The sequence below is a fragment of the Xyrauchen texanus genome, chromosome 12 (assembly GCF_025860055.1).
Source record: "Xyrauchen texanus isolate HMW12.3.18 chromosome 12, RBS_HiC_50CHRs, whole genome shotgun sequence".
Lineage (NCBI taxonomy): Eukaryota > Metazoa > Chordata > Actinopteri > Cypriniformes > Catostomidae > Xyrauchen > Xyrauchen texanus.
In genome coordinates, this window is record NC_068287.1 from 24267887 (window position 1) to 24487375 (window position 219489).

A 219489-nucleotide genomic window follows, 5' to 3' on the forward strand; every position below is an offset into this window, starting at 1 on the left:
GTTCTCTGGGTTACCATGACAACTGAAGACAGAGGTCAGGAACTGAATAACGTCTGCAGTAGTGGCAGTATGTGAAAAAGCAAGCTCAGGCCACTTGGAATAGTAATCAGTCAGAGTAATGGCATACCTGCAGACAGGAACAGCTGTGTCGAAGGTTACAACAATATCAAGGCCAAGTTTCTTCCATGGCCCATCAGGCAGTGGAACAGGTTGTAGAGGAGCAGGGTGAGTTCTGGCTGTTTTATCATTAGACTGACAAAGTACACATGAAGCTATGCAAGACTGCACTTGCAAGTCCATTTTTGGCCACCAGTACAGGTCTTGCAGGCGTTGCTTTGTGTGGACGACCCCTTTGTGACTCTCGTGTGCGAGTGTGATCGGAGTGTGTCGTAGGGAGAGTGGTGCAATGAGCCTTGAACCTATCAGGATGTAGTTATTCTTGACTGAGAGTTCATCTCTGATCTTGTAGTATGGAGACAGTATTTCACTTACTGACTTAATAGAGGCAGGCCAACCACTTTCCATTTGTGAGCGCAAGGCTGACAGCTCAGAAAAAGCAGAGCAGGCAGAGTCAAAGTCTGCGGCCCACACAAAGTCAAGTGCTTCTTTTTCAACTGTAGAATATTTTCGCTCTGTTGCAGTTAGTGTGCAGGAAGCAAAAGCTACAGGCTTCTCTGTGCCGTCAGACTGTACTTGTGCAAAGACAGCGCCAAGTCCATAATCACTTGCGTCTGTGGATATTACAGGGCGTAAAGAAGGGTTGAACAGAGCAAGTGCAGGACTGTCCACAAGAAGTTGTTTAACTTCTTCAAAACTGTTTTGAGCTGCAGGAGTCCATGTAAAGGTATCTTTGTCGCTGGCACATGCACGCATAGGGGCCACAACTGTTGCAAAGTTAGGCAGAAACTTTGAGTACCATGATACTTGGCCCAAGAAGGAACGCAGGGCAGCAATGTCAGATGGAGCCGGGGCTTTCAGGACAGCATCGATGTGTTCTTGATCAGGTAGAATGCCATCTGCAGTGATGACATGGCCTAGGAAGCGTAGAGAAGGCTTCCTGAAGAGACATTTGTTGTCATTAAGCAGTAGTCCAGCCTCTTTCAGTTTTTGGAGGACAGTATTGAGATTCTGGTCATGTTCAGGAGGGGTGGTGCCGTAGACAATTAGGTCAACCAAATAATTCTGGACACCTGGGAGGCCATTGAGGATGTCAGCCATCATTTTCTGGAAGGCTGAAGGGGCAGATGCAAGGCCATAGGGAACCCTACAATATCTGAAAAGACCCTCATGTGTGATGAATGCTGTGAGGTCACGGCTCTCTTCATGGTGAGGCAGCTGGTAATATGCATTAGCCAGATCAATTGTAGAGAACACTTTCGCAGGTTTGCAAACAGTTCATCCACATGAGGCAGGGGGTAATAGTCTGTAACTACAGCTTTGTTAGGTTCACGGAGGTCTGTGCACATTCTTATTCCACTAGTTTTGCGTCCTGTGACTACTATCGGTGAAACCCAGGGTGATGCATCAATCTTTTCAATGATGCCAGCTTTCAGCAAGCGGTCCAGTTCTGCTGAGACAGAAGCCCTTACTGCAAAATGCAGGCGTCGTAGTTTATGACGTACAGGTTTGACAGTATGGTCGATTTTAACCTTATGAACAAAGTTGCGTGCACAGCCAATGTCAGGAGCAGCAGGAATGCAGTATACAGGTGTAGAGTCTGTAGTCAACACAGGGACAGAAGGAGCAGTGAACGGAGGTAGGACAGTATTGCCTTGAATGCAGATGTTTAAGGCAGCCATAATATCTCTTCCCATGAGAAGGGTGCCTTTCTTTACCACAAAGAATGTTGCTGATGAGGTAGAACTTCCTCTACTCACTGTGACGTGTATGCATCCAAGCACAGGAATTATTTTCCTTGTGTAGGTCACCAGCCGACTAGTAGGTGGAAGCAGTGGTATGTCGCTGAAGCACTTATCGTAGATGTGCTGTGGCAAAATGGAAACTGTATCCACAACTAGTTCAAGCTCCTTGACAATGGATGCAGGTGTGCTGATATTAATTTTGCACAAAAGTGTCTCTGATGCATTGCAATGGTCTCTCAAGTACAGCACACTTAGTTCAGGCAGCTCTATCTCATGTACATCACTGGTTTTGAGTGAGCGGCAAACACGTGCAAAATGTCCAACTTTATGACAAGATTTACACATTGCCTTGACTGCAGGGCACCGAGGAAAATTAGCAACATGTTTGTCAGAACCACATCTGAAACAGCTACGAGAGGACGTAACAGTCGCATTGGCAGACTTATTTGGGCGAATTTGGCATTTGTATTTTTTATATGGACGGGACTGTACAGCTTGCACTGAAACACTGTCACCTGCTGCAATAGTTTTAGCTTGCTGGACAGCAGATTCCACTTGAGTTGCAATTGTAACTGCTTTACCAAGGGTTAAATCCGGTTCGAAATGAAGCCTTTCCCTAAAAGTTCAACATGGGCTGTTTAATTCAACAGGGAGCATATACATTACTACGACAATTCTTATTAACAAACACACCGTAGCAACTTGGTACATTCAGTAGTCTTCATCTCTTACTCTCTCAACTAATACCTACTTTACAACAGTGCCGCCTAGTGGTAGAATGTAGCATACATATAGAGATAGAACACAACAGGTGGGTTGAATAACAATAGGTTACTCACGTAACCCCGGTTCTCTGAAACATAGAGTGGAGAGATCCAAGGGCATCCGTACCTGACCTCTGGAGAAGCATCCAATTGCACCAATTCTGCCTAGACAGACAGAAGTGTGTGACCTATGCTTGGTAAGGACCCACCCCCTTACCTAAGAGCATATAACAACCTGCACGCACTGCTGCTCCTCAGTAAGTATATTCGCTTCTTGTGCAGCAAGCGGGGCAAGCTTGGTGGATCTCTCCACTCGATGTTTCAGAGAACCAGGGTTACGTGAGTAACCTATTGTTCTCTTTCATCATCTCATGTTTGAGATCCACCTATGGGAGACATGGACAGCTCCCCGATTGCACAATACACTCACAGTGAGGTCCTGCAAGCCAGTTAATGGAACGGTCGCCCCAAGGAGGCAGGGAGGCTCTCTCTCTCTCTCTCTCTCTCTCTCTCTCTCTCTCTCTCTCTCTCTATATATATATATATATATATATAAAGAAAAGGAGCTAACAGTGGAGGGGCTATGAAGAACCCACCCCAAGACAGAATGAGCTACCGGGGTCCTGGTTACATGCAGCCGGTAGTAACATACAAAAGTATGGGGAGAAGCCCAGCTGGCAGCAGAACAGATGTCCTGCAATGAAACTCCCCTGAACAGAGCCTAAGAGGCGGCCATGCCCCTCGTGGAGTGGGCTCTGATGCCTTCTGGAGGCAGCACTCCCCTAGATTCATAAGCCAAAATTATAGCTTCCACAAGCCAATGCGAGAGGCATTGCTTAGAAATGGGATTCCCCAAGTGAGGGGGGTGGCCCAAGAGATAAAGAGCTGATTACTTTTCCAAAAAGCACTAGTCCTATCCAAGTAAGCCCGCAGGGCACAGACCGGACACAGACCATTCAGCCTCTGATCCTATGCAGATGAAAAAGGAGGAGGGTGAACGGTCCATTACCTCACATGAGAATGCTGGGAAGCATTTTGGCATAAAGGCCGAGTTAGGCTTAAGGAAAACCTTATCTCCACTAAGAGAGAATTTACTGCACGAGGAATGAACAGAGAGTGCATGCAGGTCACTGACACGTTTAGCTGATGCTAAGGCTAGGAGCAACACTGTCTTGAAAGACAGTCATTTTAGGGAAATGCTTCCCAGGGGATCAAAAGGCGGCTGACATAAAGCCTCCAGCACCATGGAGAGGTCCCACTCAGGGACAGTTCTCCTAGTAACTGGGAGAGAACGGCGGGCACCCTTCATAAATCTATGAATGAGGGGGTGCTGCCCTGCCGTTGAGCCGTCAAACAGACAAGCGGAAATAGCCACCAGGTAGACCTTAATAGTGGAAAACCTGCCTTTATCCATAAGGTTTTGTAAAAAACACAAAATATCAGAGACTGAACACTGATATGATGTGGAACCACGCCCATCACACCACCCTTCAAACACTTGCCACTTACAGTCATATAGGGACCTTGTGGAGGAGGCCCTAGCATTCTGTATAGTGGCAACCACCCGTGGGGGAAGCCCCATTGAGCTTAAATTTGTCCTCTCACGGGCCAAGCCCAAAGAGCCACCCTGTCCGGGTGTGGGTGATATATCTCCCCATTCGCCTGAGACAACAGGTCTGTGCGTAGAGGGAGGGGCCATGGTTGGGCATGCAGAAGAGGAATTATCTCTGCCAGCCATGGTGCCTTGAGCCACCTGGGTGCTATAAAAATGAGGGACAGGCCCTGCTCTCTCACCCTGGCCAGGGTAGGTATTAACAGGCACAGGGGAGGTAATACATAGAGCAGCACTTTGGGCCACGGGTGGGCTAGTGCGTCCACGCCGAGGGTCACGCCCTAGTCCTTTAGCGAGAAGAACATAGGTGAAGAGATCTACATTCGCCTGTCCGAATCTTTCCCACAACATGCCCACTATCTGGGGGAGGGATAAAACCCACTTCATGAATGCCCTCATTTGCAGAAGGCCCAAAGGCAAAACCTGAATAGCTGATGCCATAAGACCCTGTAATCTGAGACATGTGCGATATGGCACTTTCGTCCCCTCCTTGAATTGTGATAGACAATTAATTAGAGAGTGAACGTGTTCTTGTGAAAGGCGCGTGCGCATGGAGATTGAATTCAGCTCCAGACCCAGGAATATAACACTCTGGGCAGGTGTAAAATTGCTCTTGTTCACATTCACTATGAACCTGAGTGATGTGATGTGCGTGAGCACACGGCGAGTGTCTTGCACCACTTTCTCCCTGGAATTGGTTATGATTAACCAATCGTCTATGTATGTTAGGATCCTTAGACCCGTTATTCTCAGCGGCGCTAAGCCTGCCTCCGCACATAGACATAACACCCTCGACTCAGCGAGAGGCCGAAAGGGAGGACTGTGAATTTGTAGCATATGCCCTGATAGGCAAACCGAAGAAATTTCCTGTGCGGGGGGTAGATACTGATGTGGAAAAAAGCATCTTTCAGATCGACTGATGTGAACCAGTCGTTCTGATGAATTGAGGTGTTCGAGTGTGCCGTGTGTTAACATTCTGAAATTGTATTTCCTCAAATGTTTGTTTAACACTCTGAGATCCATAATAGGATGAAGAGAGCCGTCCTTCTTTGGAACTAGGAAATAACGGGAGTAAAACCCCTGATTGCATTGATCTAGAGGTACAACGTGAATCGCCCCCTTCGCGAGGAGGGAGGAGATTTCTTCTTTCAGAATGTGAGCAGCGCTCTTCTCTGTGTGAGAAAAGATAACGCCGCCGAAAGGCGTGGGTTTCCTGGCAAACTGGAGTCTGTACCCTTTCATTATGGTTCGAATCACCCACTCGGGAGCCGACACAGCCTGCCAAGCTGTTGTGTGGCTCGCAAGTGACCCCACCTGAGCCGGGGAAGCGCTTATTGCTGCGTTTATGCCCGATTTGCTCATTTGAAATGCAATGGCGCCATCTAGTGGACAACCTAGGGGGCGACATAAGGGGTTGCAGTGAGATGTTCTCTCTCTGTAATGGATTTATTTGATTTTTTGTGTTTTTGTGAAACACTGGGGCCGAAGCCTTTATTGAATGCGTGGGAGAGATAGAGGCTGTGTGGTGACACTGCTCTCATACTGTTTCCCACTGTAAACACTTCCAGAACGGGGAAGTTCCCCGACTTGAGCTGGACAGGGGAACACACATTGTTCTGAACTGAACACACAGGGTGGGGGGCTGTGACCCCACTGAGTGAAAGCCTCCTTTTTTGTGAACTAGGAGGGTAGAATAAGAGTCCGGGGGGCTGGTGGCCCGAGAACGTGGACTCAAAGCCTCCTGAGGCCGTGCATCAGGCCGGCCGCTTACGTTTAGAGTTGGAGGGGGTAGAGTTGGGGGGGTTTCTTGGCCACAGCCGTGGCGAAAGACATTCTACCCCAGGGCTTAGCAGAGGATGGGTTACTCTGCTGAGGAGGTGGCTTATTGCGTGGCTTTGCCTTACCGGGGTGCTGGAAAGGACGCCCCGAAACAGGGAGGTTGGGTGGTCGCGTGGGGCGCCTGTCGCGGTGCCGTTTTCCTAGGAAGGCATAATTTGAGTGCTTCATCCTCCTTTTTCTTGTCGTCGCAATGCTGTTGCATTAATGCTGGCCAGGCTCTACAGGGGCACCCGCAATGCGCCGCTTCTCACTGTCAGGGAAGCCCAACAGATTAAGCCAAAGCACACGTTCTCCGGCCACTGAGAATGCCATAGAGCGCCTGCAGGCTTGGACAGCCTGTAGGGCATTACGGAGAACAAGGTCATTGACTGTGACAATCTGCTTTCACAGAGAGGGTGTGGGGGTCCCTTTCTCTAGTTGCTGCACCATGTCGACCAGGAGTTCAGCCTGGTATGCAGAGAGAAGGGAGGAGACGTTGAGGGCCCTGACAGCCAAAGCCGAGGCTTTGAAAGAGGCCTGGTGTATGGAGGCATAAATTCAGTACATTTTGTTGGGGAGAACAGGCTTGGGGGGGGCAAGTATGCCACCTTGAGAGGGATTAAGGTGTCTGGCGATAGAGGGCTCGATGGCGGGGGTGTCACCCATCCACCCACCCGTCACCCATCCACCCACAGCCAAAGCCGAGGCTTTGAAAGAGGCCTGGTGTATGGAGGCAGAAATTCAGTACATTTTGTTGGGAAGAACAGGCTTGGGGGGGCAAGTAGGCCACCTTGAGAGGGATTAAGGTGTCTGGCGATAGAGGGCTCGATGACGGGGGTGTCACCCATCCACCCACCCGTCATATCCTTCACTTCGAGGCCAGCGAGACTGTGTTTGAGGTCAAGCGGGTCACCCCAAAAATACCTCATATGCATTGTGCATGCAGGGAGGACGGGGAGAAGTTGTTTTCTCGGGCCGGGAGGGGGTCCCAGGAGTTTCCCGTCGTACACGTCCCTCTCTTGGTCAGTGGCACTTTGTAGGGCTGGCCATTCGATACTGAGGCGAGCAGCCGCTCGCTCAAAAACCTCGATGAGGACGGACTGGGGGAGGGCCGCGGGGGCGTTAACCTGGGGAGTCATAGAAGACGGGATGGTATCCTCGTCCTCTGAACCCTCGAGAAGGCCTGCATCGTCTTCGTCACCAGAACCAGCCGGCTTATTGGCGAACGAGGGGTCCCCTGAGAGAATGACCTCAGGGAATGCTGGGTTATTTTAATCGGCCCAACTAAGAGAGGCTGCGCCCCGGGAGGGACCCAGGAGCGCGTCGAGAGCTCGAGGTCGGTGCACTGGGTAGCGGCGACCTTGAGCCTCCGGCACCGGAGTTTTTTAGGCAGTGCCAGGCAGTGGCTACAGTTTTCCCGGAAACTCTAAAGCCTCCTCCGCGTGTTTGAGACCCATGCACACGAAACAGAAAGGATGAGGGTCTCTGGCTGTGATGAGGGCACCGCATGCGGCCGGGCAGGCACGCGATAGGCTGACTCCGGAGGAAGCCGTAGGTTTGGAAAATGCCATATTAGGACGAAACTCCGTAAAATCCTTTGCGTGGAGCAGGGGAAGTGGTGAGAGAGAAAGGCGGGCAGCCTGGTGGTAGTTTAAGCAAGCGTGGGCAGCTTGCAATAAACAAGAAACAGCTAACCTGGCTGAAACAAGAAAGTCAAGTCTGGCGGAGGCTGATCTGAGCGATGTGTCCTCCTGTAGACAAATTAGTGAAAGTCAAAATCCAACCGAGCTGAGAGAAAACAGAGGTCGCGAGAAGCGAATGTCAACTGAGGAGCAGCAGCGCGTGCAGGTTGTTATATGCTCTTAGGTAAGGGGGTGGGTCCTTACCGAGCATAGGTCACGCGCGTCTGTCTAGCCAGACTTGGTGCAATTGGATGCTTCTGCAGAGGTCAGGTACGGATGCCCTTCCCATAGGTGGATCTCGAACACGAGATGATGAAAGAGAACAACTTGTTCCTGTAAATCACTGAACAGCAGTTCTTTTGATAGTTTGCCTGCTTCGGTTGCACTTTACTTGAAGTGAATGATTAATGTTTTTCAAGTTTTTTATTGTTCTGTTTAAAAGTGTATTGGAACCTGTATTGTTCCATTAAAAGCACATCAAAGCATGTAGAGCATCATCACACTGATTCAGTTTGACACCAAAATACGTTTTAAAGGGGTATGGTAAAGCAAAGATATTTTAATTAAAGGCTAAAATGTTAATAAATTGGTTAAACAACCTGCAAGGCTGCACATAAAAACCTGCTTGTGACTAATGCTTGAAGATTCATATCCCCTTAGAGTCATATCCTTGCCTAAGGACTCCAACAAGATTAGCAACATTATATTGATACCTCAAAGAACGTCAGTAAGTTCCTCTTCTTCATTTATTATTTCCATATCCATTCTGAGTTATAAGCCCTCCTCATCCACCATGCCCTGGGCTACTGATTCAGAGGTGCAGAAACTGTGTCCAGTGTACATGTACTATGGGAATCTATCGCACTTGCTCTTTTTAAAGAATCAGTCAATTGCTGTGGCTCCTCATTTGCTCTCTTACTGTTAAACTGCAAAACAAGTGATGTGGTCAATGGTATAAAAATGGCCCTCAATTTGTCAATCAGTGGCACAGTGCAAAGGGATCAATGGAAAGGAGGAGGCGAGAACCGGCTTGATAATATAAATAATATTTTAATGATAAACTTAAAAGACAAACACACACCCATGACGGACATGTCCGTAAACTATCTCTCTCTCTCGTCGCACCACCGTCTGTCATCGGCCTTTATCCCTCTCGGAGGCTTAATTAGCCTGATAAGGGACCAGGTGTGTATGATCATGACCCGGCCCCGCCCTCCGCCCTGCCACATTCCTCCCTCGTTCTCTCAGGCTGGGGAGCCCCCGGCCTGACGTACATCCCCCCGCCCTCTCTTTCCCTGGGGGAGGGCGTGCTTTAAGCCTAGTCTGCCGGCAGGTCATCCCCATCTAGCTGGACGAGGGAGGGGACAAATGGAGGGAAACAGAAATAATTCAAATGGGGGGTACTTCCTTTAACAGTGTAGTACCCCCCCCCAAAAAACACTAAAATTTAAACGAGAGGGAAAAGAACTATGCAGAGCGGCAGTGAGAGAGAGAGAGGAGAGAGAGATGAAAAAAATAAAAAATACTCGCCGGTTCTCCGATACACCGTAGCTTGTTCCTCGGCCACTCCTCTGACAGCCGCGCCTCTCTGGGCGGATCGGAGGCAGACCTCCAGCCCCTGGCGGACAGAACGCCCCGCCATGTTCTTGGGGAACAGGCCGCCCTCCGCCCTGCCACTCACAGCTTTATTTATTTTTGGTGTGGGTGCATGTAAGAAAGCCTGGGTTGGTTGCAAGTTCCAGAAACAGTGCAACCTGATGTTATTAATGACATATTAATTTATTTAGTTAAAAGGATAGTTCCCCAAAAATGTTAAATGAGCTTATACAGGTGAAACTCGAAAAATTTGAATATCGTGCAAAAGTTCATTAATTTCAGTAATTCAACTTAAAAGGTGAAACTAATATATTATATAGACTCATTACAAGCAAAGTAAGATATTTCAAGCCTTTATTTGATATAATTTTGATGAATATGGCTTACAGCTTATGAAAACCCCAAATTCAGAATCTCAGAAAATTAGAATATTGTGAAAAGGTTCAGTATTGTAGGCTCAAAGTGTCACACTCTAATCAGCTAAACACCTGCAAAGGGTTCCTGAGCCTTTAAATGGTCTCTCAGTCTGGTTCAGTTGAATTCACAATCATGGGGAAGACTGCTGACCTGACAGTTGTGCAGAAAACCATCATTGACACCCTCCACAAGGAGGGAAAGCCTCAAAAGGTAATTGCAAAAGAAGTTGGATGTTCTCAAAGTGCTGTATCAAAGCACATTAATAGAAAGTTAAGTGGAAGGGAAAAGTGTGGAAGAAAAAGGTGCACAAGCAGCAGGGATGACCGTAGCCTGGAGAGGATTGTCAGGAAAAGGCCATTCAAATGTGTGGGGAGCTTCACAAGGAGTGGACTGAGGCTGGAGTTACTGCATCAAGAGCCACCACACACAGACGAGTCCTGGACATGGGCTTCAAATGTCAAACGTCTTACCTGGGCTAAAGAAAAAAAGAACTGGTCTGTTGCTCAGTGGTCCAAAGTCCTCTTTTCTGATGAGAGCAAATTTTGCATCTCATTTGGAAACCAAGGTCCCAGAGTCTGGAGGAAGGATGGAGAGGCACACAATCCAAGATGCTTGAAGTCCAGTGTGAAGTTTCCACAGTCTGTGTTGGTTTGGGGAGCCATGTCATTGGCTGGTGTTGGTCCACTGTGCTTTATTAAGTCCAGAGTCAACGCAGCCGTCTACCGGGACATTTTAGAGCACTTCATGCTTCCTTCAGCAGACAAGCTTTATGGAGATGCTGACTTCATTTTCCAGCAGGACTTGGCACCTGCCCACACTGCCAAAAGTACCAAAACCTGGTTCAATGACCATGGTACTACTGTGCTTGATTGGCCAGCAAACTCGCCTGACCTGAACCCCATAGAGAATCTATGGGGCATTGCCAAGAGAAAGATGAGAGACATGAGACCAAACAATGCAGAAGAGCTGAAGGCCGCTATTGAAGCATCTTGGTCTTCCATAACACCTCAGCAGTGCCACAGGCTGATAGCATCCATGCCATGCTGCATTGAGGCAGTAATTAATGCAAAAGGGGCCCAAACCAAGTACTGAGTACATATGCATGATTATACTTTTCAGAGGGCCGACATTTCTGTATTTAAAATCCTTTTTTTTATTGATTTCATGTAATATTCTAATTTTCTGAGATTCTGAATTTGGGGTTTTCATAAGCTGTAATCCATAATCATCAAAATTATATCAAATAAAGGCTTGAAATATCTTACTTTGCTTGTAATGAGTCTATATAATATATTAGTTTCACCTTTTAAGTTGAATTACTGAAATTAATGAACTTTTGCACGATATTCAAATTTTTCGAGTTTCACCTGTACTCACCCTCATGCTAATCCAGATGTATATGACTTTCTTTCTTTTGCAGAGCACAAATTAAGATTTTTAGAAGAATATCTCAGCTCTGATAAGATAAGTGTGGATGTGAATTTTTTTTTACTATGAATTTTAACTTTCAATTCACATCTGAAAGTGAAAGTGTACAGTAAGTGGAGATTTATAATAAAAAATACTTTATTGATCTGTATCTTTCCCACACCTATCATATTGCTTTTTAAGATATGGATTTAACCACTGGAGCCTTTTGGATTACTTTTATGCTGCTTTTATATGCTTTTAGGACCTTCAGATTTCAAGTCACCATTCACTTGCATTTGAATGACCAAAAGGGCTGAGATATTCTTCTAATAATCTTTGTTTGTTTTAGTTTGTGCAGAAGAAAGTAAGTCATACACATCTGGAATGGCATGAGGGTGAGTAAAAGAGAGAATTAAAATGTTTTGGTGAACTATCCCTTTAAAGGTATATTTTTCAGAATAATACAGCATAAATTCCTATTGTTTGCTTAGTTGGCCAGCCATGGAAGCTGGGCTATAGCTTCACAACAGCACAAAAAAATGTGTTATCATGTGGTATAAAACACTATTAGATCCATTTTATGTGAAGATGTTTTAAAACTATACAGATACTGAATTTGGGCATGATGGGTGAATTATGGTGCTGTGTCCATGCTTCTTTAGCTAATTAACATTATGATGAGCCTGTATGAAATATACTCAGCATTGAGGCATTGATGCTTATGTTGTAGATCTCTTTTCTCTCTTTTGTTAAGTGTTCCAGCAGCTTACCATGTCACACAGTGATTAGACTCTGTGGGTTTGTTCTTGTCTGCTCTCTAGAATATACAGTCACTGATTACAATCAGAACATGCCGTGTGAAGGCTACAAGATTTACTCACTTTGTCCCGACATGTGAGATCCTGTTCTAGTTGTGAAAATATTTTTATATATTAGTACATGACGAAGAGCCATGGGCTCGAAACATCACCTTAGGTGAGAATATAAAAATATTTTTTCTAATTTTGGAGCCATGGTGTGCAGACTTTTCTCTCTTTTTCATTTATCAGTATATGCCTGCTTTAAGAGTTGAGTCTGGGCACATGTTTCAGGTCTCTGTGAATTCTTCGAGTACAGATTAGCATGAATGTAAATCACAAATATATTTTTTACATGTTGTATTTCAAGGTGTTTTTGTTCTCATATTCAGATAAAAGCATAGCTGTAATAAGGAGCAGAAATTAAACAGGGGTGTGGCAGACTCTGCCTTCCCTACCAAGAAGGAAGCAGTAACCGGAGTGAACAATCAACAGAACTTTTATTTCAAACTCAAATTTAAACAGTACAATGAAACATAGAAACACACACACAGACAGGTGCGTCTCTCTCTTTCTTCCCTCAACTGGAGTCTCCGGCTTGTCCTTGTCCCCCTACCATCTGATTAGGACGATTTAGCATCGGACGTGCATCCTCATGGCCTGGTCATGCCCTGCTCCTCGTCACACTCCTCCACCACCCAATTCAGGCCGGGGAAACCTCCGGCTTAACATACTCCCTTCCTGGAGGGAGAAGAGGGGAGGGAGAGGGGAGCGGGAAAGAGCGAGAGAGAGAGAGAGAGAGAGAAAAAAAAAGAAACACTCCAGTCCCCAACCACGCCACCATTCGGTCCTCGGCCAGCTGGGCAGCGGTCCACCGCGACGCTGGGTAATGGCACTGGACCTCACCTCCTGGCTGACGGTAGCGAGCTCCTCTGCCTCTTGGCAGATGTCAGCGGATCCTCCGCCTCCCAGCGGACGTCATCAAGCTCCCCCGCCCCCTGGTGGACAGTAGTGACTCCTCTGCCTTGTAGCGACTGCCAGTGGCTCCTCTGCTTCCTGGCAGACGGCAGCGACTCCTTCATCTGCTGGCGGATGGTAGCAGGCTCCTCCGCCTTTAGACAAACTGCTCCTGTACCACATATCATACCTCCTCAGCATCACAACACTCCCCCAACAGTGAGGGCTTTTCTGACGGCGCATCTTCCTCCTATACTGGGTTTTGGCACCACTGTGGCAGACTCTGCTTTCCCTACCAAGGAGGATGTGGAAACTGGAGTGAACAATCAACAGAACTTTAATTTAAAACTCAAATTTAAACAGTACAATGAAACATAGACACACACACACTGACACGTGCATCTTTCTCTCTCTCCTCAACTAGTCTCTCCTGCTCGTCTTTGTCCCCCTCTCGGCTGATTTGGAGGATTCAGTGTCGGGCGTGCGTCCTCACAGCCCGGCCACACCCCCATAGGGCGGTTGGGCAAAAATGTCACCATAAGAGTCAAAAAGGCCTAGTATACTGTATGCTAATATATATGACAGAAATATTAGTAACTATATGAGAAAACACAATAAATGCAACTTTCCGAAATAAAGCACTTTCAGAGCATCATTACGTCGTGAGCTTGCATTATGGGTGTAACAGGGGGATGAAATTGACAGTGACAGTAGACCAAATACACACAATTTCTCAATAGAGAAGAATCACATCAGACTAGTATTAAATTACATACAATCACAGTATGGCTGGACATCCTTTTTTTTTGTTCTTTTTTTTGCTTGAAGTGCTGAAATATGACAAAATTTACACACTCAAACAATTGCAGCAGAACAAAGCACAATTGATATGGCATTCTTAAAAATGTTTCATATATTTGTCTGAAAACTAAGTCATTTCTCAAATGGAAAATCAATTAAACTCTGCCATGGCCTATTCTGCTTTCAGTGATGTGTTAACATTTCATCATTTTGGCAGGAGCCAACAAATTTCATAGAGGTACAATTAAAGTTGAGCAATGAAGAAAACTGTCTGTTGCAAAACTGCTGTCTTGTGTCATTCGGACAGAACTGGTCACGTCCTTGTGGTTTTCTAGCTCTTTTCACAGTCTCAGTTGCTGTCAAACAGAAATTATGGCAAGTAAACAACTGTGAGAACTCAGGCCTCAAAGAAACAGACCACGCGCATTTCCTGAGTCTGCGTGCAGATTGTGAAAATACATTCATACGTTCCCTCTTCATCTTTCTCCAAAAAGATCTTTGATTATCTAATGCTTTAGGATATATCAGTGGACAATGACAGGCAAGTGAATCAATAATCTTGTTTTTTGTTGTGTTGTTTGTGTGTAAGTGCATAATTTGAAAGGCAATGACTGTCATTTGATAGAATTATTCTAAATTTGTAACATCTTATTCAGTATATTAACAATTTTAACAGATAGAGGAAGACAGTATATCTAAGAAAATTTTAATTACAGAGAACAGAATATATAGTATTCTGTTGCCTTCAGAGACACCCTTTTATTTTGCAATTAATTTAACGGTTCAGTAATTCAAAAGAGTCTGCCACTACAGTGCTGGTGAACCAGTAATTATTCTTCTTAAATGTCTTTAAAATCACCTTCACCTGGAGCAACCGCCATCTGTTTAGAAGCCTGAAATTAAATAAAACTGAAATAAACTTGATTTATGAAAAGAGCAACTTGATGAGTGATGCTATGTCGTTATAGACAATTCTTATAATTTCAGTCAAACAATTGCCGCCAGCGTAGAGCAACCAACCATTTTGAGACCACCACTGGTTAACACATAGAGTTTGAGTGCCACCTGCTGGCGTAAAGTCAATATAGGCTACTGTTATGTGAGCAGCCTTACTTTAACTTTAGGCATTGTATGGCCAGCAGGTGGCACTCAAACTCTATGTGTTAATCAGTGGTGGTCTCAAAGTGGTTGGTTGCTCTACGCTGGCGGCAATTGTTTGACTGAAATTATAAGAATTGTCTATAACGACATAGCATCACTCATCAAGTTGCTCTTTTCATGCTATGATAAGAAAGTCAAGTATGTATATAATTTAGAGTTACTCATATCCATATTATATGCATATCATTTTTAATATAAAAAGTCATGAGATAATTAGTGCAGTAGTGAATTGTTGCCTCACTCTCTGGTGTAGTATTTGTAGTGATGTAAGAGAGTGTGGCAGTGGTGTGTCTGGTCCATGAAAGTTATTGCTGTTATCAGCACATGTTGTGTCCTTTTGATGTAGCTGCAGTTCCATCTGCCTTCTGCAGTGTGCACATGGAAAGAATATTGAGTAGCAGCTGCTTGTGTTAAAACAGCTTGCTTCCAATTTCTTTGAATTCAGATGGGTATCGTGATGAATCTAAGGTCAGCCTATCATAACTCTTCTTCTATGCTGTTAGATTATTTAATGTGCCCTTTATCACCTGTTTTTGACATTGTTAGATATAGGGTCAGACTCAGTGGCAATGTCTTCAGTGTCTGTGTAATTAAAAGATTACAGATGAAGTGATTTCTTTTCTACTGTGACTGTGGTCACCCTTGATGATATTTCCATTAAAGTGTTCAAATGTTTGCTTTTGAGTGCATCTTCTCCTCTTTTGTATGACATCTTAAAGGTGCACTAAAAGTTACTAAACTAAATTTAAGCACTTAAATAAAAGTTAAGCTCAATTGATAGCATTTGTGGCATAATGTTGATTACCACAAAAAATATTTGCGACTCGTCCCTCTTTTTCTTACAAAATAAAACAAAATCTGGTTTACAGTGAGGCACTTACAGTGCATCCTGAAAGTATTCACAGCGCTTCACTTTTTCCGCATTTTGTTATGTTACAACCTTATTCCAAAATGGATTAAATTCATTATTTTCCTCAAAACTCTACAAACAATACCCCATAATGACAACGTGAAAGTAGTTTTTTTAAATCTTTGCAAATGTATTAAAAATAAAAAATGAAAAAAATCACATCTACTATTCACAGCCTTTGCCATGAAACTCAAAATTGAGCTCAGGTGCATCCTGTTTCCACTGATCATCCTTGAGATGTTTCTATAACTTGATTGGAGTCCACCTGTGGTAAATTCAGTTGACTGGACATGATTTGGAAAGGCACAAACCTGTCTATATAAGGTCCCACAGTTAGCAGTGCATGTTAGAGCACAAACCAAGCCATGAAGTCCAAGGAATTGTCTGTTGACCTCCGAGACAGGATTGTATCGAGGCACAGATCTGGGGAAGGGTACAGAAAAATGTCAGCAGCATTGAAGGTCCCAATGAGCACAATGGCCTCCATCATCCGTAAATGGAAGAAGTTTGGGACCACCAGGACTCTTCCTAGAGCTGGCTGCCCGGCCAAACTGAGCAATCGGGGGAGAAGGGCCTTAGTCAGGGAGGTGACCAAGAACCCGATGGTCACTCTGACAGAGCTCCAGCATTTATCTGTGGAGAGAGGAGAACCTTCCAGAAGAACAACCATCTCTGCAGCACACCACCAATCAGGCTTGTATGGTAGATTGGCCAGACGGAAGCCACTCCTCAGTAAAAGGCACATGACAGCCTGCCTGGAGTTTGCCAGAAGGTACCTGAAGGACTCTCAGACCATGATAAACAAAATTCTCTGGTCTGATGAAACAAATATTGATCTCTTTGGCCTGAATGGCAAGCATCATGTCTGGAGGAAACCAGGTGCCGCTCATCACCTGGCCAATAACATCCCTACAGTGAAGTATGGTGGTGGCAACATCATGCTGTGGGGATTTCTTTCAGCGGCAGGAACTGGGAGACTTGTCAGGATCTAGGGAAAGATGAATGCAGTAATGTACAGAGACATCCTTGATGAAAACCTGCTCCAGAGCACTCTGGACCTCAGACTGGGGTGAAGGTTCATCTTCCAACAGGACAACAACCCTAAGCACACAGCCATGATAACAAAGGAGTGGCTACAGGACAACTCTGTGAATGTCCTTGAGTGGTCCAGCCAGAGCCCAGACTTGAACCCTATTGAACATCTCTGGAGAGATCAGAAAATGGCTGTGCACTGACACTCCCCATCAAACCTGATGGAGCTTGAGAGGTCCTGCAAAGAAGAATGTGAGAAACTGCCCAAAAATAGGTGTGTCAAGACCTAGTTCCTGGTAGCATCATACACAAAAAGACTTGGTGCCAAAGGTGCTTCAACAAAGTATTAAGCAAAGGCTGTGAATACTTATGTACATGGGATTTTTTTGTTCTTTTTTTTTTTTTTGTGCAAAATTTGCAAAGTTTTCAAAACAAACTTTTTTCACATTGTCATTATGGGGTATTGTTTGTAGAATTTTGAGGAAAATAATTAATTTAATCAATTTTGCAATAAGGCTGTAACAACAAAATGTGGAAAAAGGGAAGCGCTGTGAAAAATATTCGGATGCACTGTATAATGGAAGTGAATGGGGCAAGATTTTGGAGGGTTTAAAGGCAGAAATGTGAAGCTTTTAATTTTTTTTATAAAAGTACTTACATTAATTCTTCTGTTAAAACTTGTTTGTTATTTGAGCTGTAATGTTGTTTAAATCATAATTTCTACAGTTGTATTAGGGTTTTTTTGAGATTACATCATCATGGCCTAAAGTCCTGAACTTAGATATAAATTTACACGAAAGGATAATAAGCAATTTTATCATAATACAATCATGTTAATATGCATATTTGATTTGAAAATCTGGCTGCATGTTGCATGAGATCATTAGACCATACCCTGATCAATAGACCTGATGTTAGGGTGCCTTGAAAGCCTGTCTGAAACCACAGGTTTTTTTGTTTTTTTTAAATGCACCTTCACACAAAAACATTTCATATTATGCCATGAAATGTCTGGGTAGCAAGGCAGCAAGACACATGCCTTTAGTTTCAGGCACAGCAAGTCTAGTGTGACTGCACCTTTACGCTAGATGGAGGGCTGGCCAACAGAGCATTGCAGTAGTCTACTTTTGAGATGACAAACTGTGCAGCATACACAGTAAAAAGGTTTTATCAGGTAACTTAATAAATGTAGTATTTTTATAAATAATAAAAAAGGGAAATATGCTACATTAATTTGTATTTCATATTAATGCTACATAAATATATTAATATGATCAAGAGAACAAAATAAATTATACATTTTTCTTTCATTGCATGTAAATATACAGCAATGTGCATGGCACTGCACTACTGTAAATATAAATACACAACATTATGCACTAAACTGCACTAAACTGCCATTTACAAATTATTATTGTTATATAATAATTACCTCATAACACCCCTTTAAATTACTTGAAATGTTTTCCCACTTTGCAAATTGAATATGAACATTTATTCTATAGAAAATATCTACAATCTATTTTTACCAACATTAAGTCAACTTTTACTAACCTTAGATTTCTATGTAATTTCTTTATCTTTGTTTTTCCCACCAGTGGTCATAAAATGAACTCTGCCATGGATACAACATCATCAACTTATAGGAATCCCCAAAAATGTATTGTTTACTTCCCAAAGATTAGTTTAGTTATCAGATGTATTATTGTTAACACTGTGTGAAGAAATTATGTTTCTATGTAACTATGTATTATAACATAAGTAATTATGTTATTTATGTTCCAAAAGCATGTACCAGAAGAAAAAAAATTATTTGAATGTATTAACCTTGATGACTTTATTTATGAAAGTTATAATAAGGAGCAGGTCAGAAGAAGATTCTGAAGAATAAATATTAATTAATTATAATAATAAATAAACAGGTATCGCAAATTAATTGTCAAGAATAAACAAATTTGTATATGTTTTTCAATCTGTTTCTGTAAAAGCTTATGCTTAAGGTTACTTTAGATAAACGCTATTTTGCTGAACATGTGAATAGGTTATCATCATCCATTTTCACTAGAATACTTAGAAAACAACTTCATGGACAGATCCTCCCCTTTGGAAATCAAACATTTGAAACATTATAGATATACACACGCAAATACATGTGCACTAGCCCACACTTTATTATGTTTTTGTGGTGAAAATGTGTACCTTTACCTCTCTTGTTCTAAAGCAGACAGTACTATGCTGCACTGTGATGTGTGGCCATGTTGAGAGCTGCTGTGAACGGCAGTTGTGTGGAATGGAGTTACGTAATACTGCAGTTGCTCTTCATTGCTAGTCAATGAGGTGCACGTGCTTATGTCTTACAGTACTCACACTCCCAAGCTAAATAAGGTTGAGAATCTACAGTATGCACTAGTATGACATCACCCCTCTGCCCAGTCAGGTAATGTATGTCCACAAGTGTGCTACCTAAGCAGAAACCAAAGTAGAAGGCTAGCTTTGATTTCCTCTCTTTCACCATCACTTGAAATCTTTTTAAAATATACATTTCAGACAACAAATCATTTGTAGACAAAACAGAAAAAAAGACAAAAAATGGGATTTGCTTGCAAATGCACATTTTTATATAAAGTAGAAGAATTGACCAAAAGTCATTGCACAAACTCACATTCATACACACCCATATACTGAAACAGATTGCTGTTTTAAATACATTATAGTTACATCTCATTTTTTGCTTTATTTTGTTTAACAAAGTTCACACAATGTGAAAAATAAGGAAGAGAGAAAATCTAATTCCAATCTCTTGTTGCTGTACAGTTTTTTTTCTTTGAAGAATGTAACATCGACCACAAAAATTGGATGAAACATAATAACACAATTTTGTTTCTTTAATTACCTATGACAAGATCATAGTTGCCTCCGAGACATGATTGTATGGAGGCACCCCCCATTACTGTCAGTTATCATTACCATATTCAGTGTCCCATTCTACCTTGGAGCCACTTTTTTATCAGTACTTCACTGCATGTTGTCTTTTTGCCCTAAGTACAAGACTTCATTACATTCAGCTAACCAATGATAGAAGTCTTGCTTATGGGTTGAACAAGATCTCTGCATCAATATAGCACCATCAGTGTTTTACGAGAATGAGGCCAGACACAAAATATGGTGGAAAAATGTACATGGATCATGTTGTCAGTGAATGATCAGAAACATGTAAATAGTAATGTGCCGGTGATCCCAAAGAGCAGCAACAACCCTTTATTTAACAGAAAAAAGACAAATAAAGGTTGGCTTCAAAGTCTGTCAACCATTAGCGTTTGTCTGTCATGATCTAAACTTCACATGTGCATAAACCTTTTCATTTTTTTTTTTGTTTGTTTTTTTTACATATTGATAAACATAGTGCAATCAGGTCACCAATGACTTGCCATCTGAGTTGATTTGATCATTTTTTTTGTGTGCTACAGGAAACTAATCATTATGTAATTACATCCTGACACATACTTTAGGTGGTAAATAACATATGCCAGTATGTCATGTAATTTTCATAAAAAAAAAAACTGCTGCACTTTTTATAGAGGCTTAACAAGGTCCTCAGAAATCTATTCAAGCTCCTCTTTGCAAGTAATTTTAATATTATACCCGTGAACTGCTTCATTTTAACATTGCTCTTTTGGAGTAAAGAAAGTCTCCCTCCTTCATCACTGTTGATCATCTTTAACAAAGGTAGTAAATGAAAACTGATTTTGTCCTCGAGTCACATACTTAAGCTGAATAGTGAGTAAACACAGTATATTGATAAACTGCTGATGAAAAATATCTGTCGTTCATAGGAACAACAAGAGCACCTCATTCACAAGATGATTACTGATTTGATCACATCTACATTTTCGAAATGCATTCTTTTACAATTGATTGAAAATTGATTGACTTAAAACTATTGCAGAACACTTGTTGTACTTGATAACAATGCTTAAAGGGATAGTTTACCCAAAAATTGTAATTATCTCATAATTTACTCACCCTCATGCCATCCCAGATGTATATGACTTTCTTCAGCTGAACACAAACTAAGATTTTTAGAAGAATTTCTCAAATCTGTAGGTCCTGACAATGCAAGTTAATGGGTACCACAATTGTACCAAAAGGACATAAAGGTAGCATAAAAGTAATATATAAGACTCCAGTGGTTAAATCAATATTTAAGTCCTTTTTTACTATCAATCTCCACTTTCACATTTTTCTACTTTTGTTTTTGGCGATTCACATTCTTCGAGCATATCGCCACCTACTGGTCAGGGAGGAGAATTTATAGTAAAAAAGGACTTAAATATTCTCACCCACACCTATTATATCACTTCTGAAGACATGGATTAAAAAAACAGATTCATATGGATTACTTTTATGCTGCCTTTATGTGCTTTTTGGACCTTCAAAATTTGAATCACTATTCACTTGCATTGTATTGAACTAAAGAGCTGAGATATTCTTTTAAAAATCTTTCTTTGTGTACAGCAGATTGGGATGTCATACACAATTGGGATGACATGAGGGTGAGGAAATGATGAGAACAATTTTATTTTTGGGTGAACTAGCCCTTTAATTGTGCTTTGCACATTACCCTGCCTTTTAGAATACATTTTCTTGGATACTGTATGTACTCTAAAGCTTGAATAAACTCAGAATAGGGCTTTGTATTTCATGTTTGTATAACTATGAAGATAAAGGAAACAAAGTAATTACTTTTTCTTTCTTTCTTTTTTTATAAAATACTTGTGACATTGTCTTCTGTACGTTTTTCCATTACGTCCCTTCCCTTTTACTCCTTCAAAAATATATTTTTGTAACGAGAAGGCTACAAAAGCTTTGTGTACATTGGGTTCATTTCCTGACCAACTTTACATGACTTTATGGCACATTAGTTTGGAACACTTTCCAAAAGAACTTCATTAAAATAATTGTGACTTTCAAATCATAATGACAAAAAAGCTCTTTAAAGAGTGTGTGGTTGGTCGAAGAAGCATGCATTAACACCCATATATGAACATACAGTACTTGCTGTTGAAATTACATAAAATATCTACCTTTCCATTGATTTGTGCCCATTAGAGATCTTCTGTTCTTTTTATGACGACAATAGGTAGAGTAACATGGAAAACATGACAGATGAATTCTCCTTCTTGAGGTGAAAGATTCTGATGGAAGTGGTGCAGTCAATCATTTTAACTCCATTACAAGAAGCATTATATATGTCCTCCTCTTCACTTGCCACTGTCATGTAGAATGAAGTCATTAACAACTGATGTAGTCACTCACAACGGTCGGAGATACCATCTCATACAATCTGCAGCAGTTTAAGACCCTGACCATCTTAAAGGCCACTAGGATATGCCTAATAAACATAACATGTCGAAAATGTGATGCCATGTAAACGACAGAATCGCTTAACCAGCAAAAGTAGCAGTTCATGGTCCTCACATTTCACTTGATCAAATATTCAGTAATATTCGCTGTGTTAGATTTAACTGAATGTAGAAATTGCAGTCCCCAGAAGATCAAACTAGTGCTGAGGTTAAGCTGAGTCTTTGGTTTTGTTACATTTTGAGACTGTTGCTAACTTGGCTCTACTGTCCCATTTTCAAACTGCTTAGTCTGTTGTGTGCATCATGGCAAGCATTTCCCTACTGTAAGAATACAGCACAAGCCTGGGCTCTTTAATGAATGGATTACAGTCTTTATTGACAGTCAAGAAGCAATAATAAGACTGCTGCTCATGTTTGTGTATGGATGGAATCACTCGAGGAAAGGTCAACATGCTGCACAGTTAGTCTGGGCATTCCTTGTCTATTGACATAGTGATTAAGACACTGGTGTCCTGCATCTTGGTCAGACCATTAGGGTTTTGCAAAGCTGATCCAATCCCATTCATTGCTACAAATAAGCCTGAAAACTATGCTGCAAAGCTTCAATTTAGTAAAGTTTTTTTTAATACTAATGATGACACTAAAGAACTTTTTAAAAAAGAAAAAAATAATCTGTTTATTCACAACCCACCCCCCACTTCCATGGCACACTTATCGATCCAAGCCAATGAGCAGCCGGCTCTCCTCCTCCTTTTGACACTCATTTTTAAGGTCAGAAAAAACTTGGGTGAAGTAGTGTGGATCAGAGTTGAGCTGAAGCATTTTGCTACTCATGCGGTTGATGATTGCCAGGCTGCGATTCCAGAAGGCATCCTTGTCTGTTTCCACCAGGAAGGGCTTGAGTGGGTAGGAAATCTCATTTCCCATGTAGGAATAGGACAAGTAGAGGCAAGTGAGCAACTCAGCCTGCAACTCACGCTCGCTGGACACCTCAGCAGAAATGACCTCACGGCAGAGCATGTAGAGGAAGACGACATTAGCTGGAGTAATAAAGCCCTGGTCCTGCCAGCCCTGCAGCAGAAGTGACCGGTCCACACTGCGGAGCCAAAGAACCGGGTCAGCAGGAGAGAGGCGTTTCAGTCGGTAGCAGCGTCGGCACAGGAACTCACCAAGGCTCCTCAGGAGCTCGCTGGTTGAAGCCTGCACAATCACTCTTTTGGGTGTGCCCGCATTGGTGGCTTGGCCCATGGATCCAGTGATTGAGGTCCTCTTTGTAGTGGAGGCCACATTGACAGTCGTCTTAGATGTGGGAATGGCGCTCACTGCTGGTTCCTGGGTGAAGCCAGAAAGATTAGCACAGGACTGGGACTTCTTCAAGTTTTGGCTGTTGAGGGTGCCCACAGTCTCTTCATCTTGACTGTCACCAGATGCAAGTTTTTTCGAGCCTTTTCTCTTGGCCGAAGCAGCCACAATGCGCTTCCATGGCAGGACATTGATGAGGGACTGGCGTTTCAGGCTCTTGTCCTTGGCATTTTTGCTGTTCTGCACAGCTGTGTAATGTGCCAGAGGGGGTGGCATTTCATCAAAGAGGCCAGCCTTACGGTAGCTTGGGGAGACTGAAAGTACAGTTCCCATGTTGCCCTGGTTATTATAGGATCTGTAGATATGGAATCTGCCCATAAAAATAAACAAATGCAATTAATATGTGAAAAAGAATTACTGTTCCCCAACCATAAGGTCGAAATTAGTAATGAGGTTGATAAAACCACCATCACCATTTTAACTGAGCATACACGGCTATATACACACACGTTTTCTGGTAGGCTATCAGAATCTGCAAGTCAAACCATATATTTTTTTGTGACCATCCCAATTTAACTTGTGCGTAAGAACCCTAAACTTAGCCCATGAAAGGTATATACAAAGCAAATTATTCTGAGACATATGTAGAAAGATGTTGGTGTAAGTGAGCTGAACCGCTGGCACGCGATACCGCAGGAAAGCAGAATGTGCGAAAGCGTCCATCTTAGCTTCAAAATGGAGGTCGCGAGTGTAAACAGGTTCTTTGGATTTTGGTACTGATTTAAACGAAAAATCTCCCTTAGTACGAAAGGATATGGTACATTTTTATTACAAAATTAAAGCTTCGTGACGTTTATTAACTCACAGTTTATTGAGCTAAAATATGTAGTGAGTCAACACGAGTTCTCCACAAAGGAGAACATAAATACCATTCAGACAAAATGAGCTACCATAAATTAAGCTATTGCCTCTATTTCCCCATAAAAGCAAACCTCTAATTGTTTAAAATGCGGACATATAATACAATTAGGTTTCTCACATTTTGAGAACCAGGTAAAAGCGAGTTTGTTTTTGAAATGGTGATCATTTGAATAAAAACAAGTATATGACTATACACATAAGGTGTTATTGTACTTACCAATCAATGCAGTCTTCCGCGCTGCTATAAACGTAGATATGGAGTATTGATAAATACAGAAATATCCGTCGATAAACACTTGATTTATCTATCTTTTTTCTCGGCGTGTCGCACTGTGAAACCAACGGGTTCGTCGTTGTCCAAGGTGCTGAAAATGGAACGTCAGCTATGTAATAATGCTTCGACGTAATAGCAACTATGCAGTCAATGAGTGTTCAGGATTCTCTATTTCTAAGGTTATTTTCCAGATGCAAACCAAGTGTCCCCATATAAACCACACAGTCTCCTTTATACATGACAAATCTTTTTTCTCCTCGAGCTTTACCTTTATGCAACAAACGTTGGGACTGTTTCACATCTGTCCGTCTGTGATTCCCTTGTTGAAATGCGCAGGCGGGTGACTACGGCGCTTTCAGCTAAAATATAACTGTAAATTCATAATATCGAACGTTAAGCCACAAATAAACGTCCCTGTCACAATTCCAGAAATAGAAAACTATTCCTTAAGCAAAGTCAGGAGAAGAATTGCAGAAATGAAAGAGAAATTGGCGCTCGGTCATTGCTACACTGATACTGAATCTCAGCTATCGACGAGGGTAGCTGGGTGGGATCTTGACAGTTGTTGAGCACCCTCTAGTTATCTGTCCATGGTGCCGTCAGTCCTTTTAGCTCTGAAATACTCCTCCTCGCACCAACATCTGCTATTGCGCTTCCTGTTTGGACATAAAAGGTAGACATTACTTTTAAACACCCCGTCTTTACATTGCATGCAAGCAGCTGGCAGATTAGAGTCTTTAATCAAGAACCAGAGAGTAGAAAGTTCAACACAACAATCAAGAAAGATTAATTTAAATCCTGATACAGCAGTACAGTCGCCGAGGCTTTGTAGACCTCAGTGGCGCATTAACATGAATGGGCGACCCCACCCCCCTCTGATTTCTCACTCAAACCCACACACACTGACACAATCTATAATGTTTATCCAATCATCCTAGACTTTCGACATCTGACTTTAACAATAGATTTCCTTAAACAGAGGCTTGACTGGCCTAATTAGTCATTTGCACCCTTGTTATGTTACAGTAATACATTTAAGCTTACTCCATAATCAAGTCATTGATGAAAAAGTACCTCAGACCAAATGAAGATGTAGGCTAAGGTTAAAAAGACAGACATATAGATACAGTGATCTAGATTTACAGAAGTTCCCCAGTATGGGAATTGTTTGGGAATGAAATAATTGCCATTCATCAGAAATTGGATTTATAATTGTGTTTTGAGTTCCATTTTGTAAAGATAGACAGTCAGACAGACAGACAGACAGACAGACAGACAGACAGACAGACAGACAGACAGACAGACAGACAGACAGATAGATAGATAGATAGATAGATAGATAGATAGATAGATAGATAGATAGATAGATAGATAGATAGATACTGTGGATGGATGGATGGATGGATAGATGATTTCACCTCTAAAGAACTAAATTGTGCCAAAAAAAAAAAAAAAAGAAAGTCTAAAATAGCAATTGCGAGTGGGGTGTGGTGGCCACCCCCTAGCTCCGCCATTGATAAGATCATGTGTCAGCACCAACAACACAACAAATAGTTGTTACAACTTAAAATGTGGTGTAGGTAACAAGAACTTCACAGTTTTATAAGTTAAGTTAATTTTATAACAAAATAAATTAATCAAAGCAAGGACTAAACACCTTGATTGGGACTTTAACAAGACACAGTGGACATGCTCAGTACTGTAGATGCAACAAATCAAAAGCTCATAGTGCTGAGCCTTACAAGGTTCCCACAGATTTTGACCCATTAATTTTCAAGACCTTTCCATGATTTTAACAGATGTTTATGACTACTAGATATCATCCTTAAAGATTTGATTTGAAAACACAGTTTTTAAATTCCCTAACATTTCCTGAATTTCCATGCCTGATTTTATAGGCTTATAACAGTAAAATTGAAGTTGCCTTTTCACAGAGGTTCAAAGCAGAAATTCCACTAAAGGAACATTCCTATGCAGTTATGCCACAAATGGCCTCATTAAGACTGAGGATCAGTGATCAAACTGAACATGCTCAAAAGCCTGTAAGTTCTACAGCTTCCCCATCAAACTTGACATTGTTTGTGCTCACTTTTTAAAAATGTAAGTTGCTCTGACTTAAATATCATAAAAGTTGACTGTATTGATTGTTTGAAGTAATCTCCACTTTTCTTATATTAGATTTAAAATTGAGTTTATCTGACAACATTTTTGTTGGATTTTTAACATTGAGGCTACTAAATGTTTTAAAGCTGATGTAATTTCTGCACCAATAGCGCCACCAAATGGAATGGCAAAAATACTCTTTGTTTTGATTTTAGCTTTCTGAATATGCTCCCCCATCTGCTGTTGGTCAAACAAAAAGATAGTCCTGCCAACACCTCATGCAATTGGTTGAGTCAATGTTGTTGTGTCTGGCTGGAGGGGTCTCTCTAAACAAATAGGGCCACAGAGACACAGTGCTTATGGTTATCAAGAACTGCTTACTTTTAGTTGTCTCTGAAGATTAAGCTTGGATAAGAGAAAGTATTTTAACACCGAAAATATTACGTCAGATTTAAATGCGGACATAATACAATTAAGTTTTTCCACATTTAAAGAAGAATGTTAGCCTTGTAGATTATTATTAAGGGGCAACCCAGTGATAGATAATGGCATGATGCAAGAAATCTCTCCAAAATGATTGCAGAACAGTTTACATAAAACACCAAAGAGCCAATTCTAAATGATTATTTCCGACCAAACCTTCTTCAGAACATTATTATAGAGCATTTCAGGCTGTAGTCCAAAAACCCAGAAGAAAATTAGCATTTTTGAGCTATGGGTTCCCTCTGGATTTTCCTTTGGGTTTTTATATTGCCAGTTTTGGATTTTTTAGTGAAATTAGGTCTGTGGTAAACATTAGGCTGACTTTAAAGGTGCATTAAGTAACATTTTAGAAAGGATTTAGCTCGCTCTTACTCATCCCATCTGTCCCAGAAGTACTTTAGACTCTCAGTTTTGGACTCTATACTGACTCCATTCGTCCTGGAGTCCTGTTGCTTCACACCAAATGTGTTTGTTTATCTTCTGTTTTGTTGCGTTTAGTCTGTGTTTTGTCCCTCATATTACGCACATCCCTACAATGGACATTCTTCTATCCACTCCAAATGAATTTTCACGTGTTGTTGTGTGCCGGACTGTGACTGGTCAGCCATGAGCTCTTGGCCAGCTGAACACCACTTTGTGCTTGCGCTTGGCTTTTGATGTTGCACTGCTTCTCTGTGATCCACACCGTGAGAGCTGCAGGTCGTAGCTGTTTATTTCATCACACCAGCAGGGACCTCTTGTTTGGACATTTTATCTTTCCACTTTTATTAATTCTGTTTCTACTGTCTGGTGGATCACACTTCTGTTTAACACCATACCATCACTGGTACCATTGATGACCATTGCATGACACAGTGTCATGTGTTGTCAACATGGTAGTGCCCATGATGGGGCCACCCACTCCATGAAAAATAAACTGCTTTTATAGGGTTTCTGATATGACCAGAGTCTTCATAGTGTGACCAGATTCCTGCTTGTGGAAAACGGGACAGCCCCCTCCCACCAAAAATGAAATTGACGTATCCTTACCTAGGCCCAGATCAATGCGAAGTAGAGGGTGCATCCACATCTGCAATTTTTCTCAGTGTGCACTGGTTTTTCAATAGTTTGTCTTAAAATGCAGAGCAGTCCAGTCCAAAATTAATACATAATGCCTGTTACACTGAGTCTAGATTTATCTGGTGTCCATGCTGCGTTGATTTATGAGAACAAATGCTCCACAGATGCAGATCTCCCAGGCAGGCATAAAACAAACTCCACAACCAAGACATGGCTGTCTTGTTCATGTTCCGCTCAGTGATGCGACAAGTAACAATGTTTTTCACGCAAGCCCACTCATCAAAGAGTGTGGCTTCTTCAATCAAACTGAGAGCGGGGATTCTGGAGTAGAAGTGTTCAAGGCTGCTCTGAATGTCTTTCCACTCTGGGATGTCTCTCAGTTGGGCCCACTCAAATTTTTCTATGTTCTCCAATGAGCGGCTCCAATGTTGGAAGTAATCCACCTATGCTAAATAAAAGTTTCTCACTGCACAATAGAAATCATCTGCTCGCATGTCACCAGTTTCAACCAGGGCATCCAACTGCATTATAATGTCAGAGGACATGAATGATTCCTCCAACCTGGCCTGCAAGTCTTTTCTCAGGTCATGAATGTGCAAAGCCACTTCTGTGGCTTATATGTGGTCTTGCTCTACTATATCCAGTGCAAGGTTAAAAGTGGCTGTTTGCTTGAGTGCGAAGCCAATCCAAAGTTTAGTACAAGGATCGCTGAAAATGTCTCTTCTTGAGAAAGAATGTATGCATGCAGACCATTGAAAATGTGTAATATACTTTCAAGAGCTGGACCAAGAGAGAGGAAACGTGTGCTGCAATGCTACACTAATTTATGATAATCCAGCTGCACAAAAGAAAGTACGACAGCTTCAGATTTGGTGCGGGCAGAAGAAATATTCGGATCATACAATTTCTTGATCAATTTCGCAGTGTAGTCAGCCGACCGAAAACTATGGCTATGCACAACAGAATGATAAGCAAAAAGTCCTTCACTTGCATCCACCTTGCCAGATTAAGAACTTTGCTTCACAAAAAAATCGCTAACACTTGGTGTGGCACACTTACTTTTAGCAGCATCCACATGCTTTTTTGGATGAACGTACTGCGCTGTGTCAGTGCGGCCTTCATGAGCGATGGAAAAGCGAGATCCACAAATCTCACACCTCACTTTACTAGGCTCTGTCTGTGACTCCTTTTTTTTAGAAATGTAAACTCTTTTTGAAAAACCTCATTAAATGTACATGCACGCTTCCTTGTCATTTTTCCAGCCGCAGTTTCATCTGTGTGCCCTTTCAAACTAACTCTTCAATCAGTTCACTAACTGAACATCTATTGATAAGGGATTGTGATTGGATAGTTTAATCCATTCAAATAACAGTGTGTGATTTTATTGGTTTTACAAGCCGTATCCTTAGCTATCTTTGATTACAATACTCACATATCTGAGAAAGCAGCTTAGATAATAGAGAAATTTTAGGAGAGGGGAAATATGGGACTGTGACGAGGAGGGCGTGGACGGGCCATGAAGACGCATTCCTGGCGCTGAATTGTCCTAATCAGCCAGGAGGAGGATAAAGACGAGCCGGAGGTGCCAGTTCGAGAGAGAGAGAAACACGTGGGCGCTGTGTGTGTGTGTGTGTGTTTTATGTTATTGTGGCAGCGGGGGCGTGGTCAAGCGCCAGTCCGGGAGAGAAAAGCGGTAAGGGTGCTTACACCTGAGCTAAATTATGTCTAACACCTGTGTCTAATTGCAGTAAGCATGAGGAGAGCGGCATAAAAGAGCAGCAGCCACAGAGTCTCAGGAGAGAGTGCCTACACCCAGAGTAGCAACTAAAAGAACGTGTGTTGTACAATTGTGTATCGAACAGAAAGTGTGTAATTAAAGAATCTTACCTTGAAGCCGACGCTGGTTCCCGTGTCTTCCTTAGTGGAAAGCGTCACACTGGTGCCGAAACCCGGGAATTAGCTGGAAAAAAAAAAATTAATTCTGCAAATTATGGAACAGAGTCGCCCCAGCTGGCAGAAGTCCTCCAGTCCCTCGCTACTCTCCATCAGAGCCACCAACAGTCTCTGCTTGAGCTCCGACAGGACCAGGATCGTCGGTTCTTTGAGATAATGCGGGCTCAAGCAGAGGACCGGCTTGCTATCCGGAGCCACCTCAGCCAGGAGGCCGCTCCAGACGCAGCCGCGACCCCGGACACCCACGCCACACTGCCCCCACCCGCGCTACAGAAGATGGGGCCGGCAGATGATCCGGAGGCGTTCCTGGACCTCTTTGAGTGCACGGCGGAAATTTGGGGTTGGCCGCGCGACCAGTGGGCAGCCCGCCTCGTCCCTCTCTTGTCCGGGGAAGCACAGCTCGCGGCACAACAATTTCCGGCAACAAGCCTCCTGGCTTATACCGACTTGAGGAGAGCCATCCTGCAACGGGTTGGTCGGAGCCCGGAAGAAAGTCGCCAGCTCTTCCGGGCCTTGAAACTGGATAAGTCCGACCGCCCGTTTGCTTTCGTCCAGCGGCTCCGTGATGCCTGTCGGAGGTGGCTGCTTGCGGGGGACCGCGACGTCGAGGAGCTCGTCGATCAGGTGGTACTGGAGCAGTTTGTCCAGCGCTTTCCCCGGAGAACGGCGGAGTGGGTCCAGTGCCACCGCCCGGCGTCGCTGGAGGAAGCCGTACGACTCGCGGAGGACCACATGGCGGCGATTCCAAGGGCGGATGAGCCCTCTCTCTCTCTCTCTCTCTCCTTCCCCTGTGTCTTCCCCTGTTTTTCTCCCCTCCCCTCTTCCCTCTCACTCTGCTCTCTCCCCAGGGTCCGTTCCTGCCCCCTGCAGGCGCGGAGGATTCATGAGACCAACTTCCCGGCCGTGGGAGAACCCGCCTACCCCTTCCCCGTCCTTCAGCCACTCTCCTCCTCAGGTGGGGGCGCCCGCCAGCACGGGTGCAGCCGTGGCGCCTGGGCCGGTCTGCTGGAGGTGCAGAGACCCGGACCACTTCCGGGATCAGTGTCCGCTGATGGAAATAGGGACGGTGGTGCGGGTCTCCGATGTCCCGCAGGCTGCCCCCGATCGGGCTGGAGTGTACCATATTCCGGTAAGGATCCAGGTACATACCAAGCATTGTTGGATACCGGCTGTAACCAGACCACCATCCACCAACGCTTGGTTCAACCCGGGGCTTTGGGCTCAGCTAAACAGGTGAGGGTGAGGTGTGTGCATGGGGATGTTCACAAGTATCCCATGGTGACTTTGGCGATCAAATTCCGGGGAGAAAAACATAGTGTGGAGGTAGCGGTTAGTTCCCGCCTCACCCATCCGCTAATTTTGGGAACTGATTGGCCGAATTTTAGAAATTTATTGGAGGGAGTTTATGCGGATGGGTCCTGCATGAAAGTGAAGAGATGTGTGATGTGCGATGCTTTGGCAGGGGAGGCGGACCGGGGCCGTCCTCGGCTGCTCCGAATGACGAGGAAGGGGCGAGGTTGTCGCCCCTCCTCTCAGGGAATTCCCGGAGGGGGACTTCCCCTTGGAGCAGTCGCGGGATGAAACCCTTAAGCACGCTTTTGGCCAAGTGAGAGTAATCGATGGTCAACAACTCCGGCCAGGTGTCGCCGTTTCATATCCATATTTTTCGCTTATTAAAGATCGGTTGTACAGAGTGACGCAGGACGCTCAAACAAAGAAGGAAGTGACACAATTATTGATTCCACGGAGCCGCCGGGAAATGGTTTTCCAGGCGGCTCACTATAATCCTATGGCCGGTCACCTAGGGGAAAGAAAGACCTAATTATTCGGATGTCACCAGCCCGCTGACTGACCTCACTAAAAAGGGGGCTCCAGATCCGGTCCAATGGTCAGAGCAGTGCCAACAGGCGTTTACACAGATTAAAGCTGCACTTTGTGGGGGGCCGCTTTTGCATGCACCTGACTTCTCTCTCCCTTTTGTATTGCAGACGGACGCTTCAGACAGAGGGCTGGGGGCCGTACTCTCGCAGGTGGTGGAGGGGGAGGAGCGCCCGGTGCTGTACATCAGCCGGAAGCTCTCCTTGAGGGAGACCAAGTACAGCACCGTGGAGAAGGAGTGCCTGGCCATCAAGTGGGCGGTCCTCACACTCCGTTACTACCTGCTGGGGCGGGCCTTCACCCTCTGCTCGGACCACGCCCCACTCCAGTGGCTTCACCGCATGAAGGATTCACAGACCGGGGGTGCAGATGGCTGCCGCTGACTTCCTCTCCAGAAATGGGGGGGGAGTGGTAGGCAGGCCAGATGACGCCCCGGCCTGAGTCGGGCGGTGGGGGTATGTGGCAGCGGGGGCGTGGTCAAGAGTAGCAACTAAAAGAACGTGTGTTGTACAATTGTGTATCGAACAGAAAGTGTGTAATTAAAGAATCTTACTTTGAAGCCGACGCTGGTTCCCGTGTCTTCCTTAGTGGAAAGCGTCACAGTTATGTTTCAGGTTCTTTATACCAATAAAGGTTTATGTTGACTGCTCAGCCAGTTCCCGTCTCCTCCTTTCCCTTAAGCAGAGACTTTACCCGTTACAGGGGCAAAGCGCATTTTTTCAGAATACTAGAAAAAGTGCTTAAATACGGGACTGTCCTGGGAAAAATGGGACATCTGGCCACCCTTATTCTTCATCTCATGTACCGGAGTTCAGCCATATATGTATGAACCAGAGTCGGTCACTGATGAAGGACAGACTCTGGCAGAAGTCACAACTGTGAGAATGAACCAGGACGTTTCTGAATGGTTAATTGACACTACACAGCTGTGGTGTGTCTGGCAACAAACATCACTCGTGTTTCTGATATGTTGTGCAGATGAGCTGGCCTTTGCAATTAAACATTCCACTTTTAGTACAACTCGCTTATGTTCACAAAAAACATACATAGTTTTCAAAAAGACAATCACCTTACTGTATTGTGCATACTAAAGGTGCGGTTATGAATTATACAGAAAAAAATAAGCTAAATATAAGCTAAAAATAATCACATAGTTCTGGTCTCCATGAATACAATCAGAGACACTGAAAATCTTCTCTCAACCAAATTGACCCAGCTCTCCATGCCCACCCCAATTTGTCGATGGATCACCAGCTTTCTGACAGATAGGCAGCAGCTAGTGAGACTGTGGAAACTCACATCTGGGAGTCAGAACTGCTGAGAGGATTATTGGTGCCCCCCTGCCCACCCTCCATGACCTGTACGTCTCCAGATTGAGGAAACGTGTAGGTAGAATCATTCTGGACCCCACACACCCTGCCCACTCCATCTTTGAACTGCCCTGTGGTCGGTGCTACAGAGCACTGAACGCCAGGACATCCAGGCACAAGAACAGTTTTTACCCTCAGGCCATTTTCCTAATGAACAATTAAACTGCCTCAGGACTATGTAAATACATATCTCATACATATGTAAATTCCCATATATAATTCAATAACTGTGTATGCAAATGTACATACACCATTCTGTTATATGTCCTATTATTTGTATGTCTATTTATACTCTTACCTTGTTTTATATTCTGTGTCTCACTGCAATGTTCTGTGTGCAAAAATCCTTGTGTACGTGAGAATGCTTGGCAATAAAGCTCATTCTGATTCTGATGTGCATTTATTAATTGTGCAAATTGTAGACAAATGTACTTACTCTTTTGAACAAATGTGCCAAAACATGAGCAGTTTGCATAAATGAATAAGAAATTCAAATCTGGTGTGAATAAGAAACTAATTGTTCAGATATTCGAACTTATTGTTTTGAAAAACATTATGAACTTTCAAGAATTGAGCCGAAGTGACGGTAAGATACTTGGACATTTTGTAAACATGTGTAACTACAACATAAATTACACACAGTAATACCCCAAACATGATTTTATTTTTTTAAGCTGCCGTGTTTTTTTATATTTTGCTATTTTGCAATTATAGTATTTAATTATTTTGTCATACGTGGTCCTCGATAAAGGCCTCCTGGCGTGTCACACCGCCTACTGCTGGCTCAATACACTCAATCTCCCAGCGTGCCTCAGAGGCGCTTCCGGTAGCGTGTTTAATGATGATAGTTATGTGATTCAAGCAATTGGTGAATTGGTAAGATGGCGGCTGCGGCGGTAGAGTTTCAGAGAGCACAGTCGCTGCTCAGTACGGATCGGAATGCGTCCATTGACATTTTACACGCTATCGGTAAGTTTCCCCTGTCCCGCTAGCTTTTAAAACGCTCTGGCGATTTTAGCAGATGTAGCTGTGTTTTGAGCATACAAACACTGTGTTTTTCCTAGAACACCAGCTAAACGTGTTAGCCGGTGTCATGCTGCTGACTCACTGTGACAGGCGTGAGAAAGCATTTAGCTGCACAAATACAGATCACTCTTGCTAAATGTTAACTTTACAGACGAGCTGCTGTGTCCTTTAAAACTTCGCAAATACTGATTTGTTGCATGTGGTGGAAGAAACTAGTAAAATCCTGTAAACTGACAGAGTTAGCCAATCAGCTAGCTTCAGTTCTCAATGGACGTGCTTATTTCTCAAATGTATTGTGAATAGACATATTTATAAAAGAGGGATAAGTAAGCAAATATCTATGTTAGGTATTTAATTTTGGCGTGCTTGTGTCTGTATTTTAAAGTGAACAATTTAAGGGCTATTGAAGCTAAGTTACGTATTCCTAAACGACGTTTACCTGAACTACCAGGTACTTTGTATGACAACTGATTTAGTTTAGCTAGCCAGCTATTGAATTACTCGTTAAAATAATGGTAGATCACTCATTTGAGTGTTCTCTATTTCCTGAGGCACTTTTCTTATTTTCTGACATTTAGGGTTAAATTGTTATACATAGTTAAGGAAACTAATGTACATACAATTGTGTGAGAAATGTAATTAAAACTAAATTGTGGCCGATGTTAGTCATTAAAACTGACAGACTGCTAGATTATGTATGATCAGAATAACTTCCTCACTGTAGGTTGTGTGTTAGTATTCCTACTCTTATCGCACGTTCATGCAATAATGCCAGTGTCATGTTTTGTTTGTAAGAGTTTGAAATGTGTACGTTTGTCATGGATAATTTGATTACAAGCCACGCCATTTCCAGACTGTAGCCTTTTGAGACATTTAATACAACGTAAAATTAACACTTTAACAGCAGATGTTTCATCCCTACCAATTTGAGGCTTATGGTTCACTATCTAGAAACTAATTTAGCTCTGTGTTTTTCTGCCATAGTTTTAATTTGGTTAACCTAGACTTTTAATGTCTAAATATAAGCAGTGTCTTTTGGCTGGATTTAATAATTGAAGTTTTCCACCTTCTATCCACAGTCAAACGGGACGTCCAAGACGATGACGAAGAGGCCGTGCGTGTCAAAGAACAGAGCATCTTGGAGCTGGGCAGACTGCTGGCCAAGACCGGGCAGGCTGCTGGTAAAGATCTTAACTAGTGGCTTTTGGCCTAATCACATTGGAAGCAGTTTACACATGGCAATATCACATTATTATGTCTGTTTACACAATTAAATGCATTTCATGGCCTTGCAGGTCATTAGTATGATGTAGGCTGTCATATTCCTTACAATTAATAGCTACCTCCCATGTATTCTATTTTCTCATAGAATTAGGAGGTCTGCTGAAGTACGTACGACCATTCCTGAACTCCATCAGCAAAGCAAAGGCAGCACGGTTGGTGCGCTCCCTGCTTGATCTGTTCTTAGATATGGAGGCAGCTACTGGTCAAGAGGTGGAATTATGTTTGGAGTGCATTGATTGGGCCAAATCAGAGAAGAGGACATTTCTACGACAAGCCCTGGAGGTGAGCACAAAGTATAATAAAATCAAAGGTGTAATTTATGGGTGGGACGTATCCTCACCACTTTTTGAAATATACTTTGTCAGGTAAGTGTCTTATGCAGAAGAAACATCTCCAGTTCTTAAGAGTTTCTATTTCATTCGTGTGTGTTCTAATAAGTGGCAATTCGACACAATTTTTTAATGTTATGATTCATGCTCTTTGCAGCTTTTATCAGTGACTTTGAGTGACAGTGGGCGGCAATGTTCCGCTGTTGCACAGCTCCTGCTCTGTTCCTGTTATATCGTACAGCAAAATGCAAACAGATGTATCCACACTCATGATATACATCCTCTGATGTTTGGATGCAGTCTTTTTTTATTAAATAAAGTTATGTTAGGGTGGATTAGAATGAGGAACTCCTTGTACTAGAGGCAAAAACTTTACCATGAGACCAATAAGTAGTTCTGGTTAAAATCTTACTGATACATATATGTATCCACTGATAACAAAATCCAAGTACTTAGTGTTAGTTGTACGGATCAAGTTATCAAATTAATCATGTGAAATATTTATTGGCGCACTTAAATTGGTCATCAAGAATGACTATTTCTCAAAACGGAAAACAAATTTGTGACATCACCCCATACTGTCCCCACAACTTTTTGAAACAAAGGGGCTTTTTGAAACAAAATTAGAGACTTTTTAAAAGTCATCTTAATGGTGTTAGGTTCATTAAAAGTACACCTGAGCTAATTAATCTTGTTGTAGAAGAATATGTTGAATAATTTGAGTATGTTGATCCTTTTCTGACCCAATGATTTCTTATCAATGTTTCCTTAATCGTTTAGGCCCGTCTGGTTTCCCTTTATTTTGACACCAAACGTTATCAAGAGGCACTGCAGCTTGGTGAGTCCATGAAAAGAAATTGTCTTCACAGAGCTTAACCCATTCATACTCTTAAGCATGGGAGACATATTTGCGTTCTGAAATCGTTGCCTCCCTCTTTCATCTGTCCTGTTCTATCTTGTTATCTCAGGCTCTCAGCTCCTGCAAGAGCTGAAGAAGATGGATGACAAAGCTCTGCTGGTGGAGCTGCAGCTTTTGGAGAGCAAGACGTACCATGCACTGAGCAATCTGCCCAAGGCCAGAGCAGCTCTCACCTCTGCCAGGACCACAGCAAATGCCATCTACTGCCCCCCAAAGCTGCAGGCTGCTCTAGACATGCAGTCAGGTAATTTGTGATTCATGCCACTGCAATTCCTTCCGAGGAAGTGATTCAGTAAGTAATTTGTCAGTCTGCACTTAAAGCAAAAAATCTGTGCGATGTGATACAATCACAGCCAGTTGAAACATACAGGTATTTGTTGTTTAGTAAACCATGAAGTTGTCAAAAGTGGTATTTAACTGGATAGTTCACCCAGAAATGAAAATTCTGTCATAATTCATTCACCCATATGTTGTTCTAAACCCATATGACTTTATTCTGTGAAACACAAAATGAGATGTTAGGTGGAGTGTTAGCCTCGGTCACCATTCACTTTCATTGCATCTTTTTTCCATGCCTCCGAGCCTGAACATCTCCTTTTGTGTTGCTCGGAAGAAAAACTTTTTTTTTTAGTTTGTAATAACATGAGGGTGAGTGAATGATGACAGAATTTTCCCTTTTGTGTGAACTATTCCTTTATCTACCACCTCAAATCAAAAACATAATTTTTTAACTTGCCAGCTCCCTTCCTGCCATGACTTAATTTTCTCAGGTTGGGTTGCACCAGTAAGGTTTAAATTAAGCAGAGTTTAGAGCTAATCCAGGGTTGTTGATCCAAGTTTTCTTTGAATTCAAGTTGTTGGACCAATTAATTTAAATACAGTTTAACAAATCAGAGATTAAACTTTTATACTGATTAAAACTTTCACCTGCAATAAATTTAGTCCACCATGATGGATTGTGAACCTCGTTGTAGATTGTTAGTAAATGGTAGATTAAGCAGGTTGAGGAAATGTCACAGAAGCGTTTCAATGTCACAACCCTTAAAATATGGCTGCATTATTTAAGAAAAAAGAGGGATAATATGAAACAAGTGGCAAGGGTCTCGGATCCACCTCCTTCCCTCACATCAGCGGCACTGTTGTGGCCAGAAATAAAGATTGCAGGCTGCCAACTGAAGCGAGTTTGAAAGATTAGGGAAGCTTCTTCTCGAGAGATCTGTCTCTGTCCCCTATCCGCATGTACAGGGTGGGAAGCAGTTAATCACCCTGCAGCTGAGATGAGCCATCGTACTCACCCGAATTTGAAAGCATGCATCATGGCCGATGGCTCTTGATTTTGGGCCATGATAAACATAAATAATATGATAAACATCTCTCAGAGTAATGATGACACATCCACTTTTCTTTTGCCTAGTCATTCATGATTGTTCCTGGTAGTTCATTCTTTATTGTGGTTCCTTTTTTGATTAAACCACTTCATCTGCAAATATAAAGTTAACTGAGATTTACATCAGAGTTTAAAGTAATGGAGCAACTAGATTACAGTTCATCTAGATTTTACTTTGAAATTTAAATCTGTTTCAAAACAATAGTTCAAATGTAACCCTGATTATTTTTACACAAAGTTTTGTGCAACACATTTATCAGGTAAACCTTGATCTAATCTAAGTTTAAGATTAATCCTTATTCCTTAGTAGTGCAACCCACCCTTTGTCACCAATGTGAATCTAATCAAGCTGCAAATGACTGATTTAAATGAATCACTTTAGAACTTAAATACAATATAAATGTAAACAATGCATTTAAATATAAACAGTTTCTAGAAATGTTTAATCACAAATCATACATTTCATTTAACAACTACAATAAAGTGTCCAGTCTTCTATTAAGGACAAAAACTTAGATAATAACTTAAAATATTATTATTATTAGGTTACAGTCTAATAATTAAGACATGCTCTGGCTGCTCATGTTGTGTTCTGAAATCTGTGTTTTAAGCTATTGTGGCTAATATACCTGACTGATTGTGTCGCATCCTCTTTTCCCTTACAGGCATTATTCACGCTGCTGAGGAGAAGGACTGGAAGACAGCGTATTCATACTTCTATGAGGCCTTTGAAGGCTATGATTCTATTGACAATCCCCGTGCCATTACTGCACTCAAGGACATGCTACTCTGCAAGATTATGCTTAACTTGTGAGTTTTGGCTCTTTTTAGAGTCTCTGCTTACTTAAAGATCTTCAAACACTTAGATAGGTATTGAGCATGTTGTGTAATGAAAACAAGTCTTGTCTTTGCAAAGATTAGGTAGCATGTCCAATCAGTAATGACTTATTTTGCAGAGATATATAATTTGTCCATGTCATGTTTTTTCTTGTTAAAAGTGAGAATGTTCACAAAATATTATTGATGAAATGTAACTTTTAGAGCAAAGTCTAAAGACTAACATTGTATAAATGTGTTATTACAGGCCAGAAGATGTGCAGGCCCTGATCAGTGGGAAACTTGCCCTCCGATATGCTGGCAGACAGGTAGATGTCTGAGTGGAAATGTGTTGTTACTCAACCTCATGGTGTAGTTTTTCCATTACCTCTGCAAGAATGCAGTTAGCCCCTAAACAGCCCTATTGACCAGGGAGTGTCATGGCAGCATAACAACAATAAAATGAAAATCAGTTCTCGAATGACATGCACTTGCATGTACTTGGCTCAGATGAAGATAAAGCAACAAAGTCTTGATTTAATATATTGATTTAATATAGTCATTAATAAGTCTCAAAAAATATATATTAAGCAAGCGTGTCAAAATGAGTTTCATACAAGTTTGAGACCAAAATTAGATCTGTTATTGTAGCTTTTTCCCATAAGAAATCAGGCACATATTTGCACATACATTAATTTAAATGTTAAATTGCAATTGAACAAAAATGTAACCAATTGTTTAGCTTGTTTATAGTATTGTAAGTGATTTAACAACATTTTATGGTTTTAGAATGTCTTCAATCATTAGATTTGAAATTATTTTGATTAAATCACAGAATGTCTTGGTTGGACCATGTTTCTTTGAAGAAATGTCTGTTACTAGAGCTGAAAAACTGAAAATTATAAGAACAAAATAAAATCATAATCATGATGTGGCCTTGCTTTTAAACTGCAAAAGGCATAGTTAGTTACTCTTTCTATTCGCATCAAAACAGGACTTTGAAAACAATAGACATTTTTTCTTAGTTTGTTTTTGCACATCCTGCTGTTTTAATAGGCACTTTTCCAGCATCAGGCAGAACAGTTCTGAGCACAATTAGTAACTGTTCTAGTAGCATTTCCACTTAAGCAGGGCTTGGTACAGTACAATTCCGAACCGATCTTGGCCCGGATTTCTCAGCATGGTTTGCTAACCATTCTCGGGACAGGGAAACATGCTGGTGGAGCGGCTTTATTGATGTGGTCACTTACGATTGGTCTCTTGCTCAGTCAGTCCATTCTAATCCTTATTTCACAGCACCGTAATGGAAAATGAAAGCACAACCATGTCAGCGAGAGAGATTTTTTTACTGAATGGCACGATTCAGCAATGGTAACCGTTCGGTATAATGGCGAAAGAGCGTTCGCCTTTGTTTTTTACCAAATTGTACCTGCCTCTACTTGGTACATTAAAATAACATCCTGGTCCACATCACTTAATGGCTCCTACACACTCCACGACTTTCAAAGATGTTGGTTCGTGTTACCGTTCATATTACAAAACTGTCTGTCTTGTCACTGAAGTCGTAGCGTTTCTAAATTACACGAATCCGCGACAGGGGTGAACACATTACTAAATATTTCACTATTGATTAATCCCCTACGACTCTGCCTGGACTCCAAATTACGTTTCACAACGGAGTACACGTGTGAAGTGATACGAGATACGAAAACAAATGCATGATCCTATGTTATGCATTTCAGAATATTATGTGTATGTTTTTAATTGCCTCAAATTATCATATATTTTATTTGGTTACAATATGAAAAAGTAGCTCCTACTGAAAAATCGACCTAATTGCTTACCTGTCTGCCCAAGAGAATTGCCAATTTCTCTCCAACTCTTCTCTTTCTCCACCCGGTTGTGGTACAGTTCAGAGGAAAAGTCAAATAGGCACTGGTGCTCCTGCCAATGTTCCACAAATCTTTTCTCCATTTCTTTGGTCCAATGAGACTTTCTTGATATCCCAGCCATGCTAGTTGATGTTCTGTTTCAGGTACATCAGGATTCCTCACACTGAAACTTCCTTGCCCTGTTTCTTACTCTCATTGGCTGTAGTTCAACCCTTCTGTTTTATTCTGTCAAAACATATTTCACATTACACGATTTGGAATCACAGACGGGTCCTTGCTGACATCGGCAATGCATCAGCGATTCTCTCAAATTGCGTCTTTGATAGTTCATACATTGTGATCATTGCTCATGGGAGTGAGCTCCGATTTGCCCACGATTTCAGGCTTTGTCGGCGATCTCCACAAAACTGTTGGCGAGCGAAAATCAGGCTTAAAATCGTGTAAACTCTGCATAAGTCGCTATGTTATCACTAGTCGCTGGAACAGCACACAATATTTATTTTTTTATATGATTCAAGAGTGCACTCAGTTAAGTTTTATTGTTGTATCTTTGAATGTGTTAATGCAGGATTGGATGGATTAACTCCCCTTGTCTCTCTCTTTTTGTAGACGGATGCACTTAAATGTGTGGCCCAAGCCAGCAAGAACAGGTCACTTGCAGACTTTGAAAAGGTGGGTCAAATGCTGCTAAAATGTTATCACATTCCCAGTCCAGCTGCTTTTTTCACTGGATGAGAATGTCAATTTTATTTAATTTTTTCAGGCTTTAACAGAATACAAAGCTGAGCTACGGGATGACCCCATCATCAGCACCCACCTGACCAAACTCTACGACAATCTGCTGGAGCAAAACCTCATCAGGGTCATTGAGCCCTTTTCCAGAGTGCAGGTAATGCCCTGACAAGTCTGCTACATTAGTTATTTTATAAACCTCAATTGACATTGATTATGATTAAGAGTTAAGTTATTCACTGTCCTTTTCTCATACCAACAGATGGAACACATTTCTGAGATAATAAAACTCTCTAAGGTAAGAATATTCATTATGATCACTTTTAGATAAATCGGCCGATATTCTGACTTTTAAAAATATTTGCGCTGAAAATCACCTGCTTGCATGTGACGCGACTGAGACAAATAAACGTCCAGTCACCGTTCCTTTTGTTATGTGCCATCGTGTTACTACACTAATAGACGGTTGTGCAACACAGTGTCATTTAAACTGTCCGCATATCATACCCGGGGCAGACGTGTTTGAGCTCATAATGTTAAAGTGCTGCCTGTTTCATTCTCCCGCTTTCCTCAACAGTTCCCTGTAACTTTGGTTTAACTTTTGTAACCAACTAATGATAAAAAGGCAAATATCAATTAAACTAATATCATATACCATCTGCAAATATGCACATATCTCGATAAAACAGATGTAATAGCCCAACCTTACTCAACTTGAGCAGATCCAGCATTCTGTGGAGTGCTTTGAAGCACGTATTCTAACAGTCTCTCCTCAACAGTTCACTGTAACTTTTCTAATGATAAAAGGCAAATATAAATAAAACTTGTATTATACACCATTTGCAAATATGCAGATACCTTGTTTAAACAGATGTATTTCACAAACCTCATGAAAATCCAGCGGTTTCTTCGCGTCGAGCGCTCTTATAATATATTCCTCTGAAGCATTTATTCTATCAGTCAGAATCAAAAGTTCCTCTCATTCACAAATCATGACCGTCTGACCTGTGACAATCCAAGCAAGCGATCCAGGCCATTTAAACTGTCAGGAGATTGAGGCTCACATTGGATCTGCACGAACGCGTAAGTGCAACTTCAAGGCTGCGTCTGTATATGGAGGTAGGATGAAAATAAGGTACATTTCAAACTGTTCGGAGACCAGTTTCCTTAAGAGTTCCATTCATTCAACACAGATGTCAGATGCCATTGACTGATTAGGCAGCAAGGTAGCAAGTCAGCTGCCTACGTTTTCGGATGCAGCCCAAGGTAAAAGCGCATCACGTGTGTTATAAGTATATGTCTAAGTCACTATCACTGTACGATTGCTTTGATTCTGTATTTTTTTTTGGGAGTAAATGTGATTGCTAAAGTGGACATGCCATCTATGGTTGCCATCTGGATATCGGCATCGGCCATTAAAAGACCCATATTGGTCAACCACTAATCACTATGACAGACACATTGTATTTTCTTCAATTAAAACATTCTCGTCTACCTTTTGAATTAAATGGCAAACAAATGTTGATTCCTAATGCCATTTGTATCAGTGATATGAATGTTCTTGTTTTAAAGCTGAAGTGTATAGCTTTTACAGTGTTAAAATCTGTTACATTGCATCTGTTTGTTCGATCAATAGCAGATAGGGGATTAATCTGGAAAGCTGTTTGAAAACAATGTTTATTTTTACAATGACATTGCTCTGTCATTTTCTCGTCAGGGAGATGTTGAGAGGAAGCTGTCACAGATGATTTTAGACCAGAAATTCCATGGTTTGTTGCGTTGATCACTGTTTTCCTGTACTTTATGAGCATGTTGTTTGATGTATTCAGTATACTGTTTACTGTATTTATGCTCCCTCCAAATATTTTTACCTTGTTTTATTTACAGGCAACATACTTATTTATCATTCTTGCTGTTTTTAGGGATTCTTGACCAAGGGGAAGGTGTCCTGATTGTATTTGACGAGCCTCCAGTAGACAAAACATACGAAGCCGCTCTTGAAACAATTCAGAACATGAGCAAAGTAGTGGACTCGCTCTACAACAAAGCCAAGAAATTGACATAGGCAAGTTTGAGCACAGCATTGTTAAATCTCATTTGCGTTGCATGACATACAAAAATTACTGCTCTCTGATGACCTGAACTCTGTCTTTGTGTAGGTTGAGCACGGGACCCTGCAGCTGAGAGCATGGCCAGTGTAGGGGACACTGGGAAGGGGAGGGTGATGTGATACCAATATCAAGTCAAAAGAAAGGTCTAACACCCAAAAACTGACTGGGTCTGCTGTTCTTTTTGGCTTTCACTTGGACAATTTTTACCACCTTCCTCAGTGGACAAACTACTATTTCAATTACTATGGGATCCCAGTTTTTTTTGTTGGTAATGCATTTGTTTGTATCTTGGCTTTGCCTATTGGGCCATCAGGGAATCTTCCAAAAAAATAAAAACACACCTGCATTATAACTCTATTTGAAATGTATATACATGGATCTCTTGTAGAGCAAAGCTGATTTGAGAATGATCCAGTTCCCTTGCCAATCCAGGGGCCATTGTGTTGAGCTGTCGACAAGATTCCCTGACATGTCGATCAAACGGTTTAAGCCCCAACCCCACTCCCCTAAGGAAGCCCCGGTCTAATTCCAAGCAACCCCCTTTGTGCAGACAGCATACTTGGACTTTTTCGGGTGAAAGAAATCCGATAAAATGCTGTAATCATGATTGGGTTATGAGCTGTTCTCATTCCCTGGCCTTTGCATTCCTACCCTTCCTTTTCCCTCTTTGTACATAATGTTGCCAAGCGCCTCTGTCTGGCCTGTCATGCTGTTGCCCTTTTTATAACGCTAAAAAACATAATAAAGTCACCAAGAGGACATAATGCTTATGTGCTTCTGTATACATTTTTTGCATTCAGAGAACACTTGATTATCATGCTTTTGTGATGGTTTAGTTCAGGAAAATAAAATGTCATTGCACCTTCCAACGTGGCTAGTTTGGGACAGGAATCTGTCTTATCTGTTTAGGGGAGTGTTTGGTCAAACCGGTTTAAAAACCTATTCATTATCTTTGCAATTCTGTTTGCTGACGCAAGTGGCACTGAAACTTCACACTTTACCATATACATTATAGAATAAATGTAACGTATATTAAGGTTATCTTAAAGCAATAATTTTTCCTCCTACAGATGAAGTCAGAAGTTTACATACACTTAGGATGAAGTCATTAAAACAAGTCTGGTTCATCCTTGGGAGCAATTTCCAAGCACTTGAAGGTACCATGTTCATCTGTACAAACAATAGTACACAAGTATAAACATCAAGTGACCATGCAGCCATTTATCGCTCAGGAAGGAGATGCATTCTGTCTCCTAGAGATGATTGTAGTTTGGTGTGAAAAGTGCAAATCAATCCCAGAACAACAGCAAAGGACCTTGTGAGGATGCTGGAGGAAACTGTTAGAGAAGTATCTATATCCACTGTAAAGCGAGTCCTATATTGATATAACCTGAAAGGCTGCTCAACAAGGAAGTATCGCTACTACAGTTTGCAAGTACACATGGGGACAAAGATCTTATGAGAAATGTCCTCTGGTCTAATGAAACAAAAATGTTACTTTTTGGCCATTATGACTGTTATGTTTGGAGAGAAAAAAGGGTGAGGCTTGCAAGCCGAAGAACACCATCTCAACTGTGAAGCATGGGGGTGGCAGCATCATGTGGGGGTGCTTGGATGCAAGGGGGACTAGTGCACTTCACAAAATAGATGGCATCATGAGAAAGGAAAATTAAGTGGAAATATTGAAGCAGCATCGCAAGACATCAGCCAGGAAGTTAAAGCTCGGTCGCAAATGGGTCTTCTAAAAGGACAATGACCGCAAGTATACCTCAAAAGTTGTGGCAAAATGGTTTAAGGACAACAAAGTCAAGGTATTGGAGTTGCCATCATGAAGCCCTGACCTCAATCTGATAGAAAAAGCATATGAGCGAGCAAGGAGGCCTACAAACCTGATTGCGTTACACCAGTGCTGTCTGGAGGAATGGGCCAAACTTCCAGCAACTTATTGGAAGAAGCTTGTGGAAGGCTACCCAAAATGTTTGACCCAAGTTAAACAGTTTAAAGGCAATATTACCAATAACTAACAAAGTGTTATGCAAACTTATTTGTGATGAAAGAAATACAAGCTGAAATAAATAATGATCTCTACTATTATTCTGACCTTTCACATTTTCAAAATATAGTGATTCTAACTGGCCAAATATGGGGAAAGTTTTCAATGATTAAATGTCAGAAATTGTAAAAAAAATTAGTTTAAATGTATTTGGCTAAGGTGTGTGTAAACTTCTGACTTCAACTGTATGTCTGCTTGGAGTATTACTTCATAATCTTAACAGTCTCTGGAAGACTGTCTAAAGGGCAGATCTGAGTCAAGATAGAATTTTGTAGGTGCAACAAATGCTTTGAGTGCCCAGTTTGGCTTTCAGGAGTTTTGCAATGTGAACTATTGACAGCTGTTAAAGGGGTAGTTCACACAAAAATTTAAATTCTCTAATTTACTCGCCATCATAGTCGTGTATGACTGACATTCTTCTGCAGAACACAAATGGACAATTTTTAGAAGAATATCTCAACCTTGTTGGTCCTTTCAGTGCAAGTGAAAGGTGGCCAGAAGTCCTAAAAGGCATCATAAAAGTAACCCATATGACTCCAGTGGTTAAATCCATGTCTTAAGATGCAATATTATAGGTGTGGGTGAGAAACAGATCAATGTTTAAGTAATTTTTACTTTCATATCTGGCACCTGTTAAGTTTTACATCGGAAAGTGAAAGTGGAGATTTATTGTCAAAAAACATAAAATAACTTAAATGTTGATCTCTTTCTCACCCACAGCCATCATATTGCGTCAGAATGTATGGATTTCACCACAGGAGTTATATGGATTACTTATATCTGCTTTTTGGACCTTTAGTTTTCTGGGCAACATTCACTTGCATTGAAAGGACCAACAGAGTGGAAAAATTATTCTAAAAATCTTTATTTGTGTTTGCTGAAGAAAGAAAAAGCATGCAAATCTGGGATGAGGGTGATTAAATGATGAGAACATTTTAATTTTTGAGGAACTGTTCCTTTAAAAATCCATACCTAGACAGGTATGTTTTGTAGTTTCCATCAACGTTTAATTGGGTGCTTGGAAGATGCTAACCACCTTCATATTACACGTACAATGTTGTAGTTTAAAGCTGAAACCCCAGAAATAGCTTGAAAAGGCCATGCTCCAGCTGGGCACTAATGAAACGGAAAAATAGTACGTGATCTAGTACGTTTATTTTCGTGAGGGGAAAAAAACCAATTCAATTACGAATTATTTCAATTTAATTTGTAGTGTCGCACTAATCAATTTATAAACTGCGCATGCGCAGCTCTCGTCTCGCTGTCCACTGATCTGGTGCTGTTCCAGTACTGCTTTGAGAAGCTGCACGAGCAGCATCATCTAACGAAAAGATGGCGACCCGGGTAAGATGCGATTCTGTTTCAATTATAAAACGAGCAAACTATACGATATTAAGAATTACCATACAGTGTACAGACATATTTTACATAATATTTAAACGCAATCGCTCTCGAGAAGAGCTTTGGCTTGTCATGTAACGCAGCAAGTTAAAGGTGCCACCTTTCCAAAATATAACCAGTCCAAAATGATCTACATAGCAGATGGCTTTGGCAAATCCGTCGTTTTTAACCACGATGCAAATCTTCAGCGCGTGTTTGTAGCTTAATACAGTTTATATTATTATTAACATAACATTCTGCACAAATAATAATGCATCGTTGTGAATGATCTCAGTGGTGTCGCAGTTTACATTGATTTGATATCCTTTGTGTGGAAAAAATAGGGTATACGAGGTTGTTTTTATGTAGTCTGAGCCATATAAACGTTTCAAAATAGAAACGAGCAGGTTCTCATTTGCTGTAGCATATCGTTATGGTACAACGTTAAAACAGCGGGTTGTTGTTTTTGTTTCATCAGTGATTTAAAATAGCCGAAACTGATGTTTGTTCGTCTTTATTTGCTGTATGTCGTGTTTTCTGCTGCAGAATGGTGTCACGGAAAGTGAATAAACCGGAACACGGTGATCCATTGCATTGGGTGTTCGTTCAATGGATTTAACCTTGACACGGCTCGCGTAATGCTCGCATAAGCTAATCGTATCGCCCTATTTCTGTATTAAGAAGAGCTTGCGATGTATGCTAACTGCTAGTTTACGATTCCTCGTCAAGCTTGACGCATTTGCTTCAAATTGTCCACTTAAACACATTGCAATACAAACATATTTGTTGTGCGCAAAGCAACAGCACACCCTCGCTTTGCTGCAGAGTGAACAGCGCTACAGATTTCTACAGATGCTTGCTTGTCATTGTAGTAAGGCCATTATTGCAGTATTAACATTAAGAATATATACGGATAGATCGAGACATCAGTGAATCATTCAGACCCTTGTCTAATTTGATATCCAGCATTGAAAGGGATCAATATGTCAGTATTGCATGTAACATTGCAATATTAATTGTACATTGATTGTAATGATGTGCGGAATTGTTACACTTCAAAATTCCCATGTGATTTATTACTGTCCTTTCGATGGATACCACTATAGAAATCTTTCACAATATACTGCATTGCATACAGAGAGGGAGATACAGTGAGAATTACATAATCTCCCATCACAGACAGCTGCTATAGAAAATGAGAGGACTGTGTGTGTCTGTCATACATTGGCTTGTCATCCTTGTATTCATGATAGTGTCCAATAAAACCCTGCTCCAATTTTCTGGATCCATGAAGCATTATGTTTTGAGATATTATATATATATATATATATATATATATATATATATATATATATATATATATATATATATATATATATATATATGAATTTTGTGTATATATATATAATTTATACACAAAATTCAGCCATGTGCTGATTGCATGAAAAGATTTTATCATGAATGTCACTGAGCATCTACATCTGATGTTCAGCCTCAGATAATGACGTCTATAAATATGCTTAAACTGAATGAAAACATGTCAGTGGAACAAGGTGAAAGCTGTTTCCTGATATCCTGACAAAAAAAAAAAAAAAAAAAAAATTTATGAATTAAAATAACACAATTCTAGAACATTTGGACACAACTTCATTTCATTGCATTCTAGCCAATTAAATTTGTGAAACTGAAGTTTACTTACTTAACGTTGGGACTACATGAAAACATTTTGTAGCATTGATGAAACTGAGCATGGGATTTGCATCTGCCAGCATGCTTTGCATGGGACTGGATGGGGTGAACAAATGTTGAAATTAAGTGTTATTTTGTGCATTTTTTGAGCAAGATGAGAATAGGAGGAGATTTGTTAATGTTTAATGTTTTGTTATATTGGTATTTTGGGGATTACTATTGGGGGTTACTATTGTGGTGTAGATTGGCGCTTGTGCTTATGTTGAGGATGGTCTTTCAAGAGATGTTTGATTTGAGTGCTGCTAAGCTCCATAAGCAGTTGCTATCAAATTGACAGAGCAACAGTTTCACTGTCTTTACATTTGCTCACCTAGCATATAATTATGATTAATACAATAAATTAAGTTGGACCAACATACGAAAATGTATTAAATTAAACATTAGAAAATGTTGTTTGACAAACCTAATAAAGTTAGGTTAAAACTCCAACCACAATTACAAAAAAGTTGGGACAGTATGAAAAATGCTAATAAAAACAAAAAGAACTGATTTGTAAATTATTTTCACCCTTTGCTATATTGAAAGCACTACAACTGCACATTATATGATGTTTTACCTTGTGAATTTCATTGTTTTTTACTGTTTAAAATCAGATAATTTCAACACAATGTTCCCCAAAGACAAATTGGAAGGATTTTGGGCATTCATCCTCTACAGTGCACAATATTAAAAGATTCAAGAAATCTGGTGAACAAAGGGCAAGACGAAAACCATTTCTGAATGCACGTGATCTCTGATCTCTCAGACATCACTGTCTTAAAAAACATCATTCATCTGTAATGGATATCATGAACATGGGCTTGTGATAAGTTTAGTAAACCTTTGTTAGTCAACACCACTGCATGAACAAATGCAAGTTAAGACTTTACAATGCAAAGCAGAAGCTGTACATCAACACTGTCCAGAAGCACTGCCAACTTCTCTGGGCTCGGTCTCATCTTAGACGGAAAGTAGAACAGTGAAACTGTGCTTTTCGGTCAGATGAGTCCATATTTCGAAAAGTTTTTGAAAATTACAGCCGTTTTGTTCTCCGTGCCAAAGAGGAAAAGGACTATTCAAGCTGTTATCAGCGTCAGGTCCAAAATCCAGTGTCTGTATGGACCAGGGGTGTGTCGGTGCCCATGGCATGGGTAACTCACACATCTGTGAGGACACCATTAATGAAGACAAATATGTAAACATTTTGGTGCTGCATAAACTGGCATCCAGCACCATTTTTTCCAGGGATGCCCCTGCATTTTCAGCCGGACTACTTCAAACAACATACTGGCCGAATAAGCAGAGAGTGTGGGTGCTAGATTGGCCTGCCAGCAGTCCTGACCATCTCCAATTGAGAATGTGTGGTGCATTATGAAAATTGTGCAGCTGAAGACCTACATAATGGATGAAGGGGGGAAAATTCCACTTTGTAAACTTAACAAACTTGTGTCTTCAGTGCCCAAATGCTTAATAAGTGTTATTAATAGAAATGGTGATGTTTCACAGTGTTAAACATTTGACTGTCCCAATGTTTTTTGGAGTGTGTTGCAATAATCTGATATGAAATTACCATACATTAAAAAAACACACAACGAAATTCAGGTTAAAACATCATATAACGTGTGGTAGTAGTGCTTTCAATATAGCAAAGGGTGAATATAATTTGCAAATCACTCCTTTTTGTTTTTATTAGCAATTTGTCATACTGTCCCAAATTTTTTGGAAATGGGTTTGTACTACACAGTTTATTGATTTAACTCAATCCAACAAAATTATGTTGGCTGAATGACAGCCATGTTGGCTGATTTAATTTTAATTAAAGAAATAAAATTGCTTGAAAAAGCTTTCTCAAATTCAGTTAAGTAAGGTTAATGACTTCATTTTAGCTGTTGGAGATGAAGAGCAAATATGAGTCAGGCAGTGTCGTTTGTTTTAGAAAGCTTAAATCATGTTCCCTGGTGTGCTTCTACACAAAGACTGCAAGATTAGTTTGGAAAAAAAGGAAATTTGAAAATATTGATTTAGTTTAGAATATGTCTATAGACAAAGTGAATTCATAAATTGCACAGATCCAACCAGACCAAGCCAGACAAATGCTACGTGTGGGCATCTATTTCCCACAGAGTTCACCTAAAGTTTAAATTACTCAATACTTTATCTGCCTCCTTTGAGAATGTGCAAATGATTTACTGTCTGGTTGTCATAATTGGTGCCTAAATGTTTGTGACATACTGCCTAGATACAGTATATCTGTTTAAGATGTGGTGGAACTGAGTTAGAACATTTTACAAGGGATTTTTCACTAGTGCCTCTTGCTTTTACCACTGAGATATTTCTCCTTTATTTAATTAATCTGAGAAAAGATACATCTTTTTATATTAGTCTAGGATTTAAGGCTTCTTTGTGCACCAAAATTAAACTCATGTATGAGTTTGCCAGTGATCACACTTATAAATAAAGCTTTATGGATTTATTTCTTCAATAACTATTTTGGGCACTGGAATACAGTAATTAACATATTAATGAATATTGAATAATTTACATTGTAGATAAATCAGTTCCATCAGACATGACTTTAATCAAAGGGAGCCCTGCATGACACACCTTTAATTAGCCTAAATACATTTATAGGATGTGCCTTAGTTATCCAAAGCACAAGGCAACTTTTTCTTATTTTTAAGACTACATTTTACTCATTAACACAAATATTTCACAATTTTCAGACCATAAATTCTTTATTTCTCCAATCAGTGCCATTTTACTCTCATTTCACATTAAGCTGTTTCACAGACCATTATGCATGCCGCTTGAGGTACTGAATTGATCCGAAATGATTGTCAAGTCTATCCCTCCCTTCAATTAAGATCATTCCCTGTGGTGATTTGATACAGAGGAGAAAAAATATGTCTCAGGAAGGTTTTGTATGAATTGCAAGTCATGGCAGTGCCTTGACTCAGTTAATTTGTTAGGTGTAATTGGTGGGCTAAAGGAACTGTAGTTTTCTGGGTGAAACGCTACTTTTTATTCGCCTTTCTTTTTTTGTCATAAATAAAATACATATTGTTTACTTTATTCTCTCACATTGTCAATTGCAAATGTGTTTGTGAGGGTAATCTTTCAACAGATCAACATAAAATAAGAAAACTGTTTTCTTATTTCATGTTCCTGTTTTCATTGTGTGCATTTTATTTCAAAGACAAAAAATTATGTCTTTGTAATCTGTTATCAATTTGTAATAACTGTCTCTGTCTTTAAAAGGACTTTACTTTTCAGCAGACTTTATCATACCCTCCCATTTTTACAACTTTTATCATTTTTATTTTAGGACAATTACTGCCCTACATTTTCTTTTGTTGAATAGCCTGTTTCAGTTAGAAATATGTTACACTGGTACACACAAGTTAATTGGGTTGCAAATGATGACTTACAGGAATATTCTGCATTGAATTCAAGTGAAGCTCAATCGACAGAATTTCTGGCATAATGTTGATTACCAGAAACATATCCCCCTTTTCTTTAAAAGTTTCAATATTCAAAAATCAATGTTACAGTGAGGCACTTACAATGGAAGTGAATGAATGGGGCCAGTTTTTGGAGGGTTTAAAGGCAAAAATGTAAAGCTTATCATTTTAGAAAAGTATTTTCTAAAATATTTTGTTAAAACTAGTGTATTATTTGAACTGTAAAGTTGTCAAATTGTAATTTTTAGTCTTTTTAGAGTTTGAGCATTTACGGCATTCTGTCATCACGTTGAAAAATTGTACAGTAACTTTACATAGAAAAGGTTAGTAAGTGGTTTTGTCACACTGAAGTCATGCTGACATGCACATTGTTTACATCTTGGCTATACTTTTAAAACAGAGAGTATTTTAATGATAATTGATTTGCGCCATTGACATTGTAAATTGGAAGTGCTTCACTGTAGCTCTGATTTTTATTTATATTTTTTAAACAAAAGGACGGACAAGTCAAAATACATTTTTGGCATTAACACAGTCACTAATGCTATTGATTGAGTTTAACTTGTATTGAACCCGGAATGTTCCTTTAGTCTTCATCTCTGACATTCTGTTCAGAATGTCCTTCAGATAACCATAAGTTAGTGGCTGACCAATCAGGATGCTGAATCTGATGTATCATTGTGTTTAATGCAGGTGGTGTGGGGTTGTTTGGGGCAGAGCCTTTCTCTGTGATATTTGTTCTGTATTTAATCTTTATGTATTTGCATGCTGAATATGAGGATTATCCTCTCTAGTAAGTGTGATACATTTGTGGCCTAAATTGTAAGTCATACTTGCACCCTACTGTAATCCAGGAATAGAAATATATTCAAGTTAAAACATTGTAATCATGTGAACAGAGACCAAATTCATTCTCTGTTTTTACAGCCTATATATTACACAAAATAACTAGAAGAAAGGCTGCAGTTTTTATAGTTTATTAGTTTGGGGTAAAATAATTAACCAATGCCTCGTTAGGCTTTTGGCTGTGCTTTGCAGTGATACATGTAAAGCTTATTCCAGTGAAACTCTGTGATGTTTGACACTGTGCTGCTTGGTAAATGAGCATTTACAATGCTGTTTACAATGCTTAATTACAGCCTAAAGGTGGAAAGAGTTGTTAGTTGGTTTCAGGGGCAGTTGTATAACAGTTTGCAGTTGTCCTGTGGCGAGAAGTCCAATGTGCAGTCAGGCCTTTCTACTAGACAGTATTGATAGCTTCCCTGCTCATTCCTCATCGAATGTCTTCCAAAGGCTTCGATCTCATTAAACATGGAGGGTAGGGCTGCTTGAAATCGATTTTTTTTTTCTGGCAGATGAAATGAAATGCTGCGTTTTGTTATTTATTAGCACTGAATTAGGATACTGTGTCATTATTTGTTTTAAAGCTTCAAAATAAGATTGTATTGCAGAGATTTTGGGGCTACACAACAATGTTTTTCCTATTCTGGTGTCAGATGAACTACAGATAACAGCATTTGAATTTGAAATGTTGATTTGTTTTGATTTAAACATCTAAAACCAAGTTGTTTTAATTTATACTGTAACTGATTAAATACAATTATATTATTGCACACAGTTTGCTCTTTCATAGCTCAATAGACTTTGGATTTTAAATAGACGCAAAGGAGACAAAGTGATGACAAAGTAAAAGTATATAGCAATAAAATTAATAGGGATAGCATAACTTAGAACTTTGCTCTTGGAAAAACTTGATGATAAACTGTGATGTGGGATATTCATGTTGAGTTAATATTGAAATATCCGACTTTTGATTGTAGACTTTGGTATCTTAATTACAATTACAGTTTGTGACGTTATTAAAATCTGATCTGTGACTCTATTGAAACAACAGAAATATAAAGAGATCTCATTTGTGATTTTTCTCTCGTATGTGGGTTTCTGCTAGATTTTATTATTTTAGATAATATATATAGTTTCAAGAAATATTTAACTATACTGGCATATATGTATTCCCCAACCATATTTGGGGTTGGTTTCTGCATTGGCCTATGATTTGCTTCTCTTTCAGCCCCATTTGCAATTGATTCTTATTCTGGTCTGCATGCGCCCTCATGCTCTTGTGACTATGGCTTGACCACATGCACATCCGCTCTCTTCGGCTTTCAACTGTTTGTCTTATGTTCTTTTCCCCTCCCTCTTGCTATCGTGCATTGGCCCCCAAGGTCGTAATATTTTTCAAGGTATGTATGCTTTCAAATGCCCTCTGACTCTGATTGTCTGGCTCACCAGTTTGGGCAGAATGCTTCACTGACAGTAGCTTTTTGCTCACCCTCGGTGTCCTGACAGCTGACAAGCTGTAACCTCTATTGTCATGACCCTTCTTGGTAGCAGCACCGCAAGGGAGCTCTACAGTGGGACAATGCACAAACTGCATCACACTGCCTTCCAAAGCCTTTCAAAGTCACATAATTTCTCAAATCATCTTGTAGTGTCACTAGCAGGACATATTAAGGCTCATTTGAGGTTGAGCACTAAAGGGCCATTTATGGCACGCTGGCAGGAAGCAGCTCTTACCGTAACTAAACTTTCTGGATGGATTATTGCTTATCTGGCCTGCAAGTTAAGTAGGCCTAATTGCTGGACTGCTCTTTGTTAACCAGATTATGCCACCCTGTTAGGTAGGGTAAAGCATACACCCAGGCTTTTAATGAGATATAAACCCTCAAAAAGACACTCATTGTCCTGTAGTTCCGACTCCCTAGTCCCGACCCCACACGCAGTCTGAAAACAGAGCAATGATACATCAGTTTACTTTTCAAAATCTAGTCTAGTTCTTAAAACTCTATCCAGTCCGAGTCCAGAATCTCTGTTTAGATTGTGTTTTCTTTAGTTTGTTTTAAAGGTGCTGTAAGCGATTTTAGTTATTCTATTTCCACAAGCAGAGCCGTTGGATTAGCCATGTTCCTCCTTCCAAAATCCCACACTCCAAAGATACCAAATGAGCTTTATTGAGACAGTCATCATGCAAAAGCAGTTGTCAAAAACAACAGCAGCAAAATAGCGCCCTCAACTGTTATGAACAACATAGCATAAAAATAGCAGTAAACCTCAATAATTTGCAACTACTATACTATGTGAATAATTAAAATGATTGACAGGCAGAAAGTGTCATTGTCCGCAGCCCGCAACACATTTTTGTTTCCCATTTCATTCATATTATTCAGGAAGTAGGACATTTTATGCATATCTTTCCATATAAAATCGCTTACAGCACCTTTAATATTTTTTCAAGATTTATTGTTTGTTTGTTTTTTTTAGAATTTGAGTCTTGTGGCTGTGTTTGTTTTATTGAGCTATTCTGCATGCAAAGTGCTCCTCATTGTAACAGCCTTGTTTGGCTTCACACACAACAGTCATTTTTATAATTGTAATAGAAGGATTTTATCAGTTTGTTTAAGCCATAGATTTACCATGGATAGCAAAATATAAAAAAAATCACTCTTTCTGCCATTTTTTTTTTTTACTATTCTATGTTAATGTACAAACAACTGGCATCTTGAACTGGATGTTGAAAAGAAATTGAGCCGTTGAATGTAATGGGATTTCTATCCGATTACACTGTCTTAAAATTATATTAGCCAGTCTTTTAAAGAGACTTGCCAGGCATTTATGCCAAATCCAGTGAAAATTTAATGAACCTTTATATTAGTGTAGTATTGGTATTTAGAAAATAAACAAAACATAAACAATTAAAATATCACAATTTGTTATTATGTATTTATTATATACATTTATTTTAATTATTCATTAATGAAATGAGTATAGATATGAAACATTATACCCCATGAAAAGGGTAAAAATCTATTTAAAATATTTTGAATGCAATCTTTAATTCCACTACCTACACTTTACTTATTGGCCATTTGTTCTAAATCCTTAATTGTTTTCACTGAAATTCTGTTTCCTGTTCAGTCATTCCTTATCAGTTCTTCTGCTGCAGCCTGCTGCTCTCTTTCTTTCAGTACTGCTGTAAGGTCTCTCTCTGTTCTCTGCTTCAAATACCCAGAAGGGAACGGCTAATGTTTGCTTCCATGCTTTTTAATTTGTTCATGTTGTACTGTTTTTTTTTTTCTTGTTTTTTTTCTGTGCTTTTATGTGCAACAACAACAAAGAAGAAACAATAAAGCTAGGATACCATAAACCATCTCTGTCAGTCTTTGCTATAAAAACATATTTGTCTTTTATATTGATTCAGACTCACCAATGCCAGTCATTAGATGATTTGTGCTCTCTCGCTAACTGATTTATGATTATGTTTTTGCAGCTTTGGCAATCAGAATTAGCTATTAGATAATTATTCCTGCTTTTTTACTTTTGGTTTTTCATTTATCAGCTCATTTGCTGTTGTGTTATGCATTATTGGTTTGGGGTTTGTAGGCTCTCCACTGCAATAAAACATAACAGTTCCTGGAAGGGATGATTAGATTAGGTCTTGCTAACAAAACAAATCCTGTACAATCATTTAAAGAATTATTGCTGTGCTTTGAATGTTTGACACAATTCTTCTTGCACAGTAAAACCAGTCAAATTTCCAGCTTGTTGTTATGCACTATGGGGCCTACTATTTAAAAAATTCTGCAAAGAGTCATGGGACCTCCATCATGTGGTATGGTATTAAATTTTTTATGAGGAGAAAGACTGATCTTCTTTTCACATGTGGAGTGGCAGCCAGCTGGCTTATATTGTCAGATGCATATATTAGGCTTCAACATTATATCTGGATCAATTGCTGATTCTCATGCAAAACTCACTCCTCTGCTACGTTAATCTCATTATTATTATTATCTGTCTCCACACAGACCATGCAAGCAGCTCGATGCCCGACAGATGAGCTGTCGTTGACGAACTGTGCAGTAGTAAGTGAGAAAGACCTGCAGTCTGGACAGTGAGTACCCAATCCACAAATCCTCATAGATTCATCATGATTAGACAGGGAAACCAGTCGGAACGATAAAACGATCAGGAGATTTTGCAACAATACTGTATTAGCCTATAGGCTGTTCTTGTCAAAATGCCTTTGAAGTCAGTTCATTCCATGGCCAAAGATAAAATATAAATTATACCATACTCTAAAGATTATTTTTCAATAACATATGTCAAATCAGCAATAAAATCTGTCAGCAATAAAGTATCATACATTTTGTTTCTCACATTCTAAATCACAGTAAAAAAATGTATTTTTCAGGATGGTCTAGCTAGCTAATGCGAGTACACAAAACAGGCAATGTCTCTATTAAAAAGATGATTGGCTTAATGGCGGGACTTCCATTCTTACAGCAACAATATTAACCACTGAATACTGTGTAGAGAAAGTTTAGTACACAAGGTTAGCAGCAGTAGCAGCATTAGCATGATTTTCCTCAGGCTACTACTGAATGTGTGTGTGTCCTTGCAGTACTGATTCAGTCCAGATATTAACTCAGACTGACAGAGTCTGCCGCAGTGCCTCCTGCTGATGCCTCATGTCCAGGATATCAGTGTGTGTGTTTGTGTGTGTGGTTTCAGTATAATAATGTTGTATTACTGTTGCTGTACTGTGCTGTATGACTGCTACATATTTTAAATATATGTTATTTTTCATTGTGACATGTTTTGTTTTTTTAATTTACTATGAAGAAATTAGTCAGACCTTGTCATCTTATTTAAAATTGTTTTTACATCATGGCTTTAATGAGTTTTAAGTTCTGTGTTTAAAGATGAAAAAGTATGTTATTTATGCGGGATTAGCATCACCGAACAGAATTTGAAATTGTTAATAACTACTGTTCTCGCACAGGTCTCCCAGAACACTCACCTCATCAGCCATTGGTCAGAAAAAAACGATAGCCCCGCTCCAAACTCACACCATTGGTTATGTCAGGCTGCATGTGAGGCTTAAACAAACAGAGCAATGTTTAGTTGAGCCACAGTGTTTAAACTTTTTTGGGAAATCAACCTACAAGTATATATGTATAATAATGTAACAATTAACTGTGTGCTTTAATCATTTAAATGATTATGATTAACCTGTGCTTTACTTGATTGATTTGACATGTTGTGATGTAGGACCATTAAAAGTGGAGCTATTACCAGAACTGCACACCGTTGTTCACCATCTAAACAGATTTTAATCGTATTCGCTAATCTCAGCTGATCTTGTCAGAGGATTGGTGCAGTTAAATGTGGACAGAACTTGGATAGAAAACTGACTGTTTACAGGCTAATATGGTGTACCTTATCTTAAAACCCTGCCTTTTGTTGAGGTGTAGTAAACTGAACTGCTATTTACATGAAGAGTAAGACACATTAATATAAAACCACCATAGTTTATTTTAAACAGACATCATCCACCTGCTTATTCTTGCCATTTTTTGCAGAAGTTGAATCTTGTCTCCATCTGTCTCCAGGCATGTTAGCGTGAGGACAACACCCACCCACAAGTTTGTCTTCACAGTGAAGAGCCACCACTCAGTGGTTCCTGGAACCATCGCTTTCAGTTTACCACAGGTGTAGAGCTACTGCCAAGACACATTTACATTTATGCATTTTAGCAGACACTTTTATCCAAAGCGACTTCAAGGTATAAATTTTTTCAGTTTGTGTGTTCTCTGGGAATCAAATCCACGATCTTGGCGTTGCTAGCACCATGCTCTACCAGTTGAGCTACAGGTAGAGCATGGTGCTGTAGAGCTGTAGAGCTACAGGAACCCTAGATTCCTATAATGCATATGACATGTCATTATGCATATGACATTGTGCTAGAAGAAACAAACTAATATCAAAGCCCACCACACATTCATATAGTGAATTTTCACAGACAGAATTAATGTAAATTGTGCCATTTTTGACAAGTGAGTCAATGTACCTGAATTCACCCTAAATTCACACTGTGTCCTAAACAGGCGCGTTGTGACAAGTAACTTTTCTGTCCACACTTAAAGCAAAAAATACTGTGTAACGCAACACAAACACAGCCAGTCAGAGTGCACTGCATTTGATGTGCAATATACAGCTCTATAGAATGGGATTTTATTGTGGGCAGAACAACCTAATTTGACAAGGATCCAAGCCAGCAACACATTGTTTTGTTGCTTGTCACTGTCACGGTCATTTAGGACATAAACTCTGATTTACATGGAAGAGAAAGCTTTTAATAACCAAACAGATTTCAATACAAATAACTAGTCTGCTTGATGCAGTTTGTCTGTTTTTATTAATCTTTTGCTCTTTTCTTCTTAAAGAGAAAATGGGCAGGCCTGTCCATAGGACAAGAGATCGAGGGTATGTACATTGCTTTTGGAGCTATTTCACATAATATTTGCAATAAAATATACAGTTTCAGATTATTCAAACATTTCAGTCAGTGATGTCCCTCCTTTCAGTTGCCAATTACAACTTTGACAAATCCAAGCAGTGCATTGGTGCCATGACCATTGAGATTGACTTCCTGCAGAAGAAGAGCACTGACTCCAGTCCCTACGACTCTGACAAAATGGCAGCTGAGTTTATCCAGCATTTCAACAATCAGAGTTTCTCTGTAGGACAACAGGTCAGAATCACTTCACTAAAATTGTGTGCAATTAATGTTTACTGGAGTTTCAGAACCGGGGCGGCTGGGGTGTCCTTGGCCCTGAGCTTACAGATGTAAATGCCAATTCTTTACATTTTTAATTCCTGTCATAGATGGTCTTCAGTTTCTGTGACAAGCTCTTTGGGCTAGTTATAAAGGATATTGAGGCTATGGACTCCAGCATACTGAAAGGGGAACCAGCATCTGGCAAAAAGCAAAAGGTATCTGTACTTTTTTTTTTCTTTTCAGAACAAAGATATCTTTAATATCATAGAAAATATAAATATAAAGTGTAGATCATTTTGAAATACAGTTACTTATCCTTTGTTTTAACTTAATAGATTGAGATCGGTCTGTTGGTTGGAAACAGTCAAGTGATATTTGAAAAGTCAGAGAGCTCATCCCTTACACTAGTTGGTGAGTTTTATCAAATATGAAAAAGAATCTCATTTGTACATTTTCATTTGTTCTGCAGTAGTTAATCTCGTCCTTCTATTTACCAGGCAAGGCCAAGACCAAAGAAGCTCGTCAGACCATCATTAACCCTGACTGGAACTTTGAAAAAATGGGCATTGGTGGTCTAGACAAGGAGTTCTCTGATATCTTCCGTAGGGCCTTCGCCTCCCGAGTCTTCCCTCCAGACATTGTGGAGCAGATGGGTATGTGTTGTCATCATATCAGCAATTAGGTTGTAAAATATGAAGTCTTCAAATTTAAATCTAAAGTCATGTCCTCTGCTCTGCAGGTTGTAAGCATGTGAAAGGTATCCTGCTCTTTGGTCCTCCTGGTTGTGGTAAAACACTGATGGCCAGGCAGATCGGTAAGATGCTGAATGCCAGAGAGCCAAAGATAGTCAATGGTCCAGAGATCCTCAACAAGTACGTGGGTGAATCTGAGGCAAACATTAGGAAACTTTTTGCAGATGCTGAGGAGGAACAGAAAAGAGTAAGATGATTAACCTTAGTCTCACACACACACAGAGACACAACCTATACTATACTATATGTAACTGGTAAAAGATTGGCAAGGAGGAGGCGGGTACCGGCAGAAAAGTCAACATAACTTTAATTACATAACTGAACTTAAACAAACATAAACACACAGCGGCTGTGTGTCTCTCTTTCGAACTGGTGCCCCCGGCTTGTCTTTATTCCCCTTCCGGCTAATTAGGTGACACAGCACCGGCCTAGCACCCTCACGCCCGGCCACGCCCTCCTCCTCTTCACACTATACTATACAATACTATACCGCACCTCACCACTCTATAATATAATATACTATACTTAACTTTACTATACCACACAAATCTATACTATACTATACTGTACTACAGTGTTTCTCAACTGGTGGGTCGAGACCCAAAAGTGGTTTGCAGGTCTATTCGGACTAGTTCACAGATAACAGAGAAAGAACATACCATGAAAATTTTTGTCTGCCGCCTAAGTGAAATTTAGGGCTGCCGAGGCAAATTTAAGGATACTCTCGCATTCTGCACTTTATACACGGTAAAGGCTTCTCATCTGCATCGCGATATTTTCACTGTGTGATTCAAGCTGGGTTTTCAATCGTGTAACGGAACCAATCACACCAATGATCTGATCTGCTCTGCTCTATATCTCTGGCACACGCACATCTTCCGGGCGTTTCTCGATATTAAAAGCTACATTTTAAAACTTAAATCGCTATGGAAGTAGTCAAACCTTTTAAACAGACAGCCACGGCATTATTTTAAATTTTTCAATTGCACATCATAACCCTTACAAAACTGTTTCACGATTTTAAAGCAGTAACAGTTAATGTTATATTTTGATAAAAATGTTATAGTTTCATATTAAATAATCTATTAGGTAGAATCTATTACACCTAATTTTTATTACAACCGTGGCAGTTGTGGTTAACATTTCTAAATGTGTTTTGGCTACCATTTTTCATATAAACTATAATGTTTATTGTTTATATTAGCATTACTACTATACTAAGAAGCTACAGTACATTGACCTAACCATGGTATTGAGAAGCCAAACATGGTCTTACCTGTGCTTATATGTCAATGCACTGTAAATCAAGGATTAAGGGATTAAAAGTCTGGACCTCCAAGTCATATGGACAAATTCTAAACAAAGTTTTGTTTCTGTGTAATATATTTTTTGTTTGAATGATGTTTGAAATTAGGAAATAATCTGGATAGAAAATATAATAAGCTCATATAAATAAATAGGCTCATCGTCTTTTAAAAGGGGCATAGATAAAACATCCTTTAGCTTTTGTTGTTGACATCAACAACAAAAATAATGGCACTTGATACATGCCCTTATATTTAAAAACCATGAACAAAACGATACATAAAGAAAATCTGACTCAGGCAACATTAATTAGGCTACAGTTTATGTTCTTTACTATGGTGGGTCACCACATGATGGCCAATGTAAAATCTCCAAGATTTCCCAAGGGCTATGTGAAGATCATAATAAAAAATAACAAAAACAGGGTAAAATGAATGTGGAGATGGTGTGGAGGAGGGATGGCGGAAACAATTGACGCTGGAGAGAAGTATGCAAGCCTTAGATACTCTAGTGATGATTGAGAGATTAAATGAACCTGCTCTTCCCGAAATTAAGTTTATAACTCCAATATACAATACCACCCCAATACTTTACTATACTATACTATTCCGCACCTCACCACTCTATAATATTCTATACTATACTTTACTATACTATACAGTACTGCACCTCACCACTCTAAATTATACTATACTGCACCACACCACACCGCACCACACTATATATACTAAACTATACTAAAGCATTCCAAACTGTACTGTACTGTAGTACACAATTATACTGTATTATACAGCACAACTACATACTGCAATGTACTGTACTATGCTATATTATACTGCACCACTCCATACTTTGATATTATACAATACTATACCACATCACTTCATACTTTATTGTACTATAATATACAGTACTATACTATACTATACTATACTATACTATACTATACTATACTATACTATACTATACTATATATCTTCTATTAATCAATATTATTCTCTACCATTTTCTCTGCAGTTAGGTGCTAACAGTGGCCTGCACATCATCATCTTTGATGAATTGGATGCTATCTGTAAGCAGCGTGGTACAGGTGCCAGCAGCACAGGTGTGCATGACACTGTGGTCAACCAGCTCCTCTCAAAGATAGATGGAGTGGAGCAACTCAACAACATCCTTGTCATAGGTAAATATCTCCAGCAGAACAATTGTGACTGTATGTCTGTTCTGTAGCTTTGCTATAGTTGATCTTATTAATAATGTTGACACAGATTTGAGTCAATACCCCACAGCTCTAGCCTCTGTGTAATAATACGTTTGAAAATTATTGTTGCCTAGAACCTACAATACAAAATACCATGTTTATGGAAATGTTATGTGTCTGTTGAAAAAGTAAATTAAAAGGTCCAATATCAATTTAAATATTTTTAATAATGTAAATTATTTTATATATTTTATTGTATTGTTTTTTAGGCCAATCAATCACATTTATGCAAGTCATTAATTAAGTGATATGGTGCATATTTTTTATATTTCCGGAACTGAAGTTACAAGCAATTCTACCTAAGGTTATATCTTTAATGTCTGATACTATTTTAACCTGTAATATCCTTCTTACTTTCTGTTTGTCCTAATCTGTGCCTGTTTCTTTGTTTCTTTGTTTCTTTCTTTGAAAGGCATGACTAACAGACCTGACCTGATAGATGAAGCTTTGATGAGACCTGGCCGATTTGAAGTGAAGATGGAGATTGGTAGGTCTTGTGCCCTTTGTTCAACAGGAGATCTTTTAATTACATTTATTTATCTCTCTATTTATTCTCACCTCTGTCTCTATTTCTCTCTCTCACCCCCCAGGTTTGCCAGATGAGAAGGGCCGTGTTCAGATCCTAAACATTCACACATCTAAGATGCGAGAGTTTGATCTCCTGTCTTCTGATGTGGATGTTAAAGAACTGGCTGCTGAGACCAAGAACTACAGTGGAGCTGAACTGGAGGGCCTGGTTCGAGCTGCCCAGTCTACTGCCATGAACCGCCACATTAAGGTACTGATACTGCATACAATAATTTTATTCAATTAGCATATTCTATTCTGCCTATTATCTACTGTTTGTTCGGTCAGGGATGCATTTTTTTAAATTCCTCATTTAAAAGGTAAACCTCATCTAAACCTGTGTCAAATTGTCTATTTCAGGCTACATCTACTGTAGAGGTGGACATGGAGAGAGCAGAGAAACTAAAGGTCACTCGTACAGATTTTATGGGATCCTTGAATAACGACATTAAACCTGTAAGTATATGTCCTCTTTATTCATTTAATATCTTTTGTTTTCAGCAGGAAAACCCTTTGTAGTTTTTTAACTCGTCAAGTGAAACCATGTAATTTTGTCGCTTGTTAGGCTTTTGGCACCAACCAGGAAGACTATTCCAGTTACATCATGAATGGCATCATTAAATGGGGGGATCCAATCACCAGAGTTCTGGATGATGGAGAGCTGCTGGTACAGCAGACTAAGAACAGTGATCGCACTCCATTGGTGTCTGTACTTCTTGAGGGTTTGTTTTTATTATTATTATTATTATTTTTTAATACAATTAACAACTCAATAGAAACATAGACAAACATAGACAAATATATAAACAAAGACAGAAAATACATAGACAACTGACAGGACATTACATATGAGTTCAGTGCCTTATGATATGTATCCTATATTACACATTTGAAATAGAGTAGTGTGAAGGAGATTAGTAAATGTTTTTCTCCCTTTTTTTCTTCTCTTTTCTTCTTTTCTTTTTTCAGTTTTTTCATTTTTTTTCCCTATAAACGAACAAGACAATGGGAAATCTAATTGTTGAGACAACAACAAAAAGATGCAATTTATAACATGTATAGAAGAAACATCAATATTAATAACAATAATAATAATAATAATACATTATGAGTAATTGTAAAGGAATTTTGAGTATTATATTTAACAGCATGTACATATTGAGATGGGCTTGAGTAGTGCAGGTGTTTATTCATACAGAATATATGTGAAGCATCAGTTCAATGGCTAGATTATATCAATGTACAGTAGGGATGAGAAAAGTGAAGATATGTGAAGATTTTATTAAATATATGTAACTGATTTTTAAATGTAGCTGTATATTTTTCCTTAGTAATATGATCTCTTAATAAATGTTGCCATTGTGTAATTAAGATTTGGTCTTTATTTTTTCCAGTTGAGTAATATTGCTTTCTTGGCGTTAGCTAGAGACAGAAAGAGGGGAGTTGCGTGTTCGGGAAGGGGATTAATTTGAGAAATATCACCTAAGTGGCATAAAGATGGGAGCACAGGGATTTTGCATTTGAAGAAATCTGATAGCTTATTGGTAAGGTCTTTCCAGAATTGATCAATAGATGGGCATGACCAGAGTGCATGGAGGTAATGATCAGGTGTGTCGAGGTTGCAGTTGTTGCATCTGTCTGAAGTTGCTAGTCACATTTTAAATATTTTTATTTAAAATGTTTTTTCTTTAGTCATGTCTCCAATTGTGACTTTAATAGCATTTTTTACTTGAAAAGTATTGGTCTTTGCCTAAATCAAATTTCTGTACTTGTTCTGCAAATGTAATGAAGTTGCTATCAGTAAAGAGATGGTAAAAATGTTTCAAACCTTTTTCTTTCTATCTGGGATTAGTAATTGGTGATATTGTCAGGTTATGCCATATAGGAGAGAGGTATAGTGTGAGAGTTGTTAATTTATTAATTTGCCACCAAGCAGTTAGTGTTATTTTAATCATTAGTATTTTTTAACAAATTATGTTGTTTGATTGTTTTAGGTAAAAAAGGAAGGTCAAATATGGTGATTTCTTTACATTCTGCCTGTTCTAACTGTACCCATGGGTTATGGAATTGGTAAAATGTAATCAATTAGCAAAGACATTGTAAATGCTATGCTAAATAGTAGTTCTGAAAATTCGGTGCTGCCAAACCTCCATGATTCTTGTTCTTTTGAAGTGTTTTAGGCTTATATTGGGATTCTTATAATATTTAATGAGCTAAACCATTTCTTAGTCAGTAAATAAATAGTTTATTCTGGGCCATATGTGTTCATCCAGTAAATTAAATCATCCTCATTTGATTTTAATAGTGGAATAAAGTTGAGGTTAAATAGGTCGGAAAGATTGGGGAATATGTGTATTCCTAAGTATGTAATATTATTTATGGTAAATTGTGTGTCCTGTAGTCTATTATCCTGCAGTTTCATATTCAGTGTTAAGATTGTCGATTTGGTCCAGTTTATGGAATAGTCTGGTATTTTTGAGTTGTCATTAACAAGTCTAGTTATTTCTGTAAGTGATGTCTTGGGCTGTGGCTCAGTTGATAGAGCGGGTCGGCCACTAATTGCAGCGTTGGTGGTTTGAATCCCGACCCACACGACTCCACATGCCGAAGTGTCCAATGGCAGGAAGTGCCTTGCATGGCAGCTCTGCCGCCATTTGTGTATGAATAGTTAAATGAGTCACAGTGTAAAGTGCTTTGAAAACTGTTAAGGTTAAAAAGGTGCTATATAAGTGCATACTGTTTACCATATTTTATGGTTGGGGTCGTATAATAAAATTCCAGAGATTTTTTAATTTTGTTAATTTAATTAAAGTGCAGTGGAAATAATGCAAAGTGCAATGGAAATAATGCAAAGAGTAATGGGGGCAGTGGGCATCCATCTCTGATCCCTCGCTGTAGGTGGAATGATGATTATGTGATGCCATTTGTGATGACTGATGCCATTGGTGTACTATATAATGTTCTGATCCAGTGAATAAAAGACTCCCTGAAACCAACGTTTTCAAGCATTGTAAAAAGGAAATGCCAATTAACTTTATCAAATGCTTTCTCTGCATCCAATGATACAATTATAATTTTTGTATTGTGTTGTTTACAAAGATTTATTATGTGGAATAATCGCTGGGTGTTATTTGATGAGTGGTGTCCCTTTATGAAACCTATGAAACCTGTTTGGTCTGTATGGATGAGACATGATATTACTGATTCAAGGCGTGTGGCTAAAGATTGACGAATTATTTGCAGATCTGTGTTGATAAGAGACAATGGGCGATAAGTGGTATATAATGTTGGGCCTTTTTTAGATTTAAGCAGGATAGAAATGAGTGCTGTATTCATATGAAGTGGAATAGAGGAGGTGCTTTTAATTTCTGCTGTTATTTTCATTTCAATACTGGTGGTATGGTTGACCAAAAGTATTTGTAGAAATCTTTTTTGTTAACCACCTAAACCTGGGGATTTATTATTGGATCAAGGGTCTTTCTGTATTCGTTCTCTCATATTGGTTCTTCTAGTGATTCTCTTTGGGCTGCGTTTAAACTGGGTAGAAAAATATTAGTGTCTTTATTGTTTTGTTTAGTCTCATTACTGTATAATGTTTTGTTGAATATGCGAAAGGTGTAATTTATATCTTGTGAAGTATGGAGTATCTGTCCCTCTGAGTTCTTAATTGTAGGAATACAGTAAGTGTTTTTTCTATCTTTTTATTTATAATGTCTTCATATTCATCCTTTATTTTATTCAGCTCCTATAGTATCTGTTCTTTGGGACTATGATCATAGGTATTGTGTAATGTTTGTATTTTTTTTTCCAACTCCTTCTCCAATTCTTGTTCTTTCTTGTGTTTGTATGTAGAGTATGATATCTTTCCTCTTAATATGACTTAATATGACTTTTGCTGTTTCCTCAAAAAGAGCAGAAATGTCTTGTGTGTTGTTTATTTCCATGAAGGATGCCCATTCTTTTTCAAGTGCTCATCAAAGTATTGGTCTTGAAGTAAGGATGTATTCATTCAGTCAAATTCCTGTTATTAAAAGTTAGGGTGATTGGTGCATGGTCAGAGATGACAATGGGGTTGATTGCTGTATTTAAGATGCTCAACATGATGGAATTACTTGTTAAGAAATAACCAATGTGATTAATGGGCCGGTGAAAAGTAGGTGTATTCTCTTGAGGTAGGATTTGAAAGTCTCCAGCTTTCACCAAGGTCATGTATTTTTTAATGATTTCTGTAGAACGTCAAGTTTTAAAGTGGGGATGGCGCACTCAATTTGTCTTGTGCTGGGTCAATTACTGTGTTGAAATCTCCTCCAATTATGATGGCTGAAATGTTTTGGAAAAAGTCTTTGTCATCTGTATTTGGTCCATAGATATTAGCAATAGTCATTATGTTATTGTAGATAGAGATATTGATAATAATATAACATCCTTCAGGGTCAGATATAGTTGACTGATTTGATCATTGGTCACACCTCTTTTCTTTGAGTTATATGATGATGCAGAATATATCTGTGCAAATGGTGCATTTGTTAATGTCTTGTGTTCTTTTTCCAACAGGTGAGTTTCTTGTATTAAACATATATCTGCATTTACTGTAGATTTCTAAGATGGTTTAATACTTTGGTTCTTTTATCTGGTGAATTAATGCCTCACACGTTCCTGCTTACAATTTTTAGATTTGTCATTTGTATTTAAAAATCAGATTGCTTTGCTTGAGGATTCATTTGAATAATTATAGCATAACCACTGACTTTCACACAACTAAGGGTTAAAATGGAGCAGAATGGTCCAGAACGTTCCTGCACTTCTGATTCAAAAAAGAAAAAATATTGGAAGTTTGTTTGCTACTTCATACTATTTCCTGCAGACAGGCTCCAGTTGAATTTTTGTATGAATTCCGTTTCTTTTTAGTGAGTGTCCTTGCTTGAAAACACCTTTTAAATGTCTTAAGTTTTAATTATATAAGTATTATGCTCTCATGTAGTCTGTGTCAAAACCTGGTCCGCTAGTTAGGGTTATGGTTCTACCTAGTTCAACATGTACCTAGTCTTGACATCTACTGTTTTTGCTTTAGGACCTCCTCACAGTGGAAAGACAGCCCTGGCAGCAAAGATCTCAGAGGACTCACAGTTCCCCTTCATTAAGATCTGCTCTCCTGACAAGATGATTGGCTTCTCAGAGATCTCCAAATGCCAGGCCATCAAGAAGGTCCATGTGTACAGTGTATACATAATATACATATATATATATTAACATAATAAATGTATATGAACATAATATTTTCTTATATAATATAGTAAAAATATATAATATATAGAGCTGTCAAAATTAACGTGATATCACATGTGAATAATTAAAAAATGTAACACGTAAATTTTTCTTAATCTCGATTAACGCATTTACTGTTAATAAAGTGTGAACCAACATAAACACTTGTTGGAAGGGCAGAACCTTTGGAATTAGAGTCATTGCACTGACGCACACTTCAAAATGAATCATGATTAAAAAATGTAATCGACTGACTGCACTTATAATATATTCACATTGTTTTACTAGTCTTAATTTCTCAAAAGCAAATTAGTAGTCTTTTTAAAACTGCAGTTCTTTTTTTTCTCAGATATTCGATGATGCCTACAAGTCTCAGCTCAGCTGTATTGTGGTTGATGACATTGAGCGTCTATTAGGTTAGTCCTTTATCCTTATTTAAATGTGCTTAATTTGCTTGGTTAAAAAAATGTTGAATGCAGAGATGCTATTAATGAATCATGTCTGGTGTAACAGATTACGTGCCCATCGGTCCTCGCTTTTCAAATCTGGTCCTCCAGGCCCTGTTGGTCTTGTTGAAGAAAACTCCACCTCATGTAAGTACTGATGCTTCAGCAAGTGCTTTGGCATATGTGTCATATACTGTATGTGTGCATTTGTGGGTGTGTATCTCTCTTTTTCTCTTCTTAATTCAGTTTAATATTTTTTTTTTTCTGATTGATGCCCTACACTGAGTTCCAGGTTAAAAAAAATTTTCGTGTTAAATGAGCGTGAATCGATCGTCTGTGTTCCGCAAGTGCTTTCGGGCCCTTAAATAACGAATAACATGCGAGTAAGGGCAGCCGATGGACTTTCTGGTGCTCTTCTGGGGTAAGATGGGGCTCCCCTAGCGAGACGATGCACTATGCAGACTGCATAGTATATGTATAGGGAGCGTGTAAAGCACTTTGATGTGCCATTGTGTATGACATGTGATATATAAATAAACTTGCCTTGCCTTGCCTTGCTTTTTCTGTCTTTCAATGCTTTTATAAGCTTGTTAGATTATCACAATATCATGCTAGGTTTTTCTCTCTCCCTCTTTAGGGCCGTAAACTGCTGATCATCGGTACCACCAGCCGTAAAGATGTGCTGCAGGAGATGGAGATGCTGGATGCGTTCAGCACCACCATCCATGTGCAAAATATCTCCAGTGGGGAACACCTGGTTGAAGCTCTTGAGGTGAGATACATCAAATGTCAGATGAATAAATCAATCCTATAAACCCAATATTATATAATGATTATTTGTTAATGCTATTTCAGCATTGTCCAGTAGATGGTGCTATTTAGGTACTCTGTGCAAAAGGGTTGATACAAAATTGTCCCTCTTGATTGAACATGTATTGTAATCTTACTTCTCTTAATTGTCATTTTGTGTTGATTTCAAGCTCCTGGGCAGCTTCACAGATGCTGAGAGAACCACCATAGCCCAGCATGTGAAGGGAAAAAGAGTGTGGATTGGCATTAAAAAGCTTCTCATGCTTATTGAGATGTCTCTGCAGGTAATAATCAGTGGACTATACTATTTTAGCCATATGGAGTCCGTACATACCATATTAGGCATCAAGAGACAACCAAGCCAGTTGAAAAATGCAGTATAAGGAATTTTCCACTGACATTATTTTTGATGGGTATTTGACATGAGATGTCAAACAATAACAGCAGTGTCTCCAGTGTGACATGCTGTTCTGCACATGTAGTTCTTCTAGTTCTTATATAACAGTAATAATTACTTGTATTATAAACAGTAATACAAGAATATAATGCAGAATTATGACCCCATATTAATTGAGAGACTGTGTGGAATATGTGTGTATGTTTAATTTAAAAAGTAAAATCTAAGTTTTTTTTTTGTCATGTTATTTAATCTAAAAAACATATAATATTAAGACTTATGGAATACATAGATATTTAAATATTATTAAATGTATTCTATATTTGAAATCTATCAAATTTCTTTAAACAAAGTCTAGCAACCTCTTGAGCTTACAGTATCTTGTGACAGAGCCGCAAAGAGAATCTGATAACACAGCAATGAAAACAGCTTATTTATAGAAGCTTGTGTTTACTTTCCTCTCTCTTTAGATGGATCAGGCGTACAGAGTCAGCAAGTTCCTCTCTCTACTCAAAGATGAGGGAGCGTGAGTATTCACCATTTAAAAAATATTGCATGTTTACCACCACAACAGAGTGTTTCAGAAACAACGTTTGCTTTCTTGCCACAAACTCCCTGCTTTTCAGGCACTTGATCAAAGTCCTTGCGGGATTTACATAGACATTAAACATTTTTGTATTTTATCTTGTTAATGGACAGGTTGGATGAAAACAATCACATCCGAATTTAACATCAGCATGGGCTCTACCCTGGGTAAGGGTGTTACGGTAACGGATTGTGCTGTACGTAGAGCTGTCAGAATAGTGGCTTTGAAGTTCCCTTATCCTTAGTTTTACCCTAAAGAAAACAGAACCTGAATTCTAGTGTCCTGTAGAAACTCTGTACCAGTCAGAACTTGTTCTCTGTTATTCATGTGTTTTTATCAACTAAAGAATTTAGGTGATACTAAAATACTGATAATTCTGTTATTGCATACTGGTCATGTTCTATTATACAATATCAATTCCATCAACATAACACGCAGTTGCACTGAATATCAGCACAATTAGTGATATTGCTTTTATAAAACAATTCTATAAACAAGAAGTAATATCAAGTAACTGACATTTCAGGCATAATATTTTGCTCCACCAATGAAAATAATTCCCAAAGAAACCAAAGCAGGATCAAGCATAGATCTGCAACACTGGATCAACCATCTGTCAGCTAGATAGTTTGCTGCTTTTTAGGCCAAGTCTATCGACACATTGAATCAACTAATTTGTTTAAAAACATTGAAAATATGTAAAAGAAAAATGCTGATTCATTCACAACCAAAGCAATGGAAGTGAACAAGTTAGTTCACTTAAAATATTTATTTCTATGTCTGTTTCACAATGTCCGTTCTTCATGCGTTCTTGAGTTCTTGTGGACTTGTTTGACGTCATCACCCACCTCCAAAAAAAGAAAATATCTCAAATCTCGCACTGATGTGTTGTACATCCTCATGTCTTCCGAGTTCACTCTTTCATGGTAGTTAGGCGTGACTGATTTTCACAAGAATGCGCTTTTAGTATTGAGAAACTCCCACTGATTTGTTCACGACCATAACTAGTGTAAACACTCAAGTCAAGCTGATAAGATTGGACAAAATGACGGATGTCCAACAGTAGGCTATATAAAATATGGATTCACTTGCATGATGTAATAACGAACTATGTTTACAAACAAGCAGAATGATACTAACAGTGAAATATGAGACGTATTAGCCATCTTGGAATAACGCTTGTCCAATCAAATCAGTGGACCATAACTAACTGTATAAATAAATGTAATTATATTAATAAAATTGTTCATTTCATAGAATTAATTATTTGTTATTCAGTAATCGGAAGTTTTCCTGATAATTATCTATATATATATTTTCAGATATAAATAGGGCTGCTCGTTGCACTATAGGCTTTGTCTTTTCAAACAGATTTCTCAACACATCGTTGGTAAAGTGTGAGTGGCAGGGTTAATTAAAGTAGGCTGCATAGTTTTTCATTAAATTCTACCCAAATCATTAGCAAAGGACATTAAAGGATTATTTACTCTAGTCTTTACTGGATGATTTATTGTGTGTAAGTATCTTTCATAGAGCCTACACAATGAAGATTCAATTACAAGTATGTCTTTTTGTGATTTGACAGCTTAAATGAAAGACTTATTCAATGTTACATACAAATAAATTGCTTAATAAACATCACCATTTTTAATCCTTCAGTTTGCACAGTTACACCAGTTTCAAACACTAACCTATGAACTCATCAACGTCACTTTGTTCATTCTTGAAGAAGTACAAAAAACTTTGTAACTTTGGACTGCTATCAGCTCGTAATGTGCGTGTGATGCCATGTTCATACCGCGACCGTCTTCAGTAAATGTTATGTTGCCCCTTGTGGTCTCCTAAAACTATTATGTCAGACAAGCTACATTAAATGAAATGAAACTGACAGTGAATTAAAAGCATACAAATTAGGCTTATAATTTTTCTTTTAAGTTTTATCCCCTTTTCTCCCAAATTGGAATGCCCAATTCCCTCTACTTTCCACTACTAGGTCCTCGTGGTGGCACGATTGCTGACCTCAACCCGGGTGGCGGAGGATAAGTCTCTGTTACCTCCGCTTCTGCTACTCAGGTTCATGCTACTCTCCGTGATCCACGCACAATTTAACATGCGCCCCATTGAGAGCGAGAACCACTAATTGCGACCACGAGGAGGTTACCCCATGTGACTCTACTGTACCCTCCCTAGCAACCGAGCCAATTTGGTTGCTTAGGAGACCTGGCTGGAGTCTATCAGCACACCCTGGATTCGAATTCGCGACACCAGGGGTGGTAGTCAATGTCAATACTTGCTGAGCTTCCCAGGCCTCCAATTAGGCTTCTAATTTAAATGTTGGCTGATGTTAATAGATCGATGCCTCAAAAATGTAGCGATAAAATAACATGCCGATCAAGTCTAAATCATATTGCATATCTGTTTTTACTGAAAGCAGACATTCCTGCTCAGTGCCTGCAGGCTGTCTCACTATGAATTATTTCCAATTACTTGTAGTGATCCACTTGTAATTCTCAAAACAATCAATAAAGGTAATCATTGACTTTCAGATGGCAGCCAACAAAGTCACAGAGTCTGTGTGCCAGAGTTTGTCTTTAAAACTGGACTCTCCCTAAACATCAAACATCAGGGGTTAGAGCGTGGCTAGGTGAAAGAAGGTCGGTTGAACAGAAACCGATATGCAGACACACTCCAACAAAGTACACACACAGCAACCACTCACACTCCAACCCTCTCTCTCTCCGCAGGGATCTTGGTTTCTTAGAGTAACTTCTTAGAAAAAACAACTAGAGGCATCTGTTGCCCTCTGCATGTTCCCTTGGCAACAAACTCAGCCCAAACACCACCCCCACAATACTGAAAGTCTGACGGAGAATGCAGAACCATCATGTGGTCTCCACTCATAACCGACCAAAATACCAATATCAAATATTGTCTTGTGCTTTGTGTAATATATCTGTACACGGTTTGTTTACATGAATACTGTAGCTGTTTTAGTCAAGTTTATCCAAATCTACTCAAAGCCATGAAAATGTGAAAAATCTGATAAAAAAATAAATAAAAACATGTACAAATATGCTGCTATATGCAGAACATATATAGGGCATCTATATCATGCAACGTGAAATCTATGAGTAGGATATAAGAAAGCTGTTAGTGTGTGTACAGTGATTATGAGCTGTGCTGTCTATAGTGTGCAAAGCAGAACCAAATCCCTTGTGAATGTGTTGTGGTAACACAATAAATCAACATATAGCTCAGTGTTATATTTCTAATTTTGTACATAATTCCAGGATATGACAATTCTATTTGTTCCATTTCTTTCAGTTTGAATGTACATTCTGGTTATGATGTCAGAGCTGGTAATATATATATCTAATAATACATCTATGTACAGTATCTTAACTGTATGTACAATATATGTGTGTGAAGACCAGTGTTTGAGAATCCAGCACTATGAGACCATCCTTGAATATATTTCGGCAGATCGGTTCTACAGTGGATTTATAATATGTTGTGTTCACTACACAAGTTTCTGTTGGTGTGTGTTTTACTGAGTGAGTGTATCTGGTCTCAATAAAGGCAACAGATCAACTTCAAAGTGAAATTAGTTGTGTGAGTGTATTAATCTGTGTATATGTAGTATGTGTGCTGAAATTGTTTGGAAATTACTTTTCATGAATTTGTTGTATTATGTGGTTATTTCTGCCTGCTCATTAAGTGATTATTTCTTTTCTAATGGTTTCTGTGACCAGTGTTCGATGTCCTGAGCTTTGAGATCTGTTAAGAGTATTGGAGATATATGACCAGATGCAAAATTGTGTTACTGCAATAAAAAAATTAAATAAAAAAACGGCACTCAGATGGAAGGTGTTGGCGCCTCTTTTCTGTGGCTGTTTGATTTTATTTGTTTTCATTTTGTTTTATTAATCTTTATAGTAGCCTACCTGTCAACATCATGTATACATGTGTGATCAGTTTCTCCATTGTTTTGTTTTTTCCTTTAGCTCTTATCTGAACAGTTTTAATTTTGGTCCAGCTGGTGTTTGCAAAGTCTATCAGTAAAGGTAGTAAAGCTAGGATTATACATAAAAAGACTGCACATTGCAATTTATGATTATTTATTATTTATTTTAAAACATTTTCACTTATTTAAGTGTGCTGAAATAGAAAACAAACAAGTCATATGAGTTCCTTAGTGCTTTGTATTTTCTTAACACTTGCTCTCATTCAAATATTAATTGGAAGTGTATATATAAACTGTTCCTCCCCAATTGAATCTCAGTGACTAGCCATATATATATATATATATATATATATATATATATATATATATATATATATATATATATATAAAAGTGCCATTTCAATTCACAGAGAAACATATACTGTAGGCCTTGGCCTAGCCGACCACATGTAAACAGATGCTTTATGTAGACTACTACATGCATAGGCTATACCACATAAGTAAATTATTATTGTTATTTAGTTCGTATTGTTTTACTGTCACCAAATTTAGCTCAAATTCCATCAAATGTAGCTGACTATAATTTATGGTTTCAAGCCGATTAAAGTTATTTTGGTTACATGATTTTGTTAAGGTCAGGGTTACTATCACATTCATGCAAGCAGTGGAAACGCCTTGCATTTATGTTTTGTGTTGGTGTCTGGAAAATTAATTTATCTCCTTTGAAAACATTCACTGAAGTTAATCTAACATTTGAACCATTCACAAATAATTTACCTCAATATAAATCATTTCAGGCCTCCACAGCTATTATAAGCTATACTTCTGTGGAGTAATGTTCTTTTTGGTGTCAACCACATGCAAACTTCTAGTGCTTAAAGACTAGAAGTTAAGATTAAGAGTGTAAAACATAAGAGAGCGAGGCAGAACTTGCAAACACTGAGTGAATCATTGTATTGTAATGTGAATCAGCTTTCTTTGTACTGAGCTTTTAAAATTCCATCAGTGTTTCGACATTCATTTTTGAATCACTATTTGCATTGTTTTATTAAAAATGCAAATACTTAAGACAGTGATATGATAATTTAAAATCATGCTCTGCTAAGCAGGATGAGCAATGACAAAGAGGAATACGAAGTGCCAATAATGGCTGATTGTGTTATAGTAGTCTGTTTTCAAAAGCATTGTATGTCTAGTGTAGCAGAAAGTACAAGTATTTTTATTATACAGCCCATAGAGTTACTATGGGAATTAAATATTCTCTTTTCTGCTGTCCATAATAAATAGACTTTCCTCTTACAGAAGTGGAAGAAAGTGTCTTGAAAAGTTGTCCTTGATTTGATATGTACTTCAATGTTTGTATTTCAGTAAAAGTGCAAATGTGGGTGTAATTGTTTCCTTCATCTCTGACAGATCTGTGAAAAAGACATAACACCATTGCTGCATCCCAAACTGCAAACTACCTTTAGAGTTTGCATAAAGAATGCAGTTCTTCTCGTTCGGTTAAAAAATATGTATTTTTAGGTATGCATGCGAGTACTTAGTATACATTTCCTGACATATACTTCATCCGGGAATGTGGGCATTGTCCTGTGACCCAAACATAGGATGCGGAAATATGGTTTTGTTAAACAAGCACAATTTAACCACAACGAACTTGCTTGGTATAAAAAAAGCTGCCCGACTCACTGTCATCCTACATTTTTTTAATTCAGCATTTTGAATGTGACATTTCCACAGCTCCTGTGACATTATAGGATAGTACAGTGTCCAGTGGCTACGCACTTAAGGATCTCGCCAGATGTCTTGGTCATCAGGGTATTTCTCTCCTACTGTTCTGAATACTAAGGATTCGGAGACCCAGCTCCATTGGCCTACTTTTGTTGCCGTATTAGCTAGTATACTAGCACATATGTAGCCACTGGAAAAAAAGGATCTTATTCAGAAAGGCTCTTTATAAAAGCACTGTAATGTATACAATTTAATTAGGATAATTTTTTTTTTATGTGTTTTAATTTTTGACCGGCTTAACTGGTAGGCTAAATTAAATGATGATTGTGTGACAGTAACCATTTAGCAAGAAATTGAAAAACATTTCTTAACATAAACAACTGGAAATAGGGTTGATATAATAGCATTACAATTCTGAAGCTGAAATTAAGATGACCTCCAAAACACACACACACACACACACACACACACACACACACACACACACACACATGTTGTGTTTCCATGTTTTATGGGGACTTTCCATAGACATAATGGTTTTTATACTGTACAAACTTTATATTCTATCCCCTAAACCTAACCCTACCCCTAAACCTAACCCTCACAGAAAACTTTCTGCATTTTTACATTTTCAAAAAACATAATTTAGTATGATTTATAAGCTGTTTTCCTCATGGGGACCGACAAAATGTCCCCACAAGGTCAAAGATTTCGGGTTTTACTATCCTTATGGGGACATTTGGTCCCCACAAAGTGATAAATACACACACACACACACACACACACACACACACACACACACACACACACACACACACACACACACACACACACACACGTTTGTGGTTTATAAGGACTCTCCATAGACATAATAATTTTTATACTATACAAACTATCTATTCTAGCCCCTAACTTTACCCCTAACCCTCACAGAAAACTTTTGGCATTTTTACATAAAAAAAAAAAAAAACATTGTTTAGAATGTTTTTAAGCTGTTTGAATTATGGGGACACTAGGGATGTCCTCATAAACCACCTTTATACCCTCGTAACTACTATTGTGTATAACCTAAAATAATTTCCACTTAAACCACCAAAACCAAACCACCCACACACAGACCTCTTCAGAAGTGATTTCTCAGAGCACTTTCATGTGTCTGTGCCCTTGCCCTGTGGTGATAACTTTGATATGGGCTTTTATGGGATCAGTGGGAACAGGATTTCGCATGGTTATTATGACAGAGACCTCTCCATCTGTCTGATCTACACACTGGTCCTTTTCTTCATAATCCCCACATGTTCTACTTGAGTCTTCATTTCCCTGCCAATGGGAGGCCCAGGTAAACACGGGGAATGTTGTCTTCAATCACCCAGCTCAGAAGCAATTCAGATCAGATTTGTACACTTTATTGTAAGTTGCATTGGTAAGAAAAGTCTCTAAAAACATAAATGCAAATGTAGATAAACAGATTGTATCAAATCTTTATAATACACTGTAAACCCTAATGCTCAAAATAATTCATTATTTTGATTTGGGAAAAATTTAATCATACAAATTAGTTCCAATAATTTAACCTTGATGAGCATTTAGAACTTTCTCTTTCTTTTGAGTTTATGAATTTGACACCTTTTTAAGTAACCTGAATTGCTTTATTGTTTTTAGTTTAATGAACTTGTCTTTTTAAATTTACAATAACTTAAATTTGCCTGAAAATTGGCACCTTCCAGCATGTGTTGCATGACACCCTAAAGGGAGTGTAAATGTTAAAATTAAGTGTTATATGTGTCTTTGTGCAAGATGATTGTAAAGGGGATACATGTTCGTGTTTACTGTTTTGTTGTGTTATTTTGAAAAGTTTCTGTTGTTTGATGGGGTTACCATTTTGGTAAACAGTGGGTTAGGATGAGGAAAGTACAGTTTATGAATGTCATATGTTAGCTTTACTCATTGAGCAATTGTGATGCAAGTCAAAGCATTGTGTTACCAATTAGCATGCAAGCATTCACTGTACTATACTCTAGCTAGTACTAACTAGGTTTCCTGTACTTGAAGTATTTAAGTTGAGATTTCTTGTTAATTTTAAGTTCAGACAAAGCGTTAAAGTTAAGTGCCATCAAAATTTAGGAGTTAGCTTACTCAATATTTCAAGTTAAGGGCAACTCACATGCATGTATATGTGTATATAATGTACTATTAACTTGATTGCCTAATTAGTTTTTTAGTTCTGCTTACTTATTAGAGTTTACAGTATGTAAAATCCTCACCTTTTTCCTTTAGTTTGCCATACACCTTATTAAAGGGGTCATGACGTACTCTTCACAACTTAAATGTAAATATCCACTGTTCTGATTGCTAACATGTGCAGCTCTTCCAATACAGCTTTATTTGAAATCCAATCTGAAGAAAATGAAAATAAAAACTCCACACTACATTTCAGGGTTATCACATAACATACACCCAACACATTTCATATAAATATATTGAACTGTTCACTCAAGCAGCACCATTTAATAATAATTAACACCATAATTAGTTACTTCTGAAGTAATTCATTTAAATACTGTACAGACGATAGAATAATTCTATATAAAACAAATAAATAAAATTTAACATTTAATGTTAAAATATATGTTTTCCAATTTAACGCTGCTTAAATTCTTCGGCCAGTTCATGTATAATTCATTCGATTTTATATGATTTATTTGAAAGAATAAAAAGAACAGTTTCATGTCCATAATTTTATTTTCCATCTGGTCGAGGTTGATACGGTTTTTAGAAAGTAATTAGTAATAAGTAATGCAATTACTTTTCAGACAGAGTAATTGGTACAGTAATCTAATTACAATGTAGATTGTGTAATTAATAGAATTATTTAAATCCAGACAGGCACATGAAGGTGTCTTGTGTAAGACCACTTTGGATGAATGTCCCATGACAGGCCCATCTGTCTCCCCTTCATCAGTGTGACTGACTAAGCACCAGTGGGCGAGGCCTAGGGTGCAATGACAGAAAAATAGGCATTGCATATGCAGATATATTTGGTCCTTGTGACGTCACAAGTTCCACGAAATCCAAACAAGACGTTTTTGCAGCTTGGTTTAAATAAATGCTCTTTTTCTATTAAGGAGGGATTTTTCAGACAACATTGAGAAGAGGGGTTTGCTGGCAAATTGATCTCTAATGTCAAAAAACATCAGAAATTGAACTTAACTTACAATTCAATAAGTCAGAAACATTCTGTTATTTGTTTGCTCAAATTCTCTTTACATAAATTTTAAGCTCACAATATATCATTGTTGGACTGTGGATAAATCTAAAGGGATGACAAACATACTGTCTCAACTGAAACTGTTCAAAAGCACTTCACATGAGTCCAGCATCAAATTCAAACCCAACTCTTTTTAAATATACAGGTGAAACTCGAAAAATTAGAATATCGTGCAAAAGTTCATTAATTTCAGTAATTCAACTTAAAAGGTGCAACTAATATATTATATAGACTCATTACAAGCAAAGTAAGATATTTCAAGCCTTTATTTGATATAATTTTTATGATTATGGCTTACAGCTTATGAAAACCCCAAATTCAGAATCTCAGAAAATTAGAATATTGTGAAAAGGTTCAGTATTGTAGGCTCAAAGTGTCACACTCTAATCAGCTAAACACCTGCAAAGGGTTCCTGAGCCTTTAAATGGTCTGTCAGTCTGGTTCAGTTGAATTCACAATCATGGGGAAGACTGCTGACCTGACAGTTGTGCAGAAAACCATCATTGACACCCTCCACAAGGAGGGAAAGACTCAAAAGGTAATTGCAAAAGAAGTTGGATGTTCTCAAAGTGCTGTATCAAAGCACATTAATAGAAAGTTAAGTGGAAGGGAAAAGTGTGGAAGAAAAAGGTGCACAAGCAGCAGGGATGACCGTAGCCTGGAGAGGATTGTCAGGAAAAGGCCATTCAAATGTGTGGGGGAGCTTCACAAGGAGTGGACTGAGGCTGGAGTTACTGCATCAAGAGCCACCACACACAGACGGGTCCTGGACATGGGCTTCAAATGTCAAACGTCTTACCTGGGCTAAAGAAAAAAAGAACTGGTCTGTTGCTCAGTGGTTCAAAGTCCTCTTTTCTGATGAGAGCAAATTTTGCATCTCATTTGGAAACCAAGGTCCCAGAGTCTGGAGGAAGAATGGAGAGGCACACAATCCAAGATGCTTGAAGTCCAGTGTGAAGTTTCCACAGTCTGTGTTGGTTTGGGGAGCCATGTCATCGGCTGGTGTTGGTCCACTGTGCTTTATTATGTCCAGAGTCAACGCAGCCGTCTACTGGGACATTTTAGAGCACTTCATGCTTCCTTCAGCAGACAAGCTTTATGGAGATGCTGACTTCATTTTCCAGCAGGACTTGGCACCTGCCCACACTGCCAAAAGTACCAAAACCTGGTTCAATGACCATGGTATTACTGTGCTTGATTGGCCAGCAAACTCGCCTGACCTGAACCCCATAGAGAATCTATGGGGCATTGCCAAGAGAAAGATGAGAGACATGAGACCAAACAATGCAGAAGAGCTGAAGGCCGCTATTGAAGCATCTTGGTCTTCCATAACACCTCAGCAGTGCCACAGGCTGATAGCATCCATGCCACGCCGCATTGAGGCAGTAATTAATGCAAAAGGGGCCCAAACCAAGTACTGAGTACATATGCATGATTATACTTTTCAGAGGGCCGACATTTAAAATCCTTTTTTTTTTATTGATTTCATGTAATATTCTAATTTTCTGAGATTCTGAATTTGGGGTTTTCATAAGATGTAAGCCATAATCATCAAAATTATATCAAATAAAGGCTTGAAATATCTTACTTGGCTTGTAATGAGTCTATATAATATATTAGTTTCACCTTTTAAGTTGAATTACTGAAATTAATGAACTTTTGCACGATATTCTAATTTTTCGAGTTTCACCTGTAATGTACCACTGGCCCTGGGATATCTACAACTATTAGGCTTTCTTAGTAATATGACTAAGAAGAGCAGTAGAGAGTACAATTCATATCTCTGAATATGAACATGTATTTTCAGCATAATAGTGTTCCTCTTTTGCAATTTCAAAACCAGCAGGGAATGCAAGTTCTTATTAAAATAAGGTAATGCTGAGCAGTGGTGGTCCAATCCTTGCTGTGAATTAATGCACAAACCAATACCCCATATTCCAACCCAATTCAATAAGAACTCTGTGCCGTTTCTCCACATCAGCACATAGTGAGCAGGGACTCTTAAAGAGAGACTGATAGAGAAGGGAATGGTCAATCAAGTGTATAGTAGAGTGATTAAATAAGCCGTATTTTTTGTGACAATGAGACAAACAGGATAAGGTATATTGTTTATTCTCTGCTATTGACATATAGAGCCCATTGTCATTGCACGGCATTGAATAAAATGAAGAAGAAAAAACACACACACAAAAAAATAACAAATGTGTTTGCCACTCCAGTAACTCATCATTCTTGTATAGACATCTTCATCTACATGCTGCCTTGTCTATACATGTGCAATTCAATATCCAAACACATCTAACAGGGACAAGAGTATCACACATTACTAACCCATTTTTTAAATGGCTAAACTAGTGTTTAACCAACATGTTTTTAATGGCAGATACCAACATAGTCTCATGAGAATTCATATTAATTTGTAGTAGATGTCGAAATCATAAGATATTAACTTGGCACACACACAAATACATGACTTTTATTCCCATGGAGACCAACCAACAACAAAAAGAATTGTAAATAGATACAATACAGGCATCAAACCTAGCCTTCTATCCAACACTTTATTTTCACAAATGAAACGTCAATGAACAAATTTCTTTCTCATTCAATACTTGTTTCTCCATTTTTTCTCTATGGGAGTTAAAGTTGTATATTTTTGTATGAGCCAACTCATATGATTTTGGAAACATTTTACAAATAAGGTTACATTTGTTAAAGATTGTTCACCCAACAAAATAAATGCTCTCATCATTTACTCAACCTCATTCCATTCCAGTTGTGTATGACATTCTTTCTTCTTCTGAACACAAAAAAAGATTTTTAGAAGAATATCGCCGCTCTGTAGGCCCATACAATTTAAGTGTATGGTGATCAAACCTTTGAAGCACCAACATAAAACGTATTACATAAAAGTAATCAATATGACTCCAGTGGTTTAATCCATATTTCTGAAGTGATATGATAGGTGTGCATGAGAAACAGATCAATATTTAAGTCCTTTTTTACAATCATCTCCACTTTCACATTCCTTCACATTGTGAAAGTGAAGATTTAAAGTAAAAATGTACTTAAATATTGATCTGTTTCTCATGCACACCTATCATATCACTTCAGAAGATATGGATTAAACCACTGGAGTCATACTGATTAGTTTTATGCTGCCTCTATGTGCTTTTTGAAGCTTCAAAGTTTTTGCCACCATTCACTTGCATTGTGAGGACCAACAGAGCTGAAATATTCTTCTAAAATTCTTTCTTTGTGTTCTGCAGAAGAGTCACACACAACTGGGATGGCATGAGGGTGAGGAAATAATGAGAATTTTTAAAACTATCCCTGCATTATGTATCATGAACTAACAATGAACAATATATTTTTTTAAAGAATTTATTAATCTTTGTTAACAGTTGTAAATAAAAATACAATTGTTCATTGTTAGTTCACAGTGCATTAACTAACTTTTAATTTAAAAAATGTATTACTCTATGTTAAAATGAACATTAACCAAGATAAATAAATGCTGTCGAAGTATTGTTAATTGTTAGTTTAGGTATGTTAAATAATGTTGTTAACTAATTATAAACAAATGAACCCTATTGTAAAGTGTTACCACGATTTCTTACAATTTCTCCATCTCCTACTAATTATTACAACTTTTCATGAGACCGGGTTGGCTGATACTGATATCTAGGGAGCAGGATGGCAGATATAAGGAAGATATATATATATATATATATATATATAATTTTTTATTTAATGGTTGCAAACAAGATGAACACAATATCCTTCAGTTAAAAGTGCATATATTTACTTAAATTGACAAAAAAATATTTGAAAACAAAAAAAATTATTTATCCATTAAATATGCTGTCAGTAAATTTTGTTGGAATGACACTTCGCCGGAAGTTGGAAGGGCACAGCTAACCCTCGTGCGACCTTTGGGACGTTTTTGTTTTTTCGATCATTCTGGCTGTTTTAATGCCAATGGCATACATTTAACAGAATGTGTGTATTTCAACCTCTGTTCCTATAATGCATCTATAATACACTGTGTACACAAAATAATTACACTCAGGACCTTAAGGACAAAAATTTCCTCATTGAAACCCATTAAAACAAAATATTTGATCCCAGTGCCATTAAAGCATAAAATCAGTAATTCTTTGATATTATGCTTTCATTCTGGAGCCCTGGCTTACAAATGAAATATTTTAAATTGTCCACCAGAAGGCGCCATTTTCCCTAATGTTTCGCCTATGGAACATATATATACTTTTTCCTATTTTCTGGTTGCTGTATTGTAGAGCACTGCAGGCCAATCTAATAAATGATGGTGCTAAAATTGTGTGGGTGTGTTGGTATGGATGTCAGATTGTGTTTTGTATGTGTGTATTGAGAAATGTGTGTGTGTGTAAATCACAACAATGACATTATGTAAACAAACTGACATTTAAAGGCCATTTAAAATCCTGAAAATTAATGAATATTTAGTAGTTATGATCTGGACTGATGTTAGTTAAAAAAATAATATTAATATATAATATTATTATAGCAGTTTTTTGATGTTGACGTTTTTCTCCTCTAAGGACCTCTGAGTAAATTTTTTCAATTGACACACAAGGGTTAAAATCTCAAAATGGCAAATATAGGCTGATAAATTGCATGGCTGATGTATCTGTCTCCCACAAGAATAAACTGTATGTATACTGTAAGCTATGATAAATACTGTAGTATGTTGAAGCACACTATAGAGCTCAGTTATACTGTGTCGTAAGTGGGCTTATCACGCCATATCAGCACTGGGTCACTTCAGTACAGAAGCTAAGCTCAAATTGAATGAAACTAACAGACACATTTTGAATGATAAGATCAGAACATTGACTCATCCGTATAATGGCTGACACTGACAACTATTCCAAAAACTATAGACAACCACTTTTTTTTATTAAAAACATCATTACTATGTAGTCAGTACATATGAGTAGTTCCCGTCCATCTCTACTCTCTCCCTGCTTGTCCTGATTTGAATGGAGGTGGCACAATTTTAATGTACGTTAGTGCACCTGTGCAAACCTAACAAGACTAAACATAACCTTGATGATTTTGTCAGCATGTGTATTGATCTCCATGCAAAAGATCTCTGTCAACGAACTACAAACGCTCATTGACTGACAAGTAAGCCTCAGGGTATGATGGCACAAGTAAAGCCACACCACTTTGCCCACTGTTTAATTACAAGTCTCTTTACAATATCTTACTGCAAACACTATAGTCACAAAATTGAATGTGTATGCAGAGATGTACTATTGTAATGTGCACAAACCACTGTGTACACTGTAGAAAATCATCCATTGACAACTATATAGGAACATGTTTCAATCACTTTAAAATGTAAAAGTGTAGTTTTTTACCACTTCAGTAAAATTGATAATGTATTCAAATTGACCAGAATTACTCATTACTAGGTTTCATTTATTTTAATAATGCGTTTAATCATTTGAAATATTCATCTTTTGATCATCTAAGCTGAACTGTAACCTACAAGGTTGGAGTTGTACCATTATAATGCTGATATGTTCATCAAACTTAAATTTTATTTAATAGATTTGAAGATATATAAGCACTGGCAAGCATTCACAGCTGTCTCAGTTAGTTTCACAGTGTCATCTATCAAAGACAGGTTTAAATGGGTTAAGCTTCTGCGAACCTGTAGAGAGCAGCATTTGATATAATCAGATTCTTCTATACCATCAGTTTGTACCGTAAAGGGAGGGGAGCGACTATAGTAGTGCTCTTGCATTTTCCTGTCTTGGTAGCGGAAACATAATCGCTGTGTATTATTTTTCCACACATAGATAAACAAATCACGAACTAACTGCCTCTAAGTGCGAATATCCTTAATGCCAATGTAAATAGTTCGTAGCGGGTTGAAAGGTGCATCAATATTTTCCCGCGACGTGCATTGCATTACGCTAAACGGGGATAGCGACGAAGACCGCTCGTTGAGGAGCCTTGTGGGACTTCAGTAGACCCATTTCGGGTTTTGGAAGCAGTTTGGTTTCTTCAAAAGGAAGTGGGTGAGTTATTGTCCTCCGGTCAGCTGTCGCGTTGAGCTTTTCACTTCAGAGGTTTTCACTCGTATGCTACGCGCAAAAGCGCAGAGTCGTAAAACATCTGCGCCGATGTTTTATAGCTTTGCACTTTGCGCGCCACATTAGTAGACACCTCTGAACTGAGGTGAAAAGTAAGAGGAAGCTTGCCAAGTTCGGTTCAGCATACATACCAGAAGGCAAGTCACATTGGTCCCCATTGTTGTAGTTTGTATAAAGGGATATAGACACTATAGTGTATACTGTTACTTGCACCCGCAAGGACTATATAGCGCTGGCGAGAGAGTTGTTCACCGCCCCTTAGTGTCATAGGAACATTTACTAGGTCATTTGGGTACATTTTGAATGACTTGTCCTTGGCTTCCGAATAGTATCTTTTCATGTAGCATACTGTAGGTGGGCTTTTCCCCTCACATACATTAAGTTATGGCAATGCATTCTTGTGTGGGAAGTAATAAAATAATATTTCGCCCTGATATATAGCCCAGTGTATCATTCAGCTGTGTAGATTTATAAGGCTGGAATTTATAGGCCCTTTTGGATAAAAGTATCAGTTTCACATACGAAATCTACAGCAGGTTGCCACTAACTAAAAAAACTAAACAAAACGTAGTGGGCAGTTCACACCGAACTTGTTTTTGCGTCCGCCTTCGCTGTTTTTTATTGCTTTACTATGTAAACTTTTAGACGTATTGTCTAAAAGCGTCAACTGTCCCTAAACACCTGCATTCTGTTGTAATCGTGGCCACGTTACTATCTTTCATTCTTTATTTTCTTTTAAAGAACAACACGTTCGATCTGAACGGCCCCTTGGAATTTTTGTTTTTGTAAATTACACATTCATTGGCAGGATATTTTTGCTTGGCTTCAGCGGATGTTGCACATTACCTAATAAGAGGACACGAACTTGTCGTCATAAAGGGCTGAATAATTCAGTGAATGGTTATAATGAGGTCACGCGCGCGCCCCTAAAGAACCTAGACGGTGGAAACATATGCGATAAACAGTCCTCCATTCATGGTCAGGTTTCAAAGGAGCACTATTTACAAGTAGTGTAGCTCTAGCACACTTGGACTGATGTGACTTAACACGTTTCCTAACGCGTAACGCATTCGAGGGCGCATTTGCAACTGTGGTTAAAAGAACGCGGAATGAAGGAAATTAGTTCAGTTGCATAACAGCTCAGCTGACGTCCCGATGTGCATTCATTATCCTGACGTCAGAGCGGCCGTCGCCAGTGGGCATGGGTCAAACGAGGGAAAGCCTTCCTCAGCTGAACAGCCTGTACCCTGAGAATGTACATACACGCCTGTGCGTCTCTGCTCTCGTTGCTTTGCGGTGTCTTTAAGCAGTCTTAGGGCTTACCATGTGTCCTCGAAAGTGTTCTATTTTCAGTGCTCTATTTTCAGTGCTCTATTTTGCATTGGATATCTGAGTGTACGCACTACAGATTTAGCTCAGCAATCATGTCTGCACATGCATAAAGCCTGTATGAAATGTATTATAAAAACAAAAGCAACACTAATAACAACAGATGTTGTTTTACGCAGTCATGTTAAGTGTTACAACATCTCTGAGTTTAATATGTATTTTTTAAGTAATTTACATATGCATTTGACATTTATTCATTTTTTTTTTTTTTTTGCTTTAATCCAAATAATACAAAAGCGATTCATTTTAAAGAGACAGTAGTACGAAAAGTGCTGGATTACAAAGTTTCACTTGCATCAGAAAAATACACAGACACACACTTACTCGTTCTTTATATATTTATTTTTTTCCTTCACATTTTAGAATAATAGTAAAGTCATCACAACTATGGAAAAATAGAAATGGAAATTATGTTGTGACTAAAAAAATCCAAAATAAATCGAAACTGTGTTATATTTTAGCATCTTTAAAGTAAACACACTTTGCCTAGATTTTGCAGAAATGTACTCTTGACATTTTCTCAAACAACTTCTCAGGTATCTTGAGGGATGCTTTTTAAACAGTATTGAAAGAGTTCCCATATGCTGGGCACATGTGGCTGCTTTTCTTAATTATTCGGTCTAAGTCATCCATTTCCAAAACTTTATTTTTTATTTTTTTATTTTAGTTTTGTAATTAAATAAATTCATATGTTGGCACATATTTTTGTCTACAAAACTAATTTCAAACATTTAAGCATACACCTTCAAAGATCAAAAGATTTTTAAGATCATGAGTAACATTTCAGGCAAGTGACCCCACACTTTTGAATGGTAGTGTATGCATATATATATATGTACAGCTCTAGAAAAAATTAAGAGACCACTAAAATTGATCAGTTTTTCTGGATTTACTATTTATAGGTATGTGTTTGAGTAAAATGAAAATTTTTGTTGTATTCTATAAAGTACTGACAACATTTCTACCAAATTCAAAATAACAATATTGTCATTTAAAGCGTTTATTTACAGAAAATGACAACTGGCCAAAATAACAAAAAAGGACCTCGAATAATGCAAAAAAAACAAGTTCATATTAATTTTTAAACAACACAATACTAATGTTTTAACTTAGGAAGTGTTCAGAAATCAATATTTTGTGGAACAACCCTGATTTTTAATCATAGCTTGAATGCATCTTGGCATGCTCTCCACCAGTCTTTCACTTTGCTGTTGGGTGACATTATGCCACTCCTGGTGCAAAAATTCAACCAGCTCGGCTTTGTTTGATGGCTTGTGGCCATCCGTCTTCCTCTTGATCACATTCCAGAGGTTTTCAATGGGGTTCAGGAGATTGGGCTGGCCATGACAGGTTTTGATCAGGTGGTCCTCCATCCACACCTTGTTTGACCTGGCTGTGTGGCATGGAGCATTGTCCTGCTGGAAAAAACAATCCTCAGAGTTGGGGAACATTGTCAGAACAGAAGGAAACACGTTTTTTTCCAAGATAACCTTTTACGTGGCTTGATTCATGCATCCTTCACAAAGACGAATCTGCCAGATTCCAGCTTTGCTGAAGCACCCCCAGATCATCACCGATCCTTCACCAAATTTCAAAGTGGGTGCGAGACACTGTGGCTTGAACGCCACCCCTGGTCTCTGTTTAACTATTAGATGACTTTAAATTATTTCCATATATATATGAAGTCAGAAGTTTACTTATACTGTAACCAAATACATTTAAACTCAGTTTTTCACAATTCCTGACATTTAATCGTAGAAAACTATACCTGAGTCAGGTGATGGAGTGTGATGGGAGGAGGGCAGAATCAGCCAGAGGCGCCAGTTCAAGAGAGACGCACGTGGCCATGCTGCATGTTTGTTTATGTTGGTTTTAAGTTAAGTTTGACATTAAAACTTAATGTTTACTGTTCCGCCGGTTCCTGCCTCCTCCTTGCCCATCCTTATACTGTTAAACTGTAGTCTGACTTTTTTATGGTGGTTTTAATGGCTTCCAGGGAAAAAACATTCCTATGTGAAAAACCTGAGTGTTTTTTTTTACTCTGAGCTCAAGTTTGTTCGACAAATAAATGCTGTTTTAAAAAAAAAAAAAAATCCATCTTATATCTATAGCAAAGTTGAAGTCCATCCTTTCTTTTGATGATTTGGAGAAGGTTGTGCATGCCTTTGTGTCTTCTCGTTTGGACTATTGTAATGCTTTGTAACTGGGTGTGAGTCAGGCCTCTCTCTCTCGCCTGCAGCTGGTCCAGAATTCAGCTGCTAGGCTTTTAACTGGAATAAGGAAAGAGACCATATTACCCCAGTATTGATTTCCCTAAATTGGTTACCGATCCAATACAGAATCAAGTACAAATTGTTGCTGTATGTATTTAAGGCTCTCCATGGTCTTGCACCAGAGAACATCTCTGATTTAATAAGCTTACATCAACCTTCAAGGTCTCTCCACTCTGGTGATCAGCTGTGTCTGTCAGTCCCTCGATTTCGCCTTAAAACTCAAGGTGATAGAGCTTTTGCGGTGGCAGCCCCTAGACTTTGGAATGAGCTTCCATTGATCATAAAATCATCTCCGTCTCTAGTCTCTTTCCAGGAGGCCTTAAAAACGTATTTATTTTCCATAGCTTTTAATTAATTGCATTATAAATTGTACTAGGTCAAATTTATCTTATCCTGTTTTTATTGGTTTTAAATGCTTTTTGCATTCTTAAGCTGTATGTATGTGATTTTACAGCACTTTGGTACCCAGTGCGGTTTTTGAAAGTGCTCTATAAATAAAATTGAGTTGAGTTGAGTTTTAGAGCAGTGGCTTCTTTCTTGATGAGGAGCCTTTCAGGTTATGTCAATATAGGACTTGTTTTACTGTGGATATAGATACTTGTCTACCTGTTTCCTCCAGCATCTCCACAAGGCCCTTTTCTGTTGTTCTGGGAGTCATTTGCACTTTTTCACCAAACTATGTTCATCTCTTGGAGAAAGAATGTGTCTCCTTCCTGAGCGGTATGATGGCTGCGTGGTCACATGGTGTTTATACTTGCGTATTATTATTTGTACAGATGAACTTGGTACCTTCAGGCATTTGGAAATTGCTCCCAAGGATGTATCAGATTTGAGGAGGGCCACAATTTGTTTATGAGGTCTTGGCTGATTTCTTTTGATTTTCCCATGATGTCATCAAAGAGGCACTGATTTTGAAGGTAGGCCTTAAAATACATCCACAGGTACATCTCCAATTCAGTACACCTCCTATCAGAAGCTAATTGGCTAATTGGCTAAATGCTTGACATAATTGTCTGGAATTTTACAAGCTGCTTAAAGGCACAGTTAACTTAGTGTATGTAATCTTCTGACCCACTGGAATTGTGATATATTCAATTAAAAGTGAAACAATCTGTCTGTAAACAATTGTTGTAAAGATTACTTGCGTCATGCACAAAGTAGATGTCCTAATTAAATGACTTGCCAAAACTATAGTTTGCTAATATTAAATCTATGGAGTGGTTAAAAATGTGTTTTAATGACTTCAACTTAAGTGTATGTAAACTTCTGACTTCAACTGTATATACTCTATGTATATATGTGAGTGTATGGTCAAGTGCTCATGGAAAAGACAGAGAGGGAGTATGTTGGAAGGAGTTGGGAAGTGACCTGGGAAGTGAATGGCTGAGGCTGGACGCTACTTTGAATCACACTCTTTAGTAATGCTGAACTGGTGGTTAATTTGTGCCTTTATAGGTTTTGTATTACATTGGTATTTGAATGGCATTAGGAATGAACCATGTTGCTGCTTTATAAGTTAGACTTTTCACAAATTGTTTGCACACTACAGAATACAAATGAGCAAACATTTTACAATTTATTGGTATTTAAAGTTGGTTTCTATTGTTGCAAAATAGAGGGACACCATTTGCCACTGTATATGAAGAATGGCCCGTTCATAAAGTGAAGTAAGCTTAACAGCATCTGATGTAATTTGCAGTCTTTGATTCACAGGCTTCTATTAGTAAAGACTTCTTCCTCCTCTTAACAAATTTCAATTGTGAAATTGTTACTATAATTTCTTCTTATTATTAATAGATTGTAGTTACATATACACTGGCCAAAAGTTTGGAATAATGTACAGATTTAGCTGTTTTGTAAGGAAATTGTCACTTTAATTCACCAAAGTGGCATTCAACTGATCACAAAGTATAGTCAGGACATTACCGATGTAAAAAACAGCACATTACTATTTGAAAAAAGTCATTTTTGATAAAATCTGGACAGGCCCCATTTCCAGCAGCCAACACTCCAACAGCTTATGCTTGAGTAATCATGCTAAATTGCTCATTTGGTACTAGAAAATAACTTTCAATTATATCAAACACATTTGAAACTATTTCATTAAATGATGCTTAACATTGTCTTTGTGTTTGTTTTTGAGTTGCCACAGTTTGTAATAGACTGGCTTGTCTCAAGATTAGGTCAAAAATGGCAAAAAAAAAAAAAAAGAAAGAAACAGCTTTCTCTAGAAACTCAGTCAATCATTGTTTTGAGAAAATGAAAGCTATTCAATGCTTGAAATTACCAAAAAACTGAAGATTTCATACAGAGGTGGACACTACAGTTTTCAAAGACAAAGGACAACTGGCTCTAACAAGGACAGAAAGAGATGTGGAAGGCCAGATGTACAACTAAACAAGAGAATAAGTACATCAGAGTCTCTATTTTGAGAAATAGATGCCTCACATGTCCTCAGCTGACAGCTTCATTGAATTCTACCCGCTCAACACCAGATTCATGTACAACAGTAAAGAGTAGAACTGCAGAAGAAAAAAACACTTTTGAAACAGAAAAATAAAAAGAAAAGGTAAGAGTGGGCAAAGAAATAGACATTGGACAACAGATAATTGGAAAAGTGTGTTATGGATCTTAAACCCATTGAGCTTTTGTGGGATCAGCTAGACTGTAAGGTGTGTGAGAAGTGCCCGATAAGACAGTCACACCTATGGCAAATGCTACAGGAAGCGTGGGGTGAAATGTCACCTGAGTATCTGGACAAACTAACAGCTAGAATACCAAGGATCTGTTAAGCTGTCATTGCAGCACGTGGAGGATTCTTTGATGAGAACTCTTTGAACTAGTTTGAGAAGTTCTGAATATTTTTTTCAAATCGTAATAGCAATTTTTCACATTATTAATGTCCTGACTCTACATTGTGATCAGTTGAATGCCACTTTGGTGAATAAAAGTACCAATTTCCTTCTATAAGAGCAAAAGCTATTCCAAACTTTTGGCAGCCAGTGTATCTACACAAATTAGAGTGACTGCATTCAATTATTTGATGTGATGTGGTGTAAGGATTGATTTTGGACAATTATTTTGTGTTGTGATTTGTTGTTTAGTGGGGGTTAAAAGTTGATACAAAATAAATAAATTAAGTTGTCACATAGGCACACATCATATCTAAAAATTTCTCTATTCTGATACATAATGGGTCTAAGCAGAGACTTTGGTTAAAAGGTCTAGTTAGCTAAGGCCAAAGTGCAGTAGGTTAATGGTATTGATTCAATAGAGAAACTATCTATAGGTTTCCCCTTCTGTCACTCACTCAAAGTTGTGTCGATGTAGTGACACTAGGGGTCGATCTTGAGAGCACCGATCACCTCGGATCTTTGAGAAAAGGCCAATGAAAATTGGCGAGTGGAATTTGCATGCCACTCCCCCGGACATACGGGTATAAAAGAGAGCTGGAATGCAGGATTCATTCAGATTTTTCTTCGGAGCCGAGCGGTTGTACTATCAGCGAGCTGAATACTACTGCTGTTCCATTCACCTCTACAGAAGCGTATGCTGTTGGATATATGGTGCATTCCAGCAGCTTTCTCTCCTTCTGCATTACAACTGCAGATTCGCCCCTGGGCGCTTCGACAGCACTACTAAAGTATATTTTCTGCTAAAAGAATATATTTCTTAAGAGAATCATTTATTTTTAAAGATGCCTTTCCATCCTTGTGTGATTCCTGGGTGCGATCATTATCTCTCCGACGGCCATGGGCGCTGCCTCACATGTCTGGGCAGCGATCACATTGAGGCAGCGTTTGTGGATGGCTCATGTTCTCATTGCGAGCATATGACCATGGCAAAGTTGCGTTTGCGGCTTTCCTTCTTTAAATGGGGGAAAGCCCCCCCTGCGCTGTGCCTTCTACCCACGGGTATGAAGCCGGCCCGGCTGGCACTGGAGACGATTTGGGGAGTTCAATGGGCAAGGTTTCGCAGGGTAATTCCCTGGGGACCTTCCGTTCCCCTGCAAGCTCGTTTGTCCCCGTCCAGTTCCGAAATGAGACCAGCCCACCTCATGGCTAGCTGGATGAGTCTTCGGTAGGCATCTTAGAGCGCATTGGTGATGTCGGATAATGAGGACTCAACTGGGCTTCCCCAGTCTGAGACCGATGCAGAGCTGACTGCCATGCTTGCCTGGGCCGCCGCGAGTATCAGGTTGGACTGGAACCCTCCAGCCTCCCCTGAGTGCTTGTAGCTTGATGATTGGTTCCTGGGTTCAGGCACTGCTCACGGCCCCCCCCCCCCAGTTCCTTTCTTCCCGGAGTTGCATGACGAACTCACAAGGTGCACCTACTTGGATCGCACACAGAGCTTTAGACGCTCTGAGCAGCTCTTTGTCTGCTTTGGTGGACAGCGAAAAGGGAACGCCATCTCCAAACAGAGGCTTGCCCACTGGATTGTGGACAACATTGTTTTGGCCTACCAGACCCAGGCCATGGGTCTTTTTTCTGTAGAGGACCTCAAAAGCCATGTAGCAATTGAGATTTGATGGACATAGCTCTCCTATCATTTTCAAAGAGGGCAACAATCTATGTAATAAATAAATATTTCTACCAGGTCTATTATATCATATATCATTGTAAAACAGTTAAAGGATGGGCAAGGAGGAGGCGAGAACCGGCTTGTCAACATAAGTTTGTCAACACATATCAACATAAGTTTGTCAACATAACCAGGCGGGGTATCCAGTCCCCACTTGCCCCGCGGACGACGGCCATACCCCGCATCCGGGCGGTCGGGCTACTCTGTCACCCGGCAGATGGCAGCGACGCTCCCCTGGGTGGACGGCAGTGTCGAGGACTCTGTGACGGGCATCCCTCCTCCCTCCCAGGTTTCAGCACCAATGTAAAACAGTTAAAGCATGGGCAAGGAGGAGGCGAGAACCGGCTTGTCAACATAAATAATATTTTAATGTAAACTTAATCCAAAAGCACAAACATAAACACACATGACGGACATGTCCGTAATTCTCTCTCTCTCGAACCATCGTCACCGGCCGCCTTTATCCCTCGCACGCCTCATCAGGCCGATTGGGGACCGGGCACGCGATATTCTGACCCGGCCCCGGCCCCCTCCACTCCACAATCATCTATAGGATCCAGCACTGTAAATATATGTCTTAAGGGCCCAATATACTTCTGTTATCAATGACTTTATAACTCATTCTATGAGTAGAATTCACCCTACATCAGTAAAAGAAGTTGTTTTAACCACTTGATGAGGATTTAAAGTAACAGGCCTATATATGCAGTAGAACATTTTTAATTTGTCTTGTTTACATTATTAATTAATGACGCTAATGCACTAGCACGCTGTACACAGCCTTAATATGCTCCGATTACACTCTGTTATTGTAATTTATGATGATGCTGATACTTTTGCAAAGATGAGCATATAAAAGTGTTAATGAGCAGAATAAAGACAAAAGAATGATCACCAGCTCGCTAATAACTCTACACACCATTGTGTTCTTGTTGACTGATGTTGACTGTTGACTTAAACTAACAACATAAAAAGAATGAGCTGTCTGCATCAAGGGAGGTGGAGCTCTAGGTCACACCTACCGATGGCGTGGACCAATGGCAGTAAGAAGGTCTTAAGCAGTCGGTTAGAAGTTTTCCTAAAAGTTTGCCCAGGCGAGCTGTTATGAACCACCAAAACGAATACAAAAACACAATCTTTTTGGACAGTTTTAGTTGTAAATGGCGTCACATCCATTCGTTCTTCGATTTCATATGAAGTATATTTGGGCCTTAAGTGTATGCTTCTTGTATTATTTCTGTATTGAAGAAAGGTGCCCAGTCACCATCGATCACCACTCAGCAATCTTTGGAGACCAAACAACAAGACCTTTGTGTTACTGCTGATTAGACTTTGTAATAGAACTCACTGACAGATGGATATGGTCTCATGGCCTTAAATGATAAATACAGTCACCAATGATCCATCCTCTTTGTGGCCATTGAGTGCTCTCCTCCCTGACCACAGAGAACTGACCTTGAGTCACGGATCCCACCACCCTTAAGATTTAACGAACTTCCATCATGAGAAGATATCTCCGCAAATATATTTGATTATATAAGCACAGGCATTATCACTACAAAAGAGGATCTGCTGTAGATGTAACTTGATATATAGGGTACTAATTCATGTTCATAAACTAACCTTAAGTAACTAACTGAAGCAATAAATTGGACACAAATACACAAATTGGTAAAATCATGTTTGACTCAATTTACTTTCTGTCGATGTGACTCTCACTTTGAGTTAAATACTAGTAAAATAGAGTGTAAATAATAATTCACTCAAGTCCGGTCCCATCGTAATGAAACACATACTGTACATTCCATTATCAGAGTCCTATTTCTCAGGGGTTAAAAACTGGGAAGGCAGGCAATCTGATTGTTCCTTGTTCCTTATTTTCAACCATTGCCTTAGAAACATTTGTCAAAGTCTAAGTTCTAGCAAATAGCTGTCACTCAACAAAGTGACTGCAATGTTTCTAAAGCCTTCAATTTAAAAATTCTTTAGCTTTGCAGCATTGGGTTTTATTGCAGCAAGTGTCATCCTTGAAGACTGTCACGTATGTTTGAAATGTAAATGCCACCCACATAATCTCACGCAATCCTCTTTAACCATTCATAATTCTTGCTCTGGAAGGAAGCGCCAGGGGTATATAAATAAGAGGAAGATATGAGTTGCATTTTTGCAGAACAATTATTTAGTGATTGTCTTTTTATGTGAATATTGATCAACATAAATATAAAAAATGCTGCATATTTAAAATATAACATAGCATAAGGCCTCATTGTATCCAAGGAACAAGTTAAGTAATCATTTTTTGTGCAATGCAATGAACATTATGCCACAAATTTGTAACTTGTATTGAACTTGTAACATTCCTGCAACAACAGCACATTTTGGCAGGGGTTGGTTATGGCACAAGTTAATGAGAGAGTTAATTACCGTATTGTACGTTCAGAAGCTGACTGTACAATTGTGCTTAATCTGCACTGTTAATATGTTTTTGTAAAAGTACAGCCATATACAGCCAAAGTGTTCTTAATTGTTATTCAACCCTTTAAGCTCGGATGAGTCCACAAAATATTTAATAACTACAGTCTTGACCAACAAAAAATAGGTATTATTTTATAGTTTAGAAGCTGTACTTTAAAATTAATGTAGGCATTATGACCAAAACTGAAGTGCTTTTAAATTGGCAGACAAATCAGAATGCCATGTGTAATATGTATTTGGAAAGCTCTCAAAGAATAGAATAAAACTAGTCTGTTTGTTTTACTCACAGACAACAATCTAATGAGTAATAGCTAAGTACATGTCTTTGACATACGTGTTACATGTAAACAGGTGATGCTTTTATGCAGTGTTTTCACTTACAACTTCACACAAAAAAAGAAAACTTAACAAAACAAGTCATTTATATTTAAAACGAACACACACACACAATGTAATCGGATGCATTGATCATTAGATAATCCACACAAAGCACAATGTGCTCACAGCACGTGTTGTGTTTTCTGGCTAAAAACATGTTACCTTTTCTAGACCAGATGACTTCATCGGATATAATTTAGTACATTGTCCAGCATCATTGAATGCTAAACCAATCGTATTAGGATTCAGATCGCTGCAGTCAGAAGCAAAAGTAATCCAAATGTGGGCAGAGAGGATAATTTACTCTTATTACATATGGCCACCAGGAGATGGCGCCAAGTAGATGACAGACTCAATGATGGCTCAAATGACACAGAATGGAACTGAATGAGATCTCATTACTCATGCCTGAATGATTTGGAGAGAGAGAGCATACCGTTTGTCTTTTTTTTATTTGAATGTGTAATTAGTTCTTATGTACAATTATTATGTTTTATTTGTTTGGAGAGGTTTTTGGAAACTTTGAGATGTTTTTGGACGCAAGGATAAATAATTTTTGTAATGCTATAACTTTTGATTGCTTTGTCATATCAGCACAAAATTTTACTCAGTTAAAGGTGACATGATTGGGGAAAAAACTTTTTGGAGCTACCTCATTTTTTAAATAGATTGAATAAAATCAGAAAAATCCGTTTTTATTTTTCAGCAGTTTCTTAGGCTGAGAGTCTCATAATGTATCTTAATCTACTGTATATCATTACAATTTAAAAAAAGTTTTCTTTAAAATAATGCCAAACACTTTTGTCGAGTTAAAAGCCTTTGGGTATGCCACTGAAACAGAAATCTTAAAAAAAACCCTCAGAGCTTAAAAACTGCCTCTTATGTGTTGAGAGCATGTGCATTACCACTGCACCTCAACTCTGATGCTTTTTTTTTTTTTTAAAAGATATGGTTCAAACATTCACTAGCATTAACAACTCACAATATGCTTTGAAATGAGCTTGATCTCAATTTCACAGAATGCAAGATTTTTGGTCTCAAATTGTTCTATTTAAGGAGTACAGTGGTTTCATGTAAGAATTTTGCTGTTAACGTAAGATAACTTTTACGGTATAACTGGCTACCTCACATATGACCAGGATAGTAATTATGTTGTTTACCATAGTTAAGCTTTTAGTGAGAATTTTAAAAGACAATCTACAGCAGAACAGCAGTTCAACCAGCCCTGCCACTTTTTAATATCTTCAAGGTTCCTGTTTAGAAAACAAGGTCATCAAGAGCCAAGCAGTTTGCAAGCAAATAGGTTGTGTAATAAGATGTGATGACATTTCTATAGGAAATTTATGGAAACTTGTTGATGATGGATCATAACGTGGTGGATAAGTGCACAATGAACTTCAATCAATCGGTGATAAGCTCTTATTACGATAATATGTAACAAAGACACATGCAAATGCTGTATGTGATAAATCAGTTATGAGGTATTGCGTTGCTAAATGGTAAGGTAGGAGGAAGTAAATAAACACTGATAGAAAGACAGATGGCTGAAACAAAGAAACATTCAGCAAAGTCTAAGATGTGAAATTTCAGGCTAAAAAGGGATACATGTGTTTTCGAAGGTGCTCGTGAGACATATTAATAATAAAGAAAGAGGCAAATGAGTATGCCGCTGTAACTCTTTTTGAAGAACTTCCCATAATTTGAGGTTTAAAATTAGTTTATGCTAATTTCTTTTCTATGTTAACCCTTAGTTACCTTTTCATAGTAACCTTTATAACTCAAAGAATCCTGAAAATCCTACAGTATTTCTAAAATAAATGGGATTATGGAAGTTAATTCACTTTTTAACATCAACAGGTTTCGGATTTGATTTCACAACCTCTTTTTCATTCATGTTGAAATGTAACAACATCTGTCAGTAAAGCAGAAGCCAGTTTGACCATCACTGGAGGAAGGAAGTGGTTGCAGTGAGAATTTAATATATTGCACAATAAGTTACATGGACAAAAACAAGAGAAGTTTGTCTGGAATTTGCCGTTATTAAGAATAGTTTATGCTGATCCTTATTAGTTGCTCCTTCTCAGGCCCACCCGTTAATCATATAAAAAAAATATGTGCCATATGCCAATGTGTACGCTTGCAATTACATACTGTACATGTAAAGAAACAAATCAAAATGTGGTTTGTAGCTCTGTTGTGAAGTGTAAAGTATAGGTCTTTTGTATTTGATGTTAAAGATTATTGGTAAACTCTGAAGAATGGCTAGTTCAGACAGAATGGAGTCTGACAGCTTGTGTGAATTAACAATTTAGTGATCTGAAATGTTTTCATCACGAATGCTCCTTAAACATATTCCAGATGATAGGAGTGTGAATAGACTATGTGATGGATGATAGACACACAGTTGGCCCTGCTGAACTATGGTTGTCTGAATTCCTGTACCAGAAAGTGATGCAGCGAGTCAGGATACTGGAAGCTGAGGAAATCAACAGCGATATCTTTTATGTTTTTGATCAATAACTGTTCTTGAAAAGGGCTTCTGAGATTACATAGCAGTTTTCTTCTGTGATTAAAGAGCATTTACTATTCTTATACTGGGGGTCTAGGAAGTTGGACAGATACTATTGCTAGAAGAACTAACAATTAGAGTGAATTATGTGTGAAAATTTGCCAAACCTTGTGCATTTCCTGGCTGGGTGTAGCACCGGCTGCTCTGTATATCCTTCTGAAGAATCCTAGTGTCAGAAATGAGTGGCTGAAGTTAATTTTTAACAAGGGCCCTAATTAATCCTAACATTCACAGTTTGTGTGGCACATTTCAGTGCAGATTGTAGGGCTATCACTCTCTATTTATTTTGCAATCAATTAATCTAATGGTTATTCTGATGGTTAATCGAGTGATTGGAAAAATTATTTGATAACTCCGACTGAATAAATTTGTCGATGTGAAGTCACGTTTGGCTAAATTGTGTTCATTAGATAAGTTTTGATTTACTCTGCAATTGAAGTACAAAAAGAAAATGGTTGTGCAAACAATATATAAAGCCATCAGACAACCAAAGATGATCTATAATATAAATAATTTATATACATTAAGCTCAAAGACATTGGCTACTCCAGGTGTACCCAACTCTTTTTTAAATGCAAGATCTACCTTTTCATCGACTAGTTTGATGTGATCTATCTTTCCCCGTCTATCATTCACTCGACGTTGTGTCGATTGTAGTGACACTAGGGGCTTCTTTTGAGAGCATCAGTTACCTCTGAATTTGAGAAAAGGCCAATGAAAAATTGGCAAACAGAATTTGCATGTCCCGGGTATAAAGGTGGAGAATCATGCATAGATTCTTTCTTCGGAGCCGAGCGGTTGTGTTATCAGCGAGCTGAGACATTCACTACTGTTCCACTCACCTCTAAGAGCATTGATGTTGGATCGTACAGCGCATTACCAGCGGCTTTCTCCCTTCTCTACACGCTAGTGCAGTACACGCCCCTGGGCACTTTGACAGCATTTCCTAAAAGAGCAAATAGACCTCTAAAAGAGTATATTTCCTCTAAAAGAGTATATACATTGGTGTTGAATGTCTTTTTAAAGATGCATCTTTTTCAAGATGCCTTTCCGCCTTTGTGTAGTTCCTGGATGCGGTAGATATCTCTCCGCTTCTGATGGTCATATATGCTGCCTCACGTATATGGCTACGATCACACTGAGGCAGCATTTATGAATGGTTCATGTTTTCATTGCGAGAGTGTGAGCATGGCAACGTTACTCGGTTTCGCCGAGTAAATCCCCACGGACCACCCATCCCCCTGCACGCTCGTTTGCTTTCGTCCGGGCTCGATGTGAGATCAGCTCTCCCCACGGCCAGTCTGATGTCTCCTTCAGACTTCGACACCGACTCTTTCTACGGTTAGCGTTCAAGGGCCTACCTTTGCGAGATTCTACAATCTCCGGGTTGAGTCGGTTTCGTCCTGTGTTTTGTCAGGTCCGAGTATGTAGAACTCGGTAACACAGAAAAACTGACTGAGTATACCGCTTGCGCTAGCGCCATTCCCCTCCACTGAGGCTAACATGTGCACTTTTACTCCCAGGTAAGCTCACAAACTTGCGCTTCCTCAATGTTCTTCCTCGCCAGCCCTCTGGTTCGCGAATTCAGCAGAGGAATTCCCGACCAGACCCACTAAGGGTATTAATTACACTGTACTGGAATAGGTGCTCCATAGGTGCTGGTTATCACAGTAAACCCCTGTGATGTATTTTCCGCGATACGGTCGCCCTGTCAGGTGGACCCGCGTCTCCCTTAGGCAGTCCCCGCTGCCCCGGTCGCCATGTTTGTAGAGCTCCTTCCTCATTAGGTAGGACCTACCACTGCACCACTTCCATGTGTGGAGTAACAGGCCTACGTGACGGATTTACCACATATTCACCTCCCCAGCCTGGGCAGGATGTGGTCTCCATGGGGTCTTTTCCCCCTGAAAGAAATGGACTGGAAAAGAACACCTTCCCCGATACGTGTTATAGCTTGATAGCCCCAGCCGGATCTAGCACTCTATGAGGAGAAACATAGAGAGAGAAAAGGCAGCGGCTGGTGCGGCCTGTTCCCATGCTTGTCACGTTGCTTGTTCCCACCCCTCAAGGAAACTCCTTGATCGGATGCCGGGAACCTAATAAAAACAACATGACATCTTAGTGGGGTGTTGGGGAAGGTTACGTGCAGTATGATACTCATGCTCCTTTTGCACACAACAGCTTGCTTATACCGGCATCAGTAGATCACGTAACTTTGTTGAGTGTAAGTGGCGTTATTTAACGGGACTCCTAGTGTCACAACAATCGACACAATGTCAAGTGAGTAACAGACGGGGAACGTCTAGGTTACTATTGTAAACCCTGTTCCCTGATGGAGGGAACGAGACATTGTGTCCCCTTTGTGTAAGGGCCGAACCTTATTCTCGATGTACAATGCACGATTCTCCGCCTTTATACCGTATGTCCAGGGGCGGGACATGCAAATTCTGTTCGGCAATTATTATTGGCCTTTTCTCAAATTCAGAGGTAACCGAGGCTCTCAAAAGAAGCCCCTAGTGTCACTACAATCGACACAACGTCTTGTTCCCTCCATTGGGGAACGGGGGTTACAATAGTAACCTAGACGTTTTGAGTTTAGATTTCGAATAGTGTAAAACAGGCAATGTAAATTAAATATTTGATATTTTCAGAAACTTTTCAGAGTCTGTTCAAGTCTCTCCACCCAGCAGACGCTATATGAAACATGCTTACCTGAGGGAGTAAAGGCTAGTTTTTTTGATTGTAAAATTATTAACAATGTTTACTCAAGAAGGAACAGAATGACCAGATGCTTAAAGGGATTTGTTCACACAAAAATGAAAATTCTCTCATAATTTCCTCACTTTCATGCCATCCCAGATGTGTATGACTTTCTTTCTTCAGCTGAAGACAATTAAACAAAGATTTTTATCTCAGCTCTGTTGGTCCATACAATGCAAGTGAATGCAAAAAGTAATCCAGTGGTTAAATCTATATCTTCAGAAGCGCTATGATGAGAAATAGATCAATATTTATGTCCTTTTTAACTATAAATCTCTACATTCACGTTAACATTCTTTCACATTTTGAAATTGAAAGTGGAGGTTTATGGTAAAAAAGATTGAAATATTGATCTGTTTCTCACTCAAAGCAATTACATCACTTCAGAAAACATAGATTTAACCACTGGAGTCATATGGATTACTCTATGTGATTTTTGGAGCTTCAAGGTCTGGTCACCATTAATTTCCATTGTAAGGACCAACAGAGCAGAGATATTCTTCTAAAAATGTTTTATTGTGTTCTGTAGAAGAAAGAAAGTCATACACATCTGAGATGGCATGATGGTGAGTAAATAATGGGACAATTTTCATTTTTAGGTGAAATCTCTCTTGATGGGCATTTTACATGGTACATGGCAAGCGACAAGCTTGTAAAGCTTGTAAAGCATGTATTTATCAATGATGCGATTACTGTTAATATTGTATTCCATGTTGCATGTAAGGGATAGTTTAGGACCCCTATCAGAGCCACTAGTCTGCATGCTTTTGTCCCTTTTGGCTAGAAAATGCTCTCAAATGAACAGTCATGGCATGATCAGAACATATGCTGGATGTAGAGAAAAATATTATATATCTTGACCCGAGTGCAACAGATGGTATTGAAATATCAGTGTCAGACAGTTCTCTAAGGCTGCTACAATAAGGCATTGTTCTGCTTGTTGATTTCATGTCCGTTTCATTGTTCAGTGTACATTTGTAGAGTCTTTAAAAAGTTTCAGACCAAGGACCCTTTTGGTGGATAGAGAGATTGGGCAGGGACCTGTTACATATTGTGTGAAATTAAATGTTTCATTTTAAGCCTGGACTATAACAACATGCTAATAGTATCATTAATGTATATAGTGTACATACTAGAGATGCACCGAAATGAAATTTCTTTGCCAAAACCAAAAATTCTGGACACACTGGGCTGAAAACCGAAACGGATTATTTTAATTTAGTCTTTGTTTGGAATAATTGAACAAATTCTAAATGTTATTATCTGGGTACACAGAAACCACTTTTCCTGTAACTACACATTTCATTATAAAAATATAGCAGACCGAGAAGAATTACATAAAAGTATGTAGCCTATTAAGAAAACCTTTATTGTTAACTACTCTAGTGCATACTGCAGCTGCAAAATGAACAATAATTCAAGTGAAAATATTCAGAGAACATGATTCCAGTTCTATTGGCACATTTCTTTCCCCACATTGTATGTGGACCTGGATGGATCTCTTTTGTATTCACTTCACTCAGTCAGTTATTGTAATTTAATTATAATAATGAAAATAAATTTCTATTAAACTATAATATAATTTCAGTCTTAATTTCTCAACTTTAAAACCCTCAGGCTTTTATTTTGGCAGGAAGAACTTGGGGACGAAATGCATCCTTTACCATTCACAAAACTATTGCGCTAATAACAAGAGAGCGATCACTTCGCTTCTGGGGATGTGGACATTAATGTGCAATGTAAACAAGGCTTTTTCTTTGTGTGAGTGTTTCTGTCTTCGGATTTTAAAGTAACAGTTTCTGTTTAATTTTCTGGTAAAAATTTTCAGTCTGTTTTTCTCCTTTGGCCGAAAAATCTATTTATTTTAGGGGTTTCAAGGTGCGAGGCGAGACTGTTATCTAGGGTGACCATAGTTCCTCTTTTTCTGACCTTAAAAAAGCATCCGGTCGGCTTTAGTTGCAATATGATGTGCATCTGTTCTAATACTTCATTGTGTGTATGGGCATATTTGCATTGCTTTAACTCGTCTTTGTAAGTCCAGCCTTCTCGCACACCAATTGGTCGATTATAAGAAGCTTGCAGAAACTATTGGCCAAATTCCTGCCTGTCAATCTATTCGTGAACGCGCGAAGCGCTGTTGTGTTCGGCATCAGACAGTTGCTCAACAGTAGCAGCAAATGACATCTGAGTGGAAACTGCGCCCCCGTCCTCTTTTTGGAAAACCAGACTATGGTGAACCTATATTATCGGGTCTTTGAACAGTTTCCAGGTGAAATGTCCACAGACAATTACCAAACCCCAAACCTAAACCTAATCGTCAGTGAATTAAAAATCTAATGTTGGTGCGAAAATTTAACCTTCGAATCCCGCTTTCCATTGTTTATGTGAATGCGATTACTTCCTGGTTTCCATGGTACCAGAACCCATGACATAGAGGTTCAGTAACCCCATAGGGACAGGTGAAAATGTTTGAATTGATGCAACAGTGTTGATGGCTTTTGGTGCTTGTCAGTAACTCTGCAAAATGTGGTCAATTGCATGGTACATGAATATGTGGAAGCAGGATGTAATTTGCTATAGCTTCTTAACTTTAGCATTGGTTAACGTAAGCTTAATAATGTATTTTTGTTTAACGTATATTTTCATTTTTTCACAAAAAGTTTAAGAGATAATTACAAACAATAATTGACTGGCCCCTTGCAGTATGACCATGGACTCCTTATTGAAGACCCCTGTCTAAGACAACAAAGCATAAATGCCACTGTGCTCTTAAAGATTGGATTATTGAACTGTTTTCCCAGACTGCTTTTCAAAGGAGTTTGATTGTGCCAGTACTTTAAATGCACAAGTGACTACCTTGTACCTTGACAACATAAAGTGTCAATGTCCTGACTGTATGGAGTGGCAGCTTGTGTAAAGAGTGGCACAGGTGCACTGGAAAACATCCTCATGGTCAGACCATGACCCCGACATCTGCCAACAACAGCCCAAAGAGAGCCATTTAACATTACAGTCACTACACTGTAACCAGAGGATTGAAGTAGATCACATTTCATTGGCCTCCCTCTTCCCCTTCACCAACCTCATGTGGACTGTTGATCCTCTTTGTGTGTGTGTGTGTGTGTGTGTGTGTGTGTGTGTGTGTGTGTGTGTGTGTGTGTATGTGTATGTGTATGTGTATGTGTGTTTGTATGTGTGTTTGTAAAAGAGGAAGAGAGGGGAGGATCATTTATATATACTGCTGATTGATTTATGTGTATGTCAATTAGTCATCTTACCACCTCCCTTTGTTTGCTCAGAGCTGTGTTTGTCTTTCTGCAATAGTGTGATATGTGTCTGCTAAGCTGGCAACATAACTAAGTGGTGTGACCCTTATGATGTTGCCACACCCTGAATGTCATAGAGACAAAGTATAGGCTAATAATGATTTATTGAGACACATAAAGAAGCAAATTTATGGAGCACTGATTTGTGTGCACAATGAGTAACATCTGTAGCTCAAACACAGCTAGTGGTAATCATGATGTGACTGTGTCTCAGGTTAATGGCCGTTCAACATCCATATGTACACTGATCATCACTGTAATGCAGATTGATTTGGATTCATGTAGGAGTGGGTAATAGACAAATAGACAAAATAAACTGGTAGAAATTTGACAACCACTATACATTTTGGATTATCGTCTATATCACAATGATGCAAAATCGGCACCGCATGGCAAGACATGTGCACATTCTATTTATTTTACACATATGCAATTAGGGCTGCACCTAACAATTATTTTTTTAGCGATTAATCTAACGAGTCTTTTTCCGATTAGTCGATTAATCTAACGACGAATCTGCAGATTTTTCTAACGATTTTTAATTATCATTACTTGATTGATATAACAATTAATTAACCCAAAATAAATATAAAAAACTTGTCTCATTAATATTTCAATATTTTATAAAATTATCTTCTCTTAAACAAAAACAAATGTACAAGAAACGTCTAGGTTACTGTTGTAACCCCCTTCTCCCTGATGGAGGGAATGAGACATTGTGTCTGTGAAGTGACACTAGGGGTCTCTCTTGAGAGCCTCAGTTGCCTCTGAGCTTTGAGAAAAGGCCATAGAGAATTGATGAACAGAATTTGCATGTCCCTCCCCGGGACATATGGGTATAAAAGGAGGGAATCGTGTGTCTGTTCAGAACCGAGAGTAAGGTTCGGCCGTTACAGTGCTTGGTGCGGTGTTGTGGCAAGTGGGACACAATGTCTTGTTCCCTCCATCAGGGAACGGGGGTTACAACAGTAACCAAGACACAAGGGGTCCCTATCTAAAAACACCACAACACAGAACCATATTACGTGGACTGCTGATGCAGGTGCAAGCAAGCTGCGGTGTGAAAAATAGCAGGTGCATCAGACTGCACGTAACCTTCCCCAACACCCCAAAAGACATCATGTAGTTCCCAACATCCCTGAGGGGGGGAAGCGACGTAACTAGCATGGGAGCAGGCCGCTCCAGCCGTGGCCTTTTCTCTCTGTTTTCTCTCCATAGAGTGTTAGATGCGGCTGGGGCTATCCAACGCTATAACACGCATCGGGGAAGGTGTTCCTATCCTATTCTTTTAGGGGGAAAAGACCCCTCGGAGACCACATCCTGCCAAGCATGGAGGCGGCGGGGTGCCTCGACGGGGAGGAGCTATACAAACACAGCGATTGGGGGGGCAGAGGGAACTCTGCCCAAGGGAGATGCAGGTCCGCCGACAGGGGGACCGCACCGTGGAAAATACATCACAGGGGGTTATCAGATTAATCGGTACCTATGGAGCACCTGTTCCAGTACAGGCAACCCAGTGCCTGCAGTGGGTCTGGATGCAAAATCGTCCGCTGAATTCAGAGCCAGAGGGCTAGGGAGGAAGGACATCCAGGATACATGACTTGTGGACTTGACTGGGGGAGTAGAGCCCACGTCTTCGCCTCAGGAGAGGGGAAAGGCGCTATGCGCAAGTGATACACCCAGCCAGCTGTTCCGAGACCGGCTCAACCCAGAGATTGTAAAATTTCACGAAGGTATTGGGTGTTACTGTCGAATCAAGTCCAAATCAGCTGGACCACCTGAGGGTGGAGTCTCCACTCTCCGCTGAGCATGGATCAGTGGAAGGAATCTGGCAAGTAATACAGTCAGCAACTCTAGGCAGTTGATGTGCCAACCCTGCCGTGACCCTATCCAGGAGCCAGCGGCTGCATGCCTGATGCACACGGTTTCCCAGCCCGACTGGGAGGTGTCTATAGTAACTACGATGCATCTGAACACCTGCTGTTGGGGGACTCCTGCCCGTAGAAAACTGAGGTCTCTCCAAGGGCTGAATAAGTGATAGTAGGAAGGGGTGAGGTCAGTCTGAAGCCAGTGCTGAAGCGGTCTCATATGCATCAACCTGAGGATGCCATATGCCCCAGGAGCCTCTGAAATTGTTCAAAAGCGCTGTGACATTCGTAGCATGGAGGGCAGTTTCTGCAGCACATCAGGATCAGGACTACCCAGGTGCAGATCTTTTAATGCCTTGTCCTGGTGGACTTGCAGGAGGGCCATGGTGTGAGCACCGCCCCGAACCCAGGAACCAATTGTCTAGCTGCGAGAGGGGAGGACGGAGGGTTCCAACACTCGTGGCGGCCCGGGCAAGTATAGCGGACAACACAACACGACATCTGCCTCAGACTGGGCAGGCACACCCGAAGGTGCTAGCCCAGTCAAGTCCTCAGCGTCCAAGATGCTCTCCAATGCAGCGGCTAAACTCTCATCCAGTTCGGGGGCTCCGAAAGAGACATCAGACTCGGAACCCGAGGGTGGCAGACGAGTATGCTGGGTAACAGGTGATCCGCAGGGATTTACCCGGCAAAACCGTACCCGTTAAACTCCTGATATTGCCTCAAGCCGTGCTGGCCCTGTACCCATGGGTAGAAGGTGCGACGTGGGGGTGGCTAGAGTGGCTTTCCCCCGGAAGAAGGAAAGAAGCGAGCACAAAGTTGCCATGGTCATGTTCTCGCAGTGAGAACATGAACCATCCACAAATGCTGCATCAGTGCGATTGCTGCCCAGACATGATAGGCAGCACCCATGGCTGTCAGAAGTGGAGAGGTAACGACCGCATCCAGGAATGACACAAAGACGGAAGAGCATCTTGAGAAAGATGCGTCTTTAAAAAGACATCAGTGTGTGTACTCTTTTAGAGAAATATACTCTTTCAGAGGTATATACTCTTTTAGAAGGGCTGTCGAAGCGCCCAGGGGCGTAGTCTGCACTGGCGTGTAGAAGAAGAGAAAAGTCGCCGAAAATGCGGCGTGTCTCCATCAGCATATGCTCTGTAGAGGTAAGTGGAACAGTAGTGGGTTTACTCAGCTCGCTGAAACACAGCCACTCGGCTCAGAAGAAAAAATCTGTCTGAACAGACGCATGCTTCCCTCCTTTTATACCCGTATGTCCGGGGGAGGGGCATGCAAATTCTGTTCGCCAATTCTCATTGGCTTTTTCTCAAAGATAAGAGGTAACCGAGGCTCTCAATAGAGACCCCTAGTGTCACTACATCAACACAACGTCGAGTGAGTGACAGAAGGGGAACTTTATGCTTAAAACAAGGAAAAAATATTTGCCAATGGGGTAAGAATAATAATCTTAATTAAAAGGGAAAACGTTTATTAAATAGTTTATTTTTCTTACCCCATCGGTAAATAGTTTTAAATACAAATAGTTCAGCTTTACACTGACATATGCCTTTACATTATGAAATTTAAGCAAAAGGCTTTACAGTATTCATTTGAACTAAACATGACCTCTCAAAAACTTAATGGAGCTCTTTTACATGCAAACACTGTGACTTTAGTTTACAGGTTTGATATACAAACGAGCTGTACAGTTATTATTTCTATTTGTAGGCCAACCTGAAATGCCAATTCACCATGGTTTCCCTATGGAAATTCGAATTGGTTTTTGGAATAGCATTTTTTGATTTATGAGTAAAATTAGGTCTGTGGTTAAAGCTGAAGTGTGATTTCTGCACAGCTAGCACCAGCAAACAGAATTGCAGACAATAAACATTAATTGCAAACAGCTATCCTGAATTCTTCCCATCTCTGTCATTTTTCAAACTAACAGATTGTCCAACGCCATTGGTTAAGTCAATGTTGCTATGTTGGGCCACTGTAACAAACAGAGCAATATTTTTATAGCGCCTCAGTGTTTGAGGAAATCACCTACTAATGGCTTACTGACAGTTGTCTCTGTCAGTCTGTACATACTACCCTACTACTAAGATAGGATTTGAACATAAAAATATTAAACACTTCATGTTCTACAAAATACACTTAATTAAATGTTATGATCAAATAATGTTTGATCAAATTGATACATACAGCTTTAATCAATTAAGAATATAATTATATATTTACAAAAATATTCAGTTTGATATTTGGTAAATTAAAATGCTGCACAACTGTCACGATGTGGGAAATCAGGAGAAGGCAGACAGAAGGTAGGATCCAAACGCGGCTTTATTGAAACAATAAATAAACAAAACATGGGAACAAAAGAAAGGTCCACAATGGGAAAACAGAGACAGAACCTTGGAAGGACATGGAGACATCAACAAGGGGAACAGGAACCACGAACGAGAGAGTAGTCACAGGGAACTCGGGCTGGAAACAGGGAGCTAACAAATACATCCATTAACAAACAACGACCGACAGAGACTGAACAAACAGACAGGGTTAAATACATGAACAAGGGAAAAAGGGGCCAATGAACAAACAGAACTCAAACAAGGTAACAAGGTGATGAATAGAAACCAATGGCAAATTAACGAGGGCAGGTGAAAACAATGAACGGAGAACACGAACGCTAACAAGAAAACTATGGAAGCACAAGGGTGACAAAAGTGAAAAACCTAGGAATTACAAAAGTGACAAAAATGACAAACAAAGGGCAACAGTGAAACAAGACAAGGTAATAGAAGAAACTACAAAGGACTACAAAAACCAAAACAGGAACTAAACTAAGCTTTCACATAAAAGCACAAAACAAAAGACAACAGTGAACATGACAGAATCCCCCCTCAAAGGATCGGATTCCAGACGATCCTAAAAAAATAAATGACAAAAAAACCCACAAGGAACAAAGTGAGGGACCCAGGGGCAAACAGACAGACCAAAGGGGGCACAAGGGGCAATCAGGCAGTCCGAGGAGGCAAAAGGGGCAAATAGGCAGTCCACGGGGGCAAAAGGGGAAATGAGACAGTCCACGGGGGTACAAAGGGCAGACAGGCAGACCAGGAAGGCCGAGAGGGCAGGTAAGCAGTCTCTGGGGGTGTGTGCAGGGAACCAGGTCGGGTGGTCTGGGGGGCGTCCACCGGGTAGGGACAGGTTTAGGTGGTCTGGGAGATGGCCGCAGATCAGGGGCCGGTACAGAAGGCCTGGGAGGTGGCCACAGGACGGAGGCCGGTTTAGATGGCCCGGGAGCTGGAAACTTGGCAAGGGCCAGTTCAGGGGACCTGGGAGGTGGCCACAAGACAGGGACAGGTCTAGGAGGCCTGGGAGGTGGCCAGCGGACAGGGACAGGTCCAGGAGGCCTAGGAGGCAGCCTCAGGACAGGGACAGGTCCCGGAGGTGGAGCTGAGAGGGGCTCTGGAGACGAAGCTGTGGGAGGCTCTGGAGACTCAGGAGGCGGAGCCAAGGAAGGCGGAACCATGGAAAGTTCGGGAGGATCAGGGGGTGGAGCCATGGGAGGCTCAAGAGGCCGAGCAGAGGGAGGCTCAGGAGGCAGAGCCGTGGGAGGCTCAGGAGGCAGAGCCGTGGGAGGCCCAGGAGACAGGGCAGAGGGAGGTGGCGCCGCAGGAGGCTCTAGAGGCGAAGACGAGGGAGGCTCGGGAGGCTCTAGTGGCGGAGCCGTAGGAGGCTTGGGAGGCTCTGGTGGCAGAGCCGAGGGAGGCTCTTGTGGCGGAGCTGAGGAAGGCTCAGGAGGCAGAGCCATAGGACGCTCTAGAGGCGGAGCCCTAGAAGGCTCTGGAGTCTCTGGGCGCAGAGCCGTAGGAGGCTCTGGAGGCGGAGCCATAGGAGGCTCGGGAGGAGGAGCCGTAGGAGGCTCGGGAGGCGGAGCCCTAGAAAGCTCTGGAGTCTCTGGGAGCAGAGCCGTAGGAGGCTCGGGAGGCGGAGCCATAGGAGGCTCTGGAGGTGGAGCCGTAGGAGGCTCGGGGAGAAGGGCCGTGGAAGACTCGAGAGGCTCTGGAGGCAGAGCCCTGGAAGGCTCGCGAGGCTTGAGAGGCGGAGCCCTGGGAGTCTCAAGAGGCTTGAGGGGTGGAGCCCTGGAAGGCTTGAGAGGTGGAGCCCTGGAAGGCTCGAGAGACTTGAGAGGCGGAGCCCTGGAAGGCTCGAGAGACGGAGCCCTGGAAGGCTCGAGAGACGGAGTTCTGAAAGGCTCGAGAAGCTTGAGAGGCAGAGCTCTGGGAAGCTCGAGAGGCGGAGCTCTGGGAAGCTCGAGAGGAGCCCTGGAAGACTCGGTAGGCGGAGCTCTGGAAAGCTCGGGAGGCGGAGCTCTGGAAAGCTCAGGAGGCGGAGCTCTGGAAAGCTCGGGAGGCGGAGCTCTGGAAAGCTCGGGAGGCTCGGAAGGCGGAGCTCTGGAAAGCTCGGAAGGCGGAGCTCTGGAAAGCTCGGAAGGCGGAGATCTGGAAAGCTCGGAAGGCGGAGCTCTGGAAAGCTTGGGAGGCTAGGAAGGCGGAGCTCTGGAAAGCTCGGGAGGCGGAGCTCTGGAAAGCTCGGGAGTCGTTGGCGCTTGGACGATCATGGCTCCAGGCGCTGGCTCAGGGACGGTCGAGGCTACAGGTGCTGCTCAGGGACGGTCGAGGCTACAGGCGCTGGCTCAGGGACGGTCGAGGCAACAGGCGCTGCTCACGGATATCTGAGGCTACAGGCACTGGCTCATTGACGTTTGAGGCTACCGGCTCTGGCTCACTGATGTCTGAGGCCACAGGCGCTGGCTCGGGGGACGGTCGAGGGCTCAGGCTCGCTCACCGTGGCTGACGAGGACTCAGGCTCGCTCACCGTGACATGCGTGGGCTCTGGGTGTTTACTGGTGTAATTTCAAAAGTTTAACATCATTACGTTGCACTGGGCAGTCTTGTGTTACCTCTTTTGTAAATGTTGCGAATTTTATAATATAGGGCGAATTGGTTAAAGTGACAAAAAAACATTTAAGCTTGATCCACATTGTATCCATATGTATTTCATTAAATGATTATAAATCATTACTAAACTAATCTTTGGGGGAGTATACAATTAAAGGGATAGTTCACCCAAGTTCTCTAATCATTTACTCACCTTCATGCCATCCCGGATATGTATGACTTACTTTCTTCTTCTTAACACAAATGAAGATTTTTTTAAAAGAATATCTCAGCTCTGTTGGTCCTCACAATGCAAGTCAAAAAGGGATAACACTTAAAGCACAAAGGCAGCATAAAAGTAATCCATATGACTCCAGCGGTTAAATGAATGCCTTTAGAAGCAATATGATTGGTGTGGGTGAAAAAAGGATCAATATATAACTCCCCTTTTACTGTAAATCTTGACATCAGCAATCTCCTTGGCAATCATGATTTCAAGCTCGACTATATTTCCCAGTGTCTCTGCGAACTCTACTAGTAAGTGTAATCAAGCTTGAGCTCATGATCATTCCTGTAGACTGCATTTGCAAGATGTACAGTGAAAAAGGAGTTACATTTCGGTCTGTTCTCACCCAAAACAGATTCGATCACTTCAGAAGACATGGATTAAACCACTGGAGTCTTATGGGTGACTTTTATGCTGCTTTTGTGCTTTTTAGAGCTTCAAGGTTTCAGACCCCATTCACTTGCATTGTATGGACGTACAGAGCTGAGATATTCTTCTAAAGATCTTAATTTGAGTTCTGCAGAAGAAAGAAAGTCATATACATCTGAGATGGCATGAGGGTGAGTAAATGATGAGTTTGAATTTTTGGGTCAACTATCCCATTAAAAGATAAAGAATAAAGATTAAGAAAATGAGGTTTAAAATGTATGATTGGTGTGGCAGAACTCATTTCATGGGCACTGGTGGGAAAAGCAATGGTAAAGAAAATGACAGAAAATGTAGGTAAATCTAGTAAAAGTTAACTTAATATTATGATGTGAAAGTGTAGAAAAACATAAACATTAATTTAAAATCTATATATTTTCTAGATAATATTTTTTCTTCTGTCCCACTTTTTTTGTTTTCTCTAAAAGTGTTTGAGTTTTCACTCATAAAAGAGCAATACACAAACAGGCGTTGAACGTCCTTTTCAGGACACGTCTTTTTCAAGATGCCCTTCCACCTCTGTGTAGTTTTTGGATGCGGTCGATATCTCTTCAAGACAGACGGAAAACTAAAACTAAAATGAAGTTGAGATAATTTTTTATTTTAACTAGTTTTTGAGTTATGAGAAATGTTTTAGTTTAGTTTCATTTTTTTCCCAATAATGTCAGTTTTTATTTTGATTTAGTTAACGAAAATTATTTTAGTTTACTTTTCGTTTTAGTTTTCTTTAACTATAATAACACTGAAGCCAGACCATCTTTCAAGAGAATTGGTTCGCTGGTGCACACACTCAAGTTCGGATAATCACTTTCACACCAACCAAATGATCCAAATTCATACCAAAAGCTCTAGGGTGAAGACCCATAATGGGAAATCACACTAAGTTGCAATAATGTAATTTGGTAAGGAATCGAAATAGGTGTTGAGTGTTTTCTGTACCATGCTTACTGTAGCAATATAGTGGCTTAAATTCGGAAATGAAATCAAATACCCCAATGTATTAGCCACAAGCCAGTCAGCTTATTTTGTCTCTTTTCAAATGGTGTGTTGATAGAAGCTTTTTACATGTTCACCCTTTGCTGTGCAATTAAAAGAGTGAGTTGTATACCTATTAACCGTATAAAACATCACACTGGGCTTCTTTATTTGAAATGAATCAAGGTTATGGGTTGTTTCACAGTGAATGCATTCTGGAACTGCCTGCTTTAGTCACTGCTTGTCCGCTTGGCTATGCCCTTGCAAGTTCATTAATTACAGTGTGATGTAAGGGACAAATCAGATTCTTCATCCTGTTAGTCAAGTTGCCTCCTTGTGAATGTTACAAGCTGAATTTATACTCTGCTCTACTCATGTTCCATGGCTCTCAGTCAGAGACACACAATTGTGATTGACAGAGCACATTGAACAGGAGCACATGGGGGAAAAGAGCTCTGACAGTACATTTTCATTCATTCATTTTGCAACCCTTGTCTTGGCCTCAACTGTCAGTACCTGAAATTATCATTCTGTCAGCAACATGAATATTTCAGCTTTTTTCTTGTTGTTGAGGACAGAATACTAGAACGATGGTTACCGGGTAATATGCAGCAGATTGTTTGCTGATTTAACAAGCACTGTCAAGGTTGTTACTCCACCTATACAGCATATTTATAGTTGTATAAATGCATATAGATTAATGCGGCAGCACATCACAACCTCAGATGCAACTGTGAGGACACTAATTTGAGATTTTATTCAAGGGCCAAAGACACAGCATTCAATAGAATTTCATTAAAGATTCAAAATATTTTTCATACCAAAAAAGTAAAATGTCTGAAAAGAGAAGAGCAATATTAGCACCATTTTGACTTGAAATATGTTAAATCATGACAGAAATTTTACCATTTAATTTATCCAAATCTTCATCATGCTCTTTTTTTCATATAGAAGATATTATGGATGGATAGATAGGGCCACCTGACACTTTCGGAACAATTAAAACACAATTTACACAAACTGGAGCAGTTTAGAGACAGTCATTTTATCCTCTTACTGCACAACAGTCAGTCTGACTAATCTCAAGCTACAGGCATGTCACGAGACCAGTTGCATTGTGGTTCATTTGGGCTCAATGTCAACGGAATGCTTGAAGAACAGAGCTTTTGAAGACAACAAACAAAACTTGAGCATGTGTATACCACCTAGTTCTCTGCAAGCTTATCTTTTATGCAAGCTTACTTTGCATAAAAGCATATTTGTTAATACTATATTTAAATGGAAACATCATTCATTGTCAGCAAATCTTGGGATAAAATTGAAATATCAGTCATTAAAGCTTAATTTATACCACTTCTGGTGCGGGGGTCCTTAACATCCAACACACAAACCAAAATGACATTGAAACTCATCAATCATATTTTCAGAAGTAGTATATTATATTTTTTTACTCACATAACACAAAACACAATGGGACAACAAACACAACACCACCAGTGCAAATGTCACTTATGTCACGGGGAATCTGACATCAAATGATAACTGGTTATAGCCAATGTAAATTAAGTTGTCCCAACACCAATGGATTAAGTGAACTTCCATATTACACATTTAAATTGATTGCACACAATGAAATTAAGTTCAATAATTGTTACATTAGCTCCTTTAAAGTAACCACATTCCACAAGTAGCAGAATTTTTTTTTTTTTTTTTTTTTTGTGTAATGAACTATAATTAAGCCATTTATAGGTTACGTTTCTGGAAAATTATAAACACTGTGTCCCTGTGGTACAAAAAAATGTAAATCCTGTGTTTGTTTTCGAGTGGCCCATCCAGCCTCACACAATGACAATGACTCAACCAATGGCTTGAGTTGAGGGCGGGACTAGGTCTAAAACAATGTTTATTTTTGCATTTAGTTGCGTAGAAATTACACACTTGAGCTTTAAAGGAATGGTTCACCCAAAAATGTATATTCTCTCATCATTTACTCACCCTCATGCCATCCCAAATGTGTATGACTTTCTTTCTTCTGCTGAACACAAGGATTTTTAGAAGAATATCTCAGTTCTGGAGGTCCATACACAAGTGAATGGTGGCCAGAATTTCGAAGGTCCAAAAAGCACATAAATGCAGCATAAAATAATCCATAAGACTCCAGTGGTTTAATCCATGTCTTCAGAAGCAATATGAGTGTGAGAAACAGATCAGTATTTAAATCCTTTTTTACTATTTTTTGGCAGTTTAGTATCAAATATTTTGTCATTATTTACTTAACCTCATGTCATTTCTAACCAAAACAATTTTCTTTCTGTGGAACACAAAAGTAGACATTTGTGAATGTGGGCTGGACGCGGGCTTCAGTGGAGGTGAAGATTATCATTGAATAACAACTTACATTTCAGTCTATTACTCGCTCAAAGCTATCGTATGGCTTCAGAAGACTTAGGGTATACAGTGTAGGTATTATATAGACTACTTTTATGTATTTTTTTGTGCTTGACAGATATGGTCACAATTAGCAACTGTACTCGAATGGCAAGAACTACACAAAGATTCTTTAAAATATTTATACTTCTGTGTTCCATGTAAAAGGAACCACATACAGGTTTGGAATAAAATGAGAATAAGTTAATTATGATTGGGTTAACTATTCCTGCAAAAAGTCATATTAAATTTGATTTGCCCAATCCATCGCCTTCTTTTTTGGTATTTTAACTGGTTAGACAATCTGCCCAGACCCAAACCTTATGTGTGCTTAAAGCTCTTGTTTTTGGTTTCTATTAATTGTAGTTATAGGATGCTGTTATAATTATAAGTTTTTGTTTCTGCCAGGTTTATTTCCCCATTGAAAATTAATGAAATATGGAAAGCAGGGCAGTGGCCTTTTCTTCAGGGAGAAAATAATGGAGAGATGTCCATTTTATTTCAAATCCAGTTAAATTCTTGGCAACACATGAGGCCACCTCTGCCAAAATGTGTTTAGCCATATTGACTGTGTGCATGTACTACTATATACTGTACAAATATATGTCCTCTATACTGTGTGTATGTATGTACCTAACTATAGTTTGGGGACAATATTGATTTATATATAAAGCAAATACTATTCTGTAAGTTTTAAAATGCCATTTTTATTAGTATGTAATAATTATAATTATCTTTATATAAAAACAATGTAAGTCTACATTATGCTGGCAAACAAAGCCAAAACACAAAATCTATGCCAACACTGAAACAGAAAAATGGCTTCAAAGTTAAGATATTCTCACTTTGTTTTCTCTGAATCTGTGCATAGTTCAACCAAATACATTGGTCACAGGGCAGATCATAGTCATAACTATGATACAATTTCAGTCATAACACAATTTGGTAAAATGTATAGTTATTGCATTGCATTATGAGTGTTCCGTGTGCAGTTGTATATACTGGGTTTCGATTTGTGTATGTTCAAGGTTGTAAATATTTTCTGAGGGAAGATTATTATACATACAGTATATGTTGCTGTGATCAAGGCTGATGCAATGCCTGTGTAAAGACACACAGAATTTCGACTGTTCAGAGATTGACAATAGAAACTGTTGATTAGAAGAATTAAATGGGAAAAGTGAAATTGCAATAGCTTGTTAAATAATATCACTTATAATACTTGAACCTGAATAAATTTGATATTTTCACCAGTTTAGAACATAACTTGATAGTGTAGATCTTGCCAATTGTCTTATAATGATTTTTTATTCATGACCTATCGACCTTAGTCAGGGTAGATGGAATATTTCATTTGATGTGAATAAGAATGAGTCTATGACATGAGTGAAAATGCTGTACAATACAAGGCATCTTAATCAAATCACAAAATATAATGTGCCTCCAAATATCCATATGCTGTTGCAGTTTTACTTGGTTCATTAACAGAGAGAATATGCTTTTAGGAATTGAACTCAAGACCTTAGTCACTTAGACCTTAGTATGACCTTAGTGGTTAATTTGAAATCCAAAAAAGAGAGCTTGCACACTTACTGCTCCAAAAAAATAATTTCATTAACTCTACCCACACAAGAGTCGAAGTGTGCGAGCTCTCTTTTTTGGATTTTAGACATTGTTTGGACTTAGCACCTTTACAAACATTGCTCTGGTGTGTGTGTGTTTTTGACATACCGTGGTTAATTTTAAATTCAGCATTGCTCAGTATATTAATCTGATTCAAAATTTTTAGTTGGTTATTTATTTGATTTGATTCTGTTTTCTAGCAATAGAAAAGGTATACAGTAATATAACCACAATAATAAACTGCAATAGACATACAGTGCTATAATAAGACATGGATTCCTGGCGCACTGTCTAATCTCACCTAGGAGTGTTATGTGTCATACTGTCTCGTAACAAAGAAGGTGAGATCCCCAAGTGTGATATACAGGTGATAATGGATGTCAGTGTAGAGATGGAGAGAGAGAGAGAGAGAAAGAATGAAAAGAAAGCAAAACAATTTTCAAAAACATAGTCTTGAACAATGAATACAGTTTTGTCATTAATTTATCCCAAAATGGAATGGGCAGGGGATGACTGCTTAAAAATTAAATACTGAAGGTCAGCCATTATGGCATAACACAGTTCAGCCTTCTTATTAGACAGAAGCCAAGTGGTTTCCTTGGAAACGGCAGATTTATTGACCTTGCACAGTGAAACCATATCAGTTTCAGTACAGGAATGGAAAAATAACACACAGATGCGAGAGATGTACATTTATCTGTTCCCGCCATTTTCCCTCAAATAAGCACAGCTCAACCTGAGCCCTTGGGGCAAGAGTTCACAGATGAGGATCTCACACCCATGTGCACCACCAAGTGTTGAAACTAAGTCACAGCTGCTTTAAAGATGTCATTTGGTGCAACCTCAAGAGCAGTGGCACATGAACCCCCATTGGGTACTTTAGCAGGTTTGAGGGGTTACTAGTAAAGATTTAGATTTTACTTTAAAAAAAAAAAGAAGATAAATTGTGCACTCTGTATTTGTTCCCAATTGCTGAACTTTAAAACAGAAAGAAATTAATAGTTTTTAAAAAACATTTTTAAATAAGCTTTATTTTTATTATCCCCTTTAACTGGACGTAACAGAATATGGTCTGCTGTAGTTTAAGAGTCTGTTTTTCACACGCAGTACTGATAATTTTTTAAAGAGACATTAATATTATTGATTCATCATATTCGGTATAATGTGAGTTTAAAAGGACACATTTCAGGTTTGGGGTCAATAAAGGGGTACTTGAGCCTTACTGATGGGGCTGTGGGGATATGTAAGATGATAATGGTTAGGAAACAGTGCAGGAAGAAGTTTTGCAATGAGGACGTGCCTTGCTTGCATGAATTTACTGTTTGTCTCATTATTTCTTGAACAATTTACTGTATACTACATAATTCAAGGAGAAGCTTCAGTGTGATTCAAGTCTCTTATTGTCTTTCAAACAGGTTTAAAGGGTGACCGGTTTGGCTCGGAGCAATACACACACTCAGAGGTATGTCACTATGACTCATCCAATGACGGGTGGCTGATACTGACGCTGCATATGCTTAACACAGCGGCGAGAGTTGGGTCTGCCTCAGTCTCATATGATTGGACACTGGATGGAATCAAGGTGAATGGAACACAAAGAGCAGGACCTTAACCTGCCAGAGGGAGATGATACACGGTGAGTTGTGTGTGTTTACGATATAGAATGAATGGTAACTAGATGTGGAGCTCAATCACAGTGGGCCCTATTATAAGAGCGCTAAACGCAGCGCTATATACCATAAGTTATAAGCACAAGGTCAATGGGCATGACCATGAACTTTTGGTATTTCCGTGCAAGGATGTGCAAAGTCTATGCACAACTGAGTTTGTGCAACATGCTAAGTGCAATTTAAGAGGTTCTACTCTAGTCCTATATATATTTTGTACTCTAGTCCTTTTATAAGTTTGTAGTGTAAATGGACTGTATGCAATGAATTAGAAGAATAGATATATGAACACATAATTTTGTGCATTTATTGCATCCTTGTTGAATGCGACAGTCCTTTTATTCGCATGGAAAATGGGGTTCAGGATATGAATCTAGGCTCTGTTAAATTATAGAGAATGTAAGTAATATTAATTATTTTCATCTATTGACACACAAATCAAGACTTGTATTAACAGCGTATTAATTATAGGGAGGCACTTCACTTATACTGGTCTATTTTGATTTTGAAAAATGTAATTGAGTTATTGAAACAAAATAATTAACTAAAAAATGTTTCTAAATTCAAATGACACTTTAAACAAAATGAAAGTATAAACAAAATAACGAAGTGGATAAAAAAATTATACCAAATTCAAACATTTTACTCTGTCCAAATTCTTCCACTGGCGCCTTTTGCAGTGACTTAAAAATCACTTTCTGACAACAGGTGAAAAAATACCAATACACATTAAATCATAAATACTTAGAAATACAATTGTAAATATAAATATAATGGGCCTATTCATGAAACTTTAATAAATATATTTCAGTCATACAAACTCTAAGAAAGAATGTGGTTCTCTTACGAGAGGTTCTCTCGTATTGCGTAAGCTAGCTTACGCTACGGGAAAGATTCATCTTTTCTGAGATATTGAAGCCAAAAAATTATCCTTAATTTTGTATCCATTGTCACCGCAGTGCGGCAGCTGCAGACCTTGAGCGGGCTAGCTAGCGAGCTCATTGGTTGCTCTGCGGCAACTGCTGCAGCCTATAGACGAGCTTGGGCGAACTCGCATCCAATGAGAGGCGTCCGCGCGCTCACTGCATCAAAGCCCGCCAAAAAGGGCGTGACTAGAGTGCATATAAGCGTAGTTCGTAGGCTGGAACCCTGATTTTCATCTCTTCAGCGAAGCTCTTCGCATCTCTGAACTGGAAGCCGCATCGCCGTTCGAGGGGCATCTAGCAAGCGTGGACAGCGCTCGAAGAAGCCGGCCGTCTTCGCCACCTTCAGCCATCCTGCGAGCTACGCCATCCGGCGACGTATCCTTTTTTAGAGCAAGCTAAGTTCCTCAGCGAACTTCACAAAAGAGTATTGAGCGTCTTTTTAAAGATGCCTCGCACTTCCTGCGGCTCATGCCACGCTCCTCTCAGCGCCGGAGACCGACACATCATCTGCGCTCTCTGCCTGGGACTGGGGCATGCAGAGCTCGCCCTCGCTGACGGCGGATGCGACCTCTGCGAGGAGCTTCCGATGTCGACCCTCGCGGCTCGACTCGAAGTATGCAAAACCGAGCTGCTGCGCCGCCTTCTGTTTCGCCGCGCCAGAAGAAGCGCCGCTCCCAAAGGCTGCCGGAACCGGTTTTAGAAGCGACTGTCTCGCCGGAGCCCCTCCCTCGAGCATCGCGTTCACCCTCCCCGCCCCCCCGGGATGCGCAGTTGCCGCCGAGCGGCCGCACTGCTGCCACCTCGGAGAGCGAGGTGGAGGACAAAGGCTGCTGTTCCATCATGGCTTCGGACAGCGAGGAGTGGTCACAAGCCTCCTCAACGGCCCAGGAATCCAGCAGGACCCGCGCCGGAGTCGAAGGGGAACTGATACGCCTCCTCACACAGGCCGTCGACCGCCTCGGGCTCGAGTGGTCACCGCCCCCTGAGCAGGCTCCCAACAGACTCGATGGCTGTTTTCTTCAAAGCTCCCTTCCTGCCGGAACTCCACGCCGAGCTCTCTAAATCGTGGAACGCGCCTCTCTCGGCCAGGACTCGATCCCACGTCTCCACCGCTCTCGCTTCAGTGGATGGCGCTGCCGAGAAGGGCTACTCTTCCATCCCCCCGGTCGAGGCTTCGGTAGCAGCACACCTTTGCCCGCCCTCCGCGAGATGGCGGTCTAAACCAGTGTTCCCGTCTAAGGCCTGCAGAACTACTTCCGCCTGTGTTGGCCGCGCCTATTCCGCCGCCGGCCAAGCCGCATCTGCTCTGCATTCCATGGCCGTCTTGCAGATCCTCCAAGCGGACCTTCTTCGGGAGTGGGATGAGAGAGGCAGGCACCCAGAGGCTGTTACAGATCTAAGGAGCGCGACGGACCTCGCCCTTCGCGCCACCAAAACTGCAGCCCAAGCTATAGGGAAGTGCATGGCCTTGCTGACTGTAACCGAGAGACACCTGTGGCTAACGCTAGCCGACATGGGAGAAACTGAGCGCTCCACGTTCCTCAACGCACCGCTCTCTCCGTCCGGTCTCTTCGGTTCCGCGGTAAGTGGCATTGTTGACCATTTTTCGGAAGTCCAGAAAGCCACCCAAGCCATGAATCTCTTCCTGCCTCACCACGCTAGCTCCTCTGCAGGCCGCCCACGTAACAAGCCTCCTGCATGAGCATCTTCACAGCGCCCAGCTCAACAAAGCCAGACTTCCCAGCGCTGACAGGGCGGCCGCCCCAGATTGCGCTCAGACAGCCGCCGTAGACCACCGCCCCCCCGCGGGCCTCGGCCTAAGATTGCGCTGAAACCTGAACAACCAAAGTCCTCCTAGCTTTGTTGAACAAACGACGGCTCAGTCCCGCCGCGGCCGGACCACCGTCAAAGCTTCGCCCCCTGTCAGTCCCCTTCTCTCAGGCTACTGCAGTGGTGAATTTAGCAGCCAACAAGCCGGTGACACTGCCAGCTTGCCTGCACTCAAACGCCGTTTTCAAGGCGACCCAAATAAATCTTGTAAAGAGCAAACATGTCTTATGTGTAGAAAAAGTGCCCACAACCCTGTGTTCGCCCCTACACACAAGCATAACACATCCCGTGCCCCTATCAGAGCACGCTCTCATAAAGCGGTTACGAACCGCTCGAGCGCTAGAGTCAATAAATGCGCCCACGAATAATTCGCGCGCCCATTCTCTGCCCGCTCTGTTACACGGCCAGCAAACATTCCTCTGTGTGTAAGTCCCGTGCCCATGACTATGCTTACGCATCACGTAACAGATGTGACTCTTTCCCCATTCATTCCAATCGGAAGTCACTCACAAAACAGCCTGTTCATGCTGTCTGCGAGCAATCATGCATAAACACACTAAATGCGCTCACACATTTTGTTCAGCTCTGTGTCGCGGCAATCAGAGCTGAATTGGCCATTCACCCTCTAGCGTTACACTTCAAAGCGTGGGAAGCTATTCCAGGGATATCCAAGTGGGTGTTAAGCACAATACAACAGGGCTATTTGCTACAGTTCGATCGCCGCCCTCCTCGCTTCAGAGCTGGCTCGAAACCACTGTGAACACGGAAGCAGCGTGCATGCTTCGTTCAGAAATAGCAAGCCTTCTGTGCAAAAGGGCCATAGAGAAAGTGCCACCCTCTCTGAGCGAGTCGGGGCTTTACAGCCGTTATTTTCTTGTTCCCAAGAAAGACGGCGGCCTCAGACCCATATTAGATCTCAGGGTTTTGAACAAGGTGCTTGCAAAAAGACCGTTCAAAATGCTTACAATCAGGAAACTCCTCACGCATGTGCGCCAGGGGGACTGGTTTATTTCTCTCGATCTGAAAGATGCATACTTTCAGTTCTCCTCAGCCATCTGAACAGTTTGGGTCTTGCAGTCAATTGGACCAAGAGCTCACTACAGCCCAGTCAGACAATTTCCTTCCTTGGGATAGAACTAGACTCCGTGGCAATGACGGCTCGCTTATCTACACAGCACGCGCGCCGTGTTCAGCGACTAGCCGCATCTTTTCAGATGAACAGCCTCACGCCTCTGAAGAAATTCCAGAGAGTGCTAGGTTACATGGCCTCAGCCGCAGCAGTACTTCAGCTGGGTTTACTGCACATGCGCCCGCTTCAGCATTGGCTAAGCACCCGCGCGTCTCGCCGGGCTTGGGCCACAGGCTGCCAGCCCATCAAGGTGACTCAGACCTGTATTTCAGCTCTGCAGCCTTGGACAGTGGCCGAGTGTTATCAGCGAGGAGTGACAATGGGAGCTGTATCTCGCTGAAAAGTCATCTCGACAGACGCGTCCAACACGGGTTGGAGCGCGGTCTCGCGAGGGCTCTCCGGTTTTGGCCTATGGTCAGTTCAGGAAAAGCTCCTTCACATAAATTGTCTGGAAATGATAGCGGTTGAGTACGGCTGCGTCGCTTCTCCGGTCATTCAGGGTCACTACGTCCTGGTCCGTTCGGACAACAGATCTGTGGTATCCTACCTAAACCGTCAGGGCGGTGTCAGATCCAGGAACCTTTTCCATCTGACGGAACGCATACTGAGTTGGTCCCAGTGCCACCTGCGCTCGCTGAGGGCGACGCACGTGCCAGGCCACCTGAACGACGGCCCGGACAGACTGTCCAGAGACAATATTCCCAATATTGGGCGCCTGACCCAGGACTGGCCCAGGTGCCCGCTTTACGCCTTCCCCCCCGTCTCGCTATTGCCACAGGTAATGCAGAGGATCAGGGAAACGCGTCACTCGGTGCTCCTCATAGCCCCGCGTTGGGAGAATCAGACATGGTTCCCGGAGCTTAGCAGCTGTCACTGACAGCGCCGTGGCCCATCCCAGTGAGAGCAGATCTCCTCTCTCAAGCTCGCGGCACAATCTGGCATCCCCACCCAGAGCGCTGGGCGCTGCATGCGTGGGTGATCAACGACTACCCGTCGCTCTGCCAGAAGGAGTAATAAATACCATTATACACGCTAGAGCCCCTTCCACAAGAAGACTCTATGCGTCAAAATGGACTGTGTTCTCATAATGGTGCACCGACAGAGACCTGGACCCGCGGACATGTGGGGTGTCGTCGCTGCTCGTATTTCTACAAGAGCTGCTGGATAAGGGCAGATCCCCATCCACGCTCAAAGTGTATGTGGCAGCCGTTGCGGCGTTCGCTGAACCCCTGCACGGCCAGTCATGGGGAAAAAACGAGCTGGTCATCCGGCTTCCTTAGGGGAGCTAGAAGGATGAACCCCGCGCCCCCATCGGTTCCTATCTGGGATCTTTCTATAGTTCTCGAAACTATGAAAGCCCCCTTTCGAACCACTTCAATCCGTGGATTTGAAATACCTTTCACTCAAAACCGCTTTTCTGACTGCCCTGTCATCAGTCAAATGTGTGGGAGACCTTCACGCGCTGTCTGTCAGCGCTGCGTGTCTTGAGTTTGGACCAAGTGACTCCAAGGTCATTTTAAAACCTAGACACGGCTATGTTCCCAAGGTGATCGGTACTCCTTTCAGAGCACAGGTCATTTCCCTATCGGCGCTACCAGCATCCGATAGTGAACGCGACGCCAATCTCCTTTGCCCAGTCAGAGCACTGAGATTGTATACAGCGGCTCCGCCGCTTTCAGGCGCTCTGAGCAGCTTTCGTTTCGTTCGAGGGCGCACCAAAGGTCTCGCCGCCTCGAAACAGACACTATCTAGATGGATAGTGGACGCTATTGCTGATGCATACGCGTCAAAAGACCTGCCATGCCCGTTGGGCATTAGGGCTCACTCCACTAGAGGCATGGCATCCTCGTGGGCATGGTCCAGCGGGATTCCCATTCACGACATATGTGACCGATCACGGAAAGTAGGGACACAAGTCGGTTTTGGGGCATTTTGAGTTATTCACATATTCTGAAAGTGTAGTCTCCAAGCTTTCCAACGATTTGTAACACATGGAAATCTGACAATATTTGGAGAAGTTGTGGCCATTTGAAGGTGGGCACTCAAAAAAGCTAAAAGGGTAGAAAACGGCCTCAAAAGATTGTGCAGTTCTCACCTCTCTCTGCTGCTGGGAGTGACAATAGGGCTCATTTACATCTCATTTAGATAAGCCATACCCCTGTAAAGCTCCCCCTGTAAAGCACAGGGGGAGCAAAAGGTCAGGAAAATGTGCCATCAAAGAAAAAAAAAGTTTGCAAACAGGTAATAAATAAATGTCTCTTAGCATCTACCGATAAAACTGTATAGGCAACTCTTATGTACACTGAGTGCTTTTCATACAAGAATGTAAAACTAAATTCAGGTGGTTGGTTGATAAAGTGACATTCCACTTTCATCGTTGCTCAGATCGTCTTCAGAATCAGTGAACGCTTGTTCATAAGCATCCGGCTTGTCGAAGAAGTACTTCAAAACATTTTCGTTGTAACGCCACGGTTCAGCTCGCTCTGCGACATTCTTTGCGGCGTCCATCTTCATTGAATTTTGATATCAGATAGAGCCGGCTAGAGCTGCATAATAAGTAGCCACGCTGTTGGGGGCGGGGCAAAGCGCCGCGGCTATTCAGTACGGAAATACACACAGACAATGATACGCCCCTACTGCATGCTAGAATCTCGAAAAACAAGCCGATTTCAACCTCAAAATGTACGCTTTTAAATATACCAATACTGTTATCTCAAACATGGAGAGGCTTCTTCATGATCTCAACTAACAGATTCTGCAAAAAGCGGAAATCACCAATTTTGGAAAAAAACACTTGTTTCTCATTTTGCTCACAAGTTGTGCTGCCGACTTGTGTCACTGGTTTCCGTGACGGGTCACATATGTGTGGCAGCGGGATGGACTTCCCCCTCCACATTTGTCAGATTTTACAATATGGAAGTGCCCGCTCTGCAGGCAAAACTACTAGCGGTTTAATACGCTACAGCTCCCCTGGTGAGCTGCACTGATGGGACACATTCCACACAGACCGGCACCGCCGCTCTGTCGTTCCCTTCCCACTATGTGCTTATATATTACACAAACACTGACCCGCATTCTTGCCAGCCAAATCTTATTTCCCCACTCATAAGGGCTCCCCCGGGTTCCCCCTTAATTCCCTGGGGCTCATACAGTGGATGCTTGGTGCGCACGGCGTTGACAATGGGTTCCCGTAGCGTAAGCTAGCTTACGCAATATGAGAGAACCTCTCGTAAGAGAACGTATCAGTTACCTAACGTAACCTCGGTTCTCTCTAGATGAGGGAACGAGTATTGCGTAAGCTAGCTTACGCTACGGGAAAGATTAATCTTTTCTGAGATATTGAAGCCAAAAAATTATCCTTAATTTTGTATCCATTGTCAACGCAGTGTGGCAGCTGCAGACCTTGAGCGGGCTAGCTAGCGAGCTCATTGGTTGCTCTGCGGCAACTGCTGCAGCCTATAGACGAGCTTGGGCGAACTCGCATCCAATGAGAGGCGTCCGCGAGCTCACTGCATCAAAGTCCGCCAAAAAGGGCGTGACTAGAGTGCATATAAGCGTAGTTCATTGGCTGGAATCCTGGTTTTCATTGACTGAAGCGAAAAGTCGCTCGTGGCGCGAACACGGCCGGCTACGCAATACTCGTTCCCTCATCTAGAGAGAACCGAGGTTACGTTAGGTAACCGATACGTTATGACATATTGAAAAGATATTAGTTTTGGAGGATTATGTGCTGCTGCCCAAATAAACAATCCCTGTGTAGCAGATCTAGGCAGGTGGAAGCTGGGGTGGAAGTGAGTTTCAGATCTATATATAGATCAGTGGATACATCACAAAAATAAATTCAAGCAGTTTAGTTTCTAAATAAGTATAAGCTTTGGTTTAAAAAGAAAACTAATTTATGTTATTAAGGTTAATTTCACTCATTGAATTATTATAAATATATGTAAAAAATGCATTATTATTCAATATGTCATAACAGGTTGCCTGACATATTCGGATATGACATTCAGATGTCTTATCACGATTTACACGTGGTTAGGAGCAGGTGTACATTTTGTCCGTACAAACATTTTCATGAATCAAGAATTTACAAGAATTTATTTCATAAAACAGCTACAACATTTATTGCAATGGACATATTTTGATTCCACTATATTTTCAGAGTTTAGGCATGAACTTTGTTACCATCTGCTGGTGGAATCTCCAACCTGCAAATGAAGAAACTGAGTTTAGACTTTACACTGAAAACAGACATGATATTGAAACATCTTAGAACAATTACCTATTTCTCAGGAAAATAGCAAATTGCGCTTTGCGCCACTTCATTAGCGTACAGTACAATACACCCACAGTTTGTGCGCATACACCCACAGATGGCCACTTGTGCTTTGCGCTGACACTAAAATTGTGCTTAGAATTAGTGCTCTCAAGAAAATGGGATAAAACGTAGTGTGTAGTACTCACAAAAATAGAGCCCAGTAAATAATTTCAAAAAATGGTTCATAACCTGAATAACGGTAACATTTGTGAAAATAAGGCTGTCGATTTAATGCTTTAATTCAGTGGGAATTTTTATAAAAAAAAATAATGCATTAAAAAATAATACAAATAATCATTCCCCCTGTCTCTTTTTAATTTTCCTACCAAAAGAGCAATTCAGTTTGTTTTTCCGATTCACAGTCAGCAGGGGGCAAACAGCGCTACAGTTGTACAGGAAACAAACCAACAGCTGGGCTTAGCAGAGTGCAGAAGACTTGAGATAAGTTTTTTAAAGTTTCAAACTATGTTGAACTTGACACATCCCTCTGACACATATTTACATGACCACCGATAATAGCACAGATGGAACACAAAACACATCCTCTGAAAAAGTCTACGTCTACCTTGGGCAGATGATAAACGCAATTGCTAAATTGATTGCTGTGGACTGTAGGCGAGTGAATGGCTCATGTTGAATAATATGGAAATGTAACAATGCATTGACTTCTAAAGGCACTTTTTGTGTTGTGTAATCACTAGTCTGCCACATTAATGTAATGTATCTGAATTATCTATATTATTATATTATATTACAGTATATATACTGTTGTGTATATAGCCGTGGCCAAAAGTATTGGCAGTGACATCAATTTTGTGTTTGCAAAGTTTTTTGCTGCAGTTGCTGTGGTGTTGATTCACATTGTTTCTAAATTATTGTGCAGAGTGATCAGATGCATTTTAAATAATTGCAAAAAGCTTCATAGGCCAAAAAAATGAACTTTATTACAAAAACCCAAATTTCACAGTTTTTTGGCCCTGGCACAAAATGACCAGCTAACATACATTTATTTACTTTTACATTTATGCATTTGGCAGACCACTAACATCATTTCACTAATCATATCAGCAGCACGTGGGAAAGTGTGAATGAGTACCAGTCAGTTGAAATCACTCTATCATTCTGATTGGATTATAAGAGCAGACTGATTGCTATAAAAGGAGAGAAGAAGTGCTTCCAATCATTGTGGTCTTGTTAGCAATGGTTACCTCTAAAGAAAGATGTGCAGCCTTCATCGCTTTGCATCAAAATGGCCTCACATGCAAGGACATTGCTGCAAAGAATATTGCACCTGAAAGAACCATTTACCGGATCATCAAGAACTTGAAGGAGAGAAGTTCAACTGCAGTGAAGAAAGCTTCAGGACGTCCCAGAGTGTCCAGCAAGCGCCAGGGCCGTCTCCTCCTGTGGAGTCAGCTACGGAATCATGTCACCACCAGTGCAGAGCTTGCTCAATATTGACAGCAGGTTGGTGTTAGTGCATCTGCACGCACAGTGAGGCGAAGACTTTTGGACAATGGCCTGCTGTTAAGAAGGGCAGCAAAGAAGTCTCCAAGAAAAACATCAAGGACAGACTGAAATTCTGCAGGAAGTACAAGGACTGGACAGCAGAAGACTGGTGCAAAGTTATTTTCTCTGCTTGGGACATCTAGAAAATCGATAGTACGGAGAAGAAAAGGTGAACGCTACCATGAGTCATATATCGTGCCAACAGTGAAGCATCCTGAGACCATCCATGTGTGGGGTTGCTTTTCATCCAAGGGAGTGGGTTCTCTGACAATTCTGCCAAAAAACACAGCCATGAATAAAGACTGGTATCAAAACGTCCTGTGAGAGAAACTTCTCCCAACGATCCAGGAGAAATTTGGTGATGATCCGTGCATTTTCCAGCATGATGGAGCACCATGTCACAAGGCAAGCATGATAATGAAGTGGTTCGGTGATCATTACATTGAAATATTGGATCCGTGGCCAGGCAAATCCCCGGATATTAATCCCATAGAGAACCTGTGGACAAGCAGAAGTTCACAAATTGTGATCAACTCTGAGCACTAATAAGGAAAGAATGGATCGCCATCAGTCAGGATTTGGCCCAGAAGCTGATATCCAGCATGCCAGAGCGAATTGCAGAGGTTATGAAGAACAAGGGTCAACACTATAAATATTGACTCTTTGCATACATTGAATGTTTTTGCCAATAAAAGCCTTTAAAACTCATGAAATTCTTATAATTGTTTTCCAGTATTCCATAGAAACATGAAATTATCTACAAATACTGAAGCAGCAAACTTTGCAAAACACAAATTTTATGTCACTGCCAATACTTTTGTCCATGGCTGTACATTAGATTACAATATTAACCGATTGACATCCCTAGTTATGTCATGACTAACCAAGTCATGGTAATTTTAATAAAATACATTCACGTTTTTGAATTTATGGACATTTTGAATTTATGGCAAATGTATGTTTGTACGATAAACAATTTTGAAACTGTGTTGTGCCATCATTTGATTTCCAATGTAATATATTGTCCTGAAACTATATGAGAACCACTGGTCATTCATGGATATATGGAGTCATTACTTTACAGATTTTCTGGAAGCTTTTCAGAACATTTTATAGACTCTCAGTCTTTAACATAACCAAAGCAAATGTGATTGTAATCCAGAATGCCTAATGATTTGTCCAAGTGTATGCTGTGTTTAAGAGGCAGCTGTTAACAGTACACACATATGATTAGATGAGAAAAGGACAAATAGAGAGTGAGATTAGAGTACAAAAGAGAGAGAGAAAGATAGAGATACATAAGCCAGATGGGGCCACTGTGTAGCAAGGGACAATTCAGGACACTCAATCATGACGAAAGTCTGTGGATTGTCTGTGAGCAGTGTCATTGAGGCAGAGAGAGAGAGAGAGTGTGTGTTTTGTGTGTGTGTGTGTGTGTGTGTGTGTGTGTGTGTGTGTGTGTGTGTGTGTGTGTGTGTGTGTGTGTGTGTGTGTGTGTGTGTGTATTTGGAGCTCAAAAGCACGTGTCTCTCTGTGTGCTGCCTCATGGTCGCGCCCTCCCTCCAGCTTTTGAGTTACCGCGTGCACACAACCACACACACTTTCACGCACACAGTTTTAGTCCCCTGTTGGTCAGTTCTGGAATTATTATGCAGCTAGAGAAGCTTCAGGCGGTTCGCTGTAAGGCAGAGTTGTCCCAAGCCCTTCTTCGCCTCGACTTGCCTCGCCATTGAAATAAGCCGCTATAATTTGATTAGCAGAAAGCTTCACTGAAATGCTTATTCACTCCAAGCATGCACACTCATCTCAAAACACCTCAGCCACCTCTCCATCTGTTCTCCTCAAAAGCATTTGCTGGAATTAAAAGCACGAAGTCGAACCGTGATGTCCTCTCATGGACTTTGCTTTGATGTGTCGTCAGCTTACATGTATCTTTAACCACAAGATTAAAGACGAAATAGTCTGACATTTTTACCTTGTTCATGCCTAAACAAATGCAGCAAATCTGTGTCTTTTTTTATCTAGTCAAATTGATGTAAATCCATTTGTGAAAATGGTTTATATGTAACAGTTTTTCATTACAAACGATAGCATAACAGCATGAATTAGAGAACTTCTTAGTATTCGGTAAGTATTTGCTTTAATGACAGGCTGGCATGCACTGAAAAAAAGTGCTAACCTGCAATTGTTACCTTTCTATTTCTACTTGATCTAACCCATTAAATTGCTTTTGTTGGTGTCACCTGTTTTGTCAGGTTGATTTAGTCAGATTATTTCTCATTTGATTAAAAAGTTAATTTAGATGTTTGTAACCACATGAACACACTTTTTAGACAAAACCTTTTTACAGTCTGGACTCCGTATTTTTTTACATCATCAATGTTTTATTAATTCAAAATCCTAAGACTTTCTCTGTTTATTTCCGTATAGATTGTGAATGCCAGATTTTTTATGTCGACTTTTGAATCCCACTGTATATATATATATCCACATTTACAAAGTAGCATTCCCATAATGCTTGACAATGCTAATTAGCTTGCTGTCTTTGATGGAGAGCTTAAACACAAGGCTCAACTCAAGCTCTGAATTCCCTTCTTGACTACTTATTTAATGAAGATTATATAATATTTTATAAATAATATAAGTGAATAGAAATCGGGTTGGAGTGATGCTGGAATAGTTGCGTAACCAGTAAGTGAATCGTTGCTCTGAACGTGTATGTTGTGCGTTCTACTCAAACACATTTCTATTGATGATTTATTTATGAATGTATTAATATTCTATAAACTCTGCAAAAGCTGAATGTTACTATCTGGAATGTGAGCAAATGACAACATTGTAGCAGGCAGTTTTGACTGATGAGTCCATTTGTACTAAGGGAGGATGCTTGGCTTTATTGTATCCGATTTTGTCAGATGAAAACCGAGAGAGAGAGAGAGTGATGAGGAAGATGAGAGCAGAGTGTTCTGGATGGAGAAGAGGTGGGGCTCACAGAACACTAGTGGAACAGGGATCTCTGATGCACTGGAGTAGTGGCAGAAAGAGGGATGTGATGCAAGTGTGTGTGTGTGTGTGTGTGTGTGTGAAGATGGAGGGGGTGGAGGAGAGAAGTTGCATCCTACCAGCTCAGAGTCCCTGTTCCTGCAGATAGATTGCTGACAGCTTGGCAAGAGGAGGGAAACGGCAATTATGCACATTTTACAACCCCATTATGCCAACAGGTTAGAAGATCTCATTTTTTTTTTCACTATCTCCCTCCCACCCTATACTCTATGTTGGTGTTTTTTCAGTTTTCTGTTAATGTATAGGAGATCGCTGATTGTCATGTGGACTTTGTGATGTAACAGTCAGGGAGGGAAGATCGAAAAGACATCAGAGTAGCAGAAAGGCTGTTGTAGATGTTGTTAATGTCAGTGTTTTTTTCTTCTTTTTTTTTTAATAAACCTCAAATCCCACATGGCTGATGATGCATGCATGCTTTTGATTATATTGCATTTAATTGCAGGGATGCATTTAGATTAGGTTATTCGGGCATCATGTTTGCAGTCATTTTGCTTTCAGTTTCAAAGGAATTGATGTTATCTATGACATTGCATGTTGTTGTTGATTAGATTTGTGGTGAAATCTAGTGTTTAAACAGAGACCATATGATGATGTATGGTTTACTAGTGAAATCAATATATCTTTATATAGAATAGAATTAATAAGAATAAGTGTTTAGTAGGTTTTGAATATTGTGTGTCTGAGTGTTGAGCTCCACATACACAAGTATTGCCTCAGCTGAACTGGACTGTGTGCATGTTCAAGGGGTATGTGTCAGGGTTTACCTTGTAGTGCATTTCCAGGGAGTTCATAACCTCCACACTCAAACAGAGACATTTTTTGTTTTTCGCTACACACTGGGATACTTTACATGAAAGAGTTGCTTGTGTGTTTTATTGTGTAATTGCAGTCTTGAAGGCAGTCACATTCACTGAACACATGACAACTTTTAAGGTTTTGTGGTGAATATGTGGTTTGATATATTGCTGTTCTTTTGGTTTTAGAAGGTGATGCAACACTCTATTAAATGACTAATTATGGCAGTCTGCTAAGAGGTAAAATTATTAATGAAAACAAAATGAAAACAGTGCCACCACATGGCCAAATATATATATATATATATTTCACCAACCTCAAGGTAATGTGAAACACTGATAGCAATACATTTTACTTCAGTCTCATGGCAGGGTAAATCAAATTGGGCTGCAACTAACGATTATTTTGATAATTGATTAATCTTTGATTATTTCTTCGATTAACTGGATACATAAATTACTGTTATTTCCTGTATTTTATTACAATATTTTTTTTTAAATAGAAATGATAAAGGGCGTAAGGATTTGGTTCGATTTACATTACTGAATTCATGATTCTATACGCTAACAAAACTTTAAACAAATCCTGAATCATGAAAAGCTACGTTTGAATTTATTATTATTATTACTTTCAGTGCATATGCAAAACAGTTCATTTCATTACTTGGAAAACATTGTAGAACAAAAACTATTAAAAAAAAATACAGTTCATTAAAGTGTAAAATAATCCATGTGGGACAAAAAAATCAGCCCAGCAAAGGGCAATGGTGACACCAGAATAGAAATATTAATTATTCTGCCCAGTTAGATTTGTACACTGTCACTGATTACATATATTTGAGGTAATATAAATTAATATTGTAGGTTTTAAAATAGTACTGTCGCTGATTACATTTTTCTAAACAATTATTTTCAAAAATATCTGTATGTTTATCCAGTAAATAATGTTTGCCATAAATGTACTAGTGAAATCAGACATTACATTTGGCATTATCAGGACAATCAAATATCAGGACCCTTATCATTATTGTACATTATATTCAGCATTATATACCGTTTAATATAATACAATCATCTGTAAATTCTCAGTTTCACTCTCGCGCTGAAAAGTCTCATCCCGGTGCTCACAGTATTACATGCGTTTACATGATGAGAAAAGATCTAAAACACTTTAAACTGCACACTTTGACCTCATCAGCGTGACATAAATAAAAGCAGCACAACTGATTACATTGAAAGTAAAAACGTGGTATGTTGTTGCACAAGTTTAATCAAAGTGATTGCTCTCCATTTCCCCATTGCTATCGGTTTGATTAACGTGGATGTGCACGCTCGCTTGCTCAGTGAAGTTTGAGAGTCGTGGTTAGAACAAACAGTTTTGCGAAATACGCGGAAATATGCATCTGATTTTGAATTCATTACATTTATATTTTATTAAAAAACAGCAGTAAAATGTAAGTCATGTGCTGGAGAGAAACAACTCTTAAGCACATCAATCACTCTTTCAACGCACCTGATGCTGCAACCGCTCCACATTAAACTGTATGCTTATTGTGATTTTCTTTGGTGTTTATAAAGTGCTGGACAACTTGGGTCATGGTTTTTACCGCTTCAGCTTATCTCCATTGTTTTTCAAATTAGTTTCATCATGCAACACATTTTCCACCGGGTTGTAAAGTGACATCACTGACAGTGCTTCTCCGTGCTTGCGGCATATATCCAACTAATCGATAATGAAATTCGTTGTCGATGATTTCCATTTTCGATTAATTGTTGCAGCCCAAAAATCAAACAAACTTTTTTATTTTCATATTTTATTTTCAAGTACATTTATTTTACTATAATTTGTGTTATGTTACCTTGGAATAATAAAAAAAATCCCTAGTCACTGCTGCAATTAGGTTTCAAATACATCTGCTGAGGGAGTGATGGTAAATTTGGCATCTTTCTCTCTTCACATGCCATATATTCGACAATTTGACAAATATATATATTTTTTTAGCTGTTGGGAATGCAAAAGTAATATTCGCTGTACCCCGCTATAGTTTACCTCTTCAAACCCGGTTCAAAAATGGCTAACATCAACTTTTCTGAAACTAACAGATTTCACAATGAAACAAACAGATTTCAGACATTTTGTTACACGAACTAGGAAACCTTTTTACCAGGCCTTCATCATTACTGTTTTAGCCTTGTCTCAGACCCAGACTTTCAATATTAATCTATGAAAATCCATTATAAAATACAAAAGAATTACTTGTTTAAATATATGATAATCTCAACAAAGTGTAAAATAAACAAATTGTTTAAATATTTATGGTGTAAAAAACATTTCTATCCATCCATCCATCTTCAACCGCTTATCCGACGTCAGGTCCAACAGGGGGCCCCAAACTTTCCTATCCCGAGCCACATTAACCAGCTCTGACTGGGGGACCCCGAGGTGTTTCGAGGTTTCTCCAATGGGTGGTGGGCCCAAGGGATGTAGAGGGGGGTGTCACGTCGCTTCTTTAGGATGTGCCCAGCCGGGCTCCGTGACAAGCCCGGCCACCAGGTGCTCGCCGACGAGCCCTCCGTCTGGGCCTGGCTCCAGACGGGGGCCCCGGGCTTCCTCTGGGCAGGGTAACTCCTCCTCTTGCTGTTTTTTTCCATGGAGTCTTTGTGAATCATTCTTAAATAGTCTGGCCCCCTCACCTGAGACCACTTTGCCTTGGGAGACCCTACTAGGAGCACCTGCCTCCAGACAACTCAGCCCTCAGGATCATAAGGGCACATAAACCTCTCCCCCATGATAAGGTGATGGTTCCCGGAGAGGCCATTGACATTTCTATACATTTTTCAAAAATTATGACTTTCCCATGGTTGTGGTGTCATTTCCACCATACTAAACAATTTTGCCTCTAAAAATTTTTTTTTTCATATGATAGTGTAATTGTTTACAAAGTTGACAAAAGTATCAGCTAAATAGTTCACCCAAAAATGAAAATTCTCTCATTATGTACTCACCCTCATACCATCCCAGATGTGCATGACTTCCTTTCTTTAGCAGAACACATTTGAAGAAAATAGAAAAATTTCTCTGCTCATTAGGTTCTTATACTGCAAGTGGAAGGTAACACGATTTCTTATGCTCCAAAAACTTTTAGTGCGAAAAAGATCAATATTTAACTACTTTATAAATAATCACTTCCGTTAAAGTTGCGAAACATAACCATTTTCATGTAATATTAAACTTTTTTACGTGTGAACGGCTTGTAAACTTAAAAAATGAGCCCTTCCTGGACTTCCTAGGTTGCCTATTAAAGCCTGTAGACTTTTATAGGCAAGACTGCGAAGGGAGCGGGTCGCTTTTGCCAGGAAAATCCAATCCATTTATGCATGCTCCCGAGAGCCTTGCCTCAGACAATAGCTTGTCTTCCACTATTCAACAGTGACAACAAACTGCAACACTAGGTAATGTTATCTTAGAGATAGATTCCAGCAAACGGCCAGCTACCAGCATAATACCGACTCCTACACAAACTCAGAGTAAGCAAAATAAAACATTTATCTACTGAATCCAATCTGGCTAAGAGGGAATGTGATCGTGGTCGAGCGAAAACTAGAGTGAAAATCATCAGGGTATTTGATCTCTGGAGGGACATTCGTTCGGTTTTGGGGATTGTGGAGGTTACCTCCTCCCCCATCCCCCCCAGAATGCAAAGCAGAATGCAAAGCAATGCCAACAGAGGTAGAGAGTGTCAGCTTCAATAAATGGAAAGTTGCCATGCCATCGCTGAAAAGACAGCGTGACCTCAGCCCTCTCATGAACGTGCATACTGATGCTTACCTGACGTGATGATTTATAGTTAAAAAGCACTTAAATATAGATTTGTTCCCACACCAAAAGCAATCGTATCACTTTATAAGACATTAATTTAACAACTGTAGACATATGGGTGCTATTAATGCTGATTGTCTGCTTTTTGGACCATCAAAAATAGTGTTACCATCCACTTGCCTACTGGGCTATGGTATTTTTCTATTTTTCTTCAAATGTGTTCTGCTGAAGAAAGGAAGTCATGCACATCTGTGATGGCATGAGGTTGAGTAATGATGAGAGAATTTTCATTCAGTTTCATCACTATCCATTTAAGCAAGCTGTAAGATGAAATATAAGTGATGATTGAAGAAAACTAAGAAATCAAGCTATAATTTTACTAAATCATGTAAAAAGTTAGAAAATATTATTTAATTGTGTGTATTAATGATACATAAAATGCAAGCTATGAAATAAGCCTCAGCAATACTAAATGGTTTGTCAATAAAATGTAAAAAATTGAATTTCCATCACACAATACAAAATTTGAGATATGGTGGTAATGATATGGTGAGAATTTCTTTTATTTTTTTAATTAAAAAAATTAGATACTTTTCCCATGATGCATGCACATATACTGTTGGATATTGTTATTAAACATTAAATAATAAGAACATTGTTAAACTATTAAAATAATAATGGCTATAATGCAAATTATATAGCAATCTATTTTACAAACTTTAGATTTTCTATAGTTTGGCAAAATTTCAATTTATCGCCCCCTCCCCGTCTCTCTCTTTTTCTCCAGGTGGCCAAATGGAGTGAAGAGGAAAAGAAAGAACAGTCAATGCTCTATGAGCATGTCTGGTAAGGATTTTGCATCTAGTGGCAACATTTTGGGCTTATAATGGATTGTGTGTGTATGAACGTATGCTCCTGATTCAAATGCAATGATAGATGCCCAATTTGTGTGTGTTACTCCTTTATCTTAGACCCTGTTTCCACCTGGTATTAAGATGTGTCTCGTGTGATCCGATCACATGTGGTCAAGTGAGACATATCGCTGTTTACACCTGGTCACTTAAATGCGTCTCCAATGACCACTTGTGTTTGGATTTGGAGGTGAGGGTCTCTGTTTCATGACCACATACATCAGTCACTATGTTATTGTGTTACTGCATGATAATAAAGCGCAACAAAGTCAGAAAAGACAAAGAAAGCAAGACCCTGTTTAGATCTGTATTTAGGGCTGACCACATGTGATCGGATCACCCTAAACGCATCTTAATACCAGGTTGAAATGGGGTCTTTTAGTAATCATACATTTTACTGACAATCAGAGTTGTAAAGATTTCTGGGTCTCTTGGGATTGTAGAAGTGATCCAGCTTGTATGTACATGTGTGTGTGTATTCTGCTCATCTGTGCATGTGTGTGTGTATTCTGCTCATCTAGTGAAGAGCATCTCTGTTCCAGGGTATGTTCCCAGCTACCTGGATAAAGATGAGCCATGTGTGGTGTGCGGGGACAAAGCTACAGGCTACCATTACCGCTGCATCACATGTGAGGGCTGCAAGGTGAGATTCTAAATCCTTGAGCACTCTTAACATATCATTTTATATGTTTATAATTTTTTTAAACTTATTTTAGCATCTGTTCTAGCAATATGCGTGACGTCCTGAGTATACATAACATGAACATACAAATGGAAATAGCTTCATTGGACACAGGGAGTTCTAAAATACAATTGCACACAGCAGCCACAGGTGTTGTATGATGAGTTTATGGCTAAAAATGCGGAAACAGTCCAGCAGCGGGAGAGACACGTGCCTTTTCAGCATGAGAAATGTTCCTTTGAAGTGTGAAACTGATCTGCTCTGACAGCACAAGAGAAAATGTAAATTTGACAAAGATTTAATGAGTGTGCCATATTAATCTACTAATATATATATATATATAGAGAGAGAGAGAGAGAGAGAGAGAGAGAGAGAGAGAGGTCGCTGGGTGAATGTAAGGGTCTTATTTTGAAGTTCTTTTTTTCTTGTTTTCCTTGTCAAGTCATGTGACATTCTGTTTCCCTCATGTGCATGTGTCTTGTTCTCATTGGTTTATTGTCTTGTTAACTTGTTATCAGTCTTGTCTTTTCATTGGTTCATGTTTTAGTAGTCTTGTTATCTTGTTATTAGTTTAGTCTTGTCATTGGTTGTCTTTGTCATGTGTTTCCCTTTTCAGTGTATTTAAAGCTACACTATGTAACTTTTTTTGTTAAAAAAATAACAAAATGTTATTAATGAGAGAGTGCAACAAAAATCCATCTTCTAAACCATGTCTTGCTAAACCTATAATAATGATATTATAGAGCTGTCAGGACAGATTTCATGGGAAAATGCATACATATGCCATTTGCCTGTGCGTGTTAATGACGTCATATCCATACACAGAGAAAATAAGATCCGGCTACTTTAGTGCGTGTGTGGGAGTAGCTGAAAATTGACCATGGATCATTCAAAATGGCAAACCTCCAGAGAATCACCGTTTGTAAAAACAAACAAAAAACAAAAACAAACAGAGTATAGTCTACAAGCAAAAAGTAAAGAGACAGAGCATGTAATAAAACCCAAATCAACATCGGTGTGGCTTTTCAGAGGTGGCGACAACTTTTAAAGGATTTAAAATCTTATACACAACAGATAAGATATTTTATTGATATTGTTTATGTATAATTGTGTAATCACACACACACACACACACACACACATTTGTTTGTGTGTGGTGAAATACAATAATTATACTGTAAGTAGAACAGAATTTTGCACTTGCTAGCACACGTGTGCATTTTCTTTATTATGGCAATCATTTATATAAATAAATCCTTTAGTCCTAGGCTTGAAATTATGTTGACCACTGTTTGGTAACAATGACAATCTATAAATAAGTTACTACCATTGTATATTTGACCAAAATATCTTGCATTTTATTTTCAATATAATATATAATAAAATAAAATTTTACAATATTTTACCTTATCAGACTAGCAGTCGTAATATCTAATGATAACGAACGTTGCCTAACTTTTGTAACGTCATTTATTTCAAAACATCAATGTCTCCAATAACTCAAAACAACAGCATGTGATATGGCACTTATCTGCTCAGATGACATGTTTTTGGATATCCGTCTTTAACTTTATTTCGTTATTTATTTGTCCATTCACTCTAAGGTGTCCTGTATTCTTGTGTACACCAGTCTCTCAAAACACATTCATCCACGCAGAGGAGCAGGGCCGAACCACAACCAAAACAATGTTCTTCTGCAAGACACATGCAGTTTTATTTTTTAACAAATAGAGGGTCAAAAGTTGCATAGTGTAGCTTTAAGCCCTCTTGTTGCTACAGTCCCTGGTCGAATATTGTTTGGTTGTAACTCCGTTTCATGTTCTGATACCAGCACTGTAAATATACTGCATTTGGGTTCACGCTTCAGCTACTTCATCTCCTTCTGTTCCTGTCTTCAGCCTGCCAGAATGTTACAGAATAATGCTGAACATTATGTATGTGTAACAGGGTGGGCAAGGAGGAGGCAGCAGAACAGTCAACATAACTTTAATGACATTGTCACGTATTCCCTGTTTGTGTTCTTGTTCGAATTTAGTGCACTATCCAGACTGCTCTCTGGTGGTTTTCTTCCAGACCGGTCTGAATAGTGCACTGAAGGAACTGATGCCTCTAGCTGATCCTCAATGGACACTCTGCGAATATGTGGAGAAGGCTCTGGAACTTTGCGGATCCCTTTACACAGTTGATTATGGCGGGAACCCCCGGCCAAAACCTGCATCTTCTGCTCCCTGCTCCAAGCCTTTCACGGCTCCTTGCTCCAAGCCTTCCACGGCTCCATGCTTCAAGCCTTCCATGGCTCCTTGCTCCAAGCCTGCCAAGGCCAATTAGCCAGCGCCCACGCCTGTGGCCTGGTCTGCTCCCTGGTCTAGTCCTTTGTAGTTTCCCCTATGTGGGTTTTCCCCAGGTGTTCCTCATTCCCTTGTTTGCCCTTGTGTATTTAAGCCCTTGTTTCCCCTGGTTTCTTTGTCAGTCTTCACATGTGTTGTCATGTTTTGTGCCTGGTTTCCTGTGTTTTCTTTCCTTTTATTCTGAGTTACCTTGTTCATCGTTGTTTTATTAAAAGCTGCATTTAGATCCTCATTTCTCGTCTGCCTCGTCACAGACATAAATCAACTTAAACATAAATTCACTCTCTCTCTCAAACTGGCGCCTCAGGCTCATCTTTATCCCCCTTCCGGCTGATTAGGACGCTTCAGCGCAAGGTGTGCATCCTCATAGCCCGGCAACGCCCTCCTCCTCGTCACAGTATAATAATGCTATGGGGGAATATAATCCTAATGTCAAATGTTATGACTGATTTGATTTCACCCGTAATTTATTATTATTTAATAGGATATGCACTTTGATTAAATATGAATATTTAGATGTAATCGGAGACAATACTATTTTAAAATATTTTAAATGTTTGTAATCAGTGACAGTTATAGTTATTAGTTAATATTTACATTTGGTGCCACCATTGGCCTGTTCTGGGCTGTTTTTAGTCCAAGTACATCTCTGCTGGGCTATGTAGCACTTTTAAGAACAGTACTTTAACCTACATTTTTAAGGAAACAAACTGTTTGCTTGTCTATAAAGTAGTAATAATAATACAAAACTTTCTTGGTTCAAGCTTAGTTTAAAGAATCGTGAAACAAACCGAGCTGTGAGTTCAGTATCATGAACCAAATCGTGATATGTGTGAACTGTTACATCCCAAGTACATATTCATTCATTGATTCCTTCTTCTCCCAGGGTTTCTTCAGGAGAACTATACAGAAGAATCTTCACCCATCCTATTCCTGCAAGTATGACGGCTGCTGCATCATTGACAAAATCACCCGCAATCAGTGCCAGCTGTGCCGCTTCAAGAAGTGCACCTCGGTGGGCATGGCCATGGACTGTAAGTGTTCACACACACATTCACTAAAACTGCAAAAAAATCAATATCACTTTCATAATTGTCATTATAGACCTTATTCACAACAGCGGCATCTTTGATTTTTGACGTGAATAAAAACAAGGCTTTGAGGGATAGACTTACTCATCCACTGTATAAAGCTGAATTTTAATAAAATCTAATTTTCCACAACACATTTTTTCTAGACTTTTTTGTCAAGTGAAATGTCTTGGAAAGATGTTTTATTTATTTCATCAGTGAAACAGTCCAAAATGCTTTAAACAACAGGACAACCCATCAAAGTGTCACAAAGGCGAGACAAAGAGACCCAAGAGCAAAGGAACAGTTCAAAGGATTTATTAACAGTAAATTATAACACCAGGTGAAGAGTGGAGATCCCAGCACCAACTGCAGTAGAAGGTGATGGGTGTGTTTGTCGATGAGTGTGTGTCAACCACGCAATAAGCAGATCCATAAGGAATCCTTAGTGAAAAGTATATTCCTGTGTGCGTTGGGGTAGTCAGGAGCAGTTTGTGAGGAATCCTCCATTAAAAAGATGTAGACAAAGAGAACAGGCGTACAGCAAACTGGAAGACAACCACACTCCTGACATGTGGGCAGAGATGGCAACCAAAACAGATACACGAGACAGGACCAATTAGGCAGAGAGAGCAAGGTGAATTACTTCAACATCAAACAACAATCTAGCAAAGAACATGACACAATGAAGGGCTTGAATTGTCAGTGAATTAGTGGAGAATCAGGTGCTGTTAGCACACTAATTAGTGGCGTGATCAGCGTTTCCATGGGAACAATCAGTGTGGAACCATGACAGTAGCCACCAGATGGACCGCCACCAGAATAATGACCTTGGCGATGAATGGTAAATGGGGTAGGGGAATGAAAAGAGCCACCTTCCAGAACTGGTCCACAACAGTCAAAGTGAATGTGTTGCCATGCGAAAGGGGGAGACCCGTTATCAAATCCATGGCTATGTGCAACCAGGGTTTCAAAGGGACTGACAGTGGTTGGAGGAGCCCAGCCAAGGGGTTTATTGGAGGTCTTACTAGTAGCGCAAATGGGACAAGCGGCTACAAACCGGCGTATGTCATGCACTAGCGATGGCCACCAGAATCACTGTCTAATTAGCATCTTGGTGCAAGCCGCCCAGAGATAACAGGCGACATTGAATGAGTGGCACCACTGTAGGACGTGCATCCGAACTGATCATGGAACTAATGACCAGTTTGCTGGACACGTAGCAGGAGGCGCGTTGTTTTGCGAATATTGAGACAATGAATTGGACTTTATCTTAGAGCCCGAACGATACGAAGTGAAGATGCGAAGTGAAGAAGTTGAAATGGGTGAAAAATAGTGCTCAGTGAGCCTGTCTAGAGTTAAGACATTTAGAGCTACGAATGAACTCTACGTTCTTATGATCAGTCCAGATCACGAAAGCTACACCCGAACCCTCTAACCAATGATGCTACTTGCCTAATGCCAGCTGGACAGCCAGCAATTCTCTGTTACCACGTCATAGTTCCGTTCAGCTGGTGAACCCCACGAACAGAACCAACTCTAAATGAAAAGCGCACTTTTCTGCCTTGACGAACAGCAGATTCTCTAGCAGTCACTGAAGCACCTGCCTGATGTGCTGAACATGGTCCTGGATATTCTGAGAGAAGATCAGAATATCAACTAAATGGACAAACACAAAATGGTCAACCATATCCCTAAGCACATCATTCACGGGCCTCTGGGAGACGGCTGGGGCACTGACCAATCTGAAAGGCATAACCAAATATTCGAAGTGCCCCTATGGGTGTTAAAAGCCATCTCCCACTCATCCCCCTCCCTAATCCGGACAAGGTGAGAAGTGTTGCATAAGTTTAATTTTGTAAAGACGAATACTCCCTGCAAGACTTCCAAAGTTGAGAACATCAACGGCAATGTGTGGGTTGTGCGTTACCAACCAAGGATACCCCAATACTATTAGTGCCGATAGAGATTGGATCAGGAAAAAGGACAACTCTGACACCAGGAGCTGTGGGCATACTCGACCCAGACTAAATGATCATTCCGTGAAGACAGATCATGGGAGTCCACACAGTGCAGGGTTTTCTCAAGTTCCTGATTTGCCTGCTCTGCTTGCCCATTTGTCTGGGGGCGGAACCCAGAGGACAAACTCACAGTAGCTCACTGCTCCATATGATTTCTAGAGACGAAGTTGACTGGCTTGGTGGAATGGGTTATGATGTTCAATGGCATTCCTCTGAGGGTGTGAGGTGTGACAGGTTTGTCCAACTGGACCAATGGAACTTGCCACTTGGAAGCCACGTCGAAATCCTTAAAGTTCCCTTCAGCTCCGGAAGCGGAGTCCACCAATGCGGAGACAGTGTGACTGGTTGATTCATACTGTAGCTGGGCCAGGAGAAGCATGCGTAATCTGGAGGTTTTATCCAGGGGTGTTGCGCTCACAAGTAACCCCCTGCCTACTGACAAACTGTTTTTTACAGGACAGGAAACTGAGAAATTACCAGGATGGGCATAATGAAACAGAATGCTTGAATGAGGCATCGGAGCTTCTCCTTATGAGAAATCTGAGCCTTACCGACTTGCATGGGCTCTGCCTCGAACCGTGATTCTGGTGACCTGACTGAAACTGTGGACTGTGTACATTGATCCACTCGGATGGCTAGATCCAACAAGTCATCTAACCGATCCCACTCGCAGTGATTGTTCCACTCACAAGATGCAGCAAGGGTACAGAACTCGATGGCAGTTTGCGACCCACCGATATCCCTGAGATAGTCCGGATAAAACCCTCACTGCCTCACGACCTTAAGCCAAGCGATCGAACACCCGGCAGAGCTCCATGGCGAATGCTTCTGGTGAGGAGCATGATAATGCATGCCAACCTTCATTGTCTCTGACTGGAAAGCAGAGGGCTGCAACGTGAAGATCAAGGAACATTGAGAAAGGAAAGTGCTGAAGGACCCTGCCTCACCTGAGAATGGGTCTGAAGGGTTGATGCAAGCCTCTGAGCTTTCAAAAACGTGGGGAAATACCGGAGCCAATAAGGGCACTGGCGGAGTTTTTAAATGATAGAGGTGAGCTCAGAAAGCTGTGACGCCATCATCTCCAGAGCCTGGTTAGAAGTGGAGATCTGATCTTGCTGACATCCCAGTGAGGCTCCCTGCTGAGAAAGGGTGGAGCAAAGAGTAGATTCCTCCTCTAGTTCCATCCAGGCTAGATTGTTCTGTCACAAAGTTGAGACAAAGAGACCCAAGAGCAGAGGAACAGTTCAAAGGATTTATTAACAATAAATTAAAACATCAACAGATCCAGGTGAGGTGTTAAGATCCCAGCACTGACTGCAGAACAAGGTGACGGGTGTGTTTGTCGATGAGTGTGTGCTGAGTAGCGTGCAGTGAGCAGATCCGAGATAAGGAATCCTTTGTGAAGAGTGTGTTCGTAGGCGAGTGTATGCATTGGGGTAGTCAGGAGCAGATTCATGAGGAATCCTCCGCTGAAGAGATGTAGACGATGAGAACAGCTGTAAAACAAACTAAAGGCAACCACACTCCCGACATATGGGCAGAGACGGGCAATCAAAACAGATACATGAGACAGGACCACTAGGCAGAGAGAGCTAGGTGAGTTACTTCAACACCAAACAACAATCTAGCAAAGAACATGACACAACGAAGGGCTTAAATGGGCAGTGAATTAGTGGAGAGACAGGTGCTGCTAGCATGCAAATTAGTGGCGTGATCAGTGTTCCCATGGAAACACTGATCATATCGACAGCACCAGAGACACATGAGGGAGAGAAATAACAAAACAAACAGAACAGACTGCCAAACTCACTGGAACCATGACACAAAGTGACTGCAAATCTGCCCCTCACAGCTCGTTAATCCCATTAAAAAATTAAAGATTGCTCTACTGTGAATAAGGTACATAGACCATAAAACATTTAAAAAGCATGTTGACGTATTTCACGTATTTCTCCTCCCTTTCAGTATGTCACACCAAATTTCAGGATTTAGTTACATCACATGAACCATTATTTGTTGTAAGGGGAGGGACATTCTCATTCAAGAGAGCATTTGATTGGACAAAAGTCTGTATAGGACAAATTATTGTAAATTTTACATTTGTACAGTATATGGCTGAAAGTAAACTCAATGTTTAGGAGTACACTAGCATATACTGTAGATGGCCTCAAAGCAAACAGACGTGGACTAAAATATATATATTCTTTTTTATTTTTTTTATTTTAATTGGATCTTTAATATTCAGTAAGAAGAGACTTAGTGACAGTATAATTAGTGTCTTAATACTACAGAACATTTTCCTTATAATTAATTCAGTATGATCTGATCAGTCTCAACATAAACATCCAAATGTTTCTATTAGTCTTTAAAAAAGTATTTCTCAGAAATGAAACGTGGCCATTGAAAAAGCCAGCTGTAATCCTCTAATGCAAAATACCATTGCATCTCATTGTTTGTCTGTGATTAATTTCTCTGGTAGTGGTGCTTGATGATTCAAAACGGGTGGCCAAGAGGCGTTTGATTGAGGAAAACAGGGAGAAAAGGAAGAAAGGGGAGATAGTGAAGACGCTGCACAATCGACCCGAGCCTACCCTCTCAGAGTGGGAGCTGATTCGAATGGTGACTGAGGCTCACCGCCACACCAATGCACAGGGCCCTCACTGGAAACAGAAACGCAAGTTCCTAGTAAGTGGCCTGCTCATGCCTGTATGCCTGTGTGATCTTAAGCTTTTTTCAGTGTTAAATTAAAATGTTGATTAACTTCCACTTAACTTCCACTGGCCCACCACATTTTTTTTTTATAACTACATATTTTTATATGAAAGAGCAACATACTTTTATATGAGAGAGAGAAATACGAACATAAAAATTATTACTGGCAAAAACAAATAATAAAGAAAAAATGGTTTAAATTAGCTGGATTTCAGTATGCTTATATTAATTTTCTGGGTTCAATACAATATAAGATCAATTGACAGAATTTTTGGCATAATGTTGATTGCCAAAAAAATATTTTTGATTTGTCCATCCTTTTCTTTAAAGAAACAGCAAAAATCTGGGTTACAGTGAGGCCAATTTTTGGAGGGTTTAAAGGCAGAAATGTGAACCTTATAATTTTATAAAAGCACTTACATGAATTCTTCTGTTAAAACTCATGTAATAATTGAGCCATAAAACTGTAAATTGTCACTGTAAATTGTTATTGTCATTTTAGGGTTTTATTACAGCATCATGGCAACAAGGTGCCAAAGTAAAATTGGCTCTAACTTTACACAGAAAAGGTTAAAAAGTGTGTTGTCTCACTTAAATCATGTTAACATGCACATTGTTTATGTCTTGTGGTTATACTTTTAAAACAGTGAGTATTTTAACTTTAATGTATTGGCCCCATTCACTTCCAATGTAAGTGTTGTGGAGGTAAGTGAGGACCCAAGAGCGATGTAACAGAAATGTTGTTCTTTAATGAAAAGTTCTTAGCAACACAAAAATGAACACAAAATCTTCTCCTTGAGAGGCAAAGGTTAACACAAACAACCCGCAGAGTGGGCGATGAATAAAGGAAGCTACTTCTGAGCTCTTAGCGAGTGTCCCTTAGGCAGCAGCCGGGGCTTGCAGTGTTGCGCCGTCAGGCTGTAGACTCCCCTGGGGTAGACAGGGATCGAGGCGAGACCGTGGGGACCAGACCTCTGGCAGCGCGGGGCGAACTGAACAGAACACAAATATATCCACGGAGAAAAGAGCGTAGAGAGGCGGATGCCAATAGGACAGGACTGGACAGCGACAGGTAGACAACGGCTTGTTTCAACGTGTGAAACTCAAGTGAGACTCAGACAACGAAAGCAGCGAAAGCAGGGAAAGAAGTAGAGATCTAATCAGCGGGAAAACGGGAACAGGTGGGAAGGGAATTGACGGAGAATTAAGGGGAGATGAGAAGCAGCTGGAGAACGAGAGGAAGGGGGAGAAGTAACCAGAGAGGGCCAGCAAATGGCGAAAGAGTAGCAGGAAAGAACAAGAACAAAACATATAATGACTGGACAGGACGAGACATGACAGTACCCCCCCTCAGCGAGCGTCTCCTGGCGCTCCCGAGGAGGAAACCTGGTGGTTCCGGAGGAAATCATCAATCAGCGAACGGTCCAGCACGTCCCGAGAGGGAACCCAACTTCTCTCCTCGGGACCGTATCCCTCCCAATCTACCAGAAACTGATGACCACGACCCCGGGGACGCATGTCTAGAATCTTGCGGACCCTGTAGATGGGCGCGCCTTCAACGCGAACGGGGGGGAAGAGGGGCGAGTGGGAGCGCGAACAGCGGGCTTGACACAAGAGACGTGGAAAACCGGGTGAACACAGCGAAGATAGCGGGGAAGAAGAAGTCGCACCGCAACGGGACTAACGACCAGAGAAATACGGAACGGACCGATGAAGCGCGGGGTCAATTTACGAGAGGCGTACTTAAGGGGGAGGTTGAGGGTGGAGAGCCACACCCTTTGGCCGCGACAGTATCTGGGACTTTTGGTTCTATGTTTGTTAGCACCCTTAACAGTCTGGGCCCTAAAACGGCACAGGGCTGATCTGACACCTCTCCAGGTGCGTTCACAGCATTGGACGAAAGCTTGGGCGGAGGGAACGTTGGAGTCGGCGAGCTGCGACGCGAACAGCGGGGGTTGGTATCCAAGGCTACACTGAAAGGGGGACAGACCGGTGGCGGACGACGGAAGGGAGTTATGGGCATATTCGGCCCAGGGAAGGTGCTCAGCCCAGGACGCGGGGTTACGGAAGGAGAGACTGCGCAAGATGCGACCAACAGTCTGATTGGCCCGTTCGGCTTGACCGTTAGACTGAGGGTGGAAGCTGGACGAGAGACTGACGGAAGCCCCGATCAAACGACAAAATTCCCTCCAAAATTGAGACGGGAACTGCGGACCCCTGTCCGAAACGATGTCGGAGGGAAGGCCATGAATTCTGAAAACATTTTTGATGATAATTTGCGCCGTCTCCTTGGCAGAGGGGAGCTTAGCGAGGGGAATAAAATGGGCCGCCTTGGAGAAACGATCGATAACCGTGAGAATTACTGTTTTACCTGCCGACGAAGGAAGACCGGTGATGAAGTCTAGGGCAATATGGGACCACGGTCGCGAAGGGATAGGAAGTGGTCTGAGGAGGCCGGCAGGGGGGGAGTTACCGGACAAGCCACCACGAAACGACGCGTATCACGTTCTCGAGTGGGCCACCAAAAGCGCTGGTGAATGGAAGCGAGTGTGCCCCAAACACCGGGGTGGCCTGCCAACCTGGCCGAGTGGGCCCACTGAAGGACGGCCAGGCGGGTGGGGGTGGGAACAAAAAGGAGGTGTCTGGGACAGTTGCGCGGCGAAGGAGTGCTAACGAGCACTTGTGTAACTTGTCTCTCGATTCCCCAGACCGTCGCCCCGACGACACAACACTTCGGGAGGATTCCCTCAGAGTCCGCGGGGACCACAGAAGAAAAGAGACGCGATAGGGCATCAGGCTTGATGTTTTTAGATCACAAACTCGAATCGAGTAAAAAACAGAGCCCAGCGAGCCTGGCGCACATTAAGTCGTTTGGCGGAGCGAATGTACTCTAGGTTTCTATGGTCCGTCCAAACGATAAACGGAACGGACGCCCCCTCCAACCACTGTCGCCATTCGCCTAGAGCTAGGTGGATGGCGAGCAACTCTCGGTTCCCTGCATCGTAATTACGCTCGGACGGTGACAGGCGATGAGAGAAGAAAGCGCAAGGGTGGACCTTGTTGTCAGAGGGAGAGCGCTGGGAAAGAATGGCTCCTACGCCTACTTCGGACGCGTCAACCTCGACGATGAACTGTCTAGACAAATCAGGGGTGATAAGGATGGGCGCGGACGTAAAGCGGCTCTTGAGGAGGTCAAAAGCCCTCTGGGCGGAAGCGGACCATCTAAAGCGTGTCTTGATGGACATGAGGGCGGTCAGGGGAGAAGCCACCTGACTGAAATTGCGGATAAAGCGTCGATAAAAATTAGCGAAGCCGAGAAAACGCTGCAGCTCGACACATGACTTAGGTGCGGGCCAGTCTATAACGGCTTGGACCTTGGTGGAATCCATCCTAATACCCTCAGCGGAAATGACAGAACCAAGAAAAACTACGGAAGGGGCATGGAAGGTGCACTTCTCTGCCTTAACGTAGAGACGATTCTCTAATAAACGTTGAAGGACACGGCGAACATGCAAGACATGAATCTGGAGTGACGGCGAAAAAATCAAAATATCGTCGAGATAAACGAAAACAAAAATGTTCAGCATGTCTCTTAGGACGTCGTTGATGAGTGCCTGAAAGACAGCTGGGGCGTTAACAAGGCCGAACGGAAGGACCCGATATTCAAAGTGCCCTAACAGGGTGTTAAACGCCGTCTTCCACTAGTCCCCCTCCCTAACGCGTACGAGATGGTAAGCGTTACGCAGATCCAACTTGGTAAAAAACTTGGCCCCCTGCAAGATCTCGAAAGCTGAAGACATAAGAGGAAGCGGGTAACGATTCTTAACTGTAATGTCATTCAGCCCTCGATAATCCATGCATGGGCGCAGAGAACCATCCTTCTTAACAAAAAAGAATCCCGCCCCGGCGGAGAAGAGGAGGGAACAATGGTACCGGCGTCGAGCGTAGTAGATAAGTAATCTTCAAGAGCTTGACGCTCGGGGACCGACAGCGAGTAAAGTCTTCCGCGGGGAGGAGTGGCTCCCGGAAGAAGCTCGATCTTACAATCATATGAGCGATGCGGAGGGAGAGAAGCGGCCCGGGACCGACAGAACACCGTCCGCAGATCGTGATAATCCTCCGGCACACCTGTTAAATCACCAGGCTCCTCCTGAGAGAGAGAGACAGAGGAAATGGGGGGAATAGCAGACATTAAACATTTCACATGACAAGAGACATTCCAAGACAGGATGGTATTCTTAGACCAATTAATAGAGGGATTATGTTGAACTAACCAGGGATGGCCTAAAACAATAGGAGCAAATGGTGACTGAAAAATAAAAAAAGAAATGGTCTCGCTGTGATTACCAGAGACAGTGAGGGTCAAGGGTAACGTCTCACGCAGAATCCCGGGGAGAGAACTGCCGTCCAAGGCTAACAGGGCCGTGGGCTCCTTTAAATCAGAAAGGGGGATACAATGCTCTCGAGCCCAAGTCTCATCCATGAAACAGCCCTCCGCCGCAGAGTCAATCAAAGCTTTGCAGGTGGCGGAAAAGCCGGTCCAGCGGAGATGGACGGGGAATGTGGAACAGGACCTTGAAGGAGAGGCCAGGGTTGTTGCGCTCATCAGTCGCTCTCCCTTCACTGGTGAGCTCTGGCTTTTACCGGGCAGGATGTGACGAGATGAGTAGCAGCGCCGCAGTAGAGACAGAGGCGGTGGTTGATTCTTCGCTCCTTCTCCTTAGCCGAGATGCGGATACCTCCGAGTTGCATGGGCTCCGAAAACACGGTGGAGGAGGAGGAGGATGGTAGTGCAGTGGAGAGGGGGGCAAAGGGGAGAGCGGAATCAGCCCTACGGACTCGACGATGAAGGTCGATTCGCTTCTCGATGCGGATGGCGAGTTCAATTGCGGAATCCACTCGGGAGGGAACTTCACGGGAGAGAATCTCATCCTTGACCTCCGCGCAGAGACCCTCCAGAAAGCGGGCGAGTAACGCCGGCTCGTTCCAGTCGCAGGAGGCAGCAAGAGTCCGAAATTCAATGGAGTAATCCGTGATGGACCGCTTACCCTGACATAGCGAGGACAGGACTCGGGAGGCCTCTTCGCCAAACACGGAGCGGTCAAAAACCTGTATCATCTCCTTAAAGTCCTGATATAGGTTAATACAGTCAGCCTCCGCCTCCCAGATGGTCGTACCCCATTCACGAGCCCGTCCAGAAAGGAGGGATAACACGTATGCGACGCGAGCCCGGCTCAGGGAGTAAGTGGTGGGCTGGAGAGAGAAAACAACATCGCATTGGGTGAGAAACGCACAGCACTCCGTGGGCTCACCAGCATAGCAAGGCGGGTTGTTGATCCTGGGTTCAGGAGGCTCAGAAGCCCTGGAGGCAGCCGGAGGATCGAGGCGAAGAGCATGAATCTGTCCGGTGAGATCGGAGACTTGAGCAGCCAGGGCCTCGATGGCATGTCACGCAGCAGATAACTCCCTCTCGTGTCTGCCTAACATTGTCCCTTGGAGCTCGACAGCTGGCTGAAGAGGATTCGGGACCGCTGGGTCCATTCTGGTCTGAGTCTTCTGTTGTGGAGGTAAGTGAGGACCCAAGAGCGATATAACAGAAATGTTGTTCTTTAATGAAAAGTTCTTAGCAACACAAAAATGAACACAAAATCTTCTCCTTGAGAGGCAAAGGTTAACACAAACAACCCGCAGAGTGGGCGATGAATAAAGGAAGCTACTTCTGAGCTCTTAGCGAGTGTCCCTTTGGCAGCAGCCGGGGGTTGCAGTGTTGCGCCGTCAGGTTGTAGACTCCCCTGGGGTAGACAGGGATCGAGGCGAGACCGTGGGGACCAGACCTCTGGTAGCGCGGGGCGAACTGAACAGAACACAAATATATCCAGGTAATTAACGGAGAAAAGAGCGTAGAGAGGCGGATGCCAATAGGACAGGACTGGACAGCGACAGGTAGACAACGGCTTGTTTCAACGTGTGAAACTCAAGTGAGACTCAGACAACGAAAGCAGCGAAAGCAGGGAAAGAAGTAGAGATCTAATCAGCGGGAAAATGGGAACAGGTGGGAAGGGAATTGACGGAGAATTAAGGGGAGATGAGAAGCAGCTGGAGAACGAGAGGAAGGGGGAGAAGTAACCAGAGAGGGCCAGCAGATGGCGAAAGAGTAGCAGGAAAGAACAAGAACAAAACATATAATGACTGGACAGGACGAGACATGACAGTTAGTGCCTCACTATAACCCAGATTTGTTTTAAAGAAAAATGAGGGGCAAGTAAAAATGTATTTAGAAGTTGTAAAATTGTCTATAACTTTACAAAGAAAAGGTTAATAAGTGATGTTGTCTCTCTTAAATCATGTTAGCCAACATATTGTGTATGTCTTGTGGCTATACATTTGAAACAGTGAGTATTTTAACATTTATGTATTGGCCCCATTCACTTCAATTGTAAGTGCCTCACCGTAACCCAGATGTATTTGTGGTAATCATTATTATGACACAAATGCCGTCGATTGAGCTTAACTTGTATTGAACCTGTAATATTCCTTGAACTTTGGTAAGTATGAAATAAGTTCAAAAAATGCCACAGCAAATGTAGTTGCTTTGCTATTTACCAAACTGTACTGTTTAAAACTGACTTATATTTTTCTAAATTTTAAAGGTTCAGTCTCATTACATTTAATTAAATACTTAACATTTATTTGGAATTCATAAATACACTATTAAACAGATTAACTAATTTGTCATACTATATCTGAAATGAGTTTATATATTTTGCATAAAAATTAAGTTTGCAATAATTATTCTATTTTTAAGCATTAATAGCTGTGGCATCCGGTGACTTGTTCATCATTGTCAATCCATGCTAACTGATGATTCAAAGACTATCACAACTCATTCAACTCAACAATCTCATTCTTGCAAAACCTCAAAAACAACCTTGTCTATGTTAGCCAACTAAATAACATTACATCGTTGATGTATATAAATGATTAGAATTTGCAACAACATGTTGAATTCATCAAAGAGAACCAAATATAATTTTATATAGGTATTTTATTTCGTTGTGTTGTCTTATGTGGTCCTGTGTTGGTCCTTTGTTGTTTTTATGTAGCACCATGGTCCTGGAGGAACGTTGTCTCGTTTTGCTGTGTACTGTACTAACTGTATATGGTTGAAACGACAATAAAAACCACTTGACTTGACTTGACTTGACTTGAAATGTTTAAGTTTGCAAGACATAAGAACTTGTAAAGTAATGTGCAAAAGTTTTAGGCAGTTTTGTTGAATAGTGAGGATACTTTAAAAATAATGGCACAATTAATTTTTATTTATCAATTAACTTCATACAAAGTCCAGAAAACATAAAATACATTTGACCACCCTATGCCTTAAAAATATCACTTTTCTCCTACAGTATGTACACAACTGTTCTTTTGAGAATCGTCCCCATTGTCACATCATCAAGCTGTGCATAATTCCTTCATCATGACAATTGTGTTTGAATGTCAGGGGTCAAAACGTACATTGCCTAGCAACAAGATGAAGTGTTAGACAGAGTGAGCTGCCTTGATTTGAACATTGATGATGTTGACCAATGAGCATTGATGATGGCGTTTTCACAAGGCAATGACTAATACTCCATTTATATTCAAAGAAACAGCATGCTCATATAAAACATGCTGGGTGAATGATTTAGATAAATGAGGATGGATGGATGGATGGATGGATGGATGTTTTTTGTCACATTTCATTAGAAACACCTCACAGATATTTTTCACTCCTGTCACATCCCTATATTTGTTTGTCCTTCAGCCAGAAGACATTGGACAGTCTCCAGCCCCCACATCAGACAATGACAAAGTGGACCTGGAGGCCTTTAGTGAGTTCACCAAGATTATCACCCCTGCCATCACAAGAGTTGTGGACTTTGCCAAAAAACTGCCCATGTTCTCTGAGGTTAGTGTCTGTTGTTGCAAAGATTTGCATTTGTAACCAAACACTTGCTAATTTCTTCACTGTGACCGAAAGCCCTTGAACAAATAATGGTCTTTTGATAAATACACATTTTCGTAAACATCACTGTACTGCATTATTACGAAAACTGTGAGAGACAGAGACTGCTGTGAAAGAGCAATTATATGCTCAGCTCCAGCTGTCACAGCACAAATCACAAATCTGTGTGACTTCTCATCTTTCACTGTGTGTTTCGTCTAGTTTCACATGTGTTCTTGTTTGTTATCACATCTTAGTAATACCTTAATTAAAACAGAATTGGCTGGGATTATGGGCTGTTCCTCTGCTTTAAAACAGTTGTTATTTTGTCATTCTCCTGTGAACATATAATCACAAATCATCACTTGGTGCCTTAGTGTACTGGAGGAAAGCAAAGCTTCTTTTCTGTCTCTAGTTGAGGAGAGATGCTTGTGATTTTAGTCTCACTAGGAATCCCAAAATGCCATAATTTATATGGCAGATCAGTAACTGTCAAAAGAATATAGTGTTTTCCTGTTAAAGGTTCAACAATAAGGATTTTCTCCGCTAGCACGTTCGTGCTAGTAGTCCAGATTTTACTAGCCCTGCCAAAATTTTCTCTGGTCACATCAAAAATATTAGAATTATTTTAGCTTCAAAAGTTATTATTTTAAACAATTTAGAAAAATAATTTTGAGTGTAAAAAAATGTAAAACATTTGATAACTATGATCCTTATACGAAATATTCATAAGCACACTTTTGCTGGAAAATTATTAAACACAGTGCGACACATTACTGATTTATTTATAATTTTAAACCAGATCTAACCGATGCTTGCAAGACTACCACAAAAAATTATTACATACTTAGACATCATCTATGTGAGATAACTTTACCTTGGTGACAAATCTACAACAGCTCAATTTGCCACAACAATGTTCCCTTTTTTATAGAAAGTTGTTTGAGCCAGATATGCCCTTGATAAACAATGTAAAATATAGTAAGGCTGCACTGGGCAAGTAACCGTTCCATCAGCTGGCCTGAAACTATCTCACACTGGCCCTGGACCTTTGGGTCATCCTTACTGTAGAGCTCAGCTGTATGCTCTATTCTCTATTATTGGTGTACAGCTGCCTTGTGAAGACCAGATTATCCTGCTGAAAGGCTGCTGTATGGAGATTATGTCCTTGCGTGCAGCAGTGCGGTACGATCCGGAGAGTGAGACTCTTACCCTAAGCGGAGAGATGGCTGTCAGTCGAGAGCAGCTGAAGAACGGAGGTTTGGGGGTGGTGTCTGATGCTATTTTTGACTTGGGCAAGAGCCTGTCACAGTTCAATCTGGATGACTCAGAGGTGGCACTGCTGCAGGCTGTACTGCTCATGAGTTCAGGTGAGAGCTACAGATATGGGTTTTCTAAAAAGCATTGCAATATGTCTTTTTAAAAAGTGAAATGTGTCATTTCCTCACCACTAGCATCACCAAATGGAGTTTCAAAAATAATGACCCAAACTCACACCACTGGTTGAGTCAGTGTTGCTGTGTCAGGCTGCTCAAACAAACAGACCAAACAAGCTCCAAAATAAGCACCATAAAAGTAGTCTATAAGATACATGCACTATATTCCAAGTCAAATTTTGGTCATCATTCATTTATGAGTGTTCCTGCCGTCATCACATGTGGTCAGGCGAGACATGTTGCTGTTTACATCTGATCACTTAAATGTCTCCTGTGACCACTTGTGTTCGGATTTCGAGGAGAGGGTCTTTGATTTCATGACAACATATATCAATCGCAATGTCAATGTGTTACTACATGATTATAAAGTGCAACAAAGTCTGAATAAACAAGGAAAACACAAACAAAACCACCATTTCTCCCAGATGCAGTTGAAATTTAAAATATAAAGAAATGCAACATTTCAAACTAAATTATCTGTTGTTTTAGTGAAGTACCTGTATTGCTGGGTTTCAGATGTGTGTGCTTCTCATCTTTGTCACTGCATGTTAATATCAGGCACACTGAAGGAGATCCATGAAGTTCTCATGATTGTGCATGTATTTGCTTTTTAAAATGTTCAGATTGGACAATTATTTACTTTTAAAGCAGTATGTTACTGGCAAAATTAAAAACACTTGCTGTAGTGCAGTGGTTGATTGACAGGTGAGGGATTGTGCTGCGCTGCTGACCAGCACGCATTCAGAACGTTTACACCTTAAATACAATGTGATCACATACATTTTTGACTACCTCATATTTGTTTTTTGTAATCCGATCACAAAATATTTTAGAACATGTTTACACCTGTATTTAGCACTGACCACTTGTGAAATGCATCCTAATACCAGATGTAAATGGGTATATGCCATTTCAGTGAATAGAGATACAGAAAACCACACAAAAAATTATCACATTTCTTCAGAACACTTGGAATAAAGCACACAAGTCATTCTGATCATATGGACTACTTTTATGATACTTTAATGGTGCCTATTTCTTTCTATCATCAATGCAATTTGTCGCTTTGTATAGGTTCGTCTGCCAAACAAATTCATGTAATGACTGAATTTACTTGTGTTTCAATCTTGCATTGTGCAGATCGTTCAGGACTGACGTGTGTAGAAAAGATCGATAAGTGTCAGGAGATGTACCTGTTAGCCTTTGAGCACTACATCAACCACCGCAAGCACAACATCTCACACTTCTGGCCCAAGCTGCTGATGAAGGTGACAAACTTACGCATGATTGGAGCCTGTCACGCCAGCCGCTTCCTGCACATGAAAGTGGAGTGTCCCACAGAACTCTTCCCCCCACTCTTCCTGGAGGTCTTCGAAGATCAGGAGGTGTGAGCCACAGGGGAACTTGACCAAGAATTTGATCATGAATTTATTTTTGCAAAGCATACCAGAATCATAGTTTTTTTTTTTACCTCATGCAAAGTCGAACTGGGACATGTATTTTTTTCCCCCACCATTGGTACCTTGTCAGTTGTGTTTGGGATTAGTTTTTGGAGTGTCAGTCTACTCACATTTTCGACCCCACTGTCTCCTGTCATTCAGATTCCTCCAACAGACAGTAAAAAGCTAGCATGCATCAACCTACCTCTCATGCCAACATACCTCCCAAGTTCAAAAGGAGCTTATTTTAATAGCGTGACAAGTAGACCTGGACAGTGAATGTTCCTCTCTGAGGAGTCAATGAATCTCAGAGTGCTTTAGAGCCAGCTCAGACATTTTCAACCATCTTTGTTACGGAAATATTTTTCCCATTCATTTTTTCCAGAGGAATTTTATTTCAAAACTTTTCACATAAGAGTTCTAAACATGAACCAAACCAACCAGCTCTGAGGTGAATCACAACTTTACAAACTTTCATGTGAAGTAAAAACAGTATTTGAAAACAGGACAAAAAGATAACTGTGTACTTAATGTCTTTAATGAGGGAATGAACTACAATCCCATGAAGCATTGCAGATGACATAATCTAACTAAAAACTATGGAATAATATAAAAATATATAAAAGTGTTGATTTGAAGTTGTTGATTATAAGTACAGAAAATATATACTTAAAGTTATTGTAAAATATTCAGATATGTACCAACATATAAGTCGTTTGAGAGTGTAGGGCGACTCGATTATGTCATCCACAATACTTGATGCAGTGGGAGATCCCTGCAGAGCTCTTTTGGTGCACTTTGTTGTTCTGTGATTCTCTGATTGGTGGATCATTCCTTGCAGGATTATAGGTAGTTCTTAACCAGGAATTCGGCTGTTAAACAATATTTTTTAAATAAAGTTGAAATAACGTTGTCTGATGACTTCAACAGACACATATACCATTGATTAAGAACTTTGGAGCTCACATTAGGTCTGTATTTAAAGGTTAATAAGTTATTATTAAAAATAAAATTGTTTATGGAAAAAATGAATGGGATGTTTACTTCCGTAGCCTGAATGTTGCTCCCAAAAGCTATTTCAAAACATGTTTAAGCAGGTTCAAGCTGTTTTTGTAAGGACAGAGGAAACCAAGAACAGTATTAAACAACTACATGATTATGCAAAACTTTGCTCTACAAGATAGGCCTAAAAATATTGCTTGGCTCCCTCAAATTATGACAGTATTTTAGCACTCGGCTTCCTCTTTGAACGCATTGAATATCTCCTTTGAAAACATACCTACCTGTATGCACTCATACACTCTGTATATACATTAATATGTTGTGTGAACTTGTATGGGTTCAACCTTCTCATACCTCATATGCACCAGCATATAGACATATATGTAGCAACATGTACATACATGCATGCGTGCTTTTGATTCTATCTGCACCATCTCAACTAACCTCTGGCATTGTATAAAGTTCTCATATACCTTCCTACCTATCATATCTACCTACATGCATACCAATGTACATGTAATGCTTACATGCGATACCTAAGTTGAAAATGTTGTGACCTCATCTTCTGAATAGCCTCTTATTGCTTTTTGCTGTTTGCCTCCATATGACACAAAGAGCTTTTCTCCTTTTTCTCAATAAGCTTTTGGTCTTGGATCTTCATTCCTAGGCACATGCATCTTTTCATCCTGGCCTATAGATATAACATATGAAAGCTCAGCCTACAGAGTATGGTGGTACCATGGTACAGTTATGTTAATACCATGGTACTTTGATATATACAAACTTCATGTACCATGTTATTTAAGTTAATTCAAAGAATAACAAGGTATTACCATGTCCGAAAATCCATTGCCATGGTAATTTTGCTACGTTTTTGTTAATGAGGCCAAACACACTGTCCTAAACAGATGCGACAAGATAAAGTGACAAACGATAAAGCTATCTCTTCCATGTCAATCTGAGTTGATGTCCTAACCAACTGCGACGAGCGACAACACATTTTGTCGATTGAATGGTTTCTATTTCAGCAGCTGGTGCTGGCGCTGGGTAGTCCTGCTCACATTGATAGATTGCAGATGGTATACATCAAATGTTCTGATTAGCTTTAATTGTGCTGCATTGCACAGCATTTCTACTTTCAGTTTTGGCAAACAAATCACTTCTCACTGAAATCTTCTTGTATCTTACCTAGTTTGGATACGTGTAAGTATTACCCCCTAAAATCAATCCATCCTGCTGTTTTTTTTTTTTATTTAATTTTGCAAGTGACTAAGATAATCAGGAAAAGGTACGTGACTCAAAAATCCCTGAATAGTTAATCTTCAAATTTTTTTAAAGTCTTGACAACCTCTTTGCACGAGGAAATGAAATGAGTGTCACTTTCCTCATCATGTCTTCAACCAGACTCTACCTCACCCCTTATTCATGCATTAGAAAGTACATTCACACTCACCTGCCTTGACATAGCCTACATATGCCTGCTTAAACCTTTACACAAGCATATGCACATTTACATTAAGAAGGCATACATTTGTTCACTCATATCAGTAGCGGTTCTAGCGCTTGTGTTGACTTTGTGTGTGGTTAGAGATGAGATGGCTGGTGGAGATAAGGGCCCCCACTTGTCTGTGTGGGTGCCTCGTGCCTTCACCACCACCACCCCCCACCCGCCCCACATGAAAGATGCTGCCCATGTCGCCCATGCCTAAATCTGCCCCTGCCCCTGCTCCTGTTGTCATTTTTCATCTTTTCACTTTTGTGATGTGGGCCCAAATGTCAGTCTTGTTCCCTGTTTCTGAGGACCTGCCAGGCTCTCTTTTGTTCCTGGATAACTGTGGATGAATTTCACTGTGTTGTAACAGAGCTAACAGATTGTTCAGCAAAATAATTTGGTTTAAAGTGATAGTTTACCCTTAAAAATAGAAATTCTGTCATTTGCTCACCCTTATGTCATTTTAAAGCCTGTACGACTTTCTTCTGTGGAACACAAACAGACAAATTACTGACTTAGATTTCAGTCTGTTTCTAACATAAAGGACCAATTTATGGACTTTTGCATCCTTTATGAAGCTCGAAATATTCAGTCCCCATTCATTTTAATTGCAGGGAAAAGAGTGACCAGTACAATCTTCAGAATTTCTCCTTTTGTGTTTGTTCTACAGAAGAAAGAAAGTGAAACAAGTTTTGAACAACATGAGGGTGAGTAAATGAAGGCAGACTTTTATTTTTTTGGGTGAACAATCCCTTTGAGAAAGTTCTGGAGAGAAGCACAGGAAGATGGCCCCAGTGTAATGGCTCTCAGCCAGTAGGTCCTGGAACCTCATTTCTTGTCAGCCCAGTTCTACAGTCCCCATGCCGCCAAACCAGTCCCATTTATGTCCCCTTATTCTTGTAAGAACTGTCAGTCAATCAACCAGAACTTTTCATGCTCAAAACCAAACATGAAGAACTGTACATGAACTCCTGCCCAGCAAAATTCACAGCCAGACCCCAAAGCATCTCTCCAAATAGTTTATTTGGCTCAGTTGTCAGGTTCAAATAGATAGCAGGGTTTTGACCACAGTCGGATGTCTCTTTTTACCTGATACTGTGTCACTGTGATAATGAAGCATGAATGTGACACAGACAAACAAAAGGGCATACAGGACAAACTCACTGTGACTCAGCCAAACTCAGGCATTGAGCATCTATCAGGCCCCAGGCCAGACACCTGACTCAGGCTCAATCCAATCCACCAGCACTGCAGAGATGCACTGCCCACAGTCATAATCTACTGCACCAGCAAGGGTCAGCTGAGCCCTGTCCACAAATCCTGTTATTATAAATGGGGAATCAGAAAGCCATCTTTTCTGGATGTACCAACTTAATTTAAAGCACTTTTTATTAGAACAGAGTTCACTCTCTCACAACTAGCCAAAACAATCACAAAATGCTCTTGAAATGACTCTTAAAAGACTCATTTTACTCGATCTTTTAAAATAAAAATGCGCTTTTTCACCATTGACCTGAACGGTTCTACGCATTTAACGGTTCCAGTAGCAATTGCACTTAAAAACTGTTCAGTACGGCCTGGATTTCTCACCATGGATAGCTAACCGTACTCAGGACAGAGAATCGTTCTGGTGGAACAACTTAAGTGATGTGCCGACCCATGAATGGTCACTTGCCCAGTCAGTCCATTCTAATTCTGATTTCGCTCAACCACAGTGGTAAAGAAACCGAAAACTTTCAGACAAGCCAGGATCGAAACGGAAAGGCTCAATTCCGCAATGAGAACCATTCAGCCTGATGGTGGAAAAGTGGCTAAAAAGTCTGAAAGCAAATTGTCACTTTCAGAATTCAATACTTCCTCCTCAATAAAAGACAACTTATTGAAACTAACCTGCAAAAACATCTAGTTCTGAACTCATTGGCGTTATAAATCTGAAACCACACCAATGATGCCTAGAGGGGGCGAAATCATGAATTACGTTTTTTTCGGGGGAAAAACAAGCGGCCTAGAGGGGGCTAAATCATGACTTTCTCACTCACCAACAAATTTTAGCTGCCTCTGGATCTCTTGTCAACATAAATAGTCTGGGATGTAAGGTCCAAAAGTTCTATAAATGTGTAAAAAAAAAAGAAGTCCTGCCATTCCATTAAGACAGTGACCCTGTTTTATCTCCTGATGAGGAATGTAAAAAATTAAAATAAAACAATCATTCTCTATAAAACACATTTCTGCACTGAGAAAGTCTTGCTGTTATATTCATGCATTTTATGGACTTATAAGACATTTACAGATGGAATGCGTTATTTACGATAGCATGACTGGGATTGTGAATTTTGGACAGTGAATGAATTGTGATAAAGAGGAGCAAATGTTAAAAGAGTGAAACTAATGTGTTAACAAAGTTAATGTCAGGCACTGCATTTTTGTAATTGTTTTCAATATTAACTGTACTGTGGGTGTTTAAATGCTCACTGTGGACAGCCGTAGTGCTTCTTGTGTGTTCAGTCTGGTTTTGCACATCTGATTATAATTAACGCTGTCTGTCTCCCATATCAAGATGCTCTTGCAGGGATCAGTTGATTTTAGATATTTTATACAGAACAAATACCTCTGTTTTGTCAACAGCTGTTCATGCCTCACGTAAAAATTATACATGTGGGAAGTTTGATTTAGAGCCACACTCATTTCTAATGTATAAATATAAGTGTTAAAGGGATAGTTCACCCAGGAATGAAAATTCTGTCATCATTTACTCACCCTCACTGCAATATACATTTTTATGTTCAGCAAGTGACATGTATGTATTATTTTGCTTTAAAGGGGTCATATAATGATGGTACATGCACTTTTTCAAGTTGATTGTACTGAAATGTGTGTTGGCTGTGCCTGTACACAACCATCCTATTATGATAAAAATCCATCCAGTGTTTTTGTTTTAATCTCCTTATATATTTTCCCCCTGCCTCAAATCGAGCCGTTCGACCGTGTGACGTCACACGGTCGGACGCCCCTCCCAGGATTGTTGATTGACAGCAGTGTTTCAACACAGACCCGCCCTCGCTCGTGAGCGAGCTGTCAATCATAGTCCGTCATCATTGTTGATACACTGGAGCAGAATCGCGCCTAAGCGATTGTGGTGTCCTGTTCTTCGGTGTAATAACGAACACAGCAGTCATTTTGATGTTCCTAAATCTGAACCGCTGAAGACGCAGTGGCTGAGTTTTGTTTACGATGGGAATATTCCCCACGAGCAACGTCAATGCGTTCATGTTTGCTCGAATAATTTTTCACCAGACTGCTTTATAAACGAGGGTCAGTATAAAGCTGGTTTTGCTAAGAAGCTGCTGCTGAAAAAAGATTCGGTACCAACTATTTATATTCCCTCTGCACCTCCAGAAGAAGTAAGTGTAACGTTTTATTAACCTTTATATTAATCTTTGCAAATCGCTTGCACGCTTCACAATGAATGTGGCTAATGTTTACGGAGGGGCGGGGTGACCAAAACTCATTATCATTTAAAGTCATATGCACTGAAACGGCGTGCTGAAATCAGAGCTGTTTTTGAGCAGGTAAAATTAGTGTTTTCTTAAAATACTAATGAGAATTTTTAATAAAAGTATATTACAAAGTTTTCATTTAGACCCTAAAGATTCATATTAACTTGTACAAAAATGGCATTATATGACCCCTTTAAAGGGTTAGTTCAGCAAAAAATGACAATTCTGTCATCATGTTGGTCCAAACTTGTATTGACTTCTGTGGCACATAAAATGAGATGTTAGACAGAACTTTAACCTCAGTCACCATTCACTTTCCTTGCTTTTTTTCCCCTCAATATAATTAAAGTGAATGGTGAATGAGCCTAACATTCTACCTACTGTAATGTCTTTTGTGTTTTATTGAAGAAAGAATGTCATATGGGTTTGGAGAAAGGGTGAGTAAATTATGACAGAAATTTAATTAAAGGTTGAACAATCACTGAAACAATGCTTGTACCTACACTTTCTCCACAAAAATAGTTCTGTAATGACAAACACATGAAAAGTAACTTGTATCGCAATACAAAGCTTGCACAGTTGTTCATAAAATGTATACGTGTGTGCACTGTGTCCTTTTCTTACCTGTGGATATGTTAGACCAAGATAATGTATGTACAGAACACTAATTTTTCCGCTAGTCATGCTCAAACAGGAAGTGGTGTTGAGATGACATCTTCTGTTTAGTGTTATGGGTCAGTGGTGAACATCTAGTTCTCTGTTAAATCATCCTTTGTATCATTGTATGTTATCCCACTATGAAACTGTCTCATAGTACCAACCTGTAGTGGATGAAGGCCCTTGGTCACCATGAGGCTATTTCCCACAATGCCTCAGTTAAGTGGATTATTGGATGCAATGCAGACTTTGTTTGTTTTTCTTTTAATATTTACATTTTTTAAAGCAAAGCTAGAAAGATCAAACTGACTTTTAAACAATTGGGTCTTTTGAACTAATGGCCTTCAGTGGACTGTTTGTGGCTTGGTAAAAAAAATAAAACATTCTCTCTGCTGTTATAATTGCCTGAGGTCAAAACTGAAGTTTATAGTTGAGATTAATTATCTTTTCACATGGAGAAACCAACACTATCAAGTAAGAATGTGTAATATTAGAAAATGTCCTTTTCGCAGCTATACAATCAAAATGAATTGATGTGTACAACATCATACCAATCAGAGGATAGCAGAGAAAATGTGGGAAGGGTTTATGAGTAACTCAGGTATGTGTGCTACTTTTCACTTTAATAAATGTTTAATAAATTATTGTTGTATGTTGTGAAGACCTCTTGTCTTGAACTCTTCAATTATGTTGTCAATCACATTCAAATCAAAATTTGTCATAGCTAGTCAAATCAAAAATTGTATCTAAAGTAGCAAATAGACCGCTGATGTTTCCAGCATCAGCTTTATCTTTACAGCGAATGATTTCCAACAACTTTACCAAAAACTTTATTTTACTTTTACTTTTATTTTTGTGTAGGCAACTTCTCTAGACTATTCCACTGTAACATACTCTTATGGCAACAAGAACAGTTTATTTAACATAAAATCTGACATCATCTTGTTGATGCAGTTTAAAGGGGGTTGTATTAGAGAAATTTGCTATCTTCAAGGTATCGTTCATCCAAAAATTATCATTCTTATTTTATTTACTCACCCTCATGCCATCTCAGATGTACATGACTTTCTTTCATCTGTGGAACTCAAAGATTTTTAGAAGTATATTTCAGTTCTGTAGGTCCATACAATGCAAGTGAATGGTGACCAGAAATTTTAAGCACCAGAATAACACATAAAGGCAAAAAAAAATGTAATCCATATGACTTCAGTGTTTAAATCCATGTCTTCAGAATTAATATGTGTTTTTTTTTACTACAAATCTCAACAAAACAGAATAACTGTAGACTATGTCACTGTTTAATAACACTAACTGAAAACACAAGTAAAGTGGGATAAAAAAGGTACATGATTAATGCTGACAGCTTTCCTTCACATTCCAATCTGTCATTTAGCTGGCAAAGCTGATGCAGTGATCCATCATTGGGTCCAATTTCACATTTCTCTCTTACTGTGGCCAGTACAGCACGTCTATTTATTCTGTGATGAAGCATTAGGTATGTTATGACTAGTGCAGCCAACCTTTGTGACAGTGTACAAACACCTTACCTGTAACACAAATTGGAGACTAATGTGAAAATCTTGATATATATATATATATATAAAATATGTATTACAAATGTAAATGATCTCATCATTTACTCACTCTCTTGATACCCCAGATGCGTATGACTTTCTTCTTCTGAACAAAAAACAAAGATTTTAAGAAGAATATGGGATGGCATGAGGGTGGGTAAATGATGAGAGAATTTTCATTTTTGGGTGAACTAACATTTTAAACTGGTTTAAGCAACTTAACAGGTTAAGGCGAAGACACAGTGGTGGAAAGGGAAAACTGGGAGTATAAAAGAAACCTTAAAAAGACCTATCTTAACATATAGCCCAGTCAGGTAATTGTTAGGCTGAAAATTATAACAGTTAGTTCAAATCCTGGAATTGGATTGGTCAAGTGGCATTCCAGGCACACTTATATTAAGTATAACAACACTGGGACACTTAAATTAAAATGAATGGGACACATCTATTAAAATGAATGGGGAAAATTAGAATGCCCAAGGCAGCCAACAGTCAGCGGATGTAGAAAGGAAGTCCCGCCTTACAGGTAAAAGAACCAATCACCTTTTAGATAAAGACGTCGCCTGTGAATCAACTCGACAACGTGCATTAACTGTACAAGCCTAGAAAATTGCGTTTATAGCGTAATCTCAGGTGGAGAGAGAGTACCAAAGATGACAGACAGTGGCCTGACTTGCTAGAACTTTGGTCGTTCTCATTCACGAAATAACGGAAGTGAACAAGAACGATTCATCTACACCACTTATTCGAAACAAAATAAAGCTGAGAACAAAGTTGTAGCAGACACTACTTAGAAGAGACAGCCGCTTGTATTAAAATTAATGGGATAAATTTGAACTCAGATTTGAACTCAAATTTGAACTACATCCATTTTCCTATGACTATCCCGGGAAAGACTTCATTAAAATTTTATAGGGCATGCAGAAGTCTCTTTTTCACAGCCAGAAGCTTCCACCCTCATTTTGTGTTATCAAACCACTAGATGGCATCACACTTCATATGATGGAATATAAAAGTCCACACATAAAATAAACAGTATATACATCTTTTTGTTTTTTTTTTTGGTTCTAAGTTGGATCACAGTTATTTAAATAAACCTCATTAGCATTCAGAATATCAATGGACAAATGACAATAATTTAATAAGCATAATTATATTAGTAGTAGTAGTATTAGAAGGCAAGTAATAGGGTACAATGGGGCTAAAGGTACACCTTCAGGTAAATATACTTTTGTCTGTTCCAAAAATGTATCAAGGTAGAAAAAAAATACATTTATTTTTATATTAGGGGCAACAGTTTTAGTGCAAAATGTGATAATTAATGCAAATTAATTTTGAGACAGCAAGATGCTTTTTTTGAGCATAATATTTGACAGTGATGTAATTGATAATATTTAGAATAGCCACTTTAGAAAATGGTTTACAATTTCTGTTAATTTCAAACACATTTGGCATTTTATAACATCAAATTATTCTATAAACAAATGAATCTCCACTGTGATTAGATCAGGCAATGTGAGCCCACTTTGAACATTCTTCGTAACAAATCTTTTAAATGTTTTAACCCTAAATACTATCCATTCACCTATTGGACAGTTATTGAAAAACTTTCGATTTAATCACCTTGAACAAAACTGAAAATGTTAATAAGTATTTTGTCAAGAAATAAATCATAATAAATAATAAATCATTTCATGGATTTTCATTAGCTACATAATTTTGCAGCATTAAAAAAATTATAAAATATAAAATTGAATTGCCTCAATTTCAAACTTTAGACATCTCACGAATCCAGAATATTTTGCCGTGCATAGTGACAAAAAGTTGTTTAGGAAAGTGCTGTGGTAGTTTTTGTTGCTATTTAGTGTTTTGGGAGAAAATAAAGTCAACTGTTCCTTTTACCTTGGGGGGAGTTTAACCCCATTGTACCTTATTTGTAGTAGCATGCTCTTATAGTCATATATGTTATGAACATACACTCACCTAAAGGATTATTAGGAACACCTGTTCAATTTCTCATTAATGCAATTATCTAATCAACCAATCACATGGCAGTTGCTTCAATGCATTTAGGGGTGTGGTCCTGGTCAAGACAATCTCCTGAACTCCAAACTGAATGTCAGAATGGGAAAGAAAGGTGATTTAAGCAATTTTGAGCGTGGCATGATTGTTGGTGCCAGACGGGCCGGTCTGAGTATTTCACAATCTGCTCAGTTACTGGGATTTTCACGCACAACCATTTCTAGGGTTTACAAAGAATGGTGTGCAAAGGGAAAAACATCCAGTATGCGGCAGTCCTGTGGGCGAAAATGCCTTGTTGATGCTAGAGGTCAGAGGAGAATGGGCCGACTGATTCAAGCTGATAGAAGATCAACTTTGCCTGAAATAACCACTCGTTACAACCGAGGTATGCAGCAAAGCATTTGTGAAGCCACAACACGCACAACCTTGAGGCGGATGGGCTACAACAGCAGAAGACCCCACCGGTACCACTCATCTCCACTACAAATAGGAAAAAGAGGCTACAATTTGCAAGAGCTCACCAAAATTGGACAGTTGAAGACTGGAAAAATGTTGCCTGGTCTGATGAGTCTCGATTTCTGTTGAGACATTCAGATGGTAGAGTCAGAATTTGGCGTAAACAGAATGAGAACATGGATCCATCATGCCTTGTTACCACTGTGCAGGCTGGTGGTGGTGGTGGTGTAATGGTGTGGGGGATGTTTTCTTGGCACACTTTAGGCCCTTTAGTGCCAATTGGGCATCGTTTAAATGCCACGGCCTACCTGAGCATTGTTTCTGACCATGTCCATCCCTTTATGGCCACCATGTACCCATCCTCTGATGGCTACTTCCAGCAGGATAATGCACCATGTCACAAAGCTCGAATCATTTCAAATTGGTTTCTTGAACATGACAATGAGTTCACTGTACTAAAATGGCCCCCACAGTCACCAGATCTCAACCCAATAGAGCATCTTTGGGATGTGGTGGAACAGGAGCTTCGTGCCCTGGATGTGCATCCCACAAATCTCCATCAACTGCAAGATGCTATCCTATCAATATGGGCCAACATTTCTAAAGAATGCTTTCAGCACCTTGTTGAATCAATGCCACATAGAATTAAGGCAGTTCTGAAGGCGAAAGGGGTCAAATACAGTATTAGTATGGTATTCCTAATAATCCTTTAGGTGAGTGTATACTATATATATATATATATATATATATATATATATATATATATATATATATATATATATATATATATATATATATATATATATATATATATATATATGCCTACTTTATTAAATAATACATGTCATTAGAATAGCAAAATATGCATGTGTGAATAAAAACATGGATAAATATTGTCAATGATGAAAGATAGTGACAACAAATTCTTACATTGATTGTTTTTATTTAAATTCTAGAGATCACTGTTATACAGTAGAAACAAGCCTTTCTAACTGTAGACTCCTCCAGCACTGGCCACAGAGGAACGATTGGCATATTTATTTTGCCGATAACCGATAATTACGATATATATATCGGTCTATCTCCTAATTGAAAACATTGTTTCTTAAGTCTGTTGTTTTAACGGAGGAAAAATTATATGCAATAGACAGATAAACAGTCCAGATAAATTAAAATTGTGAAGCAGCTGAAGTTGCAGGCTTTGCAATATCTGATAGAGGGTACAGCCAGACAACCAAGAGGCAACAAGACAATGCATTTTATTCAAATTCCTAGAGCATACAAAATTCAAGTTCAGAGCAGTCAGGCTGTTACTTCCAGTCTTTAAAAAAAAAAAAAAAAAAACACCCCATGAATCCGTGAGCAAAAAAACTTTGTCAACAACCTAAATCTGTATGAAGAGGAACTTGAGGAAAGCTTGACTGTAAGTAAACAGTGCTGAAAGGTGTGATCTGAAACAGAGTGTACTGATAAGAATCAGTAGTGGGGAATTGGACTGTAGATTGTCCTACAAATCCAGTCACATCATCTGAGCTCTTGGCATTGGGTCTTGATGATGACCAGGGTACCAGTGTCCAAAAGAATTAATATATCCAGCAGAATGGATGGGAGCACCCTTGGTTGACATGGAAACGTCCCACAGGGGTGGCATTCCTGGTGAACATGGTGGCCCAGAGTTTGGAGCTGCTTGAAGGTGTTCTCCCTCTGGTCCGCTTGAGCCATGCTTCATTATCTTTTTGAATTTGGAACGTTTGTTCTGGAACCATATCTTTACCTGTAACAAGGGATTAGCATTTCTTAAAACGCATATCTTTCATCTCTATTCAAACTATAATTTTATTGTTAAAAATATGAATGTATTTTCAATAATTATTGCATTTATTGCAAAAAAAAAAAAAAAAAAAAAACATTTTAACAAGTACATTTTATTACCCCAATACATTTATGTGCAATTGATGTCCATGTTCTACAGAGGTACACTGTGAAAAGTGCTAAGCTACAACTGTTGCCTGATTTAGCTATTTCTATCTGTTCTAACCCTTAAAATTAGTTTTGTTGCTGTCAACCATTGTGTTCATTTTGATTCAGTGATATTAAATAATATTTTTGGCTTGAAGCAAAACAGTTAATGTAAATATTAATACATTTTTAGGCCATTTTTTTTTCAGTGTATTATAACAACAGCACTCTTTATACTTGACAGTAATTTATACACATTTGGGGATACGTAGTAGATTTCTAAATTATGTACATTTTGTAATAGATAAATATGTAAAAATTAAAAAGTTTAAGACAGAACAAAATAGGCTTTGTGTTTGCTATATATTCTGCTCACTCCAAAAAAAAAAAAAACTCTTTGGCTGAACTTGATTCAATCATGGACAGCGGTTCCACGTGTTTGAATTAGCTTTCTGAACATAAAATTACTACCGCATGTAACACAAACACTTTTTGCGGAAAGAACCTAGTTGCATTGGGTAATCCCAACAAAATTAGACATGTCATTGTAACTCTAAATAAATCTCTTTTAATATTTTATGCACAAACTAGTGACAGTATGGCCCTGTATCCACTTGGTATCAAGATGCGTTTCAGGTGATCCGATCACATGTGGCCTGCCCTAAATACAGGTCTAAATGGGTTGTAAAATGTTTTGTGATCAGATCACAAAAATAACATACGAATGTGGTTCAAAACACCAGATCACATTTGATGTGTAATCGCTAATCTGTCCTGTATGCATTCTGGATGTTGTGAAGCTCCACCCCTCACCTGTCAATCAACCGCTGCACTAAAACAAGAGTTTGAGCTTTGCCGTTTACAAGCGGCTTTAAAAGGAAATAACCATGTGATCGTACCATTTTAAAAAGCGGATACAGATCTTCTTTGGTGTGTCTGATATCAACACAGATGAGAAGCACGAACACCTGAATACAGATAATCCACTAAAATAAAGGATAATTCTGATAGACATGTTGCGTTTGTGCTTAGATTAAAATTCAACCGTATCTGGGAGAAACAGTGCACTGTTTTTTACACTTTCTTTGTCTTTTCTGACTTTGTTGCACTTCATGCAGTAACGCAATAACATAGTGACTGATGTATGTGGTCATGAAACAGAGACCCTCACCTCCAAATCCAAACACAAGTGGTCACAGGAGACACATTAAAGTGACCAGGTGTAAATGGCAATGCGTCTTACCTAACCACATGTGATCGGATCACCCAGACTGCATCTTAATAGCAGGTAAAAAAAGGGACAGCTTTAGCATGCTAAATGCACTACAGGGTATAATTTAGTAACTATGTTATGGTTAGCACAGCATTTGTTTAATGAAGTGAACAATCAATTTCATGTGCAACATAAACCTATTTTTATTATTAGCTGAAACTTCAGTCTTCACCATAATGGTAACCCCCAAAACTCCAACATAACAGAAACTCTTCTAAATCTCAACATAACATAACAATACATTAAAACATATATTCATCTTGCACAAAAACATAAAATAACACTTAATTTTAACATTTACTCTCTTTATTGAGTCTCATGCTAAGCATGCTGGGAAATGGAAATCACCTGCCCAGTTTCATCAATGCTACATTAACACCACAACAAGTGTAGTCTCAACTCAAATGGAGTTTGTAAACTTCCATTTTACAAATTTAAATGAATAGAACACAATGAAATTGGGTTTTTATTAAATGTTCTTGAATTGTGTTTCTTTAGTTTTTGTGTGAGTGCATACATTTTTACAAGATCAATACAATGGCAGATTTTATTCTTATGTTTTCATACCCACACAGTGAACATGAGCTCTTTGTTATTGCAGATTTTTTTTGTTAAAAAAACGGAATTAACAAAAGATCACATGCACAAGTGAGAATTTCTGCCAGCAGCTTTACAGCATGAAATTCTGTGGAACAACAAGGCTTTTGCCAACACAGGCTTGCTGCAAGTGAGGGGAAAAAGCTTGACAGTTTTTTGGATGCAAAAAAAATCCAAATTTGAATGCACATACTTGAGATCAGTCCAACATTTTATGAACTCTTCCCAGCACAAACTGCTGTGCATGCATTTTCAAAGATATGTGATGTAAACAAGTCTTGATATTACCAACATATTTAATGTCTTAATGATGTGACCAGTAATGAGAAAATTCATGCTAATTTGGAATTTACAATGGATCTTAAAAGAGTGACACCCACAGAGCTGTTAAATCTCCTGTAATGAAACATAATTACATTGATGTTTTTCACAAGACTGTTTGATTGGTTGAAAGTCCAATTATCCTTTTAAAAGTTCAGTCTGCACACTGACACCCAAAATAATTACTTTAATGTAGGCATTCAATAGTTATTTTTTTTTTTCATTTGATAACACTCTTGCAGCATTCTCATCAGAGCACCTAGGAATTGTGGTGCGGCCTCATATTCTTGTACTTTCTTGCTTTTTTTTATTACTAAAACTCTTTCTGTGTGTATTATTATCAGACAATGGATGGAACAAGCTGTCTAGGCTAAAAGGCAAGGTCCCAGAGGCAACATTCAAAAGTTTAAAACGCTATTATGATTTCTATGACTTGTCATATTTAAATTGAACAAATGTGCTGCAGTTACTGCCGTGGATTCCTTTATAGTGCAACTATTAAGAGTAACTTGACCACACACAATTACATAACTGTATATCCTCAATTTTTGATGTCTGTTCATCTGAAAATATTTGAGCCTGTCCCACAGATAATCATTAATTGTAAATGCCCTCAGGTGTAGACAACAATGAATCAAATGTATGGTTCACTTTCAAACAGTATAGTACATTACCATGTACTTTGGGAGGTTTCATTTAATTTATTTACTCAAAATAATTAGATTATAATTATTATGTTATGACATTAAGAGCATTAAGAAACAATGATGTGAAGTTTAGGACAAGATCTAAAAAATATATATCAATGTTTGCATGTAATATTTTTTTTATTTTGAATATTGCTTCCATTTCTGTTCAATTACTGTGTTTGTTATAGGCCTACTTTATTATGAGGGATAAATGGCATCCCATTCATGATTCTTCGATTAGGGGAACTTTTTTGTTCATTATGGATTTTAGGATTAAAAATTTTTAATTATGATCTGAGAATAACAACTTTGAAGAAGTCAAAGGTGCCCTTAATTGAAGAATTGCCTATTTATTATTTACTAGAAAATTCATGATATAGAGAACTTGTGTGGTAGGTGCATGGATTAGAATTTTTCCAGCGCCTTCAGTGTATCCTTTCATTTTAGTTTTTGAAATGTAGAATGAAATCAAGTAAATGGGCAATTTAAGCTTGGTGAATTGGATTTATCTATTTAGATTGTGTGTTTTTGTGTCACTGTACATAACTCACTGGAATATCTGTGATAAGGGGTCAAAGTTGTGCACATGCACACCTTAGTGTGACACCAAAACAACATTCTTTCACTTTGAATGGGTATGACATGAAAGTCACAGCACATATGATGTTCTCTGAAAACCTCTAAAAAAGCTAAAATATAATTTGACTCTCAATGGATAATGTCTTAGGTGTTATATTTGATAGCAATCTGTACTTTGAAAACCACATTTCCAATTTTCTTAAAACAGCGTTCTTCTATCTCAGAAATATTACTAAGATATGACACATGCTCTCTGTTTCTAATGCCAAAAAAATTATTTATGCATTCATGACCTCAAGACTATAGTAATGCATTACTGGGAGGATGTACTGCAGGTTCCATAAATAAACTTCAGTTAGTTCAAAATGCACCAGCTAGACTGCTGACTAAATCCAAAAAGAATTATCATATCAGCCCAATCTTAGTGTCGCTACATTGGCTAACTGTTCAATTTCGTATTCATTTTAAAATACTCCTAAGTACTTACAAAGCCTTAAATGGTATAAATCCACAATACTTATGTGGCCTTCTATCACGCTATATTCCATCACGTTCACTAAGATCGCAAAATTCTGGCCTGTTAATAAAACCTAGAATATCAAAATCCACAAAAGGAGGTAGATCCTTTACCTATTTGTCTCCTAAACTATGGAATAGCCTTCTGAAGATGGTTCGGGACTCATACACACTCTTTCAGTTAAAGTCTAGGCTAAAGACTCAGCCACGCCTCTTTTCAGCCAGGCATACACCTAATTGATCTATCAACTCATAGTTATGCTGCATTAGTTAGGTCTGCCTGAACCGGAAACACTTCTCATACTCTCTAATCATGTTTTAAAATGAATGGCATCTACACTAATATTATTCTATTTGTTTCCCTGTCTTAACCTCAGGATACATATCCTGAGGTTACCAGAGCATGGCAAATCCAGCTCTGGTCCTGCATGATGTCCAAATACAGTTCTGTATGATGTCTAACTTCAGTCCTGCCTGATGTTCGACTCCCACTACTACATGTTGCTGAGTGATGATGACTAACTGCAGCCTGTGCCAGCCAGATATCACTTCAGTCTGCTATGATGGACATCACAGAGGATGAACTGATGCCAGCACAAACCATCAGACATGGGATACTTCACTTGACACTTCCTGAAACTTGGACTTAAAATGGACTGCACCAGAAATTAATCTGCCACAAGCTTACAGTCAAACTGCAGTGCACCTTACTGACCTCTGCCTGCATCACCTTGGTCAAAGGATGGACTACACTCTTAAAATGGAGTATGTCGATAATAAATTGATTGCAGCCTTCATCAGCCAATTAGCAATAGATAAATCATCTGTTTGCACTTCCGCAGTTAATTAAGAATAAAAGTTCTATGACTTTAGGAATTAATCTTACAGTTAATACAATATATTTTTGTTTAAACATTAGCACCTAACACTTAGTTAATTTATTCATTTTAAATTTTGACTTGTAAAACACATAAATAACTAATATTGGTATTATATTAATGCTGTTTAGCCAGAGGGGAACTGGCCACCACAGTTAGCATGGTTTCCCCCAAGGTTTTTTTCTCCTTTAACCAACGTCATATGGAGTTTTGTGTTCCTTGCCACAGTCTCCTTAAGCTTGCTCATTAGGGGACTAAATATAAATATAATTATTTTCTATTATTTATTTTAAGGCACAATTTACAATCATGTCTCTTTTTTTTAAAACCGTACTATTATGACTCGAAGACTTTACAGGTTTTTCTGTTGAAGCATAATTTTCTGTAATGCTGCTTTGATAAAGTGCTATACAAATAAAAATGACTTAATTTTCTGAAATTGGTTAATTCATTAGTGCTTAAATCTTGCAATTTACAGCGTAAATCTAGCTATTTTTCATATTTTTATTAAAATATTTAATATTTTTAATTATTTTGTGTACATATCTAACATTATTGTTATATTAGGCCTACTCTTACATATATTTTTTCCTCTTTTTGAAAGGTGTGGAAATGTAATAGTGGAGTTGTTCTGTTGCTATTGGATAAAATGAACACAAAAATAATATTCGCTATGATCTCCCATTCACCACTATAAAAGTTGACCCCGCTATAGTTCACTTCCGAGTTACAAACCCAGGAAATGTGAAAAGGTTCGTTGGCGTCCTTAAACACTCAGTCACTCATTTTTTTATTTATAGCCTATAGGCCTTTAAAGTGTTTTTTTGAATGTGAAACAAAGTGTGAAAGCTATTGCAGTGTAACATTATTCTTGTGGAAGTATCAATATTATGGATAGCCTATATAAAACCTGGACTGCAATTATTTATTATTTATGCTTATCAAAGTTATAATATTTTTGTCTGTTACGACTTTCACTTCCTCTAGATAGTCAGGTTTGATCGTCTTCTCGGCGCTCCGCCAAGGCCCGCGAGGAGCCCCAGGGCCGATCCGAGGACCTCACTAAACCATCCAATCGGTAGTAGCAATGGGCGGTGTGTAGAAAGGGCAGGGACTTAATCAACCTGAGCTTATGACCCGCGCTTACTGGGAATTCCTCGTTGATGGGGAAATAGTTGCAATCCCCATTCCTTATCAAGAGTAGAGTTCAGCGGGTTACCCGCGCCTCTCGGTGCAGAATAGGCATACGCTGATCCTCCCAATGCAGCCCCGGACATCTAAGGGCATCACAGACCTGTTATTGCTCCATCTGGTGTGGCTGCCGACACAGACCGCACCGCATAACAATTTAGCATGCCAGAGTCTCGTTCGTTATCGGGATTAACCAGAAAAATCGCTCCACCAACTAAGAACGGCCACGCACCACCACCCACAGAATCGAGAAATCGAGCTTATTACTAATTTTAAGTACTAAAAAAATATTATCAAACTGTGTCCAGCATTTTGTGTAACCTTGTTGCTGCATTTTTGTGTCTGTTCCCACCAAGCGCTCTTGTCCTTTTTGAATGTATCCAACACATTTACTGAAGTAAAACACTTTTTTTTATTATTAATAATTTTAAGTACCAAAAATGTATTAACAAACCGTGTCCAGCATTTTGTGTAACCCTATTGCTGCATTTTTTTTTTTTTTTTTTTTTTTTTTTTTGCCACATTACAAAAAAATGTAACATTCCATATCATTATTAGCCTACATAATTTGGGAGCTTTCTATAGCATGGCGGGAAGACAAAATAATCTCATTCCATTTTCTAAATGTTTACACAAATATTAGTGTTGACAGTATACAGTTAAGCACAACCATTCACAAATTCACTGTCCAAAAATTATCAAACAAATAATATTCTTCAATATGTGGAAAAGTGTGGGTGTGGGTGTGGGTGTGGATGTGGAGGTGAGTGTGAGTGTATGTCTGTCTATGTGTGGCCCTGCGATGGACTGGCGACCTGTCCAGGGTGTCCCCCGCCTTTCGCCCAATGTTAGCTGGGATAGGCTCCAGCCCACCGCGACCCTGTACACAGGATAAGCGGTTGACGATGGATGGATGGATATGGAAAATATAATTTCATCAGTAATTATAAACCAACATTTGGTCCCAAACTAGCAAGTCCTCACAGAGATTGCTTTATTTATGCTAAATCTGCATTATGCCATCTGTTTTATTTAAAATTTTGTATGCGATTTGTATGTTTATTTTTATTTTAATTGCTAATAACTGAAACACACAAAGAAGAGTTTTAAAGTGTATACAGATATGTTCCAAATTTTGGTAACCGGGTTATAAAAAGACGTAAACCTAATAGTTCGACCATGAGGTGAACTACCAACCCGCACACAGTGGAATTTAGGTATAGCAATTTTAGCAACCCTTAGAGGCTACGCTTTTTATTCTGGGATATAGCATAGTGTATATTGGCTTTGCAACAATCCAAATGGATTAATATAATTTGTTTTGTATCCCACGTTCTGTGATGAACTGAAAGAAAGATCCGTTTTAATTACAGGAGAAGAATTAACTTGTGGTCCGAGGCTCTCGTTGATTTGTCTAATGCGTAATACTTACCTGCTTCTAAAGTGCTATTATCTCTAGTTCTTCATTTAAGGACTGTGTTCATTTGTTTACCATGACTGTTTGTCATTTATTTGCTTGTTTATTTGATTGTTTTACTGTCCCATTTTACCTGAACGCAGTGTTGTTTGGCGGACATTTGTCACTCAGGTCTTGGGCGTTAACAGAAATTTTTGTGACAGAAGAGACCTGACTCAGCGCATAAGCATTAGATTAAGCATTAGAACAGATCGTGCTGCTCTAAATTATAGCCTACGACGTTGTTGAAGATTATTTTTTTTCTTCTTCTTCACTTTGAGAACATCCCCAAGAGACTGCATAGCGTAAAGACCGAGATATTTGCCATGCATCTTTAGTTTAATCTCATCCTACATACCTGTGTCTGTGTCAGCCCCAGTTTGGCAGCCAGGTCAGCGCGTTCAGGGAGCGCGAGGTACTGGGTCTGCTGGAAGCGCTGGTTGAGCGCCTGCAGCTGGAAGCTCGAGTAGATGGTTCTTGGTTTGCGAATCTTCTTCCCCTTTCCGTTCAGGCGTATTTCTCCACTTTCGATGGAATTTTGCTTATCGGAATCTTGAGTGAGAAGATTCGACAAGTCATTTAAAAAAAGCTATAATCATCATAGTAGTGGTAGTAAATATGAAATAAATTAAAAACAAACAAAAGAAAAAATGCAGGCTATTGTGTCTGATGAAAACTGTTTGAAAAACAAGATGTAAAAAGGTTTGTAAAACCCACACAAAGATAAACTGCATTATGTGTTTTTGACAAACTGAAAAAATAAACAAAATAAAAGGGTTTTTATGCCAGTTTATTAACTAGGATCAGCAAGTTAGATTGTAGTTCTAATTGAAATACATAGACCTGAAACAGGAGTTACATTTTAAGTTGTTTGATGAAACAAGTGCATAATGCATTTCTGTGAAATTATAGCAAAATATAAGCTGAATAAAAACAAATAGGCTAATAAAATGTATCTTTTTGTTCCAGAAGAAGTCCGGTATTCACGTTTACATTGGCAGCAGGCTTTGATAATTAAAGTGTAACACGTTTTTTTTTTACTTTTAATAATCGTTGATGTATCGAAAGAGGGGTTCTAACGACAACCCGTGTATGTGTGCGCGCGTGTTAAGGAAGCGGGCAATCTCTTTCTGTGCTAATTGGAGTCATTATACTATAGGCCTATTCCATATTACATAGTAAATCTTACTAATAGGCTATAGTCAAATTACTGGCATGAAGTAAAAAAACCTTAAGTAAAACCACAAATCCTCAAAAACACTAGCTCGTGGCAAAATAGATGGTTGTAGGAATTTGCCCACTTAAAAATTAGCCTAATCTTTTTTTTTTTTTTAATCAGTTCCAATAGCCTACACTACCAAATTAATTTGAGAGTCCAGCTGTACTACTTCTTTTTTTGCAATAATATATATATATTTTTTTTTATTTGTTGCACACAATCAACGCCCGTTTTATATTTGTTCAAATCTAAGATAGCCAATATAAAAACTTTGATCAACTTCACATTGGGCATATCAAAATTTGGACGCGTTTTTGTTTAGACTCTAAATTACAACACCATTTCAAAGGGCAATTATCATAAATATGCAGTCTATACAATACAGTATTATTATCTTTAGAAATAAATTTCTGCTCCCTGCAGCATTTCCTCTAAACCAGTAGACTAACTTTGGTACAACACCAGATTACTTCGTCAATCACTTTTTGAACCATGAAGGAAATTAAAAAAGAAAACACATTTTACCTGCACCCTCTCCTCTTGATTGACCAACTGCACTGTTGTGTTGATAGGGTAGGTAAGCTCCGGGGTGGTGATGGGCGCTGGGATAGTGGTAACTGAGCGGACGGCCATACAAAGCAGCGCCAGATGAGAAGGCCGTATCGTACTGCGGATGTGCGCCTTGATGCAAACCGTGCACGGGATAGTGCGCGTGGGACACACCGGGGGAATGCTGCTGGTGAGACTGGTAGCCGTGACTGAACTCCAGAAATGCCGATTTTGAGGGGTCTGAAGCCACCAAACTTTCAGACAGTGAAGTCATAGTCATTTTTTAGAGTTATGTCCATTAGACCGATGCACCATAAAATCACCGTCTATTAAAAAGAGCTGTGTGATTTCCATCCCTTAGATTCATGTCGTCGAATTCCCAAATTCCATGAAAACGCGGAATAGGTTCATGAGTTTGCTTTCGTAGCATGGAGTCTGTGAAGTTAATCTCAACAGTCTCATCACATCCTAGAGTTAAATTCCAGCAGTGAAAGCGCGCTCTCTTATTGGCTGCGTGCGCTGTCTGCGTCGTGTCTCCGGAGGCAGTGACGTCACCAGTGTAATATTTACATCACAATTCTGAAGTTTGCAGCAATATTGAAGTTCGGGTTTAAAACCAAATGACTGTTTCTCCGTCGGTCTAAAATATTTCTGTTTAGCAACAAATAAACAGAAATTAGAACATTTAAGACATTAGATATTATATTCAAAGACTAAACTGAGAACTATATGAACAAATATTCAATAAAACATTACTAAGGAAAATAATGAAACAAAATATAGTAAAACTTTTGCATTTCAAACAAAGATCCTGATAATGTGTTCCATTATTTATCATCATAAATAATTATAATAAATTATTATTTTCAAGTATCATAAAGGCTTGATTACAAAATAATAATAATAATAATAATAATAATAAATGAATAAGTCAAGTTTTATTTCTGTTGAAATGTAAATCCGTCACATTTTAACTTGGTAGGAGGTGCAGGGAAAAGAGCCTCTATTGATACACGGATGTTTTGTTTGGCGGACACGTGTTATAAAACCAAAATAGTGACGTGTATAGAGATTCACAAATTATAGGTGCTTTCATCTCGTGCCAAAATTCCTCAACACAGGTAGGCTACAACTAACCGCCAGGACACGCCCAGCCTCAATGCCTCTTTCCAAGCCTGCCAGTTTACTGCACGCACTTGCCAGTTGAGGGAGTAAGACTGAAACCTTGCATTTACAAAAGACCCCACTGTATTTGTAGTTGTGTTTTTGAGAATTTTTGGCTGTTATTCCTCCTCTATGAAATGGTCTCATTTGTAAGATCGAAATTATGACATTCAGACAGATGCTCTTTTGTTGTAGTATAATGTACATTTTCATTTATAATTTAAAATAATAGGTTTTTAACACCAAACATCTAAACCTTTTCACTGCAAAAAATATGTTAACCACGATTCATGCTTTATGGAATGTAATTTGTGTATTTATTAGCCTGTGTATTTTACGGTGCATTAATGCTTATATTATTAATTTACATAAACTGTAACCTTCTAACCTTCTTCTGAAAAATCTACTTTCACTTTATAATGTATTGCTATTAATCGTAGTATTTCCGGAAAGGCACATGATGACATGAATTTCATCGAAAGAGACCCGTCCTGGAGCAATGACCAATAAACATGTAGAGACAGTGCTCAGTGTCACTCACACAAACATCATCAGGGTAACACATGTGAAATTAAAATAATGAAATAAACATTAATGAAACTACATCAAATATAACACAGAACACCCCAATGTAGATAAGTGATATTAAAAATAAGAAAAAACATAACTATTCCCATACAATATAATGAATGTGATGGGTAACGCAGGGAATTTTGGGAACGCCAGATTATTTTATATTTTTTATGTATTTTTTTTACTGTTATTTTAACAATAATTTACCATAAAAGGTACATTCTTATTAAACATAATATAAAATGTTACTGTTACTTATAATGGTAAAATCATACTTTTTCATTTTTTTTAGAACATTGTTACATGTATTGTCTTTTTAAATATATGATATATATTTTTACCATATATTTTAAGGTAACTACCAATTTACCAATTAACTTTTTTTTGTAGTCTTTTACCGTTAAAATTACGGACATTCTTTACGGTTTTTTAGGATGCCCGTCTACAGCATGTTAAAACAGAAAATCCAGGATTGAGAAATGCACTTCGTGGAGAGCAGAGGAAACAGAGGGAGGCAATGAGGGATAGAGTAAGATGATAAACAAATATAATTGGATTAAAGGCCAGATAACAGAGAAAGAGAGCACACACTGATAGCACGAGAGACACAGAAAAAACAGAAATGTAGACTTGATCCCAGTTTGTAATTACATGTACATTATGGAGGAGAACAAAGCTAGCCCGTGAAGTCATAACACAAGGATAAATCCTCACGTTGGTTTTCATTCACACTGGGTGAAGTGAGGTTAATAACAATACATCTCATCTCATGCCAGACTTGCTGGCGTCGTCACATTGTGTGTGTCTCTTCTTGGGCGCATGCATATATATTTATGCACTCTGTTTCCAGTAGGCCTATACTGTGCATTTTGCAGGCGTTTGTCACCACTGATTTGAGGGCATGTGATAATGTTATGGCACGTGTTTCACTGGATTCTGCTGCTAAGGCTGAAGACCACTGACAAATGAGCATGATATTCTGTTGTTGATGAACTTGAATAAAGAATAAACAAAGGAAATTTCACAAATAAACAAATAAAAGCTCTGTAAACAGTTTGCTCTTGAAATGAATGGCAAATAACATTTAGGAATACGATTTAAAAAGTTAAATTGTTTGGGTAAAAAATGCTTGTAAAAATGATTTCTGAAAAATACACTGAAATTGTCATTCAATGAAGCTTTTGAAGCTGTCAGGTCTAACAACAGTTTACTGTATATAAGAATAACTTTTTTTCAAAGCACCAATATATTGATACGCAAATAATACAGTCCAACACGAAAATCTGTTTTCGTTACAGTTAGTCTTCCTAAAGGCTTTGTCTTTTAGATAAATATATCCATTATTTATCTATGATCTATCTATCAGCATAGCATACTTTAACTTTTTTTATATAACGTTTTAACAATAATAATAATAAATCAATGCATTTAATATATGCTGATGATTTCTGAAATATGCAGAGTTTAGTAACTGTCTAACACTTCTGCCATGCACGAACAATTTCAGCTCAACGATTATTAGTAGTTTACAATTTTTTTTAAATCATGCTCCTGTGACACAAATATATCAGAGCCAAAGTCTTAAGGTAATCGTAAAATTGTGGCTAATAATTTCGATGCAGGCGTGTCAAACCACAAATAAATAAAATGTAGCATATCGCTCTGGGCAATTGTCTTTCTGTAACCTCTTGATATTTTTTGTTATGTCTGCGTTAAATTGAGATGCGTGCAAAAAATGTCCGACATTTTAATGGCAAAATAATGTAAAATCACACATTAAAAACAAACAAACAAACAAACAAACAAAACTTTAACTGGTTAATAGAAGTGGTAAAAATTATAATATATTTAACAAGACAATACACGTCAATACATTGTAAAAAAATAAATAAAAAAGTATATATATATATATATATATGTATGTGTGTGTGTGTGTGTGTGTGTGTGTGTTTAAAGTATGATTTTACAGTATAACATTTAACAGTGAAATTTATATTATGTGTAACATATGCATGTTTAGCTATTATGCAGCCTACTTTTTACAGTCAACTTCTGTTAAAATTACAGTGAAAAGAAGCCCTGCATGACCTATCACATTTCATTTAAGTCATTTTCTTCTTATTTTTAATATCAGTTATGTACATTGGGGTGTTCTGTGCAATATTTGACTTTCAAAAATGTACTTAACCTTAATAGAAACAAAAGTTAGACGCAAGTGTGTGTGTGTGTGTGTGTGTGTGTCCACATCAATACTGGACGTTTATTTATTTATTTTATCAACATGCAATGTATTAACAAATTAAGGTTGTAAAATAATAGTAAGACTCTGTGGCAGGGCGGCGGGCGGGGCCGGTTTGTGATTATACACACCAGGGCCCTTATCAGGCTAATTAAGTCTCCAAGAGGGATAAAGGCTGATGGCAGACGGTGGTGTGAGGAGAGAGATATTTTATGGGCATGTCTGTCATGTGTGTTTGTCTTTTGTTTCAGTTTACCAATTAAACTATTATTTATATTGAAAAGCCGGCTCTCGCCTCCTCCTTTCCATTGACTTCTTTATACTGGTCCCGGGTTTCGGCACCAGTGTTATAGTTCAATGGAAAGGAGGAGGTGAGAACTGGCTTGACAATATAAATAATAGTTTAATTGGTAAACTGAAACAAAAGACAAAACACACACATGACGGACATGTCCGTAAACTATCTCTCTCTCTCCTCGTACCACCTTCTGCTATCCGTCCTGCCACAGACTCACTTGCGTCTAACTGCTGTTTCTTTAAGGGTAAAGTACATTATTGAAAGTCAATTTAGTGCCAAAAGTAAAATACACCAGAAAACAATGCTTAGGCCCTTTTGGTTTTTCACATTTAACTCTAATAAAAACCACACACTCACACCTCACATGGTCATACTGATATTTAAAAATGCTTTGGTCTCAACAAGTATGGAATAATACATTAAATTAGTTCACACATTAGGTAACTTTCTCCCTTAACTTGTTACATCCTCCTTTCTGTATCACTTTGAGTTACCTATTGAAGGCTTTATTGCTATTGAATTCAACATTTGACACAATTGTCTCTTACCTAAATCAATTCATGCTACAGCTTGAATGATCATGAAGCAGAATGCAACTTTTCTGGGGTAAATGTATGGCATAACTTTCATTGTAAACAATTAGTTTGAACAACAGTGCAGATATTCAGCCTTTTTTTCTGGCTAAATGGTGAAAAATGAATCTGAGTGATAGCAGCACTCAGAGACTGACCCCATGCCCCCAACTCTGTCTCAGGTGCCTTTACCTGTCAGTGTTATTAAAGTCCTTGATGAGTGTGTTTGTCTGTGAATGTGTTTTAAAAAACTAGCTGCAGGGTTTAGTGTGATTTTAGGCACTGTTCAAGCAGGGCGGTACACCAGAGAGACAGATTGTCTCCTTCTGTTTGGCGGCTGCCAGCTACATCAAAGGTGTTGATGTGGACTCATTCGTCTTTGAACCTTGCCAAAGTTCTCTCTCTCTCTCTCTCTCTCTCTCTCTCTCTCTCTCTCTCTCTCTCTCTCTGTGCTATTCTTTCTCTATTTCTGTCTTTCCCTCTTTCTTTTCCTTCATGATCTACCATCTGGGAGCAGGCTCTGGCAAGTCTTCCCTGGGGCAGCTGTCGGGCAAAGAACAAGGAGGAAGTGATGAGTAGATGGCAATGCATCCATCCATCTATCCAGACACTATTTCAATTCATCTATCCATCTTGTCACTATTTGCATCCTTCCATTCATCCAGTCTCTATCAGCATCCATCCAGTCAATATTTCCATCAATCCAGTTACTATTTCCATCCATCCCGTCACTATTTGCATTCATCCATTCATCTATCTACCCATCCAGTCACTATTTGCATTCATCCATCCACCCATCCAGTCAATATTTGCATTCATCCATTCATCCATCCACCCATCCAATCACTATTTGCATTCATACATCCAGTCACTATTTGCATCCATCCAGTCTAGGTATGGCAATTTTTGTTATTTTGTCTAATTACTCAGACTAATTACTCGAGTACTCTTGAGTACTCATGGGGCAATTACATGTTCAGAACTTTGTATATAATAACATATCTGACAAACGCCTGCTCTACACTGCCACACGCGCCTGTGTGTGTGTCCGTCCAAATGTTCACTCTTATGAGAAAAGCCACTATGCTCTGGATGGTTGTTGCTGTGATTCATGAAGCATTCCATTCAACTCAGAGAGTCTGAATTTCCACCTTTTAACTGAGGAAAGTGCAACGGAATGAGACTTATATCGGGTATCTAACTTGGAAACTAGAGCAGAAATCTTCATTAATTTCATCGAGATACAGGTGTGTGTTACATCACGCAGGGCAACCCAAGGTCTACTCATGTTAATGAGAAGTTACATGCAATCTTGTAATGTTTCCAAAACAGATCCTTCAATCTATATTAATGGAGTTGACATTTGTACAAATAAGTGTATAAGACAACATTTATTTAGGAATCGATCTATTACACCACGAGGGATATATTTTTGGAATCATTTTGTTTCTAGAGATAATATGGAAAAAGCTTGGTCACTACTCTTTAGTTTATATATAACCAATAAGATCCGGGAAACACATTTAAAATTATTCACAATATATATGTTTGTAATCATACCTTGTAAAAATTCTCAGCCATTGATGAGAAATGTTCATTTTGTTTAATAATAATATATATATATATATATTTTTTACTGTTGTTATTCCAAATAATTCCTTTCTGGGAAGAATTATCTGCTTATGCGCAACAGAAATCTGGACATATTTTTGATTTAACTTGAAAGGATATACTTTTGTATTTTGAATTAAAAAAAAATTATTTGAATTTCATGATAATCCTTATGATCTTATTGGGCATGTTTCATATACACAAAAGGGACGGAGCCATTCTAAACCATACTTTAAGGTCTTTATGGTGGAATTCTTTATGTTTATTGAGTCTCTTAAATGCATTGATAATAACAAATCTATATGATATTAGCTGGTACAGAGTTAAAGATAATTGATTGAAAAGTAATTTGAATACTTTTCAATAATATTGTAAACCCCTATTCTGTTATATTCTGATATTCTTGTGCGGATGTCTTATGTATATTAATATCATTCACTTTTATTAAATAATATCCATTAACGAGTCAAAGTTCTTACATGATAATAAAGCACATTTAGCAAACGTTTTACAGGTTTTCAAAACATGATTAATTACAATCTCTTTGTTTTGATTATTGTAATGATAGCATTGCAGTGTTGTATCACCATCCATCCATCCATCCAGTCACTATTTGCATCCATCTAGTCACTATTTCCATCCATCCTTCCTTCCATCCAGTCACTATTTCCATCCATCCATCCATCCAGTCACTATTTCCATCCATCCTTCCTTCCATCCAGTCACTATTTCCATCCATCCATCCATCCAGTCAATATTTCCATCCATCCATCCATCCATCCAGTCACTATTTCCTTCCATCCATCCATCCATCCATCCATCCATCCATCCATATATCCAAAGTATAATTGCCATGATGCATAGCCACTGAGCTTTCAGTCCAGCTTAGAATATGTTAATTAATGAGTCAATTTTATTTTGGCTTATTAATCCATCCATCCATCCATCCATCCACTCAATATTTGCATCTACCCATCCAGTCACTATTTTCCTCCATCCATCTATCCATTTACCAGTCACTATTTGGATCCATCCAGTCACTATTTGCATCCTTCCATCCTTCCGTCCTGTCACTATTTCCATCCATCCATCCATCCATCCATTCATCCATCAATCTTTGGCACAATGCATAGCCAATGAGATTTCAGTCCAGCTTAGAATATGTTTTTTAATGAGTAAATAATATTTTGTCTCATTAATCGATCCATCCATCCATCCTGTAAATATTTCCATCCATCCATCCATCCATCCATACATCCATCCATCATCCAGCCAATATTTGCATCCATCAATCCATCCATCCAGTTAGTCAGTCAGTCACTATATCCTCCCATACAGTCAGTCACTATTTCCATCCATCCATCCATCCATCCATCCATCCATCCATCCATCCTTCCTTCCATCCAGTCACTATTTCCATCCATCCATCCAGTCAATATTTCCATCCATCCATCCATCCATCCAGTCACTATTTCCATCCATTCTTCCTTCCATCCAGTCACTATTTCCATCCATCCATCCATCCATCCAGTCACTATTTCCTTCCATCCATCCATCCATACATCCATCCATACATCCATATATCCAAAGTATAATTGCCATGATGCATAGCCACTGAGCTTTCAGTCCAGCTTAGAATATGTTAATTAATGAGTCAATTTTATTTTGGCTTATTAATCCATCCATCCATCCATCCACTCAATATTTACATCTACCCATCCAGTCACTATTTTCCTCCATCCATCTATCCATTTACCAGTCACTATTTGGATCCATCCAGTCACTATTTCCATCCATCCATCCATCCATCCATCCATCCATCCATCCATCCATCCATCCATCCAGTCACTATTTGCATCCTTCCATCCTTCCGTCCTGTCACTATTTCCATCCACCCATCCATCCATCTATCCATTCATCCATCAATCTTTGGCACAATGCATAGCCAATGAGATTTCAGTCCAGCTTAGAATATGTTTTTTAATGAGTAAATAATATTTTGTCTCATTAATCGATCCATCCATCCATCCTGTAAATATTTCCATCCATCCATCCATACATCATCCAGCCAATATTTGTATCCATCAATCCATCCATCCAGTCACTATATCCTCCCATCCAGTCATTCACTATTTCCATCATCCATCCATCCATCCATCCAGCCAGCCAGCCATCCAGCCAGCCAGCCAGCCATTATTGCATCCATCCATCCTTCCATCCAGTCACTATTTCCATCCATCCATCCATCCATCCATCCATCCATCCATCCAGTCAATATTTTCATCCATCCAATCACTATTTTCATCCTTCCATCCAGTCACTATTTCCATTCATCCATCCATCCATCCATCCATCCATCCATCCATCCATCCATCCATCCACTATTTCCATCCATTCACTTTTTGCATCCATCCATCCGTCCGTCCATCTAATGTTTCATTGGCACTGATCTTTCAGTCCAACTTAGAATGTGTTTATTAATGAGTAAATATTAAAAGTCTCATTAATAGTTAGATATATTTTTACAAATTATTTTTTTTTCCCCTTTTTATCCCCAGACTGCCAGAGAGATTTAAGCTTTTAATTATGTCATCACTTGATTTTGTTTAATATACTTATATTCTCATTCATATACAGGTATTTAGCACTATGGTACCCAGTTTCAACCTTGAACGGCTTCACGTTCATGGCAGATCCCTTCTTATCAAAACAACTTATAATGAATTGTGTGAGTGGCAATTATTTAAGCAGGTTGTTAAACATACAAGGTAAGTACCAAGACCAGAACCTTAATTGCCTGGAAAAGCAAAAATACAGTACAATTGTGACTGTAGAACTGACAATTGATAGATTGCTGAATACAGAAACTGTCTGGGTGTCATTTTTCATTGTTTCCAAATAAAAGCCTTCAGGTTTCTGCATTCGTTGACTATTTTAATCCTTACAGGAGATTTGCAATATGGTAACACAAGAGTTGCTGTATTGCCATTGTTCTTCCCCCTTTTGACCAGAAACAAGGAAAACTCTGCATATCAGAAAAACTGGCACCATTAAAATTTGATTAAAGAGTTACATTTTATAAATTGGTGCTGTTAATGCAAGGTTTATTAAAATTATTTATTATTGGGGAAAAACATTCCTCTTCCACAAAAAAGATTCTTCTTCCACAAGCATGTACTGTAAAATACCGGGGAACAGTTGATTGATTGATTGGATACAGTACACACTCACTGTTCATGTTGGCTGAACTGCTGATCTTTCAGGTCGGCACGCCCAGATAGCGGACATGCTTTCCGGGGCCGCTGTCAGGGTGGACTGGAACCCTCCGTCCTCCCCACAGCCTTCATGGCTAGATGACTGGTTCCTGGGCGGCACTCACAGCGTTTTCTTCCCGGAGGTGCATGATGAGCTGATGAGGTTGCCGAAACCGACGTCATCGCTCATCCGGTCTCACTACCCTCGAGCGGCCCACGTGTACTCGGCGGTCCCCCAGGTGGACAGAGCTGTTGCGATCCACCTGTGTCCTGAGAATGCCACCACCTGGTGGGATCGCCCGGTGCTCCCCACCAAGACCTGTAGGATGATGTCATCACTGACCTCCAAAGCCTACAGTGCCGCTGGACAGGCCGCCTCCAACCTGCATGCCATGGCTCTCCTGCAAGTTCACCAGGCCAAGGCACTCAAAGATCTGCACCTGGGTAGTCCTGACCCTGACGTGTTGCCTCGCCCTTGCCTTGCCACGATCAAGGAAGGACCATCTTTCTCAGGGATGGGGACCCTCTGGCATCCGCACCCAGACCTCCACGTCTGGCCCCTGGACAGGATGCGGAAGATGCCGTCGTAGACACGATCAACCAAACCAGAGCTCCCTCTACCAGGAAACTTTATGCCCTGAAGTGGCGCTTGTTCGCAAATTGGTGTTCTTCCCTGTCTGAAGACCCGCAGAGGTGCGCAGTCGGGTCAGTGCTCTCATTTCTGCAGTAGAGGTTGGAGGGGAGGCTGTCCCCCTCCACCTTGAAGGTGTTTGTAGCCGCTATCGTGGCCCACCACGACACAGTGAGCACGACTTGATTATCAAGTTCCTTAGAGATGCCCGGAGGTTGATCCCTCCCCGACCAAGCCTGTTCCTTTCCTCAGGTCTTCAGAGACCCCCCTTCGAGCCGCTAGGATCAGTTGAGCCCAAGGCCCTCTCCTTGAAGACTGATCACGCTCGCTTCCATCAAGAGGGTTGGGGACCAGCAAGTGTTCTCTGTCAGCGACACCTGCCTGGAGTTCGGTCCGTCAGACACTCATGACGTCCTAAGACCGCGAATGGGCTATGTGCCCAAGGTTCCTACGATCCCCTTCAGGGACCAAGTTTTGAACCTGCAATTGCTGCCCCGGGAGGAGGCAGACCCAGCCATTTCGTCACAATGTTGAAGTGAGCGACAGACGGGGAACATCTAGGTTACTATTGTAACCTCCATTCCCTGACGTTGTGTTGAAGAAGTGACACTAGGGGTTTCTCTTGAGAGCCTCGCTCATGTCTGAACTTGAGAAAAGGCCAATGAGAAATTGGCAGGTAGAATTTGCATGTACCGCCCCGGACATACGGATATAAAGGGAGGGAAATGTGCTTCTGTCCATTCATGTTTATGCCCTGAGGAGCCGAGAATGAGGTTCGGCCATAACAGTGGCTCGGTTCAGCATTGTGGCCGGGAGGACGCAATGTCTCGTTCCCTCCATAACCTAGACGTTACTAAAATGTTTGTTAAATTAACTCTCTTTTATCAATATTATGTTTTGAAATTAAGAAGAATTTAATTAATTTATGCCATTAAGATATACAAAAACTGTGTGCAAAAACTTGATAAATAAAATTAAGTAAATCTTACTAGTCATTTGTTCAGTGTATATAAATTATTTTGGGTGAACTATGCTTTCATTGTCTTTATTTTGTGCACACACCTAGCACATTTAATCATATGTTAACCCACACTGTAATATTATCATTATAAAACACTCATAGTAATCATTCAAATGTTTTGCAACTTTGAACACAGACAAACAGCAACCATTAAAAGTCCAATTAGAGCAGTGCCAGCACTATTAGTTATAGTACATTAAATTATAGCTTAGAATATTGAAACCTGGTCTGATTACTGAGCTGCTGAGTCTGCCAAACACTATAAAACCATTATTAATAAACTCGTAAATCCCTGCACAGAAATAGAAAGATAAAGAGGAAATATAACCAACTGTTTTGACACAAGGACATCTGGAGAAAGCTTCTGGACAAATTGACCAAATCCCTCATTTTGAATGAAAATGTTATGTCCAACTTAATTTAATTAAGCTACTCATCAGAACACATCTGCATTTGTAAGTATCACTATAATTTATACCTTAACACTACACAACTACACAATAGAATATCAGTTTTCCAAGCAGAGGAAAATACTTGATTGGGATTGCTATGCAAAGTCTAGAGAATTTTTATAGTGTGATCAGTTAAATCAGTTAAAGTATCTTCAAGATGTGTAACTTGATCAAAGCAAGGGATTACACGTGAATAAGAATGCCAGACAGACTAAGCTAAAACAGGATTGCTATATAAGTGACTCCTTTAAGAGGAACTTCATTGATACTCAGGTTACAAAGGAGGAAGTTTTGAGAATTTTTCAGAATCTGTCTGGGGATGTAGATTGACTTGTTTAAATAGACAAAAGTCACAATAAGTTGCATGTTTCATCTCCATTTAGAGAGTTGGAAAAACAATAGGCAAATTAATATGGGATATGAAAAGATATTTATATGATTGATGCAAACTTGCCAATGTTGTTACTTAAACACTCGATTAGCTGAGACACCTTTAGCAATTTGAGAATGTTGCTTCTCACACCCTTGGAAAGAAACTAAAACAACACAGTCGGATACACTTTGTTCCTTAAGCAACCCATGGGCTGAGCTGGCATTGGATTTAGCAGTTGTGAAATGCCCTAGGTAATTCCCACCTTTTGAAAAACTAGGTGTCAGTGTTGTGTGGCATGCAGCTGGCATTAATCATCTACAAACAATTAATTTGACATAGAGCACCTTGTTTTTGTCAGACTTGGGTGCTTTCCATGACAGTTTTAACATATTTATGATCTTTTTGGTCAGACATCAAATCCTCACCCATAAGAAAGGCACAGATGGTAAATGGGAGACAACACAATATACACAGGAACTAAAGTTTAAAGTAAAATGGTTGTACTTCCATTGCTATTTAATCTCTAGAATTAATAAAATCATGAACAACATTTGTCACTTAAAAAACAATTGCACTTTTATGATGGATGGTTTAAAAGTATATTGAAAAAATATATAAAAGTTAAATAATAACTTATTATTTGTAATTTATGACTACAGCTAAGTTAAAAATGTTACAGTGAAACTCTGGGATTCAAAATGTAATACTGTAAACATATAAATAAAGTTTTAATTGAAAAAAATATATGTAAAATAAATGAGAAATATTTAAGATTCTGTATTATTTTTCCATCACTAATCAAATAAGCAGATTTGTGACAATGTTAACTCCTTGACATAAAAGGTCAGATTTCCTTCCTTCAACTGAAACAAAAGGCTCTTTGGAATATTCTCAAATCATGCTAACATATATCATCAGGTTTTGCGTAAACTTGTGAAGTACATGCCAGCTCAAGTGCATTCTGTCATTAAAGTAAAATGGGGACATACCATATAAAATAAAAGCAAATATATATATATATATATATATATATATATATATATATATATATATATATATATATATAGATATACATTTGGACTCAGTATCTGCATTGTAATTATGGATGTGACTTTTGTGGACTTAAAATCATAAAAATACGAAAACAACCGATTTTCAGCAACTGTACATTTTCATTCAGTAACTGCTAAACTTATTTCAGAGGGAGGCTGATTGAACTTTTCGATTGAGCTGACTGATAGGTCTCTAAACTCCTCCCTGTCTTACCCTGCCGCTGCCCCTCCGTGGATTCTGAGAGATGGCAATCTTTCTGTGCCCTCCCATTTGTTCACCCACCCAGGGGTTTTATCCTGGAGGTTGTGGCACATGTGGGAACTGGTGGTCTATTGATGTTGCCCCTTCCTGTGGCTGTGGTTCATTACTCTCTGTAATCACTCTGTAAGCACTGTGGGTGTCTGAACGCTACAGGGGACCTGAGTGTCACAATGGGCATCAGGACACCCAGACAAATGGCAAACAAGTCTATGCCAGTCTGGCCAATGATCTGGTGATTTAATAGAAGTTATGTAAAAACAGATTCATGCTGATTAATGCTAACTAAAGCCTTCACCAGCCAAATAAAAAGAACACTTCATCTGCATGCACTTCCGCATTCAATTCGGGATGGACTTCAAAGACACTTAATCATTAATCTTACAGTTCATATAAAACCATTAGTTTAAAACATTGCCCATCAACATCTTCTCAGTTTACTCACATACAACAAGACTTGTTCTATACATAGATAACTAATACATTATATTCATGCCATATAGACAGAGGGGAACTGGCTACCCCAGCTGGGCCTGGTTTTCCTGAAGTTTATTTTTCTCCATAAACTGAGGTCTTATGGAGTTTTGTGTTTCTTGACACTGTAGTCTTTGACTTGCTCACTAGGGGCCTAAAAACAATACATTTTTAAGGCATGATGTTCAATCGCATTATTCATTTAAACCACAAAATTAGGTATTTAAGAAATTACAGAATCATTTTCTGTAAAGCTGCATTGAAATGTTGTTGTGAAAAGCACTACTGTATACAAATAAAATGACTTGGCTTGACTGATTGATTATTTTTCTTTAAAAAAAAGTTATTTACAAATTTTTAAATGCTTAAATCAAAATAATTTGTTTCTAAACTGGTCTCATAGAGTCATGTTACTACAGTATACCCACATTTCTGCAAAGGCCTATGTATCGCAGTATATATGTAACACTAGAGGTGCTACAACACTAAAGACTTTTATTCCCTTTAACTCAACTCACAAGTAAAATGGCAGATTAAATGTTCACAAACACTTTTCGCTCTCTTCTTCACACAATGCTATCTTATGACAAAAATTCTACTATAGCCAATAGCTTGTGAGGCGATATATTTTAACATTTGCTTTTATTAAACTATCAGTAAGGTTTCGTTTTAGGGAGGTTGGTTTAGTTTATTTAAAATTAGATAAAGCACAACCTTCAAAACCTCATCTGCTTGGGAGAACATTTAACTCGCTTTTAGTGCCACACAATGGACATTTCACCTCAGAACTGCTGCAAAACTTGGAGTAAATCACGCAGTGGCATCTCAGGCAAATTATTTCTGGTGGGGCACAAACACTCGCTTCACCCAACATGAAATTCTCATTTAAAATTCAGTCATTTTGACAGATAGAAAAGAAACACGATAATAATTTCAACCTAGTGCATCAGATTTGAGTTAAAATTAGCTTTTAAAACTTACCAATGAAGTTCACTACACAGGTCTGCACTCAAGAATGGTCATTCCCGAGGACCTTTCAGCTTGACATACATATGATCAAAGCTTTTGATTGGCTATGGGGCAAAGGCAAACATGCCCCTCAGGCTATCATTGACCACTTGTTACACATGCACATGACATTCTCTAGATCTCCATTGATGAACATGGAGGATGACGGGCTAGCCCAACGAATAGAAAATGCAAACAATTAAACTCAACAGACAAAAGTATATCTACTGTTATCTGGTATAATGGACATAAAACAAGTTTAAGATGCAGAAATTATATTATTCCTTAAAATAAATGTATGAATTTGCTACGCATTTTGCACAACAGTGCCACAACTTGTGGGGCTCAGCCCCACCTGCCCCTAATGTAGAGACACCACTGAAACTATGAAATGTAATTTCATTAGTCAGGTAATGTTTATGAGATCAGGCCGTTTCTTTCAGAAATCCAGATTTTTTACATACAGTAATTCTTATTAATTATTGTGGAAAGTGTTGTACAAATAAAAAAAATAAAAAAAAGAAAGAAAATAATGCAGTGCAAGCTCCTGAGGAATGTTGTGTCATAAAAAACCTTTAAGATGCCATCATAGTTGGATTACAAGATTTTAAAAGATTTTATTCTTTACAGTGGGTACGGAAAGTATTCAGACCCCCTTAAATTTTTCACTCTTTGTTATATTGCAGCCATATGCTAAAATCATTTAAGTTCATTTTTTTTCCTCATTATTGTACACACAGCACCCCCATATTGACAGAAAAACACAGAATTGTTGACATTTTTGCACATTTATTAAAAAAGAAAAACTGAAATATCACATGGTCCTAAGTATTTAGACCCTTTGTTCAGTATTTAGTAGAAGCACCCTTTTGATCTAATACAGCCATGAGTCTTTTTGGGAAAGATGCAACAAGTTTTTCACATCTGGATTTGGGTATCCTCTGCCATTCCTCCTTGCAGATCCTCTCCAGTTCTGTCAGGTTGGATGGTAAACGTTGGTGGACAGCCATTTTCAGGTCTCTCCAGAGATGCTCAATTGGGTTTAAGTCAGGGCTCTGGCTGGGCCATTCAAGAACAGTCACGGAGTTGTTGTGAAGCCACTCCTTCGTTATTTTAGCGGTGTGCTTAGGGTCATTGTCTTGTTGGAAGGTGAACCTTCGGCCCAGTCTGAGGTCCAGAGCACTCTGGAGAAGGTTTTCATCCAGGATATCCCTGTACTTGGCCGCATTCATCTTTCCCTCGATTGCAACCAGTCGCCCTGTCCCTGCAGCTGAAAAACACCCCCACAGCATGATGCTGCCACCACCATGCTTCACTGTTGAGACTGTATTGGACAGGTGATGAGCAGTGCCTGGTTTTCTCCACACATACCGCTTAGAATTAAGGCCAAAAAGTTCTATCTTGGTCTCATCAGACCAGAGAATCTTATTTATCACCATCTTGGAGTCCTTCAGGTGTTTTTTCATGTGTCTTGCACTGAGGAGAGACTTCCGTCGGGCCACTCTGCCATAAAGCCCCGACTGGTGGATGGCTGCAGTGATGGTTGACTTACTACAACTTTCTCCCATCTCCCGACTGCATCTCTGGAGCTCAGCCACAGTGATCTTTGGGTTCTTCTTTACCTCTCTCACCAAGGCTCTTCTCCCCCGATAGCTCAGTTTGGCCAGACGGTCAGCTCTAGGAAGGGTTCTGGTTGTCCCAAACGTCTTCCATTTAAGTATTATGGAGGCCATTGTGCTCTTATGAACCTTAAGGGCAGCAGAAATTTCCACAATTCTGTCTCTGAGCTCTTCAGGCAGTTCCTTTGACCTCATGATTCTCATTTGCTCTGACATACACTGTGAGCTGTAAGGTCTTATATAGACAGGTGTGTGGCTTTACTAATCAAGTCCAGTCAGTATAATCAAACACAGCTGGACTCAATTGAAGGAGTAGAACCATCTCAAGGATGATCAGAAGAAATGGACAGCACCTGAGTTAAATATATGAGTGTCACAGCAAAGGGTCTGAATACTTAGGACCATGTGATATTTCAGTTTTTCTTTTTTAATAAATGTGCAAAAATGTCAACAATTCTGTGTTTTTCTGTCAATATGGGGTGCTGTGTGTACAATAATGAGGGAAAAAAATTAACTTAAATGATTTTAGCAAATGGCTGCAATATAACAAAGAGTGAAAAATTTAAGGGGGTCCGAATACTTTCCGTACCCAATGTACATTCATTTGAGAAGTAATGAGAATAGCATGTGATATGAGACACCACAGCTGAGAAATTTCCCATTTTATTTCGTTCAAAGGGGACTCTTGAAAGTTTTAAGAAATTTGTTTTCTTTATTTAAGGACAAGCATTAAAAAAATAATCAAATCACCATAGAGAGTGTTAGGTAAAAAAAAATATATTTTTTAATTATTTTCTTTTTATCTGTTTTATATAGGGTAAAGAAAAGCACCAGATATTCAGACACAAGGCAAACAGAGAAAGAAAGAAAAAAACATTGGAATTTTTCTTAGATCTTCAGGGTTTTGCAGCAATTATTGAGAAGTGTTACCAGATGTCTTATAGTGGAGGTTATCTTATCCTTGAGCTTTGCTTTTGTTAAAGCTTTCTCTCAGATTAAAAAAACACCATACAACCACACAGCAATACGTTATGATTTATTGTGTCATCCACAAATACAAATCTCACTTTTTCTTTAATGTGTTTTGAGTTCTACTCAGTATTTTCTCTCTCTTGACTTTATTGACAGCCCATCCCATAGTGGATTGCGTTTCAGCTGGGGCTTTCAAAAGTTTGCTATAGAACTATGATTGGGCCATTCTTGGACTGAGTGATTTTGGCTTAATCCTTAAATTGCATTGAAAATACAGCTGTTTTCGCAATTCCTTTCTCTGTACGGATGAAATATTTAGTTAAACAATATTTTTTTCAGTCATTCGGGGTTGTCTCAGTTATTTAACTCTGGGGTGGTTTCCATTTTACCCAAAGACAAGGCCGTTTTTCAGGGAGAGAGCGTGTTGTTTTTGGATGGAGCAATATCATGACGCATTTAATCTCAAGCAATTTCGGTGTGACAGTTTAGATTTTATTCAGAGAAACATGCAAGTCTTGTTTCAAAGCCAAATCTCCAATACTCTGGAGAATGGGTAAATTGCAACGGAAGCCTGTGATACTAAGCACCGGTCATTAATTTAACAGATAGGGATCGGTGGGCAAGAGAGCGCGGAACACACATCTGCAAGGTTTGATGAAACTTATAAGAGACATTGCATGAAACACAAAGCTATACACCAGACTATATTAATTGAACTTCACAAAGTCAGTGTACACAGTGATTCATACAGAATAATATACATCTACAAAGCAAAGCACAAAACATTGAAGCACATGAAATGGAAAGTTTAAAGAAAAAATGGCAAAGATGGAGATGGCAAAGTCTGCTTCCTTCCATCTGTGATGAAAAAGAGACTGTTAAGTCCCAGCAGGAGGTTTAATTATGTCATAATGAAACATTTTATTGTCTAGTAATTGAGTGATGAAAAAGAATAGCATCAAAACACAGTAAAGCATGCACATGTACTTGCACATGCACAATTGCATTGATATAAAATCTGTATTAAAAGCTGTAGATGCAGGCATTGAATCTTGATTGCGTTCTTGTATAACTTATGTCACTTTAATGAGAGGATTGAAAACCCACGCAGAGTGATATGAAGCCTCCAGCTCTGTAACTAGGTTTCATGGAGGCATTTAATGAGTGGCCTGCAGAATTATAAAGAAACAATAATTCTGAACTTAGTGTGGGCATGAGGACAGTGATAGAAGGATTGAGTGGGTATAACTTACATTGTAAACACAAAAAAGTGCCTCACATAGAGGAAAATTGTATTTCTCAGAGGTTGCATTTTTCTTTTAAGGTTTAAGGTTTTCTCAGTTAACAATGCACAAAAGTGACACAAATCTAAGTGTAAAAAAATTAGAACAAAGACAAAACTTAAAGGTTCACACAAAAATGAAAATATATCCACAACATCTTTCTTCTGCTGAACACAAACAAATATTTTTAGAAGAATATTTCAGCTCTGTAGGCCCTTACAATGCAAGTGAATGGATACCAACATTTTAAAGCTCCAAAAAGCACATCCATATGTATTCATGGGTTAAATCAGTATCTTCAGAAGTGTTATGATAGTTGTGGATGAGAAACAGATCAATATTTAAGTCCTTTTTTACTTTAAATTCTCCTCCCTGTAGGTGGAGATATGCGCAAAGAATATGAATCGCCAAAATCAAAAGAAGAAGAAAGTGAAAGTGGAGATTTATAGTAAAAAAGCACTGATTGAGATCTCTTCTGAAACTCAAGAAGTGAGACACTGTTGGGTAAAACAGCTACTTTAAAAACAAATCCACTACTGTTTACTTCTCTAAAATCTGTAATCTGATTAATTTACTGATTACCTCATTGGGAAAGTAATATGATTACTAATTACTTAACTTTGAAATTAATTTTTAAAACAAAATAATTTGTTTTTGAAAAAACAAATGTGACACTAATAGCTCTTTGAGTTAACATTGAATGAAAACAATAACAAAATTACAGCAACTTGGCTAAAGAGATAAAATGCATTTCTAAATATGCAACTTAAATTTCTTATCTCAAATATGCTGTAGTAGTATCTTCAGGTATGTGTGTGTGTGTGTGTGTCCACGCTATCTACATCCTTCTTAGCTGTGTGTGGCATGTTTATGTACATTATGCTTATTTAGCAGTGTTTGTGTAGGTATGAAAGACAGAAAAAGAATACTAATGTAATGAAAACATTTCTGAAAACATTTGCAAACAACTTTGATAGTAAATCCATTGTGTATTTGATTGCTTGTTGTTTCTTTTCAGTGTGAATATATAGGTTTGCTTGTATGTTGCATCAAGCATGTGTACAGTATGTCTGTTTGTGTGTGCACATGTGTGTGTTTACACAACTTTACAGAGAGTGGATTATTTCTACCTCCCTGCTTGTGCTCGGATGAACTGAGTATCCTTTATCAGGCAAAAAAAAGGCATAATACAGAACAATGTTAATTGTTATGGACACCATTAAAACATTGCATAAACGTATTTTTTTTATTGAATATAATTTATGGCTGCATTTAGAGAGAAAAAAAGCATGATCGTTTATTTTTTGAGTCCCTGGAACATAATTGGTGTCTGAAAAGGTTAATGTCACAGAACAAATTTGACCAAATTGGGCTACTTTAATTCAAATAATTTTTAAGGGCCAATCGTGTACATTGTAAAAAAAAAATTACCTTCAAAATTTGCTTCATATAGTAACATAAATTAACTGGTTTCATTCAAGTTAAAAATACTATTAAACTTAAGTTAATTAATCTGAATGCATTAGATTACACAAACAAACCTAACTTTAAGGGTCAGATCAGGTAGAAATAGCGCCTTAAGGAAACAATTGTGGGTTACCATGTTTTACTGTGTAGAAATACATCCTAAAGTTAACAGCTATACTTGGTCATGTTTTACAGTGTATATTCCTGAATATGTAAATGGCTTTGCTTTTCTTCTGCAGAACACAAATTAAGATTTTTAGAAGATTATTTCAGCTCTGTAGGTAAGTGAATGGTGACCAAAATTCAAAAGGTCCAAAAAGGAGATAAAGGCAGCATAAAAGTAACCCATACGATTCCTATGGTGAAAATCTATGTCTAGTGAAACAATCAAGGGGTTTTGGGGTGAGAACAGACCATTGTCTGTAATTGTCTGTTCTCACTCCTTCTAACTCCTTTTTCACTGTACATCTTGCCATTACAGTCTCTATAGGCATGATCACGATTTTAAGCTCAAATACACTTCCTAGTGCTTGATGCAAACACAGATCTGTAGATGGTGCTATAGAAATTGTTGTAATTAAGGATATAATCATTATCACTGAGGAGACTGCTGAAAATGGAGTTATATTTTGGTCTGTTCTCTCGCAAAACCAACTGGGTCACTTCAGAAGCATTGATTCAACCAATTATCTCTATTAAGGAGCTTTTGCCGTTCTGGTCACCATTTACTTGCATTGTATGAACCTATAGAACTGGGATATTCTTCTAAAAAAGTTTTTTTTGTTTAGGATGTCAAGTAAGGGTAAGTAAATGATGAGAGATGTTTCATTTTTGGGTGAATTATCCATTTAAGTTAAGTTAAAAGGACTCAGACTGGTAAAAATGTCATCTGTCTAATTTGGTATAAATAACAGGGCTGCAATCAAATGTTTGACAAACACAATGTAAATCAGCACTGTCACAGTAGTGTAATTCCTCCGGGTCCACACACACAGCATCACCACACAAAGGGAGATTCTTGTAAACACTTAATCTGAACACCTGTGTGTGTCTGTGTGTGTGTTCAAGGGAGGGACAGCAGAGGAGGCAGATGTGCCCCCCAAAAAAAAGAAAAGACTGGCTGCAGCTGGCTTCAATTGAGCAGGAGATGGTGGGTAGACTGGCTTGGTGGTAATTACTAGGACACCTCCATATGATGCCTTAAATAGCAGTCTTGTTTAGACTAAAAATAAACCCCAGAGTACAAAAAGGAATCATGACCCCTGACCTTTGACAGGAGGCACAAGACTTTGACCATGGCCCCATAAATAGCGGAGGTTCACCTGCAAACACATGCACTCACACACATAGACACAAATACAGACACACTTAATGAGCTATAATTGTAGCACAGCCTCGGGCAGCAGGGCTTTGGCTCAGGATGGATGGTTACTCCAGTTTAGATTGCAGAAGATTGCAGTTCAGAAATCCAGTTCAAGTGCTGTAAAATTGCAGTGGCAATTGATGATGGCCAACTCTTTGACAATATAAAGATAAAGGCATGAACTGACAGCAATCAGTTTTGTGACAAGGAGTAAGGAAAACTTTAAAAATGCCAAATAATATGACTTTAGAATGTGTTTAAAGGTATTGACTACAGCCTTATACAGACTCATATTGACATATAGAGACAACAGATAAGAGGCGGTCTGGGAGGTTGTTTCATAAGTGAGGAGCACAGACACTGCAGACTACATCCTCATAAACCTCAGTTATGATGTTAGGATGGCAGTTAGCTATAGGGTTAGCCCAGAAAATGTGGAGATCTGTTAGGAATAGACAACAGAAACATATCAAATGTGTATTTACATGTAAACAATTGAGGGATTTATTTTTATAGCTATCTATAATCAGGGTCCGGATCATGGTATGGTTTGTTTGTTGGTCCTTTTGTGGTTCGATTGATTTGTGCGATATGAAATTGAAGAGGAACCAGTCCGCTTTGCACTTTATGACACCTCGTGGCTTGCCATACATAGCTGCATTACATACTTCATATTCCAGTCACAATTTACTGTCCACATATAGGAATTTTAAGCAAATATTGATATATCATGATTTCAATGATGTGTTTTTGTGTCCCATATTCCATTCTTGTTGTAATATTTGAGCACCTAAAATGAACGGATCGACCGCATTCAGAGCAGAGGGTTAAGATGAACTGCTTTAAAGTGCTATGATGGGTGTACCATCTACGGAGGTTCACGCCAAACTCACACCGAAAATACAAGTGAGGTTTTTTATAGCTTCACATTCATTTTATTTGTGCAATTGCTAATGTTCTAGGCTCATACACACAATGTAAATTACATGCAGGAGGAGACGCTTGCTTGCTCCATTACTCTCAAGGTATACTGGCTGTAGCATTGATTTCGGAGAAGCCAGTATTTCAACTTAGTCTTCCTAAATCTCTGATAACATATTATTATAATTTTAGGCTATATACAGAGAATATATTACATATTGCACCTTTAACATAAAGTGAGATTGAAGAATTTAAGACAGAAATACAGAATACATTCTTACTATTGCATAATTGGGTAGTTCTGATCCCGGAATGTTTTGGCTTGTCCCTGTCCCCTCGTGCCTTCACGAAGGTCACAGAGGCAGCACTTGCCTCGTTAAGGGAAGTGGGCATCTTCATACTCCATTACCTCAACGACCGCTGATTCTAGCGTGCTCTCGAAAGTTACTGTGTGCACACAGGGACCTGGTGCTCATGCACCTCAGCCATTTAGGGCTTCAGGTCAACAGGGCAAAGAGCAAGCTCTCCCTGGTTCAGAGCATCTCTTTTCTCGGCAAAGGAGTTAGACAATGATAGCATGCCTCATGAACGAGTGCACACAGTCGGTGCTGAACTGCCTGAACTTATCCAGGCGGCAAATGTCGGTCCCACTGAAATACTTTCAGAGGCCCCTGGGGCATATGGCATCCTCAACGGCGGTCACGCTGCTCGGGTTGATGCATATGAGACTGCTACTGCACTGGCCCAGACCCGAGTCTCGAGGTACGCATGGAGACTCTCACGCCCACTACTCATTGCCTTTTTCAGCCCTTGGACCGACCTTGCGTTCTTACGGGCCAGAGTCCCCATACAGCAATTGTCCAGCACGTTGCGGTTAAGACATACGCCTCCAAGATATGTTGAACGCTGTGTGTAACAGGCACACCGCTGCTCGCTCCAATAAAGGACTGCACACCAACTGCCTCAAGTACAGCTCGCCCTACGGAGGCTCTTTTCCATTGATTCAGGGCAAGCACGTGTTGGTCCGGATGGATAACACCTTGACGGTAGCCTATAGAAACCACCAATGTGGTTTACACTCCCGTCTCATGTCGTGACTCGCCCGTCACCTCCTCCTCTGGAGTCAGCAGCGACTCAGGTTGTTGTGCGCCACTCACATCCCGGGCCACCGCAACGTCGCAGCAGATGCTCTGTCACGGCAGGTAATGCTCAGGAGAGAGTGAAGACTCTACCCTCAGGCGGTCCAGCTGATTTGGAGCCGATTGGGCCAGGCACAGGTGACTTGATTGCCCCCCTGGAGTCCTCCCTCTGCCCGCTCTGGTATGCCCTGACGGGAGCTCCACTCGATACAGACACGCTGGCACACAGCTGACCCCAAGGGCTATGCAAGTATGTGTTCCCCCAGTGAGCCTACTAGCACAGGTTCTGTGCAAAGTCAGGGAGCACGAGGAGCAGGTCTTCTTGTGGCTCCATGCTGGCCCACTCAGACCTGGTTTGTGGACCTTATGCTCCTCGTGACAACACCTCCCTGGCAGATTCCCCTGAGAAAGGACCTTCTTTCTCAGGGACGGGGCACCATCCAGCACCCACACCCAGACCTAAGTCGTCTACCGCATGCTGTGGTTTACACGATCACTCAGGCCAGGGCTCCTTCTACAAGTAACTGTAGTCCCTGAAGTGACGTATGTTTGCTAAGTGGTGTTCTTACCATAAGCAAAGACCCCCAGAGTTGAGCAGTCGGGTCAGTGCTTTCCTCCCTGCAAAGAATTGGAGGGGCAGCTGTCCCCCTCCACTCTTGAGGTCTTGTAGTTGCTGTAGCAACACACCACAATGCTGTTAAATGCAAGTTTCTTGATAAGCACGTCCCGTTCATCACGTTCCTGAGAGGCGCCAGGAGGTCGAATCCTCCTAGGCCGCACCTCTTTCCCTCATGGGACCTCTCCGTGGTCCTCTCGGGCCTGCGGAGAGCCCCCTTTGAGCCCCTTGAGTCAGTCGAGCTGAAGGCCGTCCCTCTGAAGACTGCCCTCCTGACCGCGCTCACTTCCATCAAGAGGGTCAGGGACCTGCAAGCATTCTCTGTTAGCAAAAGTGCCTGGAATTTGGTCTGGAAGACTCTCACGTGATCCTGAGACCCTCTCCAATCTATATGCCCAAGGTTCCCACACCCCTTTTTGGGGCCAGGTGGTAAGCCTGCAAGTGAAGCTTCCCCAGGAGGAGGCAGACCCAGCCTTCGCTTTGCTGTGTCCGGTGTGTATTTTCCGAATCTATTTGAATCGCACACAGAGCTCTAGATGCTCTGAGCAGCTCTCTGTCTGCTTTGGTGGACAGCGGAAAGGAACGCTGTCTCCAAACAGAGGCTCGCGCACTGGATCGTGGATTGCATTGGCCTTCCAGACCCAGTCCGTGCCTGCCCCCTTTCGGGTTTAGCACACTCCACAAGAAGTGTGGCATCCTTGTGGGCACTGGTCAATGTCTTTTCACAAACATTTGAAAGTGAATCGGGCTCCCAAGAGTGACCCCCTAGTGTCACTATTCGACACAACGTCTCGTTCCCTCCATCAGGGAACAGAGGTTTTGACAGTAACAGAGACGTTTTGTACTCATAGTTTGAGTTATTAACACTTAAAATTTTAAGTCTACAGATTTTTAAGAAAATAAGTTTAAGGAACAAATATTTAAGGCGTTATGAGCACAAAACTTGACATTTCAAGTATTGTTTAATTTATTTATCCGGGAATGACAAAAAGGCATCGACCATAATCCAGCCGTCTATAAAAAGAGTTGCAAATTATATAAAATAAATGTGGATTGATTGGATTAATTCCTATGTGTTTTTTTTCCTATTAATGCAAGCCATCCAAAGAATCTGCCAAAATAGAATAATCACTACTACTACTATTCAACCATTATTTCTGTATTATGTGCCTTCAAATCTGACTCAGTCTTTGTTAAAAGCCTCAGAGAAAACAAGCTGACTAATGGGCTGCAACAGATGTTTGGATCCAACTGAAAGTCTAAATCAGCACACAGACACAGACACGGACAAAAACAGGCACACACAAACCAAAACCCAGTCTCTCTTTTCACCTGGCAACACTCTATATGAATCCATTGCCCAGAACGTCCAAAACGGCATGAACTTTGACACAACCTTTAGCGAGCTGCAGCCAATAGAGAGCTAGCATGTCAAAGACATAAAGACAAATGGCCCTATCAGAGTAAAGTGCCTAATGACTGACAGGTGGGGAGGGGGAGCGGTAAAACACATGTGGTGGCCTTTGATAAGCAGCTCTGAAATGAAAGGGCTCATTTGTGGGTGCTCTGTGGATTAGAAACCTCACCTCCAGCTGAGATGAGGAAACAGGTTGGTTTGCTCCAGGAAAACCTATGAAAGAAGTTTCCTACCACACAACTTACTGTGCCACAACCATTATCTGAACTTGACCATGACTGACAAGTGTACTCAAGCATGCAACCAACTTCCAGGATGCTTTTCAATTATGGTTGAATAGCCATAATACGGAGCAAATCATTGCAAAGGATCTAAGCATTTACTGAGACAGAGTGCGATGCAGAGTACACAGAGTACACTAGCTTCAACAAGTGCAGTGGTACATAGACACTAAGTAAGCATACAGAGCTATAAAATTTATGTTAATAACACAGCCCAGATAATGTGATTTTTGAAGAATTTGATGAGAAATGTTTGAGTTGATATTGAAATCTTTTGATTTCAGGATTTGGTATTCTCACAAATTTGAGCACATTGTGTGACACTGAGATCTCTTTAACCTTCTGAGGCACAACCATTCATTTTTTATTATTATTTGTAAGTAGTACCATCTAATAAAAAAGCTAAAGAAATAAATAAAAAATACAATTTCTAGAGCAAATTGTTTTCCTAAAAATGTATGGCCACATATGGATAGTGAAACTAAGTTGTAAAATTGTAAATAATACCAAGCTATAGATAAAAATTAATACATTCATATCAAATTAAAATAGAGATGCTACTCTTTACCCCCAAACAGGTTTCAATTAATAAACTCAAAAAGGTTTCTTACCAGAGGTACTTTGTTGGCTTTGCCCCTGTAGAAGTGCTTCAAAGAAATCAACGCTATGCTGTTTTGTCACGTGACTTGTGTGGCAGAATTTAACCAGTAAAATAACAATCTAAATTAATGTGAACAATATTAAGTCAGTGTAATTAAAGTTATACGTTGTGTATAGCAAAGCCAAAATACAATGTCTATGCATGTGGACACAGGGGCATATGAGGTTAAAGGAGACATGTAAGATTACTTTTACTCAGGAGATAAATCTGAGAAGCAGTAGTTTCCATTCAGTCTCCATTTAATGTCATTTCTGTTTTAGAAAGCAAATGTGATCTTATTTGTATTATTCTTTGTGCACAGTATACATTTGTACATTGGGTATTGTGAAGTTAAAGGCATAGGTCACCTGAGACTGAAGGCATATATTTGTGCACATTGAAAAAGGGAAAAATGGCTTTTAGTATTTCTTTTAGCAGTGATCCAATCGAACAAAGTCACTGCATTCTCCAGAGAGGTTATGGCACGTCTGCCTGAGACTATAGCAACTGATGATTGTTTCAGTATGTGTACTGGTCCAAAGCCTCAAATAAGAGGTGAAAAAGGGTAAGACGCATGAGATCCATTCAGCTTCATTGCCGGAAAGTGATTCATGGGGCAATGGATTTTTTGTAAACAAACAAACAAACAAACAAACAAACAAACAAAATCAGTCCGTTGCAGTCTGTTTTCTCACTGCTTGATCATCTGACATCCTGGATGTTTGTTTCAGTTCCCCGTCTGTCGTTCACTTCGACGTTGTGTCGAAGAAGCGACACTATGGGTCTCTCCTGAGAGCCTTTTGCATCTCTGATCTATGAGAAAAGGCCAATGAGAAATTGGCAGACAGAATTTGCATGTCCCGCCCCCGGACATATGGGTATAAAGGGAGGAAAATGCATCGGTTTCATTCAGAAATCTTCTTGTGAGCCGATCGGTTGTGTATGCAGCGAGTCACAGTCTGTTCCTCCCATCTCTGAGCGATTGCTGATGGATCTACGGTTGGGGATGGCAGCGGGCTCGGTTTCGCCACGTACGTTCCCGTGAACCACCAGCCCCCCAACATGCTTGTTGACTTCCGTCCGGGCTCGAGGCAACAGCGGCTCGCCTCCCGGCCAGCCTGCCTATCCTCTTGAGCCCCCTGAGCCGGATGAGCTCGCCGCTGCATCGGAGAGTGGTCCGGCTTCTGACGCGCATGACTCAATTGGGCTGCCGCCCAGATGTCTGACATGCTTTCCTGGGCTGCCATCAGCGTGGGGCTGGACTGGAACCCTCCTTCCTCGCCACAGCCTGCGCGGCTGGATGATTGGCTCCTCAGGTCTGCTAGCCGCTCACAGCACCCCCCCGGTTCCTTTCTTCTGACAACCTTCTCCACCCATCACCGTGCCTCTTGCTCATCCGCTCTTAATACCCTCGATGGCGGAGTGGCCCACGGGTACACGGCGGTCCCCCAGGGGGACAGAGCGGTTGTGATCCACCTGTGCCCCGAGAACACCGCTACCTGGCGGGGTCGCCCTGTGCTCCCCTCCAAGGACTGTAGGATGACGTCTTCACTGACCTCCAAAGCCTACAGCGCCACTGGACAGGCCGCTTCCGCCCTGCATGCCATGGCTCTCCTGCAAGTCCACCAGGCCAAAGCACTTAAAGATCTGCACTTGGGTTGTCCTGATCCCGACGTGCTGCAGGAACTGCGCTCAGCGACCGACCTCACATGTCACCTCACAGGTCACAGCGCGGTCACTCGGGCAGGCGATGGCCACTCTTGTAGTGCAGGAACGTCGTCTGTGGCTGAACATGGTCAAGATGCGCAAAATGGACAAAACACGCTTCCTCGACGCACCTGTCTCCCAGTTCGGCCTTTTCGGCGACACCGACGAGGACTTCGCCCAGCAGTTCTCAGCGGTGAAAAGGCAGACGGAGGCCATATTTCACATCATGCCCCGTCACACCTCCAGCGCTGGCCGTGCCCCATCTGCCCGCCGAGGGCGTCCTCCTGCGGTGCCCAAGAAACGTACAGCTCTGCCTCAACCCGGGCCCAGTTCTTAGCCCCAGCATTGAGCACCCCGCAGGAGGCGCACGCCCCTCGTCTCACAAACCCCTTCGAGGATCCGGAAGGCTCCCAAGCGTTCCTGAGATGGACGACCCAGGGACCAAGACATTTGCTACGGAGCTGGTAAGCAGACCACTCCATCCCCCGGAGTTGCGCAAGTACGCATTTCCCCAGTGAGCCTGCTTGCACAGGGATAAAAATCAATAGAATATTAATAAGAATTAGTATTGCCGCAGCACCTAGCTGGAATCAGGGACTAATAAACAGACAGTACAGCAGTCTCAATATAGGATTGTTCTCTTAGGAAAATCGACGTCTGGAGAACATCGACATTCAAAAGGTAAACGATGAAGGCTTGAATCCAGCACTGACATCCCCTTCCAGCCCTCGACACAGGTGCATGCAGAACAATACCAAAACACTTCTCTATAAAGTATAACAAAGTTTATTGATGCAGTAAAATCAATTAATAATCAATACAATGCAGTCAATAAACTTCCGACTTCCAACTACAAACTAAATATTAACATGATTAGATATGGTCACAGATAAGCCTATAATACATGAGTGTGTGTGTGTGTGTGTGTGTGAGGAGAGAAGGAGGGCACAAAATAGCGGACGAGGCTCTCATGGAGAGTACATCACATGAAGTTTCCGGCCAGAGAATGTGGGTGTAGAGACTGGTTAATGGCGTCTACCCATTTAATGCATGTCTCTGCTTGTACGATAACTTAGAGACAAAGCTGGGAAGTTATCTGTTTGTCAAATGTGTGTGCGGATATGTTTGTGAGGGGTTGTGTGTGTGCGGTTTGTACGAGAGAAAGAGAACAGGGCGACGGCACTGAAGCCGATTTAGCGATCGTGAGAGAGATGGCAACCGTTAGTTTTATCACTCAGTGATGCGGAGAACGGCTCGTAATCCGTCCGCCATGGTCGTTGGTCCTTTATTGGATAAACTCATTGTGCCAGTATTGCCTGCGATGGCAGAAATGCACAAACAGCCCAATGTGGTTGGATGACAACACATCAAATTTAATTAGTGGTAACAGTGAGTTACAGTAGTACCTTGAGTATTATTAGCAGCAATGAGCGGATTTGGCAGTCCGTAAACTGTACAAGTATAACTTTGATACACAACAATGACACACTATAATAATCTAACTCTGCCTAGACGTAAACCTCTTACTTGAGTTGTGTGAGTCGGGTAGAATGTGTAATCGTCCGTCGTTTGTCTCCGACTCAGTTCCTCGCAGCTCAGATGTTGACGTGAGGCAGTTTCTGAGTAAAAATGTCGATGATCAGGCAGTAAGGCAGCTGATTCTCTGCGGGTTGGTGGAGATATCAGCGAAGTCAACTCGGCTGAAGGAGTAAGAGAAATCTTCATTCTTCACTTCTGCAGGCAAAAGGGTGAGATGCAGATTGCTCGGCAGTCTCCTTTGGATTCGTTAGCATGCTCGGTGGAACACAGAGAATCTCAGCTCATCCAGCGAGATGGAGATTGTATAGCCAAAGTTCAGGTACGTACGTTACTTCCTTGGGTAACGAGGCTACCCCTGGGAGCAGTAGGGCTGCAACTAAATGCAACGCTGTTGCTGGAGGCAGGTTTAGGAGGAATCTCCAGTGTTTTATGCTCTTGATGACTGTAACACTGTTTGTTCAGGCAATGGAGGAGTCAGGAGACAGCGTTTGAGGTCAGTTTTTAATTTTCTTTTAACAAACTCGGCGGTAACTGTCGGAACACAGGAACACATAAACATAAGCATAAACAAAAACCTTGGCAATGTCCGCCTCTAGGTTTCTGTCTCACTCTCTCTCTGGACACTTGGCATTCCATTTATGTCTCCCTCCGCATCACTATATGAAGACACAGGTGTTAGGGTTAATTATAAACCAGGTGACAAGCCTTACCGCTCTCTCTCTCTCTCCCGCAGGCCGGCACACGACCACGCCCCCACGCCACAATGACATCATGGTTGTTGTGCGTTTCATCGAATAGGAGTTGAGAGTTCGATCCATCCGAATATCACACCTAGGTGTAAAGTGAGATAGGCTTGATGGAATCTGTAGTCCATTTGGACTCCCTTTGTTTGATTTTGGGTGTTCCTATAGGCCTGAGTCAGGCTTTATGACGGTGTGTAGGCCTGCCTTTATCTTTATCTGAGCACATGAGGCCCAACAACTTAAAAGCAGCATAAAAGTAATCCATAAGACTCCAGTGGCTAAATCTACATCCTCAGATAGAATATGATAGGTGTGAGTGAGAAGCAGATATATTTTTAAGTCATTTTTGTTACTATACATCTCCACTTTCACTTTCTTTTGTTTTTGGCGATTCACATTCTTTCTGCATATTGCCACATATTGGATAGGGTGGAGAATTTTAAGTGAAAGAGTACTTACATTTTTATCTGTTTCTGATCCACACCTATCATATAGCTTTTTGGAGCTTTAAATTATTGGTACACATTCACTTGCATTGTATGGACTACAGAGCAGAAATATTCTTTGTTTGTGTTCAGCAGAAGAAAGATGTCACTTTAGTGCATTATTAATTTTACAAATTTAGTAAAAATGTGTTTTGTTATTACATAAAATATACTTGATAAGTGCATTACTTATCTCTTAATTAATTTATCTGGCTTCAATAATGTGGAATTTTGCCACACCATATTATGGTTGTTGGAATATGCTGCCCTCTACTGGTAACTCGATATCATACCTAGGCCAGCTATATAAACCCTACGTCATAAAAATATGTTACCTGGTATTAATTTTAAGAGAATCACATAAAAAATGTAAATGTTTCCTTTGCATCTATATGTGAACTGTAGTACATTATAGCTACATAATGAGAGCACATAGTCTTTGTTCTGCCTTTTGTGAGCTGGAATATTCATAGGCTATGTATTTTATGCATTGAAAGGTGCAATCTTTGTCTCAAACATATGGTGCTGTGACCTCTGGTGCAGAGGTGTGCTGAGGTTGGTACTTGTTTGTGAGCTTGTGGAGGTAAGATCAATTTCCAAAATCTGAAATACATTATCCAAAGCAATATCCAAAAACACAAAAGTTCAGAGATAATGGTAAACTAGTAGACTTGCAAGACTTTGAACTAAAGACAGGGAGTGTTTAGTCTCAACACCAGAGGCGCACCCATAAACCACTCACAGACTATTTACTGTAGGCTGATAGTCAGATGTCTGTCTCTGCTAGACAAGGGAGTGTACAAGTGTACAGTAAGTTCATATAGAAGCAACAAGTGTACAGTAAGTTCATATTCAAAGGCTGGGACTGATGACCTCTGGTGGAGAGCTGGGCCAATTGCAACTTTTAAACAAACAACCACCATATTTCTATATTGAAAAGACTGTTCCAAATCAGTTAATGATTGTAAGCATTTTTATATTTTTTTTGTTGAGCTGCTAACCGTGTTTTTTCTTGATTACCTGTAATAAAACACATGTCCTATGATGTTACTGTAAATTAATTTTAAGAATATGAATGGAAAGGATGTCACGGTCCATCTTTACGTATTGTGTGTTTTATCTTAAATAAACATGTACTTTATTACACAGCATCATTAGATTTATTATCTATTTAATTTAAAGCATAAAGAAGTGTTCATATTTTAGTTCATCATCAATTTTTAAGAAAAACCATCCTGTTTTTTTTTTTGTTGTTGCAATGTGTCCACTGGCATGAGAACAAACTGCTAGCTCAAGAGGATGGAGTCAAATTTATATGAAAAAGTGAGGAGTTGTTAACAGACCAGTGCCAGTGATTCAATTTTTTATTTGCCATGAAAATTACAAATGTTTTTTACTATCCAAAAATTATGTATGTATGAGCGCACTGAAGTTTGTCATATATGGACAACATAGTTTTAAGAGAAAAAGTGGTCATTTAAAAATAAATGACATCCAAGTATCCAAGTGTCATTATACATTTTGGTTTGAAACAGTCACACTGCTATGGTTTTTTATTCATTTTATTCTGAATAATGCAAAGACATTCTACAGTGATCAAGGCGTATTCATTAAATTGAAAATTAATGTCTATGTGTAATAATGTAAAATTGATTTTTTTGTTCAAAGGAAATTGCACTTTTTTATTTTGGGGTTGCCAGTCCTGTTTGTATACTTTTTGCAACAAAAAACAACAACGGCAACAACAAAACAACAAATCATAATTGTGACTTGGTATTTTGATAATTTTCAGCCACCCTGTACTGCAGGTTTGAATCTACTGTATGTTCAAATGTTTCCTTCTTATATTTTTGTTGAATGAGTCGGTAGATAAAATTAAGTTTTTGTAAAAAACACATTCACCACTCTGGTCTTTTGTCCTCTTTAAAATCACCACATTTTAATTTCATTACTGTCAGGCAAAGATCTCCCATAAAGATCAGGAGGAAAACATTAGGCAAACAGCAGAATTAAAGAAATATTCCTCACTGTTGCAGTATTTTAATGGAAAAGACTTTCCATTAAAATACTGCAAATAGGTTTTAAAATATCTTTATTATTAGTGAGTAGTAATAAGATATTTAATTTTGGTGTCTTTTCTCTCTATGTTTCTCGCATAGAGCAATAGACAGCCGGGGCCCTTACACGCACTGAGGGAAGGGGGTCTTACCCGATTTCCTATTTTTTCAGGGGGAAAAGACCCTGCGGAGACCACCCCTACCCAGCTGGGGAGGTAAGGTGGTGAATACATCACATGTGTTTTTAGGCGACACGTGGAAGTGGTGCGGTGGTAGATCCAGCCTCAGCGAGGGGGAGTTGCTACATCACGGTGACTGGAGGACAGCCGGAACTGCCTAAGGAAAACGCGGGTAAATAATCAAATTACCAATGTTTGTTGAACAGCATTCTTCTACCTAAGAAATATTGCTAAATTACAGCACATGCTCTCTGTTGCTGATGCCAAAATACGAATTAATGCGTTCATGACCTCAAGACTAGATTATTGTAATGCACTACTAAGAGGATGTTCAGCAAGATCAATAAATAAACTTCAATTGGTTCAAAATGTAGCAGCCAGAGTGCTAACGAGAACCAAGAAATATGATCATATTAGCCCCATTTTACATTTTAAAATTCTTTTAACTACATACAAAGCTTTGAATGGTCTAGCTCCAAAGTACTTAAGTGACCTACTATCAATACGATCACAAAATCTGGCCTGTTAATAGTTCCTACAATATCAAAATCCACTAAAGGAGGTAGATCCTTTTCATATTTGGCTCCTAAACTATGGAATAGTCTCCCTAACACTGTTCGAGATACAGACACACTCCCTCAGTTTAAGTCTAGACTAAAGACTCATCTATTTAGCCAGGCATTCCTTGACACAGTCGCTTTCAGCTTGCTCACTGGGGTTATTAATACAATTATTATTTAATTACTTATTTTTAAACACGATAAACAATCGTATTTTATCTAATTACACAATGATGATTCATCGCCATTATAGACATTAGTTTTATCGTCTGTTAATGCCTTATCTTCTGTTAAGCTGCTTTGAAACGATATGTGTTGTGAAAGGCGCTATACAAATAAAATTGACTTGACTTGACTTGACTTGCGGTGCACTTGCGCCTGCAAAACTCAGCCACCTGGTGGGATCGCCCAGTACTCCCTCCAGCTCAGCTCAGCTCACCAAAAAGAGCCGGATCTTTTGGCTCCCAAACGCTTTTTAAAAAAATATGTTTTGTACTTTTTTAAGTCAAACATTTAGTGATATTTTGACTATGATTGGCGTTAAAACAATTCTAATTAAATTATTAGAGTTTGCATATATCAGTTCGCACCAGTGACGGTTGTGCATAGAACCGGCTTTATATGAGATTTTGTATTGGCAAATTTTGCTCTAACATTGTCTACATTTTTAAAATGCATCCAAATGCTTTGTGCTTCTGACTCATTTTACACTTTCCAGCTTTTGTTTTCACAGCTGTCCTTCCTCTCTCTCCACAGCTGCTAAGTGTGTGACCGTGTCTGTGAGTGAGTTGGCTCCGCCCTCTTTCGTGGATCTTTGGTTCATTGGTTGACACTGCGTTTCTGATTGACAGGAACAACAGGTGAGGCTGTTAGTCTGAGCACAGTCAGAACGAATGTGTGAGAGCTTGAGCATTTAGGCCTATATTATTTTTATTTCATTTTTCGTTCTTTGAATTAGTTATTTTTTATTCATTTAAATATATTGATTATTCATATCTTAATTTTTTTAAACTCGTTCTTGGTTGGGTATGTGGTGTGTTGTGCGTGGATGCTGCAGAGAATAGCGTGAAGCCTCCACACACACTATTTATCCGTCCTCAACAAGCCATGTGATAAAATGCACGGATTCACGATCTCAGACTCAGAGGCAACTGAGCATTGTCCACCACCACCCGGATTGAGGCGAGTCACTACGCCACCATGAGGATTTACAGCGCATTGGGAATTCGAAATTGAGGAAGAAAAAAAACATACATTGAACAAAAATATCTCTTATTACCGTTCTCGCTCACGTGATGTCTCTGACTCTCTGGTTCGCAGCAGTTGCTTCTCGAATGTGTCGTTGCTTTCAGCCAATGTCAAAAATAAATACTACAAAAATTTAAATACTACTCATTTCTGGTGCTGTTTTGTGATTGGTTGTGTGTTCTACAGCCCACCCTCATTGTTTGCAACAAATACCCCGCCCCATATAGCTTCTAAACTATGCAAATCGTAAATATATATAGGCCTATATTTTTTTTAACCGTGTTTCCAACCATTTGATTGGGTGGGCAAGACTCATGTTTGGACAGGCATTGCCCACCCCTGCCCATGCCTACAACCGGCCCTGCTTGCCAAAAACATCTATTTTCATTGTTCTTTTGATGGTATGTTGTCTGAACATTTATGAACCCTGCCCATGTTAATGTAATACAACCCCAATTCCAACAGAGCGGGTTGCAATCAACTGATTTGAAATTACTAAACATTAAAAAAAATTATTTAAAGAAAATAATTTACAAATCACTAATTTTTCTTTTTATTAGCATTTTCCATTTTCCACGTTAACGAATGGCTGCTCATTGTTTATAGATTTTCAAGAGTTGAAACTCTAACTGCAGTTGATATATTGACACATTCCATGGAGGTCTCTGGCCTCTACTCTTTTAGACACAAAGTAATAATAAAACACAACAATTATTTTTGCTACACTGAATACACAAGCAAGTGAATAAAAGCAGAAAATTCTCTCCATTTTCAACAATATCTTGGGTCTGGAAATACCTTAAAGTGACATGTGATCTTGCTGTCAACCATTTCTGTGTTAGATCATGAATCATCCAGCAAAATTCACGTAAACACATAAAACCTGATACAGCTACATGGATTTAACATTTTTGATGCATAAATATTTAATTCCACAACACATAATCCATATAGACTTTCTTGACAATGTTGTCTGAATAAATTGTGTATTATTTAAAAATGGTCAATGATAATGAACATACGAGGGTGTAAAAAAATAATACAATTATTTTAATAATCATAGACAGGCAATATTACAATAAACAACAACAATAACAATAATGGCAATTAAAGTTTCCTTTCGGTGACTGCATTGCAAGCAAGCTACTGTGTGCTAGAAGCAACTGTATCGGCTGCACGAAACCATCCCCAACACCCCAAAAAAGTGTCATAATATTCAGTTCTTAGGTTCCCAGCATCCCTGAGGGGGGGAACAAGTGACATGACTTCCATGGGAGCAAACCGGCCAGCCACGGCCTTTTCTCTCTCTATGTTTCTCGTCAAGCGGCTGGGGCTAACTTAACGCTATAAAACGCATCAGGGAAGGCGTTCTTTTTCATTCCTATTCTTTCAGGGGGGAAAGACTCTCCGATGACCACATCCGTGCACTCGTTCGTGAGGCGCGCTGTCATTGAGACTGAGTCTAACTCCATGCCGAGAAAAGAGATACTCTGAACCAGGGAGAGCTTCCTCATTTCCCAGTTGACCTGAAGCCCTAGACGGCTGAGGTGCCTGAGTACCTGGTCCCTGTGAGCACATAGTAACTCTCGAGAATGAGCTAGAATGAACCAGTCATTGAGGTAAATGAGTATGCGGATGCCCACTTCCCATGGTGGGGCAAGGGCTGCCTCTGCGGCCGATGGGGAGGACCTTGTACTGATACGCCTGGCCGTTGAACGCGAACCGTAGGAAGCGTCGATGTCGAGGCACATGGAGACATGGAAGTATGCGTCCTTCAGGTCTAACGCTGCTAACAATCTGATGTCGAACACAGGTTAGAATTCACCACAGGTTAGCAATCCACCACCTTTTGTGGGTACGATGAAGTACTGTAGAAACCCTTCTTCATCTAGGCTGGAGGGACAGGCTCTATCGAATCCTTGTGTAGAAGAGTTGTAATCTCTGTACATAAGTGCTGGCATTTTCGGCACGTATCGAAGTGGAGCGAATACCGCTGAGACGAGGCAGGAGCCTGGCGAACTGAATCACTTAGCAGAGTCGGATGGTACTGGTCAACAAGCGCTACCGCGTTAAGACTACCCAAGTGAAGATATTTAAGTGCCTTGGATTGGTGGACTTGCAGGAGAGCCATGGCATGCAGGGCAGCGGCAGCCTGTCTAGTGGCACTGTAGGCTTTCAAAGTCAGTGATGACGTCATCCTACAGGCCTTGTCGTTCTCGGGGCACAGGTGGATCGCAACCGCCCTATCCACCTTGGGGACCTCCGTGTACCCGTGGGCCGCCCCACTGTCAAGGGTAGTGAGAGTGGACGAGCAAGGAATTCGGATCCAGGTAGTAAAATGTGCCCTCCATGAACTCGTCATCTCGTCATGCACATACAGGAAGAAAGGAACCGTAGTGTTCCAAGGAACACAAGGAACTAATCGACTAGCCATGAGGGGTGAGGGGCGAAGTTTCCAGTCCAGCCTCGCGTTCACTGCTGCCTGGGAAAGCATAGCGGACATCCGCATGTCAGCCTCAGACTGGGCGTGCAGACCCGAAGGTGGCAGCCCAGACAAGTCATCAGCACCAGACGCTGCTGTGACACTCCCGATGCAGCAGCGAAGTCATCATCCAGCTTAATCCCGTAGGAAGAAGGCTTTGCGTGTGGGGGCAGCTGAAGTGGCTTTCAGTTGGAAGGAAGAAAGCCGCGATCGCAACGTTGCCATGGCTATGTTCTCAATGAGAACATAAACCATTCATAAATGCTGCCTCCATGTGATCACAGCCCAGACACACGAGGCAGTGCTTATGACCGTCAGAAGCGGAAAGAAAACAGCCGCATCCAGGAACTACACAGAGGCGGAAAGGCATCTTTTAAAAAGACGCGTCCTGAAAAGGACGTTCAACGCCTGCTGTGTATTGCTCTTTTATGAATGAAAATACTCTCTTTTAGAGGGGAAAATACTTCTCTTTTAGAGGTATACACTCTTTACAGAAGCGGTGTCTAAGCGCCTAGGGGTGTGGGCTGCACAGCATGCAGAGAGGGAGAAAGCCGCTGGAAACGCTCCGTAGATTCAACAGCAATGTTCTGATAGAGGTGAATGGAGCAGTAGTGAAACTCAGCTTGCTGCTGCTCAACCGCTCGGCTCCGAAGAAAAATCTGACTGACAGATGCACATCCACTTCCGTTTATACCCATATGTCCGGGGGCTGGACATGCAAATTCTGTCTGCCAATTTCTCATTGGCCTTTTCTCAAATCCAGAGGTATGCAAGGCTCTCAAGAAAGACCCCTTGTGTCACTACATTCGAAAAAACATTGAGTGAGTGACAGAAGGGGAAACTATAATTGCATAATAACAAAAAGGAGAGACCACCCACTTTGGAGAAAATATATTTAGGAATGGCATTCCAAATAGATTCAGGGTCATTTAAGAATTGCCTTAAATTTATTTTAAATGTATAGTTTGAAGAAGAAAAGCCAAGAAAATATAGGCCCCCGTTTTAATAGCTATAACAACTTTTTTAATGTAGTGTCTTTTGTGTCTCCATAAGAAATTAAAAAATAATCGGTCAATCTCTGCACAGACAGATTTATCCACATGCATTGAAAGAGCAGGGTATGTCAATCTAGAGATACCC

At 39.8% G+C, this 219489-nt stretch overlaps 5 protein-coding genes across 9 annotated transcripts; 3 read left to right on the top strand and 2 right to left on the bottom strand.

Moving 5' to 3' along the window:
- Nucleotides 1-19425: 19425 nt before the first annotated feature.
- LOC127652749 (cyclin-dependent kinase 5 activator 1-like) lies at nt 19426-25231 on the bottom strand. 2 transcript variants are annotated; one of them, XM_052139103.1, is made up of 2 exons: nt 24623-25231; nt 19426-23798 (listed from the first exon to the last, which is right to left on the bottom strand). In XM_052139103.1, the coding sequence occupies exon 2, from the start codon at nt 23758-23760 to the stop codon at nt 22894-22896; it is 867 nt and encodes a 288-aa protein (XP_051995063.1). In that variant the 5' UTR covers nt 23761-23798; nt 24623-25231; the 3' UTR covers nt 19426-22893. The 2 variants fall into 2 exon arrangements, with proteins under 2 accessions (XP_051995063.1, XP_051995062.1); XM_052139102.1 differs by having other exon boundaries at nt 19426-23854.
- Nucleotides 25232-34371: 9140 nt separating this feature from the next.
- Nucleotides 34372-44854, top strand: LOC127652748 (26S proteasome non-ATPase regulatory subunit 11A-like). The gene is made up of 13 exons (XM_052139101.1): nt 34372-34494; nt 35631-35732; nt 35921-36117; nt 36945-37002; nt 37133-37327; nt 39136-39280; nt 39555-39615; nt 41788-41850; nt 41942-42067; nt 42173-42208; nt 43628-43679; nt 43833-43975; nt 44070-44854. The coding sequence occupies exons 1-12, from the start codon at nt 34407-34409 to the stop codon at nt 43973-43975; spliced, it is 1266 nt and encodes a 421-aa protein (XP_051995061.1). The 5' UTR covers nt 34372-34406; the 3' UTR covers nt 44070-44854.
- A 2486-nt stretch (nt 44855-47340) lies between these two features.
- LOC127652747 (vesicle-fusing ATPase) lies at nt 47341-75534 on the top strand. Of its 3 annotated transcripts, XM_052139098.1 has the most exons (23): nt 47379-47418; nt 54869-54886; nt 57506-57591; nt 59093-59192; nt 59927-59966; nt 60068-60234; nt 60369-60476; nt 60597-60672; nt 60759-60914; nt 61001-61200; nt 63336-63501; nt 63992-64066; nt 64170-64357; nt 64507-64602; nt 64712-64868; nt 69218-69351; nt 69761-69827; nt 69925-70004; nt 70495-70629; nt 70838-70951; nt 71535-71590; nt 71764-71817; nt 74395-75534. In XM_052139098.1, exons 1-22 carry the CDS (start codon nt 47407-47409, stop codon nt 71792-71794), a joined length of 2262 nt encoding a protein of 753 aa, XP_051995058.1. In that variant the 5' UTR covers nt 47379-47406; the 3' UTR covers nt 71795-71817; nt 74395-75534. The 3 variants fall into 3 exon arrangements, with proteins under 3 accessions (XP_051995060.1, XP_051995058.1, XP_051995059.1); XM_052139100.1 differs by lacking the exon at nt 54869-54886 and having other exon boundaries at nt 47341-47418; nt 74395-75533; XM_052139099.1 differs by lacking the exon at nt 71764-71817 and having other exon boundaries at nt 74395-75532.
- Nucleotides 75535-86432: 10898 nt separating this feature from the next.
- LOC127652744 (thyroid hormone receptor alpha-A-like) lies at nt 86433-166024 on the top strand. Of its 2 annotated transcripts, XM_052139092.1 has the most exons (10): nt 86433-86687; nt 120480-120526; nt 120591-120700; nt 138908-138966; nt 139553-139674; nt 142948-143095; nt 147632-147837; nt 155669-155812; nt 156960-157218; nt 158425-166024. In XM_052139092.1, exons 3-10 carry the CDS (start codon nt 120651-120653, stop codon nt 158673-158675), a joined length of 1239 nt encoding a protein of 412 aa, XP_051995052.1. In that variant the 5' UTR covers nt 86433-86687; nt 120480-120526; nt 120591-120650; the 3' UTR covers nt 158676-166024. The 2 variants fall into 2 exon arrangements, with proteins under 2 accessions (XP_051995052.1, XP_051995053.1); XM_052139093.1 differs by lacking the exons at nt 86433-86687; nt 120480-120526; nt 120591-120700 and adding an exon at nt 133633-133664 and having other exon boundaries at nt 139574-139674.
- Nucleotides 166025-170359: 4335 nt separating this feature from the next.
- On the bottom strand, nt 170360-210631 carry LOC127653165 (homeobox protein Dlx4a). The gene is made up of 4 exons (XM_052139731.1): nt 210584-210631; nt 180627-181301; nt 179241-179434; nt 170360-171197 (listed from the first exon to the last, which is right to left on the bottom strand). Exons 2-4 carry the CDS (start codon nt 180928-180930, stop codon nt 170943-170945), a joined length of 753 nt encoding a protein of 250 aa, XP_051995691.1. The 5' UTR covers nt 180931-181301; nt 210584-210631; the 3' UTR covers nt 170360-170942.
- Nucleotides 210632-219489: the final 8858 nt, after the last annotated feature.

Bases quoted from the DNA above. Each gene is read 5' to 3' on its own strand.
- LOC127652749 (XM_052139102.1), bottom strand. From the start codon at position 23,817: ATGGGAACTGTACTTTCAGTCTCCCCAAGCTACCGTAAGGCTGGCCTC.
- LOC127652748 (XM_052139101.1), top strand. From the start codon at position 34,407: ATGGCGGCTGCGGCGGTAGAGTTTCAGAGAGCACAGTCGCTGCTCAGT. The intron at 35,733-35,920 runs GTAAAGATCTTA...ATTTTCTCATAG, and splicing joins CAAGACCGGGCAGGCTGCTG to AATTAGGAGGTCTGCTGAAG. The intron at 42,068-42,172 runs GTAATGCCCTGA...TCATACCAACAG, and splicing joins AGCCCTTTTCCAGAGTGCAG to ATGGAACACATTTCTGAGAT.
- LOC127652747 (XM_052139098.1), top strand. The intron at 60,477-60,596 runs GTATCTGTACTT...TTAACTTAATAG, and splicing joins CATCTGGCAAAAAGCAAAAG to ATTGAGATCGGTCTGTTGGT. The intron at 64,869-69,217 runs GTTTGTTTTTAT...TTTTTGCTTTAG, and splicing joins GGTGTCTGTACTTCTTGAGG to GACCTCCTCACAGTGGAAAG.
- LOC127652744 (XM_052139092.1), top strand. From the start codon at position 120,651: ATGGAACACAAAGAGCAGGACCTTAACCTGCCAGAGGGAGATGATACA. The intron at 120,701-138,907 runs GTGAGTTGTGTG...CTTTTTCTCCAG, and splicing joins CCAGAGGGAGATGATACACG to GTGGCCAAATGGAGTGAAGA. The intron at 157,219-158,424 runs GTGAGAGCTACA...TGCATTGTGCAG, and splicing joins TGTACTGCTCATGAGTTCAG to ATCGTTCAGGACTGACGTGT.
- LOC127653165 (XM_052139731.1), bottom strand. From the start codon at position 180,930: ATGACTATGACTTCACTGTCTGAAAGTTTGGTGGCTTCAGACCCCTCA. The intron at 179,435-180,626 runs GTAAAATGTGTT...TTCTCACTCAAG, and splicing joins ATCAAGAGGAGAGGGTGCAG to ATTCCGATAAGCAAAATTCC. The intron at 171,198-179,240 runs GTATGTAGGATG...CCCTTGTTACAG, and splicing joins TGGGGCTGACACAGACACAG to GTAAAGATATGGTTCCAGAA.